This window comes from Brachionichthys hirsutus, chromosome 12, assembly GCF_040956055.1.
Source record: "Brachionichthys hirsutus isolate HB-005 chromosome 12, CSIRO-AGI_Bhir_v1, whole genome shotgun sequence".
Lineage (NCBI taxonomy): Eukaryota > Metazoa > Chordata > Actinopteri > Lophiiformes > Brachionichthyidae > Brachionichthys > Brachionichthys hirsutus.
Genome location: NC_090908.1, coordinates 1,522,355 through 1,808,346, shown reverse-complemented (window position 1 = coordinate 1,808,346; position 285,992 = coordinate 1,522,355). Strand labels below are relative to the sequence as shown.

Genomic DNA, 285,992 nt, shown 5'->3' with positions numbered 1-285,992 from the left:
GTATGACAGAGTTAAGTTAGGATAACATTTCATCCACTGGGAGAGTACTCCATCTTTTTTGAGGGCGTGATATGTATTGGGCCACAGTATGTTAACAGGGTTGGGTTGGGAGACATCATCCTGCAGCCAACAGGGCCCTGAGATAATGTTTATAGAGACATTTTCCTTGAATTCAACCAATTCTATATCCATATAAAAGCAGGCTGAAATCTTCCATCATGGAAAACAATTTTATCTTCCCATTAGAGCTGAAGGGAATTGCTGATTGTCTTGGATGAAACATCAATTTTCCAGTTATTCAAGATTTTTGTGGATGCAAGCAGCACTGTCACAAAAATGTTTTAAGTATACCAAAACATGACCTTTTGGTCATGTTTTTACCAGAAAGGTCATGCCTGATTTCTACACAACTTATGAGTTGTCTTGGGGCCTTTAGGTTCCTTCCTGCACATTTAACTCTGTTAGCATGAGGCCAAAGCTCCAATAATCATCAAACCCGATGCGCTGGATAGGTTTAAACAGTTTCTGCAGTGTCAACGACAATTCTGAGTAAAATCTAGATTTAAAAAAATGCCATGGTTTGCGTCAGCTCATCCAAACCTGTCCATGAATCAGACTGTCTGATGTCTGCTGAGGTTGAAGTTTAAGTAATGGCTTTGTGGGAAAACTGCTGAAGTCGGCAAATTACATATTCTCAAATGAATCATGCAGGAAGGGTGTAATCATCCCAATTTAACAGGTGTGTAAAAAGTCCCTCTAATCCTCGAGCTTTTTCCCCTTCTCAGGCTCCTGATGTATGGGCAGAGCCTGGCGACTTGAAAGCCCCGGAAAGAGGCGGGTATGACATACAACAAAGGTCTCCAGCTGGAATCAACCATTCTGCTTTCAGGGCGCCCCCCAACCCTGAGGTAATGTGCTGCTCAGGTTTGATTTCTGGATGAACAGGCCTCGGTCTGGGATTTGCTGTTCCATATAGATACGCCGGCTGTAATCGGTTTAGGCATCATTCACTGTGCGTTGGCATCAATATGTATAATCATTTATGATTGTGGGCTTTTTGTTTCCTCTGATACAAATAAACCTGTCCTGTAGAATTAGTGCTTTCTGATTTATCTTCAAGTGGATGTGGCAATTCCTGTTTTTTCCCCCACTGCATTTGGTAATTTAGTTTTCCGTTCATAGCCTGATTCAAACGGTATGTTTTATGTGAGCATGAATTACATGGATGTGTTTCTAATTCTTGTGGTGACAACCTGGCGACATCACGTTTGGCATGAAGGCAATGTGAAATGCTATTGTTCATGTTTTCACTGTATTTGTTAGTTATCTCGTTTCTCGGCAGGATTATTCAAAAACTCCCGAATGAATTGCCATAAAACTTTGTTGAAGGGTTGGTGATGGGCCAGGAAAGAACCAATCAAATGAGGCACTACTGATCCAGAAAAAGAGATGAATCCAGGAATTTCTGAGGTGACGTTCAAACAAATCTTTCTTTGGCAGTGGAGCGTTGATCAGCCTGCAGACGGGCAGGATTGCAATTGTCATTTTAGTTTATTGGAGTCAAATTGGGAAATTCCTCACTGGAATTCTTAGTAGCACTGAGTTTTTAATCCACTTGCCGGATGTCCACCCAGTACCTTACATATGATCCCATTATTGCATGTCTGGAATTGTGTTTTCAGACAGCCTCATCTATCTTACAGAATGAATTTCCATTAGGGCGGAGAAAGCCAATTGGCTCTTGCTTAATAGTGAGCTTTTATTCCTTTGCTTCTTTCTGCCTGCTGGCTGCTGCAGATCCTGAGGCTTATTTTTCTCTGCTCAGAGATGCCCGTGGTGATGAAGAAAAGCCCTTCATCCTTATTATCTGTCACTGTCTCACAATATATGAGCACCAGGTTTATCCCATTTATTTCTCCTGACCCATACAATCATTTGGAAATCTTCTTACCACTGGTGCCACTGATAGCGCCAGTGATACAGGCACAAGAAATTATTCTTATGTTAATGTGTGGGCATAATGAATCCTGTACCTTATTATTCCATTTGCTGCCAGCTTGTGCAAGGCTTAAGTGCTCCTCCCAGGAGCTTTACCTGCTCCTGTGTGAACCTGCATAGCAGATGGGAAGCAGAGTGTGTGTCAGTGAGGTATGTCTATGCACACACCCAGTGAAGGGGGAGTATACCTGCACACAGAAACACCTTCCGTCTCCTGTCTCCTGTCTCCTGTCGGTTTTACCTCAGGGGACGCACCAGCTGTCTAACAGACGCACTCTCTATTAGCCTCGTATTTATTCACCGAGGGAGACACACACAAGTGCAGCCATGGGGAAGCAGGTAAGATATGATAAAGTAATGTTGAGCGACATCGCGTTAAGGAAGTTTGATTGGCTCTGGCTCTGGGTTTTAAACGCTGTTTCAGAGTGAGCAGGAAAAGAGCAGTCAGAGTAGACAAAGGGGGAATCCTTCTGCATAAAGTTTCCTTTAAAGTCATAGTAAAATAGATTTGAATGATTTTATAGGATCAGACATCAATAACTGCATTGATTTTTCCGTCTTACTGCAGTGAACACATTCAGGAATACATGTCATTCGTGCACGGATGCCATGCATGCGGTGGAGGAACTCAACATTTCAATTGTGACACACGTCTCCATGGGCATTTGAATGTGTTCGGGAGACTTGTCGTCTTAACCAGTTCGGACTTGTTTGCACTTGTGTCACATCATCTGCTGAAAACAGACACTAGTTCCCTCGTAAAGGAACAAATCTGTGAAGTGGATAAAAAAAACCCACCTACGCTCGTCTCATCCTATCATTTGGTGTCGGATATCATATTGTTCTGAATTGTGCCAAAACAAAACTGTGGACAGAGAATTCTTTTTGCTTCTCAATACTCTCCACATTGCAAACATCTGGTTCTGCTATTGCTCTGGAATGCCTACCTTCCTTTAGTTCTAAGAGATTACTGTGCGGTATTATGATTATTCCTGTCAATCTTTTTTCTTTCTTTCTGCCTTTGGTACTGAATCAAATTTAATCACCTGCATTTTCCGAGGAAGGCATCTAATTTGAATTTAATATAATTTCCATGACTGCTTTGGACGTGTGGTTGGTTTTCAATCTGTTATAAAAATCTCACTCCTCCTTTTGGAGCTGTGTTTTTGCCAGGCCTTCATTCCAACTGATAAACAAGACTGCCTCCATCAGCAGCTGCAGATTTCTGGGCCTGCTTGTTGTGGCAGGAGAAGAGCCAATGCCAGTTCATTCTCACTGCCAGAGTAGCTGCGGATGGAAACGACTGCTTGTGCAACAGCGAGTGCTGTGAAACTTCAGGCTGATCTTTTAACAGTGATACCTCTGTGGTAAAGATGTTTAATTTTAAACTCCAGAGAATGCACTTCATGGGCCAAGTCTGAGGAATGTGTCCTCTGCTGTCTTGAAGGAATGCTTTGTTGACATGAAGATGAAGTACGGATTTTTTTTCCCATCGCTAAGTTGAAGCAAGTTTAGCAGAAAAGTCAGTTTGACTTCCTCTTAACCTTTGGAGCTTCTTTAACGCCACGGCCGACACGTTGCTTACATTTGTGACCAAACTGTCAAAGGAGTCTCATCACCGACGGACAAGTTTAAAAGCATCCCACTTGCAACTGACCCAGATAGCAGCAGCTGGGCTGTGATTTCATCCCGTTGGACCCGGGGCGACGGCCCACCAGAACAGATGTTCAGGCCTCCTCCGTGGTTTGGTCTGAATGCAGTGACGTAGTGATTGCACTGCTGGCACTGAGGAGAAAAAAATCTCACATCCTAGAATAAACCCAAGCCTGGTAGCTTCTAGCCGCTTGTAAAAAAAAACCTACCGGTAAAACAAAAAAGCTCTGTAACGTTTTTAGTGATGGAGTTAATAAACCATCCCCATCTCTGGTTGGGTAGTGTTGGTGAAAGCTGAAGGAGATTCTCGATAAAGACGTGACACTTATTTTACATCTCTGAGAAGCTGGAAGCAATTACAGAAAAGAATGCAGCAGGCGTTCACTGATCCCTCTCCAAAGGATGCATTCTTTTGTGGTGTGGAATGAAGACAACACATGACCTGACGCTCCCAAAAACTCCTTCGATGGTACAGACAGGCCAGTATTTCATTGTGCTGCCTTCGACCACATAATATAACTGGTTCATATGTTAGCGCTGCGTTGGCCTCCTTTGGCCTCCGGGCTTCTATTTTAACTTAATTTTACTCATCGCATGAAAACAGAGGGAGAAGTACAGCTTCAGATGTGCGACATAAAGACGTACCAATTGACATTTTTATGAAGTGTTTTATAGTCGTTGCCTGTTTGACTAGCCCAAACCGCCAATGCGCTGATTATACGACACTTCTTACATCAATTATAATCTTTATTGCTTTGCTGCACCATGTAAGGGTGGAGAACTGGGCTGACAATAGATTCAGCCAATCAGCACAGCCCCAATAAAGCTGCAGCATCAGAAGAGAAGAATCAATTCCAGGTCAATGCTCGCAGCGGTCCCATGCGTCCTCCCAGCTAATCATACGCCAGTCTCAACGCTGCTCGCAGCAGACATTTAAATGCTTTAGTTTCCACTAATTAATAGCTTTAACTGTTAAGAGAGGATCTCTGATTTCATCTTTAGCTCCACTGAATGAGACATCGTCTGAGCTGAGGACGTTCTGATTGGATTCATGCCGTTATGTCTTGGGAATAAAAGCAATTAAAATGTGGGATCTTTGCTATCAAGCGCACAGAGGATGCATCTCTCTTATTGTTTACTGGCAAAACGAGCAGTGTCTGTTTAGGACTGTCCCAGTTAGAGAAACAATCGTCGTCGCTCAGATTAAGTGCACTCCAAAAGGCAACGCGCGCACTAACTCAATTAAACACGTGCACCCAGACAGCGGCATGGCGCAGCAAGCGCAGCGGGACATGCTGCTCGGGGCTGCATTATATTTGTGTGGCATCCATGATTAGATGGCAGTTAGTGAGCAGCAGAACACAACATTTATGGCGAGGATGCACACAGTCGTGTTTTAAATGCAGCAAGCAGCAGAGCCCCAGAGACTGATCCCATCTGTTCAGGCCCTGCTTGTTTAGTCAGACTCATCAAAATACGCTCCCCAAGGTTTGTGCCCCCCCCCCCTCCCCTTTGTCTCTCCATTTGCTACATCTTTGTCTTATTGCTTAGAGGGTGGAGAGCCAGGGGCAATAGCTCAACCCCAGGGGGGAGGAGTAGGGGGTTGACGGGCCGCACAATTAATGGAGACAGTATTCATGAAATGACCCAGTGGAAGTGACGCTTCCTGGGCTTTGTTTACGCTGGCATGAGCATGCGGCTGGGGCTGGGCTTGGGTGGGGAGGTCTGCCGATGAGGTGGGGGCGTGTGGAACGGCTAGCCAGTGTGGTCTTTCATGAGTGTGGAGCTAAAATAGAAAGCGGAGCCATCAATGGGAGACGCATCTTAGGGGGTCACCTTGGACGATGACACGTGAGTCACATGACAGCTTGTCTTTGTTCGTTTGCTGATTTTAATTCAGTTGTGCTGATTTGCTTTTCGCATTGCGTTGAAGTTGACCCTGAGGACATTCTGACTCTTGTCCAGTTTGAAAGTATTTGCTTCTATTTTCATTCCCTGTGAAAGGTTCATTGAAATACTCCAATTTACGAACAGTATGCATTCGTTCAGTGCAAAATCAATTAGCAGTTACCAGCAAGGTGAAACACAACGCTGCAACAAAGCCATGTGTTCTGTGTCTGTCAGCCTGGTATCACTGTTTGTGTATCATCAGGTTTCACAGTCTCTGTTCCGACGTCTTATCTGCACTTTCAGGAGGGCTGTTCTGGCCCTTTACGGTCCTATTTCCAATTAGTACAGCTTGATGTGGCAGAGAAATGCCTCAGGCAGCAAATGGCCTTATTTAGAGGGGATGAATATTCATTTGTTTTGAATAATTATTTTAACAGTGCTGTTACTTATTGATAAGAGAATATATGTAAAGTATTCCACACATTTTATGGAAGTAATTTTACAAGGGCTGCACAAAGAGCATCCAAATCTTAATAGGCAATTACACAAAATCATAAACAGTCTACCGGTAATTGTTTTCGGCAGCACCTCATGCCACTGGGCAAAATATAATTACAGCTCTTATCGATATTCTTTGATGATTTAGTCAGTTTATCTTTAGTTATTATGAAATATTCAAAGTTAAATATATGGAATGAATAATATTGTCTTGCTGAGCTGGCCTCAACTCCAGCAGAACCCTCGACCCGGTCCTCGGAAGAAGCGGCTGAAGATGAGACGATTACAATCGTCTTGCCTTAAAGAAGATGAATGAATGAATGAATGTCATTCTGCTTTTTTTATTTAATCATGTTAAATTCTTTCTGTGGAGCAGGAGCACACAACTATATGCTTTGGGTTGTTTGAGCTAAAGCCTAAGAACCTTTATCAGTTATCCCAGATCAATGTTCAGAATCTGGGCCTCCGGTTCGTGAGGTGGGAGCAGTTGTTAAAAGCGTCGCCTCTTCAAGCGTTCTTCTTTTGTGGAATGATGGAAACCATTTTTACATCTAATTTTTACTGCCGAATGTAAAGCTGAGGGACTTCGGATTGACCCTGGAGCTGCATAAAAGGCCTCAAATGTCAGTGTGAATGCACACATCCAGGTAAAGGTCATGCTTTTATGGCTTTTCACTCCACTAAAATGAAATGAAGTCAGAATCTCATTATTTCACAGGCAATTTATGGCTATACATTAGCATGGGGCCTTGGTCATCGCCATCGGGCTTTCTTAAGGCTTTTCTTGCTGTTGTAATTTACTCGAGTTTGTAGATGTGGGGATAATGTGTCAATAAATGGGTGTGTGCTGTGCTGGTTACACGTCGATTTGAAGAATGACGGTGGAATTCAAGCTTTGTTTGTTTTTTCCATGTAAACGCTTGGTTGTGGTCATCGGAGCTCAGATTGGCAGGGCACGTTGGAAGGCGCTGCGGAGTGACAGACAGTATTTGACTAAGAAACAAACAAGCTGTGAAGACGGAGTTGAAGCTTTGCCAATAAAGAGATTAGAGCGGCTTTTGGCACAAGCACCAAGATGCATCGTTGCTCTTGCCTAACCGCCATGGCAACAGGCGCTTTATTCCTGCCTCCCACTTCCCCTCAGTGGGTGACCAGACTCTACCAAGGAGTCATTTAATCGGTGTGATTCTTTACAGTGACCCAAACATTTAGCTCCTCCGTCACGTTCAGCATAAATATCATGAATTCTGCTCTGTCAGCTTTATTTAGTAACTCCCATGGATTTATCTTCGTTCGTGTTTGATGTAAAAGAGGGAACTAAATAAAGCTAAATACACACAACCTCAACGGCGCCATCCATCCCACTGCTCACGTTTGTCATGCAGGCCACTTCTGTTCCCTGGTGACCAATCAGAAGTGCCTCCTTGGCACCCCCCTCCAAACACCTCATCATCAGCTGAGATTGACAGCCTCCCACAGGAAAGGGGTTATTTCCCTCTTTATATTCGTATAGGACAAAGTTAATGATTCCAGCCAACAGAATAATAAAAGGCTAAAAAGCCTGAGAAGTAGATGCTCGGTTGAACCATTTGGAGCAGTTTTGGCTTCCTTCAGAGAGGATTAGAGCAGAAGAGGATGTGTGAGGAGAATTTCCAGAGATAGCAGCGAGGCAGATGAAGCAGCAGAGCCTAGACAGGAAGCTAAAGGGAGGTTTCTGAGGGAAGCAGGTGCCTGTAGAAGCATCCCTTACTGGATTACATTTCTGCCTTCATCTGTCACGCTGCACTGCGGACTGTCTGGTTGACTGAGAGGTGAGGGATCATTTCTATTTCCATTGGGTGACGCTTTAAAAGTCCCCTCTGAAGTCTGCTAGACTTTAAAGTTGGGCTTTGAGAAAGTTTAGTAATATTTCTGAAATAAACAGGCTTTGCAGTCTTCATTTGAAATTCAGCAAATTATTTTTGGATTTAACAAAAAAGAAATAATGAAAACACACACTCAAAAGGCAAAACAGGGATTCTGACGGTATCTTTGTTGTTCCTGCAACCTACTGCTTTAACCGCTGCATTTGAATTGGGTATTATGAATTTTAAAAAATGTTAATGTTGCTCAAAGCAGTTGTTTTCCAAGTGGGATCCCGGCGTGCTTTTGATATTGATTTTCTTGAAAAAGAATTTGTTTTCACTGGTTTCACATTTTCATTCCATATTTATTGAACACTGCAGACTAAATTGAAACACATGTGGTCCTGGCAGGAGGCTTGAATAGTTACTAATCCAAATTATCTCATGCTTTATGTACTGTGATTTTACCACATTTAACCAGAGATAGCGCATTACAGCACTGATAAGGTCGCCTGAGGTAATAGCCTTAAACCTTGTTGTCAAAAAGTTAACGCCGGCTCGAACCCAGAGCTGAGAAACTCATCAGCAGCGCTGGTGGATGTCAGCAAATATTTGTGTTGGGCTTGTTTTCCATGGTCGCCAACAAACCGACACGACTTTCAACACTAACCGTTGCAACCGCAACGCATTCCTGTGTGTTTCCATTTGAGTTTATTCACATGAAAAACAAAAGGCTGTGATCGCTCTTACAACTAAAATGCGTCTCTTCTGTGAACTCCATCTAGGCTTCGGCGCACACGTCAGCATTGCTGGGTGACAGTTGCCTGTGTCGTCGCTCATCCTCTCTAGCATTAGCATTGGACCATCGACAGACTCGAGGCATCAGTGGCCTTGTTCCAGAATATACTAGCCATTATACTGGTGTGTGCTCATGCGCTATTTAATTTGGCTGATTTGAATCTTACCTCAGGCATTTCAAGCAGCACAAATCCCCACTGAGCTTGCAGAACATAAATTTAAGCAGTTCAGATGTTGCCTGAATGTGGCTGACATTACTTGCAAATCATATCATACCATCTTGAAAAAGTCAAGAGAGAACGATGCACTTAATGTTGTAGTTTTTGTGCTGCGCAGCGGAGCCCTATGGTTGGTGTTCATTTTGAAAATGACAAAACAAAGCTTTGCTGAGTTAATGACAGCCCAGGCTGCATCACAGTGGCTCTGAGTGACAGAAGGAAACCAGCTGGAAGAGGAGGGTCCATTCCTGTGATTGGCCGGTGCAACAATGTGCAGCCCACTGTGTATAGACAGTGTAGGTACAGTCCTCAATGAGGGGAGAGAACGAGGTTGAAAGTTTCCATCCTCCTACTGGTTTCCAGAACAAGGGTCAGAACTTCACAGGAACAGGAGGGAAGAGTCACTTCATCCAAAGTTCAAACCCCTGCCCCGGATCAGCAGCGCTAGAGTCTCAGTGATTTTCCTCTGTTGCCTGTTTATGGATGTAATCATGTGGCAGGTAAGACAGAATGTCATTAACTTTGTGGGTTTTTTTATTTTCATTTTATTCTCTCGTAATGTTTTGCTACCAAAACACTGAGTCATCATATGTTTCCATGGCTCCAGGCAGGGCTCTGTGCAAGTGCAGTGGCTGTTTGGCCTTGTTGTGTTAGATTAAAAGTATGATGACGAAGTGAGATGCCCGGGAGGGGATTTATTTGGTGATTAAAAAGCATCAAAGAATGTGGGAGTAGCAACAGTAGGTTTCAGTGTTAAAGCAGTTTGAACTTTGTGGAATTTCCTCAACTTCTAAATGCCCTCAATTTAAAATATGATGTCATTTGAAAGAGAAGTCACTGGAGTGTACCTTGCAGCAACGTTTCCTTGCTTCAGTGTCACCTTTTCATTGTCGTCATAAAAGCTTTTTACGACCTTCCCTGAGACAAACCCAGCCTTTCATCCACAATCTGTTAGCCTCCTGACGTGCAAAATGCCATTTCCTACATTGATAAGATAAGAGTTCCATATATTCCTGCCAATACATCCTGACACAGTTTGTGTAAATCCAATGCGTAGAGAGTAACAATCATTTTAAATGAGGTTACAGAATACTGAAACTTAGACTGCACAGTTGGGTCTGTGGTTTTCCTTATTAATTAGTAACTTATCTTGCTCTTCGCTGTGCGGAGGAATGTGAGACGTCTTCCCTCCAGAGTTTTCTTTGCTTCTGATCATTAGTGGGACAAATAGATTTCTGGCTGTCTCCATGGAAACACATGGGTCTTCAGAAAGTGGTGCGGTGACAAAATGGTGCAAAAATTGTAATGCATTTTGAAAACCTGTGATTTTCTTTTTTTTTTATAGTAGTGCAGTAAAATATCGACATGCAATTTTTTATAGTCAGAAAAATGGCCTCCAAGGGTCGACATGCTTGTTGAAGTTCATAAATCTACCGCTTGGGGCCGCCCTTTTACTATTTTCCCAACAATAAAAAAAAGTTGTGTCCATTTCTTGCAGGCTTACGGCTGCACAGTTGGCAGGTCACATTCTGTAAATTTCCCTCCCGCGTTTGTGGAAAGGATGCAGTGATTCTTTTCCCCTGCTGATACCACCTGCCAAACAGCAGAGAGGAAATAGAGCTCTGTTGCCACTTTTGATGACCTGAATACCACATCCAATCATACAGAGAAAAAATAAAAGAAGCTCTTATTTTTCCAGTATAAAAGAAAGTTATTGGGTTCAAATATTTTGTATTTCTTCAATGTTATTTCCTGATTCAGGACTGAAGTGTGAAATGTCCTGTTTACTCACAGGAGTTAACGCCTCTTGAAGGAGTCATCTTTAACTTTCATTATTTTGTGTTTCTGAACAAGATGCAAAGCAAACAAAGTAAAATGTATCTTTGTTTACATGTAGGCTTTTAATTAAATTGTCCTCGACAGTTATTTAAATAATAATGTACGTTGATGAAGCTAATCTCAGTAATATGTGCAGCTGCAGATCAGGTAGATTTGTCAGTCTCATCAGCTGGCTAGCAATGCTTTAACTCACATTAGGCCTGCATGGGCTGCTGCTGAGCTGGCTGCTGCAGGGATCATCAGCAGGCCACACATTGGTCACAGCCACGCTGCACAGACAGGATTACAGATAAATATGTTCGGTGCTTGCCCCAGGAACAAAGACAAAGAGCAATCACACTCATTCGGTGGCTGGATGCATGCTTATAAGAGGCGTCATTAAAGCGAATAAAAGACCATAACCAAAAGGATTAAGGAGTGTTTGAGCAGGTAATTGTCTTCCTCTCTGAGACTTCGTAATTGTTTCATCTGTAAGTGAGCCATTACCGTCTAATCGAATAAAACCTTAAAACGTGTGCTCAAGTTCATCATTTGACAAAGCACCGGGCATTTGAATGTGCACATCTCTCAGCTGCAGCCATTTCTCCAAAAATGGGAAAATTGGGCAGATATTTCCTAAAATTACTTTCACATGACAAACATTTTATTACATTAAAAAAATACTATATAATTTTGGTTTTATGTGTGTGTATTTTTTATGAGAAACTATAATTTCAGTTGTATTTTGGTTATTATACGTACGATGCGCTGGCGACTTGTCCGAGGTGCACCCCATAGCACGCTGGGACAGGCTCCAGCAGACCCTTCTATTGGCTGCATTACAGCTCTGAGCTCATCCGTAGTTGAGTCCTGAACTCAGTGCCATCATATCTAATCATTCTTAATCTTAACATTTCTTTCATCGCCTCTGGATACAAAATAGCCCCCCCCCCCCCCCAGCGGTGCGCCGATACTATCTATGCTTAGGTGGGTTTGAATATGTGTCGGCATGGCTCAACACTAAAGGTAATAAAAACGCATCTAAACTAATCCTTGCATGTAAACCTCGCCGAGCCGCTCGTTCCCTTCATGCGGAAACAAGACTTCCTACCGCGCTGATCTTGTGATTGCATTGTGCTACAATGAGAAGAGGCAGGCAGACTTGGGAAAGAATAAGCAAGAAGCTTGATATCATGATACTGATGTCCATCCCATTCGGGGAATGCCATAGGAAGCCTGGGGAATGCCAGCCACATTCAGCAACACACACCCACTGCTTTGTCTGAACTTTGGCTTGTATTTAATATCTGCAGTGTGGATCCGTCTCTTGGAGACGAGTCACTCTCGGGACTCTTTTGAATGACTGCAGAATTCAAATGGAGCACAGCAGGGGCGTGTCTGGAAACAGAGGCACAGGAGAAGCAGATGGAACCTCGGTGATTCCCACACGAGGGCCAACTGGGACAGGCCTGTGTGTGGAAGATGATGTCACGTACTGTCTGTTTGAATTCGCAGTCTTTGTCTGCCGGAAAGGACGCTTAGTTAAGCAAACGGGAATTTGAAAAGATACGCGTAGTTTATTTTACCGGCATAGCTATGCTGACTTTCGTGACATTTTACACATCACATTGCAAATGAAATACAGTTTGAGTCTCCTCAGGCAGCCTCTCAACCACGTCCGTGTCTTTGGTTTGAATCCCTGGTGCGGTGGCGAGACGGGTTCCGATCCACATTGTGAGGGACCGTCACTTAGGAGACCTGAACCTGATCCCAGTGCTTTGAATTTCTGAATGGGCAGGGCTGCGAGGACACAGGCTGGGGCCGAGCACAATACTCTACCTCCACTTATCTTGTGCCCCCCCCCCATATCCTCTCTCTCGCTCTCTCCCTCTCTCTCTTTCTCCCACACACACACACACACATTCCCCCACTGCTGTCTCTCTTCTTCCAGTGCTGGCCAGCGCTCCAGCTGTAGGTGGAGCTGGCTTTCCTGGAATTGTCGGGCAACTTTTCCTGTTGTGCTTTTCACTTCTTGCTCGACCTCTTGCTTGATGACAGGATTACTGAGGCAGTGAAGATTTGTGTCATCTGGATGCCCGTCTCCGCAGCATGTTTCGCTTTACTTCTGCCGTATTTGCCGGCCAAAATCTGTTCTTATAATTTAGACCAGAAGTTTTTTCTCCCGCAGAAATGTCTCGGCAGGACAAAGTGGGGCGAAATCCATCGGTGGGTAAAGTAATCTGTGCGTGAATGGAGTTTCACTTGGGTCTGTGATGCAGCTTGAAGTGAGCCTTTGCCATAGTGTTGTTTTACAAGCCCGACTGTTGAGTGGGGTATTTCATGTCATAGGAGATGACATCAGAGGATCATTGTCTTTGAATTTATTCTGGGTTTTTTTCTAATGTACTTAGGCGTTCCCAGGTAAAGTACCAGCTGTACCTGTTCAACCTGTACCTGTGCAAGTTACACTCATCCAGTGCTGTAACTGATAGCGTTGCTATAAGAACACTTTTGTGTGTCTGGTAAAAACATGTCAGAGAATTTAATACAAGTAATTTAGACCCTTTAAGACATGTAAATTAGTTTCATCTGTCAGAGGTTGCTTTGTGTTTGGAGAGGAGTTTGAATTTCGGCCAATTATACACACACCTGAATTCTGCTAGCAGGAGTTTAAGCAGCATGTTAATGAATGATGTGATTCAATCCTTACTTCACTTCTTGTGGCGTGTTTTGCTCACGAGTGGAGGGTTTACACGATGAACGGATGGTCTTAGATCGCTTGCTGCTTTTTCTGACACGAACAAAACGGCTAAGAAACAAAGGCCCGCACATTGTGGCCAGAGACAAGTGTAACAATCACCTCCTGTTTGGAGTAACACAGTATGGATGAATGTGGGACAGAAGGGACAAACCCAGGTCTGTGGCTGGGAGGTAATTATTGCTGCATCCTCACAACTTCTAAAGGCTACTTGTGCCTGACCGTCCCGCTAATGAGCTTCTGCCTCCTCACACATAATGGCTGGAGGTGGGAAGTTCACATCGTGAGACACTTTGATTACGGCGCGTCCACTCGCAGCTAGGGTGTCCGATTGGCCGGTAACAAAGGCGTAGTGTCTGTGATAGCGAGGAGCCCCGGCCGCCAGCCAGCAGGTCAATGGGCTTCTGCTTGGCTGAGCTGCCAGCCTCCGCTGACCCAGTGGCCCTCAGTCCGGGCTAAAGCCCACAGCATACAGTAAAATGAAAACCAGCCGTGTTCTCTGTAAAAATGAAATGAGTAGTTTGCGCCTGTTTGGGAAGTGTATTTTGCTTTATTTACGTACTCATGTATCACAAGCATACTGCAGTATTACTGTAAATGTATTTGCACACTCATTTTATAACGGAAGCTGTTTTTTTTTATTCTTTTCTGTACAGATAGCTGATCAGCTTCCCTGGATTTCGCTGCCAAGCCAACGTCTGTATGCCTGAAGATGGAAACGCTGGAGTCAGAGCTGACTTGCCCAATCTGTCTGGAGCTATTTGAGGATCCGCTGCTCTTGCCCTGCGCCCACAGCCTTTGTTTCAACTGTGCCCATCGTATCCTGGTGTCACACTGCACTCCAAGTGAGCCCATTCAATCCATCAGCGCCTTTCAGTGCCCGACCTGCCGCTATGTCATCACTCTCAACCAAAGGGGCCTAGAGGGACTCAAACGCAACATTACATTACAGAACATCATCGATCGCTACCAGAAGGTTTCTCTAAGCGGACCTAATTCTCCTAACGAGACTCGGCGGGAGCGAGCCACCCCCGGCAGCAAAGCCATGACTTCTCCTCGTGACCGGGTACAGTGTCAGTTTTGCGAGCAGGACCCCCCACAGGATGCAGTGAAGACTTGCATCACCTGTGAGGTGTCGTACTGCGAGGAGTGCCTCAAGGCCACCCACCCCAACAAGAAGCCTTTCACTGGCCACCGTCTCATCGAGCCCTTACTGGACTCCACTCTGCGAGGCCTCATGTGTCTGGAGCATGAGGATGAGAAGGTCAACATGTACTGTGTGACGGATGAACAGCTGATCTGTGCATTGTGTAAGCTGGTCGGCCGACACCGGGACCACCAGGTGGCAGCCCTCAGCGACCGCTATGACAAACTCAAGGTAAGGGGGTGACGCGTAGTTCAAGGAACGTCTGGGGAATTATGATGCACTAAAGAGACCTCCTATTCCCCTTCAGTATCACAGCATGACAGCACAAGAGCAAACTCAAGTCATTTTGATTTATTAAAGAAAAGTGTTGTTGAGCTGCTTCATTTTAATGGAATAAGATCACAATGCAAAGTAAAATTATTCAATTATAATGATTATTATGAAAATCATCTCGTAGCATGGAATTTCTTAGCGTTTTAGAGCTGGAGCTGCATGTTTTGAAAATGACTGACCCAGTGGTTGTCAGTTGAAGTCCAGGGACTAACACACACACACACACACACACACACAAAAAATATTTTTTACATCTTTGAATATGTTGTTCATGAATGTCAAACACATTTTAGAATTAAAAACATTTAATGGACGTGGTACCACTGGATAAAATCAAATGGACATCCGTGGTCCTGTATGTGTCAGTTTCAAGTTGGATGGCATGATAAACGTTGAGCATTAGGCCACTAAATTGATGCATTTTCTACTAAAATGGTGGTATTTCTCGATTTTACCACCGAAACGTTTATCTGTGGCATATCACTTGCAAATGATAAAAGCATTTATGAGGTTCACAAAAAGAGGACTCATATGTGGCTGCTGGATTTGGAGTAATAAAACACTACAGTATCATAGCGCTGTGATTTCGTTAAAAATACATTAAATACTATGAGAAGCAAATGATACAAATAACAGCAATTATCTAACGCTTGATAAAATAATGTACCGGCCCTTTAAGATGGTTTGTGAGTTGCATCTGGGTTTATTGGTGACGTGTTCCTTCATAGAATGAACATCTGCACTGTGGTTCGTGTTGAGTCAATCCTATAGAAACGATTGTGCTGTAAATGCACACAAATCTTCTATTCGAACGCTATCGAATTAATCTCGAGGAAGCTCAGCAACACATTTGTTTAACTATCATATGCATTATATATATATATATATATTCCTAAATTGAAAGGACCAGAGACTTGATGATTTCATAGGATTCTTGCAAGGAAAATAATAGAGAATAGCACTTACATTAGAGACGTAATTTATCACAAGCCTTAGAAATATAGCATGAAGTGAGGACAAGGTCTCGCTCACGGCCAGTCACTCAATGCAAGAGGCTGCTTTTACGGTTTTAGGTTGAGTGGAGCTCTTCACTTCAAGTCGATGGGCTTATATCAATAAAGCATGAGACAAGGCTGCCAGCTGGAGCGTGTAAAAAGGCCATGCATCATATTCATTCTATTATAGCCGTGCGTCAGCGCGGTCACGCCGTTTGTTGGGTCTCCGTTGTGTCTCCAGCAAACTGCAGTGAAGTACTTAACGGGGAAATATGGTTCATTACTTCATGAAATTAACATGAATGTTATGAATTCTGCAATGTTATGCATGACTCACTAAAAAGCGTGGGGGGGGGGGGGGTTACTGCAACCCAACGCCCACCTGCCTGATCCTCTCCTGCACTCTGCATGGTTGGAACTGGCATGCACACCTTTGCAACAACTTCCAAAGAGAGATGAGAGAGCGTTAACCTTTCTCCTTTGTGTGATCATGCTGTCACCGTGAAGAAATCGTCTCGCCACGTTCTCTGTGTGAGGCGTGACCGTTCACACCAGGAGGCAGACCAGGTGACCAGCATCACATGACATATTTCACCTATGAAAAGCAAAACAAAGCTTTAACTTGGATTTTATATGACTATTTTTTAACAGCATTTACACATATCAACGTCACCTGTAAATGTTGCTGTTGCTAGGAGACAGGGATGTGTTTTACTGATGACACAGATAAACTGTGACAACGTTCTGTGGTGAATTGCTGTGTATTTATCGTCTCTTGTTACAGCCTGACGATGCACAGGCCCACATCGCGAGGATGTGCACACGGTTCTGAAAACATCCCAGTTATTGAATTTTCATATGTAAACCAGATGTTGTCAATACCCAACGGGGGGGCAACAACCCACAGCCTGATTATCTCTGCATGGAGAAGATGTTGCACCACATGAGGCGTTCACATCAGATACTGATGCTCTTTAGCTCTAGTTATGTAAAAGCAGTGAAGGGGGTGGAATAGTCAAAAACTATTTGGGAAAATAAGCCTTTTATTCGGAAATAAAAAGTATAATTTCAACAACTACTGATAAGCATGGATGTATTATTTGGTGCAGTATTGACTGTATGGTTCTTTCTGTTTTAATAAAATCCCTATATATGAAGACAGCAGAGCATTTGCCCTGAGATTAATACAGCCCTTTATCTTTTTAAACACTCCCTCTAAGTGACCTGTTTCCTCATCTGTTAATATATTCATGTGTTTGATGTCATTCTACAATGGAGTTCATGCTTGTATGGGTTGACCTTACATTAAATGCACTTAGCTGCACTGTTAAAAGCCTCAAGTGACACAGGAAACAACAATCCCCATTCTAAAGGGTCCTGGCATGCAGGACAGGACCCAGGTGGCTCACAGCTGAGCCTGTTTGGCTGCCGGTTTTCCCAAACACATGTTTACGATTCCATTTCTCACAGAATCACACACAAAGAGATATTGTGCCACTGGAGACCCCAGTGTGTGCATGTTGTAGATTAAACCGTCTGTAATGGGGCCTGGTACAATGCGACATGATAAAGGCTTGACATTATAGCCATCTGTTGTGCCATCATAGTTCTGGTCTGTCTCGGGTATATAAACAGGAATACCTGGCAGCTTCAGGTTTGTAGTGAATTTCAGGCGAGTAAACACAGAGAGAATATTTATACTTAATAAGTACATATTCAGCACCTTGCCGGTGAGGCACTAGTGCAAATAAGAAATTATATTCACGTAAAAAGTAATCAAGCTTAAAACGACTTGGTCTGCTGTATTGTGTTCAGGCATTCTCAGCAGTGACATGCTCTGCTAACTTCATAAACATTTTTTATTGGCTCTGTCATGTAAGTAGCTCATAAATCCTACAAAATGTAATAAGCACTGAGGCCCCTGACCTGCGTTACATCATCAGGGACAGCACGTCCTGAACCAGGAAGAGTTTTCTTTATCAGCTGGAAGGTCATTCTAAGGTCAAATATTTCCAAAATGATTGCAGAGTGGCAGATCTTTCTCTGCAGTCTGTGGCTAAATTATTGTTCCCACCTTGACTAACAGGTTCTCTAATGGGGTATTTTCTCAGCACATATTTCTTCTCCTCTTTGTACAGGTACAGCTCGAGTGTTGCTCGCAACATTTATAAACTAGAAAAGCACTCAGAGAGCGCAGACCTCCACCAAGCAGCTCATTCCCCTCATAATAAGATTCATTCTGGATCCGATCTGGTTGAAAATTGGTGGTGATATAGAGATCCCCACCCTCCATGACTGTGTCACATTCCATAAACATCGGTCAATAATCAACCGAGATATTGAGGAACACATTTCTATTGTTACATGCAGAATGGCCCTATGCACTCACATAGCTTCTAGATACAGCATGTCAAATTACTGAATATGTCTATGCCTGATAAAGTGTCTGCAGTGTTCACAGGATGACGGGCCAAACTCCGACAATGGAGCCGATTTCTAATGTTGACACAGGATAAAACAGCGAAACCTGACGGTGACCTGGCAGGACCGTGAGAGGAAGGAAGGGGGCTGGCCAAAGCAAAGGTGTCAGACGAGAAGCATCCACATGCAAAAGGAAGCTGCTATTCCTTCCTCTCATCGACATGAAACAGCTAAAGACAGCGAGAGCTGTCTAACCTCATAGAGCCTATTTGTTAGACGAGGAGATGCTTTTTAGGCACTTTGAGAAGAACAATGCATCAAAAAGTGAACGTGTGGTTATATTTAACTTGAGTTTGATTCATATTTTATGTTCCGTGCGTCCAGTTTGAGAAAGTTTTACTCCTCTCACCTGTATCCGCAGAGAGACATCTGAGATTCATCACTTTCCCTTTCATATAAATAAATCATAAGGGTGAGAGTGGCAAAATAAAGCCTTTGCTATTTTAATAGACAGCGATGCATCCAGCATCACAATGTAAAACCTGAACTCACTCTCTGCTGCAGGCCTTTGTTTTGTTGTTCTGTTTATCTCCCAACATTCAAAGCATCTTAAAATGTTCCCTTTTGGATTGTTTACCACTTCACAGTGTGACCTTTCAGTGTTTCTCTTAAACCAAAAACAAGCATCAAATTCAATTAGAAACCGTTAGCCTCATGCAAAGGTAATAATTATGATTTTATGCTCTTTGGATTTGCTTCAGAGTACCTGCTGATGACTTTTTCCACACTTGTGTCGTCTGGTTTGTGATGCTTTTATCATATTATACTATTATAGTATAGTATAATATAATCATTATACATGCATTATTATTACATGTAATTAGTATTTTATTCAGGTATTTGACACCACACAATTATCACTTTACCAAATTACAGTACGAGATTTGCTCTGACATAATCTTTTGATCTGAGTCACGGATTAACACAGCCGGGCTTTGGTTGACCAAATCCCTGGCAGATGCTCTGCTGAGCTTGGTGGTGGGGGCTCCTGACATATTGGAATGGCTGTGATGGGGGGGTCCAGTCACAACCAGAGGCAGCCTCGTACAGTAATGTGCCCTCTTGGCTTCGATCCTTCGGTTTGCATCCACCAGACTCTTGATTCTGCCGTTTACACGTTGATGCTGGAAGTGTGGCGGCACCAGCGTGTAATCAAACACTCTTCTTTAATTTCCTTTGCAGCATGCCCTCGATTCCAACCTCAGCAGCCTCATCAAGAGGACCAGTGATTTGGAAAGTTTAATGGGGAAACTTATCCAAACTTGCCAGCATGTTGAGGTGAGGTTTCTCTCGCTCTCTCTCTCTCTCTCTCTCTCTCTCTCTCTCTCTCTTTCTCTCTCTCTCTCTGCAACCATTCATTCTTATCAATCACTGTGATCATCCATATGTTTGGAATTAAAGACAAAATGTGGTCAATTTCCCTGCCCAACATTAAGGGGGGGGGGGGGGATTTCATTTTCTAATGTGGTTTTCCTGTCACATGAGGTTTGTCTCACATTAATTGTGCTGTCAGCAATGCCTTTAGAAAGTATTCAATCAAACAAGTGTTCATTTGAGTAGCAAAGGAATAAGAACGCATTTACGGTGTGTGCTGCGTCTTATCTCTGCCTCCATCCAGGCTAATGCATCCAGACAGGAAAACAAACTGCTTGAGGAGTGCGACCTGCTGATTAATATCATACAGCAGCGCAGGCAGATCATAGCTTCCAAGATAAAGGAGGGAAAGGTATGCTTTTTCACCTTTTGGCCACTTTCGGTCTGAACTACCTTTGTCTGTCTGTGCATCACCTTGTGCTTGATAACCTTTGCGCCTCACGCAACACCCGAGCTGCATGGAGCTCTCACTATAACTGTAACAAATCACAAGCTGCTGAGGAGAAACTCACATCTCCGATATACGGCTCCTTAAGCCCAGGCTACAAACAATAAAAACATACCTTGTTTATTTGTGTAAATTAATGGTTTTACTGCTATAATTTGTGCATTACTGAACAAAGGTCCTCTCACTAACTTTATTATCGCTGCTTCTGCTTCTGTTACCGGGTTGTGCCTCACATTTATATGTCAGTTACTCGGCATTCAAAGCCAGATACTACTACTAGCACTATTACTACTAGATACAGAATATAATAAACACAATTCTTGCTGGAATCTCCTCAAATACTTCAAACCTTCTGAATAAATGAATCAAGATTAAAACAAATCTATTTCCCACATTGTCATGCTTGTTTCTTATGCCAAGCAAAATTTTAAACCCGTTCTCACAAACCAGCCTGTCTTCGCCTGTTTGCATATACTGTGTCAATTCTTCATTTCATTTTATGAAGCATTCGGAGGCAAAGCTGAAACTTGTGGAATGGGCTAAAATGTGATTCCTATCAAGCAGCAAAAGCAATATGAGCCATGAGTGTGAGCCTGTCACAGACTGACTGCAACACATTCCTAATCGTAGATTGTACGGTAATTAGATATGTGATTTTGTTTATCTCTATATAGCGCTTGATATGCATATTCTGCATCCCTGGAATAATTTCACAGCATTTTCTCTGTATTAGATTCCATTATAAATAATCCCAGCATGCTGCACTGTGCTCATTGTCATAGTGAGATCAGCCCAGCATCCATCATGGACCTGCTTACAGGATGACTCTTTGATTCCTTGTCCCTTGCATTAGATTGAGGCTGCTTTCCACCACTCAGCTACTGTGTCACAGCTGGCCTGGATAATATCATCAGGGATGTTTCATGAATACGCCTCTCATGCCATAACAGTTTATACCTCCGGGTGAAACTTGCTGTTCTGTGAGAGTTACACAAGTAAAAAATCAAATTCTCCAAGGTCCAAATCACATTTTCCTCTCAGCAGGATTTTTTTAACGGGCGAGGTAAAATCCAATCTGGCATCCGTCAGGCTCATCCTAGACAGTGGGTAGCACTTTGGTTGGTTATTTACTCAGCTTTTCATCCATCAGCATGCCTCTTGTTTCTTGTACAGTCTGTGCGGCTGAGGAAACTCGCCCAGCAGATAGCCAGCTGCAAGCAGTGCATCGAGAGGTCCTCGTCTCTCATCACTCAAGCCGACCAGGCGAACAAGGAGACGGACCACACTCGCTTCCTCCAAACAGCCAAAAGCATCTGTGACAGGTGAGGCTGCAGAATAACAGTGTCACTCAGCAACAGGTACGGAGCTTCAAAGAGTCACCATCTAATTATGTACTTCTTTATTACAGAGTTTCTATGGCGACAGCATCATCCCAAATACTGTTACCAGAAATTAACTTGAACGACACCTTTGATACTTTTGCTTTGGACTTCTCAAGAGAGAAGAAATTGCTAGAAAGCTTGGATTATCTCACAGGTGACTAGGATCTAGTATGCCACCACATATCAATCTGTACTGATGAGTACTCTTCAGGTGTTCGTCTACTAAACAAGTCATTTGAATTTATCCTCCAAGTAAAGGCATCAGCAGTCATTGAAATGTTTTAATGATGAGTCTAACAAATGAAAAATAGAAAAGCTAATAGATTTTAGAGAGGAGTTCAACTGTGTTTGGCCTTGGCTGTTTATGCATAGGCACAAGTGGTGCAGTGTGAGTTACTTCTGCATGGGGGGGGGGGGGGGGGTCTAGCCTGGGTGGTGTTACAGCTGTTTTTTGCTTGTTTGATATTTTGTGTTGTTGTGTACAGAATACACTTTCTTTGCTGTCTTGAGCAACAACAATTATCTTTTGTTTTTTGACTGCAGCACCAAATCCGCCAATAATCCGTGAGGAATTATGCACCGCTTCATTTGACACAATCACAGTTCACTGGTCGTCAGACGATGAATTCGCTGTGGTATCCTATGAACTCCAGTATACTATCTTCAGCAACCAATCTAATGTCGTCAGTAAGTCTATGTGCAGCGCTCTGGTGGGAGCGCAGTATAATATTTGCTGTTGGAAACGTGGCACAGATGGAGGGATTTTCTCTGAATGATTATAAATTGCTTGGGGGGCTATGTCACAATATCAAAACACAATATTGTATTGTAGCCACGGAAGAGATCTCTGTCATGGCTTTTATGGATAATTGGATGCTGCTGAAATAAAATGCAATGTCTGGGATTTGAGAAAAAACAAACAACTAAGTGGATTTGTATCCAGATGTGTATCATACACTCAATATAAGTTGAAATGAGCAGTGAGCGATTTTAATTGATTGCTCTAACCAGGTCACAATAGCTCGATTAAGGAATATATTGTAATCTGCCTCAGGGTTCATGCACACTTGACTTGAGTGTATTTGAGTACCTAAAAATAGCAGCTGCAGACTGCAACATTGCATTTAATTATGCTGCATTATCTCTCTGGTTTATTTCAGCTGTTTCCATGATGCAGGTGATTTAGATTGTTCTTTGCAAGTGTTTCTATGTCTGTCTCTCCTGCAGGTTTGTGTAACTCTGCTGATAGCTGGATGATTGTACCAAACATCAAGCAAAATCACTACACTGTGCACGGGCTCCAGTGTGGAATCAAGTACATTTTCACAGTGAAGGCCATAAATCAGGCAGGAAACCGTACCAGCAAGCCAGAGAAACTCAAAACCAACAGTACGTCACGCTTAACAACCGCACCCAAGTCATCGCACAGTTAATTATGCATGAATATTGTAATGCGTTTTAAAAAGCAGCATTCCTTTTTAAGGTCAGCCATTCAAGTTAGACCCAAAGTCGGCTCACAAGAAGCTGAGGGTGTCCCATGACAACCTGACGGTGGAGAGGGAGGAGACGTCTTCCAAGAAGAGCCACAGTCAGGATCGCTTCTCCAGCCACAGCAGCTACGGTGTTGCAGGAAATGTCTTTATCGACAGCGGCCGCCATTACTGGGAAGCACTGATAGGAGGAAGCACATGGTAACAACATTCAGATGTTTCTGTATCTGTGGATTATTAGGTTATTATTTTATTATTGATGTATTCGTTCAGTTGTAACATGTACAGAAAATTGCGAGTGGAATTCTTCCCATGATGCTTTATTTTACTTTTGCTGTGCACCATTTTAAACAACAGTTTATTCAGACAACTGAAGAATAACAATATTTAGTTGTTTTGCAATGTGTTTTCCTCTTTTGGCCAGCATGAATTGAAACAAAACGTGTCTCGATGAAATCTATGGTATTATAAACATAATTGTTGTTTTCTGTTGCGCATGCAGGTTCGCAGTGGGAATCGCATACAAATCTGCACCAAAACAAGAGTGGATTGGCAAAACGTCTGCCTCGTGGGTGTTGTCGCGATGCAACAACTCATGGGTGGTGCGCCACAACAGCAAGGAGATTCCCATCGAGCCTTCACCCCACCTGCGGCGGTTGGGAGTACTGCTGGACTATGACTCTGGAGCTTTGTCTTTCTACGATGGCGTCGGCTCTCAGCACTTGTACACGTTTGACATTTCTTTTATTCAGCCGGTCTGTCCTGTGTTCAACGTGGGGAACAGATGTTTAACAATTCTCACCGGACTGCCCATTCCAGATCACATTGAGGAGACAGATTACAACCACTGACAAAGCCTGTGCACCTGGACACAAGACTGTCTGTACCTCATTGACTGTGATTATGTTGTGAAAAAACGAACCAAGTGTTGATCAATCCTATGAAATTAATTTGAATTGTTTAAGAAGCTATTTGCAGACATTTGTTGAGGATTTTCTTTGCTTTGCGCCTATATGCTTTACACTGCTGAATGGTTTTAGCATTTACTGTACTTACATTTAGAGCTGGAAATATTTTCAAAGCATCATTTCAGTTCATATCAAAGTTTCTACAGTCATGTCAGTCAGGCTATTTTCAAATGCAATGTTTTTGAAAGGTTTGTCATTTGCAGCACTTGGAGAAGACAAAGTTGACACTATCAAAGGAATTTCTAAACCTGTCGTACCTTAATGTTTTTTTGTCTTAGTTTTTGTTTTGTTTTATTCGGAAAAAAAAAACACAGTTAGTTAGCAGCAGTTTCACTTTTGTCATGTCAGCGATATTAAAATATTTATTTTCTGATAATGCTACGGTTCAGCATTTGGGGGTTGATCATTTTATTTTAGAAGTTTTAAACCTGTGTATTTTTCACATTTCTGGTTGTCAAATTTTCACAAAAATGTCTTTGCCATATCATCTGCACACTTTGTCATCTTCATTTTAAATGTGTTGCTTGCTAAAATTGTGTCTCAGTAACATGAAATTTTAACATGTCCCCCCCCCCCCCCCCACATGGCCTCTTAAGAAAGATCTCACATTGTGACAATGCAATGTCACCAATGCAAAGAAAAGTATTGCTCTCCAAGGCTTGACTCTGACCAAATGCTGAGCCAGAATACCTTGTCTGACGAGATTCACTCTGACACCTCTTTCTGTTCTGCAGTAACATTTCTTAAATTCTGCAACATCTCCTTTCAACTAAAGTAGACAGGAGGAAAATAAAGAACAAATCTGTGTGACCTTCTCATGAGACGCCCTGCAGACAGAATTGGAACGTGAACACAACCTCCTGCATGCAATGCCACCAGGAATCTGATGCATTTTGACATGTTTGCACTTTTGTGTGTGTGATGGAATACTGGAACACATTTGAGTCAATAAAAACAATAGAAAAACAACATTCTATTCTATTGCATGCAGGTAATTGCAATGACTCACAGCTTGTTAAAACCACACACACACACACACACACACACATACACACACACAGAGCACAACAATTAAAATTAATGTGATCAAATGCTTTACTCTCAGTGAGGACTCGGGGAAATGAAAGATATAGACATAATGGAAAAGAAAAAAGAAAAGGTTTATGTATTATAAATTTGCCTCCAGGTTCCACCTGCTGCGTCTCTATTTTCTGTGCAGATTGATTATACTGCCAGACACAGTGTTTGTCTAATTCAATCACATTAGTCTATTAGACTTGTGGCGTTAGCTTTACAACAATAATATTATATCCTTCAACTGTCATCCAGGGATTATGTGAGGCAAACCTCGGTCAGTCAGAATAAAGAATAGTAGCATTTGGTGTAAAAAATTTAAATGGAATTATTTTGAGTATGTTACAATACACTACATGAAGATAATAAAAGATTGTAGTTCATGTTATAATAGAACATGTCTTGTATTTCTTACAGGATGTATCTTTGACTTTGCGTGTTTTCTTTTGTGTGTGCGAGTTTTTTCTTGTTTGCGTGATTCCTTTTTGTGTGTGCGTTTTTTCTTGTTTGCGTGATTTATTTGTGTGTGTGTGTTTTTTCTTGTTTGCGTGATTTTCTTTTTATTGTGTGCTCTACGATTTGTTGTTGTGGTTTGCACTTCCAAAAACAAATTATAAACTGCAAACGGTATCTCGTTACATGATGACCTTTTCACTTTATTCCGTGGTGGAGATCTGTCTTTCTGTTTGGGTGTGGTGGTACCAACAATGAGCTCGATAAAAAAATGCTTCAGTGAACTACAGTAACCGGATCAGCGCTTTCAACAAGCCCCGCCCACACTCCCGGAACAGGAAGTGCCCCCGCGTCGCTGCTGACGTTGGTGGTGTGTACGAAGCGTACGAAGTGACGATGGCGTTCTCAGATCAGTCCCTCCTGGACCCGACAGATAAGGAAACCTGGGAAAAGCTGTCGCTGTGGGACCGTGGCACCGACGCCATGGCCCCCCTCACAGAGAAACAGCTGGACTCTGTTCTGGAGCTCCGAGCCGCAGCGGAGACGCTCTCTGTCCCGTCAGAGGTGAGCTATGAGTCCTGTTAGCTCGTTAGCTAGCTAGCCTTCCGAGTTGCTAACTTACTTAGTTGGGGTTACTGAGCCATGCAGCTGCCTGCGCATGAAGTCAGTTCGCTTCCCTGCGAGTTAAGCTACGCCGGAATGCCGATGTGTGGTGAGTCGACTGGGCGTGCAGGTGCAGCTCGCCACGTCACGCCGTCCGGCTAGCTTCACGTGAACTCTTCTGAGCATAGCCACTTTGTTTTGCAGTTGCCAATTGAGGACTTGGGCAGTCTTTCGTCGCGGTCCTTGCAGTCGTCCTTTACCGCCACTGTGCCCGCTTCAACAGAGGACGTCCTGCTCAAGGGCTTCCAGATGCTTGAGATAGAGAACGACAAGATAGAAACGGCACAGCAGGTAACCTGTCTTTGCTCAAAAGTATCCTTACTGTAGCCACGCATACCCGAGGTCGGATGCAAAATCATTCATGCTAGGTTTATACTATTTATCTGCTGTTTTCAATCACGCAAGCTTACACGAATTGATTGCATAGGTCAGTAATGCAGACATTGTTTTTTCCTGTCTCTAACTCAAATTTACTCAACTGTCAATTGTCTCTAATGCTTTGAATAGCAACCATTTACTGCAAACTTAAAGCTTAGCCAGATACAAGATTCTGGCAGAATTCCTGTGAAATATTTCATCTTGGTGGGTATAGGCCTGTTCTGTAATAGTATTTGATTAATGTTATGCATTCAGAGTCCTCAAATCACTCCAGAGAGTTTCTGTGAGATTAACCAGAGTGGAATTTGAGGTCTGCTTGTGATCATTCTCTTTTCGGAATGGCCAATGCCCCCCAAGCTTCAGCTGATGGGGATTTAAGGCCTCCTTCTACAGACTCCATGATTCCTGTAACTGAGGAAGCAAACACACTTCTTCTTCCTCCTCACAATTCACTGATCCACTGGTCTGAAAACATTCAGTTTTGTTTATTTCTGCTGAACCTCATTCCAAAACGTCTATGGTCTAGCTAAATGGTTTCAATGTACTTCGCCTGCTTTCCTGTGCTTTTAATCAGCAAGTACATCTCAGGGTTCAAGCTTGAAGCCGTCACGCATTTTCAGGCCTTGGCAGAAACAAGCTTTGATTTTACTTCTAAAAGTAAATCTATGAAGGTTAGCACATTATTTTGGCAGCGTATGAGTTGCAAATTGTGTGCTCTGATGAAGAATGGTAAAGTTGAATACATTGAGACTTCAAAAGTTGACATTTGGAATACGGAAGCACTTATATATGATGATTAAATTGCTCTTGTGTGATTTGGTTAAAAAGATTATAATGAGGATAATAACAAATTACAATGTTGGGTGAATAATTTTATACCAATTGTATTATGCTACTGCACAATATTTACTGTAGTTACAATACAGTGTTATTTTGTGTTGCAGTTTTTTGCCTGGTTTGCCAAATTACAGGCAAACATGGACCAGGATGAGAACGTAAAATACAGGTATGGAATTGTTGATGTACTTTACCCTTCACCTCAGTTACACCGTCATGCTGATGTTTCTTTTTCTTTTTTTGGTGTGTGTGTTGTGTGGGGGGCATAATAAGTGATTGCTTTGAGCAGGGACACTAAATCAAAAGCACATCACTTTATTTCAATCAACACCGAGATTCTATGACAGTGTTGATTACTCCGTGTCCATCTAGCCAGAAACGGTAAAACCCAACTTCCACTCCTTAAAAAAACCACTCAAAGTAATCATGTGTAGCGTGATAACGAGCATTTCCATGTCTACCATTATTCAACCGCATTAATGTCGAACCCGCTGTTGAAATACAATGACAGAGAACATTCACATCGTTACCTCTGGTGCAGTAGATGCTGCGATCTGCTGTGCTGCACAGCCATATAGCATCTGATATCATCTTATCCAGCAGCTGAGTTTGTTTTGTCTTATTGATTAGCTCGACCTGTCACAGCGTGGCAAAGCGAGATTGTTCTTAAGAAATATTTGACAACAATGATTTTGTCTCTATGATTTTGTTTTCCCTGCGATTGAAATCACAGTTGTAAATACAGTGTTGTTAATCGCCCAACCTTCCCAGTAAGACAGAATGCTGTGAAAGTCGTTTTAATGTCAAGGCTGCAGCGTAGTGACGGACCACATCTGTTGGAATCTGTTTAAGGTTTGGTCATAAATGCAACTTACTTGAAAACCTCCAATCCAAAAAAAGGGGCCATTTTTCTAAGTGCCTAAACATTGTCAGTTTGGTAGCTTTGCTGTATTGTCTTCTTTTGCTGTAAACAAAAAGGTAATACACATTCCTTCCATTCAGGAAAATCAGAGATGGACTAAACTGCTACCAGGAACAGTGTGATGCTATTCTGAATGACGTCAATGCTGCTCTGGAGCACTTGGACTCCCTGCAGAAGCAGTATCTGTTTGTGTCCAATAAAACTGGGACCCTCCACGAGGCCTGTGAGCAGCTCCTGAAAGAGCAGGCAAGCTGCACAATGTCGTGTCCGACTGTCCGTCCATCAACCCAAGCTGCGCCGAAAGGATAGGCGAACCTTCATCAGCCATAAATGTTTAAAACGTGTTACTTTGTGTCTCTCAACCCAGAAAATGTTGAATTAGCGGTAGCTGAATTGTCTTGTCAAACTCTGGAGCGGTTCTGAAGTAGGAAAAAAGAAAGTATAATTGTGAACAGCCAGAGGAATCATTTGCAATGAAACCGTCTGCTGCAGATATATCATCGATAAACGCTTGTCTGAGTAAAAACTGCTAACAATTTTGCAACCAGTTTGTTCTTTGTGTTCATATTTAATATATTATTGATGCTACAGATTAAAAAAAAAATTAACAGATAGCTTATTTTCACAAACACACAATTTTAGGAATTTGGAACTGAGATGAAAATGTCATGAAAGAATATGTCATTTGTGTTTTTTCTCTCTGCAGTCCGAGCTTGTTGACCTGGCAGAGAGCATACAGCAAAAACTGTCCTATTTTAATGAGCTAGAAAGCATTAATACGGTAGGCTGGCTTTTACTTTTCTCCATTTACTGAAACCTTGTGATGTGAACTAAATGCATGAATTGTAAATTGTCTGTCTGTTAATTAGTAATTTGTTATAACCTTGCCTCAACTTCTTTTTAAATATGAAACTGAAACATTCAGAACTTATTCAGTAGATTTTACTGTGCCCTGCTTTATGACAAGAAACTCGCATGTTAGAAGTTATATAATTATTTATGGTTGAAATGACATTAAATCTAATTTTCCTTTGATTTGCCTTTGCAGAAACTGAACTCACCAACCTTGTCTGTAAATAGTGAAGGTTTTATACCGATGCTGTCCAAATTGGATGACTGCGTTGAATATGTTTCTTCACATGTAAGGCCTCTGTCTGCCCGGATCTCATTTAAATACACACCACGTCATGCAATAAAAGCATTTGACTGACTTCTGTGTTTTTCAAAGTATAATTATACCCACTTGGAATTTAAAAATGTTAAAACATAGCTTGACTTGTTATGTCTGCAGACCTTTTATAGTTATGCGTGTTTCTCTCAATTTATTGCAGCCCAATTTCAAGGACTATCCTCTTTATGTGACTAAATTCAAGCAGTGTCTTTCTAAAGCTATGCACTTCATGAAGCTCCACATTGTAAACACTATGCAGAATCTCACAGTCCACTTATTGAAAAGGGTAAGGACACATCATACTTCCTCCTCTTATATCAGTGATGGTGTGTTTGTGCTATTAATGTGCTTGGGAAACATGTCCACTCGTGCTATCTTTTGTCCCGCAGGATCCAGTGCGCTTGACCAATGCAGACAACGCCTTTACACTTTACTATGTCAAGTTTAGAGCAGCTGCGCCTAAAGTCAGAGTAAGTATTTTTTTTTATTCCACACAGAAATTATGATTGGATGATTTTCTATTATTTACTTTTTTTACTTTCAGTCACTGATTGAACAGATAGAGCAGCGATCAGAGAAGCTGCCAGAGTAAGCCTTAACATTTCTACCGGATAAAGGAGATTTATCGTTCTTTGTGTCCTGTCCTGTGGTTCCTGTGCTAAAATGCTCTCCTTGTATTGATGTGAGCAGATACCATCAGCTGCTTGAGGAAATCCATCAGTGCTACCTTGACCAGAGGCAGCATCTCCTCAGTCCCAGCATTACATCCACCATTTCTGACCTGACCAACCAAAACAGCAAAGACCATTGTGCTCTGGTAAGGCTCGAGCGCTTCAAAGCAGAACTGCCCTTTAGATCTGTGAGGTGGCGTTTGAGCTTGTGTGCTCTCTGGGCTATTTTCTGCAGTGTTCGTGCACACGCTTTGCAATGATGAATGAGGTTTAACAGATAATCCTGATTGTCCTATGCAAAGTGTTGTTTTTTTCTCCTAAACAATATCACGGTTCATTCATAAAGTCGTGGCTTCCCTGTTCTGCTCCTCTTGTGCTTTAAACTTTAAGGGTTGTCAGGGTAATCGGTGTTAAAATATTTTTATTCTAATTCCACACTTCAGAATGAACTGATCCCATTTCGGAGCAGTGCAAATTGACGCTGTTGACATTTAAAGCGCTAATTGGCGTGACGGGGATCTTGTAATTAAAGGTCAGAATTTCGTGCCACAAACGTCGCGAGCGCCGCATCACCTAGCAGAGGTCCGTCTTTAAATTGAGCTCCATCATTAGTAATCTCTGTAATGAGCTCCTCCATCTTTGATGTCGGACGGTGTTTGCTTATCCGGGGTGTTGGTAGGGCCTGCAGCTGCTCATCATTGTGTTCATGTTGTGTAGGTTCGCAGCGGCTGTGCCTTCATGGTTCACGTGTGCCAGGATGAACACCAGCTGTACAATGAGTTCTTCTGTAAACCTTCACCTAAACTAGAGTGAGTATCACCTGCGTCGTTGGAGACACTCGCTAAACACACACACGTACACTCGGTGTGTTTCATTTGGGCGTGTCGCTTCATAGGCATTTCATGTTTAACGTTTGAACTTTGAAGTATCAACTTACACAGGGAATGGCAGACAATGTATTCTTTAATATGAGCAAAAACATTTTTGTAATTTTTGTTTTTACTTTACTTTATTCCTTAACCTGAAGGAAATCTTGAGGCATGAAATTAACTTAGTAATTTTACATCGCTGCTGAACAAAGCCAATAAACGGTGTCAAATCTCTGACAGCGAGCTGTTGGAGAAGCTATGTGTGTCCCTGTATGATGTCCTCCGTCCTCTGATCATCCACATCATCCACCTGGAAACCTTGTCTGAGCTCTGCAGTATCCTCAAGAATGAAATGCTAGAAGACCACGTTCACAACAACGGTAGGCCGGAGCTTTTATTCTCCCCAAAGTGTCTCAGTTGTCAAATGACTGTTGAGATTTGAGTTACTGAGAATTATAATTGTGTAAATGATGTTTGAGCAGGTTAAATAAACAATATGCACCTTGGAGTTAGCCTGGAAAGTCGTTTCCATTTGCTGCTGTTTGTTTTTTAATCAACGATTGGCTCTCATTTGCTTCTCATCCACCCGTTCACCTCCGGAGTGACTGAGGAACACATTCTGCTGTGATTTTGATGTGGCTTCACTGTAAACTGACCTCCTTTGTGTTTATGTCATGTAGCCTCTCAGTTGGGGGCGTTTGATGCCGTTGTGAAGCAGATGCTGGAAGACGTTCAGGAGCGCCTGGTCTACAGGACCCACGTCTACATCCAGACTGATATCTCAGGCTATAAACCGGCCCCAGGGGATCTGGCCTACCCTGAGAAGCTGCAGATGATGGAGGCGAGTCTGTTCTTATGAAACCGATGCTTTCCTACAGCTTTTACAAACTTAGCACGTCATGAATGTAATTACTGCAGCAACTCGTGAGTCGTTTCTGAGTTGTTAGTACTTTCATCAGTTTCCTCATTTAGTGTATAAATAGTCAATGGCAATAAAAAACGACTCACTGTGAGATCATTATTTTGAAAAGGCTAGTATCTGACATAAGAATCGTGTGCAGGAAAGTGAAAAGTATAAATGTTTTAAGATGAAATATAGATTAGAATAAAGCTTAAAATGTCAATTTAAAGCTCAAATGTTTTTCACTCCCGATATCAAATTGCTAATTCGCTGATTTATCTTAAGATATTTGCTTTTTGCTTTATCTCCTCCAATATGTGCCATTCCAATAAATCTGTGAAGGTTAAGTTGCATCTCGACATCCTAGTGATCAGTGTCGTCATGGTGACATCACCACTGTTTGTGTCATTACAAATTATCTCCATATGGTGACACAACATGCATCACTGTAAAAGCTACTTGAGAATTGTATTTTAGTGAAGATGACAATGAAGCATGCCAACCCAAGACCTCTACCGTTCTATTAAATGTGCATTTTAGTCTGATTTTCTATTTATTGCCTCTACATTGTTATTTTTGTTTTTTTTTACTAAGAAATCACCCCAATGTTTCTTTAGTTCGTTTGGCAAGAATTTGTAGACCTTTGAAGGAAATAGAAAAGAGAAGACTTTCCTGAATCTAAAAATGTTTCTATTTTTTTTCCCCACTGATAGAAAATTGCGCTGAGCTTGAAAGAAGAGCAGATGAAGCAGCTGTCCCAAGAGTCCACGTTCTCTGATGTTCAGCTTGACGACCCTAATGGTAGAAGGAACAGCAACGCTGGTTTGTGTTTCCAGATTGTGACACTTCCTTTCTTTTCGACTTTTTGCCGTTTTTGTCATTTGTCTGATGACTCCTCCTTTCAAACGTGAATACAGGGAATGCGGAAGCATCAAGTGTGCAGACATCGATCTCTCCTGCTGATCTGCACGGCATGTGGTACCCTACTGTCAGACGGACGCTGGTTTGTCTGTCCAAGCTCTACCGATGCATAGATGTGAGCCTTTGATTTTCACGTGCCTCTAATTTCTAGTCCTAAAATGCGGCGAGAAGCGTGGTATATTGTTGTCTGCATTTGCATTTCTTTGTCTTGTGTGTCTTACTGTGGCTTGGTATTTTTCCAGAGAACAGTCTTCCAGGGTTTATCTCAAGAAGCCTTATCCGCCTGCATCCAGTCGCTGCTTAAAGCTTCAGATATCATCCTTAAAAACAAGGTTGGCACACATTGTTCAGAATACAGTATAGTTGTGTATTTGTTTAGCTTTTTATATTTGCAAAATAGCTGGATGTGTGCCTTTATTTTGACATGGTAAATAAGATCAATTCCCTCTTATGTGAAATGTGCCCATTCCCTCCAGCTACAGGATTCTTAACTACAGCAGCTGCCATTTTTATTTTCATTGGTGCTTCACAATACTGTTAAAAGTATATATATATATATATATATATATAATTTTCATTTTATTTAAAGCAAATTTGCTGTCAGTTTGTTCTAACTGGATCATTTCAACCAAACATTTTATATTACAGCAGCAGCATCAATCTTCAAGGATGCACATCGTCCTTGTGTCTTTCCAACCTTTTAGCCACAAGCTGAGCCATAAATGTTTTCTCTTATCACTGTAATATGTGGCTTTCCAGCTACGGCTAATCAGTAATTGGTAATTAGACATATCCCTTTATTGTTTCTGAGTCTGTGCCTTTTAGTTGCTCTGTAGCTTGGCTCGTCAGCGGATGCCCTTTTGTGCTGGCAGCCTGCAGTGTGGATTTAACAGTGTGCTATCACTTTCTGTAGACACAAATAGATGGGCAACTTTTCCTGATCAAGCACCTGCTGATAATGCGTGAACAGATTGCCCCATTTCACACCGACTTTGCCATCAAGGAAATCTCACTGGACCTGAAGAAAACACGAGGTAAGATAATTAAAGGTGGCGGGAACACTGGCGCTCAGCTCCATAAAGCCAGTCATTACATTCCCATGCTCATTAAGCAACTTGTGCCTATCACATGCACCAGTGGCAACAATTATAGTGGAAATTACAGTGTAATCCAACACCATAATGTACATTAACTGATGGCTCACAGGGCAGATTTGCCCTCCTAACCGACTCGTCTCAGTCAAGGTCATATTCAATTTGCAGCACTAGAGGGCACTCTAATTCTACACCAGCCCTTATTTTTAACGCTTTGTGTGCGTGTGTGTCGGCTTTGTGTTAAGATGCTGCCTTCAAAATCCTGAACCCCATGGCTGTTCCAAACCTCTTCCGCCTTAACAGTCACAATGCCATTCTTGAATTCCTGTTGGAGGTAGTGTTTCTATGTTTTTCTTCTGCCTATTTTATTAAACATACTCTTTATAAAACTGTGATCGCATCCTGCCTTAAGGGAAATGTCATTTGATAGTGCTAACCCTTTTTGTCTCTGCGGTCCCCAGGGAACACCGGAGATAAAGGAGCACTACATTGACTCTAAGAAGGATGTGGACCGACACCTGAAGTTCAGCTGCGAGCAATTCATACAGCAGCAGACTCAGATCTTTGTGGGGAACCTTGAGGAGTTTCTCACTAAGGTAGCTGTTAGAGAGAAGGCAGACTTAGCCCAAGGCAGCGATGGCTCAGCCTGACCTTCAATTTGTTAGCGTTTTACAAACCTTTCAAAAAGCATTTGCTTATTCACATATAACTGAAAATATGAGGAGTTAAAGTACAACTAATTATGAAAAGCGTGTTTTCATCGAGGACGTCCAATATTGTTATGAGTGTCTTTATGCATTCATATTATTACGCTCTGAAATCATTAGTTACCGTAGTTGGTTTCTTTTCCTACTCGCCTCCCTGAGTTGTTTTGTATCATTCAAATAAATACTCTTTGTCTATGTCTATGCTCATATAAAAACCAATTGTGCTCCCCCCTTCTTGTTTTTCATTGTTTGCACAGTAAAGGCAACAGAACTGCTTTCAAATAGTGATTTTATTTTTCTTCCAAAAATGCATTTGCACGCAGATTGCAGTTCTGAAAACCATGGCAATCCAAGGTGGCCCCACGTACGGCTTGTCTGAGCAGCCGTGGGCACAGCCAGGTACGTATTGTCCTGGAGTTGCCACTGGCATTGTGATACCATTCATCAGATCATGTGCAGCGTACACTAGAGGGGAATGCCAATGGTCCTTTATTTTCCTTCTCTTTTTTTCAGCAAAGATCAATGATGTAGTGATGGCTACCTACCGAGTGATGAAGAGCAAGCTGCCTATCACTTTACAGAGCATGTCCTTGTACTTAGCCAACAGAGACACAGAGTTCATCCTTTTCAAGCCCGTGCGGGTGGGTGGCTGAAATGCACATTTGTAACTCGTACTGCAAGAGTGTGTTTCTTTTCAAGCCGTACTTAAAAGCTCAAAGAATTATTCCTGTAGTATTTACAAAGCAGGAGCGGTATGAGCGCGCACACAAAGGTCCAATTAGCAACTTGAATAATGTGCAGTTTATTGGAGTTAAAGGTCTGTCAATCTGTTCAGGAGAGATGTAGATTACAAACCAGTGATTTAATTCCAGTCTTGAGCTGGCTCTTAGGTGGTGTTTGTGCCTTTAGCTATAACTTATAAGTGTAATTGAAGTCTAACAGGGAAGCCTGTGTGCTGTTTGCACCGAAGGGCTTTCTGTAGCATACCCTTGGAAAACATACATAACCCATAATGTTTCTAATCCCTAGATCTCGTTAGCATTTCCACACCTGGCAGTACTATTAAATATAGGCAGTGTTGTTCTGGAGACTGTGGGGTAAACTGGAAACAACAAAGGAGGCTTGGTCTGAAGAAACTGCAGCATTTATTAACTGGCAAACTGCAGCCAGATCAATAGCATAAACATGACTGTCCTCTTCTTTTCTGAATGCTCTTCAAAGTCATAGCGCACACATTCTGTTTATTTATCCTCGCCACGTAATGATACAGTCATCTGCCTGTCCTTGTAACCGTGTTCATTATGGAAAGATGATTATAAGGTGACCCTGAAAGTTGGTTCTTCATATGTAATATAGAATACCTGTATATCCAAAACAATATCCACTATTCTACTACTACTACCACGGAAGGTAGTAGTAGTTTTTTTTCTTTGCATCTTTGGATGATTCTTGTTTTATCTGAAGCTGTTGAAAAACCACTATTTGAGAGGAGACTGCTGCTAAAGTGGGCTGAAAAAAACTCTGCAGATTGAGACATTCTACATTAGAGCAGAGATGACGAGATGACTGATTGAATTTATTGACAATTCGGTGATCTGCAGTGTTTAAACTCCACTGTTCCGTATCAAATCAATGCTTTCGGTGCCTAAATAGAGGGGCACCAATAACTAAGACAGCAAGAACTGTGTGTGTCGGTACTATTCTCAAGTGGGTTTTTTTGCATTGGAAATGCACAAACTGAATGCTCTAATGTGAAATAAATTGATGTGAACCAGGCTGCTTGGTGGAAATGAAGCTGAAGGTGCCAGGTGATGGCGAATGAGAAGGAAAGAAATGGAGTCGTTGACATGGAAACAAGATAGCGATGGGGACGTGGACCAGATGGAAATGTAGTTTTAATTTCCCTGCAGCACCGAGTAATAGGATGCCTTTTTTCAACAGAATAACATCCAGCAGGTTTTCCAAAAACTGCACACCTTGCTTCAGGAGGAATACAGTGGAGAAGACCTTCAAATCATCGCATGCCCATCTTCGGAGCAGGTACAGCGCTGTGGGATTAGCACTGCCCAAGGGCTCCTGACATAGTTTTAATAATAACACTTCAACATTCAAAACTGCTGAGAGCCACTTCAGTGGAGAAACATTTGATAAGCAGTCACGGTGATCACTCATTTTCTACGGCTCTCTTTCAGATTAACCTTCTGCTGGCCGTGAATAAATAATGTCCGAATCCGGCAGGTGACGGTACCGTTGAGCACCCCTGTGGATAACAATGAGATGTTGCAACTCCAGCCGTGACCAGGAGCTGTGAGGCCGAGTAGGCGAGAAGCCAAGAGAACATGTAACTGAGGTGCAATTTGGACTGGAAGTGCTACAGTAATAGCAAAAAATCTAATCCTGCTCAAGGCCAAAGATACTCTGATGAAGTCTCGAGTAGCTAGAAGTATGTTGAGGTTCAGGGATTCATCTTAAAGTCAGTAGCGTAGTGGGAGGTGGAAGTTCATGTCGGTTCGGGCTCGATTGCTGTTGGACTTAAATCAAAGGTGGCGTTGAGGTTTTGTTCATGTTGGAGAAATCCTTTTTGAAAGCTGGACGTGTGATTAAAATTGTGTCTCTCTTAACGACGACATACAAAATGATTTGCACACTACGTGAAGGTTGTGGGGATGAATGACATTTATTAAGAAGGCTTTAGACGATGCCTTTTTTATTTTGCTCTAGCAGCACTGAGGTTGTTGATCAGTCGGGTATCTGATGACCTGGGAGAGGCCACAGTTGCCCTCAGCGGTTTTAAAATGCAGCTCTAATGACATGGTGAGCTGCCGGACTCTCAGGCCCAACAGGTTTCCACCTCGAATCGTAACAAAATCCAAACTGTTCCATCACACATTTTCTTAATAAAGAAAAAAAACAATGTTATTCTGCTGCAAATATGTAAATGAGTGAAAACCTATGTTTTATACGTTTTCTTTTTATAAGTAGATTGATTAAAACGAATGTACTTTTACATTTGGACCATTGACTTGGTCATTTTGCACTAAAGACTGTATGATTTCTGGGCGTGTTTCTTAGAGTAAAGCAACAGGACATTTTCAGTGTCATGCTTGCTTTGGTGTGTAAAATGTGTACAGCGCTACTATTTATGAACCTTCTGATTAAAAACACGGATGCACTTTGGGCTTACTTCTTGAAAGCATGTTGTCACTTCACACAGAACTGAAACTGCCAATCAAGGACATTGTTAGTTTTTCGGGGGTCTTCTCTGCAGACTTTTGCCGCTTCATTGGCAGCCACTGTCTTCCCGTGTGTGAGACGAGGCTTTGCTGGGGCTTGACCTGCTGCCTGACAGTCTTTTGATAGGTGATGAGGGACTGGATATTCTGGTACGACGCATTGATCTCTTTGCTGCTCGGCTGCAGATGCCTCTAAAGCACGGAAGATTCAGCTACAACAGAAAGAAAATCCGAAAGGAAGCAGATTCGGTGATCGGGCCTGGAATTTTGTCTCGCTTGTATTTCGGCAAGCACTAGAAATGATCAATTATTTAAGAGACACCACGTCTCAATTTTGCCCCTATGGTGAAGTCATGCGCTGAATTTCTATAATCCAACACAAAGTGGACTGGGAATTTGGGAATGATGCCAGTCCGTTTGTCTGTTGTACTTCAATGGAGGCAAGTGTCCTCTAAAAGCCCATTGGTGTCATGGAGTGTTGTGTGTTCCTCTTAAATGAATTTATAGCAGACACAAAAGTCTAATCAAAAGGACAAAGTTTACTGAGGCTTTTCTTTTTATGTTTTAAGAGCGTATAGTTGTAGATCCCATTTTGTTCAGGTAGTTCTTCAAGTGAACAACGTTTCCCAGAAACGGTTGAAGATGAAATACTTTATTTTTCTAATGATCGGCTGACCGGCACATTTCCTTCTCCATTAACACCAGTATTGTATGAGAAGGCGTGTCTGATTGGTGCTTTAACTATTCAGCTTAGTAAATGCTGAAATGTTTTATTACCATTGCCTTCATTCCATTCATAAATGTTTCTGTATAAACAAATGTTGGGAACAACCATCATGTGCTTGAAACTTGCTCAGGGATGAAAGCAATGCAGATGTGCAGTTGGAATCAGACCCAGATGTTAAGGTTAGGGCTCGGTGTCAGGCTGAAGGTGCGTGAACATGATGCATGATGGAATTAGATCCACCCTAAATAAGAGAAGCAGCTTGTGAACAATAAGCCCCTCAGGGGTTTTTAATGTTTTACCCAAACAGGTTGTTATTTCTGAATGCTGTAAATGTTAGCATTAATTACACAGAACTTGAAATGCCTCTGTAGACAGCTGGTGGTAGAATTTAATTACTGCATAATGTGCTGAATTTGCAACGGTTATATTTACAAGGTGAAATAAAATGTTAAGAATGATTCAAAAATAAAGGCAGCCGTTGTGGGCTCAGTGGTTCCTCAGCAGAAAAGCCTTGAAGGGTGGCTTTAAATTATGATTGAGGTAAACAATGAAGCATGAACTATTTATGCTATCAATAACGATTCACTCTAAAGCACACTCCCACCTGACGATACGTGTTTGACCAACATTCTAGTGTTTGATGAGCAGTTTCACTCTCAGCTCTCCCAAATAAGCTCAATTATTCATGTTGGCTTCTCCACTGATGGATGGAGGGATCATCGAATCTCAAATCAATTGCAGTTTCAACATAAGAAAATAACTTTTGATGACGCAGTGGGTAGCGCTCTCGCCTCACAGGAAGAAGGTGCTGGGTTCAATCTCTTTGTGTGTGGCGCTTGGATGTTCTCCCTGGAGAACCTACTCCTGGTTCTCCGGCTTCCTCCCACCTCCAAAACCATGCAGCTCAGGTGAATTTGTTGCACCAAACTGCTCAACTTGCGGTGTGTCATGGAAAATGATGCGTCACGGATTCAATGGCGTGGAAATTTGAAAGTCTTTTAGAGGTGGAAGCTTGGGTTGGGCGAGAGCGATCCGGACCCTTAATCTCTCTGGATCGCTGAGCCTGTGCCGTTCACGCCATCTAATGTGAAAGCCACCGCACTCCGATTCCTCAAGTACCTTCTCACTGCAGGACAACCAAAATCATCATTTGGTTATTACTGTGGATATTATTCAGCTACATTTCTGAAGCGAATTACAGCCCAGTTGTTGAGGAATGTTATTTCGATTTTCTGTAGGTTGTATAAAATTGCGCTTTAAAAACAAATGCAGAGATTCTAAGTCCTCGAATGATCACGAATCAAATTTGAGGAGTGAGATTTAGAAATCAGATCATGTGCTAGTAGGCCAGATGTTCGGATCACACGGTACGAATGAGCATCTCATCGATACCGTTCAGGCCTGATTGCTCGGCATAAAGCCTGAACTAGATTGTACATCTCATCTGTGCTTTGAAGCTAATTCTAATTTCAGCAAGACATAATTCACTTTGAGCCAAATGCCTACAATTACACCTAAAATGCTAATATAATAAGTAGATAAATTGCTAATTGGCACGAAGCACAAATTTCATCTGAGGCGCACGAGAATGTGAGTCGTTGCAGCTGTTTGCTTGTGATTGTGATGTTTCATAACAGGGAAAGCTGGGAGAGCATTGAAATGGTTTCTCTGCAGCCACTGAGTCACTGACGACAATCCCCCCCCCCCCCCTTATACCATTGAAGTTGTTCACTTGTGACTAAATGTCACACTGAGCTGTTATATTGCTTATAAGGTTCCGATAATCGTGACTGCCTTTATAACCATCCTTGTTGTAAGTCCCAGCACATGGACAAAGTGGTACTGGGAGTACTGGTAAATGCCAGCCTGCCCAGTCACCTGCTGATACTGGTAGCCATCTCCTCACTGGTCACCGGCGGCGCCTTCGGCTGCTGGCAGCGCTCGCAGCAAACAGTCGGCATGTCGGCTGCTCTGATGAAGTTGGCATTTGGAAGCAGTGTTGGCTTCGACGTGCTTCATTAAAAAAAAAAAATCGTATGTCTCATAAATAGACCATCACAAACGTCCAAGTATCCAAACGTTCCACTTAATGAGGTATTCAAAAAGCATATTATTGTCTGGCACTGAAAAAAACAAAAACCCCCGCAGCAGACAGGCACGTTTTGACGCCACACAAACGCAGACTAATTGCATGTTCTGTGAATTAATTCATCTTTTTCTCAGAGGAAAGGACGCAGTTTCAAAGTGGCATTTTCCTCCGCACCTTGTCCAGATTAGCTAAAGACTCTTCGGTTTCTCCTTGGCAGACTTCGGGACTCTGGGGAGTTTCCTGGCTGAGTGAATCCAACGCTTCATTATCTGGGAATATCTCCAGCTCAGATTTCATGTTTTTAGGAGTGCTCTGAGGGAACAAAACAAAGACACTTTATTATTTATTAAAATCTTTGAGGTCTTGTAACTTGTGCTTCGTGAATAAATCAAAACCATGTCTCTGGATACCATGTCATATCATTGTTCATGAGATCAAATGCTGTCAAGAGTAAAATTCAGTGTTTCTTCATAAAGCTAGCTCCATGAAAGACGCACAAAGGCCTCGTATAGCATACGCTAATTGCATCTATTCACCATCTGTCCGTGGGATCTCTAAGTGCATGCATTTCAAACGTTAGTTTCAGGAAATATAAAGGGCCAGCGGCGTTCAGAGGAACGCTTCATCCTCTTAGTTTGGTACCAAAAGGTTTGACTTTGTCAAGGTGAGCAAAGAGTTCGACAGGATACCTCATGGTGGATCTGGAGTCGTGGACCGTTCTCTGGGCATTTCCCCCCTTCTTAGTATGTTAAATGTAAAGTTTTAGAGCTGCAAATAGTGTGTGTGACATTCTCTACTTGCTACAATACAAGGTCAGTGAGTTATTGTGTGTTACAGGTGGAGGAAGGACGCGAGTTTCACTCTTCCTCATCTTTTTGCTTCTGTAGCTTCACACTTTTTTCCCGTTACATGAAGTTGTTTAAGTGACATTGCATTTTAAGCTCCAACTCATTGTTTCATACATCCACAGAGTATATTTCATGTTCCTGTTTTAGCTGCATCTCTGAAGGCTTATTACTGTCACTAAAAACCTTGTGCCTGGGTTATATAATCCAACACACAATAAAGCAGAAGTAAATTTGACTTGAAAAGAAGGTAAGAGAAAACGGGGAAAGATGTTTTCACGCTGGGATTTCCAAATGTCTCAAATGCAAGTTTTCTCCATCAGCCATGTTCCCACGTTCAACGGCTGTGCGACTTCAATAATTTAAAGCCCTGTCACTAATTAACAGACTTCTGCTGGGCCATAGTGTGCAGATAACGTGAATAAATCATCACAGTTACCTAGTTATAGCAGAAAAATACTGTTGCTCCAAGTAAACTGGAAACGTATTGGGCTGAATATTAGATCTTCCTGAACCGTGATCTTCTTTTGGTACACAGCAGGAATAGGCCCATTTTAAAAGCTTAAAAGCTCCATACCATGAGAGGTTCTAGTTTGCTGTCCTCGCCCACTGCTTGGCGAGCAGTCCCTCATTGTTTCCAGTCATTGTGGCGAGATAAGACCATCAGCAGCTGGCTGTGGCTTCAGATGTACCATTATAACTAACATACTAGTATTTAAAAAAAAATATGAAATGATTATCTGCATACAGTATACTAGAATGCCTCTTTGAAATGAATTTAATGAGCATGCCAACGGTCAGTAAGGAGCTCCAGGCGCGATCACTTCATTGGGACGCTGTTGAGGCTGCGTTCTATGTCCAAGCAGCTTCTGCACCGGATGGCTTATTTCCCAGGAGGATAACTTTGTCCAAGGATCATTAGCACTGTGCAAACGCTTTATCAAAGGGAACAGATGTGTACGCTTTCCCTAAATACTATGACCTTGTCCTTGATCTTCCACTTTGTGCGCTGCTTAAAAGGATACAGAACCTGTGCCGTCTCGGCATTTTCCTCCGTTGGAGAAACATTCCATTACTTTTAATACATTTAATACATCTATTGCAAATTATTTAAGAAACAAAAGGCCATATGGGAGAAATCCGATATGTATTTTCAAGCATACCTTTGGCTTTCGATTTAACATGCCAGTACAGTAGTGAGTTTCATCCATGTTGCATTGAGACTCATCCTTGATGTGAGGAATCTCTTCTGATAATCCGGAGGCTCTATGTTTGGGGTCATTAAAGTCTGAGCAGACAAAGGAGAATATATTTTATCCATAGTTTGTCAGTGATAAACATGAAACACCACATACCTCTTGCATTCGTCCTTTTCATGTCGCTCACCTGTTCACTACCTATAGCAGCTTCATCTCCCCCCCCCCCCAATCAATCAGAGCAGTTATTTCTAATTATTTTGTTCCTGATTTCTTGTGGGGGGTAAACAAGCCGTTGTGTGTGTGAATGACTGCCAGCTGGAGTCAAACGGAGACGGATGGACATTGTGTTTGGATTGAACTTCTCAAACTTATAGCCTATCGAAAACACGGACTCACAATTACCTCTCCACCTCTGATATTATAGCCGCCACACATCGGTATTACAGTTGTGAAAATGAAAATCCATCTGTTATTTCCAGACACGAGTAATTATGGAAGGGAATCGAAACCCGGTTCTTGTTGAGGAGCAGTTCCCCGTTTTTCAATTCCTTGGGATCATTTGCCGTTTTTGCCGCCGATTCCCTTCTAGATTCTATTGGGTGTGAATGTCACCTCTACGCGACCTTCACTCCGCAGGCAGCCGCGGGAGACGTGGCGCCTAGGCAACACAAACAGGCCAAAGTTTGTCTTTATATCACAAAAAAAGGATGACAGCAGTGCAACCTGCAATACTTGCAAAGTGGATATAACATCGAAGGGAGGGAACACTAATGATATGTAAAAGTATTTGCTCACACAGCATGTGATAACTGAGCAAATGTCGCGTTTATGATCAGCTCCGGAGAGAATATCGACCCAGCAGCACATCTTCAGCACATCCGCTACTGCAGATATCTAACTGACACATGTTAGCACTACAAAAATCATTCTGAAGTAAGATGGAAAGCAAAGTTGATATTAATCAAACTGTTTGTTCTGTTTTTTTCCATCAATAAGAGAATCGCTAACAAACCGAATCGGTAAACGGAATCGAGAATGTAATTGGAATCGTAGAAATCAATTCTCATCTCTACTAGAGATATAGAGATGCAGCAGAAAGAGAACGCTGCCATCCCAGCATAAGATGTGAATAACCTTAATTGATGGTTATCTGTAAACTTCGTATAATCCAGTTGTTGATGCTGTATAGTCTAAGAATGATTCTTGCAAGTAACAGAGGGTTTTACAATCTGTGTGTTTCAGACAATAAAGCTTTTGTAGAGGCAACTTTGGGATTTAAGAGTTTTCTTTAATCGAAGTGAAATTAAAATTACTTTCACAGTAAAATATGTCCATAGAAACACATTAAAAGTACCAAAACTTAAAGCACTCATTATGCAGAATGGACTACTTCTCATTATATATATATTACATAATTGGATTTCGATGCTGATATTGGCATTACTCTGTGATTGTGTTACAGCTAATAAGGTTCAGCCTTACTTTACCTCGTAGCCAGCAAGCTCATTATAAATCCTGCTGGGTGCTTTAATCTGGTTCTCAATTTCATTCTGACATGCAAACCTTGAGAAACAGCTCATTAAAAAAAATGGTCCAGGTTGAGTTTAGTAAAATAAAGGTATGTGCCCCTCTAGAACAGATCTGAGCCCCCGTCGGTGAGCCTAACTAAAAGTAGATATTGACTTATTTCCTTCCACCAGAGATCATTATCACTTCACCCGACTGCATTTAACACCCCCTCTCCATGAGCAGACGACCTGTAAGGGAGTCTGGGTCCGTGTCCCCCTCGCCGCCTCCACCTGCACCAACTGCTCAGCCCTCATTTCCCTTTCAACTGCTCAACAGAGGAATCATTGGGAAATATAACAGAGGTCTAAGTCATGAAAGGCAAAGAGGAGGCAGGAACAACCGACCCCTTTGCACCTGCACTGATGACAGTGAAGCTTCTGCTCCACCCCCCTCCCGATCCAAAGCAACGGGCCTTCCATCCAGCACAGATACCTCCTTGAACCTTCAGAGCGGAGATGATACAAGGGTTTCAGCTATGCTACATTCATTGAGTAACCTCAGGAAATACATCTGATACATCTAAAAGTATCCGGTTAGCAGATTTGTTATCTTTCAGATTAATGTTTCTCGTCATCGACTTCTTTCACCTTGTAGTTTCTGACTTTATCAGTCTGACATTTGGTGTTGGGTTGATCCCACGCGGTGCCCTTCATCACGAAGAGCTGCAAGGCTTGTTGCCTCAGAGTCTGACCATTCTAACTGAACATTTTCTGGTTCTGGTTATTATGCGACGAGTATTTTGCTGCTGAATCGTTTATACATACCTTCAACCATCTGCGTATATGACTGAACTCTGCCCTAGCATCCTCGTACACAGAATACTGCATTCCCGTTGCTGCTGCGGTAATGGTGGTTCCACACAAAAATAAGATAACACTGTCAGTATTCATTTAGATTATTGTGTTATATTTTTTCTAGCCTTTTATTCACTTTGGCCAGCTAGACTGGAAAATGTTATTATAAAAACTATAAAAGAACAGCTTAGGGCAAATAGAATGAATCACCAAATGATCTAAGGTCAGTTTATAGCATGGAAATATGGATAAAACAAAATAAAGAAAGAAAATGGGAATTCTTTGGGGATTTTAATATTACAGCCTTTCTCTTATTAGCTGCTGAAATTTCCTGGCTCTCTATTCGGGGGAACAATGTGGTAATAATGCAGAGATAGCTGCAGCCTGGCTGTGAAAATGACATGCTTCTTTCCACATCCAACTCACACTCATTTCTTGAAGAACCGCATCAGCACATGGTTTCCCAAGGTCATTTGCTGACAGTGAAGCAGAGATTTCATTGTTGAAAGAGAAGAGGAGTAGGAGTAGTAGGAGCCGTCTGTTGTAATATTAACAATGGGATTTTTCTGGTCCCCGTGTCATGTGCTCCTCCAGGCTGTCTGGGTTGTCAAAAAGAGATGCACCTTCTCCAGGACTCTCAGGAGAGGCAGCAGGATGGAGACTGGCTCGTGTTATAAGGAACGTGATGTGTTAGGTGGAGAAAACTCTCAAGAGGGCTTATATTTCACAATTACATTTATCTTGTTTTTTTTTTATTGTTCGAGTGCTGCAGTTTTTCACCATGCTATTATTCAGCGTCCCTGTTCCCCAAAGATTTTGCTTATTTGCGTTAAATATAGAAATTCTGTGGCTGTAAGAAATAAATGTATCTCCATTTAACATAGGAATTTTGCTACATTTAGGTTTTAAGTGGACATTTTATGACAAAAAGATAGCAGCCAGCTTTAGTGAGGGTAAACAGCGCCAACATTACGTGTCTGTTGAAGCCTATAAAATGATGTCACTCTGTGATAACAGACAATACAACCCAGCAGCATCCTTTCATGGAGGATGATGCATAAAGTAATTACTGTCACTACTGACAGATCGATGAGCAACGCGTTCAACAATGTCTTAGTCCATAAGAGCCTGATTTGACTCTGCTCAGGCACAGTAACAAAGTCGCAGCAGAATAGGACTTTGTTCCTCTTGCATCCTTTTTGTATTGCAGAGACTAAAAGCCATGCAGCGTATGTTCATCTAAAGGTAAGTATAAGTCACTTTATTATATTATATCAGTGCTGTTTGTTTATTGCTGCCTTTTGAGCCATAAATACAATTAATCCAACTCCTTGTCCAAAATGCTTTGCTGCAAATCTCAAGGCTGAGATGCTGCGCTAATTATTTTCACTCTCATTTTCACTCCAGTGCCGGCAAAAGCATTTCAGAGCCGTTTGAGGAAATCATCAACAATGTGGGCCGTGGCTTTCATTCTTTGTTTGGGTAACATTCTCAACAGAAGCCAGGCCAGTGATCAGAATTCACAACCATTTGCTGTAAATGAGCTTTCGGGAACAGCCGCCGCTGGACTTTTAATACGTGAAAAGCAGACATCCAACGGCTCAATTCATCCCCCCCAGACGGCAGGGCCAAGAACACCTTGCCCTCCTATGTGCCTGGAGTCGGCCATAATCAGAGATGCATTCAAATACGTCAATACTGTGGTCTCTGTTGTTGTTTTTGTTTTTGGAATTGTGGGGAATTCAGCCTTGCTGAAAATAATATATGGAAACAAATGCATGAGAAGTGGACCGAGCATTCTCATTGCAAGTCTCGCTTTGGGCGATCTCATCCACATCATGGTCGGCGTTCCTGTCAACGCGTACAGGGTGAGTTACCCCGCCCATGCTGTGCAGCCAGAACGAGACGCCGCTGCAACACATCCTCTCTCTGTGTCGTTTATACCTTCAGTCTCACCTTGAATCGATTCCCTTTGTTTCTTCCCTGCTGACATTATCCTTTGTTTTTGTTTCAGCTTATAGCAGAAGATTGGCCATTTGGTGTCATCCTGTGCAAACTTGTCCCCTTCATCCAGAAGACCTCTGTTGGAATTACCGCGCTGAGCTTATGCGCTTTGAGTGTTGACAGGTACGATGATAAGCGGCGGTGTTCTTTGGCTTACAAGGAAACACTGCTTGTTGGCTACTATCTGTGTGTCATCAAGCAGGCAGATTTGTTTTGTATAAGCCCTTGAAATGCTCTTAACTGAAAAATGCATCATTTCTGCAGAAAAAAAATCACCCGAGCCACGATATTTGTCATTGATTTGAGCAGATACGGAGCCGTAGTGTCCTGGAATCGAATCAAAGGCATCGTGATTTCAGCGTGGACTGCAATCGAAATAACGCTAATATGGGTTATTTCTATCCTGCTGGCTGTGCCTGAAGTTGTCGGCTTTGATACGATAACAATGGACTATAGAGACAAGCATCTGAGGATGTGTTTGCTTCATCCCTATCAAAACACGCAGTTCATGCAGGTAATGCAACAGGGTAACACAAACAGGATCAACATGTGCTTAGATTGGATTCCCTTCTGAATCCGTTCAGCAGTACGTGCTGCGAGGAGATAACATTAATAATCTATTCTCTCTTCTGCTCTATTATTTCTCCTGATTTCACCTGAAATATGCTCAAAGTATTCATTCGATTTCTTTGTAAACTTATATGTTAGAGTTATGGTTTCATGCATGTTGCAGCCGTGGGACATCATGTCTGATTGATCCCATCATTTTTTAATCAACAGTTTTATAAATCAGCGAAGGACTGGTGGCTCTTTGGCTTCTACTTTTGCATGCCGCTGGCTTGGACCGCCGTTTTCTACACGCGGATGACCAGACAAATGCTGAAGAGCACCGACAACGCATCGAGTGACCAAACCAAGCAGGTTACTAGATGCAGCTGTGATTTTTGCATTTCATTTTTGCACATTTCTCATTCTGATGATCACAGCTTTCCTTTTAAGAGACGAGAAGTTGAAAACACGACCTTCTGCCTGGTGGCTGTGTTTGCACTTTGTTGGTTTCCTCTGTACCTGAGCAGAATCCTAAAATTAACCACATATGACGAGAAAGATCCCAATAGGTGTCAGCTCCTGACGTAAGCATGAATAATTCATCACCATTTTTTCTTTTTTAAGTGTGAGGTCCTCTAATAGCTGTTGATTATTCTATTTTACAGCATCTTTCTAGTCTTGGACTATTTTGGCATCAACATGGCATCACTTAACTCTTGCATCAACCCGATTGCCCTGCACATAGTCAGCAAGAGATTTAATCTACATTTCAGGGTAAATATGCCACCGTACTAGGCTACTATTTGAATTCAGACAAATCTGGCAGAGGTGAAAGTAGATCATCGGATAACCGATGATATATCATCAAGGACGTATGAAGTCATGTCTCTGAACTGTCCAGACAGGAGCCGAGGGGCTGATGAGTAGTGAAAACATCATATCTTTGCAATCTGTAAGGATTTTGTTTTCAGTGAATTAAACTTAGGTTTTATCAGGAAGAAGAAAATGCAGCTTCAAGTCAGCTTTCAAGGGACAATATTTTATGAGCCTTCATGCATTACTTGCACAGGATACATCTAACACATTCTTTGATGTATTTGGCTGTCATGATTTTTTTTTTTTAACTCTCTACAGCACACAAAGAATTACTATTCCTCAGAAATAACGCTCCCAACTATGTGCCACTGTGAAGCTGACTGTGAATGTGTGTTCTCCTTTGACCCGGCGTCTTTGTGCGTGCGGCCCTCCAGGCGTGCCTGTGCAGCTGGTGCCTGCCTCTGCGAGCTGATGCCCGCAACGGCGTGCAGTCTGTTTTGAAGTCCAGAATGCAGGATCACGCCGTAGAGCACGAACTGCAACATCAAAGCTCGTAAACAGACTTCCACACCTCCACCTTAGCGGGAGAGAACGCCTCACTGGGAGCGAATCTCGTCAAGAATTGTGAGACGCTCTTGCGAGAGTTCTTTGTTTTACCGGCCTATCAAAGCAGCTGTGTTGATATCTCAGCAACCTTGAAACACCACCCTATTAATAATACCTTGTGAATAATGTCTTTTGTGCTGCTGTCATCTGTTGAACATCTGCTGGGGCATGTGCAACCTGGAGTCAGACTGTTTGCCCCTGGGGCTGGACTCGCTCCCGACCATTACATCAGACCTCACCTCGTATCTCTCCTGTATCGTGCATCACAGTCGTCAACATCTTCGTTTGGGACACAATGTTTAAGATGGCTCCCATCAACAGAAATCTTGTCACAGCTTACCGCCTGCATGGATATAATTTTGATTCTGCTTCCAGATTCTGGAGGGACGCCGCCGTAGGAACAGGAATTAGATCTATTAGTTCACGGGATGAGCTGCATCATTAGTGCACAAACGTGTGCGTTCATCGTTGTTCGGATTCCCAAACACGGCGGGCATAAGAGATTACAGCATTCGTCTCATTCTCAAACCTTGAAAAACACATCAAATCTGCGCCACAAGTAGATTCTGTCTCTGCTGCCGAATGGCTGATTGATGGTGCCCTATTTCTAATGCATTGTTAAATGTGTAATGCGTGGAGACACTTTATGAAAGACCTGAGAGTGGCGAAGAAGGAAAATGAAAATGACAGAATGAGGTCAGGAGGAGGAGGATGGGGGGGTAGAGATGAGCACCTGATAGGTCTTCCTGTCACAGGACAAGGCAAGCACAAAACAGAGCGCAGCTTCATCAGCTGAACCTGTACCAGTCTGCTAAACCGTCCTGATGCCGTGCGCCGGAAAAACTTTACCTTGTCTGAGTAAAGAGTGAAAACCTTTTTGTTTGTTTTAATAAAAGCATGAAAACACCTGGGATTTCTGTGATGCTCCCGACACAGTTTCATTATAATGTGAATCATTAATGTAATTAATAAATAAATGAAACTTTCATAACACAGTCCTTTACATTGTTTTGTTTTGTAAACTCTACTTTTAAATAAATCGTAAATAATTGGAGCCATTCACTCGAGTTAAAGAATTAGATGTAATAATAATTTAAATTAAATCACATAAACCGGTAAGCATGCGTTTGTTGCTTTGATACTGTATCTCCCGGCTCTTCATATGCGAAGCTCCAAGAAATGCTGCCTCTTGCCACATCAAACCAGCAGACATCTTTATGCACCTGATCGATTATCTTTGCTTCACTCGACATGTAATCGCTGAGGAGCAGCGACAATCAGGTTTACCAATGTCACCATGTCAGAATAGGAAGCATCAAGGTAATCCTTTTAGATTTAAGTGTATGTAAATATAATACAGCGTAGTCCCCAGAAATAAAGAGCTCCCATAATATCTCACCTTTAAACTGCCGTGAGATGACAAGTTGGAGCGATCCGACTGAAAATGTGTTTTTAACGGATCATTCTGCTTTGTTTGCCTGTTGCCAGGATCACTCCAGATCTGCTCCACACATATTCATCAATCTCAATGGGGGGGACACAAGCCAGGGAAGAACATGCTAAATGTCGGATCTGGTTTAAATAGGCGGATCCTGGAGGTTTTTTTTTTTTTCATCATTTCATTATCGTGTCACTCGACAAAGATACTTTATTTAAACATTGCATGAACGGGCAGTTTGATAGTTTTCGTAAATTACCTGCTTGATGGATGACCAAGGCACACAGTGGGCACAGTCCCGAAGAAGGAGCCACTGGACTTTGGAGTAGAGCTGGATAAAATGATTGATTTTGTTTCGCTTTCTATAATGTTGTCAGAACCCAGAGGACGATGCGTGTCTTGACTGTCGAGCTCTGCGGACACACTGCGTGTGCTCCTTTCTAGTTTGGGATTAGAGACGTCAAAGACGTGTTTCAGGAGATCAGAGCGATTGTACGTCTCTTAGACATGCGGTTTGCTCTGCTATGCGTCCTCTTGTCTTTGAGTCTCTGGGGCTTTGACTGTGACATGCAGCTATGTTGGGCAAGTTATGGGAGTTTAATATATTCATTTTAGATGAAGCCGTTCTGTGCTGCTTTTGATTTAGCGAGACACTGTCCATGAAAAATCTTCAAAATGTCCATATTTTATTATATTGTGCTATCTCTTCTTGTTTTGTGCTTGACTCTTTAATTGGTTCCACGTCACATTTTTATGTCACCTTTGTTCATTTGAGTTCTTATTCACATGTTAGAATGACGATACAATTGTTTTTAATAATATTCAAGGTTCATGTGCTCCAGTTTCAGAGTCTTCTGTCAAGTCAGTTTGTGCCAGATGCTGTCAAATGTTTGATTCGCCTTCATTAATGAATCTTTTAGGAGACGATCAGTGAACGGTGCAGAGCAGTCACGTCTTAACAGTAAAAGCTCACAGCTGCCGGGTGACGGGGACTCAGGTATCCAGAGGAGGGTGACGTCAGAGTCAGCATCAGCCAGAGAGTGGCTCTCTGAGACCTTTAGTAATCTCTGTTCACACAAGGCTCAGATAGGGCTCCCTGCGGAGCCACCCAGACTCCCCAGACTGTTGATTTAATTAAACAGTGTGAAATTAATTAATCAGCAGAGTGGCAGGTAAAGGGACTCCTCGCAGGAGCTGCTCACACAACCAGGACAAGCCTTTCATGTGCACTGACAGCTATTAAGTTGCTGTATGTTTTAATATATCATTTTCATACAGAGATGCTGAAATTCTGGGAGTGTTAAAAGCCTGGCGTGGAAAGAGAGAGAAGAGCGAGAGAGTCATGCATATTATCAAAATACCAGCTCCCGGAAATCAAAGTGTAAACCTGTGTTTGATCTGTTCTATCAATTAATTAAAATTTCCAGTTCTGTATAATAATATGCTGCAAATTAGATGGAAATGAGATAAAATATTCATTTAGTTATCTGGGGAATCAGCCTGGAGGGTTTTTCAGTCTTCAGTCTGGCTCAAAATGCCGGCCATATGGCAATTATGTACAGTAGTGTTACAGGAGGATTGGTCTGATGCCTACTGGCAGAGAGGAGCCTGTCTGTGACAAACTGCTGCTCGGATCTGATGCGAGTGGAGGAAGATAATGAGGCCGTTGTAAGCCTTAAGTATAGAGCCTGCCCCCGGGGTGGCGTATCGGGGGGCTCAGGCTCCCTCATTGTTGCACGTGCTGCTGAGGATTTAAAACACATTTACTTTATTCTCATAAACTTTGCCAGTGCTTCCCACAACTCTTTGGACAACTTCTGCTTTCATGCAGCAAGCCTCTTGACATTGCTTTGTGGCATAGCTTTTTTTTTTTGGTACAGTTTGTACCAGTGAAGTTTTGATTTGATTCTGCTTTGAGCTATCTATAGCACTTTTTAAGCGCCCCACCGGAGGATGTGTACGTTCTGTGGTACATCCTGGTGGTGACTGAAGCTTTTGACAAATGCCACATTCAGATAGAGACTCTTTTCATATTGAGCCCATTGGCATGTTTTTCTAATATCACTCACAGAGCTGAAGAAAATGATGACACGGCTGAGGTTGTATAATCTGTGTCACTGCCTATCAAATGTCTTCTCGGCGAGCCCACACTTGCTGTTTTATGAAGGTAATTATCCACCTCCTGTGAGGTACCCTTGACATCATCTGCAGGTCGGATGCCTTCACTGCACTTATTTGTCAAATGTACAGTTTGTCCCTGGGAACACGATGCTGCAGTTCCCATCACTGTGTCCAATTTAGACCCGTACAGTACTACAGGATTTCCATTTGAGTGCAGACAATGCAAGCAAGTGCAATACACCGAAATAAATACAAATAAAATCCCTGCAGTGTGTGTGTGTGTGCAAAGTAGCAAGAACAATTGCTGCAATGTTTCATGACAGAAAGTGTAACTTAGTATTTCAGGTAGCCCAATAGACATATTTACAGTTTTAACTTAATGATGTAAACAAGATGGACTTCCCTTACAATACAAGCAAGCATTTAATTAGCAGCCCATCGGGGGCTAGCATACTAAATAGGAGGGTGTGTGTGTTTGTGTCTCTCTGTGTGTGTGTGAAACAGAGAGAGAGAGAGAGAGAGAGAGAGAGAGAGTCTTGTTGGTATTTCAGCCAATGGCAGCGAAACTTCTGAGACAAATGCAAATAGCAGGCAGACCCAGACAACCGGGCAGAGCTGCAAGTGGTCACTCAACCATGGGATTAAAAAGCATTTACCCTCTCTCTCTCTCTCTCTCTCTCGCTCACACACACACACACACACCACTTTATTATCTAGCTATGTTATTTTCTGACCATTCGGGGGAATAAAAAAGACAAATGCGTATCGCTTGGATTGGTATTGCGTGTGCAAAACTGTGGGTTACAGGTTTTTTCACAGTGGCAGCATTTATAAGGGTATTGCAATGCTATCGTGTGGAAAAACATAATGAGCCAATCTAAAAGGATTTCTGTGTTCTGGTTGAGGTGCAAAATGGACTGTCACTCCTGTTCATTTCATTCCTGTCTGGATTTAATGGAAAACATGTAATCAAATGTGGGACATGTTTACCGGAGCGCTTCGCTTCACACTTCTGATGCCTCTTGGGCAACGGCAGGCGCATTTATGACGGGCCATTGATGTATTTATACGGAGCTCTCTTGAGAGTGTTAGCTCGATTAGCACAAATACATGCCGCAAAATAAATTAGCAGCTAAGGTATCCCAAGTGTATTGTGAGTGTTGGTGCCCGGGGGATGTTGATGGAAAAGCTTTTGATTCTGTGGCCACCAGAATGCTGCGTCTGGCTGCGCTTATTTTGATGGGTGATGATGAAAGCACAGGTGGATGTGAGGAAAGCTCCCCCACCGCTGGCTGCTGCAGACTCGTTTGCTGCGGTTTCCTTTTAGCTCAGGCATGGCAGTCTGCAGTCTGGCTGCTGGGCTCAGTGGGTCAGCGCTCACAAAGCTCTGCTTATTCCCGGGCCTGCCGGGCTCCCAGGGTAAGCTTGGCTCCAGAGGGGGAGACAAACAAAAAGGCACCACTGTCTCACTCGCTGAATATGCTCGCCAACACATTTGTCTTTTCTACTCAATGGGGTTACATTTCTCTTCTCAGGAGAGGAATGGAAATACGAAACACATTTTATTTTTTATTTTTTTTAGAAACGAAGCCTCAGGATAACAAAACTATTGTTGTTCTGAGCCATGTATTTTTCCCTCTGTTTAAATGGCATTTTGAGTTGTTGCTTGTGGTGATGTGTTTTAGTCTTTTTTCATCTTTCGTCGAGCTGAGAGCTCTCCATCTTGTGCTGCTGTATCAACATATTCCGAGTGAAACCCAAGGAATCTGCCACCAGCAACCAGCACGTAACGAGTCATATTTACATTTCAGCTGCAGCGTCAAACTTTAGAGGTTATGCAGAACCCTGGAAAGAGTTCTGCAACTAAGGTGCTAACAGCCATGGAATTAATTCATAATTTCAACTCTTGCATCATGCGCTTGTGATTTCTAAATATGAAATATCGTGCAGGATACTCTTACAGCTGCTGACTTTCACTGTTGTGCTGCAATCTGCAGTCCAAGTATAACTCCATTATTGAGGGGACTTTAAAATGGGAGCTGTGTGACACACAGCGGGATGATTTAGTTTAATGACCATGGCAGTGACAGTGCTGTGATGGAAATTGGACTCCCCCTGCAAATTTACATCACTTGAGGGTACTTGGGGCTCTTTTAGCGGCTGCACTCCAGAGCACAAGCCATCAGGAGGTCCTGGATATGTCATGCTTGTCACCTTCCTTTAAGTGCATCTGCAGACGTGGGAGAGGGATTAATATTATATCGCCTACGGAAGCACAGAGGCCGTCTTATCAGCACTGCAGATGTGATAAGCACCTCCACCCCCATGAAAACCAGGAAAGATCTCCAAGCAAAGAGACAAGCATCTCTTTGTGTTGTTTTCTGACACGTCTTCAGAGTTTCAAACGCGGCTTCAGTAGCAGATATGGTGTGATTTCACATCTGTTGTAATTGGATGTGCTTGGATCACCCTCTGTGAAATCGCCTTGATCGCAACATGATTCCTTTCAATTATTTAGAAAGTTGGCATATGGTTTTGCAGATAGTAATCTGATTTCTTTTGATTTTCAGATAGTCAGAATAGCCTACACCTAAAGATGGGAGGACAGCTATCTAAAGGAAAAATCTTATTTGGTGAAGCTTCCATATTCCTCTCTTTCCATAGAAGATAATATGCATTTTTTTCTCTTTTTTTTAAATGTAATAATGAAATTCACGTCTTTGGGAATATTTCCCATCATCGCTAAGATGCCGAGCTCACATTAGTTCACATCAATGCACATGTCAGTGTGCACAAATTGCATTGCCCTCAAACGGAGTCTGAGCTGTGAATGAAAGTTATGGCAACTGCTGCTGTCACTTTGGTTTTATCAAGAGAACACCCAGTGGAACCATGGAAACAGGATGTGACACACGCACCCACCCACACACACACACACACACACACACACACACAATAAATACATCAAAGCCAGCATATACAGTGATTGCAATTTAATAAAGCCAGTTCAATTAGAGCAGCTACATAACCTGCTGATCCTTTGGATTCAATCCCATATCTTACATTTAACACAGTACAGTGCATTTAGCCTTCTTATGCCATGATGCGATAATGAATATGCTCATTTGTTGGTCTGTTGCTGTAAATAGGAATAACATTTATGCCTTACAGTGTTACTTTATGTAATGAAGTAGTGTGTGCATGCAAATAGAAACATATGTCTGAAAGTAAGATATTTTCTCTGGATTCATCATAGTTTGTAGAACAGATAATGATTCATCACGATCTGGGTTTCATGCCAGCAAAGTAAATAGCTGCATGCATATCAAAATGTGGAAACCTTTTGATTTTACTGAAAAGAAAAAGCTGCATTTTCTTATGCAACTCCTAAAATGCGTGCCACCCACCAGCGACAAGGCATAATGACCCGGCAAGCTACCTGGCATCCTCTGTAGTTGTAGGGCCAAGGCCAGTATCCTTGCAGGGGTTGGCATATTCTCTGACAGTGAGTGTAGCTGCGTTCGCACTCTGCACAGCAGATTCCCTGGTGGTCTAACATGGTGTCAAAGATCATGGCGCCTCTTCCTCCAGCCCCTTTGCTGCGCTGCAGTTTTGAAATAATGTTAATATTATAATGTGGATCTAAATTTATACTCATTTGCAATTAAGATTGTTTTCATAAACCTCTCATACTCTTATGCCCACAGTTCACTCAGGCAAAGTGAATTTTTATAACCGATTTTTTCGCTTTAGTTCACGAGTTCATCAACTCGGAATGGCAGTTGTTACCCCCCCGTGACCTGCTATAATAGCAGCTAATATGACACCCACTCAGCGGTAGGAGCAGTGCATGCCCAGAGCTGACAGGTGGATTCCATCCAGTGTAACACATTTCCACAGAATGCACTGCTATTTCTGTAAGAACACATTTTTAACAAGGCCGGTGTCTTGAGGATTCTGTTATGCAGTCATTTGTAAAAGTGTTGACAAACAGAGAAACTTAAATTCATAAAGTTACCTTGAGGGTTGCTTCAGGGCTCGGTATATGCCTCTTGATTGTTAATCAAAGGTTCACCATCCCGGCAGGCTTAATTATCATAAACAGCATTCCTGATTATGGTAATACTCACATGATAAGGATTTTCAGGATTGTACGCTGACCCCTCTGCGGACCTCAGCCCCTCGTCTTCCTCCTTGATGCTGGAGGTGTCATCTGCTGTGTGATTCACCGGCTCGCTGTCCCCAGCAGCTGGCTCAATCTCCTCCATGTTAAACTGCCGATTGGATTGTGGTACATCTCTCTTTCTCCTCTCCCCATCTGTTACAGAAGCCACGAGAGGCAAGAGTATTGGGTCAACATCCACAAGATGCCTTACATGTCCTCAGAGCTGAATCCTACATCGTCAGAGCTGTCCCAGACGTCCTGAATTATTAAATTGGCAGCAGTGATTTCAAGCGCTCGTGCATATTTCAAGATCATTCTCTCTTGATACAAGACCAGAGATGTTTTTTTGGTGTGTGACTGTAAATGGATCCTGTGTTTCTGCTGTTTCTACAACTTCTCAGAATAACCTATGAAATAATAAAACGGGGGGGGGGGGGGGGGGGGGGCTACCGGCCAGTCGTTGATGTTTAGGGACTGCATTAATGACAACTGACAGGAGACTAACAAGTGAAACCTTTATGGTGAACAGGTTGGAGCCAGAAAATGGGAAGATCTCTACACAGGTCGAGGATTTTGTGGCTCAGAAAACTGGTGTCTTTTAGCGGCCGCGCTGCAGAGACCCATTTGAGGACTTCCTCGTCAAACCTCACTGGAATGACTTCATCAGTCTGGTGAGAAAGACACATCATTTCATTGAATTACCAAGACGGAATAACAAATTATGATGATTTAAACCCAGTAGAGGAGCCTCTGCAATTTATTTCCCCAATGTTCAAAGCTCTGCGTGAAAAAAGTGTGCGTATACCAGGTCCAGCATCAGCAGCTCTTTGTTGTGAGCTCCCATGTGAGGAAGGTTGGCTTTGATTTGGGATTTTATGTAGCACTTGTCTCCTCCAAAGAAGCGGATTCCAGTTATTCCCTGCACCAAATCACAGAGATGCCATGTTTACACTCGCAGCTTTGCTACTTTGCTCAGCACACAGAAAGTCTCGGCTGAACTACCTCAGGAAGAGAGAACAAGGACAAACTCACTCACAATTTGAAAGTCACGAATCTGCACGGCTTCTTCAGTTCCACTCCCAGCTTCAAGTCGCTCCAGGTTGTTGTCAGAATCAATTTCCACAGAGCCCTCTGTCACCTCCCCATTGATGTTCACACGGTAACGAACATTATAAACCTGGCAGCAAAATGTTAGAATGACTGATTAGTCAACTTATGTAAATCACACTGTTGCAAGCTCAATAGAAGAGAGGGAAACAGTCTTCCGCTGCACAGTAATTGTTGCTGTTGCTTCTCTTTCAGAAATCTAGTGTAGTTTAAGCACACTGAGTAAAGAGCAAAGCGCCACAGGAGATTGTTTCGCAGACCTTGAAAGTAATATTTGCCCCACAGTTGAGCTTAATAAGGCACAAATAAGCAATTTATATGTAGTAGTTTGTATGTGTTGGATATCGAATTAAGAATGCAATTTCGTTTTTGTTGTTACTGAAAAGGAATCGCTGTTTTTATTTTTTTTCCCATAAATATTGCTGGTGGTGATCTCAAGAAAGAACAATGACGTTTTAATTCTGAGAAGGTTTTTGCACTCCGTTCTGTTTTCCTCCTCAGGACTCGTTGGCTTTGCCTGAGCTGTCGGTCGTTGATGGGCCACTCCAATAACTGCAGCATAATCCTCAGCCGACACTTACATTTTTATCGCTGACTTTCTGCAGGTACAGAGCAGCCATAGATGCACACAACATCATCACTGCAGCAACAATGAGAGCCACAGCTCCAAGTCTCAGGAGACGGCTGCCTGCGGTAGAGGTCGGCCTGCATTGTTCCTGCACACATTTCAGAAGGCACAAAGAAAGACGAGCGGCATGAAGGAGCAGTCTTATGAAGCGCTTGCAGAGTCTATGATTGCATTTATACATCATGGATGCCATTGTATATCTAATCAAAAGCTTATAAGGCCGTCTTACCACAGATGTGCAGTGCTCAATAAAGAGTGATCCACGAGTGGCATTTTGGACTCTTTCCTCCGTCTCTTTCATAATGTCCTCTATTAGTCCTCAGCTAATACTGCATGCCCCTCTGTGGAGAATCAGGTTATACCCCAGGAGACTTTCTGACATTTCAGTGTCAATGACGCACAGTTGCTATAAATTATTTAAGCCAAATTCTTCGTCTTAATGTTACTTGAAGGTCCAGGTTGCCTGAAGCGAGGTGGCCATCCTGTGGCACTAAAAGAAATCAAGAGATTTGAAGCAGCTGTGAGCTGCTGCTGCTGCTGACAGTGATGAAGCGGTTGGCTGAAAAACGGAAAAGTGAACTTCCAGGCAGATTTAGAGGGAAAACGTATTGCATTTAAGTCCACTGTGCCTTCAGAGCATATATTTACCTACCTTTTATACATAGCTGTCAATTACCGGTACATGCAATTAATTTAGCATGACTGCTGTAGATTTAATGCTGCTCTTTGTTAGGTGTCAGCGGGAATGGACTGTTTGCTTGCGAGGTTCTCAGACAGCACAAAGCCACACACAGTCTCTTACACAAGCAAACATCCCTTTGGTCTAATTAAGATTTTCCTGATTCAACAATAGCAGAAAGTTCGTTTAGTGCTCGCAGTTAATCATTATTGCGCTCGAAAGGGGGAAAAATAAGAAAAGAAAGCAATTCAAATTCGCTTCACTGCTGTTGCTTGGAAACAGATTGAACCGCATATTATGGTTAATTGGTAAGCGGGAATGCAATCAGAAAAGGTGAAGGGATTAGTTGACCTTTGAAAAAAAATCTGTAATTGTGAGGACATTTGATCAACAATGCATTATTTGCATGCAAATTGAGGCGGTGCAGTAAACTCAATTGTATGCTATAAAAGAATATGACACTGGCTTATGCTTGCTGTCAATTCGGCTGTGATCTCCGAGGATCATATTTTATTTATGGAAGCTTATAAGCCTTTAAGTCAAATTAAATCTATTCAGTTGGATAATTGGGGTTATTCTGAGTATTTTTGTAGGACAAAGATTTGCACTTCTTCTATGTCCCGACATTTTTTTTTTTAACTGTTGTTGAACAACAAATCAATTTAGCTTTTAACCATTTATTCGTGTAACAATGTGACAAAAAAAATCTACCACAAACATGGTAATCTTTCATATAGTTTTTACACAGCAGGAAGTTTCCACTCAGCCTCGATGTCCATAGGTCATGCCCCTTATAGAGTAACACATGCTCTTGAAAATGTGTATTAAAATTGTTCTTTACATCAAATCATTATGAAAAATATAATATTAATGTACAAAATCTTGCATATTACACATGATACATTGAACAGTCATATATGAGCCCAAAGACACAACGTACTACAAAACACAGCAACAATTCAACGAAGGATCAAAGTACTGTACAGTTTATAGACAGGAGCGCTCCCGATGGCTTTTGGGTCTTTAAGCGTTTGTGTACTCCGGAATGGATAGCTCATCCGTTTCCTGTATTCTGGCCGGTGTCGCTGGTCCAACAAGAATATAATCAAACTCCTGGTGCTGAACCTTTTCATACACACTTTGCAGCGCATTGCTTTTGGGTGTGTGAGCCGGGTAGGGGTTGTCTTTCCTGGTGTCCCGAGGAAGGGACGCTGTCTTGGAGAACGTCGCCAGGTGCGGCGCACAGGCCATGCTCGTGTTGGGCCTTGTAGCCGATGGGCTCCAGCAGCGGTCCGAGTGTCCCAACACTTTGCACTCGCTGGTACATGCCCAGAGACCTGTGGGAAAGCAGCGGTGCTGTCAGGATGAAAGAGGAACACATTTGCTGGCTCACCAGGATGGCGGCGTTTGATGCCGAGTGAAGTGCAGGAGATCAGACGTTTAGACTTTTACACGTGAGCAGAGAAGTGTTTCATCATTTTACAGTTTATGGTTTTTATTCATACTCGTTTATCTTTTTGTGACATTATTTAATATTACTCTTTTTATCATCTTATCCATTTTGTTGTTGTTGTTTTCGTCACTAAATGGTGTTGAACAGTCCTTATATACCTTTTTACTCATTTTGCTTCATCACTGCTTTGATTTTCAGTAAATGGAAATGAATTCAGATTTGAAATGCAGTTTGGCTTCATTGGATTCATCATAATCTGTTCAGTGTATTAGAATCGATGTGTTTGTCACCAAGCACAGTCTGCATTGTATACATCTTAGATGAATGCATAAACTGCATTACAAGACACTGCCCTGATGGGTTTCACCTTCACATCCTCTCATTTGACTCCCGTCCCCTCAGGATTTCTGTCTAATAATGATTTCTGAGACACTCACTGTTGGTTGGTGGAGACTCTTTCTTGTGCACATCCCCACTGATGTCAGAATCGCTGTCATTGAAGTCGCTGTCCCCCTTCCCACTGTCCTTGCCACTGATGTGAGGCTCTCTGGCTGAGATCGTTGTGAATGAATTACCCTTCCATATCGTTATTGGTCTGACTGTTTCTTTCCCGTATCCTGGCAGCGTCGAATAACCCTGCAAGGACACAAACACGTTCGACATGGATTATAAGTCAAGACACGGGAGACAATAAATCTCCAGCAAAAAAGAAAAAGAAAAAGAAAACGTCACTTGCCTTTAGTTTACCCTCCATCGCTCTGCTGTTTGGCTCAAATACGCCTGTTGTCTGTCTGCCATCCTCACAGCCTGTCTCTGTTGTGGTGCCGCTGGGCAGTGCAGGTTTCTCTGGAAATGGATGGGCATCAAACACTTTGCCTTTGTGGTTGGCAATCAATGAATCAATATGACCGCTTTCCACTTTCTCCACATTTGGTATGTCCTCTTTTTCCTCATACCCCGCCTCCCTTGTCTCTTTTCTCCTGCGGTTGCAAATGGTTGTGATGAGAATAATAGCCAGCAGGAGGAGAGAGCAGCTCCCTGCCAGGACAATTATGATGGCTATGGACATGTCCCACTCAAAAAGCTCCTCGCTGCCATTTTGAGCCAAAGACGGCATGGTGGGGAGACCTCCTTCTATGAAGCTCAGGTGTATAACGGCTGTGGAGGTAAGCGCAGGGGATCCACTGTCACTGACTGACACTGTGACTTTGACATTGTCTGTGACATCATACATCAGCTGTCGGCTCACGTGCATCTTCCCCGTGTCTTTGTTGATGGAGAAGCCCAGGTGCCCCCCCTCTGTCATTCTGTAGGACAGCTTTGCGTTTATGCCTTCATCAGCATCCGTGGCCTTTATGCGGGTTACCACGAAACCTGCAGGCGCATCTTTGGGCAGGAAAACCTCCGCAGATCCTCTGTAGAGCGCCGGCTCTACGATGGACGGCTGGTTGTCGTTCTGATCGAGGATTTTCAGTCTGATGACAGCTGTGCTCTGCAGCTGTGGTGACCCCCCGTCACTCGCCTGGATGTGTATGTCCAGCTGCTTCATTACTTCATAGTTGAAACTTCTGAGCGCATATATGGAGCCAGACACTGAATTAAGGGACACGAAGGTGTTTAGTGGAGACCCCATGATATGACTGTCCACCAGTCTGTAGGTGATTTTGCCATTATTGCCCTGATCCGCGTCACTGGCCTCCACCGTGGTGATGTAGGACCCGGGGGGGTTGTTCTCCACCACTGAGACCTCACTCACAGCTTTATTAAAGTGGGGGGCGTTGTCGTTGTCATCGCTCAGTCTGATGGTGTACTGGGTGATCTTCCTCAGCGGCGGCGACCCAAAGTCTTCGGCCATGACTGTCAGGTTGTACTCACTGATCCGCTCTCTGTCCAGAGCGGCCGCCGTGACTATCATGTAGCTGTCCTCGTACGCCTGTCGCAGCTTGAAGTGCTCGTGCCCGTACAGCGTGACGTGCACGCGGCTGTTCGCGCCCGAGTCTCTGTCCAGGGTGCTGATCAGTGCCACCAGGCTGTCCTTCTCCGCAGCCTCGCTGATGTGCGCGACGCCCGTCGCGATGGAGGTCATTGGCGTGATGCTGATTTCCGGGGCATTGTCATTCACGTCCGCGACGTGAATGATGATTTTGCACACGGAGGGGGTCGGGTTCGCCCCCAGATCCGTCGCCTGCACGTCCACCTCGTACGTCCTTTTGTCCTCGAAATCCACCGGACTCCTGAGAGTCAGGCGGCCCGATTTATTATCCATTCGGAAAAGTTCGCGTATCTCCTGGGAGACCTGCTTTCCGAAGCCGTAGACGACCTCTCCGTTCAGCCCCTCGTCCGCGTCCGCTGCGTTCAGGTCCAGGATGGCCGTGCCGACTGGCGCGTCCTCTGGCAAAGTGACAGAGAAACTATTCTGGTCAAACACGGGGCTGTTGTCGTTAAAGTCGGTGACTTTAACGGTGATCCTTGTTGAGCCCGATCTGCGGGGGCTTCCTCCGTCCGCGGCGACCAGATTCACGGTATATGACGCCTGCGTCTCCCGGTCCAGCTCCTTCATTAGCACTAATTCCGCATATTTAACCCCGTCTGCTCGCTGGAGCACATCAATTGTGAAATGACTGTTGACTGAAATTTGGTAGCTTTGGATGTAGTTTGACCCGACGTCTGCGTCCGCAGCTGGGTCCAAAGGGATCCGGGACGCCACCGCTGCGTTCTCTGAGATCTCCACCACAGATTCCTTGTGCGGGAACTCCGGGGAATTGTCATTGATGTCCTTTATTTCCACCTCAACGTGGATCAATTTGTAGCGGTCTTTGGAGAAATTAACCACGTCAAAAGTAACGAGGCACTGTGGAGTGTGTCTGCAGAGTCTCTCCCTGTCGATTCTTTCCCCCACGGCGAGTTCTCCGTCGCTTTCTCTCACCCTGATGAATGAATCATTGAATTGTTTCATCATCCTGAAACTGGTCCTGGAAGAATGAGGCTGAGTCAAGGACATGTCCTTGGCAAGGTTTCCGATCACTGTACCTGGTGCGCCTTCCTCGTTGGTCTGGTATCGGATAGTATTTCCCTCGGACTGAGCCACAGTAGTAAATAAAAACTGATGGATTGAGAATATAAAAATCCACCGGTGCCAATAAATAATACATTTTCCCCGTGTCATCTTCGGGATGCGTTTCCCCTCGGTAAGCAGCCTCATTGTGAGCTGGACGGATGAGAGCAGTTCACCTCCGGACTGAGCTCTCCATTTAACTCCCGCTTTAATGAACTGAAGTGACTGGAAGTGAAAGTTACTCACTCCTTGCGCGCAGCCAGTCAGACGCGCTTGTTGCCTCGCCTTCAACACATCAGCTCAAAATTCTGCAGCGGCGGGGGTTTATACAGCTCCTCATGCTAATGAGACCAAGTGTGACCAATCCCTTGCGTTAGAATTAAAAATACAGCCTTATGGGAAAAAAAAAGAAGAAGCCGTAAGCCTCTTTTACAAAATTGAAAAAGAAGAAGAAAGGTATGGCATTGCTTGAAGATAGTCCCTGCACTGTTTATCGACTTATTGCAGCCAATTTATTTTGCAAAAGGCTATTCTCCTTCTTTTGATGTTTACTTTATTGTCTATTAAGCGTGCCTGAGTATGAGCATAGGTACACTGTAAAACTTTTTATTGTAAATTCCAATTATCTGGCTGCAAGTTTACCTGCAAATTAGTTTCTGTTTAGCAGTTTTCCGTAGGCCTACAACATATTAATTGAAATGCATATGTATTTCATTACCAAATTAATTTCAATGTGCAGCACAATTCTGATCAGTTCTCTCTATACATTTACTTGCCGTTTGAATCTACAGTAAATACAGTATCCTGCATTTAGTAAGAATTAAAGAATGACAAATGGTCGCTGCATCGTCCTTCGTCTTATCAGTCTTATCTGACTGACCACACAATGCACTTTACACAATCCAACATTCACCTGTTCACCCATGACTAGGCACCACCTGCTCTTCGGGAATATCCAGAGGGGGGGATGACCAGCAGAGGTCATGGATCGAACCACCACCCTTCCAGGGAGTGGATGTTTGCACCACCTCCTGAGCCACAGATGCCCCTAAACGGCTACACTACCACTCATAGCTACACTTTCAGAGCTCTTTCAAATCACGCACCATTGCTTTTGAGAATATTTGAGAATATTTACCCGCTATTCACCCTTTATTGTGTCAAATTTGACCAATTTAAGTTTTCTAAAAATTTTCATGTGTTTGTCACAAGATTCTATTATTGCTAACTGGTGTACACACTTGCTGTTCCCTGTCAAAATGACCGGTCATTAGGAATGTCCCTTTTTAGCTTCCATGGTAACGCCCCAGGAACATTTCCCAGTGTAATTGTTTACCCTCTGCTTTCTTGAGGACTTGTTAACGGTTCATTCTGTTGCAGCACAACAAGCTTAAAGAAATGAGCTCGGGTCAGGGAGGCCAGAAATAGCTGCAAATTTGTAACCTGTCATGATCATACCGCAACTGGAGCAGAAAGAAATGAAACAGAAATTTAGGCGGTAAATATATTGTAAATATATTGTTATGGATTTGTATTTTATTTTCATGGAGTGGAGATTTTTGAACAAATATACACGCAGGTGGAGAGACGTACAGGATGGCCCAACGTGACTTCTTAGAGGGCCTATTAGATTTACAACCTTAGCAATAAATGTTTTGGTTCACCTTCCCATGATGCTCTACTGTTTACTTTTCAGTTTACCATGCATTCTAGTTGTTCATGCTGTAATCATGTATTGTTTCTCCTATTGACATTGCTGTTTACGGCATCTTCAAAGTGTGACTTTACCAGGGCAGAAATATTTTCAATTGCTCTGTAAATGTGCAACTAAGTTTTTCAGCTTAAGTCTGTGTGTACGTTCATTGGAACCATGGGGTCTGGTACAAGGGTGCAATGGTTTGCTCCAATAAGTGGGTTCTGGGTTTGAATCTCTCTGGGTCCTCCTTCCACATGCAACATAGAGGTTTTGGTGACTCTAAATTGCCAGATTATGTGATATTAAGCGCCTTCCTGCATGTCAGCACCGTGACGAATTGGCGACCTGTCCGGGGTGTGCCCCACTTCTCCACAAATGGGAACTGGGATGGGCTTCAGTCCTCCCTCTTGCATAGCTTGGTGTTTTTAGGGCAGTTGGTTTTGAAAGCAACCGCTCTGAAGCAAATTCTAACAGTTTTGAATTTCAAATTTCATGTGATTAAACTAAGACTCGGCGCGGTGTTAAAAGGATGTGGTATTTACTGTTGCAGCACGTACTCTGTAATTGGAACTACTATATATAGCCATGCATGCACAGTATTTAATACAAGAGTGGCGCTGAACTTCCAGTGGATGGAAATTGTAAGACTATAAGGTACGATGATATTTAAGAGAATACTGTCCTGCCAACATTCTGGAAGGGACAAATAACCTGGCTGGTCTGCACAAAGTCTCCCCCAGCATGTGTGGGTTGAATTAGAGGTCTCGTCCCCAGACATCAGGCGCTGACCCCAGTGATACTCGTGTGGCTCAGAAGGAGCACAAAATCATGTGGAAATCTTCCCCGGCAGGAAAGGCCGTGGTAAATATAGCAGAACCAGCATCAATATCTTTACAATTTTCTGTTTGTACCTTTAAGTGTTTAAGTATGGCCCAAAATTATGCCACCTTTATCTACAGCCTTAAAACCTGACTGCAGAATTGAGCTGACTGCCGTGCATGCTCCTGTTTCATCCTATTTAGCAGCATTGGCACATAAATATCTTTATGTCTGTACTAATGCCCAGTTTATCTGAAAGGCGAGTGTCACTAATAGATTGAATTTAAGCAGGAATACATAAAAGAAATCTTGAGCATTCACTGTTTGGATTGCGTTTCTATCTACTATGTGTGTAAGTCCGTTCTTTCTTCTAATATGCTCAGTCCAACCTCGACTGCAGCTTGTTAATTTAATGGTTTGGATATTTTTTTCCAGTGTAATTATGTTTTGTTGCACGTCTTTGTTCTCCTACCGCGGATGCAACAAAAGATTGCTGAGAATATGGCTGTTCTACTTCCCAAATCGTGGATAACTATCAGTTGTTTGGAGCTTCTGTTTACAGTTTGTCTCCGACTGCTGTTAAGTTTTCCATCTAGTGTGTGTCGAAAGAAGGTCTTCATTATGACTGCTTGTGTGCATTTTGCTCAATTCATTAGTCAGCCACAGAGTCCACAGCGAGCTGTGGCTGAAGCACAAACAATCATCTGAGACAATAATGGCAATAACAATATCAGAAACATTCTGAGAAGCCTGCAGAAACATATGGAGAGGCAAAATGCCGCAGAACTGCAGTTCTGAAAGCAGAGGTCAGTGATATGAGCGAATAACAGTAGCTATGTTTCAATCACATACTAAAATAGCCTTAAATTCAAGTAGGTTCTCATTTTTTTCTGATCTAATTAGATTCACAATGAGGTTGTGACTTTTTTACAGTGTGCTATTTACGTACATTACTATACCTAGTTGTTGTAAAGAATGCAAAGATTCCTTAAAGCTGGAGTCCAGAAAGATGGAATAATTGGTAAACGTTTGATTCATTCCTCTCTGTCGCATTTTCAAATAGATTTCTCCCAATGGGCGAGGCTTTAAGTGTCCACTGTATAATAAATTAAGCCAAAGGTAAAACATTTTTTTTTAGCTGCCACAAGCTTCAGTGAAAGTCTTAAGTCATACATTGTTCCTGCAGATGCTTCATGTCCTGTTAAAGTTGTCATAGGATGCTAAATTTAGAGGAGCTCCATTGGGGATAGCTTAATAAAAATGGTGGTGTTAACTGCACATTCTGGGGGGGGGGGGGGGGGTGATCAATTCTGTCATTAACAAAGGATGAAATAGAACTGAAAGTCTTGTTAGCAATAACAAACCAAAAAGGCAATTAGCACTTTATTCTCCCGTTCAATCAGCTTTATGGAGCATTTTAACATGTTTGAGCTCTTTTGGCTCTCTGGTCTCTCTGGTCTGTTGTTGTATTGATCCAATCCCACTACACTATCGCCAGCGTTGTTTCCAGCAGCTGCAGGCAGGTGCTAAAGAAAGATAATAAAGCAGTCGACGAGCTGGTGCAACTGCAACTACTAGCTGGTGAACATTGTTGTGCAATGAGAAATTAAAGAGCACAATATTTTAAATGAATTACTGATGAAAGACTTAGTATTAGATTTTTGATTCATTATCTTCATACATACGTGACTCAAAATGCACCTGGTTAAGACGTTGAATGGGACTCAGATGAGGGTAGATACTGTAAATGTGTGATGTGTAAGTCAGCAGGTATTTGCTGATAAGTTAATCATGTTAACTTTGAATGATAGTTCACGCTAATGTTGCTTCCACAGCTTGCTGCATTGCAACGTAGTGATTTCATGCATTCATACATTCCTTCTTATATTAGATTTGACTTTGACAGCAGAAATCTACCTTGCAAATGGAGAATGAAGGTAATGCTCTACATTGCTGATCATATTCTACAAGGTCTCCTCGTTTTTAGATGCATTTGTTCAACTGATGGTATCCTATAGCTTCAAGGCTGATGCATAATGTGCTTCTAATGGAGCAAACAAATGATGATTCATTAAGCAGATTTATATTCCGTTTTTTTTCCTTCTCTTGGCTCACTTTAAACCCACATGTTATATAGGCTGACTTTTTCTCTAATGAGAACAGAGGCGATCATCCAGGGATTCAGTGTGGGCGATTATCTTTGAATTACATTAGACCAGGTCAAATAGCTGCAGTGATAGATTGATTATTATGTTAAAATTCAGCATCACTTTAAATTGGGACATGGAGGAGATGTGAATTTATTATAAGTAAATTGTTGTTTGCGGCCATGAAAGGTTATTTAACAGATGGGCCCTTTAATTGTTGAGTGCAATTTCCACAGTTTAATACGGCTTCATTTACATATTCCCTATAATGGTTAAACGGACTTTATTCATTGGTTTTCTGCTCATTGCAAGCTGTCAGAGATTCCAGCTGCATGGATTTCTGTTTAAAAGAAGCAGTGCTCTACTGTCTGAAATGATAACAGAGAGAGCAGAATTTAATAGTTAAGGAAAGAAAATATTCTAAGACTTGAGCTTAAGGTCACTTTCCACGCAAAAGCAAAATACTGCATTCCAGGCTCTGAATCAAAGCGATGTATTATATCAATATTGCATTTTACATCTTATAATTTTCTATAACGGTTTTGATTCTTTGTCTCAACCACCGACTGTCAAAACCGTTAGCAATAAAATGTTTGCCTCTTGCTGATGGAAAATCATGATAGAATTTTCCCAATTAATGTTCTATAATTGCATGGAGTGCAGCTATTTTCATGAAAGTTACAATTTATTCACATGCTTAGACTGAATCAGCGAGAGAGGGATGGAAGCAAGCGGCAAACAGAAAATGTACTTTAAAAAAATGTGTCAGGGAAAGATATTTCAAATTTATTGTTGGCCCACAGACACAATTCCATATTTAATGGGATTGTAAATGCATTCAGATTCAGATGCCTTCATATTTTTAGTTCTCTAATCACTCTGGTCCATAATGTGCCTTAAGAAACGACATGATAGTCTGCATTTGTGGAAGGCACTTAGCTTTGCATTCTTTTTCAAAGATTAGAAATCAGAGGCAAATTACAGTGTGGTGGAGCGCAGCTCAGCTGAACATTGCCCTTGTGGGAGATTGCTTGCCTTAAAGAACTTAATATTTAATGGCTTTGAGAAGCCAGACTCCCTGTATGTTCCTCAAACTCTTTCATGTCTTGCAAGTTATTCTGCCTATGCTCATCCTGGCATTCTAATGTGCCATTTAGATTGAATTCCGTTTTAAGTGGTCCATCTGACACGTCAGCAGAGGCTATTAGCACCTGGACATGTGAAAAGTGAGGTCATTATTATGATATAATTCAAACAAATGTGCTTTTTGCTCAGGATGATTTGTAATAGAGAGTAATTCTTTGTGTGATAATCTCCTGTAATTTATTTGAAAATGACCCCGTGTGACTTACTTACCCTGCAGGGGTGCAAATCGAACTGCGTAGAGCAGAGAACAGTACTGAATGAAATCAGATACCTGCTAGTTAGTAATACTGATAGCAGCACACCTCCACCTGTTTCCCTGGCTTCACACATTGTTCCCACGTGCTGCACCGGCGTGCATGTAGAACTGCACATGGGTACATTCTGAAATTACACTTTAAATGGGAAGATTTATACTTTAGATTCTGTGTGCCACGATAATCCAAATCCAATGTGTTATGGAATTGTAAAAAACCAAACAAAAACAACAACAGCTTGACATTTGGGGCAACGTGTGTATTTGCCCTGCATTCTCATGCATGTGTGCACTTTATGAAGTTTATAGGGGTCAGTTGGTGGAAACTGCCACCTTTGGACAGAACCAGGCTTTCCGGATTCCTGCTTCCAGTCTTTGTCACGCTAACCGGCTGCTGGCTGGAGAGCCGTGAGAGCAATCCAGCCCTCTGGATGCAATATTATTCATTTCACATATTAATCAAGACATTTTAGATTAAAAGCAGATCTTTGTGCTGTTAACATTTGAACAAAATCAGACGGTTGTTTTCTTCCATATTTCTTACGCTCTCATTATTGAAGTGAGCTGAGAGGATTTCTTTCACCTCGGAGACAACACGTTAACAAGGTCACGCTCTCCTCCTATTTGGCTGTGCCCTTCCTCTTTTGTTGGCGTTTGCATATATTGATCTCTTCTGCATAATTACCCCGTTGTGTTGCTAAAAGCGACACACTTCAGTGAGGCGTAACCCTTTACATGGAGATGATGTTATAATAAGCAGCGAGGATGTTTGGGTTAAAATCATTTTCAGCATCCGAGACTTTGAAATCAATTTTACTCACCAAAGAAGAAGATCAGAACATAAAAAATATGTGGCATATAAGGATAAATATGAGTTCAGTAGACCAACTATGAGTGGCAATATGGATGCTTATTATGGGCTGTTGAAACACGTTCTTCAAAACATACTTTTAAATACAGGATGTGGAATCTCAGATGGCCGCAGCTCCCACAGGCAACATCAGATCTTTTTGTTCTGAAGATGCTCTCCGCTGATGAATTCAAACATCAAAATAAAACTATGGTGTTTTCATATGTGAGAGTAAAGCCTCCAACGTCACATGGGGGGTTTCAAACCCCATCGGAAGTCTTAAACTCAGAAAGAAGCCAATGTTATGTTTTATTGATTCTGCTTCTGGAGTTTGGAGACAATCAGGCTCTTGAATATTTCATTTCTCTCTTTATGTCAGGACGGAGAGCTGCATCCCAGTGTTCAAGGTGTCTCTGCAGACGTGTCCCTTAGCAGACATAAACAAAGTTATTAGATGAGCAAGACGAGATTCAGAAGGAAATTCAGTGATTGGAGCTTTGGAGGAGCCCTCTGACAGTACATTCTGGTAATTCAGGCTGTCATGCATCATTGTTCTTTGGGGAAGATGGGTGTTGCTTGACTCGTAGCTTATGGATTCACCGTTGGTGAGTCTCAGTTTGCAATATTATGCATGTAAATAAGAATTTTTGCTCTGCACTGAGGTGTCTCTCTGTGGGTTTTGCATATTGGATGTGGATCAAATTTAATATGTACAGTAAGTGCAAAGCGTCGCAGAAATTTAGGTCATCTCACAGAAAGTGAGATTTTCTCCTTTTGTGTTTATGTCTTAAGAGGAGGAGGTGCTATCGTGTTCTTTCTGCACGCGTGTGAGCACACATGGGTGGGGGGGTCATACATGTAATGCAGTGACACCGTCGTGTCTCATACAACGCAAACGGGGGAGGCGGCCCCGACATTTATGCCACAACTGTTAATACGGCTGTTTCTGCTCGTGCTGCTTTGCTGCGAGCAACGTGGCGTTTGAAGCATGTGCTTCACAGGACTGGATGAGGTCTAATTATGTAAATTGTATTCAAAGGAATCAGCAATAGCTCATGTGGAATGAACGCGTCAACAAGGTGTCCACATCCACTGTGAGACTTTGCTAATTAAACATGACACCATTTCTCTCTCAACACATGGGCACATTTGGATTTAAAAAACATAATTATCTGGCATATATTTTATTTCTGGCTGAGAAACAATCTTCTTGGGCAAATAGGCTTCCATTTTGCCAGCGGTAGTGTCAGATATTTGCCCCCAAGTTGACTGCAGGACCGTTAAACTTTGTCCTTGCTGTTGACATGTGTGTAATGAAACCGCCTAAGCTTCAAACAACCTGACTGCACAGCGGCCTCTCTGATGCCCCACTACACAAAAAGGGATGATTTATTACACTGGTTATTTGTCTGGTCCACCAAATATTTGAATTCTATTTTGACAACAAGCATAGATAAACTACTGTGCCTGAATGTCTAAAAAGCATTGTACCTGAAAAGCAGAGATTAATTCAGTCCATCCGGAAACACAAACGCATTTTTCCCATTTGTGTGTGATATCTTTCCCCCAATGAGACAGTCTGTGCAGACCGTTCCTTATCTCTGGAGAACTTATCAATATTGAGAGTGAGACAGAGAGGAATAGCCCAGTTATTCTCTCCTCAGTTATGGTTGTAGTCAAGGCACGTGATGTGAGCAAGGCGCTGGGACAATTAATGAAGGCGAGATAAAGTGTTTAGGGAGCATGCAAAATGACACTTGTGTGCTGGCAAGGAGTGGAAAAATAGTTTTTGAGTTTTTCTTTTGCTCCCTCCTCCTCTTGTGTTTGCCCAAGATGAATTGGCTTTTCAGATTTAAAAAGTGCACGGGTGAAATACAAAGAGAGGCTCATCTATCAGCCCCTGAATAGTTAGAGAAAATCCCATGCCTGTGTGGAGGGAGTGGGGGGCGGGGAGGGGTGTGTTGTCGGTCTCTGATTAGACCCTGGGCCAGTTCTACTCGGGGGCTCACGGCGCAAACATCAATCTGCTTTTCTAACACTTGAGATCCTTTGAACCATTTGAGACAATTTCTTCACTGTAAGCCCCCCCTTTTAAAGATTTTCATTATCAAGCACGGCAGCACACGTGTCATTGAACACTTATTATTGGTGCACGCTTGCTTATTATAAAATTCAAGCTCGACAAAAGCGAGCTCCGGCCATCAGTAATGGGAGTTTAAAAGCGCCATCCAGTCGACGCCTCCGTCATTCACGCTGTCCTTGGTCCTGTGTGCAGGAAGAGAAAGTGGAGCATTAGAAATGCCTCTGCTGTATACTGTGTGGGCATGTCAGCCTCAACACAGGAAATACAGATCAAGCTTCAAGCAGCTGCCACCTCTCAGCACTCGCACGCCCGCACATACACAAAGAGCGCAACCAATTACACACAGAGGAGCACTATAGAAAGCTTTTATAATGTTTCCAGGGCGTCAAGATCTTAATTTTTGATGCCACTTTGTGTGCATCTGGAGTGTAAATTGGCCTCCCCGGTTTTCTGAAGTGATAAGAGGTAAACACCAAAAACCAATAACTGTCAGCTGAGCATTAAATCAAGCTGACATGTCTCTTAAAAGGTGTGGCCATGAAAAATTAACTGGGGGATTTTTGAGGAGACTTCAAATGTGAGATCCCCCCCCCCCTTCTCTCATCTCTCTCCGCTCATGCGATCTCCTTTTTGTCACACCGTGACTTTAGTCAGAGCCTGACGAGACACAGTTTTTGGAGGATTCGTTCAATAAAGACACTCGCAAAATCATTAATCAGAGCCATTAACACGGCCGTGCGCCGCCGACTCCGGTTGGAATTGTCACCATGTCTTCCTGTTACAGCCTCTGAACATCCCGTCTCTCCACGGCTGATTCTGTAAATTGGAGACTTTAGAGATTTGATGGGCTCAGTCAGTCTCAGCTGTGTCCCGGGTTCAGGGACACTGAGAGAAAATCAAGTCAAAGCCGGACGAGTGACATTAAATCCCTAATAGTTATTGGTACGATTTTAAGGGATTACAGCAACATGGAATGCTGAGACGAAATGGAAAACTATCTGTCAAATGCACTCTTTCAGATTACCATGTGCCATGATGATCTGTTTAACAACCTTTCCAGAATAAATCTTATCAAAATGTGCATATATGGCAGTTCTGTAAAAGCAGACTAGAATTAGAGGCGAGAGAGCTTCATTGGCCTGACACATGTAGGTCTTGAGTCACCATGTTTTGCACGGTTTCCAGAGAGCAATCGCGCAAAGATTGAGCAAAGGTGCGGTAAACTTAAACATGTCAGCCAATTTCAGACGTGTGAAGCAGCAGAGTGCTGCAGCGGTGCTGGCGGCTCATGGCCTTGGGCCTGGGCTGTCTGAATGTGAAATTCACAGTTCACAGCACACCCGGCGATGGAGCTGCAGAAATCCTTGATGCCCTGCACAATGAGGTCATTTCAGCGCAGATCACGGCCGTCTCTTGCTGGTGCTGAAAGGAGAGGAAAAGCCTTTTGACAGGTCAATGAGGAATTTATTTGAAGTGTCTTGCGGTGTTGAGAAGATTTGCGTGCTCCTCAAAAATCTGCAAGGAAACCCATTGGAGGGCACACAGATACGAGCTGCACAACCCCCCCCCCCCCCCCCCCAGAACAACGAGCAGAGAAGATGATCGGTCACTCCTCTGCAAAATATTGCCTTTTCTTGTTTGTTTCTTTGTTTCCTTTAATTGTCAGTTTGGTTCAACACATCAGTTTTGATAGAGTGTCAACAACGCCTGAGCAAACCGCACAGATTTCCCGGTATCTGGCTGTGCACAGCAGTTTGTATGGAAACATGCATCCCAGAGAGAGAGAGAGAGAGAGAGAGAGAGAGAGATGCCGAACATGAGAAAGAATCCGAGAAAATGATTTTGTCTGACAAGAGAGCTCTCTGCTTGATTTTTCCGGCGACAGGCTGTGACGGTGTTCAGGTGGGGAACAACATTGGAGAAATTTGTTTTGCGTATTTGTACAAAGCAAACTTGTTGAGAAACATGACCTGAAAGGATTGTGAGCCTCTCAGCCTCAAGGCTATTTGTTCCCACAGAAGGAGGAAGCAGGTCAACATAATAATAAGGTCTTAATGGGTCGAATAAATCCCCAAACAGCCGGCCACTGTAGTCTTTAGAAAACATAGTTCATGACTCAGTAATTAGTGGCATTGTTGGGGCTATCTTCAGCTCGTACGACTTTAAGAACAAGGACCAGGGCAGCTATTGACTATAAATAGCGCCTTCATTGTTTCAATGGATCACGTCATCCAGCACAGCAGTGTGCTTTGCTGATGTGTGTGTGAGTAGCCACTGGACACAAACAGATGGCACATAATCAGTCTGGATTTGACATATCCATCCCTCAAATTTAACACACTGAGATCAATGGGTTTTTATTCGTGGTGCTTTTCAGCACTGAAAAACCGATAAAAAGAAGAAAAAAACAATCCATGCAAGCACATCTTCTAGAGACAGCACCAATAGATCGGCCACACAAAACGAAAACGGCAAACAACACTTTGGTGCCAACCCAACGGCCCGTAAGGTCAAGGCGCTCGGTACCGACACAAGCTGTGAGGTTAGAATGAAACGGATTGTTTCATGTTTTTCAAGCTCAGGCTACTCTGTGAATATTACTGTGTGGGATGTTGCATTAAACTGAAATACAGTGTTTGATTAGAGAACTAAAATCTCTGTACAGCCCCCAAGAAAGACCATTGTGCATACTGCACCAAGCACACCGTGATGGTGCAGTAGAAATATTACTTCATTAGCTCCACTCCTGTGAGTTGGAGGCTGGTTCTTTGTTTGTTAGTTTTAAGTTTCGAGTTGGTTTGTCTGCAAGTTATTCTGCAAAGTTGTGAACATATTTTCAGTTACATTTTGTGTAGGGGTTGACCTTCGATTGATTATCTTCTGAGGTTAGGAGACAGGAGACCTTTTTAACTTTGGCCAGTGCTATGAAAAAATAGCAATAATAAACAGGCTAAAAATACCTTTACATGGAGAACCACCACCCACCATGTGCTCCTGGACCCAGAGCCAGAACAGAATAGACGCTAAAGCAGCACATTGTTGGCCACAGAATTCTAGCACTGCATTCTGGTGCCACTGACACCAATACGTAGCTCGGATAAAGACAGATTCAAAACCATTCAAAGGAACTTCATGCGTGTGGAGAAGTGAAAGACTACTGTTTACCCAAATTATCACAGTTTGTAATAACTGATCATTTCCTGTTGATTCACGCATGATTTCAAATCGCAGCATCTGCACCAATAAGTTCTGTCTGCAAACCGTGGGTGCAGTGGAAAAGGAAGGAGATCATTTAACATGCTGTGATTGACTGAGAGGCTTGAGCAGGGTCATATTCAGAGGCACGCTCCATGTTAAAATGGTTCGCACTGTTTTTCTACAATTCCAGCTTTGAACAACAATTTTCCTCAAAAGTTTGCCTTCAGGCTTTTCTGACGCTGCAACCACAAGAGACTCCAGCACAGAAATGAACAATGTCCATTTTAGCAGTTAATGGAATTGTTGTGTAAATGGATTACACACATCTTCCCGGCAGAAGTCTAAAGTTCACCTCACAGTGCAGATCATGCTGTTTTGACTGAATTCGTTTCTCTGCCAGTGAGGTCGCTTCTCATCTGGCGTCGTCTCTCTGTCAGCAGGATAATTTAAGTTATGAGCAGATGTCAGTGAAATGTTTTGGCAGCGTTTGCTTTTGGCCAGCGAAGTAATCGTTAGCTTTGGTGGTGAGTAATTTGGATCTAGAATTGTTTATCAAATGATTCAACGGGCGGGGGGGGGGGACAATATTACTCCCTACAAGGGACTGGATAATACCTGCATTACATGGACAAAAATGACACGATGGCATTCCCATAAGATCTATCAGAGTGAAATATGATCTGAATGGCCACCGTTTGGGAAATATTGCTTTCCTCATAATCTGATGATGCCATCGTGTTTCCAAATTCTTGGAAATTTGGATCAATCAATGTCAGTGAGTAAGCCAGCATGAATGTGAGTGAGCGAGCATGCCGTACGCGGAATATGCTGCAAACCTGCAGCGTGGGCTGGCTGATTGTTTTGTATCTTGCGTAGTGATTTGTGGACGCTTGTGCTGCGCCTCAAGGACACGCAGGCCTGTGACTGTCTGGGCTGGGTGAATATCTTAAACGCAGTACAAGCCCGAGGGCATGCAAAATCATTTACTTTTATGCTGTACTACGCTGTCTAACTGTCATTGCCTTTTATTTCCAGTCAAGCACAGATTATTATCAACCAGATTGTTTTCTCAAAGCACCATGCAGCAGCTCGTTCTTTTATTTTTAGACTGGCTGGTTTTGAGTCGGTGTTTGGCAGACTGTGCTGCACGGGGACCGTTTTCCTTTAGGTTCAGGGTCAACTGTGGGTTACATGATGATATATTTGCCCTCTTCTTGCAGATCCTTTCTATATATATAGTCAATAAAACTCCTTGTGGAAGCTGATCATCTGGCTACTGCAATCATGGGTGTACACATTTAAAGGGACGGTGATGGTTGAATCTTGACTCCATCTGAGTAGCTCTGATCTTCTCAAACATCTTGTATGGGTGATAGCCTGGTGGTGGTATCTGCCATTTTCACACACACACAGAGAAAAAAGGTCAATTAACAGAGGTATTTTTGGTTGACCTGCTAGATTGCTCCTGGCAGTATCCGCTGCTCAGGGAATGCCCTGCTGGAATAGAAACGGAGCAGCAGCTCCCAGAAATGTTTGGGGCAGCCAATGGAATCATTCACTGAAACATCAGCTTCTCTCTTGAAATGCAATACGAGGCTTCTACCATCTGAAATAATATTCATTTCTTCTTTTCGTGCAGGCTGCCGTTGACCCCTGAGCTACAGTCGGGGTCACTGGACTAGTATCCATTACAGCAATGCTGGAAACAAAGAGTAGAGAGCTTATAACAAAAGGAGGAAGGCTAGATAGCACGATATCTGGTCCATCTCTGATCTGACAGTTGCTCTTTAACTAGACAGTACAAAAACCAGATGTCTAGCTTGATATTAAGTGGTGCAGATGAGCATGGTAAGAATACAAATATGAAAGGAGGGCATGTCTGGTAATATCGTACATGTTTATTATTCCAGCATGCAAATACACTGAATTACAGTCGAGGTCTTCATCACTGTTGAATATTATAAATGCATGCAAGTGTTCCATTCCTAGTCTATAATTGGAATGGATGATCAAAGAAAGTCATGAGTCATTCTCATCTCTTCTCTGCCATGTCTTGGCCCTTCCACCTTTGCTCTGTTAACATGAGGAATACAAGCAGGAATGGAAAAGTCACACTGGCTGGTATGGTGAAGCTCCAGAAGACAGGAAATATGGTTTAAATATTAAACCAGAAGTCTGCCTGTCTCCCTCTGTTTGCTGTATCGGAGTGTTGCTGAATACATTCATACGGGCTGCTGATAGAAGGTGCATTAAAAATCTAAACTTCATGAATGATAGATTGAAGAACGGGGAACTCTTTGACATTCCTTTTCATAAGTTTAACAGAATTGGCTCATGCGCTGATTATCATTCTCTTATTTCAACCAATATCTTCTGGGCTCAGCTTGTCGTCAAGGACAAAATATTCCCAGATAGTATTATCTTTGGCTTCAATTCAATATTTACTATGTTTTGAGGACGGTAATTTCAATTTCACTTCTGCAGGCTCCTCGAACAATCGTTCATTTCCAATTCCTGCAGCATTATAATGTGCTCCGCGGTAACCTGGGCTACATGAAGGTTTAATATCTTCCTGGTGGACTGACTGACCCTTGCTCTCCGTCTGTGCTCTCCACTTCTCCCCCCATTCTACGCTAACTCCCACCTTAAAGGCGCATGAAGCCACGCATTACTAATTCGAATTGCGTCTTTGATGCTACATAAATATATTTCGCAATGCAATGATGCTTTGCATGTCAAAGGTAAACATGTTAAAAAGAGATTTCAGAACAGGCTGCTAAGCATGAATGTATGTACATTTCCTGATTTGTCAAACAGCATGTTTTTGGCTCAAAACTCGACATACTAATTAGCCCCTAGGAGATCCATCAAACAGTTTGTGATTTTTTTTCTTCGTGATTTTTAATCAGTCTAATTTCTCTCTCCAACTCACAGGCACGCTCAGCGCCATACACACAAAGCCTCTGTTTGCATAATGCGCTCACTGTCTGCTCCTGTGAGACTAAGCACTATTTGTGTATCTACTGCTGTGTGTGTGTGTGTGTGTGTGTGTGTGTGTGCAGGCGTGTGCATGAGATTGTTCAAGTTCATTTGAATGTGTTTTTGGGAAAGAGGGCTCAGCCCCCTTCCTTTACCCCACTCCCACCCTGACTCTACTGCCCCCCCAACCCCCACTCCTTTCAGAGCGCCGCTCCGGATGTGGATCGTTCATGATTGCTCTGACAATTCAGCAGAGAGAGAGCAAAGAAAAAGAAAACACCTCCTGCCAGACTGTTTTTCCTGTTCTCTTATGGAAATGAGATTTTCCATCTCTCTTCATCTTCAGTACTTAAACGCCTCTTTGTTGAGAATAGGACTGTCTAGCCTGTTAACACATTTCGCCCCATATGAGTGCTCTGTTGTTTGGCAAGCTTAGTTGAATTTTATCTCCTGTGCCTTCATAAGGAAAGTATACATTCTATGAATTGTGTGAAATGTGAACTGTCCTATTGGGCATGCATTTATTGCTCTCCAAATCCCACGTAGTTTTTTGTTGTGATGGCAGACTGCTGAATCTTTGCGTGCATTGTCCTCAGTAGCCAGGTCTTATTGTGGTTGTCTATCAAGAGTTGGATTGAAGTTTGTGGTGAAGTTTGTATTATAGCCTTCATGATGCCTTTTTAGTTGTGCTGCACTTTTAAACTGTATTGCAAAGCAATTTGCCAGATAATATGAACAAATGTCACAGAAAAAGCAGCAGAAGATACATTTTAACAGATTCTTTTTTTAAAGGTTCTGCAGACTAGAGCTATCATCAAACCTTCAGATTTCTAGCACACATGAAAACAGGTAGACCCTCGTAAATCTGCCAGGCTATCAGACAAGCAGCACCACTCACCAGCTTCCTAATCTAAAAGATTTAGCGGCGAGAGTTTTGGGAGAGGCATGGCCCTGGTACTGTCAAGTAGGTGCCTCCCTTTACTGATGGTTTTTGGAGTTTGCCTCGCAGCAGAAAACTGAGCAGCACATTTCAGCAAGTTCAAATGAAATGATCAAATCTCCATCAACAACATGAGTGTGTGTGTGTGTGAGAGAGAGAGAGAAGGAAGGATTAATCCAAATGTCCATATCACTGGCCTACATTATCAGCAACTATTCAATGAGATACTACAAGACATAAAATACATTAAACATATATATATATATAGTTAAAGCAAAATTAAGCCTTAATAGTATGTTTTGCACAGTGTCCCGGTTAAATAGGGATAAACTAATAACAAGCAAACACCTCTCTGCAAATTAATGTCATCAACACAACATGAAATTAATTCAATTCTTTAAAAATCTATTAATTTAATCTTCCCTCAACAGCAAACAAAGCCGACATGAGAAACGTTGCTGGAGACTGGGGAAGGGAATGTCTTAATCTCTGATAATTAATAACTACGCCCCAATAAAACACTCATTTGGTTTTGCTCTGGAGAATGTGGAAATCTCCTCAAATGTACACCCCACTATTCTTTATCAATCTTCTCTCTGTAAAAGCACAGAGCCCAGATTAATTTTTACGAGAGCTTACAGTATTCTATTCATAGAGCCCTTTAGAAATAGCAAGCATTCATAATGGAGCTGGGATCTGATTAACCTCCTCGCTTGCCACCACAATGGCAGGCTACCCTGAGACTCAGCCCCGTAATGGAGTCCGCTATCACCAAGCGCACTCCAAACATTCTTTGCACCGCAGGACTCGACAACCAGATTGGAATCCCTTAACTCCTCGCTGCACTCTGCACACAGTGGGGAAACAACACATCCTCTCAGCTTACGCCCCTCAACATGTATCTATCTCTCTACTCCAATCATGCAATTGTGCACACGCACGCACACACACACACACACACAGTCACACTGTGCACCACAGGCATTATTTTAAGTGCCTTTGTTGCAATTTTGTTTTCCTAATTCTAAACTCTTATGAGTAAAGGCAGAAAAATTGGAGTGTTGACTGTATTTTGCATCATTCTCTATTCAGTGAATAAATACCCTGAATATACAATGTACAATACCCTGCATATACAAAACACACAGTCCGCTGTGGGTGGAATATAATAGAATAGAATAATAGAATAGGTCTGCTACAGGTTTTGTAAATCCTTTTTTGAGGCTTGGGTGCTGCTGTCATTTCTTGGACATTGTAAAACATTTTATTTTTGTTATTTTGTTCTCCTTGTGACAAACATAACATCCAGTGCAACACAAAAGAGAAGCATCGAATCGAGCAGAAGGTTTTACTAAACTGTTATGACTGTTTAATCCTTTCTTGCTTCCTTTAGCTGCTTATATGATATGAACAATAACAGGGCTGAGGTGTTTCACATCTTCATCCCCCCCACCTCAATATTGCCATCTTCTGGCCTAACAGGATTAAGCAAGATCCTCGCACAGGGATTTCTGTTGCGGAGCAAATGGATTTCTTGTGCCAAATATGTCAGAGGGAGCAATTACACCCCTCAGTGGCCAGTTGGCCCAACAGTCCATCCCCAGTGGCCAGACCCTGTGGGGGCTGTCAGAACCTGGCAGACTGGAGCCTGGTAAGGAGCGAGTAGCATGTTTAAAAGCCAGCTCATGCCCAGCCCTGGCGTTGTCTGCACCTGCCACGGGAAGCAGTTCTTACCCATCAGATAATGGCTGAGAGGAAATTGCTTCAATGAGGTGACATTCTAGGATGGCAATATGGAGATGTGAATCGTATTCAAGGAGGAGAGGAGAGAGAAGGTCCTTGAAAAGGCACGGCATACCCAGCCACACACGTGCACACACAGGGGCACATATAAATATACTGTACTCATGCACAGACGTTTTTACATGTGTGCACACAAGGAAGGCGCCTACACTTAATCTCCCCTGCTTTCAATGATGTGACTGTCCAGAGAGAATCACATTTATTCACAGCTTGGGCTACCAGGCAAATTCTTATTTACCTTTCCTGATATAGTAACAACCATCAGGCCAATGGGAACGTGGATTGCTGGAATGAGCACCCTCGCTGCAGATGCACTGAAACAAAGAGATTTCTCATTGCTGGAATATCTACAATGACCAGTTCAGCAGTGATGTGGGAAATGAAAATCAAAGTGAAAGTAGGATATGGTTATGTCAAGTCAAATATGTGCCTGCAATCATCACACGCAGAGTATCACTGAAGGTTATTGTGCAAGGCCCACTGGTCTCTGGGGGCCCACATCCACGTAGCTTAAGGCGGTGAAATTCAATACGAAGCGTGAAATGTGAAGTAGTCATCATAATTTAGCTGAGACCCACATTGGATCCTTTACCAGCAGGAAAGTGCACAGCGAGGCCGTGCTGAGAGGGAAGCTGACTTCAAGTTGAAACAAATCGCTCCGTGCACCATTCTGAGGTTGTCTCCGCGCCAATTAGTCTTTCAGTTTGAGTATTGACAGAGCGTTAATGATCAGTGTCTGTGAAAACTACTTTGTGAACAGGCGTGCATCATATTAGAATGTATTATCCCTCGCAAATCAACACAGCAAAGTCCTCCGCCTGTAGATGGCACTCTCATGCCTGGTTCCAATCCAAACCCTCCTCACTTTGAAATGAATGGCCTGAATAGCAAAGCCGGTTCTGCTTTGTTTATCAGTGTGATCCTTTAACAGGTATTTTGTTAACACCTGCAAGGCAAAGATTTGTTTTTACACTATGTGCATGAATCACTGTGACGTGTTCTTTGTGTGCCGTGCTAGCATACCTGCTTGTGCATATGGTCAAAGCTTATTCTGAAATGTTTATGCATAATGAAGTGCGGCTAGCAACTGTTGTTCCAATGGTTGTCAGGCAGCGCGCATTAGTAACACAGTGGGGAATGGACGGAGAAGAGTGGGGGTAGAGGAACCTCAGCCAAACATGGCTTGTCTCTGAATACTAATGCTTCTTTTGATCTGCCTCGGCTTTTAGGAGATTTGAACAACAAAATCTGTCTTTCCAAATTTCTTAATAGACACAGCCTTTTGTGGCCAAATGGAAAAGAAAAACAAAACCTAGACACGTGTTTACATGGCACACGTGTTTATATGGCATCCATATTAATGTTCTGAATTTGTTTAAAACATGTTGAATCCACTGAGATCTTATTACAGGCAAGCTCTTTATTATTCATGCTTGGCCCTAATAGGCTAATTAACTCATCATAAAACAGTGCTGCCGCTTTTATAATTTTCTTATGTTATTCATTTATTTCCATAAATGATCTTTGTTCTACAATGCATCCGTTTAATTAGTGCCGCCTATGTTTTAAATGCAGTAGCTCTGTGAAGTACAAATTCACCCCAACCTCCTTAAACTACCTGAAAGCATTTGTTGCAGAGCTACAGATGCAATAAAATAAACTCACAGGAAGAAAAAAAAAAATAACATGAGGGCTGCAAGTACCTGTGTGATTTACAAGCTATTTATGGGCACATTGTGACAGAATGTTAAGTGTGATTAGGGACAGTATGCTAAACATTTGGCCAGTTGTAATCGGTTGGATAGCTGTGAGGATGAGCTGTGGTTGGGGGGGGGGGGGGTTATCTGTGCCTGTAGAGCCGTGGGAGGTGCCAAAAGCAACAGAGACCACTAGCCAGTCTGAGCATTTGGCACCTCCACAGCTGCTTCCCACATGCTTCCACCCTCTCATCACACCGAGGGCCAATGCCACGCAAAGGATAATCTTATTTTATCTGCTTTTCAGACAGTCCAAATGGCTGAGATTAAACCTTACACACGCCCCTCACCACCCCCCGCAGGGACATGTATACCCCCAGTTTATCAGAGCACCTAAGGTTAAAGTGAGATGAGGAAACTGATAAGGGCCTGACCTGAGAATCGCTGGATGAGCTTCCTGCCTTAACGTAAACTCTAGGCCTATCTAAATTAAATGAGCGCTGTCATGAATACCAGTCTGTCTCTGAGGCTGCATTGTTATCAGTGGGGCTCATATAAGTGTTTATAGGAGGGTGTCAACATGCATATAGCATTACACGACTGATGCATATGCTTAAACGTGATTGGTTCTGCTTTTCGTAATGTAAGTTTTACAATAATGACATTATCCATCAGAGCGGAAAATCATTTCATCAATACATATTTAAACAATAGCACAAAATGAATCTGTGACAGGATGTATGGCTTATGAATATATCACTGCTTTCATTTAAGTCGATGATGGTGTTACTTGTCAGAAGAACGTTATTGTTGCTATGGCAATAAAGTAGCCTGGTTTGTGCGCTGTGCTTATTCTATAAGATGCGCACATTCCTGTATGTACGTGGCTCTGTGCCGTGTATATCTGTGTTTTCACAGGGTTATGCCTCTACATGACCAAAATAAACTTAAAAAAAAACTTTTTAAACCCCTAATAGGGAATAAAGATATTGTATAAAATGGGAAGACAAACAAACATGGATTTATTTTTAAAGAGAAACTATATTATTGACAGAGAACTGTTTTATGAAGAATTATATGGAATCTATAAAGAAAAGAGAAGATAGTGACTGACAATTGTCTAGCGGTGGGTGTCAATGGGCCTGATCCAAATGCGGGCCTTGGAGGCATTTGTTCCCAGTGGCATATGCCAGGATTACTGCTCCCAGTGTCACCAAATGCTTTTCCTGCTTTCCTAGCTGGTGGCGTGTGAAGTGACGATGACACATCTTCAAATGGTTTTTAAAGGCTGTCAGAAAATGGCTGATGTCGGGACTAGGATTGTGATGACTGGGATGTTGACTGTTGAGGCGAGATTAAAAACGCTACTACCATTAATTAAAATCACCTCTGTGTGGAAACAGATGGCCAAATGCGTTAATCCACTGCAATGCTCTTACTGTCACCAAGCGCATCGGCATCACGCTGTGATCCGCATTAAACTCCTGACTTAAGTGACAAACAAGGATCACTATCGCGTTAACTGGGCTTTACTTGTGGCCAGACCTCTGGTGACCTCGTTGTGATGCATTGATCGGGAAAATTCTCAAGGCATGCGTAAATGATATTCTGCATTGAGGCCGTTAGCTCGTCTGGCACATAGGAGGCCTCAAGAACTCACGCATCAGCAGTTATTGTCGCTCGTGCAGTTGTCTATTTATTCCTGGCTGAAATATATTCATCTACGGCTGCGTAGATGTTACCTAAAGAGCGATGAAACACAAAGTGCATGAGACATTTCATAAGATTAAAGTGTAATCCTCTTAGTGGCAAACAACTAATTTGGCTAATAATTCTGTCTTACCTTCTGACTCCTCATGGCCGTAAAATCCTGGATTCCAACACCCAGCTAGCATGAGACCGTTACGCTGAGGGCTTTGTGTGTCTGGTAATGGCAGAAAATCCTCCCTGGATGTTCAGCTCAATCTTATTTTTAGTTGGAAATTAAAATACAGACCGAGAGCAAATAAAAAGCACCAAACAAAGAGTTGATTGTGATATAGAAGCAACCATCTTTGCTTGCGTTCAGAGGAACGTCACAATGTTTCTCACTGAGTCAACAAGATCCATGATTTATGTTGCAACAGCTTGTATATGGAACAAATCAACCCTCTTTTTTTTGGCATATTACAAACTCAGCATCTTGGAAAACTGCTTGTTGGATTAGCGTCTCGTGGATTTGAGAACAGACACATTTGCCTCTTCTGTTCTGTGATCTGAATGAAGCACGTTCCAAGTACAATCCGTAAATGCTGCAGCCTCCAGCTGGAAAATGGTTCAACTATTCTTATTTAACTTTTTTCCTCTCTCTGCTTGGTGTTCTTTCTGATAATAGCAGGCAACATTTATTACAAACACGGCACGGCTCGGCACAGACCTGCGTTGTTGCGTCATCAGATCTGCAGTCATTTACGGTATAGGGAAGAGAGCTTTTTGTTGGGGGGGGGGGGGGGGGGGCTGTGGAAGGGAATCCAAGTGGGCCATGTTTAAAGACTCCATTAGGGAATCAGCAGCCAGAAGTTGTGGTCAGAAGGATGTCAATGCCTGTGGGCCCCGTCCTTTGAAGGTTTTCTGAGGACATCCAAAGGGTGAGAGGACACAGTGTCATTTCTCCAGAACGTTCTGGAGAAATGACACATCTCATCCAGTTTTGGCACCCCTTTGAATCTCCCTCAAAACTTCCATCTGGACTGCCTTTCCTGCTGCAGCCATGATGCAGTGCTGGACAAAAACGCAAACTTGTATATTACAGCGTTTGGTATCACCTCTCAGTGATCACAGATATCTCTGGTCTCTGTGACTGGTCACTGTGTGATTTTTAACACCTTCTCTTTGTGCCCGCCAGACAGATCCTACCCAAACCTTTGTGAGGTGCCGTGGGCCCTTTGAAGCACCATAAACACCTTTTAATCAGCAGAGCTAATCACCATATGGCTGACAAAGTTCTGGTTGACTCGAAGGGAGCCGTTTCTGGGATGTGTGTGCTTTCTGGTGGCGGGGGGGGGGGGGGTTATTTAGTTTGGGTTTTTTTCCAGACCCCTTTTGTCTTCTAACTTCCAAAGCAGTGTAGAACTTTAATTAAATGCTTATTAGAATGAAATTGGAAATGATTTCACTGACAGACTTTATTTCCTCTTACATGGCGCTACACTGATATCTGTGCGCCGTTGACATCGTGTTTTGTCCAAAGTGCAACCCTAATCTAACGCCACTCGGTATTTGAGCTACACAATGCATCATTTTCTAACTTTCCTTTGTCATGCAATTATCTGTGTTGACATGAATATGGATCAAGATCAAAATAACTTCAATTTAAATATTTATGCAGTCATATTTGGGGTTTTATTAAGCCTGAATGTCAGGGTAAAATGTTGAATGAGCCTGTGTGAGTATAATATATGGTTTATCATTAAAATTCATCCGGATCTGTGATCTTGCATTATTAGAAGCTTTCTTGAGTTTCCTTTGCATATTAGAGGCGGAGAGTGGCCAAGGACATTCATCTGATTTTAAAGCAGGTATGCTGGCGAGTTCCATTTTACAAGTTGTTATGCATTTACTCCTCTACATTTTAGAGGTAAATATATAGTATATGTTTTTACATATTGATGTTTCCATTCAAACAAATGAATGTCTGAAATTCTTGCTTCTCTAATTCAACATCACACAACATTTAGAATTGCAGCCAAATTCTTTTCATCAACATGCATATTTCATTTTACGATTTCTACATGGGTTCCTGCATAAAACACCAAATCAGTTTCCACCAGACAGGATCTGTTGAACAGAAGCGGATTAGTTAGCTGGTTTAGTTGGTTAATTTACTGCCAGATATATTTGAGTAATACTGTTACCAGCCAGATTAAATCTCCACAAGCAGGTTGTCTATAAACCATTTGCACAGACACAAAAGTGTCCAGCAGTTTGCTGCTGAGCCAAACGCGCCCCTGTTGGGGGCCCCACTAGAAGGCCATTGGTCGCTGTGGCAGGTCATTTGCATAAAGCGGGGGTTTAAGTCCCACAGCAAAGTCAGAGATGGGCCCACTGGTGATTCGACCTGACAGCATCGTTCATGACTCTTTCCACTAAATTCTCAACATGAGATTTCCCCGTACTTTAGTGTTGCGTCTGTGCGTGCTGCTGTGCGTCTTTTACACCGGACAGTGCACAACGACGAGATATTTCACCTATGAAGAAGACGCTCCCGGGACGGAGATCGGGAATCTGTCCCAAGATCTAAAGATTGATCCGGCTGACGACCCCGAGACGTCGTTCCGCTTCATGCAGGGAAACGACTCGTCCGTGATTGACATGCGGGAGAGCGACGGGCTTCTGAGCGTCGCGGAGGCGATCGACCGGGAGCGGCTCTGCCCCCGGTCCGCGCGTTGCTTCATCGCCTTTGACACCGTGGCCTTCTCCAAGGAAAAGTTCCAGCTCATCCACGTGGAGATCGAGGTAAGAGATATCAACGACCACACGCCTCATTTCCCACGCAACGAGACGCACCTCGACGTCGTGGAGGACGCGCCGCTGGGCTCCAGGTTCCCCCTCCCGACCGCCCTCGACCTGGATGTGGGCGAGAACTACATCCAGAGCTACAACATTTCACCCTCGAATCATTTCGCCATCGACGTGCGCGACCGCGAGGGCGGCGTGAAGTTCGCCGAGCTCGTGCTGGTGAAGGAGCTCGACCGGGAGGTGGAGGACTCCTACACCATCCAATTAACCGCAGCCGACGGGGGGGCCGATTCAAAGTCCGGCTCAATGAGCGTGCACGTGAAGGTGCTGGACTCCAATGACAACAGCCCCACGTTCGAGCACAGCTCGCTGAAAGTGGAGCTCCACGAAGACTCCCCGGTGGGCCAGCGCGTCCTCAGAGTGCACGCGTTCGACCCGGACGACGGCGTCAACGGCGAGGTGACGTACGCGTTTGCCGATGACGTCTCGCCAGAAGTTGTGCGCCTTTTCCACGTGGACGCTTTTTCCGGGGACCTGACAATGAAGGGGGAGGTTGATTTTGAGAAAAGGAAGTCCTACGAGCTGAGCGTCGTGGCCTCGGATTCGGGCGTGAACGCGGTCCCGTCCAGCTGCAGGGTTGTCATCGACGTCGTGGACGTGAACGACAACGCGCCCGACATCGTCATCAAGCCCATGACGTCCAGCAGCGACGGCGTGGCCTACATCACGGAGGCCGCGGCCGCGGACAGCTTCGTGGCTCTGATCAGCACCTCGGACAGAGACTCCGGCGCCAACGGGTACGTGCGCGTCAGCCTCCTCGGGCACGAGCATTTTACGCTCCAGCAGGCGTATGGAGACTCTTTCATGATCATTTCCAGCACCACTTTAGACAGAGAGCGGATCCCAGAGTATAACTTGACTGTCGTTGCAGAAGATCTGGGAAGCCCACCGTTCAGAACGGTCAGACAGTACACCATCCGTGTGACGGATGAAAATGACAACCCCCCTCTCTTCAGCAAGGCGGTGTATGAAGTTTCAGTGCTGGAAAATAATATTCCAGGCTCATATGTGACCACCGTCGTTGCTCGAGATCCTGATGCAGGAAAAAATGCCAAAGTCTCTTACAAAGTCTTGGATTCGGAGGTGCCCGGAGGATCCGGTATATCCACGTATATTTCCGTGGATTCGCACTCAGGTTCTCTCTATACTTTGAGGTCTTTTGATTATGAGACACTTCAACAGATTGACTTGGTCATCCAAGCTGAGGACAAAGGCTCCCCCTCTCTTTCAAGTACATCAGTAATAAGGATTAGAGTTGTGGATCAGAATGACAATCATCCATACTTCACCTTCCCCGTCCTTGTGAATGACTCAGCCAATATCCCCCTGCCTCTCAATGCACCTGCCGGCTATCTTGCCCTTTGCGTCTCAGCTGAGGATGAGGATGAGGGAGTGAACGCCGAGCTCTCCTACCAAATTGTGCAAGGTGACACAAAGCTTTTTGCAATAGACAAAGACACAGGAGAGATTGCCTTGAAACAATGGCTGACAGCTGAAATTGGAGACGTGCTGGAAATGAAAATCGGCGTGACTGACAATGGCAGGTCCCCGCTCTCGAGCAGGGCCACCGTGAGGTTGGTCGTCTCAGACACATACCCCTCTGAAGACCAGGTGGTCATTGTGCTGCGGTCAGAGGATGGAGAGAGCTCCAGCTTGGACGGCTCTCTAATTGTCATTATTATACTCAGCGGGGGCTGTGCATTGTTACTGGTTGCAATAGTGGCTGTTGTCGTCACATGCAAGCTCGGCCGCAGGGAGAGAACCCACGGCTCCAAGAGGCAAGCGTGTCGCAGCCTCTTTGACAATGGGCCCATGCCCATTCTTGGTTCAGCAGATCCAAACATGTACTCCGGCCAGCGAAGCTTTTTCCACGAGAGAACTTCTTCCTCTCTGGATGATTCCTGCCTGTATGAGGAGAGGAGTGGGGACTCAGAGGGAAAGGTGAGTCACCTACACAACTATTAAATTTGATCTTTTATTTCGTACGCATATTATGTTCCAGAGTGCTGCTTTAATCTTTCAGCCAGAAATTAAATCTAAGCTCCTCGCTGTCATTTTATTTGTTTTCTTAGATGTTCCTGCCCTCCAAGCATTTCCAAGCAACATCTATGTGGCAAGGTGACAAATACTGCTTGCAAGTGAGGTAAGACAACTAAATATAATTCCTTTCATCTGGTAGGATATGCTTTATTCATGGCGAAATGTCACTGTGCACACAGGGAAATTAACATGCACCAAGCGTTCATTTTGTTGCCTGTGGTATTCCTTTGGAATGAGGTTGGGTGGGAAGGGCAGATGTAGGCCCTGTATGTGACAAAAAAGACATCAATAATCAAGCTAATGTGTTGCCGTGGCAGCAGTTCATACTCTGTTGATTATATTGCAGTGGCATTGGCACCACTGACCAGCTGAGCGTGAAGGACAGCGGCAAAGGTGACAGTGACTTTAACGACAGCGACTCTGATGCCAGTGGTGACGGAGGCAAGAAGAATTTCACCACCTTCCAACCAAAGCCGAGTGAGTTTTCCCACAGGTTTCCACGCATTTAACATCTCCCACTGTGGAATGAAACGCCAACGCTCTCCGGAACGCTAAAGGTTAAATGATGACATTCCACGTCAGCGATGTCTCCTCTTTAACAAAGGTCTCACTGTGTTTCAGGTATATTCAGCACTGCTAATAGCGTGCCTGTGGATCCCCAAGCCACTTGCTGTGTGTTGCCACCACAGAGCTTCAGAGCCCCCAGAGACCATTCGTACACTATAGGCTTCTCCCCTGCACCGGTCTTCAACAGTCCCCACCCCTGGACACAGTCCGGCTATGCCACCAATCACCCAAGGTCAAGGAGCAACATGCAGAGCTTCTCCAGGATGGGAACCCTCCCTGCTTACTTCCCCCAGCAGCAGCAGGAGGACGATGTCGAAGGTGCTGGAATAAACCAGCAGAGTCCAACTGTTGTAACCGTGGATACAGCGATAGAAGTTGCTACGGTCTTTTAAAAACTGTCTTGATAATCTCATAGAAGTGGAGCTGGACGATGTAAACATTTGTAAAACTGTCAGCTAATAAATGTGATGTACATATGTTTTTGTTGAAAGAAGCTAGTATGAAATGTGCTTATTCCTGTTGTATATTTACTGTATCCCCTAAAGCTCACTGTTGACCCCCCCCCAATAAATGTGTGACTGAAATAATGAAATAAATTCAGCTATTCAACATATTTCCCAAATATGATAATTTGACTAACAGAGTAAGTTAAGAAAACACATCAATTATACTGAGGAATAGATTAGACATTATTCCCTCGTTTGTTGGAAGTACAATATGAATTTATAAACAACAATTCTTCCCATAGTGTAAATCTCCATGATCAATCCTCAAGTCAGTGATAATCAGGTGTAAAACATCCGGCTCCATTACCTGGGAGACCGGCTTTGAAGAGTCCTGGCTGCTAAGTCGACTTCCCTGCATCAGGATGAGAGGGAAGCACTCAAGCGGAAAATAAAATGTAAACCATTATTTTTACAAAAGGCTTGTGGGTGCTGTCGGACTGGCTTCACCTCCTCTAGATAATTCACATCTCAGTAAACACACGGTACAACAGGTATTAAGTTACCTGACTAATTTCCGGCTGTAGTTTGAGAGGTAAATATGAAGCTCCAGTATTCAAAAATACAAATAAATAAACCTCACGTGCGCCTTCCTCTGAATACTGAGAATACTCTGGATGTCGCCGAGTTTTAGCTTTGTGCTAGCAGAACCGAGCTGATCTGCAACGGCAAACTCCATCTGGTCTCCATTGATATATCGATGAGACAATGATGACTTCTGAATAACAACCACAAATACCAGCAGTTCTAACTCTGACTGCCGGACTGGATGGGTGTTTCAGTTTTTCTGAACATGTCTCACCATTTTATTTTATTTTACTTAGATCTACCAGCAGCAGGATTATTTATTCTGGTAAATCCAAAACACATGAATACCAATAAATAAATGGAAATATTATATAAATGAAAAAAAAAAAAAAACAAGACTACAACTGAATAAAGCAAGATAAACCCAATCAGACACATTTCTCAATCAAGGGATAGTGTGGGGAAGAGCAGACGCTTTATTTCAGTCTGCTGCTCTAGAATCTGCTCTCAACATTTCAGCAGCTGAGTGGCTAACTAAAAATAAGACTCTATGCTTTAAACAAAGTGAGATATCTGCTGATTATATCTGCTCAAACGCAGGTTTGTCACGGTGTTCTGTCCTCGTTATGTTAAGGTCATTTTAATTGAGCCAGTGATGTGTGAAATCAAATGAGACACGAGTAAAGGGTTGTTACACATAATAGGCATCTTAGGGCCATCGCTAAAGAGAAAATAAATTGTTTCAAAAACTGCTGCCAAAGAAGAGCTTTCAGTGGAAGCTGGTGGCAGGCTCAGCTATTATTTCTCTTTCTGCTCTTTTCATCTGCAGGAAAAAAAGGGTTGTGATTAGTGCTCATTTGCATTATCATAAATACCTGCTTTTGTGGTTTTGATAGCTTTGATAAAAGCTGGCACAGAGTGGATCGGATGCCTTTTGCATGTCAGTACTAAGTGCTAAAATGAGTTCTCACACATTACCACAAGGTGCCTCATTACCGGTGGACAACATTCAAAGGCTGTATCCCCAATTAAGAAGTTCTGGTCACCTTATTAATTTAATACTCCTTCTCTACAAAGTCGCCACACTTTGCAAATTGCAAAGTTAATAGTGGCAGTTTAGGCTGGCGGTTCAATGCCTCGCTGTCCAAACAGGCCAGCAACAGAAAGAAGGTCATATTTGTACCCCCATTGATGTGCACTGGCCTGACAGATAGCCAATTGCACAGAGGAAAAATGCATTTATCAGTCAATACAACACGATTCCCTTCATCATTGCTTTTGATGCTCCTTGTAGGTCAAATCGTTGTGCAATGAACTGCCAATTTGTGTCACAAGGTATATTCATCTGCACAGTTTCATGTTAAATATTTGTCATTTTAAAAACCCGTTACTGGCATGCACTGTGTTCATGCCCGTCCAAATGAACCTCGTGTTAATGCCCCGCAGCAGCTTTCACGGTGCGTCCGAAACCTCCCCGGGTAGAAAAGGAACGTTTAAAAAAGCGGGATTTCTCCAGCAGATCACCGACAAATGTGTCAGTTGTGCATGCATCATTTCCAGGATCTGCACCTGTTGGTGTTTGGATCAAAATTTGACAAATTGCTCGCTGTACGACTCTGACTGTGCAGTTACGGCCTCTTTAAGACCAGCGGGTAAAGATGAGGCCTCTCTGAATCAGTGCCATTTGGTGCTTCAGGTTTGTCTCACAATAGAAGGTTTTGTACTTTCATGACTCATCTTCATCTTCATTTCGTCTGCAAAGTGTGAATATTGACTTTTGAATGCTATGAATTATGGGGCTGGTGTGAGGGGAAAAAAATAAGGCTGTTCTTTTTCCACTTGACAGTTTGGCTGAAAGGAGAGGCTTTGTGTACACGTCGCATTAGGATGCTGTCTGCTTCATTAACTACATTTATCAAAGGTGACTCCTTCATTAATGAAGAATCATTCAGTTTCTACTAAAGCCTTTTGTGAGTTTTATTAGGTGAGATGTGCTCGAGCTTCTTGTAATTACGGTCCAGTCATGCAGCATGTTGAATCAACTTTATTCTTTTGTCATCTCAGCATGTAAAAAAATAGCTTACATTTGCATTTTTGGATCCAAATGCATCCGGAACAGAGACGTCACTTTAATTAATTATAATCTTAATTAATCACTCTACTGGTGGAGCAATTTGCAAATCCTTATTTGATCAAATTTATCACTTTCAAGTAAGATTAAGGTAAAAAGAGTGTCTGTCCATTCAGGCTGATGTTGTAGTCAGCAGATATTTAGCTTAGCTTCACATAGAGATGAGAGTTAGCCTCGCACATCTCAGTCTGGGAAACATCATTTTTATACTTTGGGTAAGATTGAACAAACAAGACATGATTTACAAAATATAGCAAAATCTTATAGAGAGCAAAATTATATTCCAAATGTTGAACTATGCCTTTAACCTTAAACTCGTCTTTCAAAAACACACTTTCCTCTCTTTGTATTTTTCTATCCAAATTCTAATCTGTTCCGAGGACGTCACTTTCTAATTTCACTCTGGCTGGATAACACAGAAGTTGTTGAAGTGGGATTCGGTAGTTTGACATCACCGAGCAATCCTCTGCGTGAGACATGTCGGAACGCAAGACTGCAGCCAAGCGCTGCCCTTCGTCTTCATCGCTCTGCTGCTTGTCGTCTGACTTTGCTTTTGAAATTGAATTAATTTGAATTGTTATTTTGTTTTTTAAATTCTATCTGTTTACCTACTGTGTCACACATGGATAGTTTTTTTAATTGTGAAGATGGGCTGTTATTTTGTTTAATAGATGCTCTGTTTCAGTTGTAATAGTCGTAAAAACACGTTTAGTCTAAGCCTATAATTAATGTAACAAAGGCTTTGGAACAACAGAACAATATTTCTAAATTCATGCATTTAACAGCATTGAAAAACATTCAATACTCAGAAGACAGACTTTGAAATCAACTGCTAAGTATATCTTTATAGCACTCGGGAGTATTTCAAAATGCTGTGTTGGTAAGGTTACATTAAAATGTGAAACTTGTCCACTAATTTCTAAATATTTTATAAATTCATTATATGAGCCATTCAAATATTTAGACATTTAACCACAGCCACAAATTAATTGTGCTCCTTTCTTTGTAATCTCATAGTAATTGATTGTTGGGTTTAAAGGCCATGATTTGACTGATAAACAGGTGTTTATTTTGCTGATTTGATATGTGCTGCATTTCCTTTGCACAGTGAGAAGTGAAACTCAAACAATCACAGTAGAAGAAAAGAACCATTTCAAAGGAGATGTCAGATATGCTGCAGAAGATTTCCATTTCAGCTGCCGCATCAAGCAGAGCTGTTTTTACATTTAAATTGGAGGTATCTCCTATATCAAAAAAAATTCAAAGTCCAAATCAAAGTGAAACTGACAGGAATCTATTAATCGCCTGAACCTGTAGCTGCATATTCTCTCTCGTAAAGCGAGTCATGTATGGTTTGTCTTTGCAGAATATAGTAAAGGAAACATGCATCCATGCCTGTTTGATCGGTGCTGTGTGTAATCTACTGTATTGCTGCATTTTACATCACCAACACCGCGGCTGTTCTGCTTTTGTTTTGAGACCACTAGGGGGAAACATCACGCCAGGCAAACCTCCCACTGACTGGCTACCCAGGCATCATTCACACTTGAGCAACAGCTTCAAACACAGACCCTGTCTAAAATGCAATAAGGACAATGCAATTTCACAGACTAAATGGTATATAGAATTGATTTCCAGGGGGATAAGTTCATTAGAAAATTTAAAATCTTTCCCAAAAGGAGGGAGGAATTCATGCATTCTTGCTCTGCTATTTCCAGATCTCAGTTTTGTGTCAGTGTGTCAAGGATTGTGTCCTTTCATTACGCTTCCAATGACGCGCTCGGCAGCATCATGTTGTTTAAGGGCTGCTGATGTTTTTAAATTTGCAGTCCAGGTATCATCTGGAGGGTTAAGGACATGTTGCATTCAAGACTGGTGACCAAAGAAAGGATGAGCGCAGTCGGAGGGGCTCGTGCAATCAGAGTATCGAGCACTCATTTGCATTTGAAGCACATCTATGAGACATTCAATGTCATGAATCCCATACGCTGCGCTTTTATCTTCATTTTAAACGGAACCGAGAAATAAAACCCCCACACAGTATAAAAACAAATGAACATGCCGGTTTTTGCCTTTGCTGTAAATCACATTCATGATTCCATAGAAACACAGGAGATAACTCATTCATATTCCTGTTGAGCGTATTTACAACACTGTGCAGCAAACAGTGACATTCTGGTTGGGTATGTGCTGTACTCAGGGCGAGCTGTTTTTAAGCATCTTCACAAACGGCGAGTATCAGTGGCTGCCTGGGCGAACAGAGCATTCTGAATGTTCCCTCAGTGACAGAGGGGCCAACAGAAAATATCAATTAACACCAAAGATCTCCTTTTAAGCCTCTTTGTTGCACACATCCATATACAGATCTCCAATAACACCATGTTCCACCTCCAACGGCGACCGTGAGGACATTCATTATGTTTATTACTGCATATATGCACCCGTGGCGTCAGCGCAGCTCTCCCACCCCCCTGAACCAGACTGCTTGACCTCTGTCTTAAACAGTGACGGCGGTGCCTTCAGTTTTCTGCCTGAAGAGTGTCAGCTCGCACGTAGCGCTTTGTTCCTGAGCTGCTGATGATACAGCCGTGCCAGTTGTTCACCAGTTGATTGTGCTTTACTGCTGAGTGTCACTGTGGGCCGTCATGACGACGACAGCTGCCGAAGGAAACTCAGCCTTTGTGTTTCTCGCTGCTACATGGAAGAGAAATAAAGCCAGACAGTCACAGAGGGAGAGAAACGAAACCCAGAACAGAATAATATGCTGCATCAGTCGCTCTAAATGGCTTGCTTATGTAATTAGCAAACAATGTTTGGTTTCTCTGGTTCCCTGAAGTTATTCGAGGTTCAGCGGTAACCTTGAACTCATTGGAACGACTCCACTGATGCTCCTCTAGCTGCACGGGACTGACAGTTTGTTTTTCTTCTGTGGATGGTTTCCCTCCTCTTTCATGTTGCTGCAGTATTTATGAATTAGTTTCCCGTCACTTGACAGTACAGCCTAATAGTAATTGGTGGTGAGCTACTCGCGTTATTCACTTCCCACTAGGTGGCATGCTGGCTTCCTTCCTGGCATTTACATGACTGAGAATTGTCAAAAGCTAATAACCTGCGGTTGCTCTTGGAATGCGGCAGCACAAATTACACCTTCTTTTAGGGTAGCATAATTGCTAACATAAATTTAAACACTAAGTATGCAGCCGCTGCTTCTACAGTCCTTCCTGACATTTTAATTTGATGATTCATCCGCAATTAGACATGCAGTGCATGGCCATTGGAATATTTTTATGTAGTGCGACTCAGACATTCACTTTGGGCTCCTCTGAGCTGCGCTCAGTGTAGGTTCCTTCTACCATCGGTTCTTAATAAGAATTAATTTGTTTGGTGGTGTGACATTGAAAGATTAACACAACTATTATGAGTTTTAAAGATGTTGTGTCAAATATGTGTCGGTTCTGTCTTTGGGTGCGATCGCCATGAGTCGCGGCCAAATCATCAACACAAAGATACTTAACAAGAACGATGAGTCCAGCATGGAAGGAAAGTCTGGTCCTCGTTGTTAGAATTTGTTTAAAGAAACACATCCAAAGACACACACACACACACAAATCCAAAATAAGCAATCTGTTAGAGAACATCTTTAAATGTCTGCTTGGCCAGAGCTTTGCTCAGTTTTGCTCCATTCCTATTTCACATTCGCACAGATAAATGTTATGTCCTTTTTAATTTTCTGATAGTTCTTTGCCTCAGTCGGCCACTTTGCAGGATAGCTATCAGCCAGAGAAGTTAATTTAAATGACTTTTTTGTGGATGGTGATTGATCCGTTGCATACTAAATAACTCTCCCTGCCTGTGATCAAGTGCTGCTGCAGAATGAATAAGGAAATGTCATGAGATCTCCTAAACCACTGCTATTGTAGCAATCTATTATCATTTTCCCCCATCTAATTATGCAGCCACTATTTGTCTAATGCCTCTCGTTTTTTACAGTAATCCCGCATAATTCACAATTTTAGTTTTTGAAATTTGGAAAGGCATTTTCAAAGGATTCTGACTCATCTAATATCTGAAAATGAAAAAGAGGCTTTTAGCGTTGTTTTCTTTGAGCCTGTCAGGGTTTGCTGAGGCTGAGAAAGGCTTTCTTTTGTTTATTCAGGAAGATCACTGCCTGGGTCATATTAGAGATGTTTTCTCCTCCTGTCAAAGGATAAGTTGTGAATTTTAGCTCACAGGAAATGAAAGGTGAAGTGGCACGCTGAGCACAGACACCAAAGTAGTGTCACCTTGAGTGAACATATCACTTGCCTGGACTGGCAGGTGATATCAGAGGATAGAGGACTCCATTTTGACCTTGCCTTCACGCGTCACAACAAGAAGGCGAGAGAAGTACGGCGCAAACTTAAAAACAACCATCACATTTTAAATATAATTGCTTCAGCCAGCTGATAGCATCCGACGCGGCAGCAGATAACTGCACTTCATTCCTTCCGGTGCGACGGATGGCTAGGTTTGATGTTAACGCTGTTATTAAAAATGCTAAAAACAACCAAACATTAACATTTCAGTGCCACGGAGGTATGATTGATTCCAAAATCAGCCAAGTCATTTCCGTGGCCAGCATAACAACAGCGAACGCCGCAACCTCCATTATTTCCCAGTTGAAATTGCATTCACTTTTGCCTCTCTCCAACTCTTCAGCACCTTGGAGGTGTTTTTATTTCTGACGTGCTGCATCGGTGCCAGCACTAAGAGCAGAGTAACCAGCAACTCCCTCACATTGTATGTGGGGCACTTGAGCAAGCTGTTAGAACGAGGCATCTGCCACAACCTTCGTGCAACAGCGTGCTGCATTCAGCTCAGGGAAACAGCGATGGTGGCTCTGGATAATATGTGGATCGTTTGTGTCATGAATCAAACTCTCTGCTTCAGAGAATTAAAACATGAAAACATGTATAAAATGTATACATGTATTTTTAAAGCTTTGCTTCCTATATGTGTAAAACAGAATATTTACACTAAAGACAAAGTCCTAAAGGAGAGGCTCCAGAGAGACACAGATCTTCCCAAAGTTTCAACATTATACCAGGAACTGAAATTCATATTTACTTAACTCAAACCCAATCAGATATCTAAAAATATCAGATCAACACAAGCTGTGATGATGATGATGATGCCACATAAAAGCGATGAGGAAGAAAATGTCACTTTGCAGCTTTAAAAAAAAAAAGAAAGAAAGAAAGAAAAGCCCTCCTTAGCCGTCCTCAAACATTTGAGGACTTTGACAAAATAATAACTCCACATCCACTTACAGCTCCGTTAGAGAGCTTTCAGTCGCATTCATCAGCACTTGGAGTATCTCAGCTGTCATGATGTTGGTTCGGTCGTCGTCATGTGACTCAAGTACCATATTGTAACCGCTGTCGTCTTTCCTCAGCAGCCCACTGACTCCTGATCATTCTCTTTCGTGTCTTGGATTAAAAAATATATATTATATGACACTGATATTGTGCAGGACAGAAAATGCTCTTGTGCAGCAACTGTGTGTGTGAAGATAGACGCTAAAATGTAGCTTAGCTTAACAAGTTAGGACACAAGCCCATTACTCAGATGAATAATCAATGTATTTCCGTGAGCGTGATTCTTCCTGACAACAGCAATAGTGTAGCCTTTCCAGGTAATGGTATTTACGATTCTGTGAATAATTTGTGATACGAATCCACATTCCTTAATAAAGGATACTTGATTAAATGGTAAACAGTATGGATCGGCTGAAACGTGTACAAGCACACGTGTTCGGACGTGTCCTCGTTTTTTTTTTTGTAGCAAGTGGACGATAAGAACTGCTGACTTCAACTGTTGATTTTTTTTGTGATGTGTTTACTTCTCCGACTAAATAAAATCCAGAGCCACAGAGTCAAACAATAACGATTTGACACGTTTGACTCACTGGAATGTTGGCTTGCTTTAAAGCATTGAACGTTGCCTTCTGGCAAACATCACTGCATGTTCAGAGCCTTCCTTTCATTTATCGTCAGTGCAGAAACTCAAGGAATTAACCTGCATCACACGTTATGCTGTTTGTTTTCTTTCTCAAAATTATATTCATGAGAACAGTTGCAAATATTTAGATGCGGTCTGACTGTGAATTCTGTTCCAGAGAGTATCTGGTTGGTTTTATAACACTAAAGTGTTTTTGTTTGGATCACAGAAATGTTTTCTTGACTGATTTATGAGCAGGTAATATGAGAGTTTCTGGCTGCATATTTGCATAAACCTGTTAAAAGGCGCATCCTCAACAGACCGACACTCGTAGCAGGCCTGGGATATATTAAACCATCTTACCAACCGCCAGCTGCAACTCCGTTCGTTGGGTGCTAGAAAGATTCATTTCATATCAGACTTTCAGTTCTGATCGTTTGATTTTTGAGGGGTGCCTGAAGGTCTAGGGCTTCTGTTAGGACCCCAGCTGTACCACCCTGTGATCTGGACTTGACTCTAAACCTCCCACAGGCAGCTGAGGGAGATCATATGCAGAGACGGTTGCTTCTGACACGGTGCTTCGGCTACGTGTCTGACACGAGCACAGAGTCACGACCAGCTCTCTTCATGTTTCAAGCACGAATGTGTCCGTATACCTCAATCTAATTCTAAGGCTAAGATATCCCACTGGATTACAACTTAAACGCGGCAGCATCTGCATCCTGACTATGCCAGCCTCTTAAACTGCCCAGCAGTAGGCGTCTGCGGTTCTCTGATGACGCCGGACGGTCAGAGGCCCAACTTAGGGCTCGCCTGTCTGTTAACCTCAGCTTTTTGCAGGCTGGCTCTAGCAACACTTGGCTTGCTGGCCTTGGCATCTTGCTCCAGAGCAAACAGCAGCAGTTTGAATGTGTTTTGACAATCATATTTATATTGTGTCAACTACAAACCTCGCAAGTCTTGTTAAATGTGTGAAATGAACGCATTTACTCAGCATCTAATACTGAATGTTTTTCAAACAGAAGCCTTTCCCTCGTGCTTCTCCTCTGACAAAAGGCAGGGAGTTGTGTTTGATGATCGTCCCTCCCCACCGCCATCAGTATTCCAGTGGGCTGCTTGAGGTGTGGTGCAACCATAAACAGACAGCGCAAAAACAGAATGATAAACAACTTAATCTCACCTCTAATCATTCCGGGTTGTAAGTGAGTCGCAGACAACAGATGACGAGATACCGCATGCGTATATTTGTCTTTTTAACTTTTGCGTGTATTACATTTAGGCTTTCACGCCAATATAAGAATATTCTTTCAAGCTAAATTAGTTTGCTGTGAAGCAACCAGTGTATTTAGTGGCAAGGAAATCAGCAGCAATCCCGGTTCATCCTGGGGCTCTCATTAGGAAATGTTATCACCGACAACGTCGTTGAAGCCACACTATTTATTATGAATATGACCACCTTGTCATTTGGAGCTAAGATCATATTAAATGGTGTGACTGTGACAATGCAAAGGCAATTGTCAATATCAGTTCTTTCCTGGGGTTTTAACATAGAATGAATGATAATTACTTGCTCTTTGTTGCCCTTATCTCTTACCTGCAGAAATGGCCAATTTATACAGGCTGCACCCTGGCCAGGCAAGTTGATGCTCCCCGGAGGAGGAAGGCAGCCACGTTTCAGACAATAGAAATAAAATCAGGGACGACTCAAGGTTGATTTAGATCCCGGGCAACGTGCAATTAAATGAGGAACCAGGTCACATGGTTCTTGCCCTATGTTGGCTCCTCATTTACTTGTACGGGGTACCTGCATCACTCGGATCTAGTCAACGGTGAATACAAATGCAAATGCCATGTTGTTGAAATTCTGAGTGAACTAAATGTCAGTCCATCTTTGAGCTATGAGGTTGATGGAAGGCTGGTGTAATAGCTGCAGAAGGCAGGTTATCCCAACAGCTGTGATATTTGAGCTGTGAAATAAGCAGAGTAATTCTCTTATGTCCTTCGAAAAGATGATCCTGACGACACCCACCGCGGTCTGTCTTTTATTTTTTGCTCGGGCTCCTAATGATAAGGGAGACAGGTGGTGTTGTTTCAATTATTGATAAGAATCTTTAGTTCTGAATATCCAAAGAGTTCCAATGGTCCTGAGAACATCTGCTCTGGGGGAATAACCTTTTAATTTTTTTTTCCTCCACTGTGCAGCCCATCTCCTCCACTTTTCCCTCAGATCCACTTCCACTACGTCCAATTCAAACAGACTTCATCGATGTATTCATAAACCCTGGTTCACATCCACATGCATTAGGAGCGACATCCAGCACCACGTCCTCCCTCTGATGCTGCTGATGCTGCTGCGCTCTGTGCGCGCACATCAGTAAATGAATCACGTAGCACCAGAACAGCCCTTCTTCATGCGATTTTGCCAGACCTATTGGAGAGACCCCCTCAAGGCAAGATCTGTCACTGTTCACTCATTTGCTGGAAGACGATCAGAAAGTATGTTCAATGCAGCGAGAAAGACGCCGGAGTCTGCTATAAAGGCGTCGAGCGGATCCCGTCCGGATCACAGCGCGGAGGGAGCAGGCTGCAACAGTTGACGCGGAGACAACTGCGCGCAGGGAAGACGATTTGCTTTGATTATCTGAAACACCCAATTGTCGCATTTTTTTCTTATTTTATTTGGCAACGTTGACGAGGACAGCGCAGATGAGCGGTGTCCGAATGCAGAATGAAAAGGCACCGGGTCTGATCGGACTGGATTATGGGATTACTGGACTGATTATAGGACAATCATCGGGTAAAAGTCGCAGCCGTGCCACAGATGCTCTTGAATGACGCGCACACAAAAGGTTGGACGGGATTAACGGCTCTATGCGCTGCTTTTGTGCGACTTTTTTTGCCATGTGCAGCCTCTTTATGCTTCATGAGCAGAACCCAAATGCAACAGTGTGCCGCACAGGAAAAAAAAAGAAAAAGTAAACGCATTGTGAACGGCAGCAGCGGACGGTGCTGCATTCTGAACGGGCATGTCAGTATTCTGTAGTCGAGGTGTAGATGTCGCATGAGGGCAATGCGCTTTTTGTAGGCTGCGATCTAACCTTCACCGCGGCGATCCAAACGCGTTCACCTTGGATCCAGTAGGGAATATTAATACTTAATAGTCATCGATTATTCATTGCGTCTCCCTGTGAGGGAAAACAAAGCATTTCTCCGACACTATGTTGAATTTGATGTTTAATTCATGCATTGGGTGTCGTCGGGCGGTCGTCATTGTTTACAGAAAGAGTTCATCAGAGACAAGCGGCATGTGAAAGAGGTCAAAATAGCAGTTTAATGCCAATTCTGTTTCACCAATCGATGTAAAGCCTCATTAGTGTGGGATCTGCGTCACCCACATGCCCGGTTTAGGTTTAGTCCTGTAGCTTTGCCGTAATCAACAGGTTGAAAGTCAAGGAGGATTTTTTTTTTCTCAGCCGCTACCACATATCGAGTAGGGATGCGTCTATCTGTACCCATTTTATTTTTGTTATGGGTTAAAGCCCTGACATTGAAGAATCTCAATTACTCAGTCCCAGAGGAACAAGGACCCGGCACTGTTATAGGAAATATAGCAAAAGATGCCGGCTATGGGATCATGGAGAGAGGGAAGAAATCCAACTTCAGAGTGCTGGAGAATTCTGCACCACACCTGGTTGATGTTGACCCGGAGAGTGGACTAATCTTCACCAAACAAAGGATTGACAGGGAAACGTTGTGCAGGCGCAACCCAAAGTGCCAACTCTCGATGGAGGTGTTCGCCAACGACAAGGAAATATGCATGGTCAAGATTGATATACAGGACATAAATGACAACTCGCCCAGTTTTCCTTCAGATCATGTCAATATTGATATTTCAGAAAATGCAGCTGCTGGAACACGCTTTCCTCTGACTATTGCACATGACTCAGATTCAGGGGAGAACGGCATAAAGACATACCAGGTCACGAGAGACGATTACAATACGTTCTCTTTGGATTTAAAAGTGCGGGGTGATGGGACTATATATCCAGAGCTGGTCGTTCAGAGGCCACTGGATAGGGAGGATCAGAGTCATCACACCCTTCTCCTCACAGCAATTGATGGCGGAGAGTATCCAAGATCAGGCTCCATGCAAATAAATGTCAGGGTGACTGATTCCAATGACAACAGCCCAGTTTTTGAAAAGCCCTCTTATGTGATTGAGATTCCAGAGAATTCTCCTGCTGGAAAAGTACTCATAGATTTAAATGCCACTGACCAAGATGAGGGAAGTAACGGACAGGTGATCTATTCCTTTACTGGATATGCATCTGAGAGAATCCAGGACCTGTTCTCCATTGACCCCAATTCTGGCATCATCAAGGTCCAGGGAGAAATTGACTATGAAGAGAATCCAGTCATAGAATTTGATGTGCAGGCCAAGGATCTTGGACCGAACCCGATACCTGGCCATTGTAAAATTACTGTGAAAGTGCTTGACAAAAATGACAATTCACCAGTAATAAGTTTTGTTTCTGTTCGACAAGGAGCCATCAGTGAAGCAGCATTTCCAGAATCTGTCATAGCACTAGTTAGAGTGACAGATAAAGATTCTGGCCGAAATGGTCAACTTCAGTGCAGGGTGCTGGGAAACGTACCGTTCAGACTGCAGGAAAACAATGATAATTTTTACACGCTGCTCACCGACAGACCTCTGGACAGGGAACTCAAAGACGAGTACAATGTCACCATAGTGGCGAGAGACAATGGGATCCCTTCTTTGAACTACACAAAGTCTTTCACTGTGAAAATCTTGGATGAGAATGACAATGCACCGCGGTTTGCAAAGACGATCTATGTGCTACAGGTGCCTGAGAACAACATCCCAGGGGAGTACTTGGGCTCGGTTCTAGCCCACGACCCAGATGTTGGTCGCAATGGAACAGTGTCCTACTCTATTTTGCCGTCACACATAGGAGATGTTTCAGTCTACACCTACGTATCTGTCAATCCCACCAATGGAGCCATATATGCCTCAAGGTCTTTCAATTATGAGCAAACAAAATCCTTTGAGTTCAAAGTTCAAGCTAAAGATGGAGGATCCCCTCACATGGAGAGCACCTCTATAGTCAGGGTCAATGTAGTTGACGTCAACGACAATCTCCCAGTTATTATTTTACCCCTTCTGCTCAATGATACGGCAGAAATCCCAGTGCCTAGAAATGTAGGCATTGGATACATCGTGGCTACGGTGAAAGCGCTGGACCACGACCACGGAGAGAGTGGCCATTTGACCTATGAGATCACAGAGGGCAACGACGACCACCTGTTTGAGATGGATCCAGTGGGAGGAGAAGTCAGAATTGCCCATGCACTTTGGGAAGAGGTTGCCCCAGTGGTTGAACTGGTGGTGAAGGTAACTGATCATGGCAAGCCCCCCTTATCTGCCGTGGCTAAGCTGATCATTAAGGTGAACACAGAGACGCCAGCAGGAGGGGGCTCCAGCACGGGCGGGGAACAGCAGCACTGGGACGTATCCCTGCCCCTCATAGTTACCCTCTGCATTATCTCTGTCATGCTCTTAGCAGTCATGACTGCCATTGCTGTCAAGTCCAAGCATCAAGATAAGGAGACTGGGAATTATAACTGCCGCATGACTGAGTACTCCAATCCTCCAGTGGGGAAAGGCAAAAAGAAAAGGATCAACAAGAGTGACATCATGCTGGTGCAGAGTGAAATGGAGGAGAGAGACCCTGCAAGCCGAATGAATGTGGTGAGCAGCCCGTCGCTCATCACTTCACCAATATGTTTTGACTACCAGAGTCCTCTACCACTCACACTGCCCAGGTCAGAGGTCATGTACCTGAAAACCACCCCAAACAGCCTGACAGTCCCCAGGGCAGCTTGCCATTCCAGCTTTGCCGGGCTTAGCACAGACACTGCGGCGAATAGGATGTCAGTGATCCAGGTAAGAAGATGCTGCACTGTATTCTTTATCTCTCCTTTATTCTTGCTTATCTCCACACACAGCTTTTCCATGCAAATCTGACACAAGAAAAATGGTCTTCTGTGAAAGAGAAACTGTCACTGCAAGCAGACATCATTATTATCACATTATCCTTCCCTGCTATGACACTGTGAAATATTCCCTTCATGACATGACAACTTGGAATGATTGTGTTAATATGCTGTAAATAGCATTTGACTAAACCTATACTTTTGTAACTTCATTTTCTGGATCATAATCATTTCAGAAAGTGTTCTGTTGAAACTCTTCACATGCAAAATGGCACAGGTGGTCCGCATAATTAGAAAGTCTTCTCAGTTACACATGCAAACACTGTGAGTCTTGAACAAGGCTGTTGTGGCCCTGCCAGATCAACTGGTAAAGAATGAAACGAAAACCCTGCCTGAAATGTGGGACCGGGCAGGTGTTTGAGCAGCTTGTCCGATCACATTACCGAACCAATGTGCTACAGACAGCTCGATGCAGGCAGCAGAACCTCACAATCGCATTTTTCGTTCCCCTCAATTATACGCCAGATCTGCCCATCTGCATCTGAAGTTGGCATGATAAGGCCATTAATGGGGTGCAGCCTAGTCCTATAAAGATTGCAGGGTTGTGCACACAAGCCAGCTGAAATGCTAATTTGACAGCACGGGCTTGTCGTGATGTTTAGCACGGCAGAATTATCTGTTGTAAACGATGTAAATATCTAGGGCAGACTCGCAGTCTCATTTGGAGATGATAACACAGATGACAAGGCCTGGCACTGTCACCAGTTGCTGGTGTGTGCGGGTGAGACCAACACAAACACATTATTCTCAGGGATGCTGATGACGGTGGATAATGCTCTACTCCTTTGCACTGCCAAAGAGTCCCATATGGCAACAACAGAGATTTGTTCTTATACTGCCGTCAAGACTGGCAGATGCTCCGTAGCTTTTAATTACATATTTTCGGCGCAATAATAATTATATTATAATCTGAAAAAAAAAAAAAAAGACAAGGCTAATTTCACTACTGGGCTGAATCACATGTCCCTCTGCCTATGGTTGAAAATGTATTAAACCTTTAACGCGGCCAAAGCAAAATAGCATTTTCCTTTCTTTTCTAGACCGAAAAATTCCCATCAGAACCCAATTACGCAGGCAGCAGGCAGCCATTTGTTCAAAGGTAAGAGCTCTCTTCAAAGCTTCTTGGCCGTTGCATTCAGGGTCTTGATGCTCGTATCAGGCCAGCTGACCACGGCTCTCAAATAGGGGTGCTCACGCATAGGTAATAGAACGTTATTTCTCCCTCCCCCCCTCCTTCCTCTCTGCTGCAGCTCAACATTTAAGGATGCAGAACAAGCAAGCCTCCGAGACAGTGGCCATGGTGATAGTGACCAGGCTGATAGTGACCAGGATACTAATAAAGGCTCGCACTGCGACACGTCTGCTAGGGAGGCCCTCAAGATGAAAGCAACGGCAGTTAATGGTCAGCCTTTTGAGCAGGGTGAGTGGACGCACACTCGTCCTGAAGATGTCTACCTGACTCTTGCACCAGACACTGTTCATACTTTGCGCACTGAGAACATTCATGCAGCTTGGTGGTTTAAGTGGAGGTCCTGAGGGAATGAGGGGGCAATGGATATTTACGAGGTAAAGCCGTGCCCTTACTGATGCAAGTAAGGTTAGTCTCTGCACACAGCCTGAGCTAAGTTCCAAAGATGGCATGAAGCCGCTGGATTGGAAGGTACATGGTCGTTTGAAATTATAAAAGAGTCGATTGGTTGAATGTAGAATGTTCAAACACTTTCTGTCTCATTTTGCCATCAAGCACACTCATATGCACGGCAAAGAACGCCTCTGTCTGTGTCTCTTTTATGCACATCATTATTTGATTCACTGCATGCATGTCTGGAATAACGCGGCAGACAAGAAAGCAGGATCGACACTTGCACTGCAGAAATGACAGGTATTTCTGCTACAGCATGACAGAGGCTCGCCACCCTTTGCTTGGAAGGTTTTTCGCAGTCATTATCAGGTTTGCCGTGGTTAGATCGTTGTGAGAGGAGCTTTGCTTTACAACTGAAAATAGAAATGTTGTATTTTATTTTACTAATCTGAAACGATCCCTACTACTGCCAGGAGTATAAAGATAGTTGACTGTCAAACCTGTCTGACCTATGAGGGACTGTTATATTTAGCTTTTGGATGTAATATAAACTGAAAATAAGAAAGCTACTCTCACTGGTAAGATAAAAGATAATGGGGGGGGGGGCTTGAGAGAAGTAGTGATGTTTCTCGTTTCCTTATGTGAGCCTTGGAATAGAGCGGCTCTGGTCATCAGGTCCCAATGCAGTACTTTCAACACCATTTACATTGCTATGAACTGTTAGTGTGCAGCGTGCTCAGGAGAGCAGAGACGGAGGCACTCTTGCGGCTGCCAGAATAATATACGAGTTTCTCTCTATCTGTCTCACTTTAGTGTGTATGTGTGAGTGTGTTTGTTTGTGTGAGCGTGTGTGCTATGAGGAATTATGGCAGACCAAACACGGCTCTGTGGGAGGTGTAAATTCAGTTACAATTTCTTTTTTGCAGCGCATTTCTGAATCGGATTCAGCCCAAGATCTAAGGCTAATCAAGTTTGGCGTATATTGAAAATGAAGTTTTGTACATGCAAGACTGAATATTTGCATGTGCGGCAGCAATGCATGCTGAACAGAAATATGAGTTAATTCACAGGCCTTCATGCGTAAGTTATAAAGAAGTAGGCCATCAATCATATCATTTCGTTGCCAATGCCGCCGATCATGTGAAGAATATTGTCCAAAGCTAATGGCTAGATTTGATGTTTTTCTCTTGGCTGGTTGAATGCGGTGTCACGAGCTGCATACTGCGAGATGGAAAATGTACATTATGTGCTGAAATCCATCCCCTTCTAACCACCACCTTCCACATGTATATCACATACACATGCATTTAATTGAACAACAAACGCACTGTTGTGCAGATTTTGACAAGATAGCGATACTAACCAAAATGGAGATACCGCAGAATTTGATTTCCACATGCACCATCACAAGAGCTTGTGGGTTAAGTAGCATTTCTTTAATGTCTTTACCTTTACCATCTCTCTAGTCTCCTGGCTGCTTTGATACAGGTAATATATGCACCTGTGCAGGCTCCACTATCATGCACTCTGAATATTTATTCACTCTCACAGATGCACAGTGGGTATGCTGCTAGGCTTGCTCTGATTCTATTTATAATGGGTAGGCAATGTCTTTGTTTCTGAGGACATGTTATTGTTCTGTTCACATTTGGCAATAAGATCACATCTCTCTGATCCATTTGTCATCCGTCCATTATGTGGCCATGTAAATGCAGTGAACTATATGAGGCTATTGTGTATAATTTTTAGAGCTATTATACGACAAAACAGTATTCAGTGCCGGAACAGAAAATGGAAATGGGAAAGCCTCTGACGGGCACAATAGATAAAAGCCACCTCACTTCCTCATCCTCTTCTCTCTGCATTTTTGTTTTTGAATGCTATTCAATGATAAAACTACTTACTGTATTGTGATAAATGTTTCCACCTAAAGTATTGCATGTAGTTACAGCTTCTTTTTTTTGTCTCACTGTGTAGCACAAACAAAATAAACGCGATCCTAAAGGTCTGATTACGACAGGGAAAACTGCATTAAGCTTTAGCGCAGCTTCGCATTTAATGTTATGTAAATATGAAGAAATCCTCAAATTGCTGCTGGAAGCCGAACAAATTGCACAATGAAAAAAGTAAATTTCTACTGAACCTTCCATGAACACACATCCCTTTACATCAGCATCATCGGCTCAGTCCTCTGTAGTGCTGATAGGTACCATGGAAATGAACTCAACATCTCTCTGCATCCCCTTTCTTATTCCCATTGTTCTGGCCTCACATATCTATGCCTCAAAAAAAGAATTTTCTCTGTAGTACTAGAAGAAAGGAGAAACACAAATGCACAGGGCACAGAACACGAATCCGGGTGCAGACACTTCAAGGCATAACACTTAGAACATGCATGATCTGTGTTACGGTTTTGTCAAATCAAAGACATCGTTTCGTTTTGCCTTTCGCTCTTAAATGCATATTGAACACTAAAGCATATTTTCTCTTCATTTTAGTCCCGACAAAGAATAGTTTATGCACTGATTGAAGCAGGGAAAATTTGCATAATATATAAAATGGAAGGAAAAACAAATCACAGTATGCAGCAAAAAAAAAAAAAAAAAGGTTTCTAAGGGACTAAAATGCTTGTAGTTGAGCAGATGTCGGATATGATGCACCATCAATACTGATCGACTCAGGATACAGCACATTACTTAGTAAAAACACCTCTACCACTATAGAATCAAATGTTTCTCTGGTAACCTGACTTGGCTTGACACTCTTTTGTCTATTTTTTGTTTAGAATTAATTTATTTTACTTCAGTACTAACGTATTGGCACGATCATTTAATTTCAGTGTCCTTTGTTTGACCAGATAAAAGCATTGTTATGATAAGAGCATTGATTGCATTCAATAATGAAATTATGTTTTCCCTTGCATTACATTTTTTTTTTAATCCAAACAAAAATGAAAAAGCAATTTCATGGCCCTCAGAATTGGTTTTTCTTTGGGGGAATCTGGAATAAGAATATTCCAGTCATTCATTGATGGAGGTACCGATGGATGGAGGTGGTTATTGGTGAAAGCCCATTCCTTGACTTTACTGAGACTTCACATTCCCTGGCAAAATTCCCATTCTGTGTGCCTCTATACAATTTGTTACAAATATTATAAGATAGCAACACTGGCCAAAGTTAAGCATGAAGTTTAATATCATCCACCTCTCTTTCAAACTTTCAGCAAACTGTCCTCCCACATCAATCTGACACCGCCCAGCTGAACACCAGCTTCCAGGAAAATTAATGTTCGCTTCACTCCAAATATCTGTGCGCCTCCATTTGCCCTGATTCTCATCAGTACAGCACTTGTGCGATTCTTGTGAGAAGGAAGTGAGATTGCTCGCTTCTTACATGCTTCCTTACTTCCTTACTTTCAGAGGGAAAGCAGGAAATCCCCATTTATGAGCCCTGTGAAAACAAAGCAGGTGGATAGAGTCTTTTGTTGGGTTCAACTGTTGAAACGGAGAGGTTCTCCATGCTGGAAATGCAATCCCCCCCCCTCAAAAAAAAAGGTGTGAATATATGCAGCAATTCACCTCGTGAAGTCTTTCTCAGACAATCCAGAGAGCAAAAACACGACAGTTCTGCTACAGTTAAATGATGCAAAATGACGACCATCATCCTTAAATGACTGCCCACAAAAAAACACACAATGTCCCAAAGAAATAACTGCAGCCTATAAAGGACATATTTGCTAAATTGTACAAAGTTATCTTTCAGACTAAGCGTTCTTTATGGAGTCGCTAAAATTGCTGCAGTGTACCATTAACAGTCCAATTAAATGCGCTAAATCTCCATCCAGTCAGAGAATAATTAACAGTTAAATTTTTCCTATAAGGGTGCATGTTTGTGCACGTGTACAGCTGTGTGTTTGTTGGACCGCGTGTGTTTGTGTGGGTGTTCATGGACTTGAGCAGCAGTAGCCTAATTGATAGTGGAGGTCTGTGCTCTTTCAAATGAGCTTGTTGTCTGACACGTGAGGCTGTTTCTCATCTCTTGTGGGTTGTGGCGCAGAGATGTTGTCTTTTCTCTTGCCCCCCCTCCCTTGGGTTTGCACACTGGTCGACGCTGGTATGTGAGGGAGGTTCTGTTGCCTGTGAACTAGAGGATCCAACCACCTCTTTCAGGAGGAGCCCCATCCTTTACAGCTTTCCACACTCCATATTCTAATCCTTATTAGGGCCAGGATTGAAAATGAGATAAGTTCCTCATTCACAGTTCGTCTCCTTCTACTGATGGTTTTTGATACGATTGAGGAGCTTTTTTCACAGAGGGACGAGATAGCTGATCAGTGCAGTATAATCAGGGACAATCAAGAACACTTTGACACGAAAAGAAGGTTGCATCCTTTCCTCCCTCCTCAAATGTCTTAAATCGCCTCCTCTCAATTAGAAAATTATACCTTAATAGTCAATAATCAATCAAATATTTGAGGTAATACTTACATTGTTTGAATGTAAAGGCTCATAGGTGTTTGCTATTCTTGCCAATGCTTTTCTTTTTATAAAGAGGCCAATAAGTGGAATAAACTTCACTTTACACATTCCCAAAAGTTTGGATTCTGCATGAATAAACTGTTAACAAGTATTTACAAGGTCTTCCTGGAGCAAGGACAAGCCTCTATATAAATGTGCTAAACCCGAGCGAAAAGAAAAATGGGAGGGAAATGCAAATGAACTGCTGAGAACACATCAAAGTAATTAGAACAATTACCAGAGTATTTGTGCTTCAAGTCTCAGTTAATATTTCCAAATTGCGAATGCACATTGAATTAAAATGTCCTAAATTGTACTTTTTTCATTATTACAGCCTAAACATGAGCAATCCTCTGATCTAAAAATGATGAACGTTGCACAACCTCATGCAAATTTCACAGTTGTTTTTCTGTGAATTGAACTCAAACGGCTGCTGGAAATGTAAATGAAAACACATCGCTTCCTCTGCACCAGATGATGTTTTCCAGGAAACACCTACACAAGTTGTTGAGAGCAGCAGAGGGAAATGGTTTTCATGAGTAGGACGCGTCACTCATTTGCTACATCCACCATAAGATTTGAGAAAATTAACGTGTTTATTTTCATGTGACATTATTTTAAAATTGTACTTTTGGTGATTTCTTGAGTAGAAAAGCATGAACCTTATTAAATCAAAACAGCATTACTACATTTGAATGTCCTCATAAGTGTTGCAACAGGCTGCTTCTTATTATATCCATAACAACGAACAGTTAATCAGGAAACGTGTTTTAGTTATTATAATATGGTAGAATTTAAGAATACCGCGAGTTATGGTTGTTATAGTGTTTTATTAGTGTTGCTCATTCTTCATAATGTCTTCAACATTTTCTTCTAGGCTGTTTGTTCTCGCCCCAGCGAGGCCTAATAACAAATGTGTGACTGTTTTTTGCAGAGCAAGACAAATCGGTCCACTGCACAGATGAATGTCGTGCACTGGGACATTCTGACAGATGCTGGATGCCAAAGTTACGGGTAGGAAGCCAAGCAGACAGTGCCGATAATCGCACCAACCTTTTCATCCCGGTGGGAATGGATGCCATGGTAGAGACAGAGATTTATGGCACCATCAGCTGCAGCAGCAGAAAAACCCTCAGCACTTTCGGAAAGGAACAGCGGGACAGTACAATCCTCGTGGCCAATGTCAAACCTTACTTAAAATCACAGCATGCACTAAGCCCACCGCTACAGGAGAGTCCGGCTGCATCCAGCAGTCCCACCAAGAGCAGTGCACCCCTGGATCTGGCCAACCAAGAGTCCACGGAGGCGAGGGAAGGTGGTTCCGACATCAGTGCCTATGGACCTCCAGATGGCCAGTGCTCCCCGCTGCACACTGAAATGGAGGAGCCCTCCTACGTGACCTGTGAGCTCAGACCCAAGTCCATGTCAAGCAGTCTCATTCACAGCTCTGTCATCAGCCAGGAGTGTGGGGGGTCCGATTACGCTCTGGACCCTCTGGACTCTGGTAACTGACAAGTAAGCTGATCCTGTTTGCTCTCACCTGCCCAGTCTTTGAAGATGACATCACAGATTAACCGGGAGGCGATTAATTTGTACCGGCAGTGGTGTCCAGACGTGCATTGTATAACCAAAAACCATCTGCTTTGTGTGTGTGTGTGTGTTTTTTATGAGTTTGTGACCTGTTGTGTTTCAGTGAAATATGTGTCCTTGACTGCTGTGAAGGTTTGGGGGCGACATCAGTGCTTACCTGACTGCAAGTGTTTTCACGGTGTACTGTACCTGTCAATTTAGATGTCTGTATTTTACACATTTTCGAGCTCCGATTTTGTGAGGCTGTTGAACAAATTGCTACTGTTACGCTATTGAGTCCTGTCTGCTTTTGTACGGTGACGCTTTCTGTCTCCATTTAGTGTTTAGGGAACATCTCTTTGAACATCACAGGCAACCGGAATACATATCAGTTACATTCAAAAGTAAAAGTGTCTTATGAACTGTTACTGGTGGTGCAACAGGGGACATCCCTTTTCATAAAACCATTCAAGGTTCCAATAATTACATTTTTTTAAGAATGTATTTGTAATTTTATTGTTGTCTTCTGCATTTTGTGTGAAAATAAGATAAGTTTACACGTGAATGTGGCCTACTGTACTTGTTGTGTATTTTATTAAATTTGTATACACTGTGCACATGGAAGGCAATTATTTTTTGACTGGTGACACATTCTGAAGATGTTTTTATGTGAGAAAGTGCTTTATGTTTACAAGGTGCTTAGAATGTGTTAGTGATAATTTAAAAAAAGGCTTTCGAGACTTGCCAACTGTAGCTGCACACTGTTTGCCAGCACGCTATCCGCAGTAGTTTAGATTCTACACACCTATTTATACTTAAAAACTCAAATAAAAGTGAGCACTGTGTATTTGGTAAGAAGATTGCTTGACTTCCTCAGCTCAATTCATGTTTTACATTTTATTTATATGCTGCCAAGTATCAACAAATGTTATCTCACAGCACTTTCTGAAAGAGCAAAGCTGAACCGTTCTCTCTTTTAGCAGAACAGAAACCCGACGTTTTCCCCACGAGCAAGCAGGTGGAAGAGGAGAAACACTTAAATAGACAGAAACGGGCACGAGGTGGGCGGCCCCCTGCTGCCAATAATAGTATAATGACTGTAAAAACAACAGCAATGATAATCATTTGTAGACCTGCCATAATGTCATTGTCTACTTTTCATTAAACGTTTATTGAAGACTGCGTCTCACAAATTACAAGAATGAGTCTAACAAAAAAAAGAGAGAGTGTCATCAATTCCTTTGCCTTTGTCAGTTTTGAGCAAAGACTTTTTGTAATGCTTTCTTAGATTAGATAGAATTACATTTTAATGCTCCATTTCCGGGGGGGGGGGGGGGGGGGGGGGATGTCATTGCAGCAGGACTGAACAAATAGCGTGTTAAAGGTCAGAAGATGTTTTTCAATGCTGTTTCCATTCACTGCTCAGTATTTCATTTTTAATGAATGGTAGGTGTAGTGATGAAAGGTCACTGAATTTTTCAAACAGCATGAACCGCGCTGTTAATTTCTTCCCAAACATTTTTTTTTTGGGGGGGGGCATTAAAGTCAGCGGCGAGGATGTTGCCCTGGGTAACATTATTTAGAAAGCTCAGAGCGCATCCTCCAAAACTGCTTGACAGAATCTATACAGAATATAAGAATATATATATTTATGAAATGTTTTCATCTGTAAAACAATCACACAAAAAGCCTCCCATTTTTCTTTTCTTATTTTTTTTTCACTTAGTTTAGTTTCTCCATCTGGAGACGCTGACTTTTGCACCCCGGCTCAGTGTGCAGTTTCAGAATGGCTTGTTTTTCATGAGCTCGGGATAACAGAATCCTGTCATCTACTGAGCGCTGACTATAAGTACGACTCAGTTTCTCCTCAGGGAAAACACATTAATTTGGATTTTGATTTGCATTTGTTTTGGTGCTGGTATTGACACAATTCCAGACCTAGATGTCTCATCTCAGCAGGCAGCTCTGATGAGCTCATCTGCATAAGTTGAAATACTCTTTGCGAGGGAGATTGCGTGGGTCACAGCAGCTCATCCCATTGAAATACAGACAGGAACATCACATCATTTTATCTGTAGCCTATCAGTCCCGGGGTTTCAGAACGCGGGAGATGAAGACAGGTGAGCGGAATGTCAAGTAGAAGAGGGTTGAAGCATTTTGCTGCTACACTTACTCCTCCGATTTCTGAGAGCTTTATCATTGTTTTACATCACAGCTCTGTGAAGCAGGTTAAACATCCGCTTCTGCCATTATGATGCAAAATTCATTTTAAAGGAAACTGTCTTAATGAAGGCTGCACTATAGTGACGCAGCACGGTAAGAAAAAGTGCCATGTTGTTGAGGAGAGCTGAATGCAGATTAAGGACGAGCATGCGTTGTCGGATGAATGTGGCTTGTCTCTCAGAATGATTACAGTCACAGTGAAAGGGAATTACAGACAATGAAAGCGATCTGTGTAACACCTCAATTCTTCTACATTTTACATACACAAATGATCTATTCAGATGAAAATGGAATGAGTGGTGTACCATTCAGTTGTGGAGAATTGACATGCTCACCCTGAGTACTTAAGCTTTTAATTCAATGATTCAATAACACAGCCGATTAAGAGCCCGTCTTCCACCTCCACCAAACGGTGTGGGAGACGGTTCCACTCGGCTGCGAACCGGTGGCGGGTAAACGGCAGCAGACGCCGTCCATGAGCAGCATTGAGAGGGCGTGTAGTTTCCATTTGAAGTGAGAGATGTCATTGAACACAGCTAGCATGCCTTCAGGGCCAGAATATTAAAATGCGTCTTCCAGGTTTATTTGCATATTAGTTTTAAAATAAAATAAAATAAAAAAACAGAAAAGCACATAAACAGATACCCAATTAGATAAAGTAAATTTGACGCCTTTGAATTTAGTGTTACAGAGCAGCTACTTTGAAAATCACTTTATATAACATACACAATCATTCATTAGCATTGGCAGGCATTTTAATTAAAGGCGTTAGGAAGTACTCAGCATTCATTGTTGGGAATATTTATCATGCTCTCTCTTTCATACATTAAGATTGTATTATATGAATCAGCAGGATCCTATATAACCTTTATTTCTTTTTTTTTGTAGCTTACTATTGCTGAGCTTTCCTTAAAGTTTTGTTGACGTTAAGTCAAAAACAAAATTACACTTAAAAAGAACTCTTGTAAAGGAAGAGCTGTGAAAACCCTGTGAAATCAAATGGAGAGAAGGTGGAATACTTCTTCTTTATGCTTGTCCCCTGAGGGGTCACCACAACAAACTGATGTCCACTTCACCCTGTCCTTTGCATCGTCCTCCCCAACACCAGCCACTCTCATGTCCTCCCTCACTACGTCCATGTATCTTCTCCTGGGTCGACCTCTAGCCCTGTTCCCTGGCAGTTCCATCCTCAGCATCCTTCTAACGATATAGTCCCCGTCTCTCCTCTGGACACGTCCAAACCATTAAAGTCTGTCCTCATTGACCTTGTCTCCAATACTTCTAACTTTAACTGTCGCTCTTATTGCCTCATTTCTAAGAAATAGGATTAATAAACTGATTATTTAACTTTTTAAATCAGGATACACTGACATGGGAATATTTATGTTTTTACTATTTGCTCAGGATTTGCTAGATTTGTATTTAATGTAAGATCTTTGGTGAAGCATTTGCATTTTTACAATATATTCTCCCTTGTTTTCAGCAGACGGACTTGACAGGGCGGTCTGTGAGGTTTTTACACAATCCTGTCCTATTACACCGTTGAGTTTTCATTCAGACCCACAGGAATTAACGCCCCTTTCATTGACCCTGTCTGACAGAAAGATTCCACACGACACACAGAGCCATTTTATTTTGAGTGCCTGTTAAAAAGGTGTCACTTATGGCATTCTCCTTTGGGAGGAGTTCAGATACATGCACGTCTGTCAATCACGATTAATGTTCAGAGCCAAGAGAGGACGTAGCATGAGGGAGCGTTCAGGCAGGACTTCACACAGGTTTCACTGTGTGTTACTGGGTCATGACACACTTTCCTCGCTTTGAGTTGGGCAAAAATAGCCCCCTGCACGCCTTTTAAGTGACAAAGTGGGCCAATGTCTGCACAAAGTGGGAAGCTAATGCGCTCTGTCGCACGGCGAAACGTCCTGAGCCTCAAACTTTTCACGCTTTAAGTGCTTTGTTTGCCGTCACAAATAAAAAGAACGTTTAACATTAAATCTAAGAGAGAGCGGGATTGCTCGACAGAGTGGAGGAGCCGGCCCACCCTTTCAGATCGATGGACAGGTTTTAAAAAAAGAAATCGATACACAGTTTGGTATTGTAAGAAATATCTGTCTGATGAAAATGGTAGATGCTGAATAGAATGGCCCTATTAGGCGTCATCCAGGCACTAACCTTGAGCTTTTCAAACACAGCAGGCCTCCACACTGTTAAGCTGCTCGATGCGGGGAGGATAACAGCAAAGGTAAGAATGTCAAACCTTGTGCAGAGCTTTAACCTTTTGGCTGTAAGTTTCACCTCTCATCGAGCTTTTATTGAGAGTGTTTAATGTGACTTAGCTCTTCCGGGTGAAGCCGGCGCCACGTCTGGATGTGGTGTGAGTTAATTGCCCCTTGCATAAACGCGGTGCATAGAAGCACCGAGATGCTTCGCCAAGCCAGCCATGCAAGGAGCTGGAATGTCTGACTTACTGTTTCACAGTGCAACTGTGTGTGATATTCTTCACAGCACAGTTTCTGCAGTGCTCTTAAAAACACTCTAAATGCTTCAATGTATGACATCAAACCCTCAATAAAGAATCATTCTGCGTGGCTGAAAGGAATCTCACAAGGTTGTTCCTTCGTGCAGCTAATGACCTAAAATAGCCCCACTGACAAATGCCCACCCAGTGGGTTTCCACCACAGGAATGAGTGGGCGTTTGGAGGAGCATCTCCTCACTCTCCTGCTCTACCTGTTGGGTTTAGTCCGTGCACACCTTTGTTATATTAGAATGAATGCACAAAGTTTTGGGCGATTGCATAATTCCCAGCAGAAGTTCAACAAACAGAAAATATACTATAAAATATGCCAGAGAAACAGCAAACGCATGCAGAGCCTTTCAGGCAGGGGGTGTTCTGACTGAATGCACCATATACAAGCAAGAAGATTTATATCAAATGCTGTATAGATCGCAGAACATAACACATGACTGAGATCTGTTTCAACAAATGTCAAAGCGTTTACGGATAAGTGAACAAACTATTCATTTTAATGATACTTTTGTTTGTTTTGAATCGTTTTCAGCCCATAAATGAGGCCTGGAACTATTTTCTCCTTTCTTCCGCTGCGCTTAACATTCCACCCTACAAGAAATAATGTCCTGCTGTAGTGCAGAATTCTAACTAGGTAATCAGTACTTTAATTTGTTTAGCCTTACTGCATGCCGATTGTCCATTGGGTTCATGTATTGCAGTTTTTGCCACATTATTATTGTCGGGTAAGCGTGTGTAGGGTTGAGTCGGCCACAGTTTAATTACACTTCACAAAGCAGTCAATAAAACACTGAGCTGCATTGTGACTCAAATAAAGTTTTTTGGGGGGGGGTTGCAAATCAGCATAGTAATCCAACGGTAATAGACTTTTACGGTTCATTGGTTGCAGCAACTGGTAGGGTTGGAAATTCTAAGTATAGCCGTGAAGATTATCTGTGAGACACCGGCAGCTTTTCGTGCACTCATAGTGGCCAACCTGTGTACTGGCCTAGTTGGGGTACACAGGTTGAGCCGTTTTCATGCAAATGAGAAATGCTGTCATCATAAATAAAGCATCTGAGAAAATATCTTTATCTGCGAATCATGGCGCTTCACTCACAGAAGGATCAGTCCGCTGGCATTAAAGTATGAAGAGCAGCTGCCAGCTACCCCCCCTTTCTCTTTGAATGAGGGAAAGTAGGTTATCCGTAACGCTGTGCAAGTCGGGTAAATATCACAGCAAGCCAAGCTTCTTAACCTCATAATGAGAGCATTTGTCTGCGTGAGTTATTATAGGCTAGTTATAGCATTGACCCAAAAGTCCGTTTATTTGAGAGACAGGGACCGGAGTGAGAATCAAGTACTTGTTTATCAGCAGGCTCACATCATTGCATCGGGCATGATCATGTGTATTTATGACGCATACTGCACACTTGAAGTATTGATTAATGTTGCCAAGTCTTTTCATTTCCACCAACAGCTGCTTGATAATGGAGTGTCGCAAAATGCATTAATCGATTTCAATGCAATTTTGAGACCCGCAGACGCGGAATGCATGTCCTGAGGTGTTGCTGCTCAGCCAGCACTGCGCATTGATGTTAATGGATGCATTGTGAAAGTCTTGATAAGGGAAGGGTAAAACTAGCCATGTGAATATAAATCACAGTGCCAAGCCCGGCTGCCGCTAACATCCCTGGTGAGCCTGCTCAACATGTGTTCTTAGATATTAGTGGAGGTAACAGACGTCAGCCCTCGTGGGGACAATATAGAGCTAATCAGGGGTTGGGTTTGTTATTGGCACAGCAATGAACCAGCATGGGGCTTGTGGATGAATGCCGACTCCTGTACCTACAGTGCAGAGAAAACCAAAGGGCTCATTTCAATGCATAAGGTCACTAAGTTCATGTTAACTTTCGCTTTTTGAACATGCGCCTGCTGCAGCTCTCAGACACTGCAAAGCCGTCCAGAATGCAACAGCGTCAGACGTGATGGAGACATCTGCATTTATCTCTGTCCCCAAATACCAACCAGAACAGTGCATTAGGTTTTCAGAAGTAACGTCACCTCTAATCATTTTGGCAACTGTGGAAATGCATGAAAATAGTGTGACCTCACACCGGGATAAAAATATGATTTGTTTAAAGAAGTGCATGACAAGGTACCACGGCACTTGAGTGGATTAGACCCAACCCCCCGGGAAATCATCCATTTTCGGTTCTTGCATGTGTCTGAATCTAATTGCATGCGATGGCATTATCTCTCTCCTCTACATATCCCGTTCATCATCATTAAAACCTTCTTTAAACTGACACTTTAAACACACTTTCTGCAAAAAAATTAAAAGCCTGAACGCTCGTGGAAATAAACAATACACCTTAGCATCAAGGGTTTAGCTCATTTCTCCACTTTTAACTCCACCGTGACACGCTGTGCTTTCCAGATAAACTGGATGTCCCATCGAAAGGTGCCTCACTCTGCCTCACTCTGCCTCTTTCCTGCCTATTATTGTTCCCTTTGAAAGGCAATAAAGATTATTAGTCTGTGCTGAAAACAACAGACAAATTTTAAGGGGCAATTTTCAAAGATTCAGTGATCGCTGTGCTCACCCCACGGTGATAATAACAGTCCATAATTAAAGTCAGGAGCCTTAGCACTTGCTTTTTGCTATGTTGATGTTGATTAGACATTAAAACTAACAGTATTGTGTGTGTGTGTGTGTGTGTGTGTGTCAGCAGGGGTACTATACGAGAGCAATTAAACAGAATCAAAGAGCTAGATGACAGACAACCATGTTAAATGTTCAGTCATCAATCATCTGGCGCGTCTTTAAACAGCATCCACACTCTGCGGGGCAAAGACCTCGTTTGTGCCTTCTGACAATAACTGGAAGTACATTTGGGTCAGTAAATGTTTGGATCAGTGGGAGCACCAGGATCAAACCTGTTTGTGTTGGAGTTGGAATGCTGTTTGCAATATTGACCCTGGAGCCATGACCACAGCGAGATTCCTCTCACGCGTCCATCTGGCCGACTCTCCTTCCAGTATTGATCCCAGTGAAATGCAACATTCTTCAAATAGGTTTTGCACCCAAAGTCAGATGATGTGAAGTCTGTTTGCTGTTTACCCAGAGCCTGGACAAAGCCAGGATCCAAGGCAGATAAATGAAGACGAAGTGCATCCTCATTTCAAACATTATGCTTTAAATATATCTGACTGCAAACTTCACGTAAGACTGTGATGCAATAGCTCCCGTCCATTCCACTCATTTCCTTTCTCATTGCAGCCTGTCTGCACTTAGGATGCAGGATGCAGCACAGAAAAGCACAAAACGAAAGACAGACAAGGGCCAGAAACCCACGGTGTTCCTACAAAATATTAGGACCCTGCTAAGACAACAATGCCGTTGATTTAAATGGCTAAAATCGGAAATAAATTAATGGCATCTACCAAAAGCTATAATGACAGATGTGTATGTTTCTGTGAGTCTTGAACTTTTAGCAATAAATCCTGGGCCGGATTTCATGCAACATTTGAAGCTAAGTGTGTTCCCTTCACTTTCCACTCCTGAAAACTCCATGTGTCGATGAAAATGGCAGCCAAAGTGGAGTTCCATTCCGACTTAGATGAGGTGAGGGAGCATTTCCATTCCCTTGATCCCTTTTTTCTTTTTTCTCCCTTTGGTGAAGGATATGGAACGAAACTATCTACCATGGCGTTTCAATTCAGCGACTCCATGAACAGTCCTGCTGATCTAAACAAACAAATAATGCCAGTGATTAGACCCAAATCATATTAAGTTGGCTACAAAGTGAATTTAATTGCATTAATTGTCTAGACTGAGTTAAACTGGAAGGCCTCTTAGAGGGTTGGACATTCTGACAAGCATGACATTTGCAGCAGACCTGCTCCCAGGTTGTTTGACTGGTGGACATGCTGCTACAACTCTGCACTGGATACGCACCAAAGGTACAATGAATGAGAGAGTGAACACACTTCAAGGAACCCTGCTCAAATTGAATGTTTATGAGGACCTTCCTTCAGGGATTTAGTTCTTGCACCAGAGGGTGGAGTGATTGCGTGGGCTCGCGTCATCTTTTTTTTTTTAAACCATTATAAAGACCCTTCCGTCATATGTGTTTCTTTTCTTCCGTCATCTTGAGAATGGAGATTATGGCTCAATCTGAGCATTGAAAATGGAGTGTTGTGTGTTTTTCAATCCCTTCCTTTTGCCCTTGATGGAAACAATTGTCAAGAGAATGTGTGGCAGAGAAAGCTGGAAAGAAAGCACCCCCGGTTTTGAAATAAAAGAATAACGTGGTGTATAGAAAAGTGAGACTGGATGGAACTGACACCTAAATTGAGTTTCATCTTTAAAATATTTCTTGACTGGAGACACGGGAAGGGCGGGGGGGTGGGGGTGATGTCTGCTTCCTTTCAGAATGCAGCCTTTTTTCATGCTGGAGGAAATATGGAGGAGAACCTGGTATTATATTGGAGTTAAACTAGTGTCTTCAGTTCACATCTGACAGCCACTTTCAGAACTTTATCTTAAGGCAGTTTTGCATAGATTGGAGATGTCTTACTCTTTTCCGAGATAGCCTTTGTTCCACTGCTACTCGACATTACATCGTCTCACAGAGACCATATATATTCCTGTCCAATATGCTCAGCTAAATTTAGTTTTGTGCTGGCCATCCATACTTGATCACCCCATGTCTAAAGAGGTGAAATAAAACAGACATTATTTTACAAGTATTAAATAGCTGCTTTTCCCATGAGAAAAAAAAGAATGCCGATCAGCATCCGGTATTCTTGTGCTAGAAAACATAGAATAAAATTGCTTTTCATCATAAGCTACGGCGTGCTTATGATGAGAAGCAATTTTATTCTATGTTTTAAGATCAACAGTTATGAAAGATTTTGGCAATGAATAAAGTCTATTACATGACCAACATTTTAATTTACATTTATTTTATCACCTAGATGTGAAAAAAACAGGTTTATGCAGGAAAAGAAATGCTAAATGATTCACAAAACACCTTCCCCCACATCAGTTCACACCTCGTCGCTGCTGCCTAAAGAATTTTAACACATTGTAAAAAGTACCAATATTACACTCATCGCACATTTTTTTATAACATGCATCATTTGCACCTGAAGACCTTCTGCGTTTTGCGTCACTGAAATCATGTTTGTATTTCCTTGCGGTGAGACAGAAAAACAAGGAATCTGAAGGACACATTTGATGACGTTTGCGACATCTCCCGACTAAATGCCATTTTATTTGGCTGTCATCGCGCTGGCGATCGCTCACTGTCAGTTCCAAGGAAGACGACATCCAGGAGAAAGTGTTCAGTGGCTGGAACACAGCACTGGAGGAGGCAGAGGGGGGAGTTGCTCATCATCAGGGACATTCATATGGCTGTGAAAATCATGACAACAAATTCACAAGTGTAATAGATTTGTTTGTTTCTCAGATTGTAGCTCTTCTATGTGTTTTGACAGCATCTAATGGGTCGACATATCACTCAGGTTTTATTTGCTGGACAAGTTTATGTGCTCTGGAAATTATTATGTAAGGGCAAAATGATTGAAGTCCACATCAGTGTGTGTGTGTGTCTGTGTGTGCGTGTGTGTGTGTGTAGCTGTCATTTCATAATTTACTATGAAATGAAGTCTACACACAAAGTCAAAAAGTTAACAGTCAACATGAAGAGCACCTCTCCAGCGGGTGACCTTGATCTGTCAGACGAGCCTTTGCTGATAAACCCGATGTGACGTTTTCAGTGTCTTGGATTATTCGCCGAACGGGAGTTCAATCATCACATCATTAATGGCTCTGGAGTCGGGCCAGTCATTCATGACACTGTGCTTTATAGCTTTGAATCTCTGTGCTGAAATGAGGAGGTTGTAGATATTTTCTGTGGAGCTATTTCTTGGCCAGAGGGCGCCTTTGATTAATGGCTTCTTCTTTTTTTTCCTCCTTCTAAAGCCATTTAGGTAATCCAAAATAATAATCTTCTCACGTCTTTGAAACCTTTAACAGAGCAGGCTAACCAGGCCTGGGCCGTCACCTCCTAGTCATTTAGTGGGCTAATTAATATTTATGGGTTTTGTCAACTGGGGTGTTTGAAGTCATTCACTTTGTCGTGTTGCTCTTCATTTGCTTTTTCTTAACACAATTTAATTTATATTAACCCACGAGCCCATCCCTGTCATTCTGATAATAGCCACGTGTATAAATAGGTCCTGGGCAACCAGCAGATTTAGGGGCGGCTCTCCTGAATGATGACTTTAATTTACTTTTGTTGGGCCTTTAAATTTCAAGATCCAGAATCTGCCTGCCGTCTTAGAGCAATGACTTCTTTTCCTTTCCTCAAATCATCTCTTTTCACTGATTGTCAATCACCCTGTTGTTGTTTTTCTCTATGCATGTACCACACACACACACACACACATATATCTATAGAACGAAGGGCCACTTGGAAACAAGCTCCAGCGGTGCAATATTATCCACATGTATGACGAGGTCCTTGACAGCCAACAGATGTAGAGGCTTTTTTACATGACGGTATTTGTTCAGATCTTGTGGCACCAAAAGCAACTTACAGACATATTTATCATAGGTGCTTTTCTATTGTAACAAAATCTCCTTTTTATCAGCTGAGGATTTCCTTTTCCTGCGAGACTCCCGGTGTTGACTGGTCCTGCTTTGTGTGTACACAAGTCATTGTTTTCTCTTCTGTTCTTTTTTTTTACCTCATGCCTCCCATCAGTCTCCAGTCTCTTGTAAGGTTTTTAAAAACAATCCCCCCCCCAAAATCCATCTCGGTGAGTAAATATATCTGCTTCCCTTCAATGCCTGTTGAGTGCTCGTCTTGACTCGCATTGACTGGGCATTGCCTGGGAGACTCTCTGCTCTCCGCAACACAAGCGTTAGCGGCAATTAAAGTCCTGGCACCCCCCCGTCATTCCCCACATTCTGTGACATATGAGTGATAACATGGACCCTTTCCTTCAGGTCTCATCTGAAGAACATTAAATGGCACTAGACCCCAGCATTTCCTGACATTTTGCAGAAATCGATTGCCATTTAATCAGGGTGAGGAGGCTGCTATCAGCCACGCTTGCACCAGCTGTTTTTCATGTTGCCTCGGCTTAGCTCTCTCTCTGGTGGAAGAAGGAAGAAGAAGAAAAACATTAACGGCAATTTCAAACTCCAACAGTATGAAACTCTCATAAAAAAACAGCTCTCGTAATAAAACAAGACAAGATTGCAGCTTCAAAGTTGATGATAATAATCACAGATTTGATGTTCCTCTGAAAGCATATTTCCATTGAATTTGCATGCTATTAGTTTTATTGTCTATTTTGAACACTTATTACTCCTCCTCTCTCTCCCTCCCGTTCTCTCGCTCTCCGTCTTTCTGTCTCAGTGTGTGTCACCCATTCTCCTATTCTCTTTCCCTCTGGTGGTAAGTGCAATAATTATCTCATTATTCTTTGAAGTCTGGGTAAAAACCAAGGCCCCCAAAACAATCCCAAAACATGTAAATACATGGTCCTTTAAAGTATTTGAGGTCCTACGAGGTAGCCCACAGCTGGAATATTCTCTCTTTGAAATTCTAACCGGTCAGAATAAAACCCCAACAGAATGTTTTTAAGGGCGAAGAAGGCATCGAGTGTGGCTTTTCCAGCAGTTTAAATGATGCACGCACATCTTGGCTTTGAGTGAAGGCGTACTGAGGCCAGAATTAAACTCCCAAAGATAATCTCAGAACCCACAGCAACGAGTGCCTATTGTATCCTCATTACAGCACCTCTGCTTACTGTTTTTAAGAGGCTGTACAAACACGGCGGCGCCTCAAGGTTACCATAAAATCTCAAGTCTACAGAGCTCAATGGTGAGATTAACCGACTGCGTTTTCAAGAGGGTGCTCAGCACCAATTTCTAAATGACTTAATAAGGTGATAATGCGTTCAAATGAAAATGTGCCTCTATTTTAGGGAGGCATTGAGTTGTATTGGTGGCTGCAGCTTCTCAAACATTCACACATGTGCGAGCGCACACAGGCACACAGTTATTATCCTCTCATCCTTTGAATTTGCAATTAAGTATGCAGCACAGACTGCCATCTTACCACAGAGAACTCTGGGCAAAATGAGGATATTGGCATAGGCTCCTGTTTTTATGCATATCCAGATGAAATTTTGATTATGAACGGCAGCAAAAAAAATAAAAAATCTGAGTTATTAGGTGGAGTAGAATGTCATACATATGCACCTAACCCTTAATTGAGCAGAGGTATTAATACACCAGTGATGTACAAGCAGTGAGCCCTGACTACCACTAGGTATTACTCTAGATAACTGCCTAAGAGCATTCAAACATGGACTGAAAATGAAAGCAACTCTGTCACTGTTTGGCTGCTGGATGGTCTGATAAGCGCGATGGAAATACTCAAGCTGCTTATGTCGTCTCAGCCGGCGCCCTTCCCTGCATTATATCTGAATCCACGTGGCACCAGAGAGAGAGAGAGGGGATGGTCAGCTGAATTATCATCACTGGTCCGGAACATTTACATTACGGTGGGCAACAGCAACACATGTTGAGACGTGCAAGTAAACGCATGCAAACTCTTTAAAACGCACACACACTCAGAAAGAATAACACAACACGCATGCAAACGCACACACTGCGAGCTAACCATCATGTGCATGCAAATGCATGACACAATATGCGTCTGATTTAAATTACAACCTTATTGATTTGAACATATGCAAGCTATGACTTATTAATTACAGACTCAGAGCAGTGCAAGTTGGATACTATCATGGCTGCAAATGATCACCCAAAAGATGTGAGCAAAGGCTGTCATTAAAGCCACGATGTGTGTTACCGTGGCAACATCATAGAGACCTCCAGTTTTTTTTTTTTATGCCGTGGTTGTGAACAATCAACGGTTTCACCCAATCCCCCAGAGAATTAAAGGCACATAGCTAAATAAAGCTCAAGCACCCCGCCGCCACATTATCACAATTCTCCGTTTGTCTCTGCTCTGTTGGGAATTTTGCGACAACCTGTTTCTGTAGGGGAAAGCAAGCAAACCATCAACGCTCGACAAAGTAACTGTGTTAGCCAGAATTTAATTTTAAAACAATCGCTCCCACAACAAAATGACAAAACTGTCAAATGTCGACTGTCTCACACACAGGTCACAGTAATTGAACGACAACAAAGCAGAGCTGTCTCTATTCAGCCGTTTACCGACTCAACAAAAATCACACAGCTGACATTTTCTTTCTACTCTTGAAATGTAATTTATCTCCCTAAATCCAACTCCCCTTACAGTTCCTTCGCCATTATATTTCACGACGACCTCTTTGACCATGGCAATTAGTAATTACCTCAGCTCTTGAGCCATCGGAGTCAGAGATAAAGCCCACGGAGATCTTCCTGCATCAGATTTAGGGGTATGCTTTCTGAAAATCTCAGAGAGGATGAAGAGTTTTTGGGTTTGGGTTGTTTGTTTATTTATTAGTATTTAATATGTTGAGAAAAGATGTCTTCAGTGGCCAGGAGAGTCTTGTCAGCAAGAAGAGCTGAGATAAGGTGAATGAGGTATTTAATTAAGAGGGATGGAAGCTGCTCTGGAATCTGGCTACATACAGACACCACACAGCAATTGACCTTTGTGATCATGTCAAGAATTTATCTTGCTCTCATCAGCCCCGAGCAAGATTTGAGAAGACAGTAAATAGATATGCTTTTATAGACAACATTTTGATTTCCACCAGCAGCACCTTTTCAATCAGAGCGTTATCATGCATTGATTAGGCCTATTATATATCAGGAGCATTAACCACAAACAATTTTTAAATGGCTACAATATGAATCAAAATGTGTATTTATTTCCTTTGCATCCAAGTCAACACTGCAGAGAATGTATTATGAAATTAAGAGAAAATTTGCAAGAGATAGTATTTAACAGACTTAAAGAAGGGAATATACACAGATACCAAATCTTTAATGAATCCATATATAAGCTTCAAACAACAACTGACACCACAAGCAGCACAGCAGCAACATTTCCATTTAATTCACATTTAATTGTGCCGGCTTTTGAAGTTGGCCCATCAACAATGTTGAATCTCTGTGTTTGAGGTGCATTCTAAATTATTTTCATGTTTGTCCCAGCTGATAATCATTAAATGTTCCTGACCCTAAACATAGACAGGAACAACAAAGGAATCACTAATGAAGGTAAACCAACAATATTATTTCCTAAGGCAGCAGCGACCCCAACAGGCTTCAGGTAGAATTACAAGACATTTTATTCAAGATTAGGTCAAGATTATTCAAAGATTATCTCAGACTGAGAAATATGCAAGAAGAGGTGCAGGAAGGAAATGTACAATAGACAAAATACACAGCTATAAATAAAAGGTCACAAATTATTACTGGGATAAAAGTATCGTTGTATACTTAAAATACTGCGAGTAAATGTATTTGCTATGGATTACTGATGGATTCGTGATATTGTGTTATTGACATACAAACGGCTGTTGTTAAGTACTGCATCTCATTGGCCTTCACACTTCAGATGTTCGTAAAGCAGGCCTTTTGCATTCTTCAGGTCTCAACTTGCATCAAGGCTGAACCAAGTTAAATGTCCTGTAATTAAAAATGTTGATTTCAAATATTATTGAGCCAAGTATGCAGAAATACAGAAGCCAGATTCAGGCTGACTTTCACTGCATGCTGTCATGTTTTTGTCATCTACATAAATAAACTGTAATATAAACGAATAAGTCATTAAAATGTATTTATTAAGATGCGTGTTAAAGATAATTGGATATATACTGTTCCAGGATTTATTGACAGATAACGGAGTACAGTATTGTGATTCTGTTTTTGTTCTGCTTGTGAATCTGCATCTGAACAGCATCCTCCTTCACCACCACTTTCAAACTGGGTCCAGAACTGTTCTCTTGTTGTACTTCTTAACTTTGACCGACAGGGGGAGACACAGCAGGGGGGGGGGGGGGGGGCAGCCTTGAAAGCTGTTTCTTATGAGCATAAGTATGTGTCCTTTCCTATTCAGGGACCCCAGTGGTCCTTGACACATGTCCAAGAGACCCGACAAATCAATGCCACATTTTATTAGGGGAACAAACGACTGACATTCAAAGACAGCTTCACTGCTCATATTATAACATCTAACATGTTCAAAGGCACAACTGGACAACCACCGCTAGGTGTAGAGCCCCACATTAAATACTGAGTATATGAAGGTACATCTAATGATAACTTCAGAGCAATTTTATAGATCCCATCTGGGCAGGTTAAACTGACACGGCAGCAAGGCAGGAGAAAAAGGCATAAACTACAAGAATGTGGTATGATTAAAGTGAACAAGAAACTGAGTCTTGCCCCCCCCCAGGTGGCTGAGGGGGTAATAGGAACGGTAGTCAGGAAGATGGCAAAAGCAACGGGGTGTCCTGTGAAGGTCAACTGAAGCCCTGAAGCCCAGTTCAATGAAGGGTCTCCTGAAAGTGGAGGTCGGCGTCGTCAGGAAACGTGTCTGATGTCAGGTAATGGTTTCCTGTTGGGTGGGAGAAATGGGGAACGAGGGTTTCTCGAAAGATGAGGAAGACTCCAAACAGACAAGACAGGAAGATGAGCCATTTAGATGGAAGAAAACTTTATTTATATATATATATATATGAAAGTGAATTTAAAAGATTGTAGAGAATTTGCTGTTATATAAACATTACATTCATGCAAGACCAGCCATGAACCAAATAGTAATGCATGAGGTGCAATTAAACTAAATAAAGAAAAGTCTTGGAAAAATATCAGATTACACATAATGGAAAACATTTATTTAATATAGTATTAATTAAAATTTGGATTTTAATCAGAGCAAGCATCCAGGAAGCAACCATCGTCGTGTAAAAAGTTCTTGTGAGTGGATTATTATGGTCTGCTGAGAACAGTGGAGACTGTTTTTATAGTGTGCCTTTATTTATCGAGCTGCCTGCTGTAAAGGGAGCCGTCCAGGGCACTCAGGGATCCACGTGGGGGGTAAGAAATGCTGCCCATAATGGCTGATAATGTGGCCAGCATCTTTTCCTCCCGCCTCGTCTTCTGAAAGGAGCCTGGAGATACCCTGAGAGGCATTTTCTTGGGCCACCTGCCGATTAATTTCTTGTATTGAAAAATGTTTCTCATGCCTCTACAAACTCGATCGCATTCTTTGCGGCAGTCTGACCTTGGTCTCCCTCCTGCTAAAGTTGTTTTTTTCCTCTTAGCGATTCTTACCTGATTGTCCCAGAGCCTCTTCGTCTTCCTCCTCTGCTGGCACGACAGGGCCCTTCTGCCCCAGACAGCCTGCAGTTCCCGGCACCTCTCGGCTGGACATATTTGTATTATGTATGATGCCGTTTGTCATACCGTAGCGTCTTGGAAGCCTTTTTCTCTTTGAAGTTTTCTTTTTGAGCAGCCTCTCAAAATCTCATCAGGCCATCTCCTTATTGTCCTTGCTGTCAAGGGTTATACTTCTCTAAAAAATTACACAAGGAAGTACAAGGGCATAGGGATTAAAAAAGCCTTGTTGTTTTCTGTGTAGCATGACTTCTGACACAACAAAGGCTTGTGACAGTAATGCTCCTGCCAGACAGAGCAGTTGACTGGGAAGCCGCGTGTTCTCGTGGGCTCCAGCTGGACACAGCGTGTATCAGACGCTGCACAACCCATCCTCTGTGGCACCGCTCCACCTCTTTGTGTATATCTGACCTCGGAGCACATGATTGTTAATCATCATCATTCTCTCCCAGTCATATATTATGCTGATTCCTTTCAATGCACATGCCCGCGAGCACGTAGCCGTGCATGCACGCATTCATGCATGTGGAGATTTCTGTCTTCTGCTCCCAGTTGGAGAATATTATGTTCAGTGTCACGGAAAACTCAGAGAGATATTAAATGATGCTTGTATCATGCATCGCTTTTCATGCGGCTCTTGTTCCCTCTGCACGTTGTGACCGCGGATTACAATACAGCAGAGAGATGCTAATTTACATGAGAATAGCGTCACAGCATAAAAACAGAAAGTGCAAACAACAAAATTTGGAAGAATATTTAAATAATATAAATAATAATCAGATGTTTGCTTGTTGCATTGCAACAAACACAAATACGCTTGTGCAGAAAGAGTGGCGTGATGATGGGCATTAGCTAATGCAAAGTGCTCAGCCCAATATTCATTGCCGATCTCTGAGGGCAGGGAAAACAGAAGCACAAATGAAATGCATGCCGGCTGAACGCAGCCTTCGTACTCTTTAATATGAGCCACAGGCCGTGTCCCTGATGTGTGCTCTCCTCCCAGGGCTGACGGATTCAACTCCACGAGGACCCGGCGATACGCAGCGATACTTCACGTGTTTCTGCAGCAGGTCGAGAGGGCAAGGCATGGCGGGCCTTTTCCCTGTTCTTTTGCAGTATCACGAAACTCGTGCTACATGTCCAAATGCAACGTGCTCTCAGCTCAGATTCCACATTCAATCTATAGAAGACTGACTAATTCACAGTCTTTACCTCTGTCAGAGCTTTTAATATGCCTGATTTCATTAAGATAAGGCAAACACTCGCTCATTCAGGCAACATGCAGGGTGACCAATACTCAATCATACGTAAAGTACATGTGTGGCCATGCATTATGATGACAAACTGTCTTCTCACAGCAGGCCTTGAAGCTACGGGCCAGCAGGGAACACACAGTAAGCGCTTGCACGTTGTTCTCATGTCGGCGTGGGTTCTCTACGGAGGCCCTCCCTCGGTCCAAGTCGCTCGTAGACGTGAGAGTCCTTGTATTTGCAGTTTGTCTGTCAGATCTAATGCATTCAGCTTAGTCAAATAATGAAGGGCTGGAGCTGAAGGGAAAGAAAGCGAGAGAGACATTCCAAACATTGAGTGCAACATCAAGTGCAGGGTGCATTGATTAAATAATGACAGCTATTCCAGGATCTTCCATTGAAGCGTCTGCTGAGGTCTCACTCGGATAGAATATCTGGCCTTTCTGAAAATGCCTCTCAATGCCTTATAGAATCTTTTGCTAACTTTTCTTTGCTGCTCTCTTTAACATAACACCTGGTTATTACTGACACCTCCTCTGGTCAGGGGAGGTGCTTGAGGGTTTCCTCCGAACAAGAGCCCTGTGTGTTCTCCCGGGTCTCTTAGATTTCTAGTCAGCACTAGCCAGACTCGTGGCCTCTGCCAGATCTGAGACGGGAGCAGGCTCTATCTGCCACCATTCACTGAACCACCTATTACCCTGAGACCCCCCCCTTTCCTTCACCCACTCCCATCGGTTGTGTCTCTCTTTTGTCATCCTCTGAAATCTCTGTTGGTCCAAACATCCCTCTTCAGCGTAGCATATCATCCCGTGAGGTTTTCACGCTTGAGATAGCGCCTTACAGACTTTTACCAGCTGACAGTGGCCCCCCCACTCCTGCATCCACAAAGGCGTGCACTGCCACTGATAACGCACCCACTGGTGACTTCTCTTGTAAATTGGTGAATTTAGAATTCTAAAATCAAATTTGTTTTAGATGTAATGAGATGAAATATAATTATTTTCTTGTTGGTTTTTTCTTCACCTTTGCACTTGATTTCAGTTTTGTTGTTGTTGTATTGTTGTAGAGTATTTGCAATAGTCAGCACTCACCCAGGACACACAGGTCATGTTTCACACTGTGGGACATAAGAAAAGTTGCAGTTGATTGTTCTGCAAATATATGACGATTCCCTGGAGTACGACGCCCTGATTAAACTCAAGGCTTAAGGGCAGCAGCAACGTCACTGCAGAAACACCAGCATGGAGCTTTATGTATCATAATGGGTGCTTTTATGGTTATTTTATTTATGACTTGCAAACGGTTTAATGTGATGTGGAACTTTCTGCTGCTATTTTAATGATAATTATTTTATTTACTTGAGTAAATGATATTTATTTGTTTGTTTATTTTGCTGGGGGGTATCTTGATATGATGTGCCAATGAGCCAATTCTTTGCTGTCCGTGCAATGCCTTGACTAGAGAGAGCGAGAGAGCGAGAGAGCAAGAGAGCAAGAGAGTGAGAGTGAGAGTGAGAGTGAGAGTGAGAGCGAGAGAGAGAGAGAGAGAGCTTTATTATCAGCCTCCAGCTCAGCGTTTGGCAGTTATGGCTGATCAGCGTTTCTCTCATCCTCTCCGGCGCTTTGGAGACGCCGTCGGCCGCGCGCGCGCTAACTAGACGCGTCCTCCGTCTCCCTTTCGACGCATTAAATATAAAAGATGCGCTGAAACGCCTAAACGAGTCTGCATCTTCATCAGTGTTCGGGAGGTACGTGTCTCCGCCGGGAGTTTGTCTTCTATCTAACAGGACGTGCGCGGTAATGTTTGTCCTCTGAACGATTTGCGTGGCTTTGAATTAAAACAAGCATGCATTTACATTTTTCACTGCGCCGCGGCTCACTCTCTTCACGGCGGATTTAGAAGCTTTGTTTTGCGCCCATGTCTTGCTTTGACCTTGTTTCTTTTTTTCTTTTTTTCTATGTGCATAGCTTGAAGGAGTTGCTTTCTCTCCTGTTTTGTTTTGAGCCATTTGAAGTCAGCAGGCAGCCAGCCAGCCAGCCAGCCAGAAGTTACCTCTGGGTAGCAGCGAATGCAGGCTGCAGCACGTCGCGTGGAAGTTGCGCCCCTCTCACATCACCTTCTTTTATTTCCAGATGACGTTGAGGATATCTTAGCGGGACTGTGAAGCAGGAAGATGCATCTTGGGATGGTCCCTGTTCTGATCCTTGCAGCATCGACGTGCGCTGCTGAGATGCTCGGCACTTATGGAGAAACATGTCGGAGATTGTGTGAATGCGAGGAGCGAGAAGGGACACTCACAGTGAGCTGTGAAAACAGAAGGATTGTCAGTCTCTCCGACATAAGCCCCGTTTACTTCTCCCAGTATCATCTGCTGCTTACTGGGAACCGTCTGAAAACGCTTTCTGCCAATGAGTTTGTAGATTACAAAGGACTTACAATATTACATCTGGGAAATAATGACATATCTGAGGTTGGAGCGGGAGCGTTTAATGGACTTCAGGGATTGAAACGATTACATCTCAACAACAACAAAATCGATGCCCTGAAGGAAGAGTGTTTCCTTGGTCTTGAAAGCTTGGAGTATCTACAAATTGATTATAATTATATAAGTCATGTGGGGTCAAATGCCTTCAGCCGACTTGGACATCTGGAGGTCCTGATCCTAAATGACAACCTCATATCTGCCCTGCCCGCGAACGTCTTCCGGTATCTTCCGCTGACTCACTTGGACTTACGGGGGAATCAGCTCAAAGTGCTTCCCTACTCGGGTCTGCTGGAGCACATGAACGGCGTTGTGGAGTTACAGCTGGAGGAGAACCCGTGGAACTGTTCCTGCGAGTTGATTCCTCTTAAGACGTGGCTTGAGAGCATATCATACACAGCTTTAGTTGGCGATGTTGTTTGCGAGTTCCCCTTTCGGCTCCATGGGAGGGATCTTGACGAGGTTTCAAAGCAGGAGTTGTGCCCCAGAAGAGCCATTGCTGAGTACGAGATGCCACATTTGAGTACTGATGCATACCGTAGGACAACACCGGCGCAAGTTACGTCCTCCCTCGCCTCGTCTGGGATTGCACGGTCGTCATCGAGGCCGACAAAGGGCCCTCGCCAGTCAGGAAAATTAAAGTCAAGACCTACTTCTCGCATCTCATCTAATAAGCCACAAAATTATGGCCAAATTGTTTCATATCAAACCAAGTCCCCCGTGCCTTTAGATTGCCCGACTGCCTGTACGTGCAATCTTCAAATCTCTGATCTCGGCCTGAATGTGAACTGCCAGGAGCGTAAAATTGAGCATATCTCAGATTTAAATCCCAAACCTTACAATCCCAAAAAGATGTATTTGACGGGGAATTACATCCCGGTGGTGCGTCGATCAGACTTTATCGAGGCAACAGGGTTAGATTTGCTTCATCTCGGCAACAATCGAATAGCTCGCATACATGACGGATCTTTTGGTGATTTGACGCATCTCAGGAGGTTGTACCTTAATGGAAATCTGATTGGCCATCTGACAGCCGATATGTTTTATGGACTGGAGACCCTGCAGTTCTTATATTTAGAATATAATGTCATTAAAGAGGTCGCCTCTGACACGTTTCAGCATGTACCCAAGCTTCAGCTTCTGTTCCTGAACAACAACCTCCTGAAAACCTTACCCCCGGGAACATTTAGCAGCCTGACGTTGGGTAGGCTCAATCTGCGCAACAACCATCTGCGGAATCTGCCGGTCAGCGGCGTCCTGGATCAGCTGACGGCACTGGTGCAAGTTGATTTATATGAGAATCCCTGGGCTTGCTCTTGTAGCATTCTGGATGTGAAGAAGTGGCTGGAGCTGCTTAGCACTGGCACAGTCGTAAACAACGTCATCTGTGGTTCACCTAAGAGGCTGGCTGGGGAAGACATGAGATACATCAAGACGGCTAATTTCTGCCCTAATAAATCTGATATTCTGGCCTCCGTGGTGCCCCCCTCTGAAGAATCTTTTCCTGGCAGCACAATAACCATAGAAACATCCTTGGACTCTGACACGCACTACACTGCCATTCCTTTATCGGTGATGATTCTTTGCCTTCTCCTTCTGTTCATTGTGTCTGTGTTTGTGGCTGCAGGATTGTTTGTAGCACTGAAAAAGAGACGTCAAAAGGACCAGAGCGAGCAGAACAATTCCATGAATGCTTGCATTAGCTCTCTCAACATGGAATACGGCCTCTACAAGAAAGGATCCATTCCCAAAGTCAGAACGTCTGCTGGACATGTATATGAGTACATCCCGCCTCCCACAGAGTCCGCGTGCAGGACGAGCGCCCACACCCCATTGGACAGCAAGTCAGTGAATGGATTCCGGGAGTTTGACGAGTTAAGTGGGGCTTTTCTGGGTAACTCGGATGATGAGGCAGCCAGTAATGTAATAAGCTCCGAATACAGTGCCGCTGCTCCAGAGCCTCCTAACAAGCCGTCCACCCCTAGCCAAGCCGATCTGTGCTACTACAGAGAAGCGCTGGAGCCTGACAAGCAAACACGATGCAGCGACACCCTGCCATGCAAGCGTAAGCAGCATCCGTCCAGGCAGTTTACCTCAGACTTTGATGCAAGGCATCAGTACACACACCCAGAGAGAATACAACAGACAATACTCTACTGCACTGCACCAAGTACTGTTCACGTGGAGCCCAACAGGAGCGAGTACTGGGAACTGAAAGCAAAGCTTCACATCGATCCGGATTACCTTGAGGTTCTTGAGAAACGAACAACCTTTACTCAGTTTTAAAGGGACTTTTCTGGGCTGATGCTTCGATGTGATCTATTTGCTTTAATCAGGAATTAATCAGGCATAAGTGTTTTATCACCTTTACGCAGTGGATTGTGAGCTGGCGTATGCGTGTTTTGTGACACTAGCTTTCCAGGTTTGAATAATGAAGGGGAACGCTACTCGTTTCAAAGGAACTTTAACACTTCATTTCTGGGGTGTTTAGACTTGTAAATATGAACCAGCCAGCAGATATTCGGGGTACTTATGACTTATACAAATACTTATCAAATACTCGCCCCTCTTGTTTGCAGATTTAGGAGTGAACAATTCCTGTATTCTAAACACTGACCTTGTGCGTGTACTGTGGGACAAGCTGCGGTGGTTCCTCAGAGCCTCTGCTTCTAAAACAGCTGCATTTGTGGATTACAGGCGCATGTTGCACTTGCATTGCGTTAAATATTAATGTAATTAATTCATCTTAACACTACAAGTTTAATTCATTTATATCAGAACTACATTCAAATGTATTGCAACATGAAAAGGAGTTTCGAGAGCATGTTGATGTCATAGGAGACAATTATTGTACAATTTCCACAATATTACATGAGAGGTGAGCGTCTTCATTTCTTAACAGAAAGAAAGCAGAAAAAAAACAGCTTAAAATATATGCAATGTCTGGTACTGAAAGGGTTAATGTTTTATTGGATCCTCTTTTTTTTTTTCCGAATCCACCCTCCATTTTCAATACAATAAGAGTTTAATGTTTCTTCATGTACTACAACTCAAATAGAAGTGAAAATCTTTTAAATGTGCGGTGGACCTCTGTCCGGAGACACATTATATTATTTTCCCATGTATTTGTACTTTTACAAATAAAATGCAATATTGACTTCAACGGGTCAACAATGATGTCACTTTCAGAAAAATGCACAGAATAATATGGAATTAGAGATAGAGAGTTCAACTCTTTCGACAGCATACAGCCATAGAAATGGTTTTGGTGTAAATGTACAGCACATTCCTTCTAACAGCAATGTGTTCTATGCATCGACAGAATTTACTTCAGCAGTCTGTACAGCTTGCAGCTCATCCCCTCAGTCACCAACCAGCCCTCAAAATCATTACATTTAATAGTATTTTCATATCCCATAAATGCTTATTTGAAACCGACATGAATATTCAGAACTGCTTTTGAAAAACCTTTGGGATGATTTCATTTTTTTTTTCTAAATATTTTTTTTAAAGAAATGTTGAGTGAGAAAGTCTCAATATTTGGCTTTTTTGTGTTTTTGTTTAATCAGTACAATTTTAACTTGTATGAAATCTGAAAACTTTACTGCAATTAGTTTTTTTGGGTTTAAGGAATGATTAATGTGTAGTGTGGGGCAGCACGATGGCTCAGTGGTTAGCGCTGTTGCCTCACAGCAAGAGGGTCACCGGTTCCGGTCAATTGGTTGTTACTTTTATTTAAATGCGTGACAGGTAAATTCTGTACAACCATAATAGTGTAGCAGATGGCAAACTGGCACATCACAAAAACATTGACGGTGTAGTCTGTCAGTGCACTCGGAGGGGAAACCCAACTTTGATAAGGAATACAGCATTTACTGTATATGTCCTACAATTCATCTTTTGCCACATGCAGGACTACAAATGCCGGTAATCCAAATGTATGTTAATATGAGAAGTCATTTTCCAATGCAAAAAGAGGTAGCAGTCAGTTCAATCTCTAATTCTTGAGTGTAACTTTGTGTTTTCTGTTTTAGTTTCATACAAAATGGTGATTTCTTGTTAATCTATGTTAAACTCTGCTTTGTAAATATAAATATCATCACCATTTCAAGCCAAACTCACGTTTTCTCTGAAAGGCGAAAAACCCCGTCCGCTATTGCAAAAACACAGTACAACTAGGAATATGTGGAGTAAATATATCTACAATGTGCCGTCTCTTTTGGTTATCTGTTGAATAAAAGATATGCATTTGTTTGGATTACACTCGTTTGTGATCCTTTCGCTCTTTAAGGAACGGAGTACGTGCAGGATACAAAACCCCTCACGGGTGTTTTTCACAATTTACTAAAATTACAATATCTGATTCAAATGTGTGGATCAAACGATTGTCAAATTTCAGTTGGGCAGACGGGCCATAAGTGCTGTGTTCCATAATAAACACCCGTAACAGAGAGTAGGCCTGTTTTATGGTGCCTTAGTTTCACTCAAAGACATTTTTGATTATGAATTTAACTGATTCTCTAATGTCAGAAGTGCTGGAACAGTTGCAGAAATAGCAGCACAGACCAGCACAAAATGTTCTTGTGCAAAGGAATAATCTGTTACGTCAACTGTGAGTTGAATTATGATGCATTAATAATGCCTGGCCTTACTGTAACTGTTCAAACACATCTGCATACACACGATAGCACATGCTTGCAGAGTACCTGTATCTTTGGAGACGACCCAGTATCCATGGAAACGTCCAATTACCTGAGACAGAAAGGCGATGCTAGAGCAAGAGGTATTGGCAGAGGATTAACCCGCCTTTGTGACATTTATGTCGTTACTCAATACTTGCACAGAATACAAAGCTCCAGTCAGAAGCCCCAACACAGGATCTGGGTGTGAACAGTGTCACGTTTAATAAGAGAACTAAGCACTGTTGGTCATCTTTGACTCGCCTGTTTATCTGACTGGTGTGTTGCAGAGCTGCTCGAAGACCCCAGCTTCCGTAGGGAGGGGGAAATTAGGGCAGATCTACGTTATGTAAGCTTGAAGAGATGTGTCAGGCAGCGTGAAGACAGCAGATGACTGCAAGCACTCACCAAAGGGAGACCCTTTACTGTCTGCTTCCATCTGGCAAGCATAGCACCGAAGCACTGAGCCAAACCACCTTGATATCTCTCATTTCCTTTCGTAGTGGACAGCAGCACAGAATCGCACATCTGTCCACATGTGTACGTCTTCCAGTTGTTGGCCTATGCGTCTGTCCCTGAAGCGTTTTCTCTCTCCTGCTTCTGTGTGCAGCAATGCTCTATTTCTCTCAATCTCACTTTGCATGTGTGTGCTTGTGTGCGTTTGAATTTGTGTCTGCATAAATTATTGATTCTGAGTGTGTTCATGCTTGCCTTGAAGATTTCAGCCAGACAATGGAGCGAGACCTTTCGCCCGTCTTTCAGCAGCGGATTTATTGGCTCCAGTAATAATTGATGAATTACATCTTGAACATAAACTGCTATTTATGTGTCCAGCACGTCTGTCTAAATGCTGTGGGACACGGCGCTGCTCATTGTCTCATACTGATGAACATTCTTGCTGGGGTGGAGTGTTTTTGTTTTTTTTTACAAACCAAGGGACAGGGATTTGGATTTGACATGTCTTAAATCTTGCCAGTGTATCTGCAACAACTGGAAACGGTATGTGTGTCTGAGACACGCTAATATTTATGACAGCTTATCCTGGCTTAAGTCTGCCAACCTGAGAAAAGTGACAAAATCCCTCTTCATCCTCCCATTTAGAATCCTCCATTCTAAACACGAGAATGATATTAAGCTTGTCTGTAAATGTTGTGATGTTTATGAGAGGCATTGGCAGCTCTCGTCTCTCTCTCTCTACTTCAGTTGCAGGAAGTTTGCTGCCAGAATTAACAGAAATGAATTATATTATTTCATGTTTTCTGCTGGCGTACTTTGCGGCACAGCTCCTGATCTTATGTTAACCTCTGTCCGTGCCTGATGTCCATCCTCTTCTTCATCAGTCTGTTGCCCTCACGGCTCTTCAGCACATCAAGGCCAGACCTCTCACTTTATGCTGGCCTGAAGTGTCGCTACAAAAGCAGACAGATATGCTGTGGCTTGTAATTTGATACTAAAAACATGCCCGGATGGAAAAATAATATTTTACAAAACACGTGAAGCATTAAATCTGTTCTTTTTGTCTCGTTGTGGGTTTATTTTTAGCTGTGGCACACCAGTATTAAATACTCTCTACAGCACTGCCTCCTACTGATTTGAACAAGATGTGACCTGAAAGGGTTCTGTTTGTGTTGCCTCATGCAGATGAGAGACGGGAGAGACACAAGTGTCTGAAAAACTAACCCCACCTGAACAATGATTGTATTTATTTATTTATTATTTGTTTATTTATTTGGCAGGGACAATGCATTCAGACACAGGTACAAATTTTGTAACTGATGCGATGCATACAGAGTATATAGCAAATGCTAATTCTCAACTCCCGTCCCTGTTTGGGCTTTTATATACTGCATCAACATCATGGACAGTTTAAAAGGGCATTACTTTCTACACTAACAAAGGCAAATGAACACTTTGACAAAATTGTAGAGAAATATTTTACATTTAAACTCGATGTTCAGTATTACGTATTTAAAAAGCTAAAATACGTAATTGATATAAATGATTTCATTCAGTCTTAACTGAAGTGATGATTTCACACACTGATGTAACTCTGGCCTGGCTGTGAAGCTCTAGAATCTGCTGTGACGTGTGAGGGGACTGTCACAGATCGCCTGTGCACGGCGGCGGCAGGAATTCAAATGCAGCCACAGCAGCACTGCGGCACGTCTCGTTCTTCACACCCCCGACTGTCTCCCAAAACCAAACCGACAGCAGGGGGGGAAGGCTGACCACTCGTCTTTGATTAAATGCTCACTTTCTTCTGACATGCACTTCATTATTATTAAACATAGATTCTACACTGGGAGGAAATAAGTACATCATTGACTCCCCTAACACACCTCCTAATGAAAACTCGTGTGAGGGCCATACATAAAACAGTGACAGCATAATTGCAGTAATCGGTCAAAATGCCTCGTTTTAAATGTGACAGTTGAGCGTAGACAAAGGTGGAAAGTTCCTTTGGACTGACTGGAAAACACTTCATCTGGAGTGCTGTCCATTCACACCCGAACAGCCCATAATGATCTGAGAATAGGCCCATGGTGTGGGTGTGGGTGTGGATGAGTTGAGATGTTGATGGCCTTGGACTCCAGTTGGCCGTCTCATACTTCTCCGGTCTTGCATGCCGTGTCTCGTCCTATAGTTGGACCCCACCGCCCGCGCTACTATCTTTAAACACAGCGTATAGTTTAAGGCATAGCAAGACTCTCGTGTCACGCTCAACTTTTGTGACAGACTAAGAGCATGTCGTGGATCCTGAAAGCACTTTTCCATGTTTCTGTCTTTCTTCACTCCACGTATCCATGTGGGATTTACAACAAGCCACATTGGATCCAAACAGATGGCTAGGAGGAGGGGGGGGGGGGGGGTCAAATAGTCATCTTCTGAACCCCAGGGACTGCTGTCATATACTAGCTGTCAAATAAATGTCTTCACCTAGAGTTGATTTGTTACTCTATAATGACGTCCTGACTTTAGTGTTCGTTTCCATTGTTCCTGTTAAGACATTATAAAGAAAAGCATCATTCTTGGATCCACAAGGTGATCTGGATCAGCACCGAAGGGTTCTAGATTGTTCTTGGTATCGTTATACACCAACCATGAAAAGTAAAAGTGAATCAGAGTTGATTTTTGAATCCATAAATGGTATTTGATGTTAAAATGTAACATTTCTTTACTGACTCCATTCTGGATCAGATCCAGAAGGCAGTTTCATATCGAACCCCTTTATGACTGTGATTTTTGTTGAGTGAATTGAATGCATATTTTACAAGATATGATTTTTTTAAAGCCTGAATTGTAAGTAAATGGAAAAATCCAGAACAATCTTCAGATTTTTGATTTGAGAGATTCATCCAGCAGTTTTGTTTTTGGTAATCCTGCTAACATTCAGACAGACAGACAGACAGATAAATGCCTTCATGAACATAACCTCCTTGGCGGAGCTATTATTACGGCTGCTATGCCAACTGCATCTTTGTTCTTTGCGACTGCATCTGGGCAACAAGGCCATCAGGAATTTGCATGATGCGTAGAAGCATATAGGTCATGAATATCATTAATTTTCAAACAGCAACACTTCAAAGAGTGTTAACTCAATGCATCAGCATTTACTGAATTTGATCATTCATATTTTTGCTCATTAGCCACACTGTGTAATCTGGTTGAGTGGCAAGTGTGTCAAAAAAAAAAATCATTCAAATTCCTCATAGTGTCAAGAATTGTGTATAAAAAAAACTCCCAAAAAACAAGCCCAAAGAAGGAGAAGATCCACAGATGGTGATGCTGATGAAGCTCATGGCCGTTTGAGTATGACACTGATATTGGTATCTTTATACACCAACTGTGAAAGTGAATCAGAGTTGCTGTGTATTTTTAACAGGTTTGCTCTTAATGATAACAAAAGACAGACTGGTTGCAGATTAGTGTCCCTGATAATGTCACAGATGCCATCTTAACCGCACAGACAGCGTTAAAACACAGCAGGTCGTAACGGACTCAGGTGTAAACAGACTAGAGACGAGTGCATCTGTTCTGTAACACCAGCGTCACCTGGCGCAGCTCAACATTCCTCAGAGCTTCACTGAATTGAAATGTACTTAAAGCTGTCATGAAATTAATGCTAAATATTTTAGCAGCATGTAATAAACAAACAGCTGCTTTAGTTGACAATGCCTAACTTATAAGAATATAAGAAAAATGATTCAAAGGCACTATTTTAGTTTCCAAAGTCTGCTAATAATTTTTTTATACTGTATACCGCACATATTTGAAAATACTTTTTACAACATTTCTCTCTTGAAATCCTACAATGATGCCCTGAAAGAAATAAAAACATATTCTAAAAACTGGAGGATGGATTCAGTTTTTCTCTACATCCTTTAAATGCCACTGCAGGAGACCTTTCAAAGAAGCCTATCGATTCCTAGAAGATGATAGACTCATACAAGCAGATTATAATAAACCTCCCTTTCCACACACACACACACACACAGTAACTTGTGTGTGCTGATTGCCATCTTGATGGGTTCTTTTATCCAGTGGGGGAATTCTCCCACTGGATATAACACAGCTAAACTCCACACCTAGCCGTTGGCTATCAGATCAAAGCAGCATTCACTCACTCACTCAAAAACAAGCAGGGAAAAGGATGGTTGCTATAGCAACTTATACTACTTGTATGGTCCCTTCCACGATTCAATTTTAGGGTAGGAGCACATTAGATGCATTAATCAACTCAAGCCCTGTTGGTAAAGCAGCAACAGCAGCAGGTTACGTTACACGTTTAGATGTTTCATGGAACTGCACAATTTTAAATATATGATCCACTTTGGATGAACATAAGATTCCTTTCATGCGTAGATGAATAAATCACATTTACTCTGCATGTATGTCCTTCTGCCATCCTGGGAGACCAAACTTCTGCGTTACAGGAAGATGACAGAATCAAACATTCACATTTGGACTAAATACACTTCAAATAAGAGTGTCCTTGGAGATCTGGCGTCTCCTCTATAATTACGTTGTCTGGATTAATACAGGAATGCAGCCTAATCAGCAGCAGGATGCCACGATAAGCATTAAGCCATGAAGACAGAAATTACTGAAAGCTCATTCTGATCAGGAGGTCCCACAATGCATCAGTCCTGAATAATGAGGTCAACCACTTTGAGTTTTCATGCCATCAAGTACATTAAATATGTGATTCGACAGCCAGCTTGAGAAACCCGATCCAGATGAAAAAGGTGCATCACACGCTGTGAAGTGGAGAGACTTTTAGCTTCACAGTGAAAGTCAGTGTATCTCTGAGAATGTAAAATGATGCATCTGTGCAATACAGACTTTAAAGACTTGATAAATCAGGGTAAATTAGTGAGTCTTGTAATAATGTTTCAGTCTCGCTGTGTTTTATGCTGCCATGCCCTCCCTCCAGGGCGATCGCATTATTAATTATTCACAGAGTCCTCATTGATTGTCCCTTTCTGTCTGATCACAGCGCCCGGACACATTGTGTAGCACAGAAAATGCTCTCCTCACAAGTCACTTGCTCAAAAATGGCCATTAGTCACAATTAGTCATGAGGTGATTGTGACTCAGACAGGCACCATTCCTCAGTGCACCAGAAGCTTGCACTGCAGCTGAACACCACAGATGGTGTGATGAATGCACCACCATGTTCGTCTTCTTTCATTCCCTTCACAACGGCCCTGAAATGAAGAGGTTCACCAGTAATGTGCAGCGGAGAACAATGTCGAGGCAATGAGGATGCACTGTAAAACGCATCAATTACTCATAAAGGGCCGTTAGAACACTCCCTGGCATGTCTGCTGGTAAGATAATGCAGCGTCCATTTAAGAGCAGTGCTGTGTGGCGTTCTTGGACACGTGTGTTAAGAACCCCCCCCCCCCCCCCTCTCAATGACGCACCTCTGAGCATCTGTGATAATGTGGTTAATCATTACACAATCATCAGTTTCAATTTGTGTATTACTCTTATTAGAGTCTAATTACAGACTGAAATGTGAATTTCCATTAAGCAGAAAATCCAATGTAGTTAAAAGCAATTGAAGTAGACAGATTAAATTCCTGCTCGGGCTGTGCGCACGATTCAGTGCACCATAGAAGGATGATGCACATCTTAATTTCATGAGACAAGCTCTTATTATGTTATTATGATATTTTTGTGACTCTGTCATGCAGTAAATCCAACTTTGAGACCAAAGAGCTGAAAGCTGATTATGTAAATAGAAGAGAGAGGCTCTTTCTACATGGGAGGCAGGTAAAATCAAGCTCCCACGGCTGGGTGCTTCCTCCAGATCAGAATGTTGCAACTGCTACATCACCCCTTAGTGGCATTTCTACTTTTATTGATGATAGCACTGACAATTGCACCCATACACAACATAAATGAGCCATAAAAAAGGAACCAGATGTCCCAAAATCTCATTTAAACTGCCTATATATACAAAAAAAGAGAGCCACATATTGATATTAAGCTGGAGGCGAAATGTCTGCTTGCTTTATGAGCTTCCTTTATGGAAGAGGAGAGGGCTTTAATATTGCAGCTTCTGATGTGGGCATCCATTAGAATTTGTATTTCAGTGCAGGGTTGTCATTTATGGAGATTTAAAAGGAATAATAAAGAAATGACAAAAGCAATAGGGTTTGAAATTTGGTGATTTCTTTCATCTGAAACTAAATATTTATTTTACAGCCTTCTGTTTTATCAGTGATAGTGGTGAGTCAGGGCCCCCCCCCCCCCCCCCCCCCATGCCATAGGGTCCCTGCATCCACACGTGTGTTGATTGTTAGAGGAGCACATAGTGCGTTTTTTTTTTAATGACAAACAAAGAGTTTCTTTGGAATTAATTTTTAAATCTTGACAAAAATAATTTAAAGAAATTGATCAGGTTAACTCATATCAGAGGGACCAAAATAAAAGCGTCTTTATCTCAGGAGTGAAACTTGCTGTAGGCTGGTCCATGACTCAGCACATTCATGTTGCTTCATATTTTAATGTTTAAACATCTTTTATATTGTAGTTTTTCCTTCACAGTATTTGGAAGAGATCCATGCGATGACATGAATTATCGACGACTGTGCTGTTTAATTTTCTAACGGTAACTACTGCCTAATGTTCTTAAATATACTCTCTCCTCATGAATAAAGCAGAAGCCCTGCGCTCCGTTTCTCCGTCTTGCTATGCGGCTCTGGTTCAGTGAGCTTTCCCTAAATGAAACTAAAACAAGGAATTCGTTCATCCGTGCCAAAATAACAGCTGCTGGTTTGTTTGTCATCTTTGCTCATCCGACGAAGTAATTTAGCATGAAACCTGACATATGCCTGAGTGAAGTTTCAATGCAGTGACTGTGTTTCATGTGCAACTAACAACTGAAATGACTGAAAGAATAAATAACATCCATGAAAAGCATAAATGCATCTCTGAACTTGTATCGTTTGCATTCAGTTGCGTGTGCTTCCTGGGCTTCCCTATTGTTTGCTTGCTTGTGTCACTTTATTTTAACTCGAGCAAGTATATTATATTTAAATATTCAAATTTGTGTCCGGCAGCAGATCCCTAACAAGCAGCAAAGGGCAGATGGACAAAGTTAGCAACATGCCGGTGAATCTAGTGGACCGCTTCATAATGGAAGAACAGGATATTCCCCTCTGCTATTGGTGGAGACAGAAAACTGAGCAGAACACTGGATTCAATTTCACAAAAACTGAATGTGAGCAAAAGCAGTCTGTTGCCCTGTGGAACCTCGTGCCTCAGGCCCCTCTGTCCACGGCGTGAACCTTTCCCCTCTCGCAACATCTCATCCTCTCTGAGATGCCTCCCCGCTGCTTTGAGATTCATTCCAGGGCAGAAAGCCGCAGGCTGGAGAAGCAGCCCGAGCATCATCAAACAATAGGATGAGAGGAAGACCCACAGATCTCCTGCAACCCTTTCAACTTTCAACTCACCTGCGAGGGGCAACAAACACGAGACGCCATTGTTTCTCCATGACACGGGATTGTCACATTCAAACAAACCGTATGGGTCCAACATAAGGAGCCCAGAGCTTCGCGTGGAGCCGTCCGTGTCTTGCATCTCACACTTTTGTAGGAAAAGGAGGTATTTGGAAGTTGCCAAAGATCCTCACAAAAACCTCTGTAATAAATCACCCCCAGCAGAGAGGAGGAGCGAACGACCCCTGTTTGTCTTTGCACTGCCTTTAATCAGACCTTGAAATGCCTTCTGATAAGCCAGTCGTGATTTATGTGACTATGAAGCTTCGTAACGGTGTGGCCCGTTTCTCTCCCCCCTGTGTTGGTGACTGTACGTCGGTGCTCTGAGCGGTAATGATCGGCATGTAGACAGGAGCAGGCGGTTAGAATGCAGGATGTTGCTTTGCACAAGCGTCATCTTGAACTTCGCTCACACAGGGAAAACCCAGAGCTGATATTCTTCTAATACCTTCATCTTTTACAGGCTCGTTAAAAATAGCCAGCGCCGTAAATATGCGGGTGTGTATATTATAAAAGATTGTGCTTTCATTTACTGAAATTTCTCCTTCAAAAGTGTTATTTCTGTTGATCTGTTGAACTGAGTTGCCAAGTGGCTTTTTATTATTGTTACTGAGGCTTTTCTTAAGCCCTTTCTCTTCAATATGCCTTCTGGTCATGATGGATCTTTTCATGGCTCAGCTGCTAATGTTTCTATTGATAGGCTGAATTAATTAGATCCATCACGGGAAGATTTGTGTGTAGCATCCCACTGCTATGCCATGTCCAATGGTTTAAAGTCACATCAGTGTCATTTCAATGGATCATATTTGATCTGTCTGTGAGGAAATCTACAGCTCATTGGATAACACCCCAAAACACCCTATTATATTTATTTCTAAGGTGCCAAAAATGCCATTGATTATAAAAATCCAGCAAAATCCACTGCGTGCTGGAGGTGAAATGAATTCCCCCCCCCCCCCCCCCCCCCAATAATGAGGAGCCAATCGAGTAGCTGAACTCACGTAACTAAAAGCCTATCAATAAGCACTGAATCGACATCAGTCTTGTCAGTTGGTTTATCAGAGAGTGTGCAAGGATGTGTGTCTGTGGAGTGTTTTTTTCTCTGGCAAGCAGGAGTCTTGCATCAATGCTTAAAGAATATGTGACATCAGGATTTGTGTGCTTCATAATATTATAAGATTTAAAAAAAGGAATTATGGCAGACAAACAATAGAATCTCTTCACGGAGATAACTTAAAAAATGTTGATGCAAATTTAGTCCGCATTCAGACCGCACTGGATTAGCTTTCAGGCTGAGAGAAGCAAAAGAATTGAAATGCAAATAAGAGGAGGATTACTAAGAAAGCATTCTCTCCAGCAGAGCCTCCTCCATTAACGGGTGAAATACTGATCACATCTGAAGGTGGTGCGTAAGCCTGACCATTATCCGCTGCTATTCGCTGCCTTTTAACAGGATGCATTTCTTGTCATCAGTAAGACATGAACAAATATGAGTGTTTAGCACCTTGCTTACTCAGAATACAATAGGACAGGATAAGTATCCCATAATTATTCCAAATGCATACGCTATAATAGAGTGTGCTGTGGATGGCAGTCCATCTTTCCTAAACATGTTGGATTCAACCAGACGCAGCGCATAGTACAGCAAACGCACCATGGGTAAGGTGGAAGCACTTCTCCCTACGTGGATACAAGATTCATGCGGTTATCCAATGAGCTGAGATTAAATCAAAAGAAAATGGCACTAAATGAGGGGCTGGATCATTTCAACTTCAAAAGCGCCGTTCCTGCACACCCAGAAGTGTGAAATCCCACCGCTGTAGGGATGGCGCTGACTTGAAATAAGGCTTTATAGTTTTTCATATCTGTGAAGAATAGGAGAGGGATTTGCTCCCTACATTAAAATGTCCCTGCTGCCCTTGACTGTGTTTATGGGTCTATTGTTGGCTGTGCATAGTCGTTGAAAGCATAATGACAAAACATAAAACTATTAAATCAATGTGTTATTACCATTCTTATACACAATGTGCCTGAAAACAATGATGCAGGCAGTTTCATTATCATGATATGTTCTTAATAAGCCAAGGACTCATGAGACTGAATCCTACTTAGGTAGAGACTGCCCTCTGCTGGCCTCATCTAGCAACAGCACAGCCTGAGCTGTCATCATGCACCCTGGTCACAGAGCAATGAGCAATGAGCAATCCCTCCCTGTGTGCCATCAGCCTTCCAACAGGAAGTGAGGGAAGCAAGCAAAATTCAAGTAGGACAGTTGTTTATTTATATCTAAAGTCTCTGTGCTTTACACATCCATAGTGAGAACTTCAGTCTAATAACTATAGCAATCAGGTCCTCCAGATGTTGTCTTACTTTCTAATTCCTACTCTCAACAGACCGACTCCGAGTGCACGAGGCAAACCTTTAGGCTGCAGGATTTTCTCTTTAATCCTCTGTTAAGTGGGGAAATGAATTCCAGTTGTTTGAGCATTAATGGGCACGCCGTTAAAGAAAAGAAATCTCGCGGCAGGATTTTCTTGCCTTTCTTTCAGGAGACCTTGAAGCTGTTTTTGTCTTATTCAGTAGCAGGCCAGCTGGCACGATAGAACTAACCCTGGTTTCTGGGTCATGAAATAAAATGAGGCAGGGAAAGAAAGAAAAACACTCAACATACCTGTAGCCCCTCCTGTCTGTCTATTCCCCAAGGTCTCGTCTGAACGTTTTCCTCACGGAGTAACGAGAATATCAAGCTTGCAGATGTTCCTGAGCCTCCACAGATACGACGGTACACAAATCAAAAGCAGTGCGTTTTCATATTTTAGGCCGAAAGTGGTTTCATTCTACCTTTGACCAAAAAAAAAACTGTGTTGCAGTTTTCTGAAAAGACCAAACGTTTTCTAGTTATATATATAAACATTAATTTCATGATTTATAGTGTGAGATGTGTAAAGGTCCCTCTCAGTCTCCAGGCAGCCAGAATTGCATTCACAGCGGCACCATTGAAATCCACTTCAAACAAAAAACTGACTTCATCTTGAAAGATTAGCCCCGCTGAGGAATTCATCACAGTGAAGAGCAACATATCGAGTTTAAATTTGTGTCAGCTACTTTAACCTTTAATGTGTTTAAAGTATCCAACTCCTCTCAGAGCTCTGATGGGAAGCGTCTCAGACCTTGAGCTGTCAAACTGAAACACACTCACAAGGTGTCGGAAAAAGAAAATCAGAACAAGAAACTTGGTGATTTTGATAGTTTGACGACTTTACAGTGAAAACGGATCCGTTCAGCGATCCACTCTTGTTGTTCCGTCACGGTTTATACACTTAGGCAGAACAATAACCAGCAAAATGGAAAAGGGGCCTCAAAAAATACAGGTAAAAATACAAACTTTCCTCATCCTACTGTAGAGAGCGGGATGAGAGACAGACAGACAGACAGACAAAGTTTAAATGATTCATCGTTTCTAAGATATTTCTCAGAAATCACAGGAGACAGAATTGTTTAATTTAGTTTACTAAATGTTTACAGTCCCCGTCAGACCAGACTCAGATGAAAAGATGCTCAACATACATCAGGTGGAACTTTCATGCAAAAGGCAACATGAATGACAGTAACAAGGAATGCCGTTTCCCACTCCAGCCCGAGCCGACAGGAAGATGAGCGGCTCTGATTGGTGGAAGTTAAACCTTTCGCTACAGATACTTAATTCAAATTATGACCACGCCCTCATTTTCTCCCTTTGGTAATTAATTGTATTTAAATTTTAATTATCAAATTGCATTCATTTTGCTGTCCAGGGGCAAACTAAACTTATAAGTTCATTTAAAACCTTAACTAAACTATGACTTCAAGCCATAAACATGACCAGGAGAGTTCAATGCTTTTTCCTTTTCCTAATTTTCACCAAAATGTGCTCAAATTGTTATTTTTTAACATTATTTTACACTTAAAAAACACATACGCACAAATATTCATAGGTGGGAGAAGACGAACAAATAACTGCTCATCACTTTACAGCAGTCTGAGGTCACCGCAGTTCATTCTGGAAGACTAGTACAAACTATTGTAGATTTTGCAGTGAAGATACGCCCGCTTCTCTGTCCTGCTCTTCCTCAGCAGGGGAAACCATTCCCAAAAGTGAAGCTCCACAACCTGGTAGCCGGCCAGCTTCAGCTGCCTCCTCTTCATGGAATGAAGGCCCATCAACTGTCGTGAGCGGTAGCAGAACTGGTTCCTGTTGGACACCTGGATAGCGAGTTTTATGGGCCTCTTAGACTCCTGGCGGTAAAGGCGTCTGGCTAAATCTTTGTTGTCGTTACCGAAGAAGAGTCTTGTGTCGAACTTTCTCCAGCCTTCGTCAGGCTCCTCCATGTGAACTGTATGCTTATTAACAGGAGCAGGTGAGCTAAAGGGGCGTGTCCTGTTTTTGGTTGTTAGCTGTGCAAAGAGCTCATCAGATATAGTTACTCCTACATTCCTTCTGCCCCATTCCGGATGAGAGGGAACTGGACTGTCCTGCAGTGTGTGTGTGTTGGATGCTGGGTTCACGGGTAAGGGCTGTCCAGAGGCATCAAGGTGTACTTCCAGGTCGATGGAACGAGTGTGGGGCAAAATCATCCTCTTACACACAAACTTCTCTCCTCCAAGCAGATCGCACAGAAGAGATTCTGCCTCCAGAACTTCTACTTTTTGGCAAACATCTGACATTGCCAACTTCCACAGTTCCTCTCTCAGTTCACAGCTTAGCTGGGGGCCGGTCCACTGAGGCAGCTCCAGAGCCACGGCTCCATCTACAGTGAACAAGTCTTTTTTCAGGTCAAAATCTGTGCATTGCAGGGCAATGCTGACAAAGTCAGGACTCAAAGCCAATGCGATGAGGTCCTCTGGGAACTGCGAGACAAAGATCAAGCCGAGAAGACCAGAAAGCAGATGCGCTGGATATTTTAGAAATTCCTCTTTCCTCTGTCTCAGAGCTTCTATGAGGCTTGGATAGAAACTTGGGCTCTGATCAGGGAGAAACCCAAAATTGCCAAAAGCCCACAGCAGTTTGGATGAGTCTTTACTCCTGCAGTGAACCGCCACAGATGGAACTCTCTCTGCGATAGCCATCAGGATTTGGTCATTCTGCCAATGCAGCGCTGAGAAGGCCAGTGCCACATGCATTAAGCCCTGAACGCCCATCCCATGGACCCGTCGAGGAACTTCCTGTGCCATGTTCTCCAGCCACGTCTCGTGATGCAGGTGGGAGAAACGCAGGTATTTCAGGACATTTACAATGGCGAGGTTACTCATGTCCCCAACGTAAGAGCATGCTTTTTCAACAACACAAGTCACTGCATGTTCAGATATCAGAGTCTGGGATTTAAAGAGCGCCAGGAACACGGCACCGATTTCCTCAGGGTGGAGTTTGTCTAAATGAAGCAGGAGAAGCTGCTCGACAGGATGGCGTAATTCCATTGGGAACTTCCTCCCCTCTCCCATTATATACAACAGTTGTACCAGCTCGGCTACCTCCATCAAGCCTCTATGGTGCAAATGGATCACACTATAGAGGCTTTCTAAGAACTGGGGCACCTGCCTCCCAATACAGCGCCACAGGTCAGCAGTTAACAACAACTGGTGCAGACTCATCTGGCCAACCCGGAAGCACAGCTCCGCATCGTACCGCCGGAGTGCGGGGTGAGCGCCGGGAATCTCCAGCCACACCAGCGACCGCAGCACCTCTATCAGCTGAAGATTAGTAAACCGTCCAAGGTGCTCTCCAGTATATTGGACTAGCATGATGAAGTGCTTGTGACCTTTCAACAACGGCATCTTGTTCGATTCCAAGTGGCTGAGCTGCACAAATAACTGAGAAATGTCCGATGGTTTCATTCCACCCTTTAAAACACCCACCTTTTGCAACAGTGGCATGACCTTTTGCCACTCAACTGGGTGAGGTCGCTGGGCGAGGTCAACGGTTATGGAAGCATACTCCGGCCGACATCTTTGGAAGGCCCGCGCATCTATTTTAACAGGTTGTCCGTTGATCAGAGACTCTGAGGGCAGCGGCGATTCAGAATCTTTGTTGAAAGCTGACTCAAGACGTGCGTTACTCGAGCTGGAGAGATACCGCAAGCCATTTACACTGTAACGGTTGCCCTGCTGCCAAAGAGAAGGTGCGGGAGTGGAGGGGCACACACCCTTCTCTGCTTGGTTGCAAAAGGATGCAAAATTACAAACAGAATATGAGCGAGAGATGTAATAGAGTCCGTGTTGAGCTGGAAGAGAGGCTTCCCATTGATGCGGTTCTCCTTTACAGCCCTTCAGATCATCAGCCTCACGCACTTTGGAACGCAAAACCTGCGCCAATGTAGAATCTTTGCTCAAGCCCGGGAGCTGATGCAGCCTGGGCACCCGTCGACACAACACGGAGGCAGCCATCAATCTGCTCGACAAAAAGACAGACAAAAAGACATTGTTTTAAAGCAAACACAACTAGTCACAAATTAAAAGCGTTAAGAGATATTCCTGCAATACAAAACACAAAAAGCTTTATTTTAGTCACTGACACATTGATGTTTACACGCTAGTACAACGGGCCCCTTTAAACAGCCACACATGCAGGGGCCCTGCGTAGGATGAAGGCGCCGCCATGATTGGCGCACCCGGAGCAGTTTGGGGGGGCGGTGCCTTGCTCAGGGGCAACTCGGCAGTGCTAAGGAGGTAGACTAGTGTACATTTTATATATATAAACAAATGTGAATATCCCCTGCTGTGTAACTGATACCCAAGTTAAACTGGATAAAACAGTTATAAAACTATCTTCATTTTAATTTTATATATATACGGTATATATTATAGTCTTCCTGACTCGCACATTACTTGATCATTCTTCTACACAGCTCCACCATGCTTGACGCAGCCTTGTTCATCGTAGATTAATAATCACTGTTTATGTTTCTTTTAATCTTCCATTTATATTTTCCACTCGCTCTGACTGTTGCTATTCATCAGGAACGACATACACACACACTTGATTTTGCGTTGCACGAGGAACGGCACATTTTTCCGAACAGCAATCGCGTTTTATTGAGTAAATGACGTGAATGTTGCGCAAACTGCTCTCCGGTACAACAAAAGAAAAAGAGATCAAACCACACACAGGTGTGTGACGTCACCATGTAACAGATCATCCGACTCACCCTGAACTTCTACGCATCGACGTAGGACTATAGTCACACACGTTAAACCTCAGGAAGAGAATTTGTCGAAACCGGTGGCTGAAAAATTCACCGGAAATGATTTGTTTTATCCTTCAAAATAATATTCTAACATATTGTTTACTAACCATATGTGTTCTAAAAACATTAGGGTATGTTGTGTTTCAATATATGTGAAGTTTATAATATTGCTTTCATACTTCGTTTTAAGAATATATAACAGCACTGTATTGTGTCTGACTTGTGATGTTGCATTATTGTGGCGGTTATTGCCGCTTCCGTACACGGCAGCCATTATTAGACGCAGAATTCGGAATGAGCTACGGCAAGTGGGAAGGATCAAAAAAGCAAAGAGAGCGAGAGAGAGAGAGAGAGAGAGAGAGAGACGGAGAGACAGAGAGACAGAGAGAAAGAGAGACAGAGAGAGAGAGAGAGAGAGTCTGATAGGATCTTCGATATGAAAAAATTAAATTGTATTTCACTAAAATTTTATTTTAATAATTACTGCACAGTTGCTGCTGTTTAACTCATTTCTATTGGTGAGAGCAAGTTAGACATTTGACTTTATTTATTTTGACATTTTCAAATTATTGCAAAGAAATTGCCTTTTATTTCATCATATAAAATTGGATACATTTTATTAATATAATACATATTTAATACCATAGCTGTAACCTATTTAGCATTTTTAGACTAACTAAAAGTTAGTAATTTTAATGTTAATAGCTTTTCTGATTTGTTTTCAAACATTGTTTTAAAAAGTTATTTTTGGGTTGTTTATATTATTTAAATGATAAATCTGTGTAGAATAGGTTATGCGTTTTCCAACAGATTTGTATATTTTATAATATTATACATTACAAATTTACCAAGTTCATAAAACACTATGTCAAATTCTTCTATAACTGTTTGGGCTTCATCCTTAACTAAACTAAAGCAATGTATATATTTATCAAAAACATGCACCACAGTTGGTAAGAGAATTTAATCAGTTTGGAATATTTTTAGTTTAATGTTGATTAATCTATCTGGATCTTTTTGGTGTATCATTGTAGATCTTTTCTAATTAAAACAATTTAATTAAACTTTCTACAATTAAGTTGCAGTATTTTTCTTTTCTTTTCCATCTGAGCAAGGAGGTCAGCTTCCATTTTTGTTTCTCCAGTCTATATGACTGCACATGACTGCATCGAGGTTAAAGGTGAACTCGACCCTTGATCACAAGAAAGACAATTCCTTGTCGTTCTGCTTGAAGGAAAAAATACTCTCCGTTCCCTCTTATTGGTGGATCCTTGCAGCAGACACTGTTAGTGCATGTTGGCAGCAGGAATATTCAATTGCTTTTCTATGGAATTTGTATAGTGCATTAATCAATTAAGACAAAAATGAAATTTCGTACTGATGCTAACAGAGCTCCAGTTCAGCCGAAAAGTCCAGAATATTACGTGATCCATGAATGAATACAATTGCACTGGTTTTGTATTAGTATTTTACATGTTGTATTTTGTTGAGAAATGTACAAATAAGACACGATAATGATTTACAAAATAATTATAATAATTTAGAAATATGTGTAAGCCGATCTAACTGGATGCTGCTAAATTTGTGTGTTTGTTTATGTGTGTGGTATTATGTTGTACAAATATTTGTAATATCATATCCCCATGTTCTAAAAATGGATATATATTCACTTTTTCATTTTGTAGGACCGTTAAGATAATGTTCAAGGACAGGGCAAGTTATTGAGGTAAAGTAACTTTGGACAACAGCGCCTCTTTTCAGGGGCAGAACTAACCATTTAACATCTAACATTTTGCCTTTTTGAAAAACTGGTAGTGTTCAGATGTGATTGATGAACATTTGCATTTCAGTTTGCTTTGATATTATATATATATTTATAACCTAATATGTTCTATAACATCAAATTAAAAATAACTATGACAATAGATTGTATGAGCAAATTTGCCACTGACATATTTTCTGGACACTAGATCTAGAATCGAATATTTATTTCGATATAAATACTATATTTCCATGAATAATTCCAGTTTAGGTACGTACAACAGGTCTCACATCCCTACAAAAAAATATGGAGCTTTTGGTTAATTAAAGGGTTGGATTTAATTGTCTGCTGCAACACAAAAACCGACAAATACTGCGCAAACTCCAACACTTCTATCATTCATTCATTCATTCATTCATTTTCCAACAGCTTTGTCCGGCACCGGGTTGCGAGCCAGCAGTACTTCTATCATTAGAGGAAGATATCTGATTGGGTAAATATAGTAAAATATTTATTAGAATTTATTAAATATTACTATTATTTTGTTACAGTAACAGGGTCTATTTATATCGAGTGTTTATTGATCCTCATAAGACATTTTTATCCCGAAATGATGCGGTTAAATGTAATTTATTTTTTAATAATGAATAATCGAATAACTCTATGGCCGTTGTATTGATACTTCTGTGCTGATATCGCCTCTGATAGTAAGCTGTGTATTTAATTGTTTCGTGTGGGGCGTGGGGTTGTTTTTACCCCAGTCACGATTTATCAATGAATTCACACATAAAGTGATCGAACTTCAGAGAGGAAGTCGTTGATTTATGCTAATGAGGGAGTGGGGCTCGAGCGCCGCTGGCTGGGAGCCGCCCTTCATTCACCACATGGTTCAACCTCGAGCCGACTCGCGCCACTTTCGCAATCTTACTACGATCCCAAACTCGCAGCGAGTCGCGACAGCAGCACATGGTGGCGGGCTTTGTTTGAGTCCACGTTCTCCTCAGGTTCTCATAGTATCTTTCCCCCTTTTTGCATGCGGACCCGAAACGCTGTGCGGAAACGGTAAGTCTGCACAAGTGACTGAAGATGGTGGGTTCTAGTGGGTAACGTTAGTGTCGATTCACGCGCACGCTATTGGCAGGAAACCTGTTGTTAGCCTTTCGGATTTGACGCGGTAAGCGGCGTGAAAGTGAAATGTTCGATACTGTGTGTAACGCATGAGGCACACTTTTGCGTTTTCAGTGGAGTGTGTGTGTGTGTGTGTGTGTGTGTGTGTGTGCGCGTGTGTGTGTGCGGGGGGCGCGTTTAAAGTTGTTGTTTCCGCATTTGAAACAGTTGTAAGAGGCGCATGGCAACGTCTCCTCCATGGCTGGAGAATGAGGGAGATTTGAAAAGCATGTGTTGCTGCACCTTAAGTCGGCGGGGGGGGTGGGGGGGGTCGCTCGTTGAAATTACGCGTTACACACTTTGGTATTAGCTGCAATTATTGGGTTCAGGGATTCCGGACTGTCAACATGTTTATGAGTCAAAGTTCCCAGTGCGCTGTGATGTACACTTAAAAAGGGTCGGCAGAACAAAGCAGCAGCACATGGGGGGGCTGCAGCAGGCCGCGCGCCTTCCTGGCTCCTGGCTAGTCGCGAGCTGCACAGTTAGCTGCTAATGCTAACGTGCAGATGAAGATACCGCCAGGTTGCGTTAATGGCTGACCGTGTTGTGCGTGCTTTGGTGGCAGTGTCAGCGTTTCGTAAACGGGCTGTGTAAAACAAAGAATAATACACGTATTAAAAGAATAGCCATTTTAATCCGTGTTTGTATGAGTGGCGCTCGTCTCTGTTAAAGCACACAGCTTGGCTCTGCTATGAGAACGCGATGCTGTAAAGTAGACGGATGTTAGCCAACACGAGCAGGCAGACTTGTTGCAGCTTAACTTTAAGCTATTTGCCAATATGTCGGGCTTTTATTAAAAAATCTGGCATTTCAAATGGTTGACGAGTACCTTTTTATGTTTGTTTTTATTTAAGCCAGCCGTACCCAGCCAGGCTGCACGCGCTAGCCTGGTGGCTAACGCACGCTGGCATTGGACTGTTTCTGACGGAGCCGTCGGGCACTGTTAGCTTGTTGTGCTTTCGGACTCCAAATAGCTCCGCTCCGTAGCTGAGTAGCGCCGATTAGCAGCGGGCGCACGCGTAACGTGCACCTGCTTGCCGTCGTTGGAGCGCTGAATTTTTCCACTGATGTATTTTAAACTTGTGGTTATCTAGTGTGTGAACGAAGACGTAAAAAAAAAAAAAAGGAGCTGAAAATGCGGACTCGTGGGCGCCATGTTAGCCCGTGGGGGAGGGGCGCAGCAAGTGTTGCTGTCCTCCCGCAGCGGCTCCGGTTCACGCTCCGGTTCCCCGTTAAACTTTTGTTACTGGAGGGATTCTCATGGCCTCTCCCGCAACACTGTTGCAACACAAATGTTTTGTGCGTTGTCTTCTTCGCTGCCACGGACAACACGGCGATTGTTCATTTGGCAGGTTGAACGGCTTGCGTAATGGATAGATAATAGAAATGCTCCATGTCGCCTTTGTCCCACTGTCCGGTAAAATGGCGTGTGAAGTTATATAAAAAAAAAGGAAACTAGTTTTGCAAACGTAAACAGACAGAGCTTTGTCTTGGGTTGACATATTCCTATCACATAACATGGACACGTGTTTGTTCGTTTCATTCACAACTGAAGTTTATTTAGCAAACTGCACTTTGTGTAGCTACATGGAACTTGTGCAAAAAAAAAAACAGTTTTTATTTCACACAAATTAACGAACTGAATTTCAACTTTTCAAAATGATAATTCATTTTAATGTTTCAGTCGTGTTACACGATGTTAAGGTGTGAGGCAGAAGTTTAGTAACTGGTTTTGTCAGTAACAGAATGTGACAAGGATGACTAGACATGAAACGGTGTGTTTGATCAAGTACTCATTCATTAATTTCATAAAGTGTTACAGTATTTCAAATGAGCATAAACTGCTTGCACCAATGCCTTTCATGAAATTGTTAATTTCTCAATCACTTTGGCAAACTTATGACCATCTGAGTTTTTGGACCTTCTAAGATTATTTTTTCCTAAGAGTATTTTATTGAAAGCCAGGAATTTAAGCCTGAATTTGACGTTGCTGACATGCCCTTGATGTCATGTTATTTATCATTGCAGGTCCCTGTGCTCGGTGTCGCCTGGAAAGGTCTAAAGGTCTTCACACTGGATGCGAGCCCCCCCCCCCACCACCACCTCCAAGTCGTTCTGGGAATGAAAAGGCCCAATTTGAAGTCACTGTAGTGTCAAAGTGCTTACAGTGCAGGTAGTTTGTTTTCTAGTTTAATCTACTGCAGTGAAGGCACTTTCAGCACTATTCTGATGAAGGTAAATAGAGCCTTGACTTGTTCAGGCACACCGTTTGATGCCAACCCGGGACATGCAGAATCCGAATGTTCATGGGAATATATACTGCTCCAAAAAATAAAGGGAACGCTTCAACACGATGTAACTCCGAGTCAACCACGCCTCTGTGAAATCGAACTGTCCAATTGGGAAGCAAATGGTTTAGGCAACAGGTGTGGATTATAGGCTGTAATAGTGTGGGATGGGGGGGGGGGGGGGGGGGCTCTCCAGAGGTCGTCTAACTGCCAGTAGGTACTGAGATGAGATCCTCAGACCCCTTGTGAGACCTCATGTGGCTGGAGTGTCAGCAGTTGCCGCTACAGGCTGCCCCGCCCGTTCCCCAGACCGGAATCCAGTTGAGCACATCTGAGACATTGTGTCTCGCTCCAGCCGCCGACGCCACGTTGCACCACAGACTGTCCAGGTCTGGGAGGAGATCCCTCCGGAGAGCATCCGCCGCCTCACCGGGACCATGCCCATGTGTTGTAGGGAGGTCTTACAGGCACGTGGAGGCCACACCCACTACTGAGCCTCATGTTGACTTGTTATAAGGACAGTGCAGCCTGTAGTGTGTTTCTCCACTTTATTTTTGAGTGCGACTCCAAATCCAGACCTCCGTGTGTTGACAAATGTGATTTGTTAGCCGTTCGACTGTAAATGGAGTATTTAATAAGAATATTTTGTTCATTCAGATCTAGGACGTGTTGCAGTGTTCCCTTTATTTATTTGAGCAGTGGCTGTCTTATCTCGTCTGACCATTTCTCTCGTGAGCTCAGATCCTCGCTGTTCAGTCTGTGGTAAGTCCATGTGTTGCTGCGTTATATAGATTAACTTCTGATTTGTCCGTGCGGTTTATCCACGTATACACTTCTGACATCATCAAATGTGAATTCTGTCTGGATATTGCACGTGTGCGTTCCTCTGGCGCTTGTGCTAAGGTGCATCTAGTGCAGATAGTGAAGTAGACTAGCACCTACTGCCCTAAGTGCTCCTTCTGGCATAAGGAGCTGGAACTTTCACCTGCACGCATTTCTTTGAATGGTAGCGGTTCTCTGTTAGTTTTGCATAGTTGCGCTGCAAGAAGAAATAAGTTGTGCAAATCTATGCAAAACTGATGGTGACCTGTGTTTTCATCTAAATACTGTTTACTCGCTTCCTTTGTTCTAGTAAACGGGCGCTACTAAGGTGAAGACAGGTTTCAGTAGTATTAAAGTGCTTATAGTGCAGGTAGTTGAATGAAATTCTACTGCAGTGTGAGCACTTCAAGTACTTCTCGACCCGTTTCTTCTCAGACATCCTGCAGCGCTCGCTTGTCCGTCTGGGTCTCTGGTTCGTTTTGCTGGTTTGCTTTCAGCTTTTCACTTTACTGCTGTGCAAATCCATGCAAAACTGATCATAGAGCTACATTGATCTCTCCAGATGTCACCGCTTTCTGTGCAGGTTGGGAGGGGTGGCAATGCCCTGTATCTGTGGTATTGCACTTGTCCCGGCCTGTTGAGGAAGCTGGGTTTTGTTCTGCGCCAAGTTTTCCGCTAACGGGACACAATTGCATCAAATATTTCACTTCAACAGTCAAGATGTTAAGTGCAGATTATATTTTGTAAATGTTCACATTTATCTTTATTTCTTTGTAAATTATGACTGTAAAAATTTGAAAATAAAATATTTACATTGTGAATCTGATAAGTGTCTGGCGTATATTTCACTGGTCTGGTTACATGACAGCTGGACTCTAACGTCTTGTGTCTGAACTTCATATATAATTGATTGCTATAGCAAATAAAGGAAAAGTTCCGTGGCCTGTACAAACTCATGCAAACTTCAGGAGAGGTGCTTCCATTTGTCTAAAAGTAGGTGACAGAATTCAGGTTTCAATTACTTAAAATTTATAGAAGTGTCCAAAGATGTTTCAATGTTAACAGGATGAGTGTAATCAGATTGTTGCAGCTTTGTGTTTCTTAATAAACACTTAATCTCTGCTAAACTGACGGGCCTCCTTAGTCTGCTCGGCTCATGTTCTTCCTTAGCTTCAGTGTTAACTCGGGAACAGTTAACGACTAGTGTGGAAGTCTGGTTGGAGCAGGTGGGTTTGCAGTGGGGATGGTTTTTCGGGTTCTCCGTGGGAGTGAGCAGGTTGGAGAGGATTAGAAAGTGAATGTCGGATGTTTTGAAGACAAGGCCGAAGACCAGACATCCATGGTTTGGACATGTCCAGAGGAGAGGCTGGGACTACATTTCCTGTGGCGACCCCTCAGGACAAGCCGAAAGTCCAGTAGTGGCGGTAGGTGTGGGGCAGTTATCCAGTCATCCAGCAGAGGGAGCTATATTTCCATTCATGCCGTCTGCCTGTTTCACGGGAGGAGGCCCGGTGGTGGGATTTCTGTTAATCTGAGTGGGCCGATTAGTCCCACGCAGATTAACAAATATTCACACTTCAGACTCTAACATTGCTGGAGATGGTCACTTGAGGTTAGGGTGTCCTGTAATTAAAAGTGGAAAATATGAGGGGGGGGAGCTTGTGCAATTAAATGTTATCACCAAACATTGGCTGTAGTTTTTATAAATTTAATTAGTTTCTTATAAATTTTAAAGCCGATTTTCATTGTCCCGTGTCTGAACTCGGAGGAAGCGTTTGACTTGAATTACTTAGAGTAGATATTGAGAAGATGAATGTTCTGCCTCTCCAAGCACCCCCCCCCCCCCCCCCCCCAGCATATTACACAGCATTGAATGGTAGGTTGGCAGAGAGCGACCCTCACTGGTTTGTGCACCTTTCATTATCATATCGTCCTTTGACAGGAGAGATAAATGGGAAGCATCCAGAAAGGACGAGAACCCAAAGCAGCGTTTCTGCTTGTCAGCCCGCGCTGGTTGCTCCGGCACCCCCTCACTATGACGAATAGAAACCGTTGGGCCTTCATTTCTGTGCTGTTTCATGATCTGTGGCTAAAAAGTGCAATGCACTCGGTGCTTCCAAGTTGTCTTTGATATTGTGGCCAAACTGACTCAAATCATCCAATACTACACGGCATTCATCTTTATTTCATCTGTTTACTCGTCATTCATTACCTCTTGGGATCGTCTGACCCAGCGATCACTTGGCTCTGTTCTTATCCCGGACTGGAACCTCTTAACAGAACTCCAGTTGATCTATTCTGTTGCTGCCATGACGACCCCGATGAAGGCCACAAAATGAAGTTGTTCCAGATACCGCGTGTCGCTGGAGCTTTCAGCTTCGAAGACTTCCTTGCTCTTCACTGAGCTTCTTGGTCGAAGGTGAGGTCATACTGGGAAACCATTCTATTCTAACATAGGGTCAGGATTCAATGAAGGGAATCATGTGACCTTCAGGATGACTGGTAATGAAGTCATTGATCCTGGGCTCCCGGACATTCTACATCTTCCTAATCAGTTCCATTTTGTATTGTATTTTAAATGCGATATTAAATCCCATCATCTTGAGCTGTGATTTACATTCTAATTTGCATAGCAAAATGAAAGCATGTAAATGACCTGTTGTGAATAGCGGCTGCTTAGCATTAGCATGTTAGCGTTCACTCAGTCTGATGTCGGCAGCATCACTAATAAGAAGCATCTCGCTTTGATCCGAGTCCAGAACGGTCTCATGTGAGACATACTGTGCTTTGCTTCTGGAGGGGTCCGGTGGAACCGATGATGATGATGATGATGATGCATGTGACGGTGCACTCAGGTTATTAAATAATCCATGTTGTCTGAGACATGCCATTGTATTACCTTTGCTATGGGATGGCTCTTTATGTGCTATTAGTCGAAGCGATGGGGGATGAACGGCTGCCAGTTGTCTCAAGTCATTCAAAGGCCGACTCTAATTAAGACACAACTCTCAGCACTGAAGTGCTCTGTGCTGCTGTTGGGCTTCCTGCCTCTCTGCTTTATTGTGGTGCTCATCTTGTGGCCCTATTCCTCCCTAATCTGTATTCAGAGTTCATCCTCTCCCTCATCCATGGATAGAAATCATTTCACTGGCGCCTTAACCAATGGCTGGTATTTATTTTAGCTCAAGCTAATGCAAAGCTGACCTTTTATTGCGAGCAGTTATTGCGCTCGCTATCCCCGGATTAGAACATATGATGTAGGACAAAATGGCTAAACGAACACTCCTGTTCTCTCATTATGTGGAGGCGACATGCTCCCTTTCTGCCTGCTAACGAGAATCTGCGAGGAGAATCAATACGCGGAGACTCCTTGATGATGGGACTAATGGGAGTCTGTTTGTGCATGCTTACATTTGTCAGGTTCCTTATTGCCATTACTGATGTGCATTTGTCGAGAATCACAAGCCCATGGTTGTGTGAGTCTGAGGAAAGGTTGTTCTTCACGGGGGGGTCCTAATAAGCTGGATCGTTTATTGTCAATCATGATTCATTAGGATATATCTGTGTGCAGCTGTCACTTATAAGTTCAGGTTCAGGTTGTCTGGAGGCCATAGAGGGAAGATGGCTGTGAAATATCTGCATCCCGTCAGTCTTCATTGAGGTTTGGCATTTTTTTTTTTTTTTGCTTTAATGTCACTCCAAGCTACAGACGGTCAGAATTCGTTAACGTAAGCCCTGAGCACTCTGGGTAATTATTGTCAGAACAACAATCTCAAGTGTTTCTAACCGCCAGCAATGCGTGGCTATAATTTACCGGCTCATTTCTTTATTTATTGCATACCTGATCTGCTTTCATATTTATCAGGGTGAGACTGCGCTAATCGAATATTCAGGAGCGGCATTGTGTGTTGATGCGTCTCAGGGGATGGTTTAATTCTGCTAACAGACACAAGGAAGCCTGCGCCAGGCGTGCTGCTGATGCTGCACTTCACTGCCGGGGGGGTCTCGTACCTTCATTTGACCTCTGTGAGTCATCCGTGGCTCTGACGCCAGGACGGCGCCCGACCTGAGGATGAACTCCCAATTTTATTTATGCATATTGAACACTTAAGCTGTCAATCTATGCTAATGAACTTTTGAATTAGTGATGAAAAACAATTTCCTGAGCAGGTTGATGAGGAGTTTTCACAGGGAGGTTAATCACAATCTTTTGTGCAGAGACTTGCTGAATACGTGGCTCGCAAAGCGATACAGGAGGAATGTTAAAGGATGTCTGCTTGACTTTAGGAAGCATCTCTCGCGTACCTAATGTGCAGACGCATTATGAGTTGTGATTCCCGGATGGATCCTTGTTGTTGTCTTTTAATCTGAGTAGGAAATAACTGCAGGCATCACCGGCTTGTTCCACCACAGTCCAATGCCACTCTGCCACCATATCGGTGATTATACCTGTCAAAGAATCCAAATGCAATTTGAATTAGATTCTTCAGTTTGAAGCTTTCACACACGCTGTTGCTTTACACAGTTGATTTATTCTCAAAATGTATTTCAGTCTTATAATTGACAAGAAATGCTTTCAAGGATATAATCGATTACAAACATTTGATTTTGCAAATATAAAAGTGACTCCATATTAGATGTGGATCTTAATAATTGAAAATAAAACGTTGCGTTTGAAACACTGCTCGGGTGATGCAGCACACAAAACGTCTTTAACTTCACTACTACCAGTCTGCACTGTTTTTCACTCAACCCGACCATCACCGGTCTCATTTCCCATCACTTGGGAGTCAAAGTTCCGACCTCTCCAGTTTTTCTTTTTTCTTCTTCATTAGTTGAAATCATTTTGAAGCAGACAGGCAGTAAGACGGCACTGGCAGAGATTCCCACGCTGGAGGTGTCGGCACCAGCTGTTCTAGTTTTCCTGGCCTGCAGTCTGGGACACATTTCAGGGTTGTTACTGAGGGACTAGCCATTATCTCGTCTGTATGACCACAGTGTTTTATTATATTTACATGTGCGTAGGTCCGATGCAGCCTTCTCAGAGTGATGTTCAGGACATTGCAGCACGGGTCTCATTTTAAGGGTTTCTATCCAAATTGCACAATGTAGGAACTACATTTCTTTTTATAGTTGTAGAGTAACTGTATGGTGAAGAAATTGGGTACTATCTCTTGTTGAAAGGCCACACAGGGCAGCTGATGTGAAAACGTCTGTGTGTATTCCATCAGTATTACACTGAGAGAACCATCTGGACTTTTGGGCCCGTTCATATGCAGCGGCACAAACCGTCTCTTAGGGTGTCTTTAGTTTTCTGTGTGTAATGAGCTTTCATTTTGCTGACGGACTGTAGCATGTATACTGTAAATTATTACGGGTTAATGAAAACCTTTTTAATCCAAACAGCCTGCTGCTGCACGAAGCAGTGACATTATGGGCTGTAAAACTGAAACAGCACCGAGCGGAAGACGATCAAATCATCCATACAGCGGCGGGAAACTGCAGATCCAGATGAAATATCTTCATACACAAACTCATGTGTATCAAAAATGTGAACTTTTCATTTATTCATTTTTTAAAAACTGGGATCAAACTAACTCCAGTGGAAGTTTGATGAGTTTTATAAGAGCAGTCTGTAGCAGTATCTGAAAAAGAAAACTACAAGATAGGAGTATTTATATGACAGATGTTGTTTTTGGAAGACAGTAACACAGCACAGCAATACTTGTTGGGATGATCAGCAAGACAGACGTAACCTCTGACTTGCAAGAAGATGCATTTATTTTACTCCCCATTTTTATTTGCATCAACGTTTGAGCACATGGTAACGAGATACTGGCAACGCTGCTCTTTCGTGTTTCTCTTCAGATTGAAATACAATTGGATGTGCAGCTGTCATTTTAAAAATAAACAGGAAATGGAATGTTTCTAGGTGAACCTCTGCATTTTCACATTCCATTTATCACATTCCTGTTCATTTCTGTTGTTATGCGTTACTAAAGATTTTTTAAATATATTTTTCCGTTGTTTTCCGACGCACCACTGTGGTTTCTGCTTTGGTTGAGCCACAAAGAAAGCTTTGCTATTTCTTCACAGTGTGTATACCCACCTGGCCTCTCTGGGCAAGGAGCTTTCTAGGCGGCGGGTGGAATTATCTTTTGAAAATGTAGCTGACCCAGCCTCAGTTCAACTTCACAGAGAAGAAACACGAATTGACATATTAGTCTGACATCAAAACGAGACCCACCGAGGCGAGCTGAGAGCTCCAGCGCGCATCCTGTATGTCTGCTCTGGCTTTCTTAACATCCTTTTCCCAGCTGGTTCCTCTGGATTAGAGGGCTGGACTGGGTCCCATTCAAATCAGGATCCTCAGCTAATTAGGCACAAAGCAGGAGATGCTAGCTATGGCAGACACCTCAGCAGGTCAGAACCTACTACCTTATAAAGGGCTGCACATCCCATTCAGCAAGCAACTCACACAGGAAGAGGGTTAAAAACCAGCAGCTGCAGCAAAAGAAGTTTGAAAGTACACTAAACTCACCTGTTTGGCCTGAGCTTACCTTTAAGCAGTATCATTACTTCAGCCGTTCTTATTTCCTATGTAACTATTTCTTTTCCGTGTGCTGCACCTTTCTGGGTTACATGAAGTGTGTACTAGAACCACACAGCGCCACGCCATGTTCTTTCAAAGCATGAAGCACGTCTTTTGAGAAACATGTATTTGTTTTCCAACAAAGCTAGGAGATTGCAGCCGAGTCTTTCCATCCCATTCCCATGATTCATAATGGCTGCATGAAACACTGGCTCAGACTTATCTCATTTAAAGTTTCTCACTACAAGAGTTATGGTCAATGGAAGACGGCCAAATCTTTCTTTTCAGTTCTGAGCGTAACTTCTTTTCCCTCAAAGAGCATTTTCTCTATAAATATGTACAGTGTGATGATCGCTCGAACAAAAGCGGCTTCCGGGGCTCGTGCTTTGCGTTCATTTTTAAGGAAAATGTCACAGCAACAACAGATTGACTCAAGGAACACGCTGCTGATTTTATTGTTGACTGTAGAGTTGTTGTTTTTAGTTTTATTAATTGGCATTAGTCTCCCTCTCTGGCCTTCACTCTCACAGACGATAAGAACCGATTGGCGAGGATTTAGAAGAGTTTTGAGGCCGAAGCACATAAAATAACTTCACTGATCTGTTCTATCTAAGATGGCCCGACCCGCAGAACCGCTCTGATCAAACAGTGTTTTGTTTTGTTTTCTCGTTGCCTTGTAAATCTTTGCGGTTCCTGTCGGGTTGCCTTAGTGAGCGTTGACAGGATGCACCATACACACTTACTGTGTCGTGCACCGTCGGAGCGTAAGGATGAAAATGGCATTTTCTATTAGGCTGCAAAAAAAACAGAAACTGATTGGGGGTTCATTGACAATAACTAAGATGCTACTGGTGCTGCTAATTCTGCATGTAGATGCTTACTGTTGGCAGCAAGTATGAGCATGTGGAGTTCTCCTCCTACTTCATTGACTGAAAAAGATTCATTTACCGTTCCACTGTGGCCAATGAATCATGTAATTTGTCATCACACACTGATCCCCCCCCCCCCCCCCCCCCCCCCCGGGCTAATATTAGATTACTGTGTGTTCTAATTGCTCTGTCTGAATTTGCATAATATTACTGCTCCATCCTGTGTACAAAGTAAAGCTTGGAGCAATTATCTGTCGCCATCTTCAGTCTGGAGAGTTGATGGCTTGACCCCACTTGTCTGAAAATCACACTTAACACAAATACTCCTGCAGGTAATGTCAAACGAGACAGTTGGGGATTACACACACCTCTGACTGCTGCTAAAGACGTACCATGTGACAGAAATAAACTCATATTTCCTTTCAGCAATCGCTCTCTGCCCCTTTCGATTTCCTAATTTCTGCAAGGCAGTTCTGAAAGAAATCTGAGATCCAGATGGATCATCGTACACGGTGCATTAATGTAGAGATTTCAGCGTGAGAGAAAATCAAAGTATTCTGACAATAGAAATGAGTGGGATGAGATAAGAACAGGAGGCAGGAGAGCTTATTGATGAACTAGTGGGTGGCTTGTATTACAGGCAGATCCAGACCTGCATAAGTGCATCGTTCATGCTTTGTTTCAGGGTGAATGAAACAAAAGGCCTTTTCCATTAGAAAACGATGATTATTATAGGAGCGTCTCAACAGGCTGGGGAACTTCATCTTTTTGCGCTTTCACCTCAAAGAAGTGTCGTCAATAATGGAATCCTTCAATGTGCAAGGCATCTATTGTTCCGGGAGTGCCATGCCTTTGTCTCAACCTACGCGAGCCCGCTCTTAGTAACGCAGGCTTTAGATTAATGAGGTCCAACCTTGGCGGCGGCACCGTCTTACTAGTCGAGAGAGGATCCAGCGGGTTCACATCGTCTCGCTGTCAGAGTGGAAAAACAAAGCGCTTAACAAGATCGTTTTAGGACAAGCACACGAATCAGTGCAACAGAAGATATAAAAACATCTTTGTGTTTGTATTTCTCTATAGAAAGGAACATTGACTGAAAAAGCAAACTCGTTCAATATGACAGAATATTTCTGTCATACTTGGTGCGTAAAGATACCAGGAACAATCTCGAACCTTTTGGTGCTGATCCAGATTACCATGTGGACGGTGTAGATCCAGTTAGGAGGGGAATGAGCGGCTTGGCGGAGGTCTGCGCTCTCTGAGTGCTGTAATGGTTTTATTACTGTGCCCAGCAACAATGAACTCGAAACCTAAATGCCAAACTGATATTTTGTAACGTCCTCTATACACTTACATGTTAAAGTACTGGCCAGCAACAAAAAATATATCTCACAAAAGCCATGGTCTCCACAGGGAACTTTGTTCATGTACTTCTTGCGCAGTAAAGGTCATCACTCACGGGCACAGCTGAGACCTGTTAATTCAACTTGAGAACAATTTAGTTGTCATGAAAGCAACGACTCCCCGTCGGTTAACGTGAAGGTCTCTTCAGGAACCTTTCTGGGTCTCAGAAAAGGCTTCTGCTTTGTAAGGCGCTCACTTTCTGCACTGATCTGGGACTCAACGCAGACAAGAGAATTCTGACAGCTGCACAGGGGAGTCCAGGAACCTGCGCGCACACACACACACAACTGTATTAAGTCACCGAGCACAGAGCCCATGTGATGCGGTAAAGGCCTGTCATAAGGCTGATCAGGAGAGACTGGCCATGTCAGCATGTCTCCAGATCCAAATGTCATCGTGCCTCCACCTTAACCGCCAGGAGAGAGAGAGAGGGAGAGAGAGAGAGAGAGAGAGAGAGAGAGAGAGAGAGAGCAAATAGCCTGGCATCTCCTGGTGGGAAGCATTCACTGTCTGCCTTCTGGTTGCAACATTAAATCGTCAGGAGGAGGTGAGGAGCAGATGCCAGTCTAGCCCCCAATCTGATTGAGGAGCGCAGGGGGTGACATCACTCTCCACGGGAGCCTTAGTGAGGAGACACAAGCGTGACAGTTCACCTTCTCCCTCCTCTGGCTGACCAGTGGGGAGGGTGTCCTTCACTGGGGGGGTTCCACACTAAACCTTCCTCCCAAATGTCTCCTTGAAGTTAGTACCCCGTAGTTGCAGCGTGAACATGCAGATGCAAACCGAACGCTGCTCGGCGGCTGCTGTCTGCCGACCACACGCTCTGGCTGTCTGCTCTCTGCTGCATTCTCCCTGTGTGCTGGGCTGAGGCATCAAGGCCAGAGTAAATGAGCAGTGCGAGATGCGTCCTCATCACGTAGCCGGGCACGATGCATCAAAATAACAAATATCCTCATCTCTCTGCCAGCACTTAGAGATGACTCCGTTTTATGATAATCACTCGACCGAACGGCGATCACAGCTTCAAGTCAAGGATGTGGTTATGAGTTAAGTTATGACTGCCTCGTAAAACACAATGACCTTTACGGCCGCTGATGTTTATGGCTTCAAACCTTTTGCTTTTCAAAATGGCAAAAGCAATGTATTGGTCGGATTTTCCATGACGAGCTCTGCTCTGATCCGTTCAGACTCTTTTCTAAATGCCCGTTTGACAGGATGGAATATTAACCACCTGACCAGCCTCTAGAAATCTGTTCATTGCTGACACAATATTTTGGTTGCAGATAGAAGTCTATTAATGTACCTTTTTTATTCTAATTTATTTCTCTTTGTAATGTTTCTCTATTTTTTTATTCTGGCATCAATCAAAACGTCAATTAAATACGAAAATAGATCAATCTGATTAGAAACATTTTCACATTTCTCCAATTGCAACATTTATTACTTTGAGATAAAACATCTTCTGATTCTGCATTTGATGTGAGCTAATAACGCTGTGGATGAGAGCGCTTTAAACCTTAAATCAAGGATCCCTTAAGAGGTCTCCCCTCAGTATCCAACTTTGTTCCCTTTTTCATTTTATTTTTTGGGTATGAGTAGTTTGATGTTTGAAATTAATTTATGAATGTATTCTTGATGGGGGAAGCTTGGAATTGGCAGGCTGTCACATCAGCACTATTATCTGCCGTTTAGGTTTGAAGTAAATTCGTCTTGGGGTCCCAAAGGTGCCTGGACCTTTGCATACTGGATGTGTTGAATTCTCACTTCCTTGATGGAAATTCGCTTTAATCAGAAGAAGATTCACGGCCCCTCTGGACTTGCTCACGGCTTTTTGATTTGTTTTCAGGCCATGTCAGATAGCAGATTTTCACCTGAAACTATGAATTGGTCAAGTGTATCAATTGAATGTCCTGGGACATTTTGTTATCGCACCCACACACACACACATGCAACATCAATTCACAAGAAGATATGGAATTAAAATAAAATACTTTGATGTTACAACATGGACTGAGATTATGCAAATACAAGCTAATGGGAGCTAGGTAAGAGCTAGTGTCGCGCCTCATTGGCTGAAACGTTTCAGGCTGATCTGCACACAGACTAAGTTCCTGTTAAGGTTTTAGATATAAAATAAATTATATTGAAAACATTTTTTTTTTTACATTTTTCTTAGGAATAAATTAAACAAGACAATATTTTTGATAGACATACCTTGGAATAAGAGTCTTTGTAATGGACCGTTCAGAAAGCGTCAACACATTTATCTGATGTTAAACTTGTTTGCTGTAACACCAGTCAGAGGTCAACAAATACCTGTTGAAGACCGATGTATGTAAAATGATTATTTTTTTATGTTAGTAACTGTTCCCTTAACAAAACTACAGTAATACTAAGACATGCTCAGCGCTCTAACTTGGACACGTCGGATTCAGCTCGGAGCTTGCTGCTCTTATCTGTACTTAGAAGCCATCAGGTGTGCTGCGTCTTCCAGATTCCCAAAGGTAATTTGACATGCAATATCTTTTCACAACGTTTTCCAGGCTCCCAGTGCAGCCCGTCATAACGGCTCCTGGCGGATACAGAGCTAGCGAAGGATTAAACTCAAGAGGAGCCAAGGAGTGTGAGGATTTGGTTTGTGTTGTTTACAACCCGTCGTGGTGCTTCCTGCTCAGCCCAGCGAAGCGGCGTCGGTCTCCGGGAGCTTTTCTCCAGCCTCTCTCCCCCTGCAGTTTTTGCAAGCGCTGTATGTCCCCTGTTGAAGAGCGATCGACCACCAGCCTTAGATTGAAATTGATTGCATAAAGGCTATAACAATGAAGGGCTGTTGATATTCTGGCAGTGGCAGTGAAGGGGTGTCAAAGGATGGGCCCCTGCTGTCCCTGCAGCAGCTAGGTTATATATTAACATATTGCTTAGCAGTCACATTGAGCAGGCCTCCTATCCCATGGACGCTGTGTTTCTAATTGAGTTGTATTGAGCTATCTTACTTCTGTTCAATAAGCACAGTCATGATGAATGTCGGCTCATTGTGCCGAATGAAAATCTAAGTAACCAGCCAAGCGCTGCCTCAAGTTCACACGTGCTGTTCGAGCGAAACTCAAGTGTAGAAAATGCCTCAGATAACTTTGGAAGTTGATCTAATTCCTGAATTATTTATATCTAATGCTTTGTATAGTCAAGAAAAAGCATTATTCTGTCATATTTAACACACTGTATTAGACTTGTGCCAAAATTTTACATCAACATGGAAAAGACAGAGAATCTTAAAAATACATCAAAGAGAGCGTTGGACAGTATCCCTATCAATTACCCGGATCTATTTTATTGATCTGCAACTTCACAGTGAAATAATTTTACATGCATAAACTTCAGTAATGAAACAGCGGCATGGGTTTTTTGGAAATACTTGTTTGGAGCCGAGTTAGACTAAGCTACAAGCAGGCCAGATACATACTTCATTCAGGGCACAAAATAGCTGCAAAATGGATGCCAAAGTAAATTGCAACAGTAATCTCAGTACATTCTCATTTAACAAATGTGCAGTAGTTTTAGGCACTTTAGTGTTGCGTAATATGAAGCAAGAGGCTGAATTATAAAAGAAAGAATAATTTGTCCCTGAAGCTATCCCTGTGATGCATTTATTATTTTTTGACATTTGCATGCTACCATAGAGTAGAGTTATACACACAATTGTGTCAAAAAATGTTCTGCAGCATTCATGTTAGTTGCTTTTCGCAGTTGACATAAACTAACTAGAGAAGCTCTCAGCGTGCAGAAGTCCGCACCCCCCCCCCCCATGTTGCAAACCTGAGCCGCCATGCTGAGTGCTGAATATACAGGTTTCTACCTGAAGTATGAAGCTGAACTTCAGGGAGGTCCAAGGCCAAAACGACAAAGAGAACCGTAACTAACGTTCATGTGTAATGCTAAATCAACTCTCATTAGGAAAAAAGCAAACTAAACGCACGACCAGCTTTGAATTCCTGAATTACTGTTTATAACGGCGGTTATATGGTTCCATGGTGTAATGGTTAGCGCTCTGGACTTTGAATCCAGCGATCCGAGTTCAAGTCTCGGTGGAACCTGCTTATTCACAAATGTGCTATTAAGCAAATTAATAATTTATTCACAAAATGAAACTTCAAGAAAGTCAAAATTACCTGAGTTCAATTCTGACTAAACCTCAACAAGTCAGAAAACAGAAACGTCCACTCAAACTAACTAAAGATCTGGTAACGAGCTGTCACTTCACACCAGCGCTTAATGCTACGTGTTCACAATGCAGCTGTTTTCTAACTACAAATGCAATTTGCAATATTTGTTATTTGGAAGGGAAATCCAGTCCTAACTAGAAAAGCACTCAGAGAGCACAGACCTCCGCCAAGCAGATAAATGCACCCAAAAACATAACTTCCTAGGCGGAGATAATCAGTCAGTTCATAACTGACTCATTCTTTTTAAAAGTCATCTGACATTTAGAGCAAGCGCCGCAGTCGTATTCAAATGCACAATGTGTTTTGGATCATTTACGAAGGTTCCATGGATCCATACTAGAGACGTTGATACAGACATCATATAAGAGTGTCTGCCACTGATAAATTATGCTGCATCAGGGGCCCGTGGAGGAAGCTCAAAGGGTTGCACAGCATATTAAATCTGTCTTGCTAAACATCGGCAGAATAAAGAAATCCCATGAAGATGCAAATGCAGACCTAAAATAATAAGTCCCTGATTGACATGCATGACTTTTAACTCACACGTGTCCAGGAGGTGGAGCCTTTGTTAGTTAATAAACCCTGAGGTAAAGGCACAATTATGATGTGCAGGACAAAGTAAAAGAGGATAGGAAAGCAAATGTGAGGAGACGTGTAAAAAGCAATATTCCAGTCTCTAAACCGCATGGGGCGAGTCCACCATTTCATCAGACAGCGAAAGAAGCATCAATTCAGACACTGTCAAATCAAACCTACTGGCAAGAGAACAATCTGAGACCCAAAACAACATTCAAAGGCTGCACTAACAGGACGAGTGCAAGAGTCAGGGCTTCTGAATGCTGTACAGACATGGCCTAGACAAATGAAAAACAACAACACTTTTATGTGTGGACTTATTATTATCATTGTTATTATTATTATCATTATTATAAACATTCATTGCTACCCAGTAAAATTATTTTTAACCCTTTTCCAAGCCACTATATGCATGTCACGTTTTCTTTAGGGGCTGATCCCCCCTACAGGTCTGATCCTCGATTCGGCCCAACCCTGAACTCATTGATTTTATGAGCCATTTATTTCCTGATTCTATACTGCTAAGTTCCATAACCATATCTAGAATTATTAAGTGGCATTCAGGTTAGTTACACGTTCCAACTGACATTGAATAATTAGTTATCACACAGGCAAACTGTGTTTCGAACTGGAAGTCATAATCATTCATGGTTGTGCATTTTAAATGCGTCCATTTGATGCTTTCAAGCTGCTATACTTAATGTATGTTTCCACCTAAATAGGGCTCAGTTGATTAGAACAGACAATTTTATTGTTTGCAAGCCGTAACTGTTCATCATTATTCACTATATAATGGAGTCATTTCTCATAGAGGGGCCGGTACTTGCCCTAAAGTCATGTTTGTCTCTAATGCAGTGAACAATTGTTGAGGTGATATAAAGTGAATAATGCATGTAGCGTATATTCAGGGCACCTTCGCCTCGGGCATGACGGGGACGTCTCTGGTCATAAGCAACAGAAGCATCCTTCACCATGCCATGAGAGGAGTGTGTAGATGCACACATTTATCATTTGATTTTAACACACACATATACACAGTATATATAATTACCACTGCCAAGAAAGAGGTTATGTAATCAGTCCGTCTGTCCTTCCGTCCGACTGTTAGCAAGATAACTCAAAATGTTCTGCAGATCTTGATGACATTTTCAGAAAATGTTGTGAAGGTTACCTGGGACAGATCATTAAATTTTGGTGATGATCCAGATTAGATCCTGGATTATGGATCAGTTTTAACTTTTCAGCAGCATTGCAGTCAATGGAGCTTTAAATTTGTCCCTCTAGATCTCGGTTGAATATTGACCGATGTTTATGGAATTTGACACAGTAATGCAGGGTAGGGACCTCCATCTCACCACAGAATTTTATCTGGATCAGATCCGGATTGACATTAGGAAAAAATAAATACTACATTTTAACATTCAAAACTCCATTTACGGATGAAAAAAATCAGTTAAAAAAAACTCAAGCACTATTCATGGTTTGTGTATAAAGATACCAAGAACAATTTAGAACCTTTTGGTGATGATCCAGATCAACACGTGGACGGTAATTATGAGGGGAATGAGCTGCTTGGCGGAGGTCTGTGCGCTCTGCTTTTCTAGTTGCTAGCGTTATGCAGTTGCGTGAGTCTGCACAGTAAAATATGCAGCAAGGAAACCCTCAGTGTATTTGTACTTCAAACTGAATTAATTAGAAACACTTGACTTGATGCTTGCAATTAGCTCTGTGCCTGTTGTTGAATGTGATTTAGTTAATTTCAAACATAATGGACATGCAAGTTTTTAGTTTTCAATGAGCCGTGTTATCCCTGCAAGAGTGTAACACCTGTTTAATCTACTGGCCTATAATATTAAGTAATAATTTACGAGATCAACATTTGGAAAGAAAGCCCTTGCTGTGAGGCCACAATGCTACCCACTGCGCCATGCACTGTGCTGCCCTGGTTGAAGATAATCTTGTTGATTACTCCACAAACAAACACAGTTCAGAAATGACTGGACAACAATGAGTGGGATGCGTAATCTGTTGCTTCTCCGCTGTCCTGGTTACTGAACACGTGTTATTTCTCAAGGCTTCACCTGGCAATATGTTCCTCCTGCCGGTTCAATGCCACATTTGAATAATTTTATCCTGTTTTTGTTGTCTTCTATGCAATTAAAAGATTGAAGTACCTGTTCAGTCACCTGCATGGCTGCAATGTCTGATGTTTTGCAAATTTGTGTGGTTATTTCAAGATATGAAACATATTTTTTTCTTTTCCTGCATCCTCAATTTCCTGCCTGTTAACTTTACTTGAGTTTGTGAACTTTAGAGGACAGCTTAGGTGTGACCAGCCCGGATGGGACCCCCCAGATAAACTCAGCACGCACACAGCGGGGGGGGGGGGGGGGGGGGGGGCATATCTCGGTAGCTGGTCTGGGATGTCTAGAATCCCAAAACATCTTGGCATCCAGACGTATCTGAAATGGAAACTCCGTACGTTATATTCTAAACGGTATGACCATGCGCCGCTGAAGGCGGGTCATGTGCCTGCATGCACTTTACAGCCTGCTGGGACAGCCTGACAGTCATCTAGCCTGAGAATTTGCCATGAAATTAATTTTTTATTGTATTAAAAGTTCCTCATCCCCTGAGTTTCAAAGTTGAACACATTAATTAAGTGTGACATGTCCAGGTCAGACTGTCTCACGAACAAAGTAGAGCAAAGACTTCATGAAGGGGCTGGTTGGATGGCCTCAGATCAGCCTTTGTGGATTCAATCATTTATCTCTCATCTGGTTTGAGGTGTTACATTTATATTTGTTTAAAAACTATGTTTTTCCCTTTAGTTTTTGGAAACTAGTTCCTTGCGTGGTTTTGAGACGGTATCTTTTCACCTGTCCTCGACCCCCTCCGGTACTGTTTGTTGTTTTGTGTGTGTGTGTGTGTGTGTGTGTGTGTGTGTGTGTCTGTGGCGTGAAACTAAACTACTGAGGTCAAAATACAAATTCCACCTTAAACCAACATATAGAATGTTCAGCATAAGTGCAGAATATGATGCATATAATAAATAAAGGTTTTCTCAACACACAAAGAGGGAACGCACCCCCGGTTCCCTCAAACACAGAAATACATGATAAATTACCCCCACCATTGATTTCCACCTGTGGTTTTGGATAATTGATCCAAAATCCAGGGAGACCTCACCCTCTGAAACAAAATGTGACATCCCACACCAATTGGAATCCTGCACAGTGATGGCAGCCATGTTAATCCACTGTTGAGCTACCCTCAGATCAAGCTGTTCCAAAATCAATAAAGCCATGAAAGCGTGCCTCCTGGTGTTCCTCGCATCCTTTACAACCTCTACTTAATGCAGCTTGACGCTACGCGGCTGCTGCTTTGCTTTGGTTTAGGATGGATGGGGAAAGAAATAATGAATTCTGTGAAACTCCCGTCACTGCAGTTCAGCAGCATAAATGACGGCTGCATAAATAAGGAAACAATTTTCACAAACAAATTATTATAAGCACTTATTTTTGTTTTAAATGGTTTACAATATTACCATTCACTTTATTATTGTTCCCAAATATTTCTTACGGCTTGGACGATTTACTGTGTTTGTTTGTGTGTTTGTTTGTGTCTTTGTGTGTTTGTTTGTTTGTTTTCCTACTGCTGTTTTATCCAGGAATTGAAACACGACCCGCTCGGCGACCTGCATCCGCTCAAAGGGATGAGGCGAGATTCCACTCCACAGTTTACGTCGCGCTTTGCCATGCGCCAGTGTGTAACGTGAACACAGCGCGCTCCGCTCCACTCCACTCCAGTCCGCTCCGCTCCGCTCCACTCCAGTCCACGCAGCGTCTCGCTTCAACACGGCGGGCACCGCGGCTCCGTCTGCTGAGCGAAGTTGAGTCAACGCGCTGCCGGGATTCTTATGGCATCTCCGTGCACGCAGTCTCCTCCTCCGAGTCGCCCGGACGCTTCCCGGCTGCCGCTGAAAACTGTTCTTCGTTTGGAAACGTGCTTGTAGACACTAATTGTTTGAGTTGACCGCCCTGGCATCAAGTACCTGCGGAGCCGCGGACCTGCGGACCTGCTGCGGGGGAGTTTGACCAGCCACCGGGAGGCTGCAGAGAACCCCAACATTAAGGATTCTCCGAGACGCGCACGATGCTCACACTACAGACCTTCCTCTGCACTTTTTCTCTGCTGTCTGTTGCAGCCAGAGCAGATTTCAAGGCACGGAATTGCAGCGAGGTGCGGGAGGCTTGCACCGGGAGAGGCTTCAGCTTCGCACATGTCCCCCCCCAGGAGATCCCAGGTAAGGCTGGGCACAGGAATCAGACTCACAACCCGCCAATCCGAGCGTTACGATTCACCTCGGGGAGAGACGCGCGCGTGTTCGTGACGTGAACTCTAGTCTGTATGTAAAAGTTAAAACGCGTCTCATTATGACGCGACGCGTTCCTCCGGCTGGAGGTCGTTGGAGCGCGCTGGGATGCTGCAGCCTGCAGGACGCACCCGGCGGCTGCGTCAGGCTCAGCGGGGAGACGCGCCTCGTCCACCCGTCACTCACTAAAGTTATCAGCCTGACCAAACTTTTAAATAGCAGAAGAAAAGACGTCAACCAGCAAAGCGCACCTAATTGACCTGATTGGAGGAGCAGATTTACGCGCGCAGTTTAGCACTGCGATGTGACAGACGCTGCAGAAAGAAAAGAAAAGAAAACCAGATGCAGACCTTGGGCTGTTGGTTTCTGCTGGTCTCCTGATATTCATGCTCAGCCAGCATCAACGCCGAGGCCGAGGATCCCCCCCAGGCAGCTCGGGAACGCGCTCCATGTGGAGATAATGAATGGTCAACTCTGCAGATTAACTCCTGTCCTGCGAAAATGAAGCGATAAAGCGAAGTGGAACTGCGACTGGAGTGTTTCTGCAGCAGTTCATAATCGCAAATCACCAATTCAACATCACTTCAGGCGTTACTCTCAGGGGCAATTATTTCAACTACCTTATTAAATGAAGACATCCGGGCCAGTGCGCCCCGACGCGTAAAATGAAACGCACTCCAAGTGTAAATGATACAGGTTAAATAATGGGTCAGGACATTAAAAAAAATACAATAATCCAAAAATATCTAAAGTTTATGCTGCAACTGTGGTGTTATAGCATAAGATTATCTTGATAAAAAAGTGTCAAAACAATGTTTTCCAGCAATAATATTTTGTCTATCAGTATATAAATTCTTATGCTAAATTTGTTCTGACTTTAATGACACATTATCAGGGAAATAAAGAATCTATCCCGGCATGTTTTTATTATGTAAATGTGAAGAAAAGTCATTTGTGTTTCCTGATGTCAGCCCAGATGTGCTGTCTCTATGGTCATTGTTATGCTTCTGCACCAATGATTCTCTCTCTAAATCGGTATCTGGCACAACTAAAAGGCTGCGTGTGTGATGACAGGCACACCTGCTCAGAGATGGGCTCAATAACTAACTGATTAAATCCTTTGGATTCATGTCTCTGACTTCGCAACGAATCTCCCCGATGAGTGAAGAATGCAATCTCTCTCATCTGAATGGTGTCACCCTGAATAAATGTCTCCCGTTCCAGTCTTTGAATGAGTCGTATAACCTTACGCGTCTGCTGGGGAGACGACGCATTATCAACAGCTCAGCAAATTCACACAGTGATGGGCACGCCCTTGTGCGTTGCAACATATTGCCTCCCGCCAATGCAAGCAACGCTGAGACGAAGACGAGACTGAAGTAAAAGTGGAAATTCCTTGATTTGAAATGTGTAAATAAACAACTCCCCAGAAAATAGACAAAAGTCTTAGCTGTTGAACCTTTGGCGATGATGTCCAAATAGGTTTGTAGATATATATTGGGCTGGAGGCGGGGCACGCCCTTTACAAGTCGCACTCAGTTATAGAGTAAAATTAAAGTCCACATATACAGTATCTTAAAGTGAATGGAAATTAATTATTACTCACAGGAACACTAAAGGTCAAAATAATCACTATATGCTTTTGGCCGCAGCATAAAAATGTGTCTTACGTGTTTTTTGTGCAGGTTTGTAATATGAACTATTTTAGAGATGAAGGGGTTGTGAGCGTACATATCCTCAGTGACAGCGCTTTGATCATAATATCCCAGCACTTGTTGATTACTTTGCTCTCCTGAGATTTGAAGTCGAGCAGCACTCGAAGGTTGCCTCACAGATTCTTATTGTCGCACCTCAATAAGTGATGGTGTGGCGTAAGCGTCAGCCCTCCTGCTACCAGCCCGCCTCGGTAATGCTTCTACATCAGGCATGGGCAAACCCAGGCCCGGGGGCCATATGCGGCCCGTTGGTCTTTTTAATCCGGCCCGCCAAACTTGTCCAAATTATATTATTAAATAAAATGTTATTATAATTAAACCTCATTCATTTGACCTTTTCCCTGTAATGCTGCCTGTAAAAGGCCAACTCCTTTAATGCAATAGCTTTCATGTGTCATTTATTAGCTCACACAAATACTCCATCCATCTGTTCTTGGTCCGGTACCTCTGCCAAGTTTTAGAACCTATTGTGGCCCGCGACTCAAAACGTTTGCCCACCCCTGCTCTACATGCTGTGCATTTGTGCTAAATTACTGCTTTTTGCTGTTGAATTTCTTCAAATCTTTGACATTACGCTGGAAAATGCTGGTCCTTGAACGTCACATTGTCGTGACAGAGGGTGGAGTTTTTACTTGATCTGAGATATCATGAGAGAGCATGTTAGACAAGAGAATTTGACAGAAAATGACCTGATCATGTGACATACAGACATTTCATGACTTTCATGGAAAAAGCCATTTAAAGCAAAATAAACCCACACAAGCCAATAATTCTAGCATCCGGTGCCCCTTGGATGACTCAACTGCTGCTGAGGTATGATTTCAATAAAAAAACCTGGGATTCCCAAATTACTATTTTTGTGTCCAAAGCCAGGTCATGTGGAATAATAGCAGAGGAATCAACGTTATTGAGAAAAATGTTCTGATCCAAAGCCTCTAAGGCTGAGTCGGTACAATAATTCCAAAAGACTGGGGCGATGCCTCTGCCTGCTGTCCGGGACAGGCTGGAGGCTGTCAGCAGCTCTGTGGTGAAACCAAGGGACCATAAACTCCAGGGCTGCACTAAAGGTCTTTGAGTGTTCGCATGCCTAAAAATGTCCAACAGCCCCCCGTCCCCGTCCCCGTCCCCGTCCCCACAGCAGACCGTATTTCTATCATTTCATTTCAGCAAATTCTGAAAGCGTAGTCTTTTACATCGCCTTTTAAACGCTTTGCCGTTACTGGTGTCTGTTTCCACTCAACGGCCAAGATGGCTGGATATGTGCCGTGTGGCAGACGTGGCAGTCTTCTCACTGGGACCTCTGAGCATGTTATGTGCTATCATTTGACATCCAGCTCTGTTTACTCCCAACCGGATCCAAAGATTGCACAGGAATAACGGCGCTGATATTTTATGATACTCATTCGCCTGCACAACAAGGCGAATGATGCACCTGCTGAAGCGTGTAAATGTGCACATGTTCTCTGCTGTCCTGTAGCGGGACGGAAAGAGATTAAGAACGGGCTAAACGGGAGCCCCTCCAGAGGGGATGGCCAGGTGACTTTGTTAGCCCCCCCCCCAGCAACAAATGGCTGCATTACTCTGATGTATTGTCAGATGATGGCGACCTTCCTGCCAGTCACACACGTGGGGGGTAAATCTGAGCTGCTTTGGCACTGGACTTTCTGGATTGACAGTTATTGTTTGAGTTAGCACATGGAAGCGCCGCTATTTCAAGCTGCATTAATCTATGTAATGTAATGTGAATGCAGCCTGAGGACGTCCATCATAAACGCCGCGCTTTCTCTGCGGGTGTTCCCACGTGTCGTGGAGCTCTGTTAGTTTACTTGTTCGGTGTTTCCACTTTCCTCTTTGGAAGCCGTAACGGAGGCGGATTTAAACTGAGGAGACGCCATTTGTGTTATAATTATATCTGGATATGATATTCTATTGACTTCAGAGCTGTTTTCATTCATTCCTCTTCTGAACCGCTTTGTGTACGTCACCGGGTCGCGCCGGAGCCGATCCCTATCATAGCACATTGTTATGAAGCTAATGCAATGTTTTTGATGACTTGTCACCTTGAGGCTCGATTTTACTGGCAGTCATATTTACGTATATTTACACATAATATAGGATCATCTGTGAAGTATTCGTCATATTTTCTACCATGCTTTTCTTTGTATTACACAGTGTTTTTCATTCATTCATCATCAGCTTGTCGACTAGTTTTCTCCTTAATAAAGCGATTTGTTTATCTTGTCTGGCCGAAAGTCAAAAAGCTGAGATCTGTTATTGAGTCTGCTTTGAGCCTGCAGTTTTCCAGCAATCCTCTATTCCAGTTCCCAAATGTAGGAATTTTGATGTTTATGGGTCTCTGAAGAAAACTCACGTCTTCAGGGTTTGAACACCAAAAGCCACTTCTGGATAAACACGAGTCCCGTCTGTGAGTCAGCCTCTCTGGTTTATTCTGTTTGTGGCCTTCAGCGCGGTTTATGTCCATGTCTGGACCATGTCTCCTCCCTGCTAAAATGTTAACACAGCCTATTTCAAACCAGAAAGGATTTCAGCTGACAGCTGCGCAGTTATAAGCGATGATATTTATTTTGCTGATTTATTTTGCATATCAGTGAATAAGAACGTTTGATGTGTTTTAAAGCTTGCTTCTTTACAAATGCAAACCAGAGACGGTGACTTATTGAAGCCTGAGCAGACACAGCAAGCTGCATGGCTTGTTCAGACCATTCATCGCCTTTCATAAGGTAATGTTGCTGCACAGGTTACTGGAGGAGGGATGCTGTGAACGCTGATATGAAGAATTAATGTGTGTCAAACTCATTTTAGATAAATGGTCCGTGAAAAACAAGAGAATGGATTGAAGTGATTCTCCTGAGACGACATGGCAATAGCTGTTTAATGGTTTAAGAATCATTTGAAAAGTGAAAGAATGAGTGCCCCTGCTGTCAGCGAGAGATTGAATCGATGTTGTTTTGATCTATTAGTTCCTGTCAACAACTGTCCAATTAAATTCTAACCTGAAGTCGCCGACAAAGAGCTTTCCCACGTTTGAACGCTGGCACAAACACATTTCCGCTTGTCACTGATCCTATTATTATTGTCTCGCTTCCTTTTTTAATCAAATGTTTGACCAGTATAGACGACACACACACACACTGCAGCTATATGCCTGATTGGTTCTTAAAATATAAGCAGTCAACTCCAGTGATCCAATCAAAGTCTTCCTACCTACCTATATGTCAATGGCGACGCTTGTCACTCGGTGCAACGACAACCACCTGAAGCTCAACGTCAACCTTTAATACTCCTGCAAAGATGCTCCAAAACAACATGTTTGACACACATCTCAAGCCCAGCAGCACCGACTGTCTGCATCGTCGCCACGGTTTCAAGGCGGTTACTCGAGATTAGTGTGGTAAAATGGTCACAATCGCCCTTCTTGTTCATCGATGGCGTCCCGATGATGCTACTGTCTACAGTGCTCCTTTCTTGATCAACATTTGGATCCAGTGTTGACTTTTGGCTCCGCCGGAGCTCTTCCCCAACATCTCATCCGCCTGTCGAAGCCGAGTCACCACGGATCAAAGACCCCTCGCACGCCTCGCTCCTGTCATGTCATCTATCTTTAGCTGAATGTCTGCCACTCCTGTCTTCCTGACAACATCTGACGAGACATCATGTGCAACTGGAGAGCATGTTCTCCTTCCCTCTGCTCCTCAGGGGGAGAGGGGGGTATTTAGGGCGCTGCAGTTTGGTTGTGTTGTCGCCTTCTCAGCTGAGCGGCCTGCTGGCCGGAGGACGCTGGAACGCGGTATTGAGGTTAATAACGGCGGGTGTAAATGCTGACTGAAAGGTAATGATCAGCGGCGGTCTGAAGGCTGGACCGGGGCTCCAAGCAGCCGCTACCTGCTGGCCCTCCACCATGCTTCACTTTGCGAGTTGACACAGTAGAGTGGCTTGTCTTCTCTTGTCTCACTCTCGGGGGCTTCCAGGCATGCTGCCCATGTGGATTGAATATCCACACCACTGAGCTTTTTTTTATTTATTACATGCCCCTCAATAAATATCAAAGTAGGGGCATAGTGCGAGATATACTGATTATGCACTGCTTGTCTTTCCTAAATGTGCTGCACGTGGTGTCGGAAATCCATACATTAATCTGAACGATAATGATATTGGTGCACCGTACAGAAGGGCACATGAATATTCGACAGCTATTAGCCTCAAGGTCAAAGATATTCTATTGTCTGTTGTATATTTACCTTCTCTGCAAAGATCCATGACAGGCTAGGTCCCGCTCTGTGGGGCAAAGCAGGGCTGAAGTAATCTTTACGAGTCATTTATTATCTGCTGACTCAAAAACAACAACAACAACAACTTAATCACACAATTGAAAATCAATGAATAAGTTTCTATCATAGTCTCTGACAAAGAAAAGGAGCGGATTCTCCTGAGGACTGGATTAACTGGAGCCTGTGTTTGCATTTGGCCAGAAATTTACTGAATAATTTGCCAATGAATTATTTGTTTACAGATGGTTGTTCTAATTATTAGTTAATCTAAAGTGAATTGTGATCACCGAGGCGGAGGCAATTTAATCACCGGCATTGGTTTGTTGACTGCCTGTCTGTTAGCAAGATAACTCAAACCCTTTTGGACTATCTTGATGGAATTTTCAGAAAATATTGGGAATGTTAGCAGGAACAGTTGATGTAATTTTGCTGATGATCCATAAGAGATCCTGGATTCTGGATTACTTTTTGTTAAGGTTGTAGTCAATGGAGCGTCACAATTTGTTCCTCGATATCTCGCTTGATTAATGACCAATGTTTATGGAATTTAACACAGTTATGTAGCACGGAGGTCTCTACCAAATTTAATCTGGATCACATCCAGAATGAGGTCAGGAAAAAATATACATTTTAATATCAAAAACCCATTTGTGTAATCCAGATAGGAGGGGAATGAGCTGCTCGGCGGAGGTCTGCGCTCTCTGAGTGCTTTCCTCGTTTCTCAATGTTTGGCGTCCTCCTCTGTCGTAGAACACCCATAATTTCAGTGCATGCTTGAACGTTGTGTCAGTCGCACCTTCAGAAACGGTTCAACGTTCAAATGACTCCGTGAAGCTCGTGTTGAAATCATCAACTTGAAAACAATATATATTGTTCATTCCTCTGCAGCAATGCCTCCGGTGTCTTAGGATGCTGTGACGGCAGCAGTTATGCATTTAGATTCCTTTCCTCAAAGATATTTTTATGGTACACTTTAAGCTATGTCAGTACGAACCAGCATTGTTGTGACTGTTTTATCCTGCTCAGTCTCACACATGGCACTTTGCATTGGAATATCTTGACATATTCCAAAAAATATATAAAAAAAACCACTGACACATTTGCTTGGAGTGTGAAGCTGTTCCAACATCTTTATTCCTGTCCTTTTTCCCTTCACGTTGACTCTCCTGAGGATGAAGAATACATCATGCCATTGTACTGTGCTGCTTTTATTGTAGGCTGTTTTATGTCGGTGAGAATTCATTTCCTCTTGAACCTGTCCTTATTCACCCAAGGACATATACTCCTCTGCATCAACATCCCCCGGTTATTTAAAACTGGAGCATGTCTTTCATTATGACTTCTGACATGACCCAAAATGTGAAAGGAATAATGTCATTCAATTTTGATTGATGCGAGCTCCAACTTCAGGGAGAAACTTGGCTAGTCTGTACACAAAAAAAAAGCTCCAGAGACATTATTAAAAGTGTGACGGGAAGACTGTGTGGGAAGCACAGATTTATGGATCCATATTGATCCTTTTTTTGCATTGAGTTTCATTCCCATGCAACGCAGAATGAAGGATGTCATGTGGTCTTCTTGTCAAAGGACGACTATCCATCAGTTTGAGTGTGTTGTGAGGGCTGCACGGTAAGCTGTGCATGTCTGCTATATGTGACCTACTGTATGTGCATTAAGCGCCTTAGATGTCTGAACACATACGACATTGAGTGAAACCACCGAGCCTTCGATGGAACAGTGATGGAACAGCAAGAGCGCTTGTTTTAGTTCATAAGGGTGTAAAACTTGGAGCAAAAAGTCTCCATGTAGGCTCAGATATGCAGAGATCTTACAGCGCTTTGCTTATTTATACGATGCATTTGAAGCCAAAAAAAATTTAATATGCATATTTATTTATTCATACAGTCTATACACCCACAGTCAGGCTAATTCATTAATTCATTCGGTTGCGCATCTGTTCACATTTAGAATATCGATGCATTCACTTTAAGTTAGCCTCCATCATTATTACACAGGCATACACAATCTGGCCTCAATCTCTTTCAACTCTTGCATCATTTACAAGTGTTTAAGAAGTACAGTGGAAGCTGCATGCAGAAATGTATCACAGCTTTTAAATGTGAGCAGTTGTTTGTGTGCATCTAATCCTGGAGGAAGGCCAATCATGTTGCCCATCTGGCCGGGTGTGAAATTCCAAGACTTGGAAAGCCAATTCCTTGGGTTCTAATAACCTAGACTACAGAAAACAGGGCGCAAAACTGTGAATTAAATATGACATTTATTCCAGGTGTTTTCATAGGAACCCAAATGTAGGAATGAATTGGTAAAATTTAAACATACAGATTATAAATCTCAGAAATAAGACTTTCCAGTTGTCTTTTGGTAATGAATTGACTTGGCATGGAATAAGAAGAAACGGGACTGTCATTAGGAATGTTGATCTCAGTTGGAGCGTGAGTGTGAATCCATAAAGAGTTTGTCAAGGGGAACGTCGGGACACGGCAGATGGCAGAGCGCATATGCTGCGGGTCTCTGGCCAGGTATACGGTTGAATACTTCTGAGAGTTGGCCTATATCTTTGCTGATATGCACAAGAACGCTGATGCTGACTTTACCGTGCTGATTGGGATCAGTCCGAGATGTGGAAGTCATTGTGTCTTATTTAACACCTCACAGTAAGGCCACTAGAATGTGCTGTTGTAAATGAGGAACAGATTCTATCGAGGAGCAAATGTTAATGATTCCTCATCGGAATGGACTCAGTGACAGACATGATCGAAGATTATGCTTTTTTTTAATTTCCAGTCTGACCACTCTATTCATGAATGACTCCTAATTATGAGTCAGTAAAGGGCACAAGTCAAGTAGAAAGTCATTTACTCTTGTTTCCCTTGAGTTGTGAATCATCCTGAATGGTTATTGATCACTGACCTACCTGTCAATGACTCACCTGCCCTGCATGTGTTCCCTCAAGTGGCACAGTTCTCTAGAAAGAAAAAATGCAGCTCTTTCGTGTCACGCTCACCTGTTGCTGTACAGGTGAAGGCAAACAGCCACACAGCCACAAACATAATGTCATGTGTAGTTCCTATTCCAGTGATGTGAACTGTTCTAAACGCTCCTCAACACTAAATGGAGCATCCGGTAACTGTCGCGGTAACTCTTTGGTGCAGGATGGTGCGCTTTGTTCATTTGCCTCACTTCATTTTTCTGCCTTGTTTCTATTGTAGCTACGCTGTCCCGGTATTGCTGTTTCAGCAGAGCCGTGAAGCTGCCCCCCCCCCCCCGCTGCTGCACACCGTTCACCCATTTATTCTGAATGGAGTAATATTGTTGCATAACTGAATTAAACCAAAGTCAAGAAGCAACTTCCCTGGGCCCCCCAGCCACTTGTTGAACCTGCCGTTTCTGACAGGTGAATACCGGAATCCTCCAGTTATAGTACGAGATGGTCACAACTCGGTAGGATGCACCGGATTATTAGAACAAGGTATGAAATCCAAACATAATGAAGCACTGCTGGATTCCCTTTTGATACTCATTTACAAATAATTAAGTCATGAGAAATGAATGAGATTTAATGAGATGAATGAAGTGGCCAGTTTGATTGAGTGACAGATATTCATGAACTAATCATTATCTAATGGTCATTAATACAAGAGATCCAAGTCTTGTCTCTGGTAACTCCATTATATTTAATCTTCCATTAGGAAATAATACAGAAGTTCTTAAAAAGATTCAATTCAGCTCTCAGGTCTTTGTCTGATTCATTTCTCTAACAAATCATCAACTAATCGTTTCCTCTTTTTATGAATTCAGCTTTTCTGTTTAAAGAATTCAGCAGCTAATGACTAAACTGCAGTTACATTCTGTTATGATTCAGAATTATTATTTATTTGTTTCATTAAGTCTTGCATGTCTTTATATTTAATGAAGACTCTAGTTGCACCTTGAGCATTTATAAAGTGATGTTATAACTTTACATGATGGAAGGTGGTTATTTGTACTTTTACTTTGGAACTTCTGCAAGACTGATTTAAGCAAACAAAATAAAAATACATTGCTGCTTAATGTTATTCTAAACTTTTCTCTCCAGCATAGGAAATGTGGAGGAATACGACATATAAATTTGAGTTGAATAACTTTAAAGATGATTTTTATTCAGAAGGCCGGGGCTGGGTGTGATGCTGAATGATTCTGTTTTACTACTTCTTATTTTGATGTTGAATAGTGGAGCAGTGAAAAAAACACTGCCTTGCATATTAACCAGGTCTTTCTCAGTCACACGGAACTTAAGTAAGTTTGACTTGAGCAATTGCAATAATAGATAAGTTTTCAAAGGCAGGTAGGTGTTCATTGAATGTTCAGAACTGTTACCAATGACAACCGATCCAGAAAGTCATCCACTAAATGAACAAGCAGCCATTTATCCATGACCGCGACAGATGACCTGCTTCAGCACAATTATGTATGATCATTGCATAAATAAATTCCCATAACTTGTTGTAAGAAAACACTGAGAGGCTCAGAGTTAAACACCGATGAACTCTGATGATGAAAGGCTTACAAGTGCTTTCAAAATTACTCTTTTATGTTTGCAATCCACAAATGCTGAAATCTATGAAATGAAAGTATACAGTATTCAGAATTAAATGCATCTGCATTGCTTCCCCAGCAGCGATAATGAACTGATCTAACTCTTTGATTTGATTCCAGAAATGGAACTGTGATCCGTGAAGACTGTGCAGGTATAACCGAGTGGACGCAGACGCCTCTCTGCGGTACTCGTGCAGGTTTCATAGAGCTGGTGTACGTTTAGAAAGCTTGCTACACAATTAGCATTGAATCGGTTGCCTGCTTTCTTATTATAATGTTCATGTGACTGGCATTTGTTGCTCTCTATATATGTTTGACATAAAATGGTGCAATGGCTTGCTTTAAACTGAATTTATCCTCCTACTATCGGTGGATAAATAAAGGATCTGGGATCGGGCACCACAGTAAAGTCAGGCTGGGGCTCCTATCCTTGTTTCACCTTCACAGTCCTCTTAATTCTGAATGACTCGCCAAAGGCCAGCTTTGATACAAAGCTATTAGTGGGATAAAATTCCCCCTTTAGCTGCTAAAGTACGGCTTGTTCAGGATCACAGGAAGCTCCTGGTGGAAATCATACTTGGTACCATCCCAGCCAAAAGCAAACAAAAACATCTACAAAGACTTGGCTCAGTGCCGATCCAATGAGTGAAGGAGCACGCCATCCCAAAGCTGTGCTCAGGCATTTACCTGAAGAAAGCATTAAAAAAAAAGTGTTCCCACAAACATTTGTTTCCAAGCTCATGGGTCACAATCACATTGTTCTGTTTTTCAATTAGGAAGGTGGGATATCAGTTGACAGAAAATCAAATAACATTTTAAGCCAACAGTGAGATTCATTACAGGAACCGTTTAATAGTTTTCGATCGCGTTGTGCCACTGCAGAAAAATAAAACGCCCCTCTTCATGAGTCGGGGTTTGAGTCTGCTCCAGCTATAGCAGTAGATTATGCTTTTATGTATTATGGTTGCAAAGTTGGACTAAATTGCAGAAAATGAACCACAGTTCCAAATCACAGCTTTATTTGCAGTAAGTTGTTGAATACCATGCAAATGCTAACAACAGTAAGAACTGTATTCACCCAGTGACCACCACCTCCCCATTTAGAAATCTGATTTATTGCTTTTACTCGAAATTTTTGGGCGATTCATGGATCAAACGCCTGTTGTGAATTTTGCCGTTAAGCTCCTTGTGACAGAACAGTTAGTTGTGCAAAAAGTATTGAAAGTTTATTGTGCATTTTAGATTAATCCTGAAATTTCTTCCGAAAGCTGAATGTCTCCAACTTTTTGTGAGGAGTGTAGGAACTGCAGCAGGCAGTAATGTTCTCAAACCTTATGTTTTAGTGAGCCATCTTCTCAAAAGGAAGTGCAGGGGTTGGTTAAAGTGCATCAGATCTGGAGTCCAGCCCGACTCGAGACACGTCTGCAAGTGCAGCTGCCCCGGTAACAGAGGGATGAGCACTGGCTGCTTAAACTGAGCTTATCAGGCTCACGGAATATGAACCCAGAGACCAGGCAGGAGACCGGATAGAGGTTCAGACACCTTAATGAAACAAGTGTGTACAAGAATGCTGTCAGATCGGCCCACGGTATTTGAAATTATAGGTAAAAACGGGTAAATAAATAAACTGCAATCTAATGTCATAGACACAACAGGGGTGTATCTCACGCAGAGGTAAAGACAATTGAAACGGAGGGAAGGGAAACTTAGAGAGACAATGGGACGAAGGTGAAAGGCATTAGGGTAGAACAAGCAATCAGACAGGAACCTGACAGGGGTCACTCAAATAAAACAGGAAACACTACTAATGACGAGATGCACAACAGCGTTCACATCAAAATGTGTTTAAAATACCAAGTTGAATGTTCTGATTATGCAGAAAGGGTTATTGCATCATCAAATGTATTATAGTAGTTAAATCGCTTTATTCTGCCAGGTAGTTTAAACATTTTCATTTTCCTCAAACTCAAGCAGAGTTGTTGAAAGTACCTTTGAAACCATGTCAGCTTTAATTCATAAAAATATCTTAACGGACTTGTGCAAAGCTCAGGAAAAACGACTATTTGCCTCCAGTAACTTGTCACCTTTGTCTCACTTGCTTCGCTTCCGCTTCACGTGTGTGCGGAGCAGCTGCCTGATTTCTGCCTTGGGTCAAAATCCTACAGAGACACCCAAGATTCAAAAGCAGCAGAACCAGAAATCACTTTTGTCTATTTGTCTCACATGCTGAGCCAATAAGATCAAGTGTAATAATAGGAGGGGAACAAATGGTAATAAATATAGATGCCATCGCGATTCAAATCTTCCATTTGGTTAATGCTCAGCATTTGGGTGTAGTACCCACAAGCACCCAGCCCCAATGAACATACTCCGCCATCCACTGTGCCACCATACTGCCACATCGGTTTATGTCAAGCTTTATTAATTGATTTAAAATAAGTGATGTATGAAGGAAGAGCATCACTCGTGCAACGGTGTTGTTTCTAGCTTTCATGATGCTTTATAATATAATGAAAATGCTTTATCAAGCTTGGATCAGTTTCCTTTTATTTTATTTTTTCATGTAACATTAGCCATTAAAGCTTTATAGAAACGCGACACAAGCCTGATGCAGAGTTTGTCTTTGCTGCAAACAACTACCTGACCCAAGCCCCATCCGGCCTCTCGCTCACGTGTGGTCCGTGTTCCAGTTAGGTTATCACAGTGCCGTTTTAACCTTGACAGGGGAGGTCACAGTACTTTTCTGAGTGGTCAAGTCCCTTGGAAGTGCCATCCATGTGTTGATATACGACAGGGCCGCTTTTAAGTGATGCTATGCTCTGTTGAGACTCCTGGAGCACGTTGTAGGTTTGTTGTCTCAAACTGAGTTTTTTTTTATCCTGTTGACATATCTGACGAAAGGGCTGCACTCAGAATGTGCCGCCTGAGGGACTCGCCAGTTTCCAAGTCCTTTTCTAGTACCTTTATTTTATAAGTGGTGATTTAGAAAGCAGGCTTGAATGAAAGTGAGTGAGTAAGATAAGATGCTGCAATCTTCAGCTGACTTAACACAAACTCTAGAATGAGAAGTCCTCCTATGACACCTGCACTAGAGTCTCCTCTGCCTCTTAGATTTATGTTGGCAGTGCTTCCTAAATATTTCTGTTGAATTGTAATGTGTGGAATGTTGAGTTGATTGAACAAGTACTATTGACTTCACTGTGATGTAGAATGAAATAAAACAGAAACACGTGTATTTTAAAAACGAATGAAATTATGTTATAGATAAATGACATATCCAAATCTTTTAAATGAAGTTGATTTTGATAAAAATGAAAATAAAATAATTTTGAATATCAGATTTCGTACCATATTGACATTTGTTGTTTAAGATAAAAAGGATTAACAACCCTTTGTTCATTGGAGGTATTATCTGTGCACGTGATGGAGGAATGCACAGTGCATGTAGGGGATGTGGTCTCTATAGCCGTGCAATAAGCAGTGTGCTATGTGCATGTGATTGAGGAATGGCATGGATATTCAAGTGTACTTGAATGGCATCTGTTTTATTTCAGTCAATATGCTAAAATATACTTTCCCCACCTATATTTAAGTTCCCTATGAGGAGCAAACCTTCAATGTTGAAAATTACCTGTTTATTCCCATAAATTCCCGTTTATTCCCATCCAGCACCAACTGGGATCATTGTATAATTATGTGTGTGTGTGTGTGTGTGTGTGTGTGTGTGTGTGTTTAGTCAGGCAGTTCCAATAACAATAGAGTTCAGCACCAAAAATGATTGAAACATTATGCACAAGGTTGTGGAATTCATAGACCGCCAAATTGATCTGCACTGTAATAGGAATTGAATGTAATGATTATCAATCACGTTGTTTGCTTTGTGTGCAGAAAGCTGCTGTCACGGTGTTGAAACTTACCCTCTTCCAGGTCGTTGGCTGATGCAAACGTGTGTTGGGCTGCGTTGGTAGCAGTTTGCAGAGTGTTTCTTAGTTACCTTTTCCACACACCATTGTGTACAACAAGCTCGTTGTCACATCAGTTAGTTACTCATTCAGTTTAGGTGCTCAAAGTGAAATGATTCTATACAATCTGTTGATGCACGCAGGGAGAATGTTACAGTTGCCATCTGCTTGCCTGCTTGGAAGCTAATGCTCATGGCTGATGATGTTCATGAGAGCGGAATTCTTTTTGTTTTAGGCAAAGCTAAATCTGGTTTAACTGCACATGGTGTCAGAAGCAATATAATAATCGAGAGGAGCACGGCTGGAAAGATTAGAAATTCCCTGTGTGTCATACGACATCATAATACAGGAGAGTAATCTTGTGACAGTTGACTGCAACACATGATCATGTCAAATGACAGGTCCCTTGTCCGTAGGTTCATATGTACTGGGCAATAGCTTATCCATCCATCCAGGGCCGTCAACAGGGTGGTACAACCGGGTATGTCCCGGGCCCCAGGACAATATGGGCCCATGAATGACCCTTCATTTTTTTAAACCTAATATTCGGCCATTATTTTTAATGAAATCGTGTTAGTTCATTCATTCATTAATTCATTCATTCCCTCCGGTTCCCAACCCAACTGAGCCACCGCTGCCCCTGACCAGTAGAATGATTACTTCTGCACTCATCTGTTGTACCGTACTTACAATTTCGTCCTCGTGCACCGAATGCAGTTTTTACAGACCCAAAGGTTGTGCAAACTGAGTTGTTCATGTTTTTTCCATCATTGAACTATTTCCTTTGGTTTTAGAGTTTGAAATGAATAAAGACAAGACAATAAAAGACTTTTACAAACCAATTCTGTTTTATCTGCAACTCTTTTAAAAATACTGCTTGAGAATGGGACAGAGTAGATCATTGACTTTTGATACATGCCATTATTTCCCCGATGTCATCAATTATGTAATGAGAAAGAGAATATTTGAAAATAATATATCATCTTTTCTCTCCACTCATTTCACTTTGATAACACCTTGTCATTTTGGGCTCTTATTGTCAGAGCAACTGATGAAAAAGACCTCGTCGACCCACTGTGGATTTACTGCTCACTGGGCTGACTGCCAACGACAAGAAATTGTCACCTGGAGAGTATATTTTCAACCAACTGACTCAACCAGTGCCAAACGTAGGCACAGTGGATTAAATCTTCAAGCCACAGCTGGCATTGACAAAAGTGATGGTCCCCAAAAATTCAAAGCCAGCTTGTGTATAAATCTGTATTTTCAAGGACCCATTATTTTATTTTCTGTCCTCTGCGGTTTGTAAAACGTTGCAAACTGCATATTGGACTTACAAGAACTGAAAGCGTTGGAGCTTAGCAAACCGACAATTTGAATTCACTGCGGCTGATCAAAACACGACGCTGGGATTTTGCAAATGCAGTCCCGGACGCTTTTTTGTAACATACATTGCATACGGCTAGATGGGAAATCCTGCATGTTAAATGCCATTATCAGCTCACGCTGGAATGCACTGTAACGTGTTTAGAAATGGCACCCGACCTCCTCGACTGAAAACACTGGATTTTGACTGGATTTCGTGTGAATGCCTGACATTCACCACTTCTTAGTATTAATGACGTATTCTGATACTGTTTTTGCCTGTTTTTCAGGGGGACACCTCCGTGTTTGTTCTCAGGGAAACACATGTTGCACCCAGGAAATGGAGGACACATTTGGCCAACAGAGTAAACAAGACATTGAGAATCTCGTTGATGAAACGAGTCATGTCTTGAGAAGCACCTTTGTCTCCAGGCATAAGAGGTTTGATGGTGAGTATTTATTTATTTATGTGGTTAAACCCTGGATGCCGATCGATTTCGCCATCATGCGGCTCCTGGTGCAGCAAAAAGAAAGGAAAGCATTGAGATTGCGACTCTTTGAGTTAACCCTTTAAAGCCCGCACCATGAAGCAATCATCAGAACACTCCAATCTTTTGGAAAATAAGGTCTTAATGGAAGCTTCTGACAAATGTGTCCAAAAAAGCAAAAACATAAATTTTTATATGTGCTCTAATTTATGTAACTTTTGCAACATCTGGAATTTTTTCATGGAAAAAATATGAATATGATCAAATATGATACGTTTGGCATTAAAGGGTTAATTTGAAAAGGTTCGTGGTTAGCGCTGTAGCCGTCCTCCCTCAAGAGGAGACGCGATGGGAAAATCTCATTAATATGCCTAAGAGTGCAGAACCCTCTTGTTGGATTAGACAAGCACGACTTCTTGCACAGTAGATTGACAGTTTGAACAGCAGTACAGAGCCAGACTGCATTATTAAGGCTGTTTGGTGTTCTTCTGCTCTGTGGGAATTTCCATTCGGCCCACAGTGACTGTCTTGACCACCACACATCCACTGAACCCCCCGCTATGGGAGGGGATGCTCTCATTACCCAACCAAACATCACTCTCCACTTCTCCTTCACTATCCGTCTCCCTGTAGTAACAGTTTAATGAGAAATAATAATCCTCCACCTCGCAGCATTATACTGGGAAACGGCGTCTTATCTCTGCGGACCATGGTGGAGGTTGACGGAGGTGAGAACTGTCGGGCACATCCACCTGTCAGCTTTGCTGCACATTACATTACATTAATTCATCTCACGGAAACATTTTGAATATCACCTTACCTGGATTGTTTTTCCTTTTCTGTCAAAAGGAGTGCAAAACAGCCATTACTATTGGAAATGGCTTCAAACTTCATTTTGTAAAAAATAAATGCGATTGTGATATTAATCTGGAGTTATAGCCGCCAGCCCAGCCTGCAAACAGGAAGCGTCCAAACCGCTGTTGTGTCTATGGCTTCTCCTGATGCTTCTTCAGTAACACAACATTATCCCAACGGATCACAAACTGGGAGTTGAACAGACAAGACATTAACAGCACAGAAAGTTTTCACTTGGTTACAGTTGATATCGATCCGTGCTGGAACTTTTACTGTTAGTGGCCATGATGATACCGCAAATGATCCAAGCACCGTTCATTAGGGAGGAGTGGGACGAAATGGCAAAGCCTACAGCAGCCATCAAACCTCGGTCGACCTTTACCATAGTATGCATAATTCTACATCATTATAAGTCAACTTTATTTATTTACCATCCAAACTAGTGGATGCAGAGGGCTTTGCTGGGGAAAGCAAAGACAAGCGTGAGGATGCTTCTCAACAGTATTCTAATAACTGTGTAGGAGTTTATGCTGCGCTGAAGGAGCAGCCACACAGAAAGCAGGGCGGAGTGTCCTGTGCTTAATGTACAAGCGCTGTATCCTTGTGGATAGAAGCTTCCATCATAATTTGTTCCACACTGTATGAATCCCATTTAGTATGATTGATTTGTTCTTGTCTCAGCGCGACACGACTCGCTCACAGTCGTGTCAGAACTCGCTCCCTGCAAGTGAATAAATGATATCAATTACAATTGTTAGGATGATATTAGCAAATCAAACATGCTATAACTGTGTTTCTGCTGACATTTTTCTACTCTTCATTTCAAATCCATTTTCTCTGTTGTCTTCGGTGGGAGTTGAATTGCCAAATGACAAAAGTGGAGTTTAAGGGCCATGAAATTTGAAATAACTATTTACTAAATTCTAAATTGCACTGCCAGTGCAGAGTTGAGACTGCTTAAAGGATTATACACAAAATCACACTATTAAAAAATAAAAATAACTAAAGCGTGTATATAATATAATAACTAAACACGTTTTGGTGGGGGCGCTGAAGGTGTGCATCTCATTATGGGCTTCTTCTTCTGGTGACGTCTCTCAGTTCAGATGTTGGTGTGCATCAAATTCTGAACTCGAGAGGCTTCAGCGTTTATAGCCTTCAAATAAGCACAAGAAGAAAAGTGTGACCAGTGCCGGGTTCAAGTGGTAATATTTGGCAAATGTACAAAGTTCAGTTATTATGTTTTCAGCACAAATGATATCTCTCTCTAGGATGAGTGTTGCAGGTCAACACGTTGGACTTCATGCCCGTGTCGGTTATTTAAATTAAGCCTTATCTCACACCATGGTACTCATCCTGATTCCTGCATGTGTGTGTATAAATTTCACATGGCAGTTTATAAAAACGCAAGCATGATCTCGTCATTGATTGTGCCGTTGGACAGCAACCCTCTGAAAAATTACAAAGGAAAAACTAATCTTCCTTCAAATGGAGGAGGTTTAAGATTAGGATTTCATATTGAGTTATCTATATATATCCATTGTCAACAACTGAATAATATTTTAGTGAGTAATATTGGAATTTGATACTCAGCACTCATTCTTTCGCCCAGAAACACGACGACTGGGCGATGTGTGTCTGTGGTTTCCAGGAATATACACTTCTTCATCTTCTGATTCCTGGAAGTGTGCATAAATAAATAAGTGTTATTTTGATCAGCTGCTGTCAGGATGGTGAATGTCATAAGGCGGACTCCAGTCAGGGAGGAAATGGGGTTTGTCTCGCAGCACTTAAATGCATGACTCCCGGCACCTGGTCTTTCTCTTGGGGTTTGCTGCCACTCTGTATAATTTCATCAGCGTTGATGCAGATGCCATATTCAGGTTTAGACTCTGCTGGCTGCAGACCTTCTGTCTGCTGAGGGTCTCGACTGAACCAACCAGTCAGGAAATCTGAGATATCGATTTTCACATTTGAATGTTTTTGATGTATTTCGTGTATTTAAAGCATACATTTTATATTAAATGACTGCATTTCTCTGACTTTGATCATTTCATTGTGCCTTTATGTGCTAATACTGTTCCACACCAAGTGTGATTGAAGTGCTAAATCCTCTTTCCTTTTCTTTAGTGATAAGATATTGAAGCACTGCTTTTGTTAAGCCTTTATATTTTATTTCATTCGCTCCCAAGTCTTATTAATGATGGGTTTCAGAAGAAATGATAATAATTAATTTGTAAAACACAGAGCATAATAATTCCTATTATTGCTAACACATTATTTTATTGGCATACACAAATAGAAACATGGTCACAGTCCAGCTGTCCCTTTCCATCTTTATTTGGCAGCTGCAACTGCGTTGCTTTTTGCCAGGATTATGTGTTTAACTCAAATCGTGTCTAATACAATAGTTTTTTTTTTTTCATTTGTAAAATGTGCAGTTCTGTAGCGTAGCTAAACATCTTAATGACTTGTCATGATTTGCAAATGCTAGTCTTTGTATTCATGCCATGATTCCCACCTCCATGTGACAGTTTAACAAGAGTGAGGCTGTTAGACTGAGGGAAGCCAGAAAAGGAGAAATGTATGAATTAGCTTTGTTGCACATGCGTGAATAAAAAGCCACCTCGGGCTAGTAAATCGGGCAACTGCCTTGTCTGGGAATTTGGCTAAACATAATTTTACAAGTGCCTAAGGAGAGCCTCTTTGCTCCTTCCTCATCTATGTTAAGAGTTGCATATGCTCAGTGCTAAACACATTTATGAGGTGAAACACAAGCAAACACCTCAATTATCCTGCAGACTCAAGTCATCTTTGGGCAGCGCTCGAGGATGTGGGCAAACCTCCACCTATATTTTGCTCAGGAGGTTTCAAGTTTGAGAGCAAACTTAAATCGTTGTTTAAACTATTTTTTTCCCACTCTCCTGACCGATCAAGTGAAAAAATTAATGTTGGACTTGCACATAAATCCAAACAATGTCAGGGTGTAAAATCACAAAGATATTCTTTATCATCTATTTAATGCCCACTTACTAAGTCATATATTGTTTGTGTATATTTCTTATTTGAGTGTCGCTATAGCTGACAGTAGCACCAGCCCACGCATGCCTGGCACCTTATACTGTGCCACAGTGAGAGGACAGTCTCATTTGTGCTAAGAACATCCAAGCAGAATGTCAACAGCAATGGAAGCTGCAGAGTACAGATAAAACACGCAGCTATAGTTACTGCACCGTGGTCATAAAACCAGATCTGAATATTCTCATTGTTTTCACTGTAATAGTCCTGAGAGATCAGGAAACAACCGGCCTAAGATAGTAGGTGCAGATAAAAAATGAAATTTCCACTTTCTCATCAAAATAAATTAATTGCTAATCAATCCTCTGTCCATGGACAGCATGGTGCTGGTTAGCCTAGTAGAATATTAATGTGATCCACTCTCCACTATTGATCTTTGGAGTTATTGCCTCAACAGTGAAATTGCTGCTTAAAAGTTGTACATTTTGTACACTAAAGAAAATGTGAACGTTCAAAAGGACGCAATGCAATTTTTAACAGTATCCACATCAATCAATACACATAAACTCTGATTCACTTTTATTTTTCATGGTTGGTGTATAAAGATACCAAGAACAATCTAGAACCGTTTGGTGATGATCCAGATCACCATGGATCCAGATCCAGTTAGGAGGGGAGTGAGCTGCTCAGCGGAGGTCTGCGCTCTCTCTCCGAGTGCTCTTCTAGTTTCACGATTTATTACTGGTTGCCATTTTTGAACATGAACATTTCAACATTAAAGGTTACAGTAAAGGTTTCATTATTATTATAATAGGTTTCTCGCAGTTTTAAGGTACATTTTTTTGTGTGACAAAGAGTTTGAATAGCAAGAACTAAGTGTGGGGAAATAAAAAGAAATGGTAATATTGAGTAATGCATAAGTCCCTTGTTACAGATAACCTAATATTTCATTAGTGCTGTATTGTATGCAAATTTGGCCTGTTTCTTCCCAGTGATTTTCAGTTTGTGTAAAATTTTTTATTTTTTTTTAAATCATTAAACAACCATGTGGAATTAAAACCAAAGCTCCCTTTTCTCAGAAGCTTTTGTCCGGGTACCCTGTGGGTAAGCACTCAGCTTTGAATTAGTCCTCAAAAGCTGCCCACCATATGGTGTTCTGTGCTGGCGAGCCCCCAGGTGTGGATAGGTGCGACGAGATGGGAGGAAGCTGGATGGTGCTGAAAGGGCCTTGCTCTGTTTGAATGTCCTAATGGACAATCCAGACTGAAAGAGAAGAGGCGATTGCCTCTGTAGCTGTACACGCTAAAGGCTTTTTAAATGGAATGGTGTTATTCATCTTTCTCACAATAGACTTAAAAAACTCAAAATACCCAACCAATTAATTATGCATGATTAACATATCCAATTAGAGGTTGTTGTTTAAAAACAAATTTGCTGCTTTCATGTACAGGTAAGAGACGTCAAGGAGTTTGCTGACCAAGTCAAATGCATTATGCCGTTTCAAGAATCACTAATCGAGGTGGGGTCCCACAAATAATGTTACTTTGCTGCAGGCAATGTAAATGTGTTTGCTTCTGACAAACCTTCTTGTATTGAATTCCTAAACTTTATACGATTTCATCCAAGTACATTTTCTTGGTGTGTGGCCTGAAATCAAGTCAACTGGGAGCTACAACAGACAATTGTGAGTCCCTCAAAAATTGTCTTATTTAATATTTTCAAAACATATATAAAGTTCAGTCAGGAGAGCCAAGTGAATGAAAAAAAGATGTGCCAACATCAACAGATGATATTTGAAAATTGGTTTCCCTGTGCTGAGACTCCTCAGTGAGACTGAAATCCCCATTCGGGTTCACACGCTGGTGGTGACGGTGGCTGATAACGCTGCTGAGACCTATCAAACGTTCTTGTTGGTGAATATGTAAAGATTTGGCAGCAGCACGAATGAACTAGAGACAGAATCTTACTTGCAAAGACAAGATGATGGAAATTTTTCTAGACCTGACGTCAACAAGTTTCTTGCATTTGAATATGTCCACATTTTTCCTGCAAACAGTCTAAACTTTCAGATGGATATTTAGAGTTGTCAAAACTTTAAAAAAGTCCATATCAATCCTAATCCTCCCGAACCTCAACAAAATGTCTTGTTGCTTATTTCCACAGCCTTGTCTTCTCAGACAGAGTTCCATCCCAAGCAGTAGACCCCCCCCCCCCCCCCCCCCCCACCACCACAACCCAGAGAATATTTAGCACCAAGTGTAAAATGACCTGAAGGGAACTCAGACTGCATGCGGAGGTAATAAAAAGTAACACTTGCTGTAGTGCATCATAATTAAATAATTTGTGCCTGACATTTTCACTAAAATCTCTTTGATGGTTTGTAAGCATTTTACTGATGCCCTCCCCTCGACAAATGAAGCTGTACACGGGCTCTATGTTCCCAAGGCAATGATAGAATTACCAAACATCAAGTGTATTGATCCCTGAATTGTGTTCTGCTCGCATCTTCATTTTCAATCAGTTTCAAACTGAAAATTAACTTCCTTATTAACACAAGTTATAATAGTTCTAGATGATGATCATGAATGATTTATTTATGCTTGTGTTGACTTGATTGGTACATTAACAATGGAGGTTTCTGCTTGCTCCGATGTTGAATGTTGAAGAAGAATTTTCATGCTACAGTTTCATTGTAATCCTTTGATTAATTTTGGTGGACGGCCTCGTATTTTATCCTCCTGCATTATGTCTGCTCACAGTTCAGAGGACTTTGCTGTAATTAATTCTGCAGGCCACTTCCCATGAGGTTTCCCACAGTAGCTACATGTCATCACATCCAAGGCTATTCCTCTACTGGTTATAGGCAAATCAAACAGACTCCATGATCTCCATTGTCTCTACCAACCGCGTTCTGCTTAAAACTGAAAATCAGGCTGCTTCCCTTTTTTTCATCATCCAGCTCTAATTTGAAATAAGAATCATTTCTTATTCTTCAGATTTTGGGTCAAAGAATTTATTTCAAAAGTGGTGAAGTAGCGACTACTGATATTTAGGAGAGAATCCGCGAGTAAGCAGCGGTGGAAGCACGGAAGCATGGCTGTCCTTTTATAGTGGACAGAATGACTCTGTGCAACCTCTGCAGAGCTGTGTGTGCAAAACGAGGAGTGGGAGCCAAACTGAGCGCTATCAGGGAAATGCTCTAAGCTCTCTGTAAGTTGTCAGTATTAGAATAAATCCCTGTCCAGCATTTCAGCACCACTGTACTCTGTTTCAGCGCCGCCACCAATTCATTTCTTCAGACCAATGAATTTATCTGAATTCATGGAAGCCTTTTGTCTGCGCCTAAAGTTGTGTAAATTATTATGCAATCTTGAATTGCACAGAATATGCTGTATCTTTTAAGCAAATGTTTTAGTGACAAAATTAGCCCGAGGCAATCCATAATTTTATGTAATTTAATTTGTGTTCTTTACAAAGCAGCGCTGGATGGATGAATATACTACCCGCATTAAATTTAGCCTTAATTACATTGGTTACGTTCAATTGACGTTTCAGCTCACACACTGGCTGAGAACTTGACTGTATGAAGATTGTTTTTGTTTTTTATAAATTCACATTTATAATTAATTGACGTTTGATGTTACTATTAATCAATGCATATTACTCAGTACAACTGATTATTGCTAATGAATCACTGAGGCAAGAATTACAATCGCAGCTTTGCATATTTAAATAAGAACTCACATCACATGTGTGGAGAGAATCTAACCTTTTGTTTTGTTTTTATCAATGCAAATACAGCATCTGCCCTCCACGCTTAAATAGAATGACTGATTTGTGCAGTAAACAATAAATTGATCTCAATTGGGTAATACCATTGTGAGTTAGTGTCCCGTGCATGCCATCTGCATGCAGGTGATTCTTCACATTTTATTTTCCCTCGGTGTGCAGCAGGGAGGGGCAGCGCTTGATATAACTAATTGGATGTGATTTGTGGCATTGTGGCGAGTCATGCCATTTCGCTTCTCTGCTGTTGTAATATATCAGCTCAGCTGCATTGCTGCGCGGTAACGACCACTTCAAATCCATTACAGTTTTGTCAGAGCTGCTCTGATGAGTGGCCATAATGTGCACGGCTCAGAGGGATGGATGCCTTTCCTAGCGTGCGGTGTGAGTGGGTAATGTGACCTCGATGCATTCAATTGTTTTACAGATGCCGATTCAGAACTGCTGATTGTACGATATGCGAGGGTATTTGGATTAATAATGGAGCAGCTGATGTGTAATCTGAAGCGTGTGGCTCGTAGCGACAAACCCACAAATCCTTCTCATTAATTGTGCTGTCCTCAACTCGAGCAAGTGTTTTAAAACCATATAGCTTATCCTTCGGCTTTTACTCAATAAGCCTTACCGTAATTGTTTTGATGCAGCCTCAATGCATGTCTGATGCAGCAGGCATGCATTGAGTACAAATTAGAATAATGTGCATTTAAAATTAATCAATAGTTAGTCAGTTAATTGATTCATCAGTAGTCCAAACGTAAAACCTATGCTGTGTTTCTACTGTGTGGCTCTTCTTGATTTACTGCATGTGAATGTTGTAAAAGTAAGGAGGGAATTTTTAACCACTGTGTAGGTTTTTATTTTATTTTTATATCCTACTGGCTAGAAATGAACATTTCCTCTACCACTGACTGCAGGTGTCACAAATCTCAAATGGACCTGTGCACTAGCTGCCCTGTACAAAGAGTAGACACAGAATGTTAGCAGATATCTGCTGAACACAGTGCAGCCTTCAGCATGATATCTCTGTTGGGATTGGGCAGAACAGAGACAGAAGCAAGACTAAACAAAAAAACAAAACCTGAAGAAATTTGTATTCTGTCTCACGGATGTGTTAACGGAGAACATGTTACATGCCGGTGAGGCCAAAAGAGAATCAATAAATGCTGCTTGGAAGCTGATTGTGATTGGACACATCACCCAAAGACAATACCCGAGGTATATTAAAGACTTTGTGGTACCTCAGCTGCCCTTCATCAACTGGAATTCCCTATGATTTGCCTTGCACTATTTCATGTTGCAGTTCTGAAGTCTATTTAAATGTTAATATTGGTCTTTGACAGACAGGAGCATCATTATGGATGGCAAATAATCACAAATATCCTCATCCCATCCGAATTCTTGGTGAATCACAAAGGTCAAGGAGACAAACAACTAGCGGCAGCAAAAAAGGAGCTGCTGCTGGCGATACAGAGTCATAGTCATAATCATGTTGAATGATAATATATTGCACTTCGCCTGGCATCATTATGCTTTCTGAATATAGAGCAATGCTTTAGTTCGGATGTGAATATAAGGGATCATTTAGCATCACGCATCCTTTCTATCGAGGTGCAGAGATGGACTATGGGCTGACGTGTGTGATGGACAGCCCAGGCCTCATACAGAGAAAACAAAGAACTTATTGCTTTCCAGAAATATATATGAGGATGGCTCAAATTGCAATTTCAAAAGTGGTTTACTGGAGATAAAATTGAACAAGGCTGTGAAGTTTCTTCAGAAATGAAATCAACATCAGGAGTCCTGATTGATTTGCTGTTTTAGTATTTTTTTGGTTGTCAGTGAATGTGTTGTCTGTTCGAGTAGACGCTATTTTTGTTGCTGTCTTCTGTCTCACAATCACACACATTTAATGTAATTCTGCTGCTGCATTTCTATTTCAAGCTCAGATCCAGTGCATCTCATCAGGGCCTGTCTATGCATGTCATGTACATAATCTGCAACAACCGTCGCACGTCGAGCGGAGTCAGACTATAATACGTTATTTTTCCTTTTCCCTGCCTAGAATTCTTCCTGGAGCTACTGGAGAACACAGAGCGCTCCCTGAATGAGATGTTTGTGAGGACGTACGGCAAGCCTTACATGCAGAACTCGGAGGTGTTTGAGAACCTGTTCGCTGAGCTGAAGCGCTACTACACAGGAGGAAATGTTAACCTGGAGGAAATGCTTAATGACTTTTGGTCACGGCTACTGGAGCGTATGTTCACACTGCTCAACTCCCAATATGCCATCACTGAGGACTATCTGGAGTGTATCAGTAAGTACACCGACCAGCTGAAGCCCTTTGGAGACGTGCCCAGGAAGCTCAAGGCTCAGGTTACCCGTGCATTCATTGCTGCACGAACGTTTGTCCAAGGGCTCTCCGTTGGCCGAGAAGTGGCCCTGAGAGTGTCAAAGGTAAAGGTGCTCACCATGTCTTCACCTCATCAATTTAGCTCGAGTAGATCTACTGCTTGTATCACATATTTACTTCAGTTCCATCCACTGATTCCGCCATCGATTGACTTTAGCTGTAATTACTGTGCATCCACAGCAAATTTAACAAATGTCTGGTGTTGCTGCAGCACGATTACATTTCCCTTTTCCACCCAGGTTTTATTTTTTTCCCCCAGATACTTCTCTGACTAAGGTGTTCCCTCTTGATATATGTACTCAGGACGTTTGGGCTCGAGGCAGCTTGCTGAAGTGTTGTCTTGTAAACAGTATTGAATGGCACATGGATTTCTCAGGAGAAATGACCAGGCAATGGAAAAAAGAGAGATTTCAGCCGTGACTGTTTATCTCTCCGTTGCTTAGTATTTGTTCAACCAGTACAGAAAACATTCATCATGGTTTAACTTTGAGTATTCTGTGTGATGCCATGCAGTCTTACTGCAGTATTATATAGTCCTGGGAGTGACAGCAGGTTTGATCAAGTACAAAGTAAGATTAAAGAAAAGGCAAGAGTGGGAAGGCTTGGGTTTAGTCACACTCCAGAACAACAGGACAAATACTTACGGGATGAGAGAAGCACCAATAAACACTGCGTGCAAATCCCCAGCCACCCTACTTCCAACCGTATTGATATCAAATAGATTGGATTATCAACACTGTTATGAATATTTATAGACCTACTGCACAGTATATAAACAGAAGGTAATAAAAGGATAGTATCACTCAGTCATCAGAGACAGAGAGACAGACACTCTGGAGAAAACTGCTGCTCTCCAAGTTCTACATTCATTTTTTGGAGTGGCACTGCACTCAGTGAACTTCATCCATGCCCCCCCCCTGCGTCAGGCTTCCCTCCCGACACGTCGTAATGGTGCGGCTCATTTGGAGACAGCCACAGATAAAGTGTTGTTAGTATGCGTTAGTGAGTCACATGGACCAGCATGTCCCTGCTGCACCTCTTGACATTTCAGTGCGACCTGAGATCCAGGTCATGCGTCTGGGACTGCAGCTCTTTGATCCACGGGGGGGGGGGGTTAAACTCATCACAGGGTGTTGGGTGTAAGCATAATGGAATAAGACACCCAGCTGGAGGTGACATGACACAGAGCCTCTAAGATGTGACATCCATGCTTATTGCTGCTAGGATATATATTGAATTAAAGCAGATGATGTGCTACTTTATTGCTTTTCACAGCTTAAGAGACAGATCACAAAACCCAGAGGAGCTTTGAGGAAGAAGAAACTTCTGTCTGGAGTCTGCAACGCACAAAGCTTATGCTCATCTCAGATCGTGGGCCAAACACTACAGCTTCTATTTATTCAAAGTGTTTTAAGCCTTATAATTATGTGTCTGGTAATTGATATTTTGGTGATATACAGTATCTAAAAATAATGCTCTTATTATCTCAAGGGAGATGCAGTAGTAAGATAACAAAGCATCTGACGGATTTGAATGTGCAAACAATGTGGCAATAATAGTAATATATATATATATATATAAATATTATCACGCATTTTAAAATAACAGTCGATCATTAGCTGATGCTTCAAATATAAAATTAGTTATCCATTCTAAATGGATAGACTGATATCCCTGAAGTTTCACTGACTTTGGTGTTATAGTGTAATGAATAAGAGCCCTCTTGATATGTTTATGAGCATTGTAATATTATTATTATTATTATTATTAGGTATTAGTAGCATTTGCCTGGTAGAAACCATTCACCTCTGCAGGCAACAGATCTCAGCCAGTCAAGTATGATAGATGTTGAATTTTTAGAACATTCAAGTTAATGCATGACTTTCATCAGTAAGTCTGTGAGTTGCTGTATTTGAGTATTCCTTTCCCCTGCAGGGCTATAAAAATATCTCCACTCCTCTCTTTATGACTCTTCACTCTGAGGAAGAAGTACATCAAACATTAACGCATATCAAGATCAGGTATTCCTGTAATTTGCTCACCCAGAGAAGGTCATCCATGCCTCTGTCTCTTCCAGGCCAAACTATGTCACTCACTTCATTCAGTCTTACAGGAAAGAAAAAAAGTCCACCAATGCTGCTTCCAGACTTCTATCTCATTTGACTTAAAAAAATATGTTTCCATATTTTTGGATTAATTATCTTCCAGTGCAGAAAATGTATATAAACAAAAATATGGCAACACAGAGTTTTGAAGTAAGATGCACTTTACTGCAGTAATCATCAATTGTATGTGTTTGTTGCTTAATTCTAGGAGGCATGTCTCAGGATCATCGAGGGTGACAATGCAGCTAAATGCTATACTTAGCATCATTTTCAGAAGCCACAGCCTATTTGATTTGACATTTATTACCTCTGATTAACAAAGAACTTAACTTATTGCATGGTTGCTTAGCAACAAATCATTTACGAGAGTGGCAGCCCTGCATGTCTGTTTGAGTTGGATTGATTGGTTTTTTTTATTGGCAGACGATTCATCACTGCTGTGATGATTCAGCCACTTTCATTTTGCTTACTTTGAAACTCTTGTTCAGTTTTCATTGAGAAACATCACATACAACTCCGAGTTTGTTAGTACTAGTATACCTTAAAAAAAAAAATGCAACATAGAAGCCAATAGTTTCAAATACTTTCTCTTACAATATTTTGCCGAGATGTGAGTATTAAAGATAAGGGGCTCTGCAGTGTAATATGATGCACAGCGCGATGAAAGCATCGACGGAGCTGTCACTTTCACGCACCCATGGGTGTGTTGTTCTGGGATTGTAGTGGGGTCGTCACCGTTGGTGCATTGCTGTCTTAAAACAGTGTCTCATTTACTTCAGACAGTTTCACTGTGTGAACTTCAACGATTTGTTAGACGCTTTAAAGAATACAAAGCACTAACTAGCATCTCATCTTGATCCCGTCAGCGTATCAAGACCTTTAACTAAAGGGTCGTGGCGTCTCAGCTAATGGGGGGGGGTTCCTGCTGCTGGGGGGGGTTCTGCAGGTAATGGCATTAATATTGTCTCATTAATAGAGTATTACTTCACCCAATGATAACAGACATGAACCAGAACAATCGGTTGTGTGACCCGATCCATGCATACACAGGGATGTACAGCAGTGCGTCTATTCTTAGATGAAGAGGAGAGTATTTGCACAAATGCAGTTCAAAGTGAGATGTTGAGCTAGGAGAGGCAGAAGCAACAGAAGTTTAATATGTTGTTTTCGTCATGGGAGCTTAAAGTCTGAATAGTTTGATGCATGTTAAAATCTGAAGAATTAATGTGCTACACAGTCACATTTAGATTTGTTATATCAAACGTTGCTGTGTTTGCATGTGGCAGTCTCGAAGAAGATGCCGCTCTTTGGCTCAAATTCAATCTGCTGTTGGTTTAAATGTAATTAAAAGGTAAGGGTCAATTGTTCCTGCAACAGTCCCTCCTGGATGGACCAGAAGAAAGTAAAGTAAAAGTAACAAAGAGTATTTTCTAATCACAGTAAACCAAGTGTCTGCGGTTGGTTTCCAACTCCTTTACTTATTGCCTTTAGTATCAATTGATAAATCCACTTGCTACAATGCATTGATCCATTTAAATGTGTTGTGTAATTGTTGTGCTGTTGCTTTTATGGAGGAGGTTTTCTTTTTAACAAATTTGCAATGATGCAATGATGTTGTCAAAAGACTGCAGGAGGGCATCATAGATGTTTGCCACAGCGCTCACTAGCCGTGATGTGAAATTCCATCGAATAGGAACATTTCAGGGCAAAAAGAAAATATGTCTTCTCTGTGAAACCCAGAAAGTATAATGCAAAAAATATTCTGCACTCAGACAAGCATTTAGCCCCTCGTGACCGCACCAGATTAAGTCTGTGTGCCTAGCGAGGCACGGGCATTGCACTGAGGGCAGCTGCCTTCACTTTTTGACTGACGCCATGAGAGCAGCAGCACAGTTTATCCCTAAAATTATACCCCTGCATGGTTTCAGTTAATTCTTCAGAAACAGACTGAGCGAGCATCTTGCCCCTGAGAAACATCGAGAATCAATACGGTGCTGCTGATTATCACCTGCGCTGTCAGCATAGTGCCCGATGACAGAGTGTCACCTGCCATCCACTAAAGGGAGCAGCCTGAATTTCAGCTCTGATTTCATCGTTTTGGATAGAACGCGACATTCCAGAAAACGCAGCTGATGACTGGAATCGTGTGGCCAAGACAGAGTCATATTTAGGTAATGTCCCGGTGACTCCCCCATTTTGCTGATTCACTACTCTCATCATGATAGACAAGCAAGGAAGTCTTATCAATCAGGCGGTTTAAGGGGGCCCTGTTTGCACCTTCATTGATTACATGATTAACCCTGAGCCAGCCCAGGCAGCTCAACCTTTCACATGCTCATTGTATTTTCATGCCTTTTATATGCCTGTTAAAAGTTAGACAGAGCCCCAAAACCCAATTATGACCAGACAAGACACCCCGAGTTGTTTTCACTGAGAAGCATGGCCGATGGGAGCCTACAGCATGACCAGTCAACCAGCTACGGTTTTCATACCAGGATAGAATAGACCTGTTATTTTTCTTACTTTTCCCACCTGTCCTGCTGTCTGCTTTAGTTTCTCCTCATAAGGAAGACTATTAAATGGCTTTGCCTAAATCAGGCCAACAAAAAGGCTCCTGTGAACAGTTGATGTGGAGATGTGTCCGCTGCTCTGTGTGGCATTTATCTGCGCTCTAATCTGAGCTGCTGCTAACTTGCGATTCCTGAGGCCCGTGATTCGGACTTTTCCTCAGCAGCAGAGGTGACTCTTGGTCTTCTGTTCCTGGGGCGGTCCTCATGTGAGCCAGTTTTGTCATAGTGCTTTTTTTCGTCTGCGCTTGGGGACACATTGAACATACAAGTTTGAGCAATTTTCTGGACAGACTGACCTTCAGTTCTTAAAGTAATGATGGACTGCCATTTCTCTTTACTTAGCTGAATGGAACTTGACAAGTGAAGTGAAGAGAAAACTGTATATATATATATATATATATGTGTGTAATAAAAATGTCAATGGTGGCACGCCCAGGCAACATTAGTTATAAGGAAGAGAAATTTGAAAATGACAGCTATTACATGTTCATGTAATTATGAAGCTGAAAGTTGTCCTTTATATGGTTATGGATTTTGAAGTCGTTTCCATTATAACGACTGCTGTCACTGTGTTTCTGCAGGTAAGCAGCACCCCAGCTTGCATCCGAGCCCTGACGAAGATGCTCTACTGCCCCTTCTGTCAGGGCATGCCATCACTTAAACCCTGTAAGAACTATTGCCTCAATGTTATGAAGGGCTGTTTGGCCAATCAAGCTGATCTGGATCCAGAGTGGAACCTGTACATTGGTAAGTTTTTTTTTTTTTTAAGCATCCCCACACCTGCTGTTCTGCTTTCCATTTTACCAGTGAGACATCTTTGTCTCTGGTTTAGAAAGCTAAAGGTGAAGGTCTTTTTTTGTTCTGCTGATACATACCTTCAGTCTATGTTCTTTCAGAATAGTTACGGTGGCCAGAATGCCCCGATGTGCTCAGCGAGCATGGAGCATTTGTAGTGTGGATGAAAAAAAGAAATGACTGACAGCGTGCTTTTTGGACAAGCCTTCATCCAAAAGCAGGGAGGCAGTGGATTCTGAACAGCCCAGGTTCCATTATTCTCACAAGAGATTGGAGCAAAGCACCCCCCCCCCCCCCCACCAGCAGGAATAATACAAACACTTCTCTGAGCTGAAAGCAGGAGATGCGTGATTGACTGGTTTCCAGGAGACCCAGAAGACGGTGACAGTGTGGACGGACAGCTGATATTATTTGAACAATGTTTTCTAACACTGCAGGATATACTGAGAAATATAGCAGCTTGAAGCAGGTTTCTGTGCATGCGTGCATGTGTGGGTGTGTGCACGTGCGTGCGTGCGTGTGCGTGTGCGTGTGATAACCGATCAAAATTTTGATTGATCATTTTTGAAACGGTTGCTTTCAAGGTTATATTTTGAGAATAAAACAATGCTGTCTCAAGACTATGAAACTGCCCCCCCCCCCCCTAAATATACCACTCTTGTCAATGCTTTTGTTACATGAGGAACAGAATTCTCTTCTAAGAGACATCCATCAATTTACCTGCATCAGTGAATCAAGAAAACATAAAAGCTGCAGCAGGCTTCAGGAAGGAGACGACATTACATTCATCTCAGCTGCCCGTCTGTCTCTGTGTCTGTTTGCATGCCCTGTAAAGCTAATCGCTGTCTCTCTATGTGAGAACCACCCATGCTGTTCAGGGTCATGCGGATTGCCGGAGGGACGCCCTGGAGTACTTCACTGAGATAACACATGGAAACATTCACGGTTTTAGTTCCTCCCACAGACATTCTTAAGTCACCATTTCACCTTCGCTGCATTCCTTTACAGTCCATGTGAAACCCACGCATAAACAGGGAAGAGCATACAAATGCTCTCTACTAATATATTACAATACATAATTGGGTATCAGTAAGATGGCACTCACTGACCAAGAGTATTTCTCTGTACCTTCAGGAGCACAGATTACATTTCAGGCACGGCTCCTCTTGAATTCGCCGTTTCATTCCTTCTTCATCAGCACGCCTGACAATCGGATCAGTGTTTCTCTTAGCAGATTAAATGCCAGCTCTATATCTTGAGGCTCTGACATTTCATGCTCATTATGGCATAAAGGATTTTCAATTAGTTAAAGTTCTAACCACAATTTTTATTTTTTATGATTTGGCTCCTGGTGTTAAACTGTGAGGAAGCCTCCATGTTCAGCACAAAGAGACAGACCATTGTCTCGTTTAGAGTACTGCGCTGACATGGATCGTGTTGTTCCCGTAAATAACAGTCGACGGTTACTACTCAGAGTCATCTTCTTTGGCTTTGGATAAAATGTGAGCAACACCCGAGAGTCTCGGCACAGAGCCAAGGCCGACTGAACGATACTCACCTTGATTCCTGTGGCATTCAGACCAATATCATCCGCTATTGGTCAGGCAAACGCGAACCCAACCAAAGAGTGAGCAATCCTTAAACCCAAGAAGCTGCGGACCGGGTAGCAACGATTTCCCCCTGCGACATTCTCACCGAATGACCCCACGTTCAGGAAATAACATAAAATCCACATTGAAAAGGCACCGCCTCGTAGTGACCAAGGAAAGGAAGGGAACGTGATATTAAGAGTTAAATTTAAAATTAAAAGTTACAATTAAATCATACACCGGATGCGATGGACTCCGTTTAGTAGCCGGTCTCTAATCCATTTGTTCCCACTGGAGGACAAATCCTTGCTGACCTCTCCACATTCTGCTCATTCATTGCTAATGATGTCGTCCCGTAGGCTATATTCATTCACTAAGTATACTATACTATACAAATGCTATTTATGGTGTCGTTTTGGATGCAGTTAACAGAATATGACTGTATTTTGCTGAACATTCATTTCAAAGAGCAGCCCAGGCGGGAATTTGACGAGATAAGAAAGAGATGACATTTTGATGATATGAGCTAGTTAAAGCGCGCAGTGACTGATAAACAACTGTCAGCCTGTTTACTGCATGTGAACATAATCGGCACCCACAGCCACGGTCCTCTGGGATATATGGCGCCTCCACTATAAGACACTCGCTATCCATTCCACGATGATCGCTTTGACAGCGTTTACATGAGTGCGTGTTGCGTGTGAACTCTCACAGTTTGGTTTGGCTTTTGTTCAAGAAAGTTCTGAAAAGGAGCATTTTTGATGCTATTTATTCGGCTGTCTGCACAAATCTATTCTTCCTCTTTCGGGACGTACGCCGTTGTGATGAATATTGTCCACAGTTTGTGTACAACGTGTCACTCGTGTTTTATTTTTTTAGTTTGACAGGTATTTGACACCGCCGAGCTTTACACCTTTTTGCAGTGAGATGTTGTCTTAAAGCAATTCATGATTAAACTGGTTGACGCTGCCTCGTGCTTATTGGGAGTCTTGCTGCATCGCTGTTTACAGGCTGCTGGTGCTCTCTCTGGAAGGCGCATCGCCACGCTGCCGGTGATCTGCATCGATTGCTTCTGCTCATTTCTTTTTAATTAGGTGATTTGTTTCACTTGGTCACTGGAGCCAGCCACAACCTCACTGTTTATGAAAATTCAAGCCAGCAACATATGCCTTCCTTTGTGAAAAATTCCTCATAAATAAAATATTGACTAGAAAGCCCTTCTCTAACGGCGCGAGTGGACAGCCAGTGGCTGGTAGGAAGACCACAGGAATAGACCATGTTTTCTGCTCCAAGGATACCTGAAGGATGTTCAGATTTGTGCTCTTACCATCATGAAGTCCAATACTATTATGTCTCATATCTTTAATCTTGACCATAATTAAGGTGAAATGATACTCCTTTCACACCCAGACAGGAGGATGCTATAAAAAATGGTGTGACAGCCAATCTGAAAGGGTCAGTGCTCTTCATCCCGCCTGTCTTCATGGTATTCCTCCTGACAAAGGTTGACTGTGGTTCAGACTATATTCAGGTTTAGTGGCATTTCTATTAAGAGTAATTTAATTCAGTGTCCATGTTTAAATTGATGTTTAGACTGACTCCAATTGGTCGGATAAGGGCAGACGGAGACAGAGAGTAAATGAGTGGGAGGAAAATCAGCCGTGGATGAAGAACACAATCCTCTACATAAATAAAAGTACTACTAGTATACAAAATACAAAATACTGTATGCCCAGTGACAATATGGCAACCCGTCCAAGGTGTACTCCGAATCTCATCCACCAAAAAAAAAAATATATATCTGGTAAATTCCGTATTCAAAATCAATCTACAGCACTAAATAAATGTAATTAGCTTTATTCCACTAAAAGCAATCATCTGTTGTTTTGAAAGCATCCTCTATTCTCCCTGCCTTTGTTTTTCCTATGAATCAATGACGACAGTAATGCTGATGATGATATTTATCTGAACAGCAGGAAACTTTCCCCAAAAATGTGGTCTTGTTCAACTTTTGATCACAGCAACAATCGACTGGAGGAAATGCGGCATCTGATTTTCAACAGATTTCTTGATGAGCTTCTTTGCGTTTCTTGCATTCCGCCTCAGCCACTTGATAGTTGCCCTCCAAGAACAAGTAGACAGGAGGCCGCCCCGTGTCTGACGTGTGCCTCGTATATCTGATTGTGCAATCAGAGCCGTAGTGGATGTGAAATCAGGGAGCTTGAACTCTGACAAACAATCAAAAGAAGCCATGAGTTGTTATATTTAGCTGGAATCTCACTTCTGCAGACTTATAACACGACCACATAAATGAAATGAATTTAGTTACTCATGAAACCTTCTTACAAATTGCCATTGTTTTCTTATCTTTTATCTTATCTGTTTGGTAATAAACCAAACTTTAAGCATTAATGCTAGTTTTTTATATTGAATGAAAAAAATAATCCGATAAGAGTTTGACACTTCATAATGACAGTGTCAACTGTGAGGTCAGGTGATAGTGTGGACCCAAGAGCACAACAACAAGTCCAGTAAGCGTAGTTTATTTCAGGCAGCAATTCAGAAAACAGATAATCAGTCCGACAGGCAACAGCAGTGACAAAATCCAATTAGCAGGCAGGGTCAAAATACAGGAGGTCAAACAGGAATGCTGGAAGGTCGGAATCATCACTAACAACCTGGGAGGGAGTCGAGGACTGAGCAGAGTACAGGAGCAGTATGACTGACGAGGAGATGAGCAGCAGGTGTCCTGAGCAGCACAGGTGACGTGGATGAGCTGATGACGGGTGTGGCAGGCAGAGCAGAGGGAGTGCAGCAGGAGGGCGGAGCTACGTGCAGCAGGAAGCTCCAGCCGGGTTCCTAACAGTTAATATGAAACTTTTCAGTCATACGGATGATGAGTTGACTTATCCTCTTACCTTTTCAATGGATGTTCTACAACATCAGCAGGTAGTGCTGTTCTTTCACAGCAAAAAGGCCCTGGGTTGGAATCCAACTGCGGGATCTGAACCGTTCTGTGTGAAGGTCGCATGCTGTCCCCATGTCTGTGTGGGTTCTAGGCAGATTCTCCAGCTTCTTCCAATAGGAAATGTCAAAATAATAATTTTATAAACAGGTGAACAAAGAGATTAACTTTGACAAAGAATATGCATTATATTTAACGTAATTAAATGCAACTACAGTTTTACAAATATATGTATATAATTAAAATGTAATAGTATAAAACTACAAGCCTGAACCATTGTGTTCAGGCTTTTAGTGATTTCAGAAAAGACTCCAGTCAGTCTCTTTCTTTTCATTCAAACAAATATTGTAAAACATATTACAGTCCTTAACAAGACAGCAGTGGGATCAAATTTTAATCTCACTCTATTTAAATATGCAAAAGAGTCTGTAGTGATGCTAATAATCTTGTTTTATGTTGTACTTCTTTGCCTCACAGCTACATGAAGATGTGACTGAGTGCATCTAATTTCAGATTCCATTTCCCACCTGTGCAATTACAAATCTGCAGAAAGGGAGAAATTTAGGAAAGATAAATTATTCTCTGTGCCCTCGTGAGCTGTGAGACCTATTATTGTCTTTTCTTCAGACTAATGGACTCGCAGCAATTATTGCAGACATCTTTGCTAAAGCTATAACTCTAGCAACTTCACTAATCCTTTGGAATTCAGGTATCAACAGCATCTGTAATGGAATTTACAATAAGTTAAATAATGTTTTTTTTATATTGTTGCCACCATTCATGATCAAATCAGGTAAAACGAGGAACCTTTTCCTTTATGTCCAGACATAGACAAAGTGGTGCACTGAGCTCAGTGCTATTGATGCTTTTTTGTAAACATGAGACTGTTTACGATGTAATGTCCTAATTCTGTCATTTGGACATTTGTGGACTGGCATTAAGCACACAGTACAGAGTACAGAGTACAGCCAAGGCTGGTGGCAATGTCTGTTCTGGACGATGGCTCTGACTATCTGTGCCAAGTGTCATGGCACTCCTTCTAGTTGAGAGATGGTCCTCATTTAACGACGACTCAGCGTTATCGCGGGGTAAACATTTTTGCACGGGGATTTTGTTTAACGACGAAATAGTTTAGCGACGGGATCTTCAGGATGTAACTCCGTCGTTAAGTGAGGACCGTACTTCATATAAAACCACAGGTTTTGCATACACAGTGACACAAGACCAGAAGATTTAAGCCACATGTAATAAATGACCTGCTGCGATGTTATGTGAAAAGTAAGGGGACCCCAAAGGATGATTCATGATGAAAATCTGTCCCAAATTTCATGGCAATCCGCCTGGGATATTTCACCCTCAATCAGACCAGTCATCCATAGAGAAAGCAGATCCTCATGAAAGACAAGCGAAACTACAACATCTTGCATGTGCAGCCATAAATATTACAGAATCTTAGAGGAAGCACTTCCTATATGTTTCCCATAACTTCCCTGCATGGAGGCTCTTCTCTGTGTTATACTTGTCATGTGGTGACACAGAGCTGGATGTGTCTAATGGGGGTCTTTTACTTACGCATGCATCGATAAATGTAACTGTTGCGATCAATGCCCCATATCGTCTTATATGTTGTGTTTGTGTTTTTGCCCTCCAGTCTGAATCAAATTTCCTCTCCAGGGGCTATAAAGATGTCAACCAATTTCCACTGCAGAGGTGCAAACCAGGAAGAGGCTGACTGTTTTATTCGTTGCTGAACGTACAAGCATGCTGATTTATTTCATGGCATCTTTAATGCCTACATCTAGTGGAAATATTCCTGTCTTTCTTGCTGTGTGCTGTATTTAGTCATATATTCATAGAACGTTCTTTGCGATCCTCGTATAACCAGAGGATACTTTTGGTTTTTGTTGACCTTTTCTGAGACCATCCTTATCATCTTTGTGAGGCTTGTCAGGTTGTCTGGCTTGTCTCTGATAGCTGTGGAGAATTCACGTTCTGTTTGAGGACGATGGTGTCGTTCAGAAAACTTCTGGTAGCACAAATGTGGGTTTTTTCAACATTACGATATACATTTGTGTGCGTGCATGTGTCTGTGTCTGTGTCTGTGTCTGTGTGTGTGTGTGTGTTTGTGTTTGATAACTTTTTATTAAAAACACAGCATGATTTTTATTTTTTTGTCGTGCAGCTTCAAGTCATTTAACACAGTGTCATTTGCTGTTCGGCTTCAGTCTCAGATGATCTTTGCTTTACAGAATCCAAATTACCCTGGAACCATTTTTCATTCTCTGGAGCTCTCCACATAGAGCTACAGATGAGCCTGTTCATTTTCCTTATTTGTCCTTGTCTGCTAGAGGTTGCCGCTGGCTGACATAGCCTGAATTTAAGTGGACATCAATCTCGATAAAGAGGTAGCGCCCATAGTAATATTACCACCTGAGATTTTTATGCCATTTTATTTTTTATTTTGGCCGCATGCGTACATATATAATGGTGTATTTTAGATGCATACTAAAATACACCATTATACTGTATGTCTGCAGTCAGTCAGGCACATGCTCCATTGTTGCTTTTAAAATCCTCTCAGATAAGACAAGGAAAAATTGCATCTATTTGTCTGACTGTGTTGTCAAGATAAAAAAAAAAAAGATTTCCTCCGACTGGCAAATTGCTTATCTCGGTGCTGCTAAAGCGACGCAGGGGCGCTTTGGCTCAGAGTGGCAACCCTGCCACCACGGACTGGACTTCATGCACTTCTCGTAAATGAGAGTCATTAATTCTCCATGTAGGTAGAATGTGGTGCCAGAGCCTTCTTCCTCTGGGATAAAGCCCCGCCCTGATCTGACTCAACCCATTCAGTTCCACTCCTCATTCCTCGGTTGGTTTCTTTCGCTTCTCCCTCCCTCCCTCCCTCTCTCGGTCATCGCTGTATGCTTTCCTTCAGATATACAAGACAAAGAGCTAAGCTCTCTATTTGTTGAGCCAATTTGATAAGTTGCAGATAAGTCACCATTGTTGGGAAAGATTTCCTTCATGTCTGAGGCTAGAGGCGTTTCCATGATGAAATACGGGCGGCTCTCTTGACCTCAATTTTCATCTTTTTTTTTTTCTTCACTTTTTTAAGCTTACATTTGAATTTTCTCTCTGTTGTGAAGTAAGGAAAGATACCTGAGGCAGTTGAATGAATTTACATGATAATCAGATTAAACAGCGGATTGAGTGGCAATGCCAAGAATAAGTTATGCCTAAGAAAGACACGAAAAACAAAGAATTACTTCTAATTGCCATTTACTGTAAAGAGCCCCTCATAATAACAGATAAAGCTGAAGTTGCAGTTCTTATTTATCTCCACTGTTATTCTGACTTTGATGCTACAGGTGGTGCAGGTGTATGCACTTAGACCACGGCTGCACATTGTGACTGAAGTGCCGCTGTAGAAACGTATTTGGCACCGACATAGTCTGTATATTAAAATCTCAGAGAGCATCACAGGCTCTTTGTAATCCATGGTGTAAACAAACAGAAGAGCTCTTCAAAGGCTCCAATTTCTACATAATTGGTAAGGAAATAGAGCCAAAGCTGAACTGATGTGTCTCAGCTCTTTTCCTCTGCCATTAATGGTCTCAGGTCCCAGAAGAATATATAGATAGCTGGACAGACCTGCTATCAAAAGAGCCGAGTGTCATTTCAATTTGTTTTTATCCCTTCATCAAAATGTCGAGGGGACACTGGCATTGGTCCGTCCATTCAGCCGTCTGTAATTTATGTTGTCCAGATCATGCCTCTCAAACTGTGCATATCGGAAACCAAAGTTGCTCCTTTGGATTTGTTAGATTTTTGCATTTTTTGTTGTTTCCATGGAAACATACTGTTTTAGGGGTCTCCGAAGGGTGTTAATTATATTCATTCAATCGTTCATTCATTCATCTTCTTGACCGTTCACCTGAAATCTGGGTTGCAGGTTTTACTGGAGTCCATCCCAGGTGCAGATTTAATTAATTGCTAAGCCAAGTAAGAATGCATTGTTCCTTTAACCTCCAAATGGCAGGATGACTTTTCTTCAGGAAGGACGTAATTTCTGAGTCATTGTGACAGCCTGTAGGTGAGGTCTGGTCCTGGGAGGTCTGTGGACGGGGGGGGAGAACTTTCCTGACAGACTGCTGAAGTACCGCCTCCAGATCTGGGCCTTGCTCAGTTTTGAGTTAATGGTTTTGAGATGTCCAAACTCCCCGTGACACATCATTCAAACACATTACTGAGACACATTAGGTCTGAGGGAACTTGTGTGCCGCTTCACGAGGGGATAAATTAACTCCCTCCCACGCTAAAGGGCAACAGCTGCTGCCCGATGTTGAGCTACACTACATGTGTAAATATTAAATATTCAGAATAAATTATATTTATATAAAATGATCAGCGTTGTTAATTGAAAGTGATAAAAGCAAATGGTTTCGTGGCAGTGGATGATGGTGTCGAGTTCACCAAGGCCTTCTGGTGCGTGTCCACAGGAGGATATTAATGAGCCACCGAACTTATTCACTTCCCACAGCAGACGTAAATAAATTCTTAGCGTTTCAAAAGTTCAATTAAATCAATAAGGCAACATATCTTTGCATGTACCATAACCACATTTTGCAGACCTGAATAGGTTGATCTACATAAAAATTGAATTTGCCCCAAGAAGCATTCATGCTTCATAACTGTGCTTCGGTGAATGTAAGTGACAATACTGTGTAGTAATCAGATTACAAAATGCAATATTTTTTTCTCTTACCTTTAGTGAAATGTCTCATAAGGGTCTAGCAATTCATTATCCTTTTTTAATTTTAATGTACCGTAAAGATAATTTCATCTTTTAAATGTCAAAAAACCATCAGAAATGGCCGTCAACATTTCCAACTGGTTGATGTTGCTATTAAAATAAATGAACTGGAAAAAGACAATTGAATACTATCATTTCCATGACCTAAATTGATTGTGTAATGCATTTTATTACCTCCGCCGAGGCGAGGCAGAGGTCATGTAGTCGCCAGCGTTTGTCTGTCTGTCTGTCCATCCGCCTATTAGCAAGATAACTCCAAAGGTTCTGGACGGATCTAGATGTCATTTTCAGGGAATGTTGGGAATCATACCAGGAACAGATACAAATTTGGTGAGGATCCATTAGAGTAAATGATTAAATGGAGCGTCACATCTCACTCACCTGATGTTCTGAACTTTGTGGGCTGCATGTTTTAGGAGCGGCGGTCAAGGTTGAAAACGAAATGTATTTAGACTTTCTTTTTGGGGGGGACTGAGTGTGTGTCTGTTTTTGTTTCATTGTCATTCCAGATGCTATGCTGCTGGTGGCACAGAGGCTGGAGGGACCTTTCAACATTGAATCCGTAATGGAGCCCATTGATGTCAAGATCTCGGAGGCTATCATGAATATGCAAGATAACACTGCAGAGGTCTCCTACAGGGTATACGTCAATTAGGTCTATTCGCAGAGAGCAAAAGCAACGTCTCAGACAGGTTGTTGAAGTCCAGCTTTAAAAAGGGAAACTGAGAGGGCAGCTTGTGTTAAGCTGTGTCTAAGGTGTGCGGGGCGACATGTTCTAATTATATCCAAGTGTAGGCCTCCTATTTGAATTATATGTTTCAGTTTGGTCGGATAATCTTAGTACAACTAACAGTAGTTAATCTGCTTCCTGTGTTTAACTGCATTTTTCCTTCCCCACAAATTTATAGTCACAAAGAGAAAAAAAAAAGTAGTTTTTTGTGAAGAGTTTTTTTCAACCTTCATCATTTTGGATGCCAGTTCCCATTCAAAGCTGAATGTCTGTTGGCTTTCCCATGCAACAGATGCAGTCTAAATATATGCGGTTGTATCCCAAAAAGCCCATAAGAATGTAACTGCATCATCCAAATAGCATTGGTCGCTGCTCCGAGCTGAATCACCTATCATTGTCATGCTGGTGATATGGAGGGAACGTCTCGTAAGACTTTAACAAAACAGCATGCTTTCCTTACTTTCCTGCATCTAAAGCAATTTATTCCGCTCTCTTTGTAATTGCAGGTTTTCCAAGGTTGTGGCCAGCCCAAACCCGCAGGAATGACGAGGTCTGCCCGCGGTGTTTCGGATGTGTTCAACGCTCGCTTCAGGCCATACGGTCCAGAAGAACGGCCGACCACTGCAGCTGGCACCAGCCTGGACCGACTGGTAAGGGGGCAGAGACGATGCTGCTGTTCCCAGGCGAGACGCTGCTTCGGTGTAAACATCATTTGTCTCTCTGTCTCTCACTGTTGATTAAAGTTGGTGATTTGCCATCGTAAGCCCCTGGAGCCGGAAATTAATTCATTGTACTTGTCCTCCATTCAGGCCTCTCTATCGATCGGTGTTTGTTAACGAATCAACAGCTATACCCCGAGAGGGCAGTGGAAGGTGTGGCGCGCTGCGTCCGGTGCCCTTCTCGTCTCTGTGTGCTTGACCAACAGAAAATAGAGGGATGAAAGAATTGATGGATAGATTCTGCGAGGCTGAGCGTATCAATTGTTTGCTGTAAAGCACACCTTTATTTTCTAACAGATTAGCTGCATGTTTGTTTGATTGGGTCTCGATACGTGGATTTCCATCCCAAACAACCTTCAGCCCTAAACTGCTGCATCAGGGTAAAGGTCAGCACGGAGCTGACAGACCGATTCAGCTGAGGGACAGTTCTCATCATGGATTACCTGTTCAGAGGCCGTGTCCTTCCTTTCTCCCTCCCAGCCTTTTTCATAGTCAAGCTTTTCCAATTGTGTCTCAGGTTTGTTGATTTAGACCCATTTTCCTCAGCTATAAATAAAAAAAAAATAGTAATTCAGTTTTGACCCCCTGAGAATTTGCCACAATTTCTCCATCAATTCCGAGGAGCTGCAGCGTCGCCCCCACTATTTAAATCATACATCAAACAGCTCTGCTTTGTGTCACGTTAGTGATAGGCTATTTATTTATTGAATATATGATTTGAATCACAGGCACTTCTTACCATCCGCCTCTTGGAATCCCACAACAATAAGTGTCTTGTTTGTTTTTTCCTCTCAATACTAATTATGCTATTTGTACAGTCTTAATTAATTCTGCACGTATTTGATGTTTTATGAGCGACACTTGCCTTTCAGTTTTCTGTATCCATCAACGATTTCTTCCACCTACATCTAATTAATTAAGACTTTCTGCCTGTTTTCCTGCCTTTATGCTGCAAACCAGAGGATTGTTTGGAATGACATGCAACACAGTGTAAGACTTTATACTCATTTTCACCATTCGCCTGTTGTCTGTGATTGTTTTAGGCGCTATGTTTCCACGCTATCTCAATTTATAGCAGCCGCACATTTTATGAACTGACCTGGGTGCAGCACTCAGTGTGCTGCCCTTCATCGTCTCTTCTTCACCTCACAACACTGACAGTCTCTTCAGAACTCTTTACGGTGAATTACAAGATTTCGATTATCATCTATAAAACTCTGTATTTAAAGTTGCGCTCCCAGCAGGGATTGTTGAACAAAAATATGAGCAAGTGTTCATGAGCCATTGGGTAAAGTTGTTGGCCCAAAAAAATATTTCTGAAAGTTTGTACATCCACACCTTTTTATCCATCTTCATGTTATAGAGCAGCATTAGCATTCATTTTGCGTTTCAGGCAACTTGATGAATATTCGCTCTGTTTTTAGCTCTGTTTTGATTTTTCATTCATTCCTAAGGGAAATGGCTCTTAAATGTTCCACTATGTTCGCCAGCTACACCTTAACCTTGCCTGCCCGCTGCGCAGTTGGTGTAGGCTGACGGTTTAGAGCACTTTCACTGAAAACAAGTTGCCTGCTGCATCTGCAATACTCCAAGTAAAGTTTTGTGCCTTACACTTACAAGCTAAAACATATATCTTTGCGAGAAGAAGCATTACGAGAAGAAGGCATCTGCAGGACAATAATTGGCATAGTGAAGATGCAGGGGTTTTATTCAAGGCATAAACTTTGTTGTCTTACAATTAAAAAAAAAGAAAAATGGCTTCTGGCTTCTTAAAGTATAAGACAGCTGAAGACAGAAACTTGTTTTCTCTTGATGAAACAAGATTTTCAGTATGTGCTGAATATATTTTAAGTGCTGCTTTCCCATTCATGTAAATGACAAAGTCATGTGTCTTAGAAATCTCGCACGGCTTCTGTGAACTCACTCCTGCAGATTGGCTCCAGCTGTCACACATCTAAGAGTGCAACATTAGTAGAGGGTGTATTACAGGTGCTGACAATGCACAAGTGGCCTGTGGCCAGCTGATTTCACAGCCGCTTATCAGCTGCCATACGAACCAGCAGAATACATGCTGTTCTCAGTCCTCCAGCATGCAGATCCATCCACACTGAAAAACATTTAAAAGGAAAGAGGAATTCTGCGGCTTCGCAATTCTTAACTTTATCTACAGACACTCATTAAGAGAGAAAGTAGAGAAATGGAAGCAAGAATAAATGTACATCGGTGTCAACATCCTTCTCTGTCACATGACTTTGGCTTCAGCCTCGAGCAGGATGTCATTCTCACGAAGCTTAATAACGGAGCACTCATCAGCAGCTAATCATATTTATGATTTAGCATGTCGTTATTCTCTTTATCTCAGCACTGTTAGCGGGATACTTATATCCTTGCTATTTCTATTTCTATTTCCTGTTTATTTGTTTGATGTTGCATAAGGGTTTATTCTGTTATTCAATATATTTCAGGGGTCGGGGCAAACTGGCTCCAATACATAGTAATAATTATTTGTGAATATAGAGGTGACAGCCTGTGACTTTTTACAAAGCATATTCAACAGTACAGATTATTTCTTCAGTCTACCGGGCCACAAAATTCAGAAGTTCGAGCAGAGATTTTGACGAGTAGCGGTTAAGCTTAGAAACATCACAAAGTCAATGACAAGCAGCAAAGACTGGCGGCTGAAGCGTTCTGTGACTGCATGTCTTAATTGAAACTCTCAATTGCTTTTTCCACGTCTTGCAGCTACCTTGTCGCGGCAGCGTTAATGTGTTGTCTTGCAGCAGGGACATGACTAGAGTCCCTGAGAGTAGCTTTCTGTTGTCCCACACACACTGTATTCATTTACATTCTAGTGCACGATAATTACCTGTGACAGTGACATTGGTAAACCTTGTGAAAGTTTACAATAGTTTTAAAGTGTCCTTTGATAAGAGCTTCTTGTCTGCCTGTACCGCAAAGTTTGTCAAAGAATGTGCGAGGGATGGCAAAGAGTGTCAGCGCTGATTTCTCCTGCTGCTTGTGGAGGAGCCTGGAGGAGCTGATTTCTCCTGCTGCTTGTGGAGGAGCCTGGAGGAGCGGGCCCACCTCCAGCTCAATGAGCCTTGACTCTTTAATTGCCTGACATTCTGTCAGAGCACACACCGTCATAGACCTGAGAGAAATAAGGATTTAAAAGTCCGGCGGGGGAATGAAGGCACAAAACACTGCCAGAGGTGCATTATAGATAAGAGGTGGAACTTTTAATGTGAAATGTGTAACAAGTTTGTTTCAGTTCGACGTGGTGCAGTTTTATCAGCTCTTTCGGGCTCCCTTGTGTAATACGTGGTTTGCATTTCATCAGCAAACACGTAGAAACAATTAGAGCCAGACACAAACAACATTCGATGTAGATTCGGCCTGTTGGGGACAATACTGTCCAAAGATTAATATGAATATGCTCATAAACAGTATTGGACCCAATTTTTATGCTGCCTTTAGACAACATGTCTTGAAAGTCAATTAGAAATATCAGATCATCCTTATTAAAGTGATTAAGTCATCGCCGGCAACCATGAGGTTATTCCTGAGCGTGAGCTTCCCTGTTGATTAATAAATGTCCAGCGTGAATCCAAATCAGTTTGAGTGTGTAAATCTATCTTTCGAGAAAGTTGAATTTATGTAATTAATGGGGGTTTTTTCCTCATGTGTTTACTGCTACAATAAGAGACTATTGATTACTTTTTTTAAAATGCCCCTAGAAAATGAAGAAGAGAAAAAAAACAGTTTATTTCTTTCATTTCTCGTATCGATTATTGAGTGATTAAATTGACTTTTGCCGTTTACTTTCAATTCTAACCTGTTTATTAGCTCTATTTTGTTGTTGCGGTTGTGACTGCACATCAAATAGAAAAGCTACAACTGAAAATGAATTGCAGGTCCTTTTCATCTCTGCAGATATATTTGACTCCTTCCATTATTTTCGTCTCCATCTCTAACCCTGCATAGCATTTTTGTTCTGCTGCATAAAATAAAGATTTTTGAAGACCGAAGTCAACAATCAGTTTTGCAGCGTGGTGGCTCGCTGCCTCGCGCTGCCGCCTCACAGCGAGCCCGATTTCTGGCCAGGGCAGGGGCTTTCTATGTGAAGTGTGAGTGAGCTTCTGCCTGTGCTCCAGTTTCTCCTGCCAACAAAAACATCTCTGATATGTTAATTCTCCTGTCAGTGCCTCCAGGCGCTGCATAGCGACTGCCCACCTACCTTTAAACTTGCATAGTTATATTGTAGCATTTTAATGGGGTAAATGCAGGCAACAAATTTCCCTGCGGAGATCAGTAAAGTACAACTTAACAGTGCACTCAGGAATTCACCCGAGAGGCAAGGTTAATCTTAACCTATACCAATGCATTTCTCTACTCTGCCTCAAAACAGAAATGCACAGTATGTGTTATAGAAACTTCCCTCCATGGAAACTGCTGCCAACCTGAGGTGAAAAACTACGTTTGAGGGGGTCGCACAAGGATTAAAGAGGTAGACGGAACATTTTGAGATTTAGAAGTTCTAAACTTTGCTTTTTTTCTCGCGCAAAGCAATTATTTTATTTCTCCAGGCTTCTGATGATTCTTCTGATAAAGCATGTAAAAAAAAAACATCTCCTTGAATGAACTTATCACTCTCAATCACACTGTTTAACTCTAGCAGCTGATTGGACTTTGCCCTTTGCGCTGGTAATGCGTTGGGGGTGTACCCCGCCTCTCGTGGCTAAATCAATACTCTCCGCTTGATCTTGGTCAGAGCCGTGCCAGGATGCATCGCTCATACAGCTAGTAACAGAAACTGAATATTCATGCACTTTTCCTTTTTAAATCTCATGTTCAGAAGGACACACTGAGTAAAACATCTCTGTGTGGTTTGTGAAGTCAGTTGTCAGGAAAAGGCACAACCTCTCCTTTCCCCAAAAAAACCTTGACCCAGGCATTATATTTGTGCCGTCCAGGAACACGTCAAGCCACTGGAACATTCTGGTTTTGGACACAGCTTGAGCAAAGTAAAGTGGGCTTGTCCACAGCGCCGCTCTCTGAGTTGCTGCATCTACAGACTCTTGCCCAAGATGTGCAATTATGTCGATTCCACAGATTCCCTCCGAGACCACATGAAAATAAATAGTCTCGAGCTGCATATGTGGCATCATAGTTTAGGGCAGCGTTTGACAGCACATAAACAATTCTCTTTGTGACGAGTGACACTCCAGCATAAATATTTGACTGTAAAGCAACAGACCGCCGAATACAAATATACCTTTACATGTGAACCGGTCTTTCGGAACCACCTGGATGTGGCGCTTTGATCAGACCAGGTTTCTGTGTGACCCTTTTTGTTTCACGGCGGGATCCATTTTCAAGCTAACGACCAGCACAGTATACAATCGTGAAGCTCGCATACTCAGTCTGTGGTCGTCGTGTTGCAGTGATCACATGAAAGGCAGCCGAGGCTTTGCTGCGTCTTCTGTAGAAGCGCTGACATTAATGTTCAGTCCTCTGACTGTAAATGCAGGAAGCCTTACGCCCTTCCTGCGCTCGCAGAGGTTCTATACCTCACGGTGGGCAGACGTTTGTCTTAATGTTTGTTCCAAAATACTCAACATATGGTTTACCTACTAACACAGTGTATCACCCACGCGTCTGTAGACATCTTAGGTTCGTCACTGGTTCGGGACGTTTGGGTGGAGCTGATGTGGGACAGGGATAAAGGCCAGGAAGTGAGCTCCCTAGGATCTGCCAGGATTTGGAAATGAAAAACATTTGGCTGATTTTATGCACATGTTGCGTCCACAGAATCATTTACCCCACTCACTAGTTCAGGTCTCCAGCAAGGTGGCCATCGCTGTCTCATGCTAGTTAGTTCCTTGACCAAGGAGGGGGATGTTTCTGTTTCTAGCGGGATACTCAGTGAGGTTTGAACTGATTTCAATGACATTTTAAGGAGCAGTGACTGAATGGAAAATAGGGGGGTTCGATTCGGTGTCAAGCTTCAAATCCAAGAAAATATTTACAAAAGTAAAACTCATTTCAACAATAATAATAATAATAATAAAATAATAATTAAAGTAACCCGAACTAATGTATGCAATGTGGCTAAAAAGCACAAAAGTTAACACATTCTCAATTTGACCAGCGGGACCGGGCGGGCGAGGTCGAGCCGATTACGGCAGAGAGACCGAGACAACATGAAGCAGAGCTTCAGGGAGATCCTGCATCTTTTCCATCTGTTAGTAAATGATGTGAATGCTCCTTGTCAGTGTTTGGTTTGTTCACCTCAGTCACCGCGTTACAGTGAAATCCTCCAACTATTAACTGTGAAATGAAAGCTCTTTCGTAGTCTTCCTCAAAACTTAGTTTAAACGGGCAAATGCTGGATGGATCTCATAAAACTTTGAGAAATGTCTCTCTCTCTAGTATAGACAAGACTATTACAATAGTCTCATCTACAAGAAAATGGATGGATGGATGTGCCCATCATTAGCTTTATAAATAATATAGACTTTCCTTTAATTTCCAAGACATTCAGTGAAGGCGGGATCTAAAATGCAAAGGAATGTGAGAAAATTATGTCCAATTCAGATTTGGAGAAATGCCTTTTATTAAGGGTTCTAAAATGCCACCATTGCCTGTAGGACCGAACAGTTAATTAAATCATTGTTGAAGTTCCAGATCTGTGCAGGGTGTATATTTGCTTCACGTGTCCAACAGTCATCAGCTCCATCTCCATACTGGAGAGCTGCATGAAGATGAATTGGTTCTCCGAAGGATATAAGGAAAGAAATGATGTAATTATGATACAAGAATTCTTCCCTTGTTGTGTTCCCAGTACTGTCAAGTGAAACGGTATAATTAACTTATATGACGAACCTGAACGGAGATGCATACCATAGTGACCAATCTCAGCTGCACAGCACACCACAGCTTTATGTCCTGGTCCTGTTGTGTGGTAAAAACATCACACATGTTGTAATAAGACAAAAGGTGCGACAAAAACAGAGAACATTCCAACACAATCCGCTGCTGTCATTCACCGGCTGCTACGTGCAGGAGACAGGCAGAATGAGAACACACCTGCCTCCGAGCTCCCTGGGCTGAGCTCCTGTGATGTATTAGGCATTACATGAGAGGAATTATAGAAGCAATGAAAATTTCCGGTATTCAAATTCACCTTATTGATTTATTTGCAAAGCTCAGCCTTTTTGAAGGCAGTAGAAACGAGATGACTCACATGCAATGATGTGCGTCGTCTGCATGAAGGATTAGCATGCAGCCTTTTGGGAGGGTTGGATGTTTGAGAAAAGAGAACCTGTTAAATTTTGTAGAGAATACTTCAGTGAAAGAGACAAAGACATGGGAGTGGGGTTTTTTGTGTTGTTTTTTTCTTTTAGCATTTCAAGAGACGGATTTGGTCACAGTTCCGGTCGATGACTCGTAAACTATCCATCCATCCATCCATCGTCTTGTAGACAAGACGACCTCAATCGTCTCCTCTACAACCGCGTTGTCTACCCTGTGTCTCGTGGGTGTTGCTGAAGCCTCTCTCTAAAATGTTTTTTACTGTTAAAAGACTCGATCTTTTTGGTAAAATCTCATCTTGCACCGTCTTTCTCGGTGCCATCAGGGCTCTGCTACCTTTCCTATCTGTCCATACATTAATGAGACACATTGGCCCATTGCACTCTGGGCTGCTTGGGGCTCTGGGGAACAGGCAGCAGGAGAGCGCCGGCCTGCTGATGATGGCTCTCTCCTCCACAGTGCATATCTTCCCTTTAATCATCTCCCCATTTCTAACTTCTCCTGTCGTAGCCGTGGGCAAATCACGCGCACGGACTCACCACTGTTTCATCAATATTCTGTCATGTTTTCTCACCGTGGGTTCATTGTGTGATACATTTTTCTCACTATGATACACCATGTTGGTTAACCGTGTCGATATCGTGGGACTGCGCAAATGGTTTGAGGCAAATGAGCCACTGAAAATGTCCTGTTGTTCATTGACACTGTAAAAGCTGCATGAGCTACAACAACATGCAGAGATCATAGCGACGGGTTGAAGATGTTTGTGTTTAGTTGCATTTTTGAGAAGCAATATTTATGGAAGAATATTGTGGTTATTGTGTCAGATAAAGCCTCATCGGGTTTGTCTAAAGGGGTTGGAGCGGTCATTGCGTTGCAGCCACCGTATGCTCCTCTTCTAGCAACGCAGCGCTGCAGCTTCTGGAAGCCATTTTATTTGTTTTTTCAAGGTACAAATAAATTCACAGTCACATGAAGTTAAAGGCACGATGAACTATCCCCCTCCCGCAGCCGTTAGCAAGGCTGCTGAAAGTTGAAAATAAAGTTAGACCTCCAGGGTGTCGCAGGATTTGACTGATTAAATTGAGTATTCAGACTTTTCCCGCTGAAGTATGGAATCAAACTTGAAATGTGAACCATTTGGGAAATCCAGTGTAATATTCTTGTATAATTACATCAGCACAGTCTCTCTATAGGTAATTTATTAATCTTAGGTATGTGTAACACTGATAAGTGATAAATATTCATCATTATTGTGTCTTCCCCCCACGGTATCTGCATCCTCTCCTCGGTGTCTGTCAGATATCGAGATGGATTTCGCAGCATTGCCTCTGCTGCACAATCAAAACAAATGCAAAATAATGGCCAGTGATGAATAACAATAAGAGTTTCTCAGTATGTCAACTGTCCCGTCCCAGCCAGCTGCATAATAAGACTCTCTCGGTACCGTCACTGACAGTGCTGTCACCAGGCGATATAAGATAAACTGTACACATCCCCCTGGCTTTGGTTGTTGAGACGTCCGTGTCAAATGATATCGCAGCATTCTGCTGCGGAAGATTTATTCTCCGGCACAATCAGTCATAATCAAGGGACCCAAACGGGAGGCACCAACTGAGCTTTAAAAAAAAAAACAGTGTGATTGCCCCTGAATGAGCCTCCAAAAAACATCACGAACACGTGGCATGCGGCCAAACGGCGGTGGGCAAAAGATTTCCGCTGCACAGACGCCTCAAACCACATTTTAGTTTACAAGTGTTTGTGCCGTTTCCTCACCATGATTTGCTTCAATGTGCCATTCCCATCCGTGTGAGTCCTTCAGAGGAAGCAGTCGGGCGATGCCTTTCTGTCTTATGTGAAGTCCAAGAGGGGAAGCTGTTCCGCTACGGCCCTCTGTTGATGGATATTGATTGGATGAAAACAGCTTCACGTCTACATGCACTCTGGTAGTTACCTCCTCGAAGCAAGAGCGATTGTCACCTTTGAGGCAAACGTTTTCTGGCAAGGACACAACCGACCCGGCAAAGGGAAGACAACTGTCAGTCACAAACGGACGCCATCTAGTTGCCCACTATGCTGAAGGGTAGCCAGCGTTATTTACACTCTGCTGATTTTTTATGTGCTAGAAATGGCAGATTGTTTTTGAGCAGATTTTAAGGGGAGACCCGGATCAATTAGGAAGAATGAATGACATGTTAGACCCCAGATTACAGAGCCAGGCCCGGGGACAAACACCCACGGGGCCCCAGCACCCTGATACTCGACACTGCAACAGTCGACCTGTCGGCTGCATTCTTACATAGTTCACCCAGAGAGAGCAACACATATTAGTTTTAGGGATTGGCTCTGACCACAATATAGCTTCGATGAAGAATGTGATGAAGGAGCAGAGTTATTCTTACTGCGGCCTTCTCCTTGTGAGAAACTATTTGGTCCGTCCTTAAAGTGGTCGCTGGTCAAAAAGCGACTCATGGCAAGGCCGAGGTCTCGGTATGACCAGAACGGACTCGCTGACCTCTGTAATTGAGATGCAGGAAGAAAACTGCATTCGTATCAAATGAAAAACTATTTTAGCGCAGACGGGAGGAGCAGTTGCCAGGGAAAATAAGTTGTTGGAGGAGTTGTCTGCCCCTTGTGGTTTAGTGGCCAGACCTGCTGCCGAGTCTATGATTAGATCGAACATGCACTAATTTAGCTCAGACTTGTAGCAGAGGGATGTGCTGCAATCACATCCCCAGATAGTTGCTTGAAAACAGGATCCTAATTTAACAGGATAGAGGTGTTTTAACTAGCATGAGGGAGAATGTCTGATTAGGTGAGTGAGGGAAAAGGAGATTTCCCAAGCAGCAGGGGAGATACTGAACATTAGAGGTCAGCCGAGTGAGACTGATGACGTTTGGGAGGGTTAAAAAGAGATGTCCTCTCTGAATTTTTCTTTTTCTTTTTTTAATTGAAAGGCAGACAGCACATGTGGACTTCACCCTACGGCCAAATAAGAGCCCCGCCCTCTGGCTTTGTACCGTTGCCAGGAGTGTGCCTGCGACTTCAAAGCGAGTGACGCATCAGCTCCTGATCTCACGATGGGCACGGCCGTCAGAAATCCACCGGTCAAAGTGCAGGTCACTTGCATTTCTGCGTTGAGCTAAAGGGGGCACCCTGTTAACATGCATGCAGGAAAAACGTCCGGCACGCTGCGTGCGCGAAAACACGACAATAAATACTCAATACACAGACGAGCACTTTAAACCTACTAACACCATTATCTCTGTGAAGCCTGCTGTTCTGGGGGGGGGGGGGGGGGGGGATTATTGTCTGCAAACATCTCCTCATGTTTGTCCTTCCAAGCTAGCCAATTACAATTTACAGCAGGTAAACATTGTGTTATGTTTGGTTGGATTGTGTTTGAGGTGAGGGAAAAAGCGAGCTTGAAGGTGAGGCTACGTTTGGATCATGGCGGGCTGAGCCGTGGCAGCCGCCCGTTCATCACAGGCTCTGCTCAGCGCTTAATTCATCTCCTGTGTTGTGGTTTAGCTTTCGCAAACGTCCTGTTTCCCTGTTCCGGAAGAGACATGAACAGATCATTTAATTGCAGGTGTGATTAAATTAAAAATAAGGATTGATTGAAATTAAGAAAAAGAAAAGAGCAAGTACAGTCAAGCCGGATAACTCATCTTAATGAAGCCATGGAGGAAATGTTGAAGAGGGCAGAAGTGAAACAGTCGTGAAACAGTCGTGAAACAGTCGTGAAACAGTCGTGAAACAGTCGTGAAACAGTCGTGAAACGGCTGCGCTCACACCGTTTCATATCACAGTTGAGAAAGAGACCCGGAGCTTTATTCGCAAAGCTCCTTAGAATAGAGTCTGGTTTAAGATTACGGGTCACATCACCATGAAACCTTCACTTTCGCTTAAGACTGTGGTAACAGAGAGAAAACCCGAATAGAGCAGAAACCAGAGTTACAGGGAGAGGGATGAGAAAGAGAGAGACACGCAATGCAATAATGTATGGCTCATGACAGGAAGCAGCGAGATAGAAGCTGCAAGAGGAAATGGAAAGGAGCGAGTGGGCCAAACCACGGCTTTCTGCAGCTCTTCACCCTCAAGGTATAAACTGAAATCATTGATCATAAATAATTTATTTCTCGGTTCAGAAATTAGATGGCTCACTGAAACCACACCCAGTTTTTGAAAACAGGAAGTCATCTCTAGCACGAGACATAGAAATCTGTTTAATGCTACCGTTCTTTCTTTGGATGTTATCAACATTCATGCAACAAAAGATGGGAAGGAAAAAATGAGATGATAAAACAGGAAAAAAAAGTCTTCTTTTTTTACGCCATCAGTTTATGTAAACAATTTTATTTATTTTGGGATGATAATCAGCTTTCGCTTGCAGCGTATGAATGTGTGACGCAATCTGCCATATTTAAAATATGATTCTACATCTGTTAATTTATGCATTCAGCATTTGTGTACATTTGAAAGGTGTATTTCTCAGGACTTCTAATCCCTTAATATCCACAGGTTGGATCTGTTTATAATTATGTATATGGCAGCAGCTTGCATGTGCAGCGAGAAAATGGTTTTATCACCTGTTGGTTCTAATGATACAACTGTAAGTATCACAGCTTTAAAAAGATATTTAATGTCTTCAGGGACTGAACACACGTAGTAATATGAACTGTTTCACTTGAACAAATACAACTTCCTGATGAGATAAGATGGGATGTCTTCCTTTTTAAAAGATTTTGAGAATATTAGTCCTGTAAGGGAGTTTCTGTTTCCATTGCAAATACGGTCTTGGGCTAAATAGGGACTGTTGTCAGAGTGAATTTTTGCTTTTGTGAAGGAGTCCTTAATGGTGAATGTAGTTTGGTTTGAAATGTGCTTGCTCACCGTCAAGTATTTTCCTCCATTTATTCCTGAGAGACATACTGCCATCTAGTGGCCACTGCCGCTAGTTGCATACCCGCTTGCGCTCTGTTTTTATTTGCTCCTGGGTAATGCACAACGAAGTGAGAGACAGACTTTTCCCTGAGGTGTATTTATTATGTGTGGAAAGGTCTGACCTTTGCTCCACTTTTAAAACTTTTCTTTTCCCCTTCAAGCAACAAACATTTGTGGTTTTAAAGTGAGTTTTCTTTCATCATGTGTGTCAAAAGGAGTTTCAATCAATCTTAAAATGATGAGGTTGGATGAAACAGGAAACATTCGACATTCAAGTCACTCTATATAATGAATATGTAATGAGTGTGGCTTTTTTCCTAGGCTTTTAAATAACATTAAGATATGATCAACTGATAAATAAAACCATTTATCTACATTAAGCTACATGAAACGCATCAATATAATATTTAGTGGAGATATTGATTGATTAATAGAGTAGCGTATCTTTCTACGTTGAATCCAGGCTGTTTTTGGCCAGCTGATCCGTAAACCTCTAACTTGTTACACTAAACTTAATTTGTGAGTTTTAGTTAAACATTGCCAGTCAATCTCTTGCATTGAGTGAAGCCTTGACCCTCTGGGCAGTATCACAGCGGCTGAAGTGCTTTGCCAACAGTGTGACAGGATTAACACATCAAAAGCGGAGTCAGGGCCTACAGCAGCGTCGCGGCGTCAGGACAGCACCTTTCATGTTCTGCTCAGGTTCACTACAATTTCACGTAAGCCAACGGCAAATCAGACAGAAAACGATAATGGGGCCAACCTGCTGCTATCAGGAGTTCCCTCGGCTTCAGTGAAACATGTGAAGTTCTCTGTTTGATGATTGGTTTGAAGATTGGAGTTCAACAGGCCCAAGTCAGGAAGTGATATCTGACAGTGTCGCAGCGCTGAGACGCAAAGGAGCGTTTAACGCCGACATTCACGCTGAAACGATTGGTGCAAAACTTTGTGTGGGCTCAATTTTTCATGACGCAAACATTTGATTGTCAACATGAAAAGAAAATCCTGACAAAAATTAAGCCAGAGAGTTCAAATGTCTCGGGGTTAAGTTAAAGGATAATAAGTGACGCTGGGGCAGTTGTTGTTTTTGTTTTTTTACAGCATTTACCACAAGATGTATGTTTCAGAAAACTCTGTCAGTGTCTTTTTCCCTGATGATGATGAATGTATTTATTAGATAGAATGTTAGAGTACAAGTACAGTCAAACAGTAGTATGTATTACAGTACAAGTACAGTCAAACAGTAGCATGTATTACAGTACAAGTACAGTCAAACAGTAGCATGTATTACAGTACAAGTACAGTCAAACATCCTGTCTAAGAGGAGCATTTCAAAAAAGCTCTTGCGGTCTTATTTCCGGTGAAAGTCCTTAGTACATAAATCATCGACATTTAACAATACCAATAAAATAAAAATAAATTACTCCACAGATGCAAAATAACAATAAATTAAAAAGGCACATAATATGTAAAGACGCTTCACAAGGTTTCACTGTAATATCAGTCATATTACTCTCAGGGTTTGGTTTGTTTTTATATTAAGAGATTGTTGAACACATATGTTGCTCTTTTTATTGCTTGGCAGAAATGGTCATTGCTGCTCTCGGGATATACAGATAATGCTTTTTCTACCTCATCTGATGACCTGTGTTTTTCGCTTAAGGTGATTGATATAAAAGAGAAGCTAAAGCTGTCAAAGAAGTTTTGGTCCAGCTTGCCTGAGGAGCTGTGCGTGGAGGACGGCGTGACCACGGGAAACGCCACTGATGACGAATGCTGGAACGGACACAGCAAGGGCAGGTGAGCGCTCCAGAATGCTAATGCAGGCTAACACAAAAGCCTTTCTGAAGCGACTCATGCTAATCGGTCTAATTCCAGAACGATTATCTACTGGTTTAACGTTAGTTGTACAAGAGCTTGGCATACTTTGGCTAATATCCATCAAGCCAACAAACAAGTTAAACATCTTATGCTTGGACGGGTTTTGTCATTTTGGTCCAATTTGTATATAATTGTGTTTTCACCCTACTTTGAAAAATGCGGCCCGGTTTATCCTCTCTTTGTGCAACAAGCAACCATTTTTGCATTCATTGAATAACCCTAAAAGTTCAAACTGTTTTGATGTGGAAGATAATGCTGTTTAGATTTCTATGTGTGTTACCCAGGGTGACCGGGGCTTGTGGGTAACAGACTGTGGGAGGCGGATTATGGAATGCCGTCACATGATTGTATGCTGCTCATTTACAAAGAAGGAATGTCGGAAGCTAGTAGTTTTTTTTTTGCAGGAGAGATTTCTCACAGGTTTGTCAGAATATTATCCAACATGTCTAAATCAAACTTTGATTTTTATCCTTATAGAATTATTCTCTGATGCACTCGGGCCTTTCTTACTTACAGTCTCTAAACTATTTTAACACATGAGAAAACTCGAATTAACTTGTCTGCTGTGACAATTTCTTTTTATAGATTAATGAGCACTTCAAAAAAATACTACCTTGAATTTATTGAACTGTATTTTTAACCTAAAAGGTATTTTCCCGAAGTTCAAAAGGACGGTCTAACCAACCAGGTGAATAACCCCGAGGTGGCCGTCGACATCACCCGACCGGACACCTTCATCCGACAGCAGATCATGGCTCTGAGGGTAATGACCAACAAGTTGAGAAATGCCTACAATGGCAATGACATCTACTTCCAAGACTCGAGTGAGTAGAGAGGGGCTTTCCAGCGTGCACACGCGACAGCATGTGAGCCGATGTGGTTGGATGAACAGTTCAAAAGGCCGTTTCAGTGACGAGTCGGTCTGGTTGCTGTTCTGTTTCTGTTGTGGTGCTTCAGGTGATGAAGGCAGCGGCTCAGGCAGTGGCAGCGGCTGCACAGAGGTCTGCCCCACAGACGTGGACGGTGTCGCCAGCGAAGCCCCGGTGGTGGAAGCCGACCGAAGTGGGCCCGTGGATGATTCTGACCCACTCTGCACCTCCTCTGTCGCCCTGCCAACCATACTGGTCCTGTCAACCCTGGCATTCAACCAGCGATGGAGATAATGCTGGAGGAACTGGCAAAACACGGACAGCCTGGTTGTTGTTTTTGTTTGTTCGTTGGTTTGCTTTTTTATTCAGGCAGTTTGGAGACGCATTAAAACAGACAATGTTCAGCCTGCCAGCCTCAAGGCAAGAGGAGTCCGCTCTGAACAAGGGGGCAGCCATGCATTGTGATTTCCCACTTTCCCAAAGAACATGCTGTGCCATCGTTTGACTCCATCTTTACGGCATCATTTATTTCATTTATTTTTAACATTGATGCCAAACCAACAAGCTGCTGCAGAGACTCCTGGCACATATGGCAGGTTTTAATGCGGGTCTCCACGTGGAATGGTGTAACACGCACTTTGATTGTTTTGATTTTTATGCAAAAACTGTGTGTTGGCAAATGCTGAGAATGTGGGCCGTCGATGCACCTAAAAGATGCACGATAAGGTTAAAGTGTTATAGTTTGAAACAAATGCAAAGCATAGTGAACATGCAGTTCCACCGAAACCTTTAATTGAAATCTTGTTCCTTTTTCATTACATAAATACGCCAATTACTTATTTTTTATTCGAACGGACTGGACATGATTTCCAGCCACAGGTCCTGGATCTGCTGTCGGCTGTCCGCTGACAGCCGGCAGCAGCTGCCTTGTGACAGTTTTCATTTTCAAGATTGTCATTTTTATTTACTCATTTGTCTTGCAACAACTGTATTATCTGCTAAATATTTCCATGACTTGCTGGTTTCCCCGGTCTGGAGTGAAAACCGAATGAACATGGAGCAAAGGCGTCACAAATATTTAGTAATACCATCTTAGTGATACTGATTGTGTAGTATTACTAGGTGCACATCCAGGTGAGGTAAATTATAATCCTCTCCAATATTTGATATCTATGATAGAGTTATTTTTTCAATCAGTAAGGCTTTATGTCTCCGTTGTGGGAGTTGTTGTAGCATCAGTGGTCTGCATGCGAAGGCACACAGCCAAAAGAGATGCACAGATGATCAGCTTCAATGTATATAAATGGTTCATAAGCATAATCTCATGCCACTATAAATCTCTTTAACAGTCCGAGTGGAAGATTCTGATCTTGTTCTGTATACGTTTGAATTCACGTGCACATTTCAGCATGAAAGACGCATCACCGCTCGTCAGGCTTTCTGCTCCTCAAATATTTGTATTTGTCTTTCCTTTGTTTGAGGCCTATAATATTTTCTACTGCATTCTCAGAACAGCTTACAGTCATTTCCACAAATACTGGACGTTTTCAGAAGTGCTAGGATTCTGAATTTACCAAGGAAAAGGAACAGAAAGTGTGTGTTTGGCATGTGTTGCTTGAACAGCCAAAGGTTATCCAGTAACGCCTTGCATAGTCTGGATAAAATAATCATTGCAATGTGCATCGCAAAGTTAAGCTATTTCTGACACTTTATTAACACAGTTGGGCAAAAATTGAGAAATGTATTAAGAGATGAAAAAGCAAACAACATTCAGTGGTTACTGGAAATGCAAAGAAAGGGTCTCCGAATTTATCTGTAAAGCTCCAATAGCTATGCCTGCAGCACAGACAGGCCTGAAGCCGACCACAGTCACCTGTGAAATGAGAATCTGTGGACTGGACAGGGCTGAATGCCTCAGTGAAGCTCCTCAGTAGAGCGTGCTTACAGCGAATGGGAGAGGCCTGGCGCTGCTGAGGGGGGGTGGACAAAACCACGCCGTAGGTACGACCTCCGTTCTCTGAGAGCCAGTCAGCTCCAGAGCCACTGAGATTAGACATCCAAGGAGTGAACCAGTGCAGCATATCAATCAATATGTCTTTAGCTTTTCATTATAGCATTTACATCAGCATTAGTATCCACACAGCAAGGGGGAAAATATCAAGACAATGTGTCATTTAAAGAATTCTTTATAGTGAGTGTTGATCTTACAGGATGCCCTTTATATGCTTTGTATCATTGAACTTTTAATGGTAATATTTTTGCAATAAAATACTCAAAATGGATGTTTGGTCAGACAAAATATCTGAAAAAGACAATTATCCAGAGGTACTATAAGTCTTCATTTTTACAATCAATGCGCTGCTGTAAGAAGTCGAACGCTATCGGGGGGGATTTTGTTTGACTCTAACGTCAGACGAAAAGGAGTGAATAGATAGTTGCGTGAATATGCCTTATTATTTCTCAGTGCAATTAAGAGGATTACATTTGTGTTTTGTTACCGTTCCTGGGAGTAAATATTTATTAAAAAAACATTCCAAAACGTGTGTTTTCCTTTTGACTCTTCTAAAGAAGCTGATTATTGTGAGGCACAGAAAGAGATCGTGATTTTGTAAATTCATTCAAATTAAAAATGTACACATCCATTTTGATCTGGCTCACCTGAGGCTCGCATTAAGTTACGATCACTATTGCTACCACTTGATTTACATTAATATTCTTAGAGTTAATATTTCAGAAGTAAAAGAGTTTCCAGGATTAATGATTCTCTCTTGCATTAGGAGGATTGTACTTCCCGTTCCTCGCGGTGCATTTCAGAGCAACAGGTACAGCCTAAGCTTCCTCTGTGTACTTCCTATTTGTGAAGTCTGCTTTTATCAGAGGTTCAAAGCCTCTCTTTCTCTGTTGGCGCAGGTAGAGCACAAAGATAAGGAGAAGCACCAGGAGGCCGATGAAGACTCCCCCAAGAGTGGATCCCAGCACAAACGCGGTCGGCCCTCCGTCTGTGTCTGGAAAGATGAAGCGCAGGCAGAGACTTGTTAAGAAACCTTTTTGCAGCAGAAGAAATCGATCTAAAATTCACATTATAATAGAGTTAAGGCGTTTGTTCTGATGTAGAGGGACTGTTAGTTTTATAAGGCTTCAGTGACTCCCCAGCTAATAGTTTATTTTCTTTTTTTTACTGTGAATTTTGAACTCTCAGCATCACTCATCTGAGATCAAGATCATAAATGTAAAATAATTGTTCACTATAATTTTACATGCATAAAACTAATTAAAAGATGGAGAGAATGCAGTGTGCCATTCAGTAAACCTTAGAAGTGTAAGTAGGTGGATTTTGTAACCCGTGCCTGTCAGCGTTTCCAAACTTAGCGCTAAACTAAGTTTCATGTTTGCTGCACGGATTTAAGAGCAGCTTTTGATTTTCCCAAACTCATTTGAACTCTTTGTTTTTATCGCTCGCTCACCGTCGAGGTCGACAGCATAGGAGTATCCCAGCTGCTCAGACGTGACGTAGATCTCCTCGTTGGTGATGGGAGGGAAGAAGGGAACCATGTTGTAGTCCCTGTTGTGACCAATGGGAGCCATCTCATCAGGGAAGGTGGCATTGGAAGGAACAAACCGTTTCATCCACTCGTCAAAAATAGCATCAGTAAAAGCATGAAGCACCTGCGAGATAAGAGAAATGGAAACACCACAGTGATTTTAATGACAACGACTCCACTGTTCCATCTCAGGGGGAACCATGGAGTCCGATACTGACCACAAAAATGGGATCGTTGGCTGCGGAGTGAGGCAAAGCACTGGTTCCATTAAGCATTGAGTGGACAAGATTATGAAGGTTATTGACGGATTCATCCAGTTCTCCATCTGGTTTCTCATATCCTTCAAGTGCATTTCTGTAAGTTACACAAACAAAGCTTCATAAATCCCACGTTAAACTGATGCGTTAAAGTACGGCATCAATTTTAAATCCTTATTGGCGGTAAACAGAGGATTTACACCTGAAACTAAAGGAGGAGTTGGTGAAGTACGGAGGGCTGTCGAAGTCTCTGATTCCGAGGCAGTTCCTGACATCATTCATGGTGGGCAGAGAGGCATTCCCCCTGTTCATCATCCCTCTCTGAATGAGGCCTTCACTGGTGCCATTGCAAAGAGTCACCAGGCGATTGTAGTCGTCCAAGCTGGAGAGAAAAACGATTCCAATATCAAGATCTTCTAAATGATTGACCCTGAATTATTTATGTTATTAGCAACTGCATCATCTTTTTCATCAGGCTGACCTGTTACAGATCACCCCCCATCTGGAGAAGACGGACTGATTACTGATGAGGGATGGATTGTCTGGGTTCCGTCCCCCCAGTAGAGAGTCGGTGCAAACGTCACACTCATTTCGTCCTGTAGCAAAATTCCAGTAAGGGATCGCAAAGTTCTCATTTCCAGTCAACCTCTGCAGAGAAGATGGAGGTTTATTTATTTTCAAATATTAGTTTACATTAGAATTAAGTCAGTTTTGATCCTAATCACGGACCTTTAATCACTAACACGTGAGACTAGAATCCTTCAGCCGTTTGGTTCAATCAAAAATGAGTTGTTGTCCCTAATCTGGTTCAGTCATGCCACAAAGATGCATTTAATTCCATGTCCGAAGAGGATTGTGCAAACCTGTAACTCTCGCTCCAAGCTGAGGAGGTGATATCGGTGCCAGGTGATGAAAGCTGGTCCTTTGTGTGAGAAATCAATGGCTCTGAATGGACGACCGGGACCTGCAGAGTGATCAGGAGCCAATCATGCACATCACACAATAGTTTTAAGCAGAGGAAATATTAAAACAATTTAATCCATGTGTGAAAAACAGGCTACTTTTGATTAATCTTAGGAAACTGCTCATTTAATCCCCAGTATTTTATTTATTTTTACATATATTGTGCCTAATAAACATCTTGCAGTTCACCATCACTAATCAATTCCGGTAGTTTTAAGTGATGAAACGCCGCCATCCTTCTTTACCGAGAAGAGTGTCTCGGACAGAGTAGTAGTGCTGCCAGACAAACAGGTCGTAGATGGAGATGTTGGCGATCTGGGGCTCGGTTCCATTCGGCCCCAGGAGTCCCAGCCAGTGCTCGGTAGCGATGATGTAGTCCGGGTGAGCGGTGGTCTTGGACATCTCCAGGGCATTCAGGAATTCTTGGAGCTCCTCTGGGGTCAGCGAGTGGATGTTCTTCCGTACCACAGGGGCTTTCCTCTGGTCACAGTTTGGGCCCGTCCAGCCAAACTTACACTGGCTACAGTCATATCCTGAAAAGTTACCTGCAGAACACAGGCCCATGAACATGAGGCTTTTACACACAACCTAAAGAAGCTGTAGTTGACTCACCAGCGCATCTACAAGTCTGGTTGAAGAATTTCATTGGCCACCTCTCCCTGTCGTCGACATTTCTCAGGTTGTACGGTCCTCCCCAGGGTTTGTTGTCAACTCGAACGGGCGAGCAGCTTCCTCTCCCCGACAGAGAGCCGCACACGTTGGCGGGATCTGATCCCAGGGAGGGGCAGCACTGCTTGGACACGATGCCCTCCACTGTGCAGCACACTCGAGGAAACTGAGCGTCTGCAGGATCAGGGAAGAGGACCAAACAAAGAAGAGCGAGACCCAGCGCAAGCATCCTGCGTCACAAAGGGTTCTCCCGATTTTTGGTTAAAAATCAGATTGAACAACTTTCAATCAATCAACTTTCAGCATAAATGGCTGATTAGTTCTCCCAGACGACTGTGGAATCTCAGTCTGCTACAGCTCCCCGGCGTTTATCTTCAAGTTAGATTCAGCGATAGTTTTAAAAGCTGCATAAAACAAGACTTAGAGCCAAATCATGTTGAGTTCCAGTTGGCTACATGCACAAGAAGAAAGCCTCTAATTGGTGCTCTTGCTTTTGTATCATGGGGGAGGATTAGGGCACCGGTCTTGTGACGATCACCTGACAGGAGGACTGTAAGCCTGACTAAAATCTACACCAGAACTCTGCCTGAAGGGAATATTACAGCAATAATATCGCAACTCAGTACCAAACTTCTCCATCTCAAATTAATTGAAATTAAAAAGACAATGTAGATACCAAATATTGAACACTGAGACAGAATCTGTATTGTTGGCCTGAATGGGAAACGCGACCCCTTAAATCCAGCTCATTTTGGTACCTTTTCTCTGTTCGTTTTATGTTGCATCCGAGCTCTCCTGCTCATTCTGATCTTGCCTTTGTTCAAACTTCTCACTCGACTCTCAGCTGACAGCCGCTGTCGTTCATGTGAGCAGCCACTGTGGGCTTCTTTGTACTTCCCTGTTCCACTGCCTGGCCACATATGCTGTAGTCAGAAATGATCCAGTATATTTTTATTTGCTACTTAATACTTACATTTTAAGGTCCTCATTCTGCTCTGCTACAATCTATGAATTTGTGAAATATTATATATATTATATATATATATGCTTAGGCTGCTTCCCCCGCGATCCAGCCCCGGATAAGCAGAAGAAGATGGATGGATGGATGGCTGGATTATATATATATTTTTACTTTATTTGTCTGGAGTCTATAATCTCCATTTTGAGATTATGAAAATGTTTTTAAGCAACAACAAAAAAGAATATTTTCCCATATTTTTCTTTTCTACCTACTCTAAATAATTTTAGATTTATCTTCCATCCCTTTGTAGGGTCCCTGGCGCCCCAGGATGGAAACCAACATAACCAGTAATTAACTGCATGGATAATAGCACCAATAAATACATCATTTATAACAACCATCAAGTTATGTGAGAAAATATGTACTGCAAAATGATGTTTTTGCTTAAAAGAATATGTTTAATATTAATGATACTCATATTGCATGTACTGAATTAAAATATACATTGTGTTAAAAATACTTTGTGATTATTTTTGTGTATTTGTGTGTTTTGTGTGTTCTTCGGTGACATTTGGAATATAAAACCATTAAAACATAGAAGTTTTCATGAGTACTTGTAGATTTTTTTTCTAGTAACAGAAGTACAACAGCAATCGTTAGAAATTAATAAAAACAAAAAAAACAAATCACTCAGTTTTGAACTGGATTTTAGCATTCACATATAATGGATATTGACATGGCTTTGAAAGATGGTTAATAGCAATGTAAACATGTAATAATAGTGTGTTAATTAATTAGATTCGATCGAATGGAGTGAAACAGACTAAAATTGTCAGCTCGTCCTCATGATCAGAGCTCTCAGAGCTCTCAGAGTCTGGTTTCTATGAAAGAGTGTGATCCACAACAATGAGCTCCAGGCAGGATGTTGCTCTTCTATTCATGTCCGGATGACAAGTAGACAAAGCAACAATTGAATAAATGATGCTGAGGATACGTGAGTGGATTTCATGTGACTTATTCAACATCTTGAGCAATGCAGGGTTGAAAACACACAATTTGTGAATGGATCAGTTGCAGGATTATCTGTCTGTGTTTTTCAAATTAATGTCCTTGTTAAAAGTCAAAGTCACACATGAATTGAGTCGGAACAACACAATCAGAAGGAGGAATCAGGTATATATCTAAATTATCTTGATGAAAAGAACAAAATGATTTACAGTATACTTATTTAATTTATTTCTGTCGCCTGTATTGTTTGTTCGTGCATCTTTAAAGACACACATATATATACTTTAATGTCATGACTGAAATAACATGATCATGCTCCGTGGGATTATCTTCTCATATCAACAAGATTAATTCATCTCTGCATTCTGTAAATAAAAGGCAGCCTTTGTTCAGAAGCAGGAGGCCACGCTAATCAAAGAAGCCTTATATCGAGAAAAACTCCTGACGCTTAAAAAAAAAAGAGCGAGTCCTCCAACCTGTCTCCTGATGGCCGGGCATGTGACTGATGACATCACAAGCGCATGAATTATTCAGGGTCATGAGTTGTCGATATTTTGAAACATGTTTGGTTGTTGTTGTTTACTTGATGTAGTTAAATTAAAGCTCTAAATCTGATAAACAGATGTGTATCAGATTTCCCTCTTTTTCTGACTTAACTAAAGAGGAGCCGCATTTATAATCAGTTCCAGAGAAAAGAGCAGAAATGAATAAAGCCTCATGAAAAACTCTTGTGTGTCTTTTGCACAACAGGTCCTGTGCGGTTCGCTGAACTCAACAGGATTAGTCTGCAGAATTCCTGCTCGGAGTCAAACGGAATGTCTCGTTAGAAATGAGTTCACATTTCTTTCATGCAAGTCTAAAGGGGAAATCTGGGGGTGGGGGGGGGGGGGGGGGGGGTGAAGATCACGCTCTGGGTAGATAAGATTGCTACTAAATTCACAGTGACCCGATTGTTGCTCGTCTCCGTCACAGCTCACTGTGTGAATGGAAATCTAAAAAAAAACACAGACTTCATTTCAACTCCGTTTATAATCTTAACTCAAATTTGAGGTGAGACCAAAATCAAATGTTTTCATTTGAAATGAAAATCATGTTTAAAGTCTTTGTAAAGTGACCTAAAGATAAAATATAAACATGAATGAGCACATTCATCACAAACTCAGGACGACAAGAGCAGATGTGAGAAAACAAAGAGAGAGATAACTTTAAGTACCGTAGATCTACAATAATAAGAGCAAAAATGTACTAATGAATACTGGACAAGTAACATTTGTGGCACTCAGCAAGAGCACATCCATCCATCAAGGATGAACATTTGGTGTTTTGTGTAAATCTGTTCATCATACTCTATGGCACGATGTCCTGGATAGTTGTTTTAAAAATCCTGGATATAATCCTCCATTCAGAGCTAGATGGGTTCTTTCCTGACTCGTGCTCCACCACGCCATAAAGTTTTGTGGAAGACGGCTCAATGGTTTTTGCATAAACAGCCCTGACATCTCACAGTACCAAAGAAAGGAGAGACAAATTCATTTTTATTCTGTTGAAGCGATACGTAAATGTTTCATGCTGCGTGAGCAAGGAGATGGCACAAAGTTTAGTGGACATAGTTTCAGCTGAATCCTGCTGAAACTATGTTTAACCCAGCATGAACCTGAAACCGGGAAGATTTACATCATTTTCTTCTAGAAATGTATTTTTGACTACATATTGAATGTCTGTTTCATTAGCTTACTCTAAATGGTTGTAGTTTTCCCATTCATTGATTCCAATTTCTAAAAATTGCAGCAACACTAAATTCAATATATCTAAAATAAAATAAAAATATAATAAAAAATAGCTTCTTAAATATCAGTCATGTTAAATGTAATATAAGTAATTGCTTTTTCTTCTATGGGATATGGTTTCCATTATTAACTGAGTATCCCGCTTGCTCTCTAGCAACATGTGTAAAAAAAAAAAAGAAAATACATAAATAAAAATAAGAATCCATTATTCCTGCTGAAACACAGGATGGTGCCAGAGAGTCAAGTAGCAAGCTGTGAAGGCAGCTGTGGGAAGAAGCACGATGGGGCTGAAACGTCTTACTCCTGCCTTCTGATCTGTACAAGATGAATGTAGATCATGTCATCATATCTTAAAGCATTGGTGCAGAAAAATGCTAATATATTTATAACATTTGAAGCACATAAAAGAAGGGATTGCAGCAAGGACACATTTTTAATTGCATATCTACGGTGGCCCCAAAGAGGAGGAAAGAAATGTATTCTCCAAACTGCAGAAAAGAGCTGGTTGAGCAGTCCCCAAACTGCTCAGCCTGAGTCCTGAGCTTATCCAGTATCACCTCATGTTTATGCCCTGAATCAACATATTCATGGGTAACGGCAGCTACGTCGGGATCACCGGTAACGTTCATATTTAGAAAACAAACGGCGCCTTTGTCCAATTAGTGATGTTTCATGTTGCCCACTGGTACCGACCTCTTCTGTAAAGTTAATGTTTTATTGCTTACCTTAATGTTGTAGTGCTCACCTTAATGTTGTAATGCTTATCTTAATGTTGCATTGCTTACCTTAATGTTGTAGTGCTCACCTTAATGTTGTAATGCTTATCTTAATGTTGCATTGCTTACCTTAATGTTGTAGCGCTTACCTTAATGTTGTAATGTTTATCTTAATGTTGCATTGCTTACCTTAATGTTGTAGTGCTCACCTTAATGTTGTAATGCTTATCTTAATGTTGCATTGCTTACCTTAATGTTGTAGCGCCTACCTTAATGTTGTAGCGCCTACCTTAATGTTGTAGCGCTTACCTTAATGTTGTAATGCTTATCTTAATGTTGCATTGCTTACCTTAATGTTGTAGCGCCTACCTTAATGTTGCATTGCTTACCTTAATGTTGTAGCGCCTACCTTAATGTTGCATTGCTTACCTTAATATTGTAGTGTTTTTTAATTTGTTGTAGTGGTTTGCACTTCAGGGTCACCGTACTATGAATGCTTAGTAGGAATATTTGTTGTCCGAATAATAGAAAGCCTTTGAACATTTAATTCAATTTTGGTTCTTTCTTCATGTTTCTTCAAATTATTATTAATATTATTATTTATTTTTTTATTCTTTAGCTTTGTTTTTAATATAAACTCATCTAAAGCATATTTTCATTTGTGAAAATAGACATAATGTAACGTTTTAAGAATTGGTAATGCACATTTTGCCTGCACATTTCATAAACAACCTCAAAAATTCAAAATAGATCATCAGCAAAAAACACATTAGATGAGATCGAGCTTGATGTAGATTAATTATCAAAATCAAGGATGTCTGAGCATGAATACATTTGAAAATGGAATAGAGGCCATGTGATCCAATACATGAATTAATATTTCATAATATTTAAATGACTAAATCAACAAAATACTTGTAACACTCAACATTTGTAGTCATTCCAATAAATTGAATTCACTGAATGCATGATCACACAATAAAACATCCTCCGTATGAACATCCATTTCAATTAATATTAAATTAGAATTATTATATTCTAGAAAACATCTGATGATGGTTAATGACCCATTCCGTTTGCTGCATATTTCCAATTCATATTCCAGACTACATGGTTTAATTCCCATCTGGCCCCATATAGCTCTGCTTTAGTTAGATGTGTTGAACAGAAAGGGACATTTTTAACTTTGTTTTAAAGAATCAGTTGAAGTTGTTTGTGTATGATGATCCAGAAACATCAAAAGCATGGGATTTTTTTGGCGCTCTTTGGCGCTCAAGAACAGCAGCTGTAGTTGCGTGGCTCCTTCGTATGTTCTTGTGTGACAGAGTTTGAACGGAAGAGGAGATGCAGTATCTGCAGACAAAAACAGGGGGGCAGTGTTGCTGTTTCTGGGGGGCCCTAGTTCACCAGAATGACTAGCTCTGACAGTTTGTATTTTATTCAGGATGCTCCAAGAAATATGCCATGAAATAGTCTGGAATTGGACATCTTTGTACTTTAACTGTCACCATTTCAAATCTCAACCATGCCAAGCAGTGACTGACAGTATATACAGTGGACTGGGTGGTATGCGGTCGCATGAAATAACTACCCGGTATAGAATTTTAATCCTCTTTAAGACTCCAATCCATCTCCAAATTAATATCCAGAGGCCACATATCTGTCTGCACCAGTTTGTACTCTTCTATAACCCACTTCTCTTGCAAACCGACGATATTATTCCCTGGAAAATAAGATTAATAGTTATGCTGCGGAACATGCTTGAGGTCAATTATTTTGGAGATGCCAACGATATACCCATTACACTTTAAAGCCAATTCAAAGACAAGCAGCATGAAGAGCTGTGCTGTAGATTAATTGCCATTAAAGGTCACGTGCGTTCAAACTGATGACGATGCTTCCCATTTTCACCCGTGTGAAGTGCACTGTATAAGGGGAAACCTATAATGCTCATTACATGCATTTAAAGGAGGCTGTCCTAATTACTAATCAGGCTCTTGTACCATTAGAGATGGAAATTAGAAATACAAAACAGACCCCTGGGCATCATTTGCTAAGAATATATTAGAGTGTCGTTTTGCATGGCGTTAACACAATGAAAACTACAACCCTAGAAAACTTTGGAATATAAAAAATATTTCAAAGGCAGGAGCCTCCAGTTTTGGACGTCTTTGGAATTGGGTAATGCTAAAGGACTCTTGTCTGCGAATATAACAGAGTAATGTGTTATATATTTGTTGAACTGGTTCCTATAAAACAAAACTATACAGTTTATTTTGCTATGCCCAAATCAGAATATTGGCTAGAGACCCTTCAGTGATTCTTTCTTCAGTGATTCCCGCCCACCTCTCTGGCAGCTTACCGATTTACATTTGAGCATAATGCGAGCATTAAAGGAGGCACAAGGCAGGCCTGATAAGTTACAAAGTGCTCCAGGGGTAAACCTCGTAAGAGAGGGTTTGGAGTTATTTACAGCGTTCAAATCCTTCAAAAATTCATGTCTGGCGGAAGAGATTGGTTTTGCAGTTGATGGTTTGCACACAAAGCAAACACAATGCACGTGGAGAGTGTTTAGCTGTAAATGACCAGATGACATTAATTCTAATTGACTGATCTCATCCCATGCTTTGGACCAGTGTGTGTGTGATCCTGCTCAGGACACAAGGGTCCTGTCAAAGCACTATGTTAGGCACAAAGCCACAAAACAGAGACACTCAGATTGGCTTATGGAACGAGGAATACAGGGGACTAGAAATGGTTTATAAAGGCAATTTAATTTTCAATGAGGCAACACTTAAGTTGTATGGCATTTTTCTATTCAAGGTATGTTTTGATTGTGCAGTTCTCATAATAAGAGTACACAAAAATTGCCAAGCTATTACAAAGGGAGGTTAAAGGCAATGGAATTCCTTCTTATCAGAAATGCTCTCTGTACAGTTGTTCCATTTGAAATGCATTTAATTGCAAATAGAAAAGAAGAGAGAGAATGCCAACAATGCAGGGGTCTGAAGCATTTTTCTCCTCTGCTCTGAGTGAGCGTATTCAAATCTAAGCGGGCAGACAATGAAGGAAGGAGAACGTGCTCTGAATAGCCTCTTGCTCGCTCTCCTTTTCATTCCCAGGCTAATTCGGTGCCTTCCTCGTCTCTGCTGTTAGGGGCGGGCTTTCTACCGCTCAAACTTCCTCACCACTGTGGAAAAACACTTCCACCTGACAGCATGGCAGCGGCACGCATGTAACCACTATTCATCATGTCAGTGTGGGGGGGGGGACTGCGTGGGAGTCTATGTGCACATATGGCAATCTTCATGACAATCTCCAAGCATGCCGCTCCACAGAGCTGTTCAGCCACTTGTTTGACAAGGGTGCCGTGTTTCACTCGCAACAGGCTCTGCCAGGACCTGCCTATAGATTCACGGCCAAGCCTTGACCCAGGTTCCCTCTCCCCGCTCGCTCCACTGAGGGGAGGCGTATCTGAGGATCATGGGACACAAAGTGCTTGAAGCCTGCTCCTTTGTTTGGGCAGACTGGGGGAGCACCCCCCCCCCCCCCCCCCCCAGCAGATATGCTGACAGTCTCATAGGAGCCAGGGAAGAAGTTGAACCAAGAAAGTGCACCCTTCAAACTTTCCAGTGCGCTAGAAAATTCTATTTTTCCCCCCAACAAAGATTTATACATATTTATACAAGCCCAAATACTGATAGGAAGGTGCTAGAAAAAAAAATCTTGGAATTGCAGAGGTAAACTATATGTAAATGCCATAAAGTAATAGACTTGTAGTGCAAATCACACCATTTTATCTTTAATTTTGCTTTCGTACCCTCCCCACTCCCCCCCATCCTCTTTCCTCTGGCTTAAAGGTGCATCAGAGATATGCATTTAAGCATATTCAGAACACGGGGCGTGAAATTAAATGTGTGGCAGAGTGAGAAAAATATACAGACGCTGGAGATGCCTTAAAAATAGTCATTTATGCAGATGGAGAGGAATGAAATCATTTGCAATGGGATGACCCTCTCTCCAAGCATTTCTCCCCTCACTGTTCTTCCCTAATCTTGCACTGTATCTTCATTTTTCATTGAACTCGCCAGTTTGCTGCTAAGCAGCCTTGTAGATAAGGCAAAGTGCTAAAAGGAGACGACAGAAGGAGCTCAGTGGGCCCGTTTCTATTGCACTTTCACCCAAGGCAATGGGCAGAATTTAACGGATTCCTTCCAACATATGTTTTTGCCAGATAAGTAAACAGTGTGTGTCGAAAATGAAAAAAAAGCATTTGCAATTTAATGACATTACAGCTCCCAGCTTAGCCCGCCGTGCTGCGAGGCGAGGAGCAAAGAAAGGGGAGAGCGGAAGAATGGAACTGGGTGTCATCAATGTTTTTTTTTATTTTCCCTTGCAAGAAGCAGTTCTGAATTCTTCTTATTCTTTTCAAACCCCTTTCCTTCTCCATCTCTTCCTGCCATTTTGTTCTCTTTCCCATAGTTTACTCGCCTTTGTCAGAATGAAATTATCTATTATTTTATTCAGAAAACATGCCATGCCTGCGATCCTGCCCTCCAAAGCATCTGATTCTAACACATCCATCCTTGCCATTGGGTACTCTCTCTCTCTCTCTCTCTCTCTCTCTCTCTCTCTACCCCCCCCCCCCCCTACCATCCTTTGTCTAGCTTCATCAAAGTGCAATAGATGCTTGACACAATGAAGAAGGGAAAGCCTGAGTGTTGTCATAGCGTTTGGCCCTAATGTGTGGACCAGCAGCAGGCGATGAGTCTCAGAGGGAACCGCCTCAGAGGTTGTATTTCAGCTGGCAGTAAATGATCCATCCATCCTGTGTGAAACTCAGTGATTTAACTCCCTGTCTCGCTGCTGGGCGTCAGGCTGCTGCCTTATTATAGAAGGCTAATTGTGCAGGAAAGCAGATTATAAGAGTGGCAGGATGTACTCCTTGACCATGTGCTAATGTGATGACAAGTTTGGGGACCCTCTAAGCAAAAGGCGTTGCACGCCAGGGCACTTTTGGCACTGGCGATAATCTGCCTTTGGTATTAACTCAGCAAACCGGCTTGTTTGAGTATGGATCAATCGCTCGCCCATTATTTTTACAAGAAAGCTTTATATTCAAGGCGCTTTCCTGGTGTTGATCTCTCATTAACCATGCTATGTAAATGCACTGGCAAGCCCTGTGTAAAGGATATGTCACCCCAGGGCCCAGACTTGCAGAAGCATGTTAAGGAGAAGAAGGGGCAGGAAATTTGGGTCAGTTGCCTTCGCCAAAACTTGAATTTCAGGTTTTGCTCAAAGCCCCTTGCTCAGCTATTCTTTTGAATGTGTTTTTTGTTTGCTGATGTTGTGTTTTAAATGTCAGCCCTAGAGCTGTCCAGCAATTTAGGAGACACAAAAAGCCCCGTCTCAGTATGCCTTCCAAGAGTTCATGTTCTGTAATCGCCACCGGCTGCAACATTACACACACTCCTTTCACTCCCGGTCTTTCATCACCTCCCAGTGTATTGATTGTAACGGTAAAGGTTAGATCTTAGGTTCAGAATGAGGTGATTTTAAAACGAGAGACATGTCCGTCCCACTGAGTGGCGATGCAGAGTTACTGGATGCTTGCTTCCAGACTCACGCCTGTATCTGTGCAGAAAGGGTGAGACACTGGATCTTGATTCTGCACAAATTCAACGGGTTGTCAACATTTATTGTGCATCAAATTAGAGGGGAAATATTTCAACCTGTTTAATCATTTCTTTCACAGGCATTCAAACATCCAACAATTCATGGTGCTCAGACATCTGTTTGCCTGACAAGAGATCCTGATGCACATGGCATGAGAAATAGAGGATTGTGCCATATTTGGCTTGTCTGTGCGCTGGCATGGTGAATGACGCAACAGGAAAATTAACCTGACAGCACCAGGCGGCGGCTCTGCATGTCTTTTGCGCCCTACATACATAAATCTCTTATTATTGCTCTGTATATTTTTATACCTGTCTGCACTAGTATCAAAGTGCAGAGGTTTGCTCTTAGACATTCAAGTTTATTCAAGTCTCCTGTGAGAGTTTGAATGGGTGCCATCTTTTTTTTTTTTTTTTAATGCCTCAATTCCCAAGTTTCATTCCATTTTGAAAAGGACTGTCGCGGGTCACTTGTTCCACTTGACCCATTTTTCATACAAACAACTTCAGCGTGTTTAAATTAAAAATGTTCCACACCTTGGAGAGGATCTGACTTATTCAGAGACAGGTCAATGTAATACGTGCCAGTCCTTTTGTTTTGTTTTTTACCTCAGTGGATCAGCTCGTGATTTACTTTGCGGAACAACAAGCTGAATAAAACCACGGATCCATAAAGGAAGCATTCCGAGAGAAGCACCTCTCCGTTGCTGGAAGAGACAGACAGACGCGTCTCCCCGTCGGTCGGTACTTCAGCAGCTCCGAGCCTTGTCACGTCTTTGTCGGCTGCATGGTGAGTGAAGGCCAGACTTTTGATTGCTTTTGCGGTTCCGCATCCTTTAAAGATTCCCTTTCTTCCCACACACACAAGCAAACAAAGCAAGTGTAAATACACTGTTGAAAACTCATTACCTTCAGTGTAACCCTTTTGTGATAGCACACCACAATACAACTAGACACAGCATGATAATGTGGTGTCAGAAGGGCCCCTGATGTCATGTCTGCAGCGACCATTCATAATAGATTTGTTCTGAGGACCATCGCGTTCCTTCCCAATTAAGGCATGAGGCTTTGCTGCTTCATCAGTGTAACTAATGGCACATTTCAGTGCATTGCAAATGCAGGATTTCCTGCTGAATATGATAAGGTGTTTGTAAAAATTATTGCTTTGTGTCATCAGGGAAATGGACACATGCATTCTTCATATATGATAGTCTCGCTTGTCTGTGTTACGGCTCTGCTGCAAAACTGTGTGGGAAATCAAATCAGCTGCAGGCGTGACACAAATATCAGTAACACCTAAAGAAGTCAGTCTTCAGTTCAGAAATCACTATATTTGCAAATTTGACCGGATATAAGTATATAAGTGTAACCGGATGATTGGAGTTAATTAGGCAGGCAGGTGTGGAAGGGAGCACCTGTAACCCATTTGCCACTGATGGGGGGGGGGGGGGGGGGGCGTATATAGGCGCTTCCCCTCCCTCGTTCTCGGTGTCATCGTCTGTGTTTTCCCCGTCTCGAAGGCAGGTTGGCTAAAGACTGAATTCCTAATGCCGTGCTGGTCTTCAGTGTGAGCGGACCTGTGCGCAAGTGTGTTCGGGAGACTCGCTAGAACGAGCTGGGGGATGACGGAACCAAAAAATTAGATATCTTTAGGTGCAAGTCCTAAAGTGGCGTTGCCGGCAACAATTGTTTAGCCCCATATGCCCATCGCCACATAAGAAAATGTACGTTTCCACCTGTTCTTCTGCATTCCTCATTTCAGCGCACAAAGAGCAGCTTTTTTAAACCACAATATCACAATATAATGTGTGAATCCCAAATCAAGCTTTGCAGCCTATAATCCTGTTAACATGTTATAAATGATCCCTGTGAATTAATGCTGCTGCTCTTTCATTTGAATAAATTCTTGTAAGAGAGAGAGAGAGAGAAAACTGATTGCAGTACAGCTCACGCTCTTAATGTGTGGTTGCGAGTGTAGGAGGAAATCATCCCTTCTCATTAAAGGTGCAATCTTGGAGCCCCCCAGATCTTTGTTGTAATAACTGGGGGGAATAATCTCTTTTATTGATAGGCACATGTAGCAGAAAGTATGCCAACTGACAGGTACTTATCTTTTGCCTGTGTCCTGTGTTAGAGGAAGATATAATTCTTTGTGACTGCTCCTCGGGGCATCAGCTCTTCAACTTCATTATTTCTACTTATGATAGATATATTTTTCCTTCAAAACCTGGGAATTAATGGGAGAGCCAGAAATCTCTGCCAGCGGTCATTTGGAAATGGAACAAAAAATGTCATGTCAGTTTAAAGAACATTTTTCAAGCCTCCTCGCTGCCATTATTCTAATTTATTGATGGGTTCGTAAAGTGATCCTATAGCTCCTGTTTTAGGTTATTAATTTAATGATTTCAGTGACTTCCTGGCAGCTAAAGGATCTTTTAGAACAGTCTAATCTTCTCAAAACATTCATTTCTGTCCCCCCCAACAACATCTGCATGTTCTTTCTTTATCCTCTGGTATAAATGTGTGCTTATATATAATATTCTCACATTCATTTCAAGGCAGCATTTGTAACAATAGAACGTGACTTGTAAAATAGTTCTCCTTTATATGACGCTGAATGTCGGTGTGAAGCGTTTCGTGCAGTGAGTTTCTTCAGACAGCAGTGGGAGCCTCAGAGCAGACGCCTTCTGTTTCATAGCTGATCTGAAGAAAACATTAATGCCATCTTTACAGCTCAGCACAAAACTGTTTCCTTCTGTGACTTCAGAGGAACAGACAATTCAGAAATAAAGGTTGAAATTTATTTTAGGAATCCCTTACAATCGGCTATTAAGAAAGTCGGCCCATTTTTCCTTGCAGAATAAAAAAAGTGATTTTTTTTTTTGTATTTATTTTCTTTAATAAAACCTTGGAGAGTTTTATCTTCCTGCTGGACCTCTGGAAGAACAAACTCTTACAACAATCAGAAATACAATAAAATAAAAAAGTGTGTTTAGACTTTTGAATTTGGGAAGAGGATGCTACACAATTCAGATCTAGAGCAAATTAAAATACATTTTCGCAGCAAATCTATTAAAAAAATCAGTATCAGAAAAAATAGGAAATATTTTTTTTAAGCTATATGTAATCTCCATCATTCATACTGTCTATCTACACAAAATATTTAAATAGGAGTTCATTGGCAACACTTTGATTAAAATAAAATATTTCACTGACATAAACAGTGTCTGAAAACACATGGTGTATTGTCCCATAAATAATAATTAAGCTGTGATATTATTATTGCTGATATTCTTTGAGGTCAGAAGCCTGCAAAGCTCACAATTCTCTCAACCATCCTCCCAGAAAGCTACTTCAAGCAGTTCCTCTCTGAGCTCCAGCAGGGGTCTGCCGACTTATTGCATTATCTCCTATTAACCAAACTTTGACTTCTTAAAGCTGGAGTCAGACTTCAGAGGCTGTGTGGCATGTTTATAGGTAAAGGCTGTACAGTACACAGAGATTTCTCATTTCTCCCGGTGACCTTGGGCACAGCGACACGTATGGTTGCGAGGCTTTGATTTGCCATGTTGAGGTGATGCGGAAAAGGTGCAAAGCAAGATAATTTTGGCATTTTTCCCCTCCTGGGAGCATAGAGAAGTAAGAAATAGAGCAGTTGGTATTCTGGAGATTACAGGTAATATGGCACACAGCCTTCATAAACATTCTTGACCGAACCTGATGATAGAGATATTGCTTCAGGAGACACTTTTCACACTTTGATTTGCCTAAATTGAGATGGAGAATTCAGTGATCAGACTCTTTGAGGTTCCTCACAGAGAAGTCAGCACTCGCTGCACAGCGCGCACACACTACGACAACCAGGTGAGCAAGAAGCAGGCTCCCACAAACAAATGGGGAAAAAAAGTATCCTCAAAGAGATAATATTGATGTATGATTCATATCGGAGGGGGGGGTGCTAAAATGATCCATCTCAAGCTATTGAAGCCAGGTGATAATCCGCATGCTTGTGGGGCAGCCCAGGGCGAATTAGAGATGAGGGAACCATTGTGCATCCCTCAAAGGTCAACATGGTTGAACCAATGATACATATGTATGCTAATTTGCCTAATCTCACTTCTACAAATGTCTAACAGGCACATAAAGGGTTTAACACTAAGACATAATGATATCAGGGCATCAGACGGAGCATTATGAAAACATGAGACAGTCATACCTTTAAATCTTCTGCAGAAACCTTTGATACACTGAAATACCAAGGAAAATAATAATTCTTAGTTCCCGTTATATTAATCCCGTGTCTTACACTTTGCTTTATTCATATAATTATTTGATTCCATATTATTTGATCTGCGTCAAGAAATCTTGAGACAATGTGATTCCATGTTTAATTAAAACCAATGTCATCATCTGAGAAGTTGCACAATGGTGTATTCTGAATTAAGCATATGTAACCAAAATATATGCACAGAGAGGCCCGTCGTTATCGTATAGGTAAACCCTCTGAGGATAATTCTATAGGTGCAATTTCAACATCATCGTTAATCTTGTCCAATGCAGTGTCAAGAAAGAGGCCCTGCAGAGGCTGCACGGCCGCCAGCCACGACTTGTCTGTGTTTAAGTCATCATTTAGTCTGAACAGCAGCTCGAGTTTATCCACTGTTTTTATTAAGTGCTCATATTGTTGAGCATCGGGGTCAGGTTACGACTCAGCATCCATTCACTCCCACCTGTCATATTAATAAAGCACAATCACTTTAGAGATTTTGAATATTCAGATTGTGCACCACATATGTAAATAATTATGATCATATTCTTGAATAATAAAACAATTATTAAAGCTGTTTTAGTCCTTTGTGTTGAGATTCAAATATCCACGGGTGAATCCTTGCTTTTGGTGTGATCAAATTGTTTCAGTGATAATCACGATAATTTTATGAGCTAAACAATCTTATTTTCAGGAGCAGAATTTATTGTCCCAAATTTACTGAGCTTCTTGGGTTCAAGAAGGGAGGGAAGAAATAATTAAAACAAAGTTTCTCCCACTTATTTCCACAGTCCATGCACCTTAGAAGGAAAAACATAGGCTATCTATTCAAAAGGCATTTAGCCCATTTCTTTCTTGGCCGGTAAACCCATTCATCAGTTGTTCTGGCTAGTAGATTGCATTCTAATGCTAATCTGGCGTGTTAAATATCTTTTTGTTCCCCTTTCACCGTTTTGTCATTCAGTTTATCCAGTTTTGGCCACCCATTTTATTTATTTATGCGCCTGCTTCTATTCATGTGCTCATGTATTTTTTATTATGTTGTTTCACTGTCATGCAGTGTCAACTCACTCTATTCATTGTGGGCTACTTGAAGGGCTTGGAAGGACAAAGCGTGTACACATTGCAGCGCTATTCACCGCGGCCAGCTGGATGGGCTGAAAAAACCTGGTGAAAAGAAATCCTCCACAACGGACACAGAAGAAGTGCACAATGCTAACAGTTTTCCAAATACCACTGATTGCTTTCATCACAATGAGGGAGAGCAGCCGCCTTTGCTGAGCTGCACTTCAACAAACAACGCTCTCACAAAACCTCCCAGCGCACGTTTTGTTCCCGGACAAAAAGCCCCTCGACCGTCTAAACGCTCCCCGAGCTGAAAAAGTTCTTTCAGCTTCCTTCCCCCCAAGAAAAGGAAAATAAAATAATAAAAAAAAAGGTCAAAGAAGGAAAGAAAAATAAATAGCAGCTGAACTCATAATGCAAGTTCTTCCACTGAGGCGACGACCTTCTCTGTTTTGATCACACAACCGGCTTGAATTTATTTTGCCGTGACTAAAATAATAATCTTAAAAAAAAAAACTAAAGCTTTGAATTTTATTTTTTTATTCCCATAACCCAAAGACGTATTTTATTTTGTGTCGTAATAAAATAACAATTTCCTTAAAATAAAAAAATAGAGAGCATTTGGAACATTTTAAACGTCAGAAATTGTGTCGCCCAAAACGTGACGCGTGAATGCGCGTGAACGCCACCAGTCCAGACAACCCTCCGCTTGGGAGTCGTTTTTGTCCCCCGAGACTTTCTTTAAATGGATAAAGTCGCTTGCGCGTTATTTTCGGGGCCAAGCAGGAAGTTCCGCGGAGAGGAGCGATGCTGGGGGGTCACAATGGAGAGTTTAATTAACCGTGGCGGAGATAATTATCCCCGGACTGTCCAAATTAGTTTTGCATAATGGCTCCGATCCTTATGAATTAATCTCTCAGCAAGGAATGGGCAGCAAGAACACACTTCACACGTCATAGATTTAATATGAATGGGAATTTGGCGCGCCAACAAAACACACACACACACACACACACACTCCTGCTACACAACGCACTCTGGCGCGCGTTAAAACGCGCACTCCTTTGGACAGGTCCGTTTTAATTCCTATCAGGTCCTATTTAATTCCTTTTTCAGCGCGCGCACTCAGCTCAGGTTGTTTTAAAGCCTCAAAGACGAACTTGTTCTGGTGCCTGAAGCTTCCTCTTCCATGCATGGGAAAAGAAAGGCCAGACGACCCACCCAGCTTTATCTTCCTTCCTAATCACGATTAAACTTGTGATAAATAAGGTTTTGCCTCTTGGTTACAATGGGCTGATTTAGACACCCCCCCCCCCCCCCGCAAATGCCATTCAACGCGCGGACAAAAGCGGCCTTTGGAGGATACCTTACACTCCACCTGAGGAGCAGCAGAAAACAATCGTGTTCATCTCATCAAGAAGCACAGCCGCGATTCCCTTCCGTTGAATCCGGAGACGCTTTATTGGAGTCCTTTGCTCAACACGTGAACAGTAGCAACAGATCGATACATAATGGAGGTGAAAGAAAACACGAAACACACAAATCCCGAAAGAGTTAGTTAGGAACGTTTTTCCTCCTGCTGCACATGATGAGAGGAGGCAAGTGAAATTGTTTGACTCGTTGGAGGGTAAAAAACAAAAAAACGGTTTTTCTGAAATTCTAAAAAATGTAATGCATTGAAACTGAATATCATCTTCCAAATAAATTACATCCTCTACGTTTTATGTGCAAATATTACAGTACTAGTTTTGTCCTTTTTAAAACCGTTTGGGGCACCATAGATTTCACTAAACAATAAATATTACAGACATCTATAAAAACGGTTTGAAAACTTAAAATATACAGTACAGCTTCCTGGCCCTATCTCAAACACTAAGCCTATAACGGCAAATAAACTAGATTATTTTTATCTGTACAGATTTACAGTCAAACAAGAGGGTGTAAATGTGACCCGTGGATTATTAAACATTGGAGGAGTTGTGATCCAGTGATTAATCCATTCCAACAGGTTAGTCAAAGCAGGTGCAATTTGCAAAAAGATCTAAATCGAATGCATTTCTAAATGGGCAAAATGCTCTTATACAATTTCCTTAATCCGTAAAGTCCTTTTCTTCTGGGCTGTGAGAAGTGATGGCTGCATGGGCGGGGGTAGATTAGAGAGTTCTCGAATTAAGAACAACCTTAGATAAAGGCATTAATTAATATACACACATGTGATATCTGAGACGACGAGCACTTCATCACATGTACAAGTTTGTGCATGCATAATAAAACTCTTGCACGAGTAACTTTTTTTTACTTTCACATTTCACTTTCTTAGAAGTCCAAAGGGGGGCTGTTGGGGGGGGGGGGGGTGTGGGGGCTATCACAAAGCTGCAGCGTACGCAGGGTAGGGTTCGAGCTGAGGCTTCCCCATCCCGGGCAGCAGGATGTAGGCTAAAGGCGGCTGGAGTCCCGTCGATGGCCAGCCCGTACAGTTACAAGGGATCACGTAGCCGGGGTTCCCAGGGGATGGGTGTGAGTGCGTGTGCGTGTGCGTCCCGCCAGTCCCGGTGAACGCCGCGGCGCCTGCGGGCGGGTAGCCCAGCGGAGACGGGTACGGAAACGACGGTGGCGACAGCTCGGTCATCTTGGATCCAAGGTCGAAAAACGAGTATGGGTTCGCCGCCATGGACGGGCTGAAGAAGACCCGGGCGGCCGCGGCGGCCGCAGCCGCCGCCGCCTTGTCTGCGCTCATCAAGACGGACTCGGACAGCATCGCTCCAGCCGAGAGGCCGCTCACCTTGAGCGCGTCGTGCTCCCCGAGGTTGTAGGGCACGGGGAAGGAGAACTTGTCCTTCTTCATCAGCGTCTTGGGCTTCCGTCTCGGCCGGTACTTGTAGTCGGGGTGCTCCTTCATGTGCATTGCGCGCAGCCGCTTGGCTTCGTCGATGAACGGCCTTTTCTCGGACTCCGTGAGAAGTTTCCACTCCGCGCCCAGCCGCTTGCTGATCTCGGAGTTGTGCATTTTCGGGTTCTCTTGGGCCATTTTTCTGCGCTGCGCTCTGGACCAAACCATGAAGGCGTTCATCGGGCGTTTTACGTGATCCATCGGTTTCGACATGTCGGCACAGAACTCTCTGAAAAATGTGTGTTTTTTGGAGAAAATAATCTTAAGTACTGCACAATCAAAACTAAAATACACGTTTAAGAGTTAATAAGTCCAATAAGCGGCACGCTGAGGAACTGCAGCTCACGTACCAGATCTCAATTCTTCATCCCAACGCTGTTTATCTTCTGCAAAGTGCAAGTGGCGACGTCCTGAGAGCGCAACTTATGTGTTCTGCTCCATGGCGGCATCCATCAGTGATACGCTGAGCAAAGAGGGGAGAGAAAGGCGCGTCTTGCTTCCCTCGCGTCTCCGGAGACACAAACGCGTCTCAGCGGCAGCGTTCACGCAAGTGCACGATGAGTCCGACGCGCCCCATGTGAAATACGCGACTGTGTGGCAGGTAGTGAAAGTGCCACTTGCGCAGGCGCAGTGGCGCCGAGCAGTCAGACGACAGCTGAACGACTTGAAAAAATCCCACCCTGGATCAAACGTGGACGCATCTCGTATTTATATCGTCTTTATTTATGGTGTCGGGGAGGATTCACGCTCAAAGCGGAGTTGTTTGAACTTGGTGGTTTCATTTTTCAGAGTGAAATTAAATTGAGCATGTTTAGTAAAGTTAAATTAACACGCTTTTTTTGTGCGTTCTTACGCATGTACCTGAAATAGCCTAGGCGCAGCCTCTCAATACTTTAACAGGTGAACGTGAGAGTATCAGAAAGGCGCTTGCTGTTGACTCATCGTGCGTTGAAGCCGAACTATTAAACACTTAATATCGCGCGCACACCTCCTTCATTTAAACCATAATCGCGTCTGCGTTCCTTTCATTTAAGTGAAATTCCTAACTGCTGATGTCACTCCACTTTGCCACCTTGAATCCTCCCCGGGGAGCCTGCCCCTTCCCGTCCCGATGGATGCGCTGCCGTTGGAAAGAAGAGTGCAGTCTTTTCTGATATTGTTGCATTTGTCGTAAATACGCACACGCTTGGGAGGTCTGAAGTGTCTCTAATCGCGCTCGGTGAAATTAATTACTTTCTTGAGACCCCCTCTTTTCACTTTCACTTCAAAGGACTTTCCCAGGGGCAGCGAATCACAACCGAAATTAGGTTGTCGAATATTCAACTAAGCAATTACAGTTATCTTCAGGACTTGTTGGGTAAATTGTAGGTTTAAGAGGTTTGTTCTCGCAGCCTCACCCATAATTGTATGAGTACAATAAAGGAAATAGAAAATCGAACAATATTTTTTTTAATGAAAAATTAGGCTGGAGGTCGAGCATTTAAATTGGGATATAAAGGAAATTAAATTCAATATGTGCACTGTTGTTCATTTATTTAATGGTTTAGCCTTATCCGAAGACAGTTTACTCCACGTATAAAGTGGGCTTTCTATTACAATTGTTGTTATTATTATAAATAGAAATAAAAATACTGCAGAGCAAATTAGCCTTTTTTAATTTAAATAATTAGTTGGCAGGTTTTTGATGGGGGGAAAGTTGAGTGATGACGCAGACATTTCCCCAAAGTGATGCGCAATTTTCAAGAGACTGCGCCCTTTTGATTTCTGCGCGTTGAGCCTGTCTTCAGAAATCTGTTAACGAAGATTAGAGTTGTTTTTATAGCAGCAGAAAAAAGACCATGCACTCAGAGATCGTCCCATTGTCTCGAGTTGGGAACCTGACAAGGTGAAGATGATCCGCGCCGAGACGAGTCTGCTGCCTGAACGCAGCCGCAACATCTTTCAGCGCCGCGCGTCCCTGTCGTCGGCTTGTCAGTCACCTCGATAACGTTACTGCAACGAAGCGCGGCACTCACTCCTCGGGAGCGCGTGCGTGGCGCTGGTGACACAAACAGGAAGAATTTGTATCATATGGATAAAATGGAAAGTTTTAATCTGTTGACTGACACCCCCTTCGTAGAGGATTTAATTTCTCTCGTATTAGTATTTCTATCACTGTATTAGTATTTTTTTACTTAGATAAACATCCACGGGACCGATTCTTTAAGCATGGCCTGTTATTTATTCATTTTAACACGTGTTGGATTTCACTTGATGCCAGAGCCCAGTTGATCCATGCGTTAACGGGAACAGGTGCAGCCATCCAGCAGGCACTGATCAAAATGTCAAGATTCGTTTTATCTATAAAACAAGTAATATTTTGCATACTGAGAAAACATTAACTAACTATTTTTTTTTTACATTTAATTGCACCTGATTTGAAAAATAAATAACCTGTAATCCAGTGTCTTCTTTCCACTTTTAGCTTTACCTGCTGGAAATAACAGTTAAATAATTCAAGATGAGTTAGTGAGAGTGGGAGAATTACCTGCAGATAAAGTCCGGGTCCAGCCTCCGAGACGGAGCCAGCACTCCCACCTCACAGCACACTGATGATAAGACTGAATAGAAAAATATCATGCAAATAGAAGGCAGACAGCAGCAACAACAAGCCCATGGGGACATATTCCTATACCGAAGAGATCGCACACAGTTCACTCTAAAGTGCTAAAGCCATCACTCTGAAATAGGAGCCCCTGGAGGTGCAAGAATCTTCATGATACCACCAAACAGTTTATTCTGCTCAACACTCCATTAACTGGTAGAAACCACAACAAATTATAAAGAGAGTTTAGGATGCTAGGTAATCCCAGTTTGCATAAAACGTCCTCATCTATAACGAACAGTGTAGGATATACTTTCCCTCCGTTTTGCTTCTCGGAGTTTTTAACTGTTATTTTCTCAAAGGGCAGTTTTACAAACACGGGATATGGTGTTATTACCCAAAGTGCACTGGACTCAAAGGGCAGGAGTAAATGGGAATATAAAATTAATTGATTTCAAGATAACACATCTTATGAGATGACCTCCTGTCATCAGATGGCTTTTTCTGACTGGAAAAAAATCTAATAAGGTAAAGAAGAATATCTTCTACTAGTCACTTCAAACGGAAGAGAGTAGTATTTACAACATGAAAGTTATTTTTTTTTCATTATATCAGGGAGGTCTGATGAAAGGAGAGGGAGGGGTCCTGATTGTGTTCCTGATGCGGCTTCTTTCTGCTTGTCTGATCACAGCTCTGCCTGGATCTTCCCATTCCTTTTATATAAGCGGAGCTGCTTACACGAAGGCCGGGCCAAAACAGAAGCACTTAATGCATCTCACAGCGAAAAGGTAGTCGAGGATTTTCCCTAATCCTTAAATAACGGTGCAGATTGCTCCAGTTTTTACAATTGATTTCCAGATTAATGATTTGTACTGCAGATAAACGGCACAAAATACAGACCAAAATATTAATTGAGGTTTTCCAAAAATCTACTTAAAAGCATGACTGATAGTATAATACTGAAGCTTTAATATAATATTTCTTCAAACATAATTATTGTATATTTTCAATCAGTTCCTTTCATAATAAAACTATTTTTATAATAATCATTGACTGAAATAAATTCCAATTTGTGGATGATTAAGACAATGGCATTCATGCACTATCAAAGACATTGCTGGAAAAGGAAACAAAATCTGAAAATTGTCAATGCATTTTCAGGCAAAGTAAATATGTTCCATGCACTGAAGGACAAGAGAGTGTCTTGAATGGTGACGTGGGTGTTCAGAGTCAATTTGTCACCATCACACACCATTAAGGCTGCGGCATCTTATCTTAAGTGAGCATTTGACAAAGTGCTAATGACAAACAGTTTAGCGTTGTAAGGAATCCAATTGATTACTATTTAAAGATGATTGCATTTAAATTACAAGTAATTTTGCCTAATGAGGTTTCTTCACAGCGTGTACAATATGTAGAAAAGGTGCTTAAGTGCAAGGACACAAAATGATCGGCTTGGAGGAGACAATGGCGACTTCAGCGTCACCTCATAGAACATCCGAATCACTGCATAATTAATAAAGTTAATATTTCTCGTGGTTTAACTATGTGACCTATTTTGAACATTGTGTTCTCGAAATATATTCAATGAGTGCCAAATTAGTTGTGCAGTTCCTTAATCATTCTAATTATACAGTCTTTATTGCTCCTTAGGGCAGACTTTAGTGTCTTTGTCTCATTGGGAATTATTTTGGTGAAGCACCAAAATATTTGCTCAACCACAACCTAAATATTACACATATCAAGAGGAATTGAGAAATAATCCTCTCATAGAGAAGAGTATTAAGTTAATCACATTAGAGGAAATACTATTGATAGTGGTCATGATCCCGAGTGAAGGAATCTGCGATTCACAATAACAGCTCTACAAGCTCGAACACACTGCAGTGTGCATGAAAGACCGGGGAGTGGAAGAGGAAAATGCCCCTGAGGATTGACTGAGTTTGTGTGCGTGAACGCTTGAATAATGGTGAAGAGGAGTGATTGTCAGTTCAATCTTTGAGGACCTGTACTGACAGATACAGAAAAAAAGTTTGAAAGCACATTGCAGAGGGAGAATGGCTCCACAGAAGGATGTGGAGTCCGTGGGGTTGATAAGACCTTCATCTTTAAACTGCCGCTTGACAAGGTATTATATGTAATCTCACGCAGCAGAATATCTCCGCACCCTGAGGGGCAAACAAAATAGCAATCAAACGACTTCCAGGATCATTAAAAATGGCCTATCCTGCCCAGATTTTTAAACTCCGCTTCCATCCCCCACAGGCGGTGTGTTTGCTTACACCTTCCATGTAGTCTCTGCAGTCGCCCCGTTCCTGTTTCCCTCAGGCACCAAAAGGACTTTTCCATGATAGACTATTCTGAACCATTTAGCCGATACATTATCGCCAGTCTTTCTTCCTCATTATATTCCTCTTATCGTCACAGCATCGCTGCGGAGCCCCAAATAGAGAGCTGTAATTGCCCCCCCCGACCGCCACCTGATAGCAGCTCCTCTATCAGCTTCATCACTCCAGGTCCTGCTAACTCATCACGGGGACAGAGGAAAGAAAAGGCCTGCTTGTGGCAGAGCCCACCGCCGATAGCTCATCTCACAGATACATTTATAGTTCCAGTGAGGATCAGAGAAAGCTGATGCACCAAGGCTATTTTTTATTTTATTTATTATCCACCTCTTCCCTTCAACCCCACAAAGACTGCTCTCTCTCGGTCCTTTCCGCGACTCCTGCTCTTTATGTGGAAGCTGAATTGAGGCTGCTCCACAAACAAAAAATGATCCAATCTCCTTGAACCTGCAGCAGCCTAGTAACATTCTATTTGGGCTTTCATGCCATCGTCCTTCAGAGGCAGACAGAGAACAAATCCAGAAGGTTCATCTTTAACACTGCACACAACATCAAGCACACTTACATAAAAGTTGACAGTGGGTAATGTTTCTAGCTTGTTAACCACCTTTGACCCTTATTTCAAATTCCCCTGATGTTCTGAATAGAAAATAAAGAAATTATTCTATCGATTTGTGTTTCTCCGAGTTTAATGAAAAGAGACTGAAAATGTGGAGAGAAACATCTAGAGTTTCAAAGGTCAGCATTTATTTTATTTAATTAATATTTAATTCAGAGCCTTTTTCGATGCACAGGTCAGAAAAAAGGAGACATTAAAAGTTGATTAAATCACATTGCAAAACTATTGAACGTGTTCACAGCTCTGCTATTAAAGATGACCTTTCTTCTGTGTAAACCAATGGCCATTGTATGTTCGGCATTGCAGTGAAGGTGAATCATGAAAAACAGATGGTAAAAGAAGGGCAGTAAGCAGATACCTCCACCAAGGCCGAACAATCCTGCACGTTTGTGGAGCTCTTATAATTGGTAAGTGGTGTTGTAATACAAATGATTTATTTTTCATAAAACAACCGTGAAGTACGGTGTAACGATAACAAATATTTTCTAGCTAAGAACAGTTTTATAATAGTTTAAACCAAGAAACCCCAAGTGTTGGCAGAGCGGGCATAAAACACAGATCATAAAACAAAAAAAGCATGTTTTAATTCAGCTTGAGAGGAGAACTAAACCTTTAGTCTGAGGAATTAACATCAGTGAAACCTTTAGCCAACAGTGTGAAAGCTTAGTGCGCCATCTTTGTGATCCTAAAGTCAATATCACACATTAACACAACCTCATCTATCTTAATGCTCTCTTTTTCTTACCCACTTCAATTTCCCATTCGTGTTGGATTAAGACAAAGACAGAATGACTGATGTGAAGAGTTCTCATCAGACTTTTGGTGCCAGTTGGCTGGTAATTGTACAATTATCCTCCAATTCTTGATGCATGTTTGCATTTGTATGACACATTTAAAACCTTGAACCTCTTTCGGTCACACACAGTGTGTGTAGTCGTGCTTCCTCTCTGTTATTTGTGACAATAAAAGAGCCTTTGTGCGTGTACTCATCAGTATGTCAAAGAAGCAGCCCGAGTGACTGTGACCTCCGTCAAATGGGAAAATTGTGAGGATGTATTGGAACTCTATGGTTCCCATGGCCTGAGCATCTACTGACAGAGGCACTCTAACGTTGCCTGAAAGGACAAATCAATCTTATTTGAGGAGATTAAGTGACCAAGATAATAACCATGTCATTGAGAGAGGGGGGGGGGGGGTCGCACTGTTCAAAAGAGAAATGACTGACTTCCTGCAGATGGTTCTTTGTTGCAGCTGAATCTCAGGTCCCTCTAGGTGAGCCCTTTACAACAGTATTGTTTGACATAGTTCCAATATATGGAGTAACAGTTCATTAAACCAGATGCACAACACTGCAAAAGATTAGTGATGTGTACTGCATTATGACATTTGCAACACTGTGCATGTGTGTGTGTGTGTGTGTGTGTGTGTGTGTGTGCATTCGTCTCCGAGGAAGGGGCTTGAATGACACGATGATCAAAGGGCAGGCAAGTGTCCTGTCAGCATGTCCTGTCAGCGGTGCAGGGGGGTGACAGCCGTTGTCTCAGGTGATCTCATTATTTGATGGACACGGGAGAGGAGAGGCCACGTTCATCCTAAACTCATTTGTGTTTCCAGTGTAATCAGGCCATTACTCATGCAGAGCAGGAAATATTGATCGTATGTTGATATGATAATACGCGATGCCTTACAGCTTATTCTGTGGATGCAGCACATGAGAAAACATCATTAGATGCCGCAGCGAGGGGTTACACTTATCAGCATTCCAAGGCCGTGTCTGCATGTTAACATGTTTGTGCAATGATCTTAACTAATCTGTTTATATCTGATGCTTATCAAAAAACGGGGAGGGGATGGTGGGAGCTCAGATTTCATCAAAATCAAAGATTATAAATCGCAAATTATCTGCATGATGATAAAAGAGTTGCTTTACCAATCACTCCTTGTGGTGGGCCGGGGGGGTCGCTGTCTAAATGCTCAGGTTCAGCAGGGACCCTGACGACTGTTTGCATTTGGCAGAAAAAGCCAGACGCGTCTTCTTTGTGCAAATTAAGCATTGCCAAGAGGTTGAGTGAAATCAATATGTTAATCCATAAACTGTTCAATGTGTTCATTATTTAAAGGAACAGTAATTACAAAAGGCATGAATTTACTTCTAAGATTTTGTGTCAGGGGACAGTTTCACCCAGCCTTGATTTCTCTGAGGGCAAACAGTTCACAGAGGAAGCGTCCTTCTTCTTCTCTCTCTCTTTTTTTTGCTTGATTCCTTTAAACAACAGTAGAGGCGCACAGACTCCTGGTCAAAGCACTTCTGGATATGCTAAATGATGCTTGTTTGAAGGTTTTTGAACCCCTGTGTAGTCAGCGCCAGGGTTCCTCAACCGATCAGTCAGTGGTGACAAAGGTTTCACAAAAAGTGCACTTGTTCCCTCCGACAGTGTGTCTTGGACATTAGCATAATAATTATATAATATCTATATGGACTGTTAGGGGATAAAACCTCGATGTCCTCAGCTAAAGACACACGGTGAGGGATACAAAAGCCGCTGTGCTTTAATAGGGAGACAACCTGTATACATTTTGATCTTTTTATCCCCAGCCACTTTGAGGCATGGCACAAGCATTGCACAGGCATTCTTTTCTAAACCCCAGGGTGCAGCTGGTCTGCTACTTGCTGTGTACTGCCAAGTGCAAGAAATGGGTCTCTTTTATCGGGATGGAGCAAATCTGGGCTAATGTGTCTGCTAGCGAGTGTCCCAGGGAGCCTCGCTCTCCCATTCTTTGGCCATTCTTTCCACTTTTCTCCTCTCCTGCTCTTGGGATAATTGCAGTTTAATTGGGTGACAAGAAATGAAAACTGTGTCCACATTATCTCGGATTATCTCTTTTTCCTCCAGCCTGTCATCAATTCAAAGAAGCCCATTTATCAGCACAGGGAAGCTGATGCTTGGTCAGCGGAGGAGAAGGTCTCAGCACCAGAGAGAAAGGAGCTGGGAGCAATAGGAGGGGTCTGGCAGCTAAGAAAAAGTATATATCTTAGTATATTATTGTGGTCGTGTATTCATCTTGAAGATGCATGTCCGTTACACGCTCTGAATCAATGGAAATAAGATATTATTCAAGATGATTATCCCCCCCCTCCCCCCAAAAAAATGAAATGCATAAAAGTAGAACAGCATCAGTTCTGTCATGTTCCATGACTGAAAGTCAACAGATTTTCTAGCGTTACGTACTTGAGTCTAATTATCGGGAAACATTTCCACAAACCTGCGACAGTCGCATCACTTCAGCAACACGGACAAAACACGAATGCAAATAAATCCGCCGTCATTGTGACTCTGATGTGCTTTAGAGCCACTTACATTTATTTCTACTGCATTTCTGAATGTTGCGCGCCAAGGTCATAAACACTGAGTCATACTCAGGCTAGTCGTGGATCTTAAAAGCCTCTCTAACGATGCATGAATGAACTTCCTTTTTGCTCAAAGAACTTTGCCAACAGCTGAAAAAAAGGAAGGTTGTTTACCAAAAGGAGAGACAATGAGGGCGAAATGAAAGCTTTCAGAGCCCATTATGAGCATTGTGCTCTATTCTTTCCAGTTGTGTACATCATACATTTCCTTCACAATAAAACCCTTTGACTTAATACGCCTCCCTGTCGCTCCAGGTCAAAATGGGCCTCACATCAGTGTTATGGTAATACCGTAAATACAAAAAAATGATGGAGAGGTATTAAGGGTAAAGAGATCAGATCAAGAAATGGCTTCATTAATACTTGTGTAGCTTCTGCACAGAAGCGAATGAAAAAAAAATAAAGACCTTGCCAGTGCTCTTCATATGTGCCTATTCAGTCTCAGGTGCAACATTAAGATGGCCTAATCTTTTGGTGGAAACAGCAGGCTTTGTGTGGCACGAAAATGTGCTGTACAATGACCAAGCTGAAGTGGCTCCCACTCTGAATGCCACAGGCGACCTACTCTAAACTCAATATGTTTGAAGGTTACAGCAGCCATTGTCTGTTCTAAGGAGTGTGAGCATGTGTGCATGAATACGAGGTTGTGTCTTTGTATGCGTGGGTTGCACAAATGGGGTAGACAAAAATACAGCTACAGAAAACAATTAATATGCATCTTTATGTATGACAAGCCCAATTTAATTCAGTTTTATTTATGCAGAACCAGATCATGACAGGAAGTTATCACGAGGCACTTCCCATGTAGAGCAGCGAAAGACCGGCTGTTGTAGAACCCAACTTGCCCCACGTGAACAGGACATTTTGATGGAGGCTAACAAAAACTTCCTTTTAACAGGCAGAAACCTTGAGCAGAACAGTAGGCAGCTATCTGCCTTGATCGGTTGGGTTAAGAGAGAGAGACCGAGAGACAGAGAGAGCAGAAGGGACAGGGACAGAAAGACAAAGACAGAGAGAACAGGAGTAGACAGAATATAATGCATGTATTAATCTATGCATTCATCCATACTCGTGGTATGTAGAGGAAGCTGCTGATGAAGCTCCCGATTAGAAAGCTGCTATACAGGGAATACTGAAACTACAGAGGCTAACGCTAGCAGTGGGCTGAGGGTGTGCAGCAGAGAGCCACAGGTCCAGGTTCTGCAGCTCCATGGACAGAAGGACCTGCAGACAGAATCACAATCATTGTTGGGTTGGACCTATTTTGTGCACTTCTTCCAAACTGGTCTCATTATAGATGTATTTAATTTAACAGTTTCTGAGCAGCACTTCCTGCTGCTTTAGACAAAACACTCTCCTTGAAAAACTCACAGAGAAGAAACCCTGGAAACAAAGTTTGTGTTAAGTGTCTTGCAGAGTTAAGTCCTTTTTCAGTGTGTTTAAAAATCATTAAAAAACCTCATTGTGTTGTTCCTGCAGGTTCAGACATTATGTGTCTGCAAAGAGACAAGACCTCTTCCGAGGAGTCTGCTGTGTCGTTGCATCGTGTGGTTTATTTTGTTCACTCACTTCAGTTTGACAGCTGTTTTAAATTCAGTCTCAGTCTTAGTGCTGAGACAAATGTCCTTAGTAAGGTTTTATCATATTTTCTTTGCTCTGTTGGGATCAATTGTCCAAATCACAGGACTACTTTAACAGTTCACAGCAGTAGGACTGATCCCTAGTTCAGAAGCGAGGGCTGTGCAGAACTATTGCTGTGGTGAATCGTCGCATTCATCCAGCCAGCTTTAATCATTTTTACACAGGACAGCAGTATTAAATTGCTAAAGGAGAATTGCATCATCCTGGTCAGTGCAGGGCGCAGTTTGTCTAATCAGAGTGCAAATAAGGTTTGATCACTGTCCAGCATAATCTGGCCCACAAGCAGCATTTACAGCACTAAATCAAGCGTCGGAGAAGCTGCAGGTGCTGCCTCGCAGACAGGCCTGCCCCCGGGGGCCCTGTGCTGGGAATAAACAGCAAATAAATGGCAGTGCTGGGAGAGCGATGAGCTGATTAAGTCACTGCAGGGCATTTTCTCATTATCCCCTTAACCCAGACAGAGACAGACCCAGACTTACACCTATACTCGCTTACAGTAGGGTGCTGTCCCGAGTTGGGGTGGTTTATATCTTCAGTGAGAGATGATGCATAAAAAAAATGGATGGATGTGTGTGGACGTTCATGCCAGTGTGTGTGTGTGTGTGTGTGTGTGTGTGTGCGGTCCATCTCTGGGGAGACTGCTAATGTGTCAGCTCCATGGCTCATTTCTTTCAATTACAGCGGCTGGACGGGTAGAGCCCACCAGCAGGCCACTGACGGCTCCGTATGGGTCCCATCGCCGCTTATCAGGGGCCACTCGCGGGAAATTCATTTACCCTTCATTGAATACAACGTATTACTATCAAAAGCACCAACACATCACACAATACACACATTGTTGATTAAGAGCAGGTCATCGTGACAGTAATTATTCTATTTAGTTATTTAATAGAGGCAGAGATTGTTTCATAATTGACAACAAAACAAACCAGTGAAGAACAGCACAGTATTTAAAAGTAATGGCTGTCCAATGTAAACTTTCTATTAGTGACATAAAGGTTCTCCATTCAAACAAAGAAAAATCACTCCAGAGAAAAAGAGATTTCTCTACAATAAAATGTTGATTTAGCACGTCACCTGACCATAAAGCCTCCCCAGGCATACTTTCAAATGAGCAGCGCAGTGTCCCATTGTGCCTTTCTGTGTGCGAATTAATTAACATGATACAGAAATATGTAGGATGCAAATGTTGAAGCCCTCGCTTTATGCCTGCGTATCCTTTTGTTTCCCTTTATTGTACCAAGTTATTGAATTTGGTCTCTGTGATTGTGCTCAGACACAGGAAGGAACAGAGTCCATTGTCAGCTTCCATACCAGCCACAATATGGTATCAAATTCAATTCCCATCAAAAGAGCCCCAGAATGATGATGAAGATCTGCATCAAGGCAAAACGATGGTCTGAGATTTCCCCCAAATAAAAGACTGCTTCCCCAGGAACAAAGAGGACCCTGGAAGGAGATGGGAAGTTCAGAGAGGATGAAATCAATCAAAGCAAAGACAAGAGATTGTCGGGTGAAATAAAATTCTATTGATTTACTTTCAACAAGTTGAAGCGCACAAAAACAGATTCTAATCTATTGAATTTAGCAGTAATTAGCAGAATAAATCCAATACAAATGGCACAAAATGAAACTTTTTTTTTATATGCTTTTTAAGTACCTCATTTATGATTGACAAAGTGGGGGTATGAATTGAAAACATCTCACTGACTGCTTTAAAGAATCAGACACGTCACGGTTCACCTTGATTGCTGTGTGTTCGTCAAAGCGTGAGGGAGTGACGGGGGGGGGGGGGCAGACAGACAGAATGAATATACAGCCTCTTCGTTTAGTGCTTTCAAATCACAGTCATCCGAGGAAAGAGACACTATTCAGAGTGTGTGAATGGATGTTTTTCTCTTCCCTTGCTTTGTATGAGCAGCAACAACTGGATGAGTTGTTCTCTGAACGCAGCTCGGCGACAGGTGGCTCCTTCAACACAACTTTACACGGCAGCACTTGTTTTTGAGTTTGTCCCAGAGATTCCAGACTCTCATCTTCATTGAAGCCGTTTCATAGACTGCAAACAGGAGACAGTTTCAATTTATGATTATTATTAAGAGTCTGATTTTTGTCTGTAGTATAGTGAAGGCGCTTTGAACATTTTGGTTGAACGCAACCTCAATTAAATACGTATTAGAATGTTAAATAGTGACTGCAGCATTTCACAGACGAGGCTAAAAGATGGCCACATAGAAATGATTTTAAGCTTTTGGTCATTGCTGCTAAACACTCCAATCCACTCTCTCATTCTGCACATGGTTTGTCCCAGCCAGCCACATTTACTTCCCCCCCCTCCCCAATTCATAGATGCTGCTCACTGGACCAGAACAGTCCAGCTGCCACCTCAACATCTCATTATTATTTTTTTTGAAATATCAAGCTTGTATCTTCTTGATAAATAATTCGCAGTAGTATAATGTATCAGACTAAAACATATTTTCAGGGGGGCATGGAGGTTAAAGTGCCAATCTCACCTTTTTAATTTTTTTTCGCCCTGAAGACAGAGATTTCCATAAATAGAGTGACCACGGTTTGTGTTGAACATGAGCAATCGGGATGAAGCGCGCCGCGACACATATTGCTGTCAGAGATTGGAAATGAGGCCCGCTAACCTGTAGGCAGCCTCCCCAGACCAATCAGCTTTACACATTGCCAATGCATTTGCCGGCTCTAAAAAAAGAATTGTGACGGTGAAGTTTTTATCGGACTAGTTGACAAACATTACTCTTTAATGCATGTTTTGTAGGAATGCATTCTTATCCCTCTTGGAAGGCATTTATCAACTTGAAACCTGCAAAATGGTTGCCACAGGGAAGGATTCCCTTTAATAGACTACAATGGGCTCAGCATGGGACACATTCTGATTTTTGCCATAGATAGGAGGCACATCCGTATATTCATGGGAAATTGTTTATCTTCAAGCGGGAGGAGTGAAAGGCCATTTTACAATAGCATTTCAACTTTCATCTAAAATGATTCCTTTGACTCGTATAAATCGTTCTGTAGAATTCCGGAGCTTTTCATAAAAAAAGAAATACCAGTTTGGCAAAAGGAGATGTCGCAACACATGAATACTAACCATCCCGACAGAACGAAATGGATGTGTGCACCCCCAGCCCAAACACACACACAATGTAATATATGCATGTATATATATATATATACACATACATGCATAAGCATACGTGTGTTTGTACGTACGTACATAATATACATACATATTACACATGTATTTACACATTTTTATTATTTATATTTACACACACACACAAGCGTATTCATATATTAATTGGTAAAAATAAAAGCCCTCAGTGGGCGGCGGTGGCCGGAGGACGTGAGCTGTTCAGACGGCTACATGGTGCTGCGGGGCTGCCCCTCGGGTCTCAGTGAGGATGGGGCTTTTTTTCTGTGGGGTGCTTGTGACGCCTGGGCAGGGCCTTTCACTGACCTGAGACAGAAGCCTACAACCAGGCGACACAATGCGAGAGCAAGGCCTGAAGACGAGGGGGGGGGGGGGGGGGGGCTTGTGCACTCTTAACAGCACTTCCAAGACACGGTGAAGATAAATCAATACTCTGCAGTAGGAGCTGAATGTAAACAAATTGAAAGGGACGGAGAACAAAGCAGACTGGTGACTGAAACAGACACGCTCAACGGGGCGCCGCCGCCAACGACATGCCTCTGTGGTGGCGTCCCTCTGGCCTCCGCCACGATGAGAGCCATGCTCAGACGCTTGTCGTCTAACAGCAGGTGTGTAGCCAACTTCAGATTCGGATGAAAACAACAGGTGTCTATCATTTTACAGAATTCATTACATTTTGTACATTATTGTGTAGGTGCACGGATCAAAAGGAGCCTTTGCAGCAATGACGTGTATTCAGTGTGGCAGGTGCTGCAATTTGTCAGCAAACTTCTCCTCACACAGCTCACACCGTATGTCATGCAGCGCTCACGGGCACGAGCACAGTGCATGTCAGAGCTGCATGCCACAAGTTAAATTAATGCGCTTTTAAAAGGTTTAGGGTTTTTTTTAATGACAGAATCTGTTGTAGCTTTTTATCAAACCTCTTCATATTTCACTGAGGTGGAATGGTGCACCACATTTGCAAGGCAGAACTAATGCCACATAAATCTCGAGTAATAAGTAGGCCCCTGGGACATCGTCTAAACGAAGATTTTACACCAATTTAAACCTGCCTGCAATTTCATTCCTGCCTTAAGTGCATTTGTTTAACAGGTTCTGGAGATGCAAGCGTTTCCCTCCAAAGCGTCGCTATGTCTTCTTTATTAATGTCTGGATTGCAAGTGGGCGGGAGAATATGAAGAGAAAGGGGAGTTGACAAACACTAATCAAAGGTTCAGAGTGGGCTGATTCTACCATAGAACCAATGTACTTTTGCCTCATTTGCAAACTAATGGTTTAAAGCCCCCACAATCTGTTTGAGGTCAGTTCCTGTGTATTTTGGATATGCTTGACTATTAGCATCACTGAAAGCTTCAGATGTGTCAAGCCTGCTCCCCCTCCAGTGATAGTCACCTACTTTAATTTCCCTGCAGGCCTCAGAGGGGGATGAATTCAACTAAAATCACAAGCTGTTTTGTTGGCAATCCTTTGTGGCCTATAATGAATCTAATGAATATAAAGAGAGGTGGAAGGGAGGGGGGGAAAGGGATAGAGGCGAATACATTTCATCCACGCTGTGTTGCTTTTACTTGACGATTTGTGACCCTCAACAATGGGACAATGGCGAGTGTTTTTGTACCCTTAATTTGCCTTTGTGTTTCAGCTTCATCTCTTTCACAGCCGAGCATTGAAAGTCGTCAGTTTGAAGAATAACTGCTGACTCCGCAGTCCGTCACACAAAGGGGAGGATTTGAGATGAATCCCTAACTATCAGCCAGCCAGAGGAGCAGAAGGGGAAAGTGGTTCAGACGCAACAACAGGAAAGTCAAAGGTAAAATCGGTCGAGGTTCCCATGCGGGCCTGAAGCACTTCCTCTCTCATTCAAAAGCAAAACAACCAAAAATGAAACAGCATTTCCACCTCTTCAAAGCTGCTGACCATTTTGTAATTCGCCTTCATAGAGGTGCTTGAATTAAAGTGGCTCATCTGATGCGAGCAGAGACCAGCTTCATGGCATTAAAGCTGGTGTTCTGATTTCACAGACCCCTCAGGCAGCAGGATCAAATGAACAGCGTTGTTCTCAAACAGGGCTAGCTCGGGAAGCCCGATGTTCCCTTGACACACACACACACACACAGACAAATCTAATACCTCACAAAATGATGACAGCTAAACTAGAACTAAACATTTGTGCACATTAACTTTTAAGCGCTGAAGCGTACACCGGCTCGACGATAAAAAAAAATAAAAGTTCTGTGTCAATGGCCCATGCCGGAATGCTCCCCAGTCCCTGTAATGATTTCTATTCATAAACATGCTGTGTGCTATCCTCCACCTGGCAGCTGCCTCTGTGCACGTGAGATTACTATTATGCATCTTCCAGTCCCAAGGATAAACATCTCGCCACTTTTGAAGTTTGCAAGCATGAGGCATATTTTAGTGCCATACGACTTAAGCATCCCTTCAGGTATCACTTGCAATCTTTTCTCATTCTATATACATTGTTCAACTTTAATGGGTATCTAATTTGCGTTATCAGCTTACAGGGCAGTAAGTAATAATTTGCATGGCTGCCTTAAGCAAATATGCTTCCATAAGCATCCCATAGTATAGACACTAGAATGGATTAACCTCCATATTGGCTATGCCCCGGTGGTCAATCCTTTTTTTTTTCCGAAATAAGTAGAAGAGATTGTTTAGCTTGGTGGCAAGAAATCAACAAAAACCTTCTGCCATCTGATGTTGAGTTGGATAAAGTCCTTGAACCCACAGCAACGGTAGAATGACAGCTGGTAGCTATAGTTTCTTCTTTACTGGAACAAACCCATAAAGAATGATGTTATGTGTACAATCAGAAGTGGCTGCATCACAATAAGATCGATGTGCCAGGTGTGTTTTTTGTTTTCTGCTACTATCTATGAATTTAAATTTGCAAGGTTCAGGTATCGTCATCCTATTTTTTTTCCTGTTATATTCTTACCTAAGCAGTGATAACGCATCCAGGCAGTATGAAGGTCAGCGGCTATCAGCGCTGATCATTTCAGTAGATTCACTGATAATGGGCCCGAAGTCGACCAGATACGCTCAGAGAAAACCGAATCGGTACGAGAGCGTTCTCCTCTTCATCTCACCATTTGTCCCACATCGTAAACACATTGAGAGGAAGGACCCTCCAGTCCACAGATGTGAATTCATCACCATTTGAAATTATCCTGTGTTTGTCTGCAATGTGTTTGCAGCGGAACTACGGGGTAAGCAGGGATACGTCTCAGAGAGCCGCTTGATACTCTGCTGGCTTGCATCAGGCATGTGTGCTACGCTTGTTAGCTGAGTAGACAGTTAATTGCCATGGTGGGTGGTTAGAGCGCTAGGAGCCTGATTTTAGGAATATGTCATATTTGTTAATCGGACATGCAGATGCAAATAATGTGTGACAGACTGTGACCAACACTACCAGGAAATAAATACACTTAACTTCAGAAATGTTCTTGGCTCTGAAACAGTACCGCATAAAGGCTGTAAAGACAGCCCACCGTTTATCTATTTATTTATTTTGTATAGCTATTTCTGTTCAAACGATGTGTGACATTAAAAAAAAAACCTTCTGAAATAGTAGCGTGCCAGATTAGGCTTTGTTGTGGTCTCTATCTACAACAATTCCACATTAATTGTTGGCCTAATTACATTAACTGGCGCTAAGAATTTGTGTAAACCAGATGAAATCTGAATTGCGTACACCGACACTTGTGCTACACAACCTACTTCATATTCCAGGAAGGATTTGTAATTTGTAAAACATATCAGATATCTGACAGGAGGGCACAGCCTCTTTAAAACCGCGCTATTCAAACTTCCATACAGCTTGAAAAGCTCGTCCATACAAATTGATTAAAGTTGCAAAGATTTAGCATCAAAAGGGGCCTGATTAAAGCTAGCTGCCACCGAGAGGCTGCTCTTTTGCATTATTCCTGCAATCTCTCTCACATTGAGAAATTGTTGTTAATGTAGAAATAATATCAATGCAAACTATATTAATAACCATGACGTGAGAAGCTGGAGCGATGTCACTTAATCAATGGAAACAAATCATGCACACCTCACAATGATTATCTGGAGGGGAGTGAATATTAATGTCTCAGTCTGAATCAATGTCGGGGTTGCATATATTGCCTCCCGTGTTTACTCATAGTTAAGACATTTTCCTTCTTTTATGTTTCCGCAGCATTCCCAAGAGTGATCAATTAAACACTAAATAGAGATATGATACCGGCTATTATAGTAATTCAACAACAGTAACAAAACAAAAGCGATTTAAAGATGGGATGTTCAAATTTCAATTAACTTTGGTTTGTATTTGCTGATATTAATTAAGAGGGTGTGCAGAAGGACGCAAGCGACAGGTTTATTGTCTCAGATTATTCTCATGGAAGTAGCATTAGTATGTAGCACAACGCTACCTAATTAACAGGCATGGGAGGCAAGACATTACAAAGGAAACCTTTTCATCTGTGGGAGGTAATTTAGCGTCGGGCAAGAAGTAGATATTTATTTCATTATTTGATTAAAGGGCCTTTAATGAAAATATCAGCCCAGGAGCAACACCAGTCAACATCACAAGTCTGATTGGTGGGGAAAAAAAATCTTGTGCTTCAAGGAGTATTGTTGCAGGCGATGAAATACCTCATGACTGCAGTTCATTAAATAAAATGTGAACCACACCTGGTGGGCTAATGGAGGTCAAATGCGTAAACGGCAGCGTGAGCGTAAGGCGATGTGGCAACAAAGACAAAGCTGCATCCGGGCGCTCCCTGAAAGGTTAATGAAACGCCCGCTCTCAGTGCTGCTGTGGCGAGGCCGGGCTCCGCCGCAAAGAGGCTCCTCCTGTAATCCCGGAGTGTGACGGTGTTGTATCGGTGTCACCGAGAGCAATCATAACATTCCAAAGGTTGTTTTAAATTCCCTCTGCAGTAAAACTGCTTCAGGGGGTCAAACACACCAAACCGCCGAACAATAATGGGCCAACTATCAGTTACATCATTCACCTGGAATCACTGGCCAGCATTAAAAGCAGATTTTTTTTCTGCTCTGCATACTTTACTGTGAATGCTTTTGAAATGACTATAATGTAATCCGTACCACAGATATCTGCTGCTTTTGTGCATCTTTCCAAGATGTGAATGGTTCGGCCTATCAGTTACTATCTGGAGGTGATGAGTATGGTCTCTAGAACAATGCCACAAACAGTTGAAGGCTATAATATGCAGCCAATAACTGCTGTCTCCATTTTCAGGGTTGTTTTGTTATCTTTTGGAGAAACACTTTAAGTACAGCCAACTTTTTTTTTCTTTTTAGGAGGAAGAGGTAGAAGCTTAGTTTTTTTTTCTTCATCAAACTCAACTAAGTATGAAAAAAATCCCAAGTGCTTTAAAAACAACCTCGGAATAACTGAAAATATATATTTTCTTACCAACAAAAGCAGAAGTATTTTGTGAACGAGAACATGAAGCTAGATTAGTGCACAGTTCATCTTTTTACACATCCTTTTAGTAACACTGAACATGCAGATTAATGACAGAAATCCATGTCAAAGGAACTGATGTTGAGACATAAATTTTCCTTTACGAGACATATTTTGATATTATCTTAGAGATTAGAATGTTGTGTTTTCTTCTTTGACTGTGATGGATGTCAGATTATCCCCCCTGGCTGTCTGTCTGTATTCACACTGACAGCTTTAAGAATAAAGACACAGGGTTTAAATGCATCTCCCCACTGAAAGGGAATTCTTCACCAGATGTGCAACAGATAATGTCAGCCTAATCTTTCAAAGCAACAGTATGAACTTCACTGTGCATCTATTTTTATTTTTTTTAAAGGATGATCTTAACAAATTGAAAATCAGTTTTGAGGTTACGTTAACTCTCTTCTTAAAACTTTCCTTTTAATTTAGATCAGGATATTTCAGAAACGAAAAAGGATGTGCAAAGTTTAAGAGGGGCACTAACAAGAGGACGGACCTTTGTGAATAATTACAGGCAGACATGAAATGGGTCAGTCCTACTCTGTCCTACTTGATGCGGCATCTCCAGCATTGTCCATAGGGAGTTAACTTTTAGACTGTTTACTGGCTCAAAGGCCAGGCATGCATCTGAAGCCACATAGGGGAGATAATGTATCCCAGGCTACAAAAGCGGGCAAATCACTGTGCATTAAGACTAGACACACAATGGACAACAATGGCTTGCATAAACACTATTTAGAACCATTCACATGGCATTGAAGAGATGGGCGTCGACTCACTATTGCTGCAAAGCCTGCTCATTGTACTGAGGTGAAAAGAAGTCTAATGAACAGGAAGCCTTATTTGAGAGCGCTGACAGTAACCATACAACAGCCGCATTGTGTGCTTGCCACCAACCCTGTGGGTCTCTACATTAGGAGAAATGATGAGAAAGTAACCCAAAAAGACACAGTGGGCCCTTGGACCCGCGAAAATGCAACCAGACAATAATGGGGGGGACACAAGCTGTCCCCACCTTTACCCAAAGCTGCACGTTTACATGCAAAGAGCATCAACCGCTCTCATGGTCGAGGATAAAAGCCCCCTGGCCAGATGGAACTTTGAAGTACATTTGGGTTAGTTTACCACCAAAGACTGCAATTATAGAGCTGCAGCAGTTAAAATATGTCCTACATTTTAAATCCTATCAAATTCTGCAGGGGAAAGTTAGAAATTCTGCAGTTTGGTGCACCAGGCCTGCTGCTCTGACACACACACACACACATATACAAAACGTCATCGATCTTCCACGAAAGGATGACATCAACAGGCATTGTCCTTTATAGCTGCAGCAGTTCTTATTTACTGATGGGATTAGCCCTCTGATGTCACCTCGCCTCCACTTTTCCTCTTCTTTATGCAGCTGAAGACTCAAATATCACTTTTTTGGAAGGCGACAGACCATGTCCAGAATTTAGGCCTGAAGTTGAACATTTAGTCCACTTCTTTTACTTCTTTCTGTTTTATTTCCAGTGACCAAGAGATTAGCATTTAGGATTTGTAAAAGGTTTTCTTTTGCTTGAAATGCGCTTGGAAACATGAGAGAGTGTGAGTTGAATATACCGACACGCTACATGGCTCCTAACAAACCACAGTGTGGAGTTTACGAAGCATAATCATCCATTACTATGCATGACCTGTAATTACTGTTTGCAGCAGTATTAGTCCGTAAGGCCAGCCCGGGTTGGTCACTAAACTGCTGAGGCATCCTGATGCAGCATGGGCTGGTCTGACTTTACAGGCGGACGCTGCAAGGAACGACATGAAGTCTAATGTCTGATTTCTTTTTGTGATACATAATCAAAGAGAAAGCTATTTATAAGCCCTCTAATAAGTTTGGCAGTTCTCATTTTCTACTTTGACAAAGTATGTCAGGATAATCTAGGTCTAACTAGGTTGCTCCAACAATCCAGAAAATATAGCATCATCATATTCTGTTTTTTAAATCTATTTTTAACAACAGAAAAAAAGCCATTTCCTAACACACTGCATCCAGTGCCCCAACACACATCCTAAAAACGTGCCATTTGTTGTTTGTTTTTCGAGCACGACACAGAGTCATGTCAGGCCTTGGGAACTTGTCAGATATTCAGTTTGTAGTCACTTTAGAAAGGCTGAACATAGAGTCTCTGGGGACTCGCTCCAGTCTTCCCATCTCCCCCTCCCAATGTCACCAGCTATAGGAACAAAGCTGCCATAGTCAATTCTCCTAATTTCACTGCAGCCTGTCGAAATCCCGTTCCCCCTTTTCTCCCTCTCTTCAACAAGTACTTTATGCTGGGATCAGTCAGGTCTGAGTCGCCCACAAAAACCCGAGGCTCTCGCTTCATCGTCTTTCAGCGCCGAGCCTGACACTCCCCGACTCCCTGCCTTTCAGGTGCCTGCACCATGCAATTTGTTTCCATTTGTCAAACAGCAGCATCCATGACAAAAGAAAGTGCTGGCACAACAGAAAGTTTGCAAAAAAACATTGTCTCCTCAATCCAAAGTGGCCTTGAGACAAGTTATTTATTGGCCCATGAAAAACGGCCTAAACAATTTACAACACTTTCCGTTGTTGCAGATACTTGTTACATTATTCTCTCCACTGACAATACAGCTTTAACCAAAACGAACACGTATGACGTCTTCAAATCAGCACCGATGTGCCACTTCTTTCTTAAAGTGTGGATTTATCATCTCATTCACTGCCTCCACATTGCGCTGACTCGTATTTTTTATGTTTTATTCCTTTGGGATTACACTTCATTGTGTGGACAGCTACGTTTCAGACATTTATTTATTAGAGCCATATCGGCGCGATACTGATAGCGGTGCTATTTGCACACCTATTCAAATATACCTTAAAATGGCACCATTATTGGGCGACATAGGACGGTATCCGGCAAATAATACTCATTGTGCAAACTTTGTTGTCACCATTCTTGTGTTGGCTGTTATCGAGGGCAGAGCAGAGAGGATATATGCTGACTCTGATGTAGATAGTGCCACGAGTATTCGTATTGTGGCAGCTGCCGCGCCGTGCGGCCCCTGATAGGGTTTCGAATGCTGTCAATGCTGTGTCAGGTGCATTAGCACCTCAGAGACCCCCGATGCTCCAGCTGCTGTGTGCCGGCGTCTCCCTGGGCCCTGGCCGCCAGCCTGACACCCGACACAAAGTAATCACAGATCACAGCGTTTAATCACTGAAACAAGCACTCCAGAGGACCCCACTGTCAATATCCCTCTCTCTCATTATCTGTTTGGATTGCACATCCACAGTGTCAGATAAACAGAGTGGAAAATTAAGATTAAAAATATGGTAATTTCATTTCAGGCAGCAGGCTCCTCTCACTGGCCCATTATGCTATTGATTACCTCTGAATTCAATTTCTCTTTTCAATGTTGACTTTAATCTATTTGCGAGCCAACAATTCAACTCCCAGGGGGCTATTTGGGAGTAAGTAACCATTTAATATGACGCTGGCTTAAGACTCACTGGCTTTAATGAATTGTGTAAATCACTAAGCTTTTCAAGGGACTGATGTCCCACAGTTCACACCCCAAATCAGGGCCTGGTTAAATGCGCCCTTTTATAGCAAGCTAAGTGTTTACTGACAACCATCTCTTAGTGCGTCATCAGCAGCGCCGCTCTTGTCTGTGTGAAGGATAATTAAACGGCTGTGTTCTTATTGAAGGGATTATAAAATTACATTTACTTATCATCATATTGCACCTCCGACATGTTAGAATAATAGCTGCACCACTTTACCACAACGAAGCCGACTTTAAAATCACTTGACTCAACAGAATAACCATCTGGGTGTTTTCCTTAACCACGCACCAATTTGTAGCGCCGCGGTCGAGACCAGTTGTAACCGCTGACCTGAGGCAAACACATCATTCAGACATCTGGGAGGAAACGGTGAGTCATTGCAACATGACTCTGCGTTTTAGATGCAACGAAGACAACGCTGATACATTCATTTGATTTGATATTATATATTGTATAATAGATAGAAAACAAAATGTCAAAATAAATACAATAAATACATCAGCTATAAATACTTAAATCATGTTTCATACTTAATACCAGAGAAACAAGCTGTATTTGTGATTTATCAAAAGAGTAACAGGAGTTTTTGATATTACATTGGGGGGAAAATGTCAGTGGAATTGGAGTTAAAGATTTGTTCCATTTTTCTCACATCGTTATGCATGTCCTGATGCATTTGCACATTAGTTCCCTCTCTGACAAAAGCTGGGGCAGCCATAAGACCACTATCATCACATACTGGAAGGTTACTCAATGAAAGCAGTGCAAAAAAAAAAATCAATGATTTGATTTAGGCACAATAGATGCTTAAAACATTTGTGTCTCTTCTCAGCTTCTCCTTGTTCGGATGAACAAGGAGAAGCTGAACAGTCTGATAAAACAATGTTTACCTTTAAAGACGATCTTAAGCCACAGATAATTTAGTGCATTGGATTGAACACATCCGATATCGCTGCTCTGCAGGATTGAAGCCACCCAAGAGACCAGAACGCACATACATAAACGTAGCAGGGCGGAATCAATAGCAGGCCATGCAGCGATACGCCGTCAATAAAGGCACATCCTCCGTCAGATACCTGCCTTTTTGCTGCGACGGAGGGAAGCAAGCGCCCAGTTAAAAGCAGCACTGCCTCCTTCTGCCTGTTGGGGCTCTACATTTATTAAAATGTAGAGCCCCAACAGGCTTACGTTTGCACGCGAGGCCAAGGCGCAGTTAGGGAGACGTCTTAAAGAAGACACGGCTGCCTTCGGCACAGTGCACGACTGGCAAGCTGTGTCACAGAACACAAGCAGTCCAACCTGAGCAGCATCTGCATCTGTTAAGGTGCGATTTATGACATCCTGTCAGAGCTCAGCACGGAGATTTGTCACCTGCTGAAGCGTGCAAAAGTGGCTTATTTAGCTTTATAAACAACTGTGTGTGTGTGTGTATAGATAAATGTGTATGTGTGTATATTAAATACCTAAAAATCATCTGAGTTAAGATTTTCTGGTGTGTTCAGTTAAAACATCTGAGTGAGACTGACTGAGAAAAAGAGAAGTTATTCCAGCCGTTCCGTCTGGAATTCTCTCTCAACACTGACAAAGGAACCCGAGGCTCATATCAGATCATTGAATGCTTTTACACTTTGACTGACAACCATAGAAACTTGACACACAACACGCGGACCATCTCGGCATTTAATAAGTGGTGCTAGACAGTTACGGATGCTGCCATAATCTGATCTCAGGACAGCACCTACAATAAAGAAAAGAAAGCGTGAGGGCTTGAATAATGTCGCCACCAATCCAGCAGTGCGCAGGAAAAGATGATCCCAAATAATACAACTGTGTGCCGAGTCTTTGAAATCAGTATTTTACTCATTTCATTCCTCTGGCTGAGAAGATACACTTCAGCTGATAAATTTGTGCGAGGGACAGAGAGAAAATGAAATGATGCCTACTTTTTTCTTATTTCACAAAGACCTGTTTGAAGTTGCAATGTGGTATCTGTAGTCCCAGACAGATGCACATAAAATGGAATTGAACAATGAATAGCCGGCTCTTATCTGTACAGTGTCTGAAGGGGAAATACATCACAAATGAATTTTACAGAGGGGAAATATGGACATTCTCTATTACTGTAATCCCCATAGAGAGTTTATCCAAAATCGCAATAGAGTTAAAGCCAATATTTCCAAATAGATAGAGCGCAAAGAAAGCTGCTTTTCTAGAATCATCTCCAAAATGATCTCAAAATTACATTATGAGGAGAAAGATTATACAGAGAGTTTCTGCGATAAAATCAGAGGATGTAAATCTACAAAGGGACAATTTCTCTCTTGAAATGAATGTTATGGCGTTGCGTTGCTCCAAGTAGGCGTTTTAAATTAAAATGGTAATTGTGCGTCTTTGCATTGTCAGGGTTATGGACATCTGCTCGTGCTTTACTGTATTATTTTGGAGGCGAGCGATGAAGTCTGGAGTTAAAGGACAGCCTGGGATTAGAGTACAGTAGCAGGATGCTACTTAGCGACGGCCCGTCCAGGGACAGGCGTGGGTGTGGTTACCTTTTCGGGCTGCCGCTGCTCTACCTGTCTGCTGGACCATCTGGTAAAAAGAAGAGCCCACCCTGGTCCTGGTGCAGCAAGAACCTGCAATCACACATACAAATCTGTGTTTTGTGTGTGTGAGTGTTTGTGCGTCACCACCTGTATACTTTAGTTTAGGGGGAAACTGACATTTCAGCTGTTTCACTGCAGACAGTGCTAGACGAATGGGGAAGCAGTAGCTCTCTGCACACAGGAACCATCCATTTGATGTGACTCATGCACCAAACACAGACGCCTGTTTCTGCTCAGCAGGGGCATAAACAGCGAGCGTAGCCTGTTAGCAGCGCCTGACGATCAGTGATTTATCCATGTATTTATCCTGGCATTTCAGAGGCTCAGGGGTGGTCCTCAGTCCAATCCAACAATCATACCTTGAAGACACGCTGGAAAATCACCATCATTCCTGTGTCATCGCATGTGATATAAAACCACACAAAGAATAGTGCCAATAGAAGCAGTTTGGAAAAGACTACAATTATATCACAGACAAATTCTAACAAGCTTGATTAGAGTTGTAACGAGCCGTTTGTTATCAGCAAAGCCCAGTTTCAGGCAGTGTTCGATATGACAGGCAGCTCTTCTTCTAATCTCTAGTTTAGGAGCAGGATACTAGAAGAAAATATATTTAAAT

The 285,992-nt window shown here is 42.4% G+C and overlaps 12 protein-coding genes across 12 annotated transcripts; 7 read left to right on the top strand and 5 right to left on the bottom strand.

Moving 5' to 3' along the window:
- Window positions 1–14,187: 14,187 nt before the first annotated feature.
- Window positions 14,188–24,469, top strand: mid1 (midline 1). The gene is made up of 10 exons (XM_068746060.1): window positions 14,188–14,853; window positions 16,458–16,517; window positions 19,614–19,709; window positions 20,050–20,157; window positions 21,427–21,575; window positions 21,662–21,789; window positions 22,179–22,322; window positions 22,863–23,024; window positions 23,119–23,326; window positions 23,628–24,469. The coding sequence occupies exons 1-10, from the start codon at window positions 14,188–14,190 to the stop codon at window positions 23,974–23,976; spliced, it is 2,070 nt and encodes a 689-aa protein (XP_068602161.1). The 3' UTR covers window positions 23,977–24,469.
- Window positions 24,470–26,016: 1,547 nt separating this feature from the next.
- Window positions 26,017–37,917, top strand: cog3 (component of oligomeric golgi complex 3). Its single transcript, XM_068746187.1, has 23 exons — window positions 26,017–26,184; window positions 26,428–26,574; window positions 27,606–27,667; window positions 28,501–28,666; window positions 29,127–29,201; window positions 29,469–29,561; window positions 29,752–29,877; window positions 29,981–30,061; window positions 30,136–30,179; window positions 30,282–30,408; window positions 30,980–31,071; window positions 31,372–31,511; window positions 31,812–31,972; window positions 32,746–32,854; window positions 32,962–33,068; window positions 33,196–33,285; window positions 33,867–33,987; window positions 34,293–34,381; window positions 34,509–34,643; window positions 35,078–35,153; window positions 35,268–35,395; window positions 36,696–36,794; window positions 36,947–37,917. Exons 1-23 carry the CDS (start codon window positions 26,017–26,019, stop codon window positions 36,974–36,976), a joined length of 2,466 nt encoding a protein of 821 aa, XP_068602288.1. The 3' UTR covers window positions 36,977–37,917.
- Window positions 37,918–40,541: 2,624 nt separating this feature from the next.
- ednrbb (endothelin receptor type Bb) lies at window positions 40,542–49,161 on the top strand. Its single transcript, XM_068746464.1, is given in 9 exon segments — window positions 40,542–40,724; window positions 46,830–47,141; window positions 47,225–47,337; window positions 47,524–47,728; window positions 47,995–48,135; window positions 48,214–48,347; window positions 48,429–48,537; window positions 49,014–49,112; window positions 49,114–49,161. Coding segments are annotated over 9 exon segments (1,344 nt in total).
- A 6,959-nt stretch (window positions 49,162–56,120) lies between these two features.
- On the bottom strand, window positions 56,121–58,945 carry cnmd (chondromodulin). Its single transcript, XM_068746463.1, has 7 exons — window positions 58,874–58,945; window positions 58,598–58,732; window positions 57,946–58,086; window positions 57,715–57,828; window positions 57,424–57,577; window positions 56,875–57,062; window positions 56,121–56,348 (listed from the first exon to the last, which is right to left on the bottom strand). The coding sequence occupies exons 1-7, from the start codon at window positions 58,943–58,945 to the stop codon at window positions 56,121–56,123; spliced, it is 1,032 nt and encodes a 343-aa protein (XP_068602564.1).
- A 1,401-nt stretch (window positions 58,946–60,346) lies between these two features.
- On the bottom strand, window positions 60,347–64,756 carry si:ch211-199f5.1 (protocadherin-8). Its single transcript, XM_068746461.1, has 5 exons — window positions 64,745–64,756; window positions 61,504–63,855; window positions 61,231–61,412; window positions 60,762–60,768; window positions 60,347–60,679 (listed from the first exon to the last, which is right to left on the bottom strand). Exons 1-5 carry the CDS (start codon window positions 64,754–64,756, stop codon window positions 60,347–60,349), a joined length of 2,886 nt encoding a protein of 961 aa, XP_068602562.1.
- A 14,049-nt stretch (window positions 64,757–78,805) lies between these two features.
- Window positions 78,806–90,998, top strand: pcdh8 (protocadherin 8). Its single transcript, XM_068746460.1, has 6 exons — window positions 78,806–78,811; window positions 78,958–79,089; window positions 87,646–89,940; window positions 90,072–90,142; window positions 90,386–90,516; window positions 90,661–90,998. Exons 1-6 carry the CDS (start codon window positions 78,806–78,808, stop codon window positions 90,996–90,998), a joined length of 2,973 nt encoding a protein of 990 aa, XP_068602561.1.
- A 12,245-nt stretch (window positions 90,999–103,243) lies between these two features.
- LOC137902375 (protocadherin-17-like) lies at window positions 103,244–113,433 on the top strand. Its single transcript, XM_068746459.1, has 4 exons — window positions 103,244–105,712; window positions 106,863–106,921; window positions 107,073–107,242; window positions 112,856–113,433. The coding sequence occupies exons 1-4, from the start codon at window positions 103,244–103,246 to the stop codon at window positions 113,431–113,433; spliced, it is 3,276 nt and encodes a 1,091-aa protein (XP_068602560.1).
- Window positions 113,434–134,035: 20,602 nt separating this feature from the next.
- slitrk5b (SLIT and NTRK-like family, member 5b) lies at window positions 134,036–136,630 on the top strand. Its single transcript, XM_068746282.1, has one exon. The coding sequence runs from the start codon at window positions 134,036–134,038 to the stop codon at window positions 136,628–136,630; it is 2,595 nt and encodes an 864-aa protein (XP_068602383.1).
- Window positions 136,631–151,082: 14,452 nt separating this feature from the next.
- On the bottom strand, window positions 151,083–153,455 carry LOC137902676 (FAST kinase domain-containing protein 5, mitochondrial). Its single transcript, XM_068746762.1, has one exon. It carries the CDS (start codon window positions 153,453–153,455, stop codon window positions 151,083–151,085), a length of 2,373 nt encoding a protein of 790 aa, XP_068602863.1.
- A 24,652-nt stretch (window positions 153,456–178,107) lies between these two features.
- gpc6b (glypican 6b) lies at window positions 178,108–236,405 on the top strand. Its single transcript, XM_068746220.1, has 10 exons — window positions 178,108–178,258; window positions 194,545–194,703; window positions 204,464–204,855; window positions 210,068–210,233; window positions 220,161–220,291; window positions 220,888–221,031; window positions 222,061–222,090; window positions 235,025–235,161; window positions 235,891–236,066; window positions 236,200–236,405. Exons 1-10 carry the CDS (start codon window positions 178,108–178,110, stop codon window positions 236,403–236,405), a joined length of 1,692 nt encoding a protein of 563 aa, XP_068602321.1.
- A 2,535-nt stretch (window positions 236,406–238,940) lies between these two features.
- dct (dopachrome tautomerase) lies at window positions 238,941–241,771 on the bottom strand. Its single transcript, XM_068746035.1, has 8 exons — window positions 241,486–241,771; window positions 241,119–241,418; window positions 240,774–240,874; window positions 240,392–240,558; window positions 240,113–240,292; window positions 239,872–240,007; window positions 239,576–239,777; window positions 238,941–239,116 (listed from the first exon to the last, which is right to left on the bottom strand). The coding sequence occupies exons 1-8, from the start codon at window positions 241,769–241,771 to the stop codon at window positions 238,941–238,943; spliced, it is 1,548 nt and encodes a 515-aa protein (XP_068602136.1).
- A 17,615-nt stretch (window positions 241,772–259,386) lies between these two features.
- sox21b (SRY-box transcription factor 21b) lies at window positions 259,387–260,124 on the bottom strand. Its single transcript, XM_068746069.1, has one exon. The coding sequence runs from the start codon at window positions 260,122–260,124 to the stop codon at window positions 259,387–259,389; it is 738 nt and encodes a 245-aa protein (XP_068602170.1).
- Between the last annotated feature and the right edge of the window lie 25,868 nt (window positions 260,125–285,992).

What these genes read in the sequence shown, in the direction of transcription:
- mid1 (XM_068746060.1), top strand. Translation starts at nt 14,188, where the DNA reads ATGGAAACGCTGGAGTCAGAGCTGACTTGCCCAATCTGTCTGGAGCTA. An exon ending in CACACCAGGAGGCAGACCAG is followed by an intron (nt 16,518 to 19,613) that starts GTGACCAGCATC and finishes TTTCCTTTGCAG; the next exon opens with CATGCCCTCGATTCCAACCT. An exon ending in AAACTTGCCAGCATGTTGAG is followed by an intron (nt 19,710 to 20,049) that starts GTGAGGTTTCTC and finishes GCCTCCATCCAG; the next exon opens with GCTAATGCATCCAGACAGGA.
- cog3 (XM_068746187.1), top strand. Translation starts at nt 26,017, where the DNA reads ATGGCGTTCTCAGATCAGTCCCTCCTGGACCCGACAGATAAGGAAACC. An exon ending in TTGAATATGTTTCTTCACAT is followed by an intron (nt 29,562 to 29,751) that starts GTAAGGCCTCTG and finishes AATTTATTGCAG; the next exon opens with CCCAATTTCAAGGACTATCC. An exon ending in TCCTTTTCAAGCCCGTGCGG is followed by an intron (nt 35,396 to 36,695) that starts GTGGGTGGCTGA and finishes TTTTTTCAACAG; the next exon opens with AATAACATCCAGCAGGTTTT.
- cnmd (XM_068746463.1), bottom strand. Translation starts at nt 58,945, where the DNA reads ATGAAAGAGACGGAGGAAAGAGTCCAAAATGCCACTCGTGGATCACTC. An exon ending in CCAACCTGTTCACCATAAAG is followed by an intron (nt 57,063 to 57,423) that starts GTTTCACTTGTT and finishes CTTCTGTAACAG; the next exon opens with ATGGGGAGAGGAGAAAGAGA. An exon ending in ATCCTGAAAATCCTTATCAT is followed by an intron (nt 56,349 to 56,874) that starts GTGAGTATTACC and finishes TCAAAACTGCAG; the next exon opens with CGCAGCAAAGGGGCTGGAGG.
- si:ch211-199f5.1 (XM_068746461.1), bottom strand. An exon ending in GTAAACTAAAGGCAAGTGAC is followed by an intron (nt 61,413 to 61,503) that starts GTTTTCTTTTTC and finishes GTGTCCTTGCAG; the next exon opens with GGTTATTCGACGCTGCCAGG.
- pcdh8 (XM_068746460.1), top strand. An exon ending in GTGTGTGTGTGTGCAGGCGT is followed by an intron (nt 79,090 to 87,645) that starts GTGCATGAGATT and finishes TACACCGGACAG; the next exon opens with TGCACAACGACGAGATATTT. An exon ending in CACCTTCCAACCAAAGCCGA is followed by an intron (nt 90,517 to 90,660) that starts GTGAGTTTTCCC and finishes ACTGTGTTTCAG; the next exon opens with GTATATTCAGCACTGCTAAT.
- LOC137902375 (XM_068746459.1), top strand. Translation starts at nt 103,244, where the DNA reads ATGCGTCTATCTGTACCCATTTTATTTTTGTTATGGGTTAAAGCCCTG. An exon ending in ATAGGATGTCAGTGATCCAG is followed by an intron (nt 105,713 to 106,862) that starts GTAAGAAGATGC and finishes TTTCTTTTCTAG; the next exon opens with ACCGAAAAATTCCCATCAGA. An exon ending in AGGCAGCCATTTGTTCAAAG is followed by an intron (nt 106,922 to 107,072) that starts GTAAGAGCTCTC and finishes TCTCTGCTGCAG; the next exon opens with CTCAACATTTAAGGATGCAG.
- slitrk5b (XM_068746282.1), top strand. Translation starts at nt 134,036, where the DNA reads ATGCATCTTGGGATGGTCCCTGTTCTGATCCTTGCAGCATCGACGTGC.
- LOC137902676 (XM_068746762.1), bottom strand. Translation starts at nt 153,455, where the DNA reads ATGGCTGCCTCCGTGTTGTGTCGACGGGTGCCCAGGCTGCATCAGCTC.
- gpc6b (XM_068746220.1), top strand. Translation starts at nt 178,108, where the DNA reads ATGCTCACACTACAGACCTTCCTCTGCACTTTTTCTCTGCTGTCTGTT. An exon ending in TGGCCCTGAGAGTGTCAAAG is followed by an intron (nt 204,856 to 210,067) that starts GTAAAGGTGCTC and finishes GTGTTTCTGCAG; the next exon opens with GTAAGCAGCACCCCAGCTTG. An exon ending in AACGGACACAGCAAGGGCAG is followed by an intron (nt 235,162 to 235,890) that starts GTGAGCGCTCCA and finishes TTAACCTAAAAG; the next exon opens with GTATTTTCCCGAAGTTCAAA.
- dct (XM_068746035.1), bottom strand. Translation starts at nt 241,771, where the DNA reads ATGCTTGCGCTGGGTCTCGCTCTTCTTTGTTTGGTCCTCTTCCCTGAT. An exon ending in TGTCCGAGACACTCTTCTCG is followed by an intron (nt 240,875 to 241,118) that starts GTAAAGAAGGAT and finishes ATCACTCTGCAG; the next exon opens with GTCCCGGTCGTCCATTCAGA. An exon ending in CCAACGATCCCATTTTTGTG is followed by an intron (nt 239,778 to 239,871) that starts GTCAGTATCGGA and finishes CTTATCTCGCAG; the next exon opens with GTGCTTCATGCTTTTACTGA.
- sox21b (XM_068746069.1), bottom strand. Translation starts at nt 260,124, where the DNA reads ATGTCGAAACCGATGGATCACGTAAAACGCCCGATGAACGCCTTCATG.